Source organism: Spermophilus citellus (assembly GCF_964194105.1).
Source record: "Spermophilus citellus genome assembly, chromosome: 7".
NCBI classification, from domain to species: Eukaryota; Metazoa; Chordata; class Mammalia; order Rodentia; family Sciuridae; genus Spermophilus; species Spermophilus citellus.
The window spans coordinates 84,372,896-84,644,559 of NC_138188.1; the positions used below are offsets into that span (position 1 = coordinate 84,372,896).

The 271,664-nt window shown below is 37.7% G+C and overlaps 3 protein-coding genes across 8 annotated transcripts in view; 2 read left to right on the forward strand and 1 right to left on the reverse strand.

Annotated features, from left to right (window-relative positions):
- The first annotated feature begins 87,421 nt into the window (after window positions 1-87,421).
- COL8A1 (collagen type VIII alpha 1 chain) lies at window positions 87,422-238,106 on the forward strand. Of its 2 annotated transcripts, none has more exons than XM_081300828.1 (4): window positions 87,422-87,583; window positions 184,766-184,885; window positions 230,484-230,814; window positions 234,644-238,106. In XM_081300828.1, the coding sequence occupies exons 3-4, from the start codon at window positions 230,487-230,489 to the stop codon at window positions 236,551-236,553; spliced, it is 2,238 nt and encodes a 745-aa protein (XP_081156954.1). In that variant the 5' UTR covers window positions 87,422-87,583; window positions 184,766-184,885; window positions 230,484-230,486; the 3' UTR covers window positions 236,554-238,106. The 2 variants fall into 2 exon arrangements, with proteins under 2 accessions (XP_081156954.1, XP_081156955.1); XM_081300829.1 differs by having other exon boundaries at window positions 87,423-87,583; window positions 234,647-238,106.
- A 13,539-nt stretch (window positions 238,107-251,645) lies between these two features.
- The window catches only part of CMSS1 (cms1 ribosomal small subunit homolog), a 319,968-nt gene continuing 299,949 nt past the window's right edge, over window positions 251,646-271,664 (forward strand). Inside the window, exon 1 of one of the 2 annotated variants that reach the window (XM_081301152.1) lies at window positions 251,646-251,910. In XM_081301152.1, coding sequence (XP_081157278.1) covers window positions 251,847-251,910 — 64 coding nt within the window. In that variant the 5' untranslated portion in view covers window positions 251,646-251,846. The remainder of the gene's footprint in view (window positions 251,911-271,664) is intronic. The other variant, XM_081301158.1, reaches the window with a different exon arrangement.
- FILIP1L (filamin A interacting protein 1 like) overlaps window positions 255,571-271,664 on the reverse strand; it is a 262,254-nt gene continuing 246,160 nt past the window's right edge. For all 4 annotated transcript variants that reach the window (XM_081301148.1, XM_081301149.1, XM_081301150.1 and 1 more), the window contains one exon: window positions 255,571-259,800. In XM_081301148.1, the coding sequence (XP_081157274.1) occupies window positions 259,609-259,800 (192 nt within the window). In that variant the 3' untranslated portion in view covers window positions 255,571-259,608. The remainder of the gene's footprint in view (window positions 259,801-271,664) is intronic.

A 271,664-nucleotide genomic window follows, 5' to 3' on the forward strand; every position in this document is an offset into this window, starting at 1 on the left:
GGGCCAGGGGCAATACCGCTACAAGCAGAGCCTAAGTGGGAGATGGGATTTAAAATTAAGTCACAGAAATATGGAGCTCATTTCACTCATATCTCACAATCAATGTTATTTATGATTCATACCCATATGTATGGGAATGTTTGGAAGGACGTGCAGATGTAGCCAATATGTTCATCTTTACCCCAAGGCAGTTGCACATACCAATGTTCTTATGCTTCCAAAAATAAATAAAACCTGATCCTCTCTCTGTTTTAGCCAGGCCAGCTCACTTGCCTCTGAAAAGTTTAAGCTTTCTGAGATTACTTAGTTGTATGATCTTGGAAAGGATCTTAATATTGACAGCCTTCGGTTGCTTATTAAAATGAAGTGTCATATTCATCTACCCTCTTAAATTTCAACACTTCTACTCTTTTCAGCTCTTGTTGTTACATTTTCAAGGTCAAATTCAAGCCCTGCCTTTTTTCAAATAAGTTTCAGAATTAGGTGGAAGATACCTTGAAAACCCATTCACTAATATTGGATATTTTCATACTGACTTCTCCCTGAAATTCTTGTATTCTCTCCTTGATTCTTGTGAAGCAATCAAAGTTCCTCAAGTCTCCTCCCAGGAAGAAAATTAAAAAGAATAAGATATTGAAGAGTGAGCATGAGAATGAAACTGTTAAACATTACATTAAATTTATACTGCTATAGTTTTTATAGTCTTCAAAAAGAATAAATTATGATGTGTCCTTAAAATAAAAGTTCTATTAGGCCATCAATTGCTGTCACATGAGAAAGCATGCAATTAAGACCATAAAAGTTGCCAAATTTTGGAAATGTTCATGGAATGTTCAAAGCTCAAAGAGTTCAAAGGGAATACACAGGCCTTGATGGACTATCAGGCAAATTCTGAATAGCTGACCATAAAAACTTTCAATTTCTGAAGGAATCTGTTTAATTTTGAGTTACATGTAATTCAGTTAAGGAAAAGGCAAAATCAAAAGTTTAATCAAATTGGGGATAGTGGCATGTGACTGTTATCCCAGTGACTCAGGAGGCTAAGGCAAGAGGAACACAAGTTTGAGGCCAGCCTCAGTAACTTAGTAACATCCTGCCTCAAAATAAAAAAATAAAAAGGACTGATGTAGCTCAGTAGTAAAGCGCCCCTGAGTTCAACCTCTAGTACACCTCCCCCCAAAAAAGTTTAATCAAGTAAGAAATGAACATAAAACTCTAGTGTTCTTCAACACATTGAAAATTGTTCTCTTAATTCAAAAGGTGAAACTGCCAAAATTGCTCAGTAGTAAGTACAGAAAAACAATGAGCCCTCATGTCCTCAAACACAACTGCCCAAGACCAAAGGTCATCCTGCAGAATCTTGACTAGCTGTGTTAAAAAATGCACAGGCTCAACTTTAGGCAATTAGAGGAAAATAGTGACAGATCTGCTTTAACAATGAGCTACTCTTGGTTTTAAAAATTATCTTTATGTCAAATATAGTATTTTGGAAAGAAGACATTAGATAAATAGTTGCATTGAGAAAATAAGACAATTAGCTGAGATATGTTCCAGTAGATTTTACTGAGCTAAAAATATGTGAGGACATATAATTGGGATTAATTCATCCCAGGGAAGTCCTTAAAGGTTCTACATAAGAAGCCAAAGTTTAAATAAAATTGAAGGATGAGATGCAGATCCCCAGTCATGGAAGAAGGGAAGGGCAATCCAGTAAGAAAGAACAGCAAGCTTGAAGATACTGAAGCATGTTTGGAGAGAAAAGCGAAAAGTCTAGAATGATTTTTGGAGCACAGTATGTACATGTAAGTGGAAGGAAATCAGCTAGACATGTAGGGTGGGACCAAATGTGCTGTGGAGTTTGAGGTATGCCCAAACACCATGGCCTCTTTAATAGCAAGAAACCACGCAAAACTGTAGAGCCATATGTTTTATCACAGCACATTAATGACCACATGTTAACAGAGAGGAAACTGGAAAATAACCATCGGCCATGGCAATGACTCAAACATTCTCTTTCTATTTCAGTCTTCAGAGTACCAGCATGCAAGATGACACTGGAGAGTTATACTTTCTTTACATCATATTAAAATAAGCAGAAGCCCAGCCATTCCAGCATTTTAAAGACACTAAGATAAAAACTAATGAAATAGAAGTGATGGAGTTAAATCCACTTCTCAGAGGGTTCTATATCTTTACAATCTTTACCTCGTTAATGGAAGTGCATCCAGGAAATATGTAGATAGCAGGGTACTGGTGAAACCACAGGGGTCTCATCATTCCTGTGCTTCTGAGCTTCTGAAACCAAAGGAAGATTTTACTTGTTTTAGAACCTGTGAGAAGTAACTGTCTTTTCCTTAGCTGTATCCCTCCCTTTCCCCACCATACTAGCCCATGTTTGCTCATACATACATACCATGGTCTTTGCCAAATTCATGCCACATGCAATTCCCTCTTCATACCATCTGTCTGATCAGCTTCTACCTATGTCTGTCTTCTCTTCCTGAATCAAGCATTACCGAGCATGTACAAGAAGCAAGAAATACATTTGATTACATAGTGGTGGTAGAACAAAAAAATGGAGCAAATACATATGGAACATCTAATATATCAATCACTATGTTTAGTTTTCAATAATTAATTAACTGTATTACCAGTGTTTGTGGGTCCAGACCAAATACATTTCGCTTTTCTCTCCACTCTCTATAGTCTTGTATAACCCCGACCCCTTACTCCCCTTACCCTTTCCACTATGTCTTCACTGCATTTATTAAAATCTTTATGTTCCTTATTTTATTCATCAAAGTCTTCTCCTCACATACTATTCCTTACCAAAACCAGGCTTTCCCTTGGACATCTCATAGATAAAGATATAGATATAGATTTATATATATATATATATACTTTTTTAAATTAAGGAAATTTAAAAGATCTTTGCCACTATTATGAAAAACTCTTCTCTTCAGTTTCCTCAACTATCAAAAGGAGTTTTCTGAATCATTTCTGTACTTTTTTCCAAGTATTTGATGATGAATAAGAATTCCCCTTAAACTCAGTTATTGACACATTACAGTTCTGATTTCTTAAAAGTGTCAGATGCATCACTTCTTCAAGAACTGTGGAAGAGAGAACATTAGGTACTTGAGAGGTGAGGACATTCAAATCACGATATTATACTGTCTGGGCCAAGATAATCATTAGCTCAAGTCTTTCAGACTCCAGGCCCTTTCCCTGCTGGGTAAGCCAACAAGACACAGAGATCCATTCAAATGATGAATGGGACCCCAAAATATTAAAGCAAACATCAAAGATCAGCTAGTTAGGGCTGTAGCTAGGGGAGGTATTACTGAATATGAATTGCTGTATTTTAGATCATGAAACCTGGCCATTTTGAAGTTTAAAATGTGGTGTTAGGTTCTAAAGAGAACAGCAGTGTTTATCAGACAGAATGTGTTTCAAAGACTTGATTACAAAATCCTGTGCCAGAAACTGGAATCTGGTCTCTAGAGAATTATTAAACTTTATTTATACTAGTTACATGAAAGCATATCTCATGTAACTAGTATAAATAATAATAATAATAATTAATAATGTTAGTACATTCAGACAACAAATGGTTCTTTGGAAACTTGGGTGTGAACCTTGTGAGTAGAGTGTTTCTGTGAGACATCAGCTGGGTTGGATGTCTTGCTTTGTTTGGGCTGGAGTCATCAGGCTCCCTTCCTCCACATTCTGTCTTCTTTAAGGCTAAAACACATATGAGAATATTCCATACCCAAACCCCCAAGACGTGAAATTCAGAGCTCTGACTTGAACTTGATCTCAAGTTTGAGTGTTGTCAGGCAGCACAGAAGATAAAGCTGATGAAAGCAAGTATTGGAATGGAAGCAAAAATGAAAAGCAAAGACAGCCATACAGTCTCAAGAAATGAAAGCAGCTGAAATGGGAACAACTCTCCTTGCTTACCCTTCAGAGACAAAGTGGCAGGAAATTGTGAGATTCCTCCCAGAGCCCCACTTGCAAGGAAGCCCATTTAGCAAATGGTCTGAGTTGTTGGATCTGTTGTTGTTGGTTTTCTTCCCTGGGAACACAGCACACTGGGGATTCAGCTGCACCACACAGTACAGTCCTCTAAACCCTCAGACATGTCAAGTGCAGACTAAGAACAGCTCCTTCTGGGTTTGAAAAGAGCCATAATTCTCCTTCTTGGCCCACTCCTTCCTGGCATTCTTGAATTGCTGGGGGAAATCTTGCAAACCATCCATCAGGGCACTTAGTGTTAGGGGCCACCCTTAGCTCAGCCTCACAATATCTATTCTGTGCTTTTGCTGCACAGGCAACCTGACAAAATTGGAAAGTCCCATGTCAAGCAATGAAACGTCTTCAGAGAGAGAAACACCTAAAATGCAGCTTTTATCTATTTACCAAAATTAGGTCATGGTTTTCACTTTTGACAAAGATTCTTCTCAACACCAAAAGAAAAAAAATTGAAAAAGAATCTGGAATAATTTACAATAACATAATTATAAATAAATATTTTCCCCAATGCATATCTGCTGGGGAAGGATTTCTTTTATTATGTATCATAATATTTAACATTTATTGAGTATCTGATACATGCCAAGCAGTACTCTACTATTTTACATGCATTTATTCAATATAATCCCTCCAATAAGCCACGATAAATCAGCTGGGTCAGCATCAGTATCCTCTCTATTTCACATTGAAAGAAATGAGGTATGTCACATGTTTTAGGTCCTAGAACTTGAAAATAGAAAAAGTGGGACTTGAACCCATAGAGAGTGACTTCAGCCTTGGATTCTTAGATGGTAGGTCATGTTTCTCATGCTTACCAAAGGATAGGAAGTTAAGCAGACAAATGAAAATCAAGTTCAGAAGTTAAAAATTCTTTTGAATTTTAAGCCCTAATAATTGATTCCATAAGAATCTGTAAAAATCCAATTTCTTTTTTGGAGCTCTGTAGGTGGGGGCATAGGTACAAAAGGCATCTTTGGGACCCTTCGCTTCAGAGTCAACATGGCTGTGCCACAGTGGGCTTCAGCAATGCTCTCTGTGCTCACTACACGTGGATGAGTGAGAAAGAAAAAGCGGATGAATATATAGCTAGAGCAATTGTTCTTCTCTTGATAATAAACTACATGCATTAGGAATTGTGTCTGTCTGGCTCACTGTTGTGTCTCCATTGTCTAAAACAGTCCCTGCCTATTACAGACACTATTTTCTGAGTGAATAAACTCAGCTATGTTTGCATACGCCATTTATGATTACTGTGACTATATCACGTGTAAATACCTTTATTTTATTATGGACAGGGTGTTTAATGGTTGCAAGTTCATAGAAAACAAAAAGTATACTTGATGAAATACACAAATGACAGCAGGGAAGACTATGAACGCTATATTTTTAAAAGAAAAAGTGATTTTTGCTTAAATCTGACTGAAATAAGCCTGACATACACTGTAGACATAATGGAAAATGATCAAAGAAAATACAGATGATGTTTCTTTAAAGAATTTTTAATAAATTAGGGCTCAAATAAATTAGAGGCTTTCATTATAATTTATATCTGCCAACTCTTTGTTAGAAAGATTTATTTTAGTGAATGTAATTTTTATGATACCAACTTTATTGCCAACAAAGCTTTGAAAAATGTAGTCTATTAAATAGGATAATGATCCCTATTGAAGACTGCACTAAAATAGTAAAAAAAAAAAATATATATATATATATATATATATATATATATATATATATCAATTGTATTTCATTCAGAGTAAAGTGATTAAATTTACCTCATCTCTGGATATGGTATTTGGCCTAAATTGAATTTCTGTAGGAGGGTGGAGTTTGAGATCAAAATCACCAGAATATTCATGCATTTAATGAACACCAATCTTCTGGCAAATAGGTTAGCACTTTTTATCCTATTTCTGTGGAATTTTGGTCATGTTCCAGATTCAAATATTCTTTATTCCTATAACTATATCTTCCAGAAAGATGGATACCATATCAGCAGTAGGACTTAATTTAATTGACAAGTGTGTTTCATTAAGAAAATAAAAGCACATATGCAGAAACTAAGAGAAAATATTATACATTTAAATCCTTCATTTTCAAATTAAAAACATAGATGATTCTGCCTGTCAAAACTAGCAAATTACTAGAGCTAAAAGGGGACCTTAAAAGTAATCTAGTTCCAAAACTGGATTTACATGTAAAGAAACTGGGATAGGAAAAGGTGCAATGATTTAGTCATAGTCTCACAGTCACTGAAGCACAAAGCCAAAACTTTGACCCAGGTCTTCTGGGCATAATCCAGACATTTTCTATTGCCCCATGCTATCTGGCTGCAAGGCTGCATTGTTCCAGCCTCTGGTGATAATTCTGGGGCTGGCTTAAACCTGAAAATACAGTACAGCCCCCTGGGGATGATCTGGGATATGTTTACTGTACCTGGACCTTATGAGTGTATGAGTGTTTGCTTCCTTACAGTTGTGAAGGCCTGGATAGACACACGACATGACCATGTTTATTTTGTGCTGTTATATAACAGAGAGCTCCAAGAAACTTACCTAACAGCCACTTGTCAATTAAAATCATTGCAATTATTTGTGAGGTTTTTCTAAGTACTCAAATCCACTACTTTTGCTATTATCTTAAAAAAAAACATCCTTTTTATCTTTTCTCTTATTTTTTTAATAATAGTCCATCTGCTTATTCATGGAGTTTATAAATTCCATGATAAAACAGCACATTTGAGAGTTGGAAAGACAAAAGTCTGCTGTAACAAGGGACCTATGAAGGTTGAGTTGATTTCTGTGTTGCACCATCCTATGATACTGAGCCATCAGTCCCCAAGCCAGGAGGGGCAATCCTCGTGGTGTCAGGCCACCAAGAACAACTTCATCTCTGCTGATGTTCCTGTCTATATAGTTGAAGTTTTTTCCCCTGTAGTCTAACAACAGAAGACTGGTTATTCTCAGTGACAGATTGACACTAGGTAGGTTCCTATTACTTGTGTATGACCCCATTCACACTCCCATTTAGAAAACAAACTCCTTCTAGAATAAAGAAGAATGTCCATCTATTTCATCTCCCTTATTCTTCAATAACCTAAAGATAAATAGATATTAAACAATTCACCACAGCATATGTGATTATAATGAGGAAAGAGCTCTAAGAATTAGAAGTTAATCCCAAAACTGTTCTATAATTGCTCATTTTTCTAAAGTTGATTGACACACCATTTAGAGATGTAAAAAGCAGGTCAATCAAGGTAACCGCCAATGCCTTGTCTCAACCTTTGGCTTTGTTTGCGCCCCAGGGTCAAATTCTGGGAACATAGATTATAACAGCCTGGTTTCTTCATGCTTTCATTCCACAGACCCCTTCACAGTCATGTGCATTTGAACTCAAGAGGATATAACAACTGCTTGCTCTCAAAAGTTCTATTCAAGTAGAGAGAGATCAATGGAAAAAAGTATGTGAAGCATGGAGTTATCAAGATTATTATTGTAAGTTCCTATTTCTACCTATTACATTTTAATAGAAAATCCAGATTCATAAAATAAAAATTATTTGTAAGAAAAAATGGGGATAAAATTTGTAAATTCTTTTACAGTTTTATTTATTAAAATTCAGCAATTAAAAAAAAACAAGAAGAAGCAGTGCAGATTTCATATTGTAATTAATCACAGTCTGTTTTCTTTATCAAATTTTTAGGAATTTTAGAAATTTTCCATTTCTATTTGGGTTACTTACATGTGTTTGATTTGGTAAAATTTGCTGGATTACACCATTAAAATGTGTGCACTTTAAAAAAAAATTTAGGAGAAATTACCAATTTCCCTTTTCATAAAATGACTTGAGTCATATCTCCATTCTATAAAGGTATTATTATACCTTTATATTTCATTATAATTTTCCTGTTGTTGTAATTACTGAAAGTTGTGGCCAATATTACTCCAAAATAGTCTAGCAGGAAACTGTGGAGCTCTATCCTTTCTAGTATATTTAGATCTTAACTCACTTTAGTTATTTCTCCAAGAATTTACAAACCAGAATAACTGTTGCAATTCTGATAAATTCTGTACTTTATCACAGTCATTATCCCACATAGTAACAACCCTCAAAATTTTAAATCAGTAATTTGTTTTCATATATCTAAACTGTTGGTAATTGTGGCCCATAAATGATAAGATGAGTAGATAAGCTGCAGGACACTCCAGAAGGACTTCAGTTAATTTGGTCCTACTCAAAATAGAGGCTCTCAGAGTATCTGTACCTGGTGCTCACCCTGAGCTGAGTTTGAGGTTGAAGAGATTCAATCATAATGACAGGTCGAAGAGTAGATTGATCTTTATCAACAATGATCTAAAAATCCTCTTATTAAGTATAATCACTACCATTCATGCAATATGCCAAATCTCGTATAAATGAAATTCCTTACTTGATTTTCACAATCACTCTGTGGTGTATAGCTTCTGATATTATTCCCATTTTACTGATGATATATGCTTGAATCTCTAAGAGGTAGGATGCACAATAAATAGTAAACCCAAGGGTTGAACTCAGACTTCTGAATCCAAAGCCAAGATCTTAACCTCTCAGAATAGATAAGTAGGTAGGTAAAGTTTAAAAAAAGAAATCGACATTTTGGATAGAAATTTAAAAAAAAAATAAATGTATGTGGAAGGTAATATTTTTAAATTGCTTACCCATTTTCTTCAATATTTTTACTATTTCCCATTATTTTAATATTTATAATAAGAATATAGTTATATTATCCTATGTAATTTAAAACATTTACATAAAAAGTAGATCATAAAGCTTCAGCTGAAATTGTGGCTGCTTCTTACCTATAATATTCTTTAATCCTTCTGTTTTCTGTTATTTTCAGGAGACTTGGCAGAGGTACCTTCTTTGCCTTGTCTTGGCTATCGGAGATGCTGTTGTCACATTTCCCTCATTCTGTTAACATTGAATTCCATGGCCAGTTCTTCTGTGAATTGAAGGAAGATATTGAAACTTCATTCCTTTTCAAGTGAATCAGGAACCTCTAGCAATGCTTACTTCTCTGCCACCTTGACAAAACAAAAGCAGTTTCAGGCTTCTTATTCCATTCAATTTCCAGGACCACCCACATGCACAGAAGAGCCCCTCTGTTTTGTCAGCATGCACCTGCCCCTGTGGTCACTCTTTTCCACTTCAGTGTTACAGCTTTTGTAAGGCCTGTACCTGTAGATGGGGTAGAGAGAGAAGATGGGAGGGGAGGGGAGGGGGGATAGTAGAGGATAGGAAAGGTAGCAGAATACAACAGTCACTAATATGGCAGTATGTAAAAATGTGATGTGTAACCGATGTGATTCTGCAATCTGTATTTGGGGTAAAAATGGGAGTTCATAACCCACTTTATTCTAATGTATGAAATATGATATGTCAAGAGCTTTGTAATGTTGTGAACAACCAATAAAAAAAAATTAAAAAAAAAAGTACCTTTCTACCTAACCTGATGCCCTCTGAATCAACTCATTTCCTGCCTAGTACTTGTTTGTTCTTCCCCTCCCCTGGCACTCCATGCCCTTGTCTGCTTTATCTATAGTGTCTGCAAGATCTTCCTTCTCCCCAATATTTTCTGCACACTCTTGATACTGAGGGCATGCATATCCTGTTTTCCTGATTCTGGGGGATTCAGCAACAAGTAAATGTTTTATAAAAATGAAGAATTTGTAAAAGTCTACCAAGTACCAATTTCACTAAGTTGGGCCATCAAAAACAAGAAAATTGAACATCACAATCATTCTATGAAAGATATTTTAAAACTAAAAATGGGGAAAGACCATAATCTAAATAAATAAATGTGTTTCTCAAAAGGCAGCAATTATGCAATCTCTGTGGGGAGACTTAATGTGGGAGAATGATTCATGATGAGTTCATGAGAATAGCTGAACCTCTCTGTCTAGTATAAGGGACCCTTAGAAGTTGGTGAATCACTTTTTGTAGCCCAGCCCCTCCTTCTCTCCCACCTCAAGGTCAAGAGTGAATCCCTTATCTGCAAAAGCTAAAGGGTCACATTAAGTGCTCTTGTCTCTCGGAAAACTCCATTTATCAACAACAGATTCCAGGCCAGGATGGAAATGCCAGCAAAATGAAGTTCACCCAGGCCTGGAGTTTGCTGCCTCCCCCACCCAAAGGCCCTACCTAGACCCCTTGTTGTGTTCTGTGGCCTGGGATACTTTAAGCTCCCCTTGAAGAGTGTAGAGTTCCTAACATGCAGAGAAGCTGTGTTGGTGTGAAAAAAAAGGCCCAGAAGAAGTGAAACTAAACAACACAATCCCTGCAGTGTTCATGTGATCACAGAAATGGCACTTTATACCTGTCCACAGAAAGGTTTTTAGGACAATCACCAACACATTCTCCAGTGAGACCTTAAAATCCCAAATGCACTCTTTATGGATTGTTTTAGATGAACATAGTTCTTGAAGTCCTTTTTTAAACTTAATAAAGTACATTATATCATTCACCTTGATTACTCATCACAAATTCAAGCCAAAGCCAAAAGGCAGAATTTCTTTTTTTACTGGTTCCAGGTTCCAACTACGTTGACCCAGATATGCTAGCAGTATTTTGACCTACATATGCTAGCAGTAGAAGTATCCTAACCCTCTGGCTCAGGGCATCAGATCCCATATATCAGGAAACAATGAAGGAAAGAAAAGGAACAGGGCTAGGTCTGTAGCCAAGGTTGCCTGCGCTATGAGAGGAAATTGGTCAATTTTGGTCCATACAAGGGTATCTAGAAAGTGTAGGCTGCACAGATGCCCCATTTCCCCCATGTACCAAGAAAATATTAATAGTCCACTTTTATAGTGGTATGATTTATTTGCTCCATTCACATTTGGTAGCAGAGGCATTGTCATGCCCCAGGCTTATTGCTAAATAATACAGAAGCTAGAAGGAAATGCAATAAGAAAGTTGAGAATGTGAAACATGTGGTGAGGTCAGGACACACTCCCACATGCCCACCCAACACATGACTCTGTGGTTTCTTCTATCATTGTGAACACAACTGCCATTTCTATCACCATCATTAATTAGAATAAAAATTCTTAAAACTTGCTACACCATTCATCTGTAGAGCTTAGTAGGATTATTCCAGACCTTCAGGCCAAGTTTTCTAAAAGCCTAGCTGATTAAAAAATATTAACATTTGTGTTTTGCCAACAGTGGTTACACTGATTGCTGGCAAGTGTTTATGTGCTAACCAAGACCTGACAAGAGAGATGCAGAAAAGCACTCGAAGAAGGACACTTACATAGGAGGGGTACCACTGGTAACTGAAATATCTGTTTCCTCTTTGGCAAAGGAAGGAAGTTAACTCATGGTCTTCAAGGCACCTTCTAGAGCTAACATTTTATAACTGATTAGCAGACAAATTTTTAGAAGACACCTACTGAATGATGTGAGGTTGAAAATCCTTCGAAGACAGATGATAATCCTAAGTACTCCACATTGTTTTTACCTTTATTCCTCCTATCCCTTACCTTGTGCTTATTTCTCACTAGCATTGCCAATCAAAGAGGAAAGAAAAATTTTTATTAAGTCAATTTTGATGGGATTAAAATTTGAAGTTCTGAGATTATCAACTAAATTTTCCCCCATTATAAATTCTCTGAAATATCTTTCTCTGGAAGTGTTGAATAGAAAGAGTGAGCTGTGATTTGAACTCTAGCAAGCCTAGCAAGATTCATTGCAAAAAGCTCCTCTGAAGGAAAATGACAGGCAAGAAAGCAATGACAGCTCCTTCTAGAGACCCCACCAGCATCTGGGAATCTGGAAACTCAAGCTGTTAGTGATAAGAAGGAAGGCAACCAAAAGACTTGTTGTTTTTTGAAACAAAGGAAAACCAGAGTCAGTGACTTGCAAGTACATAGCAATCTTATCTCCTTTGGTTCAGGAGCACTTGTTTGCCGACTAAGTGTTACTTTTTCACAAAATAAAGTTAAGTCAACAATGTTTTTGGCATTCCTGACATGGTAGGTAAAACAGCCTGTGAAATGTGGAATGAAATTTTCAGGTTTTGAAATTGAAACTCCAAGGTTAAGAAAATAACCCATGTGATGAGTGTTTTGCTGGCTCATTTAAACTTCCCAGTCCTAACACTTGATTTCCCAAGCAAGGAAACAGATTAAAGCGAACATAATATGTTCACAACAAAATAGAGTGTAGCTTGGATTAGGGGTTAAATTCCATTTAGCATTTATGCTTTCCCTATTTCACTACCATCATTACTAGTATTAATGCTTTAGAGTTAAGCAGTTTGCTAAGTGCTTCCAAATAGCTTTTCTTATTTACATAAAATTCCCAACCCTGTGATATAGATAAAACAGTAAGTATTCCTCATCCTTACCATCTTCCTAATTATCATCTTCATTTAATGGGCACTTTACTGTGTACCAGGTCCTGTACTAGGTGTTTTATAGAATCATCACATTTAATCCTCATAATAACCTTTTGTGGTACAGATGAGAAAACACAATTGATTGGGGATTGGATTCAGGGGCTTATGAGTCTATGCTCAGTATTCTTTCCACATTGTTTTAATAGACTTTAAACAGAGCAAAGAAAATGTTAATTTGTTTCCAGTTATTTTATATAAGTTTCCTTTAGTCAGAAATAAGGCAAGAAAGGGACCATGAAAATAAAGTTAAATTGGGCTGGGTTGGTGGCTCAGCAGTAGAGCGCTCGCCTACCACATGCAAGGCCCTGGGTTTGATCCTCAGCACCACATAAAAGTAAATAAATAAAAAAAGGTATTGTATCCAACTACAACTAAAATTTAAATATTAAAAAAGTTAAATTCACAGTCTCTTCCTAAAATAAACACTAACAAAAATGCAATAAACAAAAATATTTCCAAATCTTCTGGAGTTTTACAAATTTCATTAAGGTTAAAATTTCACTAAATTTGCAGCTAAATGCAAATTCTACTTTTTAATGGGCTACTGACAAAATAAAAACTCAAGCAAAGCCATTCTTTTCTTTTTAAAGACTTTGTTTGAAAGCAGACAGTGTAGGGTGACTTACATTGTCACCCTGATTGCAACCTGGTTGGTCTTTGACTATATCAAATTTAATTTCCACTCAGGAAATATTTAATGTGTATCTACTGCATGTTTGGTGTTGAGAAATATAGAAGAAAAAAGAACACTTACTACTCCTGCCTTTCTAGAGTTTATTATGATACAGAGGTCAGAACAGATATGAGAGATGATAATAAATTTTTAAAACAATATTATCCTGGACTTGGAAATTAGAAGATGAGTCCATAAAAAGAATTGTATTTAAATGAAACCTGGGGAAATGCCAACAGTTAGTCTGATAAGGAGGTGGCTTTAAAGACATTAACAAACTTGGGAGAAATCTACATCCACATGAAATGAAGAAGGTTTCCATAAGATTTTGGAGGAGAGCAGATTATTATATAGGAAGGTCATCCTTAACATTTCCCTTACTAAACCAAAATTCCCACAGTTATAAGAAACTAACTTAAAACTCCCTGATCTGGAAGCAGGTAAAGGAAACACTGGTAGTGCCTCAGATAATTAAAATAGTGGTTTCCTCTCCATCAAGAAAAGCATGGTGTAGTCACTCAAAAGGACATGAGAGAAGAAGGTAGGAATCAAGAAAGAAAGATGATTGGAGAAGGGATATAAATAGAGAACAGGGAGCAATATTCTAAGTGAAATAGAATCCCATTAACAAAATGAATAATTTTATTATGATGAGCTCTCTACTACCTGTGTTTCACCTGAAGAATTTACAGCATTCTATTCCACATTCATTTAGACTGCACTTGAGATCTCAAGGGAAGACTAAAGTTCAGCAGATTTATTTTCCTATGTTCTGCTTAGGTTTAGCACAGTAATGAGAAGTAAAGATACTAGAATCCTTGATTCCTTCCTTTTTATTTTAGTGTCAATTCCTAATTCACTTTATTATTACATGAGCATTAGTTTTGGACTACTAAGGCCACCAAACTGATAGGATAAGAAAGTAGCAATAAAAAGAGGAAAGTGGGAGTTTTTCACTATATGCTGAATATTCTCTATTTGCCCATCTGGAAATACATGTCAATCTTTTCTGCCCTCCTCTGTGCACCACAGGTTGGCCTGCTACCAAAGAACAACCATGGATTTCAACTGGGTGTGGAAAGTGGTAAGCATCAGCAATAAGGAGATAGGGACCATGAGATTGATGTCCTTCATCACTTCAGGTTGATTTCCACCAGCCCTGTCCACAACTTTGCAAATAGTCCTTCGTTAATTTCTCCTTAATCACCTAATTGGAATGTTTCATCTCTTTCCTCACCCTCAAAGTGGAAAAAGATAGTCTAATCAAACATAAATGCAATGTAACATTAGAGCAAGCATGATAGACAAGGACAAGGAAGTTTATGAGATAATCTGTTACAGTAAGAAATCCATCTGAAAGCATCTCTGAGCTTTGGAGTTTTCTCTCACCCAAGAAGAGAGAGAGTGAGCACTACACTGAGAAGAGGTAAGAAAAGAGACAGCCAGAACCATTTTGCCAGTGATTCATGATGACCACTGAGAGACGGAGGATCTGGAAGAATTATTTGGGAGGAGTTGATAATAAGCACACAGTATTTTTCTTTAGCATCCAAAAACAATAGAGCCCTGTAAATACTTATTATATAAGTCTCCAGTGCCATTTTTTCCCTCTTCCCAGGGTTATGTAAGCCCAGCCACAATGAGCTCAGTGACCTTATGCTGATTCTTCTTTCCAAAATTAAATATTGCCAATTTGGTAATGATTTCATTAAGTTCCAGACCTCAGTTTGCTAAAGGTATGGGAAGAGAACAATTTCTTATCTCTTTGATACCACTATAATAATGTTCTATTGGCTTCATCTCAGTTATGTACATTAAAGAAATGCTAAAATTTAGCTAAATGGTGAGTACTAAGTGAATATGATATGCTGAAATCAATTATCAAATATACATTAAGAAAAATATATATCATACTATATAAGTTAAAGCTGCTCATTTGAATATCTACAATCTTCCTGTGTTGCTCCTTAAGTAACAATGACAGCTAAATTATTTTTTTCTCAGCCCAGGGGTAATGTGTTGGGCTTCCTTTTTAATGACAACAATCTTTTTGTTGCCAAATGCTTCACGTCTTAAATAATGACTTGAATCTTGGCTGCAGTTACAAGATAAGCTTTTTCTCATAACCTTTTCACAATGGAGTTTCACCACCCCTTTTATAAAGGAAATTAATATTTGCATTTCATTTCAAGCTCATGTATCTGAGATTGGACACACCATTGGTATAATTAGATGTGGTATTCATATAGGAATAAAATTTGGTTTAGCATTCTTTAATATCTATTTTATCGCTAAAAAAAGAGAAATGTAATTGAAGTTGATGAACAATCAACGAAGATTAAAAGGCAGAGAAAAAGGTACTCAAAAGGTCAGGCAGTAAGAGTATTTCTGTAAATATACTGTGCTAACTTCCAAATACACCCAGAAGAAAATCTCTTTACCTTCCAACATTTCTCAGTAACATCTGAGATCCAGACAATATGGCTAAAAGTGGGTTTGATGAATAACAGGATATAAATTGCCAGACAATAAAAACCATCATAGGTGAGTTCTGTACAGTAAGTGATATCTTCATTGCTCAAGACAGACTGCCTGACAACAACTATGTTCTAATAAAAGCAAGATGTCCTTGGTAATTAGCAAGAAACGCCTTCTAGGCAAAGTTTTTAGCTCATTTTTTCCAGAACCCAAGCAGGGACTTTGCATAACCTGAGAATAAATAACCCTAATTCCAAAATTTGAGATATACCAAACTCCAAACTTGTGGAAAAACATCTATTCTTGATCCTGGATCCCAGGTCCTTGGCTTGCCCCAAATGTCTCCTTCCTTCAACATTGTGCAAATATTGCCAACTTTGATGGTAGGTGGGATTTGCCCATATTAGAGTCTCAAATCAATAAAACATTCAAAACTAAATAAGACAATGGCTAATTCAAAGGCAACATCTGTGGGAAATATGATTGCAACTAAGAAAGCAAGTTGTCTATCAGGAGACAAGTGATTCATAAATGTTTCTGGCAATGGCTCACACAGATGGAGTGGTGCACACATGCTATTTTTTTTCCCCACTAGGATTTTTGCCTAACACAGCATAAGTGATTGCAGGCCTGAGTGAGTATGCATTAAGATCTGAAGCAAATGAAATGAACTTTCTGATCAAAGCTGCATTGAATCCCTTCCCATGTGGTATTTCCCACTCTGGCTTCTTCCCTTCAGTAGGCAACTTGGGGAGGTTCCTGACTGAAATGTTTGTGCAGATGCAAATGTTGTGACTTCCTTCCTGGCAGGGATCTCAACCTTGACAGGATATAGAGAAAGGAAAAATCCGGTGTCTACTTCCCAGCAATAATAGAGAAAATGTCATCAGTCCTGTTTGGGTCAGATGAGGCATGACTAAATTGGTCTCTAGAGTGAAGACACCACACATACAGATTTTGAGAATGTTAGAATCGGGCCTTGAGGTCTACTTCTCATAGTACAAAAACTGAAACATAAAGAGGCAAAACAATTTGCTATTTTTATTAGGGTATATTGTTATAATTGTTCTATTATTAATTATTTTTAACCTTTACTGTGCCTAATTTATAAATTAAGCTTTATTGTAAGTACATATGCATTGGAAAAAAATATAGTGTCTATAGAGTCTGGTTCGGTCTGCTTTTCTGGGCATTTGCTGGGGTCTTGGAACATATCTCCTGGGGATGAGGGAAGACTAGTGTAAGTGAAGGTCAAGGATAGGAAGTGATGGCAGCTCTAGGAGAAAGTGATCAGGGGGACTCTGAGGAGATATTTAAGCAGAGTTTTAATGCGATGAGGATGCAGGTGACACAAATAGCTGTGGGAAGAACTTTCTGAACAAAGGGAACAGTACCTACAAAGTCCAGGAAGCTGGAATGAGCTTAATATGCTGTGAGTGTCTATAGAGTGAAGCAAGGCAGCAATGAGACTGGGGTCAGAGGCCACTAAAGGGCTTACAACAAGGAACTGACTTGGTCTTACTTGGGTTTTTCAAAAGATTATTCTGGCTGTTATGTGAAGAGTAGATGGAGGGCAAGGGTGAGGAGAAAAGAAATCTCTGAGGCTAGTAAGAAGGTATCTCTCTAAAGCAGAACTCAAGTCCCTAAGGGCAGGGATTTGCTTGGCTTGTTCATTGCTGCAAAAATCATCCCAAGAAGAGTGCCAAGCTCATGGTAGGTGCCTCATGGATGTTTGCTAGATGAATGGATGTCTGAGAAAGGGGCTAAGGAGGAAGTTGATACTGGCTTGAACTAGGATAATAGCATTAGAGACTGAGAGGAATGTTTGGACTGAATGGATGTTTTGAAAGTAAAAGTTACAAGAACAGATCCAAGAGTGGACATGGATATGTAAGAAAAAAAAACTCCTAAATTTTTGACCTAAGCCTTCTTCTGTGAATAAGGATGACTTGCCTACTTGGGAAGAAACAGAATTAGTTGGGTTGAATCAAGAATTCTGTCTTGATCATGTTATGTTTAATCTGTATATTGGTCTTTCCAATGGTGACGTTGGGTAAGCAGTTATATAGAAGTATCTGGAGTTCAAGGAAGAGGTTAAGTTTGGAGATATAAGTGGACAGTGTTGAAAGTTGTTGAACACAATAAAGATCACACACAGAGGAAATGTAGATTGGGAATTGATGAGGGCCAAGTAGCCCTGAAGCATTCCAGGGTTTGCAGGTCATTAGTGGGAAAAAGAACCAAGAAAGGAATTTTGCCCAACACAAAGTAATAAAAGCAAAGAAGTCTGAAAAAAGGGACAGCAGGAATGTATCTTAGAAGCCAAGTGATGAAAGTGTATTTCAAAAGAAAGGAGTGGCAAATAGTTTCAATTGCTCCTGAAAGGTCGAGATGAGGACCAAGGATTCAACAAAACCAAGGTCATCAGTGTCACTAACAAGTGGTTTAAGTGGTGTGATGAGGACAAAACCGCCTCTAGAGTGAGTCCAAGAGCAAATAAGAGAGAACAAAAGGTGGCCACAGGGACAGTCTTTCCAGGAAATTTGCTTTTTATAAAAAGAGTCAAAAATGGGGAAAGCTGGAAGAAAATGGGACAAAAGCAGTGTGTGTGTGTGTGTGTGTGTGTGTCTGTGTCTGTGTGTGTATGTGTGTCTGTGTGCTGTTTCAGATAAGACACATCACAGCATATTTATATGCTGACAGGAAGATCCAGTAGAAAAGGCAGAATTCATGTTGGAGAGAAATAGGATAATCACAAGAAAAAGACTGAGTTAGGACAAAGCAAATGGGATCCAAAGCACAAGTGAGGGTTTTAGCTTTAGAAAGCAGTACATACAGATAACCTAGAAGGAAGAAGGCAAAATATACTGATATAGATAGGATTTGGTGGTAGGAAACAGAGGATTTCCTATCCTGATTGCTTCTTCCTTTTTCCTCCAATGAAATAACAAGGTCATCAGCTAAGAACAGTGGGAAGAAGGAAGTGTCTGAGATTTTAAAAAGAGAGGGAAAGAGCAGATGAGGAAACAGCTATAGGAGATTGATTCCCTGAAAGACTCTCTATGTTGTACTAATATACAGTGGAATTGCATCAGAGAACATCAAATGCAGTCATCCAGTTGCCAGAAAGCAAAGGACCCTCAGCAGAGAAAGATGTGGGCAGGTAAGGGAAAGAGGTGGCTCCAGATACGAAAGAGGAGTGAAAGGTGCAGAAAGACAAGACTGGGTCGTTTTAGACAATGGACACCTACCTAGACAATTAGAAAGAGAGCCTCAAGATGGAAGAGGTCAGTGTTGCTCTTCATGGAGATGCAAATGTTAATAAGTAATGAAACATTTTTCTGAAGAGTAGAGGAAGAAATCTGTCATCTAAAATCATAGGGTTTTTTATTTAAATAACTCAAAATGGAAAAAACAGTCACACTCTGATTCAGCAATCAGAAAATGTAGGTCCCATGAATATTATGACATTTCATTATACAATAATACATCCTGTATAGGTCAAAAGATTAATAGTTTATAAAGTGGAAGCAATCAGGGAACAATAAAAACAGTAAAAACGACAGAATTATATATTTCTTCTGAGTGCTTGAGATTATAGGAATCAGAAAAACATTAATCTGAAGGGTTCCATTGTTTATACTCTACAGTAGTTTTTATTTTTAGCTGCTTGGTTCTTTTTATGGAAGGTTTTAATTAACTCCTTTTACTATTTTATAAATCTTTTTCTTAACTACAGTTTTAGATAAGAATGAGATTCAAATCTTTGAGTAGTTTAAGGGTTTCCCTTTCCTTTACCACTTGTAAAGCACAAAAGTTCCAATGTAAGAAAAAAAGCAGCAATATGAAGACATGACTTAGCAAGCTTGGAACTTCCTTAAATTAAAGGAACCATAGCACCATAGTTTTCCAGCTGCTTTCCCACATCACTTTGTAGAGGAGGAAGATGTATAAAATACTCATATGTTCATAAACACACACATACACAAATATTGCAGCATTTTAAAAAAAAAAAATCTCAAATGGATTTAGTCTGCCTGGCCTTTGTACTTAATAATCAGGAAATTTCCTCATGATGAATGTTCTTTTGTTTTTATTCTGAATTAAAAATGAACTTTCTATTTGGAATATCTTGCATTTTGTTAACTCCAGTCTTAATAAAATGTTTTTAAAAGTAATTCAAAATATTCTATGAGATTAAAAACTCTTCTCTGACTCTGAAATGAAAGTGTCAAAGTGTCTTCTTCATTTTCCTGTAAGCCCCTCACATTTTTTGGCTGAGTCACACTGGGAGCTTCTGGAGGAACATCACTGCAAACAGAGCTGATACCTGCACACACCTGTTTGGATTTCTTCGGGTGAGGTAGAAACCCTCTTGCCCCAGTCAGTCAAGACCATAGCTAGGTGACTACTTTTATTCAAGGAGTTGAACTCAACAGAAAAGAAAGAATAAAGTGTTACTATTAATTTCTGTGTAATCAATGTTCTCTATCTGTGCTGCAATATCAAAGCAAATTGCATAAGCTGAGTGCTGACCTGGAATCTGTGAGATCCAGGTCTAGGTGAAACAAAGAATTGGAAGCCCACCAAATTGCAGAAATACCCTGGGTTGGAACAATTTGCCAATCCAAGTTCAGATAATAGTTTCTTACAAGTTTAGACTTTGGAGTCCTGCCTCTGTTCAAGTCCTAGCCACACAATTCAGTGAATGTTTAATCTTTAAATATTGCTTCATTCCTCTGATATAAAGTGTAAAACTGAGGATAATAATAGCCCTACCTCAAAGAATTGTGAAGCTCAAAAGAAATGGTGTATTTAAGGTGTTGTAGTTGGAATTCTTGTGCCCTCTAAGACTCATATTGAAATTTAACTGCCTTGTGATGGTATTTAGAGGTGAGAAATTTAAGAGATGATTAGAGCATGAGTTTTTCTCCCTGATGGGTGGAATGGGTGCTGTTACTAAAGGGGAGTTCAGTCCCTTCTTGCCCTCAGTTGCCCTTCCTCCTTCCATCATGACAGATCCTTACTTGATGCTTGCCCCAGTCTCAGATTTCCCAAACTACAGAACTGTGAGAAAATAAGCCTCTGCTCATTACAAATTACTCAGTACATGGTATTTTTTTACAGTAGCACAAGAGAGACTGCAATAAGGCAATAAGCCTATAAAGATGTACTATGCTTTCATTGACCATTTATAAATGAGACTGCATCTCAGTTAATACTTCAAAGAGTTCTAATGTTTATTAGCTAGTTGGCCAGGAATGGGCAAGCAAGAAGGACAATGAGGGTGACTGAAATCCATGGGGAGACTTAGTCTGACAGGCAAGCACCTGGAAGATGGGGCCAAGAATGTTAAAACCTCCTCCAGACAAAATTACATCTTCTTAAGAAAACTATTGTTTCAAAACCAGGTCACACCTTACCAGGTGGCCTGGACCCTTCATTATCACCAAAACCAGCACAACTCCCAAACACCTTGGTAATCAAAATATCTAGACCCTCACAAAGAAAGCTTGCTAAGGGCTGTTCTGATGATAATAAAGAAGACAGGAAATTGAAGCAAAAGCAGGGGACTGAATTTTCTTACAAAGCTCTATGGGTGGTTGGTGGGGGCTGCTGGGGTTGTAGCTCAGTGGTTGAGCACTTAACGCCTAGAATGTGTGAGAATTATGGGTTTAATTCTCAGAACCACATAAAAATTAAATAAAATAAAAGAATTATGTCCATCTACAACTAAAAAAAATTAAATCTCTATGCACTCTGCCATCATCTCTTCAGGGTTGTTCATGCTGTTCCTACGCTGTCAATCCAAAGTCAAAAGTTGGACCTATGGGAACTCTATGGAAATTTCCTGGGACTTCCAATAAATTTGGAGGGCAGGAAGTGTGTGTGTGATCCTTCTCCTCTCTGAAAGGACCCACTTTCTTCCTTTCCCTTTTCCTATCCTTTCTAATGAACTCATGCCTTTTACTCTGAGTGACATGTCTGAAATCTTTCTGATGTGATTGCAAGAATCAGGGTGTGGAGGGGACCTCCGTGCGTGCCTCAGCTTGGCAGCAAGTTGGTGCCCCATAACACTATGGGATAGGCTCTATTATAACGATCTCTGCCTCATAGACAAAGAAATTGAAGCACACAGGGGATTGAGTAACTTATTCAAGGACACAGCTAGCCAGGGCAGAGAGAAAAATCTCTGCATTCTGGCTCTGAAAACCATCCACATAACTACCACATAATGCTGATGTTCATAGTTCTTTATTGTAAAAGTTCTGTTGAAAGGGAAGTTACAGTCACGGTTAGAATTAGTCAGTGGATGGGGAAGTGGAGGACATGGTAACAAAAATGCCAGGGAACAGTCAACATTAGGACTCAAACAGGCAATATTTGCTATAATATAAAGATAGACATCAAGCAGTTATGGTTTGTGTCCTCCCAGAGTTTATGTGTTGGAAACTTAATCCTCAATGTGATAGTGTTGAGAGGTGGGACCTTTAAAGGATGATTAGATTATGAGGGCTCCTCAGGCTCCACTCTCATGAATGGATTATGCCATTATCAAGGGAGTGGGATCCTAATAAAAAAGATGTGTTAACACCTCTTCATCCCCCTCTAGGTCCCTCACCTCATGCTCTTATACCTTCCTGATTTCCACTATTGAATGATGCCACAAGAAGGCCCTTGCTAGATGTGAGCCCTTCAACTTTGGACTTCCAGACCTTGAAAAACCTAAGAAATAAATCTCCATTCTTAACACATTACCAGTCACAGGTATTTTGTTATATTTCAATCCAAAGCAGATTAAGACAGTAGACCAATATCCAAGAATACTTTAAGAATCTAGGCAAGACCGGCCTGTCTGGAGCTCATAGAGTGAAGCTTCAAAGCAGGGTATAGAGATGCAGGTAATGCTTCCACTACAGGATATGGGACACCAGGTCTCCCCTTATTACCCTGAATTCTAAGTCTAATTGAAAAGTACTTCATTTACATAAGATAGTCACAGACCTCAAGGAAAGAAAAATTAAGGCAAGGACTAGCTCCATCATTTGCAGGGTCTCATTCATGGGATGGCAGGCTTTGTTGAGACTGCCTTCTATCATCAGTGGAAGATTTTATACTCTCTTTTCACTGATGAGAACTTGATGATGGTTACGCACTTAGGATATTAGTCTGGATATGCTTGGTTGATTTTGCTTAAAAGAAGCATGACTCATGACTCCAGATGGGACACAAGAGATTACACTGGTCTGAGGCTTCTTTCTTTTTCCTAAACGTCTGAGTGCCTGCCCTTTTTCACAGCATCCACCCACCCTCTTAAACTGAATAATAGGTTAAAGTTTGGGAGTTATAAAGAAGCTTGCTTTTATCATGGTTCTGACCTCTCAACAGGTTATTTCCTTCAATAGGCTTCCATATAGCTATGGCAAAATAATCCTAAAATCATTAGGTATGCAAGTACTTCTTTGATTATTTGCAAAGGGGTTAGTAAAACAGAAGTCAGTCAAACTGAACATCTTTACCAATTTATACTTATATATAAACTGTTCCTCTCCTCCCCTCTTTTCTGTCCTCCTCTTCCCCTCTTCTCTGTTTTCCTTAGATGTCTCTGAATGAAACTATTAAGACCACCAGCCTATTTACACACACTCATCCCTCTTCCCTGTAGGGCAAACAAGCTGTAGGCAGTCAGCACCAAAACTAGGGACAGCTCCTTTCCCTGGGGCTTCCCAGCCTGGTTCCCAGTTGTAGAGCTGACATTAGTAGCTAGGAGAAGTAGCTAGGAGCTTCCCCAACTTCCCACTCTCATACTGTCTTTCAATATCAGACTTGGACTGAACAATTATATTTCTCTGCTATACTATTTTCAGTGCTTTCAAGGTCTAAAAATAGAAAAAAATTGAGATAAATAAAGACTGGTGGAAAGCATATTTTATCAAGTCCAGTCTTAAGTCAGCATTCACATATCTAAGAGACTCTTAACTGGTATTTGTTAATCTTATTAGTCTTCAATGGATGCTGGAAATCATGAAGTGGTAGATAAGGAAAACGCATCAGCATTTCAGGGTCTGTCTGGTCTGAGTTGAAGTTGCCAGGTTCCTAGAATATTCCACTCCCTCTAGGACCCAGCAAGTTCTGTTGATGCTCCCACTAACTTTAAAGAGGACAGAAAGATAGTTTGAAGACAGTTACATTGTTCAGACAGAACTTACAAGTATGAGCTGGCAATTCTAACTTTATTTGAGCATGTGTCATGACATAGCTCATGTTTTTTAAGATATTTTAAACAGTATCTGGGATTTCCATATTAGGTTTATATGACCTTCATAGGCATCCACAGGGGTCTCAGTTGGAATGTGGTTTAGAAGCCAGAACTGTTACATTTTTGGTAGTCAGTGGGGAGATTTCGGGACCCAGTAAATCTCTTTAGATAGTTCTAAAGGTGCTCTGATTTGGAAATGGTAATTTATCCATATCTAACATAGAATATTGAATTATTACAGAGTACTCATTAAATTATCCAACCTACTTGTTCTAATTCACAGAGAAATTTATGATGTATTTCAATGAAATTCCAGGCATATATTTTTTGTATGTTATTATAGTAATAAATCACTGGAGGAGCCTTTCCAGATTTCTCATTTTGGGACATAGCATCTCGTGTATATATTTTTAGGGGAAAATAGGCAAGAACACAGCTTGTATGGATTTCTAAGACTAAAAAAACTTTCTACAACTAATACCTTTCTCAGATTCAATGTTCAGTTGAGACTTGACACTTTCCCTCAAGTACTAGAGGATTCAGTTAAGTGAACATCTTTAGCAGAATTCAGAAAATGAGAATCTAGGTCCATAAACTCCAGAGAGTTAAATGATTTTGTGATACAGACTCAAGGACTCAGAGCTGCCAGTCGGATAAATCTAGCTTTAAGATGGACTTGTTTGGCCAGTTTTAGTTTAAGGGGGATATATTTTGTCAAACATTGCAACTCTAAGGAAACTCCAGACCTGGATTCTCTTGACCACAGTAAATTTCTATTTAGAAAGAGTTACAGTTGCTGGTGGGCCAAGAAATTTTGAAGGGACTATAAACTTCTTTAAGGAAGAAGTTTAAATAAGTTGTTCAGTATTTAATCTTTGGATCCTAGAACCTGCCTGGGACATTATAAATGCTCAGGAATATACATTACCGATTAATGTGGCAACCCAGAAAACAATTTAAGAACCCCATAAGATTGATAGATATGGCCAAAGGAGACTTACGATTTCAGGAGTGCTAGATATGACCTCTTTCTCAGGGTATTTTCTGGCTATCAAGATGAGTTAGTCTTACTAAAATGAATATTTTGCTGAATTTGACCAAAGATTCTGATTTAACACATCTCCTAGAGTGGAATCTTAGAACTTCTTTTTATCAAGCACCCTATGAGATGAGTCTACAGAGGTTTGTAGTTTGAGAACAAATGAACTAACTCCTCCAAAGACAGAATTGAGTTGTCTCTAATCCTGAAACTAGAACCACAGTTGAATTTGTTTCCATGGGAAATGAGTACAGAATGCTGACTTAGGACTCTCTGGACCATCCCTGAAATAGATTTATCCTCTGAGAATATCCAGATGCCTGTCTAGACGCAAATACCTCAGAGGCCCTATGTTGAAGGAAGTGCTTCATATATAAGTAGGGAATGTAAGTTTTTCCTGAACATGTCATTCTCAAGGAAGTCATCAGGATGCTGGGTAGGATGGCAGTTTATTCCATTCTGAGTCTCAGAGACTTTAAGAATTTCAAGGTATATATAGTAACAAAATTATGCTAGTTTCATATCTATACATCTGTCTTCATGATGAAAGCTTAGTTTAGTCTATATTAAGTCAAATTAAAAGGTCAATGTTTCACTCATTAAAGAGGTATCACTGTGACTGGCTATACCAGAGGACACTTTCAACCCACCACTAAACTCACCCACTTCTACTTGATGGAAAAGCAGAGGTGAAAGATGTTCTTGAAATGTCAGGAGATGTTATCAGCTATAAAGATCTCAGTAGAGGAAGAGGGGTACCTCTGTTTCTGGGCACTTTTATTGAAGCATCATATCTGTAGCTGGACAAGATATGGCACATTCACATGTGTGTTTCTTCTATGAGGAGTCTCTAACTTATTACAGGTAGCACCATGCATAGCACCATGATTGTGATTCTAAGCTTTATTCAGAAAACCTCTAGATTATTCCAGTAAGAAAATTTTGAAAACAAAGTTTCTCCTGAAGAAATTATATTAGTCATTGTAACATCTTCCACGTACCAAATAATTCCTTTTCATGTCAAAATTATTTGTGGAATGGTGTCTTTGAATGCTTTTGTAACTCCATTTGATTCTAATGCAAAATCTCCTATAACCTTGAACATGACAAAAAAGGAAAAGAATTATTAGTGGAGGTATGAGCAGTGGAAATTGACTAACTGTAGAGAAGGTCTTTGCCAGAGTGACTGAAAGTATATATTTAGTGTATAAGGTCAGATAATGCTCTATAAAACTTGATCTCTGTTTGACTTTCCTGCAAGCTCCAGAAAGTAGATCTACAGCTCAAGAATAAAGCCAGAGCTTCAATTTAATTTCTTATTTACCCACAAAATGAAAATCAGCTTTTAAAATCTGACAGAGATAAGGAATTTCCTGAAAATCAGAGATGGATTTGGAAGGCCTGACAGTTAACTGTTGCAACAATAATGCTACATAACAAATATGCACAAAATATCAGTGACATATAAGAATACACACTTATTTAGTTCATGCAATACAGGTAGGTTGGAGGTTAGCTCATCCAGATGGGACTTGGCTGGATAGTTCTCTTCCAAATGTCTCTCAACCTTCTTTTGAGACTGGCAGACTATCCTCGGAATGTTACCGTCATGGACTTTTTAGAAGCATAAAAGAGCAAGTGGATACACAAAAAGTCTCTAAGGTTTAAGTTCAATACTGGCACACTAGACTTGAACTTGATTCTGTTGTCTAAAAGGAGCCCCATGACTAATCCCAAAGTCAAGGGTAGGGAGATTAACTGTTATCATTTAATGGGAGAAGTTGAATCATCATATGGCAAAGAATATGAATATGGGGAAGGAAATTGTAATCTTCCAAAAAAGTACTCAACAAAGAGACCAAATGACCAACAGACCACATTGGGTCTTCTACACAGATATAAAAATGACCAACAAACATCCTAGGACAAGGGTGTTTCTGCAAAGTGTGCCCCATTCATATGATACCTGGCTTTTGTTACTATTAAAAGCTAGAAGAGTGAATATCAAATTAAATCTCCTCTAGTCAATGCACACCTTCCGAAATAGCTCTACAAGAATGAAATTAAAGTTCATCCTTCCTATTAAACATTGTTTTTAAATTCACTTTGCATATTAGTAATAATTGTGAATCATTAAAAATGGTCAAAGTACTTTAAAATCATTTATTATTTGAACACAGTGTGGTGCTCTCTAGTTACTGTACAATAATTACTTGGGGGAAGGAATAACAACCTCTCTCAGTCTCTGCCAAAGTTTAATGATCTGACCATCTGGGTGTGGATAGCAAGAACTTCATAATTTCTCTTCAGAGATTTCCAAATGCATTCAATTCTCAGTAGGCTTGGCAGTTATTGTAGAAAGAATTGTGTTATGACTACCAAGTGAGAAATTTAGGTCTATCTGTTAGATACTTAAGAATTACTATAAGATTAAAAGGAATTAAATATGGTCTTGACAACCGCATCTTTGAATTTTTCTTAATTTTAATATTTATTTTTTAGTTTTCAGCGGACACAACATCTTTTGTTTTTGTATGTGGTGCTGAGGATCGAACCTGGGCCGCAAGCATGCCAGGCGAGCACGCTACCGCTTGAGCCACATCCCCAGCCCCACATCTTTGAATTTTGAATAGGATATGAGTCTGTTCAATTATCTTTACCTAGTGATAGTAAAAATATATTTTAGAATCAGAGGAATTAAGATACTTGCCCTTTCTTTGATTTTTGGATCACATTTTCAAGATTGTCATGTGTCTTCACAAACTTTCTTACTTGTTTTTCTCTTTCAAATGTTTTGCCAGAGTATTTTATCTCAGAATATTTAACCAAGTGCAACTCAGCAGCTGTTCTTAGTTAATATCTTCAGGTTAAATCAGTACACACACTGCAAACTAAAACCTATTCTTAATGCTTGTTTTTAAAGTCAGCAAATGCATGCACAGCTTTGAGACTTGTATCCTACCCCTGCCCCCCAATCCCCAGCATTCTCCAAACCAGGATGTTCCAAGGAGATCAAATTCAGTCAATGCACTTGGGAAAGTGGACATATTTTTCAAAATAAGAACATAATTAAGGAAAATCAGGAAGCATATTTTGTTGGTTACCTGAATTATAAATGATTATTACTATAAAATATGTCTAAACAACCAGTTTCATAATGTCATATAAATAAATAAACATATCTAGATATCATTAAATAAAACTTCATTCACTAGATAATCTCCTGTGTTTTTCTCCATACTCATCTAGCTTCCAGGTATAGAAGTAATGTTTCAAAAGACTCTTCCCTTAACATAGCAACAAGACAAATGTGAACTGTTCCTAAATAGGAAAATCTTATGAGTGCTCTTCCAACATTTTAATATTTCTTAAAATAGGAAATTTGGCCACCAAAATTTCCACAGATAGGACATTGTAAATGTCCAATCAGAAGTCACAAAATGACTGAATTCATCTTTCCAAACAGCCATTGCCTAGATCAATGGCTTCCAAACAGTTTTAACCATGATACACAGTAAAATACACTTTTCATACCACAATTCAGCATGCCTACACACACAAAGTGAAATAAGTTTTAGGAAATGGAGCTTATCCTTGCTAGAGAAGATGTACTCTGATGCTTTACTACTCTTTTGTTTAATCATGCTTTCAAATGTTGATGGAAATGCACTGAAAATGATTGCACAGACTGCTAACAGTTGTTACACAATGTTCAAATTAGAAAGTAGAACTTTAGCAGATGTCAAAGTCCAGTTTCCCCAGAAGTCATATCCCAAGGCAAAATTTTGGTGCTTTGGGGGTTTTGTCTCCAGAGAGTAAGTATGGAAGAAAAAGGAATCAGGGAAAGGAAGAGGGCACATAAGAAAGGAACATTGCTGAGCTAGCCACACATTCACAAGGAAACACAACCTGCTGCTCAGTTATAAGTAAGGGACATGTCCAGGTGGCCACATGAAACCATTACACCTGAGAGGAGTATTTTGTAGAGGATGAGGAGGTAGACAACCTATTGACTGCTAACTCTTCCATCCACATTCTCTCACTAATCAAATTAACCCTATTACATTTTTCTACTTATGTCTGGATTACATCACCTACTTCTTCTGGGCAGTGTCCTCCAGGAATCTCACACCTACACCAAGACCTGCTATGGAAGAGATGTCCAGATCTCACCTCAGGGGAGCTTGAGACAATCTGAGATAAGGGAATGGTCATACCATAGTCCCTCATTACCACAGAAATGACACAAGTTATCACCGTTCTCTAGCAAGAGAATGAAACAAGCATCCAAGGCCCAGGAGTCATGTAAAGTAGAATATATCTGAGGTGGCCCTAAAATCAGGGCCACTGTATTGGGAAATACACAGATCTCAGAGCTGAACAGGCCATGTTCAAATCCTATGTCTTCCACTCCTCAGCTCTGAGACATCTATGTAAATTGTTTTGTCTCTTTAATAGATGAGACTAATATACTTGAAGAGCTGCTATAAAGATTAGAGATAGCATATGATTTCTTCTGAAAAGGTCTTTCGTGTCTTTTATTAAATGTATTCCTAGTTTATGATAGATGGATAGATAGATAGATATTTTCCACCTATTGGTGGCATTTATAGTTACCCCTTATAGTGAGGGCAAAATGCCTTTATCTCAGCACAGTGTAGGTTTTATTTCCTGTCTCATAACTCAATAAGGAAATGGAATTGGACAGTTACTAATTCAGTAAATATCTTCTGGATGAAATTAAAATTTATAAATAGCTTAGCTCTCTGGATTTCTGTCTTCATCTACCTATAAAGTATTCTGATAATTGCCTCTCATTCATCCTTTGAAGTACCACTAAATAACATTTTTACTAGTTTTCAGTGAGAAGGTTTGTTTGGGTAACTAACCCACCATATTATAAACGGAAGATGATATTGTATTTGTGAATTATCAGGCACAGGCTAGACATTCAATAGTGTTGTAGTAATTATGATTCTAATTTATTCTCCTAGCCTAACCACCTTATCTCTCTGTTCCCTTCTCTCCTTCATGAAAATGTGATACATGGAAAAAATGACAAGAAACTGGTAGGGAGAGGATTCTTTACTAGTTTTTCTGTTAATAGAATGTCAAGGCTAAGTTCTGAATTCTAGTAACTTGAACCAGAAAAATAAAAAGCTATGCTCATACATTTGTTCCAAGGCTCCCTAATAATAAGACAGAAGAAGAGAAACAGCTCCTTTATTTTAAATTCTTAAAACAGTAACTTTGATCATGTAAAACACAGTGAGGAGTTGAATAAAAAGAACAAACACAGATCAAATTCTATAGAATTGCCAGAGAATGAAAACGAAAGACCTGTTTTTCCACACAAATTCTAAATATCAGTTGGTCAATGTAAAATAAAATCTTTTCATGGCTATGTGGCTGCATGTGATCAAAACTCCAGTGTTTGATTAGAGTTGCTCCTTCTGTCAAAGGGAATGGGAAAGATGTATAACATTGTCATTTCAGAACATCTAAACCAGACAGGGTCACTGTAAGGATACTGCCCATGAAAATCATCATGATCCTAAATCACGAAAGTAAATATGAACATGCCTAAACACCAGTATCTCTTTACTGTTATCTCTTGCCAAGTTTGTACTGACAGAATTAATTAGAGGTGACATTCTCCACATTCATCTCATTGCTAAAATCTCAACCATATGACTAGCTTTATTTTCATATGACTAGCTTTTGAACTATCAACATAATGATAACATTTAACACTTCTCAAGAAAAGATGTCCGCTAGAGACCCAAACTATTACTTAATACCACTGCCCCTCACAGATGAGAAGACATGATTCCAAGGACAGCAGTACTTCAAGGGCCTATCTGTAAAAAAGAATCAATCATGATAGAATAGTTATTTTATTTGTTCATTTGATTTTGACCACACATTTTATATGAATCAAAAGTACTGGAATCTTACCTTCTCCTAAAATGCAAACTAGTTAGCCATATTACAGAAAGATATCAAAATCTAAGAGTTCTCGGATATTTTCTGCAGGTACAAGAATCATAAAGAAAATGAACCTGAGATCACCTGAGATGCATCCCATTCCTATCCAAAATAAGAAATCTAATCAGGAGATTGTGTGCAGTCAGTAGAAAATACAAAGAACAAGTTGTTTCCAAGTCCCCAGAACAAGTCCTAGGAGAGGAATGAATGATTGGCACTGATAGAGATCAAAGGAATGAAAGAGACATATTTCATACCCCTGGCTGGCATGCAAAGGAGCTCTACCCTAGAGTATCAAAATGCAAAGGAAGAGTCAGGAGACCCTGCACAATCCAGAATGGTAACAGGGGAACAAATGTTAGTAATTAGATTGGACACTGATGTTAGTCACCAAGGGGGAAAAACATTAATCAAGCAAAATCACATGAAATTTTCAGAAGATAATTGCTGATTTGCTGATTCTAGAATCTGCTTCGGGCATTAGGCATTGAATGTGCTGATGATTGGGACTTCAAATCATCAACCATAAAGACTCACAATTACTCTTAGTTACAAACCAAACTAAGGATCCTTGTGGAGAACAAGCATTTCTATATTTTGAGAGGAGGAGGAAATGGAAAAAAAATTAATTGTTAAAAAGATTTTTTTTTCTTTCTTCACATATAATGTAAATTGAAGGCCATACCAGAACACCAGAAAGCATTCCTGAGAGCCTAACTTCCAACCCACACTAAAGTCTTTGGCTCTATACTCCCTAACACTGTGCATTGTTAAGCCAGCTGTAGTCACCTTGTTTTGTAGAGTTGGGTACCTATTACACACCAGGAAGATTCCAGGAGACAGAGATAAATAAGACAACATCCTCGACACTGTACCAAATGTTCTTTAGGAAGAGACCATGAAGTCTGAGAGGAACCTTATGTAATTATTTTTAATATTTATTTAGTGTCTGTACCCATATGGCTCAAGATATTGGACAAAAGGCAGAAGACCAATAAACCTTATCAAATGAAAAGGTAGCACTTCTTTGGCTCAAGTATTATTTTTTGATTGCTTTCATAGTAAATCAACAACACCCACTTATTATCTCCCAGTTCTTTGAGTCAGAAGTGTAGGCACAGCATGCCTTGGCTGCGTCCTCTACTTGGGGATCATAAGGCAGAAAATAGGATGTTGTCAGGGTGGGGTGTTATCTGAAAGCTCTGGGGGAGATTCTATTTCCAAGTAAAAGTCAGTTCTTTATGGTTGTGGGACTGAAGCTTCCATTTCTTCACCAGGTAGCCTCATCATCTTCAAGCCAACAGCAGCACCTCAAAATCCCAGCTTTCCCTTTTGTTGCCAACCAGAGAAAATAGTCTACTTTTCAGTATTTATGCAATTATATTAGGCCTGCCCAGATAATTCATGATAATATACCTATTTTAAGTTCAGTTGATTAATTACAACTGCAAAGTCCCCATGTATCATAAACCATAACATATTAATGGGAATAACATCAGGGGGTCAAATTTCTACCTACCACAACCCAATTAATTGTAGTTTATGCCAAAAATAAATAAAGAGGAATTTTTTGATTGGGAATTAAAGGAGTGGTGCTATCATCATCATGGATAGAATCACACCTGAATATATATCATCAGATTTCATTCTATTTCTTCAATCTCTTAACTTTGCTCCCCTCTGTATATAGTCTCATTCTCTCTTACTGCTGAGTGATTTCCTTCAACCTCAAATACATTTATTTCAAGATCAGCAAACCACACACACAAAAAGGAACTTCTCTAGTCCAGTGTTCACTTAGAGCCCTTGGTCTGGACTTGGAAGTTAAGTACAGTAATGAGAACATGGATGGTGCTCCCTTATTCCAATACCATGACAATTTACTCTTATAATGAAACCAACTAAATCCTGCAGAGGACTCTGAGTTTTCACTTTTTCTGAGCCTAATTTTCTTGCCCTCCTTTAGTATATGCTGTGTGCCAATGCCATTCTCTCTTACATCTAGTGCACACATTAACCCACTATAGGGTATGTTGGGTATACTACACCTAGAAGATCACAGTTGCAACTTTCTTTAGAGCATTGCCCTTTGATGACTGAAAACACCTCACTCATCTCACTCAGAGATATATGGAAGGGTTCGCCATCCCTCAGCCCAAGGTGACCCATGACTGACTGATGAAGAGGTACAAGAGCCCAGCTCCACCCCCCATAGATACAAAAAAAAATTGAAATGAAGAGTTGGTTCCTCAAAAAGATAAACAAAGTTACAAATCTGTAGTCAGAACAAGAAAAAGAGAGAAAAGTCAAATAAATAAAATATGAGATAGAGATGTTATAACTGTCACCAAAAACATTCAAAGAACTATTAGTAGATATTAAAAACAGCATATGCCAACAAATTTGATAACCTAGAAGAAATGGAAAAAATCCTGGAAATATAGCAAGATTGATAGTGAAAAAATAGAAAATCTGAACAGAAACAATTAATAATAACAAGTTTGAATAAATAATAAAATAAAAAGTGTCTCATCAAAGAAAAGCCTAGGACCACATGGCCTCACTACTGGGTTCCACCAAACATTTAAAGAACTAATATCAATTCTCCTCAAATAAATTCAAAGGAAATAAAAGTAAAGAGGAGGAAATTCTTCCAAACACATTCTATGAGGCCATCATTACCCAAAACTAGACAAGGACACACACAAAAAAAAAGAAAGAAAGAAAGAGAGAGAGAGAGAGAGAGAGAGAGAGAGAGAGAAAGAAAGAAAGAAAGAAAGAAAGAAAGAAAGAAAGAAAGAAAGAAAACTGCAGCCAAGGAGATTCCAACATGGCGGCGGGAGCGGAGACATCAAGTCTCTGACCTCTTCAGCTGTGCGGGCATAGGGAGTCATAAACAACCTAAATCTGTTTGCTCAGGATCACTAGACAATGTTGAGCTGACGTGGATCTGGGGCGAACAGTCTGGGCCTCTCAGAACACACAATGAGCCCAGATCGGCTGAATTCAAGCTCCTGTTCTCCTGCTTCCCGCAGACAAACAGCTGTGACTCAGCACTAATCCATCCGGCTGAAACAACTGGTCAGCCCTTCTGATCCTACGGAGGTAAATGCCAACCGAGCCTTCATAGGTAGTGGCCACAGGTTTGAAACGGGGCTTGGGAGAGACAGTAAGGACCCACCCGTTGCATTGGTCACCGGGAAAAGGGAAACGAACTATCGCCATTTGCAAGAGATACCACCATGGCAGAGAACTGACGTCACCAGACTGCGGCGGAGGAGATAACTTCATTGAAACCTGCGGCTACAGGTGTGTAATTCCCTAGCCTTCCCTCTCCACACATCAGGGAAACCTTAAGGGCCCCTCCCAGCTCTCCCATGAGCGCGATAGCCAGACCGAGGGAATCAGACGTGGCGAGGGACCCGCGGGGCAGAACTCCCGGTTACCGCTCCCACCAGTGCTGACAACTGAGGTCTCTTGCACCAGTTACCGCGGGCATGGCTACCGGAGGGCAAGTAAAATTCGCTGAGGATTCTCTGCCCCAAGCTCTACAAACTTAGGGTCTGAGGGAATGGCAAACAGGGAGAGTGTGCCCAGTCGTTCATGAAAACAGGGCTCCCGGGAGCAGCAGACCTGTCATGTAGCCAGTATTATGGGGAGCGGCACCCGTGAGAGGGGCCTGGCTAGAGGAAAAGTGGGGAAGTGACTAGACACAAGAGGAGGACCTAGGCACTCAGGATTGGAGACTCGCCCAGTCTGGGAGGAGGAGCTGCTGCACAGTGATTGGTTCCCGCGTACTGACAGGAGAAACTTGGCGTGGTGGGCACAGCGCCACCGACTGGAAGAGAAGTTAATCAAACTCTAAGACTGCATTTATTAGGTTTTTTTTTCTCTCTTTTTTTTGATTTGGGTTTTTTCTTTCATTTTCATTTTTCTTTCTTGTTGTTTTTTAAATTTTTTTTCAATTTTTTTAAAATTTTTTTCTTCTAATTTTAATTTTTATTTTTTTATTATTATTTTTTTTTAATTTTTTTCTTTTTTTATTCCCTATTTCTTTCTTCTTTTGTCTTTTCATTTCTTTTCAATTTTCTTATTCCCCCTTCCTTGAATTCTACCTACTTATTCTCATTCTCTTTACTGACTTCTTCCCTTCCCTTCTAATACCTTTCCTCCCAAGCATCAAATAAATTTATAGGAGTAAACAGTAACTCAGCAGTCAAAAAGAACAAGAAGTAACATGAGCAGCTTGTAAAAGCAAGGAAGAAAAGGAATACAAACAATGCAGGACAGCCTAAATATTCAGGAAGACCTAGAATCATCAGAAAAATGGTCATATAAAGAACTCAAGGAACACCTCAGACAGATGGAATGGAACCTGAAAGAGGATACGAGACAGCAAATTCAAGCAGCAAAAAAACACATTGAAAATGAATTACATAAACAGATAAAAGAAGAAGTTAAGCATCTTTATCAGGAGATACAGATTATAAAAAATAATCAAACAATAATTCTAGAAATGAAGGAAATGATAAACCAAATTAAAAACTCAATTGAGAGTATCACTAACAGAGTGGAGCAAGTAGAAGCCAGAAGGTCAGATAATGAAGACAAAATATATCATCTTGAAAAGAGTCTAGCCAACTCACAAAGGCTGGTAAAAAAATCATGAGAAAAACATCCAAAAGTTATGGGATAACATAAAAAAACCAAACTTATGAGTCATCGGGATAGAAAAAAGGTACAGAGATTCAAACCAAGGGAATGAGTAACCTGCTGAATGAAATAATTACAGAAAACTTTCCAGAAATAAAAAAGGAAACAGATATACAAATTGAAGATGCATACAGGACACCGAGCACACAAAATCACAGTAGACCAACGCCAAGACACATTGTTATGAAGATATCCAATATACAGAACAAAGAGAAAATATTAAAAGCTACAAGAGAAAGGAGACAGATTACATTCAGGGGTAAACCAATAAGGTTAACAACGGATTTTTCATCACAGACACTGAAAGCAAGAAGGTCATGGAACAATGTATTTCAAACACTGAAAGACAATGGATGCCAACCAAGAATTCTGTATCCAGCAAAATTAAGCTTCAGGTATGACAACGAAATAAAAATCTTTCGTGATAAACAAAAGTTAAAAGAATTTGCAGCCAGAAAACCGGCATTGCAAAGCATTTTGAGCAAAACACTACACGAGGAAGAAATGAAAAATAATAAACAACACCATCAGTGGGAAGTGCCTCGGTAAAGACAGAGGGCGAGGGGAAAGATAATCATGGAGAAACAAACTAAATTTTTTTTTAAAAAAAAGGATAAATAATCAAACATGGCTGGAAGTACAAACCATATATCAATAGTAACTATGAATGTTAATGACTTAAACTCTCCAATAAAGCGACATAGGCTGGTATCATGGATTAAAAAAACAAATCCAACAATATGCTGCCTCCAGGAGACACATATGATTGGAAAAGACATACACAGGCTGAAGGTGAAAGGATGGGAAAAAATATACCACGCACACGGTCCTCATAAGCAAGCAGGGGTGGCCATCCTCATATCAAATAAAATTGACTTCAAGACTAAGTTAATCAAAAGGGATAAGGAAGGACATTATATACTGTTAAAAGGAACCATTCACCAACAAGACATAACAATTATCAATATTTATGCACCAAATAATGGTGCTGCAACATTCATAAAACAAATTCTCCTCAAGTTCAAGAATCAAATAGACCACAACACAATAATTATGGGTGACTTCAACACACCTCTCTCACCGTTGTACAAATCCTCCAAGCAAAAGTTAAATAAAGAAACTATAGAACTCAATACCACAATCAATAACCGAGACTTAACTGACATATATAGAATATATCAACCATCATCAAGTGGATATACTTTTTTCTCAGCAGCACATGGATCCTTCTCAAAAATAGACCATATATTATGCCATAGGGCAACCCTCAGTAAATATAAAGGGGTGGAGATAATACCATGCATTTTATCTGATCTTAATGGAATGAAACTGGAAATCAATGATAAAAGAAGGAAGGAAAAATCCTACATCACATGGAAAATGAACAATATGTTACTGAATGATCAATGGGTTACAGAAGACATAAAGGAGGAAATCAAAAAATTCTTAGAGATAAATGAAAATACAGACACAACATATCGGAATCTATGGGACACAATGAAAGCAGTTTTAAGAGGGAAATTCATCGCCTGGAGGTCATTCCTCAAAAAAAGAAAAAAACAACAAATAAATGCGCTCACACTTCATCTAAAAGCCCTAGAAAAGGAAGAGCAAAACAAAAATGTAGCAGAAGGCAAGAAATAATTAAAATCAGAGTGGAGATCAATGAAATTGAAACAAAAGAAACTATTGAAAAAATTAACAAAACTAAAAGTTGGTTCTTCGAAAAAATAAATAAGATCGACAGACCTTTAGCCATGCTAACGAAGAGAAGAAGAGAGAGAACTCAAATTACTAACATTCGGGATGAAAAAGGCAATATCACAACAGATGCTACAGAAATACAGAAGACAATTAGAAATTATTTTGAAAACCTATATTCCAATAAAATAGAAGATAGTGAAGACATTGATAAATTTCTTAAGTCATATACTTTGCCCAGACTGAGTCAGGAGGATACACACAATTTGAACAGACCAATATCAATGGATGAAATTGAAGAAGCAATCAAAAGACTACCAACCAAGAAAAGCCCAGGACCGGATGGGTATACAGCGGAGTTTTACAAAACCTTTAAAGAAGAATTAATACCAATACTTTTCAAGTTATTTCAGGAAATAGAAAAAGAGGGAGCTCTTCCAAGTTCATTCTATGAGGCCAACATCACCCTGATTCTGAAACCAGACAAAGACACCTCAAAGAAAGAAAACTACATACCAATATCTCTAATTAACCTAGAATGCAAAAATCCTCAATAAAATTCTGGCAAATCAAATACAAGAACACATCAAAAAAATTGTGAACATGATCAAGTAGGATTCATTCCTGGGATGCAAGGATGGTTCAATATACGGAAATCAATAAATGTTATTCACCACATCAATAGACTTAAAGATAAGAACCATATGATCATCTTGATAGATGCAGAAAAAGCATTCAATAAAGTACAGCATCCCTTTATGTTCAAAACATTAGAAAAACTAGGGATAACAGGAACTTACCTTGACATTGTAAAAGCAATCTATGCTAAGCCTCAGGCTAGCATCATTCTGAATGGAGAAAAGTTGAAGGCATTCCCTCTAAAATCTGGAACAAGACAGGGATGCCCTCTCTCACAACTTCTATTTAATTTAGTCCTTGAAATACTAGTCAGAGCAATTAGACAGACAAAAGAAATTAAAGGCATAAAAATAGGAAAAGAAGAACTTAAATTATCACTATTTGTGGATGACATGATTCTATACCTAGAAGACCCAAAAGGGTCTACAAAGAAACTACTAGAACTAATAAATGAATTCAGCAAAGTGGCAGGATATAAAATCAACACGCATAAATCAAAGGCATTTCTGTATATCAGCGACAAAACTTCAGAAACGGAAATGAGGAAAAATACTCCATTCACAATATCCTCAAAAAAAATAAAATACTTGGGAATCAACCTAACAAAAGAGGTGAAAGATTTATACAATGAAAGCTACAGAACCCTAAAGAGAGAAATTGGAGAAGATCTTAGAAGATGGAAAAATATACCCTGTTCATGGATAGGCAGAACTAACATTATCAAAATGGCGATATTACCAAAAGTTCTCTATAGGTTTAATGCAATGCCAATCAAAATCCCAACGGCATTTCTTGTAGAAATAGATAAAGCAATCATGAAATTCATATAGAAAAATAAAAGACCCAGAATAGCAAAAGCAATTCTAAGCAGGAAGTGTGAATCTGGAGGTATAGCGATACCAGATTTCAAACTATATTACAGAGCAATAGTGACAAAAACAGCATGGTACTGGTACCAAAACAGGCGGGTGGACCAATGGTATAGAATAGAGGACACAGAGACTAACCCACAAACTTACAACTATCTTATATTTGAAAAAGGGGCTAAAAGCATGCAATGGAGGAAGGATAGCATCTTCAACAAATGGTGTTGGGAAAACTGGAAATCCATATGCAACAAAATGAAACTGAATCCCTTTCTCTCGCCATGCACAAAAGTTAACTCAAAATGGATCAAGGAGCTTGATATCAAATCAGAGAGTCTGCATCTAATAGAAGAAAAAGTTGGCTCCGATCTACATATTGTGGGGTCGGGCTCCAAATTCCTTAATAGGACACCCATAGCACAAGAGTTAATAACAAGAATCAACAAATGGGACTTACTTAAACTAAAAAGTTTTTTCTCAGCAAAAGAAACCATAAGAGAGGTAAATAGGGAGCCTACATCCTGGGAACAAATTTTTACTCCTCACACTTCAGATAGAGCCCTAATATCCAGAGTATACAAAGAACTCAAAAAATTAGACAATAAGATAACAAATAACCCAATCAACAAATGGGCCAAGGACCTGAACAGACACTTCTCAGAGGAGGATATACAATCAATCAACAAGTACATGAAAAAATGCTCACCATCTCTAGCAGTCAGAGAAATGCAAATCAAAACCACCCTAAGATACCATCTCACTCCAGTAAGATTGGCAGCCACTATGAAGACAAACAACAACAAGTGCTGGCGAGGATGTGGAGAAAAGGGTACACTTGTACATTGCTGGTGGGACTGCAAATTGGTGCGGCCAATTTGGAAAGCAGTATGGAGATTCCTGGGAAAGCTGGGAATGGAACCACCATTTGACCCTGCTATTACCCTTCTCGGACTATTCCCTGAAGACCTTAAAAGAGCATGCTACAGGGATACTGCCACATCGATGTTCATAGCAGCACAATTCACATTAGCTAGACTGTGGAGCCAACCCAGATGCCCTTCTATAGATGAATGGATAAAAATAATGTGGCATTTATACACCATGGAATATTACACAGCACTAAAAAATGACAAAATCATGGAATTTGCAGGGAAATGGATGGCACTAGAGCAGATTATGCTTAGTGAAGCTCGCCAATCCCTAAAAAACAAATACCAAATGTCTTCTTTGATATAATGAGAGCAACTATGAACAGAGTAGGGAGGAAGAGCAGGAAGAAAAGATTAATTTGAAACAGAGACATGAGATGGGAGGGAAAGGGAGAGAAAAGGGAAATTGCATGGAAATGAAGGGAGACCCTCATTGCTATACAAAATTACATATAAGAGGTTGTGAGGGGAATGGGAAAATAAACAAGGAGAGAAATGAATTACAGTAGATGGGGTAGAGAGAGAAGATGTGAGGGAAGGGGAGGGGGGATAGTAGGGGATATGAAAGGTAGCAGAATACAACAGTTACTAATAGGGCATTATGTAAAATTGTGGATGTGTAACCGACGTGATTCTGCAATCTGCATTTGGGGTAAAATTGGGAGTTCATAACCCACTTCAATCTAATGTATGAAATATGATATGTCAAGAGCTTTGTAATGTTGTGAACAACCAATAAAAAAAATTAAAAAAGAAAAAGAAAAAAAATAAACTGCAGCCAATATACATGATGAACATAGATGTCAAAATCCTTAACAAAATACTAGAAAATCAAATGTAACAGTGCTTAAAAAAGTTATTCATCATGATCAAATGTGATTTATTTCAGGGTTACAAGGACTGTTCAATGTGCACAAATCAATAAATGTGGTCTACATCAAGAAAATAAAAGTCAAAAAAATATGATAATCTTAATAGATGCAGAAAAGGCATTTGATAAAACCTAACGTTTCTTTATGATAAAAACTATGTAAGAATTAGATGTAGAAAATAATGACTTTCAAAATAATGAAGACCATATATAATAACCCAACAGATAAAATGCCCATATTACCCAATATAGTCTGTGAATTTAGTGCAGTTCTCTCAAAATGCCAATGACATTCTTCAAATAACTAGAAAAAAATCCTAAAATTTTTTATGGAACTATCAAAAATAAAAACCCCAAATAGCCAAAACTATCTTGAGCAAAAAAGAATAAAGTAGAAACCATTACACTACATGACTTCAAATATTCTACCCACCTATAGTAATAAAAACAGCATGGTAATGGCATAAAAACAGACACACAGAACAAGGGAACAGAAAGAGACCTTAGAGGTAAAACCACACATCAACAAACTAATATATTTTCAAAAAAAGACGTTAAAAACATGCATTAGAGAAAGGATAACCTCTTCAATAAATGGTGCTGGGAAAATTGGACATTCAGAATGAAACTAGACCCCTCTCTCTTACCAGTTCCAAAAATCAACTCAAAGTGGATGAAACACTTAATGTAAAACCTGCAACAATGAAATTACTAGATGAAAATGTAGGGGAAATGCTGCAGGATATTGTAACCAGTAGGGAATATTTGAACACACCACAAAGTATGGGAAACAAAAGCAAAAATAGACAAATAGGATTACATCAGATTAAAGGACTCCTACACAGCAAAGTAAACAATCATCAATGGTGAAGAAACAACCTACAGAGTGAAAGAAAACATTTGCACACTGCACATCTCACAAGGGATTAATTCCTAAAATATTAAGGAACTCAATAGCATAAAAATCCAATTTAAAAATTGACAATAAACCTAAATAGATATTTCTCAAAGGAAGATATATATATATATATATATATATATATATATATATATATATATATATATGGCCAAAAAATGTTCGGTGTCATTAATCCTCAGGGAAATGCAAATCAAAACCGCAATGAGTTATTATCTTACTCCAGTGAGAATGGTTATTATCAAAAAGACAAAAGATAATAGGTGATAGCAAGGATGTAGAGAAAAGTCAACCCTTGCATACTGTTAATGGGAATGTAAAAAAAAAGATAAGCATTATAAACAGTTTGGAGTTTCCTCAAAAAATTAAAAAATAGAATTGCCACATGACATTACTGGGTATATATACAAAGGAAATGAAATCAATGTGTCAAAGAAACATCTTTACTCCCATGTATACTGCAGCAGAATTCACAATAGCCAAGAAATGAAAATAACCTAAGTGAACATCAATTGATGAATGGATAAGAAAAGTGTGGTACAAAAATAGAATGAAATATTATTCAACCATAAAAAGGAATGAAATCCTGTCATTTGTGTAAACATGGATAGAACTAGAGATCATTATGCTAAGAGAAATAATGCAGGCACAGAAAGACAAGTACTACATAACCTCAATCACAGGTGGAAGATTAAAAAGAGTTGATCTTATAGAAGTTGAGAGTAGAATGGTGGTTACCAGAGTCTGGTGAGAGCAGCAGGGAGGAAAGGATGGGAAAATGTTGATCAATAGGTACTGAGTTATAGTAATAGGAATAAGGAGTTCTGGTGTGCATAGTAGGATGACTGTAGATAACAAGTATGTGCTGTGTAACTCAAAAAGCTAGAGGTAAGGACTTTTGATGTTTTCACTATAAAAAAATGATAAATGTTTGAGTAGAGAGATAGGTTTAACCTCATTTAAACATTATATGATACATACATGTATTGAGATATGACATGGTAACTGTTTTAGTTATCTATTTGTCACTATGACCAAAATATCTGACAAGAATAACATAAAGGAGGAAAATTTTATTTTTCTCATGGTTTCAGAGGTTCAGTCCATGGTTGGCCAATTCCATAGCTCTAGGCCCAAGGTGAGGTAGACCACCATGGTGGAAGGGAGTGGTAGAGAAAAATAGTTCAGGAGGTGGCAACAGGAAGCATAGAGAGCTTTGCTCACCAGGAATAAAAATATCAACACTGAAAGGCATGCCTCCAGTGACCTGCTTCCTCTAGTATCACCTATCTGCCTACAGTTACTACCCAGTAAATCCATTGATTAAGTTTCAGCTCTCATAATCATTTCACCTCTGAACATTCTTGCATTGTCTCACACATGAACTATTGGGGGATACCACATAGCCAACCCATATGTTAATATGTATAATTTGTATGTTTTATGTATCAGTTTAAAATAAATTGAATTTTTTTACAAAGAGCCTGGCCACCTTGCCTTAAGACACACACCTCCAAGCCAAGGACATACTCTACCAGAGATCACATCATTGCTGGGCTCCTTTCTCTTACCTATACTGCTTCCTGATTCACAAGTTTTCCTAAAGATCAAGCACTCCATAAACCATGGGCCCCTCAATCCTTGTCTCAGGCTCTGCTTTTTATGGGCTCTACCTAAGACACTTCCTGCTAACTACCTAATGTCCCATTTTTGCTCAATTCAGTCAGAGCTATGTTTCTATTTCTGTTGCTTATAACCAAAGTATTCAAATACTCTGAGAATCCAGAAAAAGGAAGGAATGGGAAATGTGCTCCAGAGTTACAACCTGACAAGAATCACATGAAATAGAGAAGTTGGTGTTGGGGAAAGTAGGAGAAAAAATAGTAGGGGCAGTCTACTTCACTAGTAGTTATTTTGGAGAGTCTTATATCTTTGACTAGTTTGTATGATTTATGAGAGCCAGAACCATGTGCTGTCTACCATCCACTTGAACACCTTCTATAGCAGGTCCCACGAGTCCTTCCATAAAGCAGGTGCTCAATAAATATGAATAGATCAAGTGCACAGAGGTCAGTTCCCCAGATTTTGATTGCCATCTACTGAAAGACAACATGGAAACAGACAAATTAAAATGTTTTTTTACATAGGTCATATTTACACAAGTAATTACAGTTTACAAACACAACTACAAAACACATCTACAAACATCATTTCATTTGCTCCCTGTAGCAATAGCGAAAGGTGAGTTTTAAAAGCAGACCCATTTTACAAATGAGCCTCAGAGAGATAGAGTACCATGAACAAGAGCCTCTAGTCATCTGATGCAAATCTTCTCTTCCTATTTGTACTCAGTATGACCCACCAGGCTAAAGGAGTCACTTTCCAACCGCTACTTCCAACTTGGCCTTGGGTCTACCCAAGAAGGACCTTGTGCTCAGTGTTCTTGGCACCTAAGATTAAAGAGAGCAGCTAGTCTGTGGGGATCAGAAAGTGTGCACTCTGCAGCCTGACAGATATTACCAAAAAGAGATTAATGGTGTCAAGAAGGAAAGCCAAAGCGGATGCCTAAATGACCTGTAAAAGACAGCAGGGGGTGAAGCATGCAGGCACCTAAGACATGAGGAAGGCCTATCCCATTCAGAACCCTCAGCAGCCGAAGGCTCTGTGTTGTGATTCTCTAATTCCTAGCATCTATTGTTTCAGCTGCAGAGCACTTTGAGTTTCTTCCTCAAGAAGAAAGCAAAGCACATCCAACTTCTCTTCATGTGTAGTTTCAGTCACATCTTTTAAAACATGATTAATCAGGGTAGTTTGTGGCCACGTCCAAACCAGGAGCCAAAACTTTTCCTTTAACCATTAGCAAAACATCTCCCACCCAAAGAGAGCACCCTCCTTGATTGTTCTCAATGCCAAAAAAAAAAAAATCAGAGAACAAGTGAAGGTCATCTGTATCAAATCTACAGGTATCATCTGGGTCCCAAGTCTGGCCTTTGAGATCCAAAAATGCACAGAATCCCATCTGAGTAGCTCTTGAAAAATCCTCTGCAAATCTATTTGGAATTGTCTCCTGGCTAGAGCATTCACATTCACACCAACAGTGACTGATTTTCCATTCTTTAATAACATTTTTCTACCTGGGGCGATTGATTTCAAGGTATTTTTACTACAGTGATGTTAGAGTGCTTACCAGCTGGGAAAACAGGGGAACCTCCCCAGGTATCAGGCTGCCTCTGCCTGCCCACCATCCCCTGAGGGCTCAACAGAAATCACTCTGATCTTGCCTGGCACTATCCTCAATTTTAGGTAGAAGATTCTTCCAAGTAGAATCCCACACACAGAGAAGACAAAAATCATCTGCCCTGATACATTTGTACTTTGCCCAAGTATTTTAATAAAGTACCTTTCCAAGAAGCAAAAAATTAAATATCCCTCCATAAATAATGTTTTGTTGGCCAATATGGTTATAGTCAAAATAGTCTCGGTCACACATTTGCCTATGCTCTGATTTAAGAGTCAGAGAGGTTAAAGGATGTATTCCAAATCATTGAGAGGTTCAGGAGTCAAAGGTGGAGTTTTTTTTTTATCTGTATCCCTATCCCTAGGTTTTATCACAGTTATTTTCAGATACAATTTTCTTTGAAAGAGCTTGTAATCTATTTTTAAATTATCTTGGTGCTAGATTCTAAATACAGGGCAATTTCACCATCATTTTTGTCTTTCAAGTGCCCCATTTACAGTTTCATTATTTTTGACATCCAATGCTCATTCATTCCACAAAGGAGAATATAAGATTGAAGATGAGTTGTCTGAATAGGAAAATAAAGGCATACCGAGAGTAGGTAAAATCAGAGGAGTACTGTATTTATGGGGGATCATTCAAAAACATGTAGGTTTGGGGTAACTACAAATGCTAGTGCCATATCCTAATAGTGACAGTTGAGTTTTACCAAGAGTGGGCCAAACAGACAGTGAGGAAGCATTTATTAGAATCCAGAAGGAGAGAGGTTCGGGTGGAGTCTGCTATCTTGTGAAGAACAATGACTTTTGGTAGAGCAATAGGGATTTATTCACTTGGCTCCTTCCCTAACTTCCAGACCTCTCAGTCTTTCCTTATCCCAGCTTCCTTCAAGGTCTTCCCTTTGGCCAAACCCAAAGAAAACCTGAAGACTTGAGAGCCCTGTCAATGTATCTCAGACAGGTCAGCCTTTCAGGACTGATAGATTCTTGTGATTCCTAGAAATGATAACAACAAAATAATTCATGATATGTGTAAGACATGAATAGATTATTCTTTCCGTTCCTCTAATCCCCTCTATATTGAGTATTTTACCTTTGTCTTACAAATATGGAAACTGGGTTTCAGAGACTTTGAGTGACATATCCAATGGGGTTGCACAGCTAGTAATTGCCACATCTTGTTTCAACCTTTGTGTCTGACTGCCACTACAGCAAGAGTTCCTGGTATATTCTACTGCATGTAAAATGCTCATCATTAGGCTTCAGTGCATAATCACGTTCAATAAATTATACCTAGGCAGGTGATAGTAGTGATGATGATAAGAAAAGAGATATCTCTTACTATGCAACCCCTGTGTGCTATGTGTCATGCTAATCCCTGCATGTGTATTACCCCAGTGAATTTTCACAGCCACCAATAAATGTTTCCAAGAAAGAAAACTTGCCTCATTGTTGGACAGATGCACAAACTTTGGCCAAGGACTCTGTGATAGCCGTGAGAATATGTCTCTTGGATCTCCCTCTGCAAGGAGTGTAATTGACTAACAACCCCAGGGACCACACTCAAATCTCATCACTGCCTTTGTTCCTAAATCATGCTTTGTCCCAGTTACTCCCAACCAGAGACTAAATGCAGCAGGGACACTAAGTCAGGCCTTTTTCAGCAAGTTATGGGATTCTTGTGATAGGCAACTTTGGCTCGAGGGCTCCCCAGTGGCATGACCAAACTGTTCTGGGAACTGCTCTTCAGTCTAAGATGTTTGCACCAGTTTGTTCCCTCCCTTCTCTTCTTCACTGGCTGTCAGACCTCAGAGACTTTCACAGATCCTTCTCCATTTTTGCTCACAGGCATTTCCCCTAAAACTTTCTTGCAAGTTTAATCTTGTCTTGGTGTCTGCCTTTTTGGAAGACCCCACTAATACACACCCTAGGAATCTCTCTGAAATTGGAATCTCAAATATAGTGCTACTGACAATTATTGAGTATCTGCTGTTTACTAACTTGCTATAAAAATGAGAAAATGAGTCAATCAAGTATCTATCCTCAAGTCATTTATAATTTAGCAACACATTTTTTATGTACGAAGATATTCTCTCTTCTGATTACCTGATATACCAGAAGGAGAGACCACGCTGAGAGGTCAGACTATGCTTTTGTGTTTTAAGCTATTATCAGTGGGAATTCCATGCATGTTCCCTGGCAGAGTATTTCTTTGAAAATTTAGTTCTGAATCCAATATCAAACTGTGGGGTTTTTTGAATCCTAAGTGGAAATGGTTTGGCAGAAAGAAAAAAAATGAACCAGCTCTCTTTGTCCAACAGTTTAAAATATGTATTTTCCAAGCATCCCATTCTTTCCACTACGTTTTTATATTTTCAACAAAGACCCCACTCCTTTCCACAAAATACATTTGCACTTGGGAAGTCCTTCTCCCCTCTGAAATATATGAGGGTAGGAAAAAAGCCATTGGCCTAAAACATCCTTTTTATTTGTATAATGCTTGCCCACAACTCAAAGAAAAACAGAAGGAACTTTTCCTGAAATTTTCTTATGTAGATATTGAACCAGTTTTCTTTTCATTCATTCATAATGAAGTTTAGGCTGTACATGAAATATACAAAGAGACAGACACACACAGTGCAGAGAAAGCTAATTCTAGTTATCTTATTGTCAGGGCTGAAACATATATTGCACAAACTAAAGATTTAAGAAATAGAGGGCAATTCAAATTAAAACTTGTCAAACTACTACCTGAAGGGAACAGGGACCCTCCAAATCTTTAAGATGCCTTCCCAAATGGCAGGATGCCTCTGCTTGTACTGAAAACAGCCTGTAAAATTTAAGCAAGAGATTAATGGAGAAAGTCTGCTTTTCTAGGGGGTCTCTAAATTATGTGGCCAGATGTCTTCAGTTATTATTCCTCTGGCTGGCATCTAGCTGATTCCAAGAATCCCAGTATGAATTCTGAAAAGAAATCAAATATCGGTTCCAAGCTATATCTCCTCAACTATTGCCACAAGTGGTATAGCACCACAGCACCACGCTTGGCCTACCAGGGGCCTCTGTCAGCTGCCTGGCAGGAATCCCCTCCAGAAATCATCCAGGGCATGGATTCAGCTGAGGGGCAGCACCTTCTCTACCTTATATTTCAGATGCCACAAATAATTACCTGTTCTTGAAAATAATTCTTAATAGAAAGTAGAAGGAAAATGAGAGCATGTCTGATCAACTTTATGAACTTTATTAGGACTCCAGAAGAGTCTTTTTACAGAACCTTATGTCCTTTTCTGTAGTCTTTAGAATTTCAGTGATATAAATATCACTGAATATATTTTATTTTATTTTTTATGATAGTACACTTTACATTTTCCTTATTTTAAAATGGATGTTTTTGTCATCTTTTAAGGCAGCTCCCTGAGAAGACTCAGAATATTTCCTTCCTGTCTGTCAGGCATCCCCCCAGAGTCATGCACACCAGTTTGCACTTAGTAGAAGACCCATAAATAAATAAGGAAAACAGGATGTCCCAGAAAATAAATCGGTTACTTTCACCTTCAGGTGCATTTTAATTTTTTTAGACCACTGATTGATGACCAAATTATTAAAAGAGGAGAATTTTCAATATCTCATGAAGGTATTTTCTCTAAAAATATAGGCAGAATAATAGACTGCATGATATTTTACTTTCAGTTTCTGGGATTAAAAGTAAATATGCAGGTCTGTCCCCCTGACAGATAGACCGATGGCAGAACCCAGGTCCTGGCCCAGGATAGCTCTTGCCACCCATGGGGGAGTCCAGGCCCAGATGAGGCCCAGGTCTGCACCTCACCCCCAGCCCACCTGGGAGCCCAGGTCTAACCCACCTCCATCTTGGGACACTGCAGCCATTGTCATAGCCCCCTCCAGGCAGTAGCCTCCACCTTGAAACACAGAAAGGGCCTAGAAGCAGCTGCATCTCAGAACAGGCATCCCAAAGCCAGTGTAAGACCCATCTTTTCAGCCCCATCTCTGAAAGACATTGCATCCATCTTGGGGCACCTCCACTGCTATCTCAAGTTACCTCCACTATTGCTGCCACCATCTTTAGTTGCAATAGCATCCTAGGACACTGGCAGGGTATGGAAGCCCAACACCAAGGTGAGGTACAGATAATATGCACAGATGTTACAAGATTATAGGGTAGAAATTCAGATCCATACTGCAAGAAAGGAAGACATATAGACATCATGAAAACACAAGGGAATAAAGTGCCCCAAACAAACCAGGATACTACAATAACAGAACCCATGGAAAGTGAAGTTGATGAAATGTCAGAGAAGGAGTTTAGAAGGTTCATGATTAAAATGATCTATGAATTAAAGAATGACCTAAATCAGCAAATCCAGGCAAACATTGGTCACACCCAACAAAGAGATAAGAGAGCAAATATAGGTAACAAGAAAGAATAGAAATACTGAAAAAAAATCAGAAATTCTTGAAATGAAGGAAACAATAAACCAAATAAAAAACTCAATAGAAAGCATCACCAACAGACTAGATCACTTGGAAGACAGAACATCAAATAATGAGGACAAAGTATACAATCTGAAAAATAAAGTTGACCACAGAGTGAAGACTGTAAGAAACCATGCACAGAACACCCAAGAGTTATGGGACAGCATCAAAAGACCCAATCTAAGAGTTATTGGCATTGAGGAAGGAACAGTGATTCAAACCAAAAGAATGCACAATCTCTTCAATGAGATAATATCAGAAAATTTCCCAAACATGAAGAATGAATTGGAAAATCAAATACAAGAGGCTTACAGGACACCAAGTGTACAAAATTACAACAGATCTACACCAACGTACATTATAATGAAAATGTCTAGCAAAGAGAATAAGGATAGAATCTTAAAGGCTGCAAGAGAGAGGAATCAGATCACATTTAGGGGGACACCAATTTGTATCTCAGCAGATTTTTCAATCCAGACCCTCAAGGCCAGGAGATCCTGGAACAACATATAGCAAGCTCTGAGAGAAAATGGCTGCCAACCAAGAATCTTACATCCAGCAAAATTAAACTTCAGATTTGATGACAAAATAAAAACCTTTCATGATAAACAAAAGTTAAAAGAATTTACAGTGAGAAAACCTGCACTACAGAGCATCCTCAGCAAAATATTCCAGGAGGAAAAAATGAAAACAACAGTGAAAATCAGCAAAGGGAGAAACTAGACTAAAGGAAAGACCAATCAAAGGAGAAACCAAGTCAAGTTAAATACCAAAAATCAACCAAAATGTCCAGGAATACAAACCACATTTCAATAATAACCCTGAATGTAAATGGCTTAAACTCATCAATTAAAAGACATAGATTGACAGATTGGATTTAAAAAAAAATAGACCCAACAATATGTTGCCTTCAAGAGACTTATCTCAAAGGAAAAGACATCCACAGGCTGAAGGTGAAAGGGTGGGAAAAAAGTAACACTCACATGGATCTTGTAAATAAGCATATCAGGTAAAGTGGACTTCAAACCAAAGCTAGTGAAAAGGGATAAAGAAAGACATTTCATACTGCTTAAGGGATTCATACGTCAACAAGACATAACAATCATAAATGTCTATGCCCCAAACAATGGGGCATCTATGTATGTCAAACAGACCCTTCTCAAATATAAGAACCAAATAGACCACAACACAATGATGCTGGGTGACTTTAATACACCTCTCTCACCACTGGATAGATCTTCCAAAAACTAAACAAAGAAACTGTAGAACTTAATAATACAATGGATACTTTGAACTTAACAGACATATATAGAATAATCCACCCATCAATGAGCAAAAACACTTTCTTCTCAGCAGCACATGGATCCCTCTCCAGAATACACCATATGTTATGCCACAAAGCAAATCTTAGCAATTACAAAAATATAGAGATACTATCCTGCATTCTATCAGACTATAATGAAATGAAATTAGAAAATCAATAATAAAATTAAAAAGAGAAGCTACTCCAACACCTGGAGACTAAACAATATGCTATTGAATGATGCATGGATAACAGAAGACATCCAAGAGAAGATAAAAACAATTCTTAGAGGTAAATGAGAAATCCAATACAACTTAACAAAATCTCTGGGACACTATGAAGGCAGTGCTAAGAGAAAAGTTCATTGCATGGAGTTCATTCATTAAAAGAAGAAAAAGTCAACAAATAAATGACCTGATATTACATCTCAAAGCCCTAGAAAAAGAAAAACAAACCAAAACCAAAAGTAGTAGAAGACAGGAAATAATTTTAATCAGGCAGAAATTAATGAAATTGAAACTAAAGAAACAATTCAAAAAATTGACAAAACAAAAAGCTGGTTCTTTGAGAAAGCAAATAAAATTGACAAACCCTTAGGCACTCTAATGAAAAGAAGGAGGGAAAAACTCAAATTATTAAAATTTGTAATGAAAAAGGAAATATCATGACAGACACTATTGAAATACAGAAGAAAATTAGAAACTATTTTTAAAATTTATACTCCAGTAAAATAGAAAACCTTGAAGACACCAACAAATTTCTAGAGGCTTATGATCAACCCAAATTGAGTTAAGAGGATATATATAATTTAAACAGATCAATTTCAAGCAAGGAAATAGAAGATACCACCAAAAAACTATCAACCAAGAAAAGCCCAGGACCAGATGGATTCACAACTGAGTTCTACAAAACCTACAAAGAAGAATTAATACCAATACTCCTCAAATTATTCCATGGAATAGAAAAGGAAGGAATCCTTCCAAACTCATTCTATGAAGCTAGTGTTGTCCTGATACCAAAACCAGGCAGAGACACATCAAGCAAAGAAAATTTCAGACCAATATTCCTGATAAACATTGATGAAAAGATTCTTAAAAAATTCTGGAAAATTGCATACAAAAACATATTATAAAAATAGTGCACCAAGATCAAGTGGGGTTCCAGGGATACAAGTTTGGTTCAATATATGGAAATCAATAAATGTAATTCATCACATCAATAGACTTAAAGATAATAATCACATGATTATATCAATTGATGCAAAGAAAGCATTGAACAAAATACAGCACCCTTTCATATTCAAAACACTAGAAAAAACTAAGGATAGTAGGAACATACTCAACATTGTAAAAGCTATCTTTGCTAAACCCAAGGCCAACATCATTCTAAACAGAGAAAAATTGGAAGCATTCCCTCTAAAAACTGGAACAAGATAGGGATGCCCTCTTTTACCACTTCTATTCAACATAGACCCTGAAACTCTAGCCAGAGCAATTATACAAAAGAAATTAAGAGGACACAGATAGGAAAAGAAGAACTCAAACTATCATTATTTGCTGATGACATTATTCTATACTTCGAGGATCCAAAAAAGTCCACCAGAAAACTTCTAGAATTAATTAATGAATTCAGCAAAGTAGCAGGATATAAAAATTAATACTCATAAGTCAAATGCATTTCTACACACCAGTGATGAATCCTCTGAAAGAGAAATTAGGAAAACTACTCCATTCACAATAGCCTCAAAAAGAAAAAATACTTGGGAATCTACTTAACAAAAGAGGTGAAAGACCTCTACAATGAAAATACAGAACACTAAAGAAAGAAATTGAGGAAGACCTTAGAAGATGGAAACATCTCCTATATTTTTGGATAGGCAAAATTAATATTTGTCAAAATGGCTATACTAACCAAAGCACTACAGAGATTCAATGCTATTCCTATTAAAATCTCAACATCATTCCTTACAGAAATAGAAAAAGCAATCATGAAATTAATTTGGAAAAATTAGAGACCCAGAATAGCCAGAGCAATCCTTAGCAAGAAAGTGAAGCAGGAGACATCACAACACCAGTCCTTAAATGATATTACAAAGCTGTAGTAACAAAAATGTCATGGTATTGGCTCCAAAATAGACATGTAGACAAATGGTGCAGAAGAAGACACAGAGCCAAACCCACATAAATACAGTTATCTCATATTAGACAAAGGCATCAAAACATACGTTAGAGAAAAGATAACCTCTCCAACAAATGGTGCTGGGACAATTGGAAATCCATATGCAGCAAAATGAAATAAACCCCTATCTCTCACCATGTACAAAACTCAATCAAAGTTGACCAAGAACCTAGGAATTAGTCCAGAGACACTGCACATAACAGAAGAAAAAGTAGGCCCAAATCTTCATCATGTCAGATTAGGCCCCAACTTCCTTAACAAGACTCCTAAAGCACAATAAATAAAATAAAGAATTAATAAATGGGATGGACTCAAACTAAAAAGCTTCTTCTCAGCAAAAGAAATAATCAATAAGGTGAAGAGAGAGCCTACATTTTAGGAGCAAATTTTTGCCACATGCACGTCAGATAGAGCACTAATTTCCAGGATACATAAAGAACTCAAAAAACTTATCACCAAAAAAGCAAACAACCCAATCAATAAATGGGCTAAGGAGCTAAACAGATACTTTTCAAAAGAAGATATACATTCTATCAACAATTATATGAAAAAATATTCAACATCTCTACTAATTAGAGAAATGCAAATCAAAACTACTCTAAGATTTCATCTCATGCCAGTCAGAATGGCAGTCATCAAGAATACAAACAACAATAAGTGTTAGTGAGGACATGGAGGAAAAGGCAAATCCATACATTGCCAGTGAGACTGCAAATTAGTGCAACCAATCTGGAAAGCAGTATGGAGATTCCTTAAAAAACGTGGAAGGGAACCACCATTTGACCCAGCTATCCCACTCCTTGGTCTGTACTCAAAGGACTTAAAATCAGCATACTATAGAAATGCAATGTTCATAGCAGTTCAGTTCACAATAGCTAACCTGTGGAAGCAACCTAGATGTCCTTCAATAGATGAAAGGATAAAGAAACTGGTAAATATACACAATGCAATCTTACTCAGCATTAAAAGAGAATAAAACTATGGCATTTGCAGATAAATGGATGGAGTTGGAGAATATCATACTAAGCAAAGTAAGCCATTCCCAAAGGACCAAAGACTGAATGTTCTCTCTGTAAGTGGATGATGATCCATAACAGGCATGGAAAAAATGGAGGAATTTTGATTGGGCCAAGGGAAGGGAGAAGTGGGGAAGGGTGCAGGGGGCAGGAAAGATGGTGGAATGAGATGGACACCATTACCCTAGGTACATATATGACTGCACATATAGTGAGACGCTACATCATATACAACCAGGGAAATGAAAGATTATGCTGCAATTGTGTACAATGAATCAAAATGTATTCTGCTGTCATATATATATATATATATATATATATATATATATATATAATTTAAATAGATTAATTAATTTAAAAAATGAGATTTTGGAGGGAGGAAGAAAATTTTCTAAAATTAGGTTGTAGTGATTTTTGCACAACTCTTATTTAAAAACACGGAATTGTACATCTTAAATGGGTGTGTTTTATGGCATATACATTATATCTTAATAAATGTGTGAAAAATGAAAAAGAAGAAAAGTACATATGTAACCACAGAATTGTTAACTGTTTACTTTTGCTCTGAGGATATTTATAGGTTTGGGGTGTTTTTCTGCTTCTTGTTTTTGTATTTGCTTTTTTTTTCACTTCTTTTTCTTTCATAGCTCGCTTTCCTTTATGAAGCCTTCCCAAATATTTCCCTTTCAGTCTGAGTCAAAAGGCATTTCCATGAGACAAACAATGGAAACCCCCCACACACACACACACACACACAAGTTGACCAGTGTTTTAGTCAGCTTTTTTGCTGCTGTGAACTTAAAAGACCTGACAAGAACAATGGGAAGATGGCTTTCTCCATTCCTCAGTGTCTGAGATGAGGCAGGAGATCATGGTGGAACTGTGGTTAGAGAAGAGCAACTGGGGACATGGCACCAGGTAGCAGACAGAGAACTCCCCTCATCATAGACAAAATATATACCCCCAAAGACATGTCCTCGGTGACCTACCTCCTCCAACCACATCAATTGCCTACAGTTATCACCCAGTTAATCCCTAACAGAGGATTAATGCACTGATTAGGTTAAGGCTCTCATAACCCAATTATTTCACTCTAAACTTTGTTGCATTGTTTCACACATGAGTTTCGGGGGGAATACCTCACATCTAAACCATAGCAACCAAGATGAATGAAGATGAGATTCTTCTGAGGAAATAGTTAAGATTTTTTAAAAGATTTATTTTTGTTTATTTTATTGGTTCCTTTTTAGTTATGCATGACAATTTAATCCATTTAGATATAATTATATATACCTCAAATATCTTATTCTAATCAGAACTGCAATACCTCTCCTTCTCCTTCCCTTTCCCCATCCCTATTCCCTTCCTTGTATTGATCATTCTGCCATTTATCTATAATTATTTTTTATTTATTTTTAATTAATTTCTTGTGGGTATACACAATGGTGAGATTCACTGTGGTATATTCACATGTGTCATAAGAAAGTTATGTCAGATTCATTCCACTATCTTTCCTTTCCCTATCCCCCTCCCTTCCCTTCATTCCCCTTTGTCTAATCCACTGAATTTCTATTCCCTCCAACCCACCCAACTTATTTTGGATTAGCTTTCACCTATCAGAGAAAACATTCATCCTTTAGCTTTTTTTTTTTTTGAGAGAGGAGAGAGAGTGAGAGAGAGAGAGAGAGAGAGAGAGAACTTTCAACATTTATTTTTTAGTTCTCTGCGGACACAACATCTTTGTTGGTATGTGGTGCTGAGGATCGAACCCGGGCCGCACGCATGCGAGGCGAGCGCGCTACCGCTTGAGCCACATCCCCAGGCCCCATCCTTTAACTTTTTAGGAATGTCTTATTTCATTTAACATGATAGTCTCTAGATTCATCCATTTACCAGCAAAATATTATAAAGTCATTCTTCTTTATGGCTAGTAGTACTCCATTGTGTGTATGTATATGTATATTTTCTTTATTCATTCATCTGTTGTAGAGCACCTAGGTTCCTTCCATAGTTTACTATTGTGAATTGAGCTGCTATAAACATTGATGTGACTATATCACTGTAATATGTCAATTTTAAGTCCTTTGGATATATTCCAAGGAGTGGGATTTCTGGGTCAAATAGTGGTTCCATTCCTAGTTTTCTGAGGAATCTCCATACTGCATTCCAAAGTGTTTGCATCAATTTTCTGACCCACCAACAACATATGAGTATACACGTTTCCCCACATCCTCACCAAAATGTATTGTTACTTGTAATTTTGACAATTGCCATTCTGACTGGAGTGAGATGAAATATTGGTGTAGTTTTAATTTGCATTTATCTAATTACCAAAGATGGTGAACATTTTTTTCAAATATTTGTTGATTGTTTGTAGTTAAGCTTTAAGGAGATATTCCCAAAGACTATGTGCAAAGGCATTTCAAGGTGGTTAAGTGACAGTTGTCATTGAAAGGAATCAACTTTACAACAGGAGGTTTAAATCATTCAAAAGCTGAGGCAGCACTGATCAAAATGTACAGAAGTGATTCTTATTCCACAAGAAGAATTTTCTGCCACTTATTTTGTTTCATGCCCAGAATATTTGAAGAAGAATGACAAGAGGAGATGTGGAGAGGGAAGAGAAAGGTGCTCATAGAAATCTTTCTCTGCCAACCACTTTTTTCTTCCTTATACATTCCCTTGATTAAGACAACCCTAATCCTCATTAAAGATAAATACACAAGGTCCATTTGCATCTAAGAAGAATGTCCTCTATAACTTAAAGTGACCAAATGCATTTGCTGGCATATTTGGTGTTACTAGTGGCCTAAAATATTGAAGAATTTTTCAATCCCTAGACAAAAACACAAATAGCCATATCAACACTAAAGAGAATTTTTAGTATATGAATATTTTAATAATTAAAATGGCTCAGAACACTTCAATCTGCTATTAAACAACCCAACAAAGAAATGACTTCCACAATATGTAGATTCCTTCCCTGCTTGTTGTACTTGTAACTTCTAGCAGTCCCAAGAATTGCAGCTGGACCTGTTTCCACTTACTACTTTGTAACTTTGAACAAATTTCTTAACTTCTAAGCCTGAATTCTCCCACCTATAAAACAGGAATATTTGTATCTACATTACCTAAAACCAAGGGTTCTGTGAAGCTAGAAGGGGCAAATGCATGTGATAGCATTTTATAAATTATAAATTGTTTTGTAAGAGATTATGCTGAATGGATGAACTGATTGATGATACTTGCCTGAGTTCCAGTAACCATACCAACAGTTGGGGAGTCCTGACCTGACCATCATACAGTCCTAGGGCAGACCTTATATTGCCTGAATACAGTATGGGGTGAAGTATAAATAAATTGAATCCAAATCAAAACTGTGTTTACCTCACTCCTGACAGATCTCCTGGTAATTAGCATTCCAGAGTTGTTTTCAAGGGTGAAAAATGGAAGAGAAATTATAATTGCATTGGTTTAGGTCCTTAAACTACATTTTTGGAGAGCCCTTATTAAATGATATAACAAAGGTTTACATATCTTGTAAGAATATACATAAACATTAATGTTCTTTGCTTAAGTTCTAGAAACTTGGCTCCTTGGATTTCGGCAGCATATTTTATTCTTCCTACTAAATCATTTCAAGTGAATATTCTATGCCTTATATATCCTGCCAGTCAATAGCTAGACTACATTGGCATTCATCCAGATTCTCATTTTTACATAAATGGTTTTAAAACACATTCTCTATATTACACCCTAATCTCATCCTGGCCCAGCAAAATATACATGGTTCAATATAGTGCAAATAATATTATGAGAAAAAGTTACCAAGGAGTCAAAATGGTGTTATAAAGACTTACTATAAAATCCATATGCTCTCTCTAAAAATGTTCCAAATAAGCACTAGAAAATGACAGTTTCATGCAGCATTGAAAAGCTCAGATCAAGAAGCAGGAAGGCTCATGAAACCAAAGCACATGCAAAAGAAATAGCTGAAAGAGTACCATGACTATTTCATGAGGAACTCTATATAACATAAGAGTTCTATATAACCAAGGCCCAAATTTCTAGCCTTAAATTTAATATACCTCTGTTTATATCAGAGTCAAAATAGTTTCATTAGAAATATCAGAAAAATCAAAATAATACAGGTATTGTGTGTTACACTAATTTAAATCAGAGGAAATTTTATTTTTATATTTATATATTTTGTATTTATTCAAAATTCCTTTATTAGAATTAACAAATGTGAACAGCTAGATCTTAAATCTGCACACATAGTAAGATATTGTATGTCCATCTTCTATTTAATTCAGCTAGTCTGATGAGATTTCTCTGGGCCCATGATACTTGAATATGCTTTCTATAGTTTGTTTCTGTGTTTTTCTTTTTTACAATCATTTCAGACATGGTTATTGATTAATATATTTCTATGGTGCTTTTTCAAAATGGACCTCCTAAATAATTTTTGCTTATTATATATATCTTTAAATATGCATCTTTTTAAAGGAGGCTTGAGGAATTTGGTGAGGTCTTATAATTAATGAATTTTATAGCCTATTTCAATTCTATCCCTACGTTGTCACACAGTCCCATATTCCAGATAGAGAAATTGAGACAGAAAAAAAGTTTGAGAATATTTAGTGATTAAAAAACACATGTTTCCAAATTCTTTTTCTTATAATAGTTTTCTGGAGCTGCCTCAGAAGCTCTTGCTCTGGGCATGATCAGTTTTGACAAACAACTAACTGCTTTTAAAAACAAGAAATTGACTGCTGGAACTTGCTCTAATTGGCACGAGTGAAATCAAAAGGCAATAGGACTAAATACCCTTGGCTCAGGATGCATGACAATTCTGACAGTAAAACTCTAAAATACAAACATTCAACTGTTCAGCAGAAAAAAAAAAGTTTAAAACTTCATCATGTCTCTCAATCCAATATAAATCAAAATAAACAATAATAGAGTCATAAGATGCTTCCAAATTGGCCAGGATGAAGCAAATCACTAAGCTGCAATATAAAATAATTGAAGAGAAGCCCTCTCTTTGCAAGTGGGCAAAGAACCTCGGATAACATGTGCTTTCCCTTCTAGCTTTCCCACCAGGAGTGTAGTTACCTGACTAATCTGAAATGCACAGAGTCCACAGGGAAATTACAGCCAACCCCCCAAACTCCTTTAAAATGACAAGAAGTCAACAAAGTATTTAACCAGACATTTTCTATACTGAGAAAAAGCACCACAATATATTTTTTAAAGGAATGCAGAAATCAGAGGCAGAAAGTAGGATTTCCCAGTGTTCTTCTGCCTTAGAATGAGCAGTTGGAACAAAACCCAGAAAAGATTGAATTTTGAGGATTCTTTGGTTTGTGGCTACTGCTAAAGATCCTTAGATTCTTTATTCAAAATTTATTGATTTATTCTTACTGCCACATTGGTAGAATGTGTACTCAAGAATTGTCATTTTTATTGCATTCCTGTACTCCAATGATGAATCTGTTGAAAAAGAAATTAGGAAAACTATCCCATTCTCAATAGCCTTAAAAAATAAAAATTTGGGAATCAATCTAACAGAAGAGATAAAGGAATTCTACAATAAAAACTATAGAACACTAAAAAAATAAATTAAAGACCTTAGAAGATGGAACGACCTCCCACATTCTTGGACAGGCAAAATTAATATTGTTGAAATGGCCATACTACCAAAAGCACTATACAAATTCAATGCAGTCCCCATCAAAATTTCAATGACGTTTTCAAAGAACTAGGAAAAGCAGTTCTGGAATTCATTTGGAAAAATAAAGAGACCCAGAATAGCCAAAGTAGTTTTTAACAAGAAAAGTGAAGCAGAAGGCATCTCAATACTGGACCTCTAATTATACTACAGAGTTATGGTAACAAAACCAACATGGTATTAGCACCCAAACAGGAATGAAAACGAATAGAATAGAATAGAATAGAATAGAATAGAATAGAATAGAATAGAATAGAATAGAAGATACAGAGACAAACCACATAAATAGGGTTATCTCATACTAGACAAAGTTGCCCAGAACATACATTAGAGAAATGATGGCTTTTTTAACAAATGGTGCTGGGAAAATTGGAATCCATATGTAGAAGAATAAAATTTAATCCTTATCTCTCATCCTACATGAAAGTCTCCTTGAAATGGATCAAAGACCTAAGAATTAGACCAGAAACCATGCAACTGCTAGAAGAAAATGTAGGCCCTACTCTTTAACATGTTGACACAGGAACCAACTTCCTTAACAAGCCTCCAAAAGCACAAGAAATAAAGTAAAAATCAATAAGTGGAATGACATTAAATTTTAAAAGCTTCTGCACATCAAAGGAAACAATTATGAGTATGAAGATAGAGCCTACAGAATGGAGAAATTATTTGCCACCTGCTCCTTAAATAGGGTATTAATATCCAGATATACAAAAAATTGTCTGTTCATATGTATACTTATATTCCATCTGTGAAATCTGCATGGCTTTTGAAAGGAAACTGTCCATAAAGGTCACAGAATCATAAACTTATAAGCTAAAGGACTCTGGAGATCACCTATTCACCTTTCTATACAAAATGAAACTGGGCCAGTGAGCCAAATCCTAACCTTCAACACGGGATTCTCAAATAGAAAATAAATCCATTAGCAAGTTGCTAATGACTTTTAAAAACTATATTGCAGAATCTTGTTCTTCTATTAAAGGCATGTTCCAACCCTTTCTTGCTAAGTCCAAAAGAAAAAAAGAAATCATATTTGACATCCTGCAACTTGTTCCCTAAATATCAGGAGCCATGTGTACCCATAGCAAGTTCTTTATAACTATGATTTCTGTACATATTTTTTTCTATTTTATTATTCCTTAAGGTGTGTTTTTAAGTTGTATGTGGGAAATGTGTGTGGGGTGTGTGTGTGTGTGTGCGCGCGCATGCACACATGTTAAAGAACTATCATGGGCACAGAGGAAACATAACTAAATGCCTCTTTGTGGCATTTGAAGAGAATAAGAATCAGTATTTGCAGCTACATGTGATGAATTTTCACTTGAAAAGTCCCAAGTTTTCTCAATGGTGAGAGTGAATGTAATAGAAATGACACCAGTTGGTTGTGCTTTCTTCTTACAGAGAGAGTACAGAATTTATGAGCATGGGCCAATACACTAGAATGTGCCAGCTCATGGATTTTCCTTCACCCCAAGAAGAGATTACCTTTGATAACTAATCCCTTATGCCAAGTAAATACAGATTATAAAGGTACATATTTCAGTAAAGTTGAAAAACAAATATAGTATGAGTCCTGAAAATCTTTGGAGCCCAATGAAAGGTTATCTGTTAAGAAACTGTAGAACCTTAAAACTCAGAACCACCTTATTCAACATCCTCATGTCTGAGATAACATGAGGCCCAGGGACTTGAAGTGGTTTACTCTTTGTTACAGATGATGGAGTACAGAGTGACTAGAACTTTGATGACAGTTTCCTAGAGTTCTCTAGTGGTTCTTCTGACTGAGTGAATTCAATGGTAGGGCATTAAGAAGGGTGGTTTATTATGGTCCTTCCTGAAATTAGAATATAGCTCAGATGTTTATTCAAAATTCTTTTTCCACCTATGATTCCTGGTTTATTTTATAAACCTAAATTCCAAACTCTCTAGACTACTACTTCATAAAACACATTTTTGTTCCCTCAAACTCTGAAGCCTTGCTCTTAAAATAAAAGTCTCATATATTAAAGCCAGACATTAAGTGTCACCTCCTCCATGTTAGCTTCCTCAGGCTTCAGCCATAAAGGGAGTTTTCTAAGACTTTAGAGGATTTCATCTCTCCCTCTGATTCAGCATTTGTTGAAATATTTCTGTGCATTGATGTTATTTACACATGGCTTTTACCCACCTCACCACATCTAAAAACACCTAGATTTTAAGTCAGAACAGCATCTCTCCCCTCACTACACTTCTGAAAGGGCAACACTTGGCTTTTGGGAAATCCCATTAGTACTTTTGGTGGTGGAGGTCACAGTCTGACCTACAGTGAATTATTTATGGATCTGGATCCTGCAACAAATTAAGTCCTGATTGTCTGGTATTTTGTTTGTCTGTTTGTTTGCTTTAAAAACTTTTATTGTGTATATTTATATTTGTAGCCACAAATATAATTTCTAGGAAAATTACATACTAAGAGTGCTTAACCTCATGTATGGCTTATAGTTGGTATGCAAAAAATATATAGCTACACTGCATCATGAAAATGTCTTTAAAGAGCTATTATAACACTAATGCATCCTTTTTAAAAGCTGTGTGCTATTTCATGACATAAATAAACCCACTTTATTAATGATATCCCTATCAAAGATATTTACCCTTCTTTCAGGTTTTGCCACTACAAACAAAGTTGCAAAAATAGTCTTATACTCTCAATTCTGCTTGAACACAATATATGCATCTCTAAAAATCAACATGCTAAGCAAAATTGTGCAATAAAAGACAGAGCTTCTGGGGGAAATGGGGTTAGGGAAAATAGCATTCTGCCACAGTCCGGCTGGGCAAAATAACTGGGAGGTGACAAACAACTTGAAGGTTGAAGTGGGAGCTGCTTTATTGCAGAGGAACTGAGCGGGAACTGAGCCGGAACTCAAGGTAGCGGGAACCCAAGGTAGCGGGAACCGCTTTATTGCATAATAGCAGAGGTATATATACCTAACTGATTACACAGCTTGACTCAATTAGCATCATCTAGATACAGCAATCAGCCAATAAGGAATCCCCACCATTTAATGGCTTGGTGGCATTGCCTCACAAACCACTCCTCCTGGCAAACTTCCAGGCGCCATCTTGACTTGATTGCAACCCCCAACAGCATTCAGAAACTCAAAGAAGAAAAGCAACATGGTATTTACATGTCATTTAATACACATTTTACATGTTATATATTGTATAATTCAAAAATTTGTGTCTTTTTATATATTCATGTTGCTTTTCTTTTTGAGTTTTTTGAATGCTGTGTATTAAACAATACATAAACACTATATTAAATATGGCACTTGACCTTGAAGAAGATCTGAAATTTGCTTAAAGAAGTGGGCATCAGGAGGTTGCATCTTGTGAGTTACTGTGAAGTGGTGAAAGGCGGGTCATTTGAAATCAAATGAAGCACTGTAACAGCAAACATGGATGAGGCAGAAAGTAAACAGATATCTGGAAATATTTAAGTTATCTGTGTTTTGTTCACCAGACAGCTTGATTCAGCTGGATACAGTTTCCTGTCACCCTCTAGTGTCTCTTAAAGAAAAAAAAAATTGTACGTATTTATTAAAGCAACAGCAATAAAGGGGAATAGAGTGCTTGCCTAGCATGTGTGAAGCCATGGGTTCCATCTCTGGCACCAGAACCACACCCACAGGGCAGGGGGAGGGGAGGAAAAAATTACACTAACTTGCAGCTCCACAAATCAGGTCTTAACCAGATTTTAATATTACCTTGTGTAAACCTCTATTAATTTAATGTTTGGAATATTTTCCTGCCTGGGTTATTCTGTGGAACAATTCTAATAATTTGTCTGGTGTCCAGCAGTGGAGATAAGAATAGTTCATGAAGGAAGTGTATGCTGTCTTTAAAAGCCTCTGTATCATCCTCCAACAGCAGGAGGGACTAATATTTAGTGTGGAGTGGCCACTTCTGTGGTTCCAGAGGATTCAAGGAAATATGAAGATTCAAGATTTTTGAGGACATTAACCCTGACATTCTCACTACAAGTATCAGGCTCCTTCTGCTTTCTACTTAGGACTCTGATCTTGGTTGTATTTTGGCTGAGAGTGAAAATTTAACCTTCTCTGCAATTTCACTATTCCAATAATTAAGTCCTGGAATGGATCCTCAACTTTTTCTTCCTTCTCTTTGTATGTTGCCAAGAGACCCCTCCAGCCTCCACATTTCACCTTAAATAGTTATTGATCACCTTAAACCTTGCCTTGTATTTCTCCGGTGCATGGCTAGCACCCCATAAAGACAAGTCAGCATCCACGGGACTGGTAATTCCTACTTCCTTAGAATCCCTCAGTGCCTTAGATATTGCCCCTGACAGTGCACTCCCATTCAGTGCACTTCCCCATTTGTGAAAACTCAAACAACTGCACTGCTATGGCATGCGGGGAATTATCAGTGCCCTTCTACCCTCAAGTCCTCCCTCTACACCAAAATTCCATTTTGGTTCCTGAGACCACTCTGATATTTCAGTTGAGTTCCCTGTAAAATAGATTCTAAAATAGAATAATACCCTTTGCAAAGGAGTAAAGAATGAGGATTGGGAAGAGAAAGAAATTGAACTACAATCTTCAGTTGTAACAAGGGACTTGGCCTGTCCTTCAAGAAGTCCTGGAGCTAGAATGACTCTTCAAATTTTTCCAGAATGGAGGCAAGGAGGCCAGTTCTTTGTAGACCCACATAGACCAATTATTTGATGACTCTAGGTAGAGGGTATAATCTTGAGCAAAGTAGCTTCCCTTATCCTACAGCAGTCTCCAGAAAGGCACTAAGTGTTGAGGTACGTCTACAGCCAAAATTTCTCACAGATATGGAAACAGGTGCCTCCGACCTGAAGGGGCATCAGGATGCATGACACACTGCAGCACGCAGCACCCACTACATACTTTAGCAACAGCAAACTATTTTGAATATAATTTAACCAAGTGGTTGGAAAAGATGTTTATAAAAAGCTGGATAACCATCAAGCAAGAAAACAAATGATGTAACAAATGAGAAAAGTGACATGTTCAAGCAAAAATGTAGTTTGAATATTAAAGTTATCAGGAAAGATGCTCATAAATGTCATCATAATGAACAGACACATCATTAAATGTAGATGTAATACACATGGAGAAAATATCACCACATAGCCACCAGTAAATAAAAAGAGGGAAGGGCCAAAAAAGTACTTTAGCTAAGGATAAACTTCTTTATGCATAAGATGTGTCACATCAGCTGCACATCCTTTCCACCCCTGAGCTTGTCCCACCTTTAAGGTTCTGTGCTGTCTATGAAATGTCTACACAAATCTTCAACTGCCTAACTTCCGCATCGCCACTCACTGTTCCCAGCCTCATGATGCAGCCAGACATCATTTCCCAAATAGATACCGCTTCATACAGTTCCATCAACTGCTCAGTTAGCTCTCTGCCTTAACTAGAAGAAAGTAAGGAAGAGAATAGATTAGAACCACTTGATTCCTCCTCCAATCAGAAAGTTATTAATTGGCATGGGTTTTTATAGGAAGCATGAGTATCATATTTCTGTGGTATAGGTGATCTGACTAGTTATCTAGGTTAGTCTTCCTCATTCAACTTCCTCATCCATAAACTACTCTAGTTAGAGATTCTGGAGACCTGCCATTCCCACCACTTTTGTTTGTGATGCTAAGGAAAATTCTTAACCCTATTAATGGAAGAAACACTACCATTTAAAAGAAGGAAAGCTGGGGCTGGGGTTGTAGCTCAGCAGTATAGCACTCGCCTAAGCATGTGTGAGGCCCTGGGTTCAATCCTCAGCACCATATAAAAACAAATAAATAGAATAAAGGTATAAAAAGTAAAGCAAAGAATAATTTTTAAGAAAAGAAGGAAAACAAAGTGAGATGAGTTTTGAACTTTATTAAAGTCATAGATAAATTATTATCATGCTATAAAAGAATATAAAATATCATATTATAAATATCCTACTAACCCACCCAGGGCCAACTGTCAACTCTAATGAGAACTGGCAATCTGGCCTTACTATGGTCTTTGGATTTTAACAAATCACTTAGTTCTGTTAACTAGTAGCTTTGTTTTCTTTCCTTTCTTTTTTTTTAAGTTTTATAGTTATACATAGTAGTTGAGTTCATTCTTACAAAATCATACATGCATGAAATTCTATTTCAGTTCATAATCCCCACCCTTTTTCCTTCCCATTTTTCCTCCCACCCTCCATTTCCTCCCTGTTCTCCTTTCTCTATTCTGCTACACTTCCTTGAGCTCATCCATTTATTTATATTTGATTGGTTCTTTTTTTAATATTTAATTTTTTTAGTGGTAGATGTACACAATACCTTCATTTTATTTATTTATTTTTATGTAGCGCTGAGGATTGAACCCAGGGCCTCACACGTGCTAGGCTAGTGCTCCATCGCTGAGCCACAACCCCAGCCCTGATTGGTTCTTTTTATTTTATACATAAAGGCATGATTCCCTGTGGTATATTTATAGTAGATTTGTTTTCATGGGCAAATTATTTAACTTCTCTAAACTTCATTTACCTCTTGCATAAGTTAATATATTAATGCTACCTACATCCCAGAGCTGTAATAAGAATTACTTTGCAATTACATGAGCAAACATGTAATTAGAAAATTATACCTCATACTGAGAAAGTCCTCAATAAATTTTGTCTATACCAATTAACATTTTCTGTGTAAAAATTATTGTATGTATTAATATTCTGGAAGCAAACTCCCTTCTCAGTGTTCTTGGGTTGTGAGAATACAGCCTAACAGAAGCAAAAGTTGGTTTCTTAGTGTTTCAAAAATTGTGGCCCTCCAGAGGACCAGCAACCCAACTGTGCTTGTTTAATGTGGTTTGTTCTGCGCCATATGCGTGTGGGCTTTTAATAAATGCTATTTGAGGATGATGATGAGTTCCTGGAGACAGGATTGTGTTCAGCAGAGTCACTCCATTATGCTTGGCCTAGCTTTCCACTACTCAACTCCAGGAATGCTCTTGTGAGCCATACAGAAACTTCTGAAATTTCCATTTGAGGTGAAGTACCGCTGCCAGCAAGCCTCTCGAAGGGAGTCATTAACCCTCACCCTTTTTTCTTGTGACTCCTTCCAAACTGACCCTCAGAAGGCTTTCTCAGCAGGCTGCCTGGAGTCCTCAGCATTCCAAAAGCACTGCTCTCTGCTGTCCTGAAGAAGCCAGGGGAACACAGCCCCAGCTCCACAGGCCATTCCCTAAGTCCACAGGACAAAGTAGTTTATTGTACAACTCCTCAAGAGGAAAGACAAAACCAAGGGCTCACAGTCTGCAGTCCCTAATCAAAACAAAAGGAGCTTATAGCTCCAGGAACTGAAATAGAGTATAAGCTCTGGAAATGTATGCATTAAAAACAATGCTATATTAAAACACCACACCCCAAAACTAAGATCTAATGCAAAGACTTTCTCTCCCTGTAACTTACGTTAAAGTGACTGAGTGGTGTGGAGGATTTTCACCCATTGAAGATCAGTACTTTCAAAAAAAAAATCCCAAGCTCTTTTCCATTATTAGTTCATTTTCCAATTCAAGACAGATCTTTTGCCTGATTTTTGTCTTGATAGATACTCCCCCTGCTCTAAAATATTAATCAGTTGTCTCTGAATTAAAAGTTTGTTTCAGATGTGACACCTTGCCCATTTTTAGAAGGTAAAGTATTTCTTCTTGGTTGAAATATAAACTATCGCACAGACTATAAACTCCCACTGTCCCATTCAAGGGCTGTTGTTGGAAAAGACCCCTGGAGACCCTTCGTACTAACTTCCCAAGTATGACACATCAGATAAAATGGTGTAAATCGACAACAGTTCTTTTCAAAATACCTGAGTTTTCCAAACACACAGATCTGTGTTGCTTTGCCAGGTCAAGAAAGAGTCCTGTGTTTAACAAGGATGACCTGGAGTTTGAGTAAGATTATGAGCTTTGCAGACAGTCTGTCTATGCAGGCTAAGACTTGGTTTCCAAGGTTCATTGAAACTATCGCCTAAAATAGCACAAAAGTGTGAATGGAGAGTCAAGAGAGCAGAAAGGCATCAAATCACATTTGGGGATGGATGGGATACAGGAAGAAGCCTGAAACAATTGTGCCTCTACTTGGAAAACAAGAAGACTAAGGGATTCATGTTGCAAAAGTCTCAGAATGAGTGATCTTATTTATTGCACCTAAGTTTATGAGTTTATTGTTGTACTTTAAGGCACTATTTTCTCTTTGATCTATTGAATCAAATTTATAGCCAGCTAATCAATCATTTTATCAAGTTTTTATTCATCCACAGATATTTTACAACAATATTCCAAAGATTTTTTTTTTTTTTTGGTATTGTGGACAAGTCTGTTGTTACTGGCAATGTGTGTAGGAACTAGTCCTGTTGACCGCCCTGTGAACCCATCCAAAAGTCAAAATTTGCAATTTCTTGTTCAGTGTAAAACTGAGCTTTGACCTTGAGGACTTTGTTGTGGTGGCCTTCCCTAGGAAATCAAAGAGACTGGTCATTTCCCAAGTCTCCAAAAGCAGTTCTGTTGTGAGAATCTCTTAGGGGCCTTTGAGTAAGAATCTTTCAATTTGATGGTTCAAGTACAAGTTTTCATTGGTATAGAGAGGCTGTAATCAAAACTGCCAGTCTTTCAGAGATGACAGGAAGACAAAAGGAGGAGGAAAAGTTAATTTTTTTTAAGAAAAGAAGTAAAAGAATATAAAAAGTAAAAGGGGTGAGTCTGTTTGAACTACATGACCATGTCAGTCTTGCACTCCTTTGGAATGTCTCCTTTCTGTGGTGGAGTCCCTTCCATTGTTCTTGCTGGCTCTTCTCATGTAGAGAGCAAATACTTCCTCTGCCAATTACAATGGAATTTATACACCTCGGCTGAGAACATTCTGTAGACTGGCCTTTATTCCGATTTCCTTGGAAGCCCTTCCTGTTGGCCCTATTTTCCCTAGGAAGTTAGGTATTGCTATCCGACACCTCCCTCAGATGTTGACATAACTTTTCTCACCAGCAGTTCTTTCTGTCAAAAACAGTTACGTGTGCTATCAAATATCCGAAGCCCAGCAGATCATCTTTATGATACACTTCAGTCAGACGCTCAATTTGTAGGCTTATTCATCCATATCCTTCTCTGCATGTTTGCTCAACCCATGGGACCACTTCTCTCCCTTAAAACCACATGGTTTTGTGAGGGCCAGGATCAGTCAGTATTTCTTGGATGAATACCCATTATGTGCCAAAACCATCAGCCAGAAACAAAACCTAAATGATGAACAGAACTGGAAAGGACCTTACAGCTTTAGTCTAATAATTTCATGTCTTAGACAACAAAATTGAGGACCAGAGAAATAAAATAATGTTTTCAAGGCATCCTACAATACAGTGGTGAGACTAGAATAAAAAAATCAGTTCTCATCACAACTGCTGGGCTTTCACATGTTAGTGGGGTTTCCAATTTAGTTGCAATGACAACTTGAATTGCATATCATAACTCAAAAACATTTCCATATGAACTTTCACGCTCCTCTGTAGTTAGAAAATTATTTGAAAATGCTTATGGATGCTTTATCTTCTTAAGATTTTCCATAAAAAATAAAGTCTGGAGAGAATGCCAATGGGTTCTTTTATTCTTTCCATTGTTCAAATTCTCACTGACTTCATAGGTGATAGAAAATCTTCCCTATCAATAGTCTTGCAGGTGTTACAAAGTAACAGACAATTCAGTGGTAGCCTCAGCAAGTACAAAACTACATTTGTCTGGAAATCTATGAAGAAAAAGCCTTAGAGCTATAGGTAAGAACTGAGATGAGCTCACTTGTTCTGACCAGTAACAGTGTTGGTAGGTTAGGCTTAATAAAGCTTGTAGTTTTGTCCAAATCTTTTATGAAAATTAATCCATTCACTACTAAATACATGCCTCAAGCATGATCCAGAGTGCCTCCAAAGTGTGTGTGTGAATGTGTGTGAACATTTCACCCATACAACTTTCACTTAGAATTTGTAAACTAACTATAATGTGCAGAATAAAGAGATTTAGAGAAGGAATGAGAAGCATAGTCCCTGTATTAGAGGTTGTTTTGGTTTGAAACTTTAATGTCCTCTGAAAAGCTCATGTGTTAATCAATGTGGGAATGTTTAGAGGTGACATAGTTAACCTCTTCAGGGTTATAATCCATTTGATAGATTAATGATTTTAATGGACTACTGGGTGGTAATCGTAAGCAGGTGAAGCATGGCTGAAATGGCTGAAAAAGAAAGGTCACTGGGGGTATGACCTTGTACTGCTTTCTTGTCCCTGGTTTCTCCCTGCCCACGTCCCCCCCGCCCCCCTCCCCCACACACACACCCTGCCTAAGTAGCTTTCCTCCATCTTGCCATTTAGCCATGATGTTCTGCCTCACTCAGGCTCAGGGAGATGAAGTCTATAAACCATGAACTGAAGCTCTGAGACTGTGAGCCCAAAATTAACTGTTTCACCTCTATGTTGTTCTTGTCAGGTATTTCAGTCACAGCAACTCAAAGCTGATAACACAAGAGCCATCTTGCTGAGCCTGCTTCAACTAAACATTCCATCTATTGGCTTGAACTGGACCCCAGATATTGGGAAAAAAACATACTTGAACTTAGAAGTGCTTTACCACTGAGCTATGTCCCCAGCCCTTTTTAATTTTTTTAAATTATTATTTTGAGAAAGAGTCTCACCAAGTTGCTGAAGCTGGGCTCAAACTTGAGATCCACCTACGTTAGCCTCCCAAGTAGCTGAGGTTACATGTGTGAGCTATCACAACCAGTCCTGCAGCCCAGTTTCTTAATGGCTTTAACCCAAAACATACCTACTCTTCTTTGACCTGACCTAAGTTACCAGTGATGCAGTACTGCTAGTATCTTTCTGACTTTCCAGTCAAATCTTCTATTCTTGATGTTTGAGAAAGTGAGTCATCTTGATAAATAGAAGACATGCATGTGGAGTCTGAAATAATATCAGACTATGGAGAAAGTCCCCTGAGACACCACCATGATCAAGAATAATTCATTAAGACTCTTAAATTAGCAGAACCTACTTAATTCTGCCTTTCAAAGAACTTTTTTTAACTTGTGAAACTACATCAGAACAATTAAATTTCATTAAAACAAACTTACCTAAGGAATTTAATCTAAAAATATCTTTCTGTTTGTATGTCTAGTTATTCACATACACATAATCTCTTGCATTCTCTTTGTTCAATTCCAGAATCTCGCACTAAAATCCTGGATCAATGACAGCCTTTTAATCATTGATTAAAGATTAAAATACCCCAGAGTCTCCTGCAGACTAAACAGCAGTCATTTGTATATTTTCAGATAATTATTAATACTACAGATTATCTCTTAATTTTCAGCAAAAACTGATTGAGAAAACATTAATTTCTTATATTACAGTTACCTGAGATTTTAGAACATCAAAAACAATAGAAATCCATTATAAAAGTTATTTGTCAAATGACTTTTATATGTCCAGGAACTGAGCATCAGTTCCTTAAAATATACGATGTTAGGTCGTTTTGAGGTGGCTAAGGGAACAAGGCACCAGGCAACTTGGGGCCGCGAAAGAACAACCAATCAGGCGCAGACAGACAAGCAGTGATGGTGCCTCATAACCACCTGTCAATCAGCAGGGTCTCCTGACCAATCCTGGAAGGACACGGATTTCAGTAAGATCCCCCCACCAACCCCTGGAGGACAAGGGACTCTAAAAACCTCCCTTTTCTGTCCCAAGCCCTCCCTTCCTGCCCTAAACCCGATAAAATTCCAAACCAGCTGAGCTGGACCTCCTCTGTTGGTCTCGCCTGGGAGCAAATCTCAATAAAGCCTTGTTCAGTTGTTTTTAATCTGCCTCCTTTTGCTCACCAGGGCCTGACCTTACACACCTACATTGAAATAACATAATTAAGCCTATATGTATCAGTAACTGTACTTGACAAATTAATTAAAGTCTTTAAGCCCAAGTCCTCTTATTTATACAATATGGGTGGCAGGTGGCCAACAAAATGAATCAAATTCCCTTCCAAGTGTGAAAGATTATTTGCCTTATGTGGTTTCTATAACACTGTTTGTGTATCACTTGAATATTAATCCTGTTCTCTGACAATTAAAAAAAATAAGCACAAAATAAAATCTTATGTGACTTCTCCAGTGTTCTAAAAGCCTGTGTTTCTCATCGACTCTAAAAGGAGTTCTGAAGATGTGGGAGGAAGAACATAAATAGTGTGCACCTCTGCAAAGTGAAAATGAACCACTGTGAACTAGCCAGCTGCACCCAGAGTGACTTCACTTGAGCTTGAGTTGATACCTGGCACTCACACCAGCTATGCCACCATCCCTGATCCAATTTTATTTGCAACGAGAATGTGTTTGGAGGCTCAGGGGAGGATATTTATTTGCCTGAAGGAGCTTAAAGACAGAGATACCAGAACTAATTTGCAAGTCAGTGGTAGCTATAGGAAATTTCCATGAACATAAATATTTGCCAGAGTTTCTGGGTTTTGTTTGTTTATTTGTTTTTTAATTTTAAATAAACAGCCTGTTGGGCATCTAGCATGTACCAAACAGTAATAGACTCTTGGGTTAGAAGGATGTAGAAAGCATAATATTTTACCTTCAGCTCTGTTGAAGAGATTAGATATACCTTAATAGATGTAGTACAATGTGGTATGAGTTGACCTACAGTAACTGATAACAAAATTCTCCAAGAATTTCAAGCAAATAGTAGTCCATACAAGTCACTGTAACATGTATCACACAAACATATGTATATGCACATGCATGCACATATGTGCGCGCGCATACACACACACACACACACACATACACACACACACACACACACACACACACTTGTTGTAGGCCAGGAAATATGACACTCGTAACTAAATATTGTAAGAAAAGAATAATGAACTGAACAAACTTCGTGATAATTTCGTGAGGTGTATAATAATAACTAGTGAACTTATTTTATGCCATTAAAGAAAATGTTGACACACCCATCTCAGACTTCTAAACTCTAGAAATAAATTTCCATTGCTCAAACCACCTAGTTGTGATATTTTGTTATGGCAGTCCAAGATGATTTATACAATTAGTCTTAGAAAGAATTTTTTAAGTAAATTGACTTTTTAAATGACACATTAAAAATTACACATATTTATAGGGCACCATGTGATGTTTCAGTACATGTACACATTATGCAATGCTTGAATCAGATTGAACATCTCTCTCTCTCTTCAAACATGCATCCTTTCTTCATGATGAAAACATTTGAGATACTTTCTTCTACATTTTTAAAATATATGTATATTATTGTCATCTACAGTCACCCCACTGTGCAATAGCACACCAGAGCTTACTCCTACCTAACTGTACCTTAGTACTCTTTTATTTTTAAAATCTGTCAAGGAATCTATCAAAGTTTAAAATAGTTTCTTGCCTACCTTAATTTAACACTCAGAATTTAAAAGATGTTTTCGTTTTTGTTCACATCACTTATTTAGTTTTAACTTGTTAATTTTTTGAAGAGAGCAGACAAGATGTGGAGGAAGACAGAATCTCCTAAGAGGGTGACCAAATGCTCAGATACTGGATTTGAACTTATGGATATTGTTTAACATCTCTGCTCCTTATTTCCTCTTCTATAAGAAGAAGGGCTATAATCTTAAGTGGTCTAAACCTCTTTTCTATGTTTATAATTCTCTAAATCTGAAATCTAAAGGACCACATAGTATAGGAAGAAAAAGAACAGATATGTAACCAATTTAATGTGTAAAAGGAGTCATAACTACCTTCTAACCAAGGGAGTCACAGACATCTCTATAAGGAAGCTTATTTTTTTCTATTAAGAATAAAGTGTCCTAAAAATGGTTTATTGGGGGCTCAAGTGTGAGGGGGGGAAAAAGATTATAATTGAGGTCTCCAAACTGTAGTCTGTAACTTTCCCTTCTGTCTAAAATTATTCATTCATCCAACATATATTAAGGACTGCGGACAAAGAAAAAAAAATGAACCCTATTCATGCCTCTTGGAGCTGGAGAGCACTTTATTAGAGTCTATAATGAGCCCTGTGAATATAAGTAACTTCACATCTTGAAAAGCAACAAAACGTACTCATAGAAAAGGAAGCAGATGAGAGATTGGGGAAATTATAATGTGAAAAGTGGCTTCAGAGACTCTCTTCCCTGAAGCCTCTTCAGATGCCTTCGGGGACAGCAAGCTTCTTCCTTGTTGGTGCTTCCACAGCCTTTGTTTCTCTTTCTGTGATTGCATCTTTTTATATTGTAGCACACATTTAAATGTGAGTAGACACCAAGGGGCATCAGGCTGAGAGCCAAGACACTCATCTGTTTCCTAGGACCTGGCACTGCCTCTGACCTACAGCTAGTGCTCAGTACTAGGTTTTGTAGACCAGGGAGGAAAATCTTAATTGAACTGGAAGAGGAGGCTGAGGTCTGTAACTACTTGTTCAAGGACTTGCAGGTGATCCAGGTGTGAGACAGCTAGAACCCTAGGTCTTCTAGCTTTAACAGCTTGTGATTAAGGAACCGACATCTCACCCAATCCCCAATTGTGTGTCCCCTGGGAAGTAATCAGAAAATCTAGCGTTAATAAGAAAAAAAAGCAAAATTTAAAACAAGATGTAAAAATAAAAGGAAACTGGCATGGATAGCCATTTCTTCAAAGAAAAGAAAATACAAAATAACCCAATAGCACAAGAAAATATTTTCAACATCATCAGTCATTAGAGAAAAGCAAATTAAAGCCACAATGAGATACCTCAAACCCACCAGAATGGCTGTGATCAGACCGATGAGACAATGAAACCAAAATTAAAACATATGGGCAACAATCTGTGTAGATAAAAATTTGAGGAAATTGGAATCTTCTTGCATTACTGGTAGGAGTATAAAATAATGCAGTCACTTTGGGAAACTGTAGAGCAGTTTCTCAAACAACAGAGCTACCATATGGACCAGAAATTTCACCTCTAGGATATACCCAAGATAAATTGAAACATATGGCCATGTATAACTTTCACTGAGCATGAACATGTGTCATTAATCATTATTATTATTATTCATAATAGCCAAAAAGTTAAAACAACTCAAATGTCCAGGAACTGATGAGTGGATAAACAAAATCATGATTTATTTAGAGAATGGAATATTACTTAGCAACAAAAAGGCATGAAATATTGATACATGAAACAACTTGGATGAACCTTGGACTCATTGTGACACATTCATATGTGCACACAATATAACAATAATAGACAATTTTTTAACTGATGCTATGTAGAAGCTGGAAAAAGTAAAACGGATTATTAGTACCTATTGTGTCCCATGAAGGAAAATATTGTGTCTCTATCTCAGGATAAGTTCATTTTTCTATATTTTCTCATTAATCTTTTGAGGAATCCATCATTCATTTTCCAGATGAGGGAACCAAATGTCAGAGAGGTTAAGTAACTTCCAAGATCACAGACTAACATAGGACATATCTGGAAACCCAGTTCAAATGAGTCTAATTTCACTCAAGCACAATATGATCTTGTAGAGCTTCAAATACTATAAAATTTGACCTCTTGAAAGTTCCTCAGAAGTTGTGAAGGTAGTTAGACACACTTACCTTCAAAGCTTACACAAACACTAGTTAAAACTGATAAGCTAACATAACTCTTCGTTTTCCAATCTGCCTCCTGACTACCTTTTTCATGACTGCCTCAGTCGAAGAGAACTGTTCATCCCCAAGTCTCTGCCTACACCTAGAGGACACTGAATACATACACAAAGGTGTCTGAGTCCTCATTATAATCCACAAAGCACTGAACTTTGCATTCAGTAGAAGTTCAATGGATGAACATGGTGACATAGCAAACAAACCTGCTCTTTCCCTCAGAACCTCATCATCCGTTGGAGAGATAAAATGAGGACACAGGAGACCAGACCTGTGGATGGACTTGGTAGACGGGAAGCTATTCCCTAATGCATTCTTCAGAGGGTTATAGACAACAGCAATGGCAGCCTTCCAAAAAATGACACACTTAATATTCCATGGTCCCATTGGGTAGGACCATGTGAATAGTTTTGAAAAATGTGTTACGGACCCAAGAGACAGATGTTACTTCTGGATCAAGCATAATTGTTGATCTTATTTACATCTCCTTTCTGCTGCACAGTGACAGATGACTACTGAGATGGTGACTGCTCCATCAGGCATGTGAGGAACTGTGTGTGGCATGGAGCCCTCAACTGATCCACATGGACATTTCATAAGCCACTAAAACTTTGAGGTTGATTTTGTTTCTGCAGCATAGCCTAGCCTTCCCTGACTGATTCAGGTTTCTAAAGTACAGGTTATATATGAAAAGTATAATTTTACTGGAATATGCTTGACCACAAGGAACTGAAGCTGATACATGTTTAAGGTTGAATAATATAAATTCCTAAATCCAAACTACTCTAAAAGATATATTGAAGGAGGAAAGTACAACAGATGGGAAAAATAGTTAGCTTGTTCATCCCAGAGAAGAAACAAAAAGTAGGGCTTTGCTCAGTCAGTATTAGACAACAAGGCATGGATCATGATAGGAATGAAGATAAATAGATAACCAAGGTCAAAACAAAGGGGCCACAAGGCAGGAGATGACAAAAGCTGATCAGAGAAGGGCCAAAAACCCATGGCTGCATGGGGAGCTGTATTAGTTTTCTATTGCTGCTGCTGCATCAAATCATCACAAATTTAGTGTGTTAAAACAACATGAATACAGTATCATCAGATCTGTAGATTGGCAGTCCAACATGCAGCTGATTGTTTAAAATTAAGGCATCAGCAAGTGTGATGCCTTTCTGGAGTCTCCAGAAGGTGGCCCATTTCCTTTCTAGCTTCTAGAGGGTGGCTACGTTACTAGGCTCATGCAGCCATTTCTCCATCTTCAAAGTGAGCAAGGAAGCATCTTTCTCCCTGAATCTTCAGTTCTCAGATCTCTTTCTCTGACAACAACTAGAAAAGCTGTTCTACTTTTAAGGACTCTTGGTGATTAGATGGTGCCCATATAGATAATTCAGAACAATATCCCCATTTTAAGATCTATAAGTCAATCACATCCATAAAGTCTCTTTTGCCACATAAAGTAACATATATGCAGGATTCAAGATGGTGACATGGACATCCTTGGAAGATCATTACTCTTCCTACTACCATGGCCAAGTACTAAGAATAAGGAAGACAGTCCATGTATCAAGAAATAAGTTTGGTACTAGACAAGAGAATGGCTGTATTCTAACGTATTCTGAACTATAGAAGGCGAGTCCTTTGTACACTGCTTCTTGTCTTGAGGCATGTCAAGGGCAACAAGATGGTCTCAACAAGGAGTGATTAGATTTGAACTTCATCTGTGAAAAGGAGTAGACTTCTGCAGACAGCAGTGTCCACAATGCTTTGTGATTATTCCTTGGCATCAATACATGCAGGTAATGAATGGATAAGTGAGAGAAATGCCAAATAAATAAACAGGTCTTGACCACATCTGGATACAGAAGGCAGAGAAGAGAAAAAAATTTTAAAAAAAGGCCAACACAGCTCAGAGAGGTATAAGGCTAGACCCTGAAAAAAAAAAACATGGAAGAAGATTGGAAAGAATTTCTTCTAAATGTGCTCCAAAGTGTCATTCTTTTTTCTTTTTACAAAGACAAAAGAGTGAATGCATTGGCAAATAGATGTAAGCTAGAGAAATATAAGAAGTTATATTAATGGTATGTTTAGAAAAGGATTATTGGCCAAATGTTCTTCAGGAAACCAAACACTATACATAGCTTTTGTAAAAAAAAAAAAAAAAAAGGATTGCAGAACCTTGTAATTAGGAAAGTAGGATCATTTTTAATGAGTTTTTATCTGTAAAAAAATATAGGTGGATAAGACCATGTTTTAATTATAAAATGATCTCTGCAGGGGAGGCATACTGCATCTGGGTCCACTGACTCAGTAAAATATAGTAAGAACTGAAAAGTATAATAAATCAAAGCCCCTATGAGCAACACCTGATTAAATTTCTTTCTGGCTTTTGCACAATGGTGGCAATGGCTGTAATCCAGAACATAAACAAAACTCATATGGAAGCAACAAACACATTTAAAATAAAACTTATATTATTCCCCAGTCCAAAGAAGTTTTTGTCTAGGACGTTGTGATTTATTTATATTTCTGAGTAACTCCACCCAGCGAATACAAATCACATATGAGGACCAAAAAAGGCAGCATTTACATAGTCTAATGATTCCCATATATGGATGATAGATGTACATGCCAAGAAGCTTGGAAATTCCTTTTTGGAAATTGATTTAATAAGATGGTGACAAGTGAAGTGTGTGCATAGTCAGTTCGATGCTAACCCAGATATTTATATTCTCATCTCCAGAAATGCAAGCCACTTGTTCTCCATTACCAATATGCTCTAAAGCAACATGTAAATAATGGGCACACTGCCATAACTTGAATTTGCTAAAAACAGTCCCAGGGCATCAAAGAAACCAGAGATTTAACCACTGCTAATGCAACGTGAGAGTTGTCGGGAATGACACAAGTCTTAAACTCCTTGCTTCTTGAAGCTTACTTGAGGGACTTAACAAACAATAATAAACAAGGATCAGAAAGAATCAATTTGGCCTGCCACTTGAATTATGGGTTCTTCCAGATCGCCACATTGATTATCCTACTTATATAGGTTGTCTCTGGTTAAACAGAAAATTTAACACTGGCTTTGCTGGCCACCCAATATGTCTGTTTACTGTGGATCCAATCAGATGGGAGATGAAATGGAATTTGAAATCTTTAAGGGATCTTCTTACGTCTTTGCTAATATGTAACTGGGAATTTTATAAAGAGTGGTTGAAATAAACTGATTCCATACTGGGGCAAAGTAAACAAGAATATGTTAATATATAATACCTCTAACACACAACCATGAGAGTGTTCATCTGAAGTTTACCACCAATCCATCTATCCTTTTTAGTATGTGATTCCTAGAGTCACATACTACTATCTCTTGGTTTTCTTCTGTTTCCAATCACTGTCATCTATAATCTAGACACAACCTGGTGCAGTGATGTTTTACCTCTTCAATCTTGAGGTCCTCTCTGACTTTTAGCACCATACTCTGATTTCTATCCTGCTAGTCCCCATCAAACTTGGTTCCCCTATTATTTTTATTCATCCAAACACATTTTCTATAAATATTTACCAAACATGATACTATGTTCCAGGCACCAGGGTAGGCAATGATGATGAATTGGAGAAAAGATGTAGATGTTTCTCAACTTTCCCTAATAGATCCAGTTTCAACCTAATTCCTCTAGCTATAACCCTTGAGTCGAATATTTCAGTACCCCAGTAGCCTTGGCCCATGATCTGGCATAGATGGTTAGGTAAGCATCCCAGACAAGCTGACCCTGATTCTCAATTCAGGACATAGAGAAGATCCATTCAACACTAGTGCCTCACTCCTAGTTTGGCACTTCAGAATCCCACAACAGTGAACTACCTCTTCTTGGTGTCAGAGCAGCTGATATAATGCAGTGGTAATTACTTAATGCCCTTGTCTAGAGGTCAATGATTGAACTAATATCAAAGGAATATATTTCCCTTCTATTTTTACTTTTGTTATTTTTGTGTCTAATATTAATGACTATAGAAACCTGTGCCATTCAGGAGCATCATGAAATCAGTCTCTTTGGTACCACTCATTTCCTTTCCATATACAAATTGAGGACAAAGGGAAGATTCCAAATGATCCCTAATGAGCTCTCTATACCAGAATTTCTAACCAATATGTACAAAATTCTTTCCTATGAGTCATTCCTTTTCCCCCATATCCATTCCATTATGATCTAATATTAAGTCAATCTGATTTATTCAGGCAAATGTAATAGCACATTGACACTGAGTCAAGCCATCTGAAGTATAACTCCTTCCACGTGGTTACAGTATCTACAAGCATGAAGATATCACCACACACATTAGAAAAATCTCCTCTTGGCAGTTTGCTGAAAGAGAGAAAATAGTCCACAAAACTAAAAATGAAGGAAAATGTCGCTTTTTATAATTATGAGGATTCTCCAGCCATGGAGCTCAGTGATTTTCTGACACAGTAAGCCAGGAACTATTGGAATAGTATGTTTCTTCTTCATCTATTAAGTTGAAAAATAATTCTTTATTAACACTAACCATAGCTAATAAAAATCAAATGAGATAATGCACTGAAAATTCTTAAGTACTATCTATATTTAAGAGAAAGCATTGATGTTGGTAGTTGTGCTAGTCCTCATGAATGGAGGTATGGCAATTTTTTTCACAGAGTTTCTCAGTTTAGGGCCTGCAAAGCACCTCTCCTAGGAGAAGGCTCTTGGGGAGTGATCAGAGAATGAGTTGGTTTTGTTTTCAAATAACCTTAGAAACCATGTAATTATAATATATACCCTTTAGAATTTGAAGAAGCACATTAGCCATTCAAGGCTTGGCACAGCTCTACTATAAAGAAATTTACTTAATTTTAATAATGCAGAATGTATGAAACATGAATTGATATGAAATATTTTTCTACATAATACATAATAATATTCCAAGATTCTAGAGTCCCACAGAGAATCATTGTTATTTAGAGGAAACAGGGAATTGGGTGCTTACCTCAACCAAATAATCACTATAATTGGCTGACTTCTTCCCTTCATAAGATCCCAAATTCCTCCTTAGACTAACAGCATGAAAGGTGAGATTCTTCATTTATAAGTAAAACCACTGACACTAACATCCCCTTCAAAAATTAAGACCAATATTTGGAACCTCCTTTTTAAATCCTACAATTTACCATTTTTTACACATATGCCTATACTTTGCCATGAATAATAATAACCAGAGGAAAAATATATTTATGGATTTAGTGACAGGTGAATCACAGAGACTCAAAATGGAAATAAATCAGCAAATGACTATTACTGTCGTTAGCTCTAGGCTAGTGAATTAAGTAACACAAGAGTTTTCTGCTTTTAAGGACTTTTGCCTTTTTTATTTCTTAACTTGAGAAACTTGTGATCTGCAAGGTAGAAGTAAGGATAAAATAGCACAAATTAAAATAATAATTAACATGCCTTTATGCAAACATAAACATGAGTTCTCTTCAGAAATGTCACCAACAGTAATAAACCCCCCTGGTCCAGACCCACCGAAAGTGGGGAATGGAGAAGTCCATCCCATCTTGAAGAGTGTTCTTCTATTGCTACCTGACCAGATGCAGTCCTTCTATGATAATAAATCCAATACAGAAAATCTAATAAAAAAATTCAAGAAAGTATACAACATGCCTAAAGATCAATTAAGTTGAAAACTTAGAATAAGAAAATTATAACACAAAATAAATGAAGATAAGAAAAATTGGTGAAACTAAGACAGAGTGATACAGACTCCTGTAGAATCCAATGGGACAAAAACAATGAGTCTGGGCATAGAGAGTTTTATGGAATCTGACCACATTTTTGCACAAGAATTTACGTCTCATTTCTTAGTAGTTCATGTCTGTTCCTTTAATAAGGTAATGTCCAATTAATGATGTGCATAGTAATTATGTGTTTAAGATTATCTGGCAAAGAGACTTACCTATTCCCTTATGAATAGAATGAAATTCCAAGGGTGTGACTTTCCTTCTAGGAAAATAAGCAGGCTGCCAGAAATGAAGAGATGTGCTACTGGAACACCGAGACACTGAGTGTGCTCACAAAACCATATGGTGAATCTAAGCAGAAATGACAAGGGCCAACCATTCTAGGTCACATTTAGGAAATAAATTCATGAATAATATAGAAGCAAAGATGTGTGGGGCTCTAAATTATCCCCCTTAAGTCATGGAACCCCAGATATCTCTAAGGATATCATGGAAAATATTTTCACTTTAAAGGAAGTGAGTGGGAACCAGTTACCATGAGATAGTATGAACCTGCAGGGTGATCTGGAGATAGGACATGCCAGCATGAGGCCAGGGTCTCTGTGAGATTGCTCACCACAAATCCAAGTTCCTCACGAAAATCTTAGATTGTATAATTCTGAGCAGAAAATATTGAATTTCTTAAAATGGAACATGAAATAAATAATAGAAAGAGTTGAAGAGAATAAACCATGAGTAGAAGGGATGGAGAATAAAAGATAAAGCAGAGATAAAGAATTACTCACCAAGCAAAGGCTAGGATTAAGACAATTCCCATATTGTAAGTAAGTTCTAAGATAGCACATAGCAGGAGTAAACTATAGTTCTTTACTATCCCAGGAGGCTTTCATTTTTCCACTCCTGAGCCAGAAGAAAAAATTCCTGGGCTATCTTGCTCTTCCTTATTGCACTAACACCATATCAGAGAATTTGCACAATGAAATTGGAGCGGGCAAAAGATTGGAGTGACTTTAGATGGACATTGGTAATAATGAAAATAAAAGCTAGAAAATAGTTTGGAATCCTTAATAAAAGCCTAATTGTTTGGTTAAATTAGGAAGAGTTATAATAATTTAGTCCATGTTCAAAAGTGCAATCATCTGGACATGGTGGCATGCACCTGTAATTCCAGTGCTCCAGAGACTGAGACAGGAGGATCACAAGTTCAAGGCCATCCTCACCCATTCAGCCAGGCCTTAAGTAACTTAGTAATACCCTGTCTCAGAATTAAAAACATTTTAAAAGGTTGGGATGTATTTCAGTGGTAAAGCACCCCTGGGTTAAATCTGCAGCAAAAGGTCAATCAAATTTTCCAAATTAGATAAATAAAGGGGTATAACACTAGGGAGAGGGAGCAGTTTACAGTGGGAATAGGAAACTTCTTAGGTAATCAAACTAATTTATTTGTTTGTCAAGTAAATCTGAGGCATTGGAGAGAATTTTCAGAAATCGGGAATCTGTGTGGTATGGGTACATTTCCATCACTCATAGGAAAATTACTACTTGATTCTGAGAAGAAAGTTTAAAAGCTAATGGTTTAGTCTGGGAGATTTCTACCATGTTATGAAATTTAGGCAGTGGTGACAGTTAAGTGACAATGGTACACTCCACCTTTTAGGAATCTGTACCTAGAATACAGATAAGGTTTAGTTTTAGGATGCACTCCCTTGTAGCAAACACTGAACTGCATTTTGAGCTCTTCTTTCCATGCCTAAAATTAAGCATGTGCTGTCATTGAGTATTGTCATTGAGTGTTGGGTTGACTTCATAGGCACCAACTGACTGGCACCAAGCATGGAATGTCTGTTAAGCTTCCTTGTTTTACAAATATAGGCACTGAATCCAAAGAGCATAAAATATCTGCCTGGTGTTTTCATGGGAAGTTGATGGCGGAGCTGAGACTAAACCCCAGATATTTCAACTCGTGTCCAGTGCTTTTTACAAAACCAGCGGAAGTTGGGCAGCAGTCATCTATGAAATAACTAGACCAACAGGAAAACAGTGGCTTACAAAATCCTATGGTCTTCTGGAACATATGAGAGGTATACTTTCCTTCTGTGCTGTAAAGTGTTTGTGATTTTTATAAATAAAACCCTATTTTAAATGCCCTAGGATAAGTTGGCAATTTTAAGGGTCTTACAAAGCCAGGTCATATTTGATGATGCTTAGTTCAGGCTGAGGCTGACTAACTGATGGGTCATTTGACTGATGGAAAGTTAACTTCTTTATACTACATTTCGAATTGTCAGATTTGCTTGAAGCAAACACACCTGTCTATGATTCTTGCTTAGACCAAAAGCCAACCTCATTTGCATCTTGAAGCACTTAGGAGTAACAGGAAGAACCAAAACTTGAAATTTGCCAAGGGCAACACATACAAATAATTGGAAGTTAGCTATTTGAGAACACGGATGTGAATATCCAGCTTTTAGAGCCAGATTCCACTGTTTTCCAAGCCCAGATCCCTTAAAATCTCAAGTATCTAAAAGACTGGACTTTTCTGACACAGAGTAACCACCACCCTTCATATTAATCTCATTTGTCAACCTGATCACACCCTGGGAGTGTCCTGCCTTCTGATTTCCTTCTTGCGACCACACAGGACCCTGTTAGGGGAAACTGAATTAGAGCCTCCTCCATTTCACCTTGTTCAGGCCCCAAGTCTGCAGAAATCAGACACTTACTTCTGTTTATAAGTATGCTAATGCCTTGGGGACATTCAGATAAGCATTTATCTGCAAAGTTACAATAAAGATATTATATTGAAAAAGTTGAGGTGTTGGTAATATGCCACTTCCATCATGTTATTCTACTGCTTGAAAGTCTTTATGACCTAGAATACAGTCAGACTATGGAAGTGACATTAAGGCCTTCCACAGGCTGATGTCACCTCTCTTTTCTACTTCATAGTATGTTCAGAAGCTGGTGAATTAGCTAGGCTGGCTAATTCACCAGCTTCTGACCATTCCTGTACTTTCCCCAGGTGCACACATTTCCTCCCTAGCCTGCCATGCACTGGAGTTCATCACCCTGCATCCAGATGCTACCTTCCATGACCCAGGTCAAATGCCCCTTCCTACCTGAAGTCTCTTAACTACCTAATTAGCAGAATTTCATGCTTTTTTTCCACCTCCACAAGAACAAAGCCACATTTTTTTCTGTTAAATACTTCCACACAGATTAGTATCCATTCTTAATAAATATTTGTTAATTGATTGATTCTGAATAACCCCTAGCCCTCCAAAAAAAATTTTTACTTTTGCAAAGGACTTGAAAGTAAGGTGTTCATCTATAGCTGGCAGTACACCCACACAGTGGAAACTTCAGAGCATCTACTATGCTGTCATTGGATTCATTTCTTTTCACCAGTCTAGGACTTTCAACTCTTAGTCACCTTTGGAGAGACCCTAGGAAGGGCACACTAGAGTCAGCTCAGAGATCACATTCCTGGATTCCCAACTCATAGTCCAGATCTGCTACCAAATCAGATTCAGGCAAGTGTGAACTGGAGAAATTAACTAATCATTAGCTCCTTCCAAACAAAATGAAAAGAGGGCTTTTGTTATGTTGGCTGCATATTCAGGTTTGAAATAAGGGAGTGAAGGAGGGAAAGGGAGAAGAAAAACAGCCTACAGCTGTCAATTGCCTTCTCTTTCAATGTACTTTCTTGTTACCCACCCCCCTCCTTTTTTCCTACTTTTCACAACTATGTGATGGAACTGGAATGTTTGGGAGACATTAAATTAAATCAGGATTGAAAAGAAGATTTGCTCTTACCTAATGGAGGTGTTCACTAACATACTTTATCACCCAGACCCTCCTCTACCTAGGTCTTCTTTTGTTGCCCAGAACACATTTCTTTGCTAAATTGTAAAGTACCAGAATTGGAATCCTACCTGTAAAGTCATGTTTGGTTTCAGAGTTCAGTTCAGGAATAGACTGGTCCTGTTTCCAGGTCCAGTAACATGTGTTCTTCATGTCATAGACTTCACTTAATAGACTTGAATACATCCTCAAAAGGCATACTATTTGAAAAGAGGAAAACCAAATATAGAAAGCATCAAATCAAATAGCAATTGGGCAGAAAAGCTAAGGTTAAAGTTTTAGCTTAGTACTCATTAATTTTTTTATTCATTCATTAAGTGAATAACTACTGTCTAGTCTTTGTGTCAAAACTCACAGATGTCACTTATTCATTTATTCAGTTAGTCAGACTACACATATTTATTGAGAACTTATATACTGCTAGCTAGTAAACCTCTAGTTAGAACTTGTTATAGCCAAAAATTTTACTGAATGTAAGTTGAATAAAAAAACACAAAACCAAAAAGTTACCATTATTAAGCCCAATAAGAATGTCAAAAAACATCATGAGCAAATCTGAATAACTGCCTTAATGTCAAATTTCTGTTTATGATAAAAATCTCAAAGTTTTTATTACACGAATCATTAAATCTTTCTCTATATCCTCAGCACATAGGATTTTACTTTGTTGACTTCCAGGTATATTCAATTGAGAATGAGCTTTGTTACAAATGAATCAATTGGTTTGGGGCTGGAGAGGCATACAGTTGAGAATATGTCTATAAAAACTAAGTCCAGTGTAAACTTAGCACAACTTAGCACATATGGTGGCAAGTATGATTATTATTTGAATGGCACTACTGAGTATTTTCTTAATAGATTCTTTAAAAAATTTTTTTTATAATTGTGGATATTTTCTAGACCGATGTTCTTAAGGAGAGGAAAGGAAATTGCCCTTCTGAGTCATTTAGCTAAGTCAAGATATTTTTTATTTTCATACTAGTGGGAGGCCACAGAGTGAGTAGTGGTAGTGGCATCTGATGGGTAGAGGCCAGGGATGCTGCTCAACATTTTAGAATGCACAGGAGAGGTTCACACAACAAAGAACTGGTTGGCCCAAAATGCAAGTATTACAGAGTTTGAAAAGCCCTGCCCTTTAATCATCAGTTTTCCTTTGCCTGGCACCTGATACCACCCAAAGACATACACGCCTAACTGGAGATCAAATTAGGTGTTCTGTATAGAAACTCTTGTGCACTGAAGAGTGCAGAAGGTCTTCAAGCTCACTAGCTGTGTGGCTTTCTACCTATTGTTAGCTTGAGCTAATTGCTTAACCTCTTTGAGATCCCTTTCATTTAAAAAAATCTGCATAATATGGACCATAACTAACTCAGTTGTAGTGAGTACTGATTGAGTATATGTGCATACATAAATACTCATTTAAAACTTATCCCTTATTCTTATTGGCTTACCCATTCTTCCCTCTGTTTCTCCCTTCCACCTCTCAGCACCCCCACCCCCCTTCCCCTAGTCTCAAGTTTTTTTCCCTTAAAATGCTTTGATTCCTTCGGTGGCAAAAATCAGGTTTGGGCTAGGAAGTGAGTCACCACTCAGCAGCGAAAGGAGCTTGTTTTTCTTTCTCTGAGCGCATTTCTTAATAATTTCAGCCTGATCCTTCAGCGCTTGTTGGTTGAATCCTCCCTGAATGTTTAAGACACGGAGAAAGGACTGTGACACCAAGATGTTTGCCAATCATTGGGAAGGAGAGTTTTTTTAAATATCGAAAATAACCAGAGGGCAGCAAGCCCTGAAATCCTAGGTTACATAAGCAGACGTTGGAGGATTGGAGGAAAGGGCTGGTTCCTCTCCACAAACCGGTCTCCACTGATACACCTTAATGCGGTACAAGTCTCAATAGGAGCCCTGGGTACTGAACACCACAGGAGCAAGGAGCACTTCCCTGTCAAATCAGCGTTGGCTGGATTGATGAGGGATGGGGCTGGGTTTTGCTGGGGCCGGTAGCACCGCGGCTGCGAAGGCTGCAGGGGCTCTGCAGGCTCTAGGCGGAGTAGGTCCCCTTGCGCTCCAGGTCCTGGTCCAGGTCCACTAGCACTTTGTGCGGCTCGGACGACTAGCTCCCTACTCCTTTGCTCAGTGTAAGAACCCTTCCGTGTGCCCGAACCGTTATTTAGCCTTTCAAATTCACAGAAAACACCTTTAGTATTAACTGTCACACACAACTTCCCTCACCAAATGTCAATCAAAACCGGAAAATGATCCAATTCCCATTTTCTTCCAAATCTTGCCTCTCGGTCTCTCAGTGTCTCTCTCCCTTTCTCCCTCCCCGCTCTCCCCTCCACCTGCCCCCCATTCATTTCCTCCCCAACTTTTCCCCATCTGTGGTCTAGATCTCCTTCTCTATTTTCTCCCTCTCTCTCATGCCCTTCTCCACTCCTTCTTCCTCCCCCCACCCATCCCTGTCTCTCCTCCCTCTTGCAGGCAATGGGCTCTGCCCCCTCCGCCCTCTCGGCCCCTCCCCAGAGAAGTGTCCAGCTCCTCCCGGGGCTGCCCGCCCGCCGCTCCTTCCCTGCCCACCTACTATGAGGAGCAGCTCCTCCCACCTGCCCATAAAAGCCTAGTGCATGTTACCAGCAGCGGATCAGAGCACTTCCCTGGTCCTCTCCGTGGGAGCCCGCGAGCCTGTCTCCCTGATCATACGTGTACAAGGTAAGACACTTCTGCAGGCAGTGGACCTACTAGGGGTTCCTGCGGGGGAATTAGTCAGGTCTGGGCAATGCGCTCACTGTTTGGTTAGAGTTAATTTGTATGGATGCCCGATCAGCTGCTGGTTGCTAGTTACAGCAACTGGTTTGAAAACAAACTTCTGTTTGAACAGTGAAATAAAACTCCTTTTCGGTAGAAACAGCAGCATAAATATTACAAAACCCTTTTCTCTTTTTAAATCCCTTTTCCCTTCTTGCTAACTGTTGCTGAGGTTAAACTGTATCTGTTTGGGGTGTTAATACTGACGTTTTTCATTGTAAATATTTCACATATCAGCAGGGGCAAGGAAAACATTGTCCCATTGTCAAAAATGTACTTTAAAAGAACACAATTAGCTTCCTAAAAATAGCACAGTCAAAAGGTCTGCTAACAATTTTGCCATGTTTTCCAACCCCCCCAAGACAGCTTCTTTGAGTCCTTAAAAAAAAATATCTTTCCAGGTTTAAGTGCTTGGAAAAAATGATGTGAACGGGTGCCCTTTGCACAGGGACAGTAATCAGGTGGCTGGTAGATAGGAAAGAACAAATCCAAATTTACAAGCTGGGGCAGGAAGAGCTCTTACAAAGCTATCTTTTCACCAGGTTTTAAAATGAGAATTGTATTGGGACGAGGAAAGTATATAAAAGAACTTCATGAATTTCTATACACACACCTAAACATAAAGCGATTCAATATGTTTCACAGTACGAGAAAAATACAGGCCAGATTATACAATACTTCTGTGTACACCAGACTGCTATAAAGAAAAATCAGCTAGAGTGGATTTGAAAGTTTTAATCCTCCTCACCACCCCTTCTTCCTTCATCTAACAAAACCTACCTGATTGGCAGGGGATTCTCACACAACTAATAGGTGTTTAAGCTACCATCTGGGAAAAAAACGAATCTGTTCTCCCTAAGGTGGAAAGAGTGTGTGCACCTGTGAGAGCAAACCACCGTCCACTGCTACTTCAGTAAAAGCAAGACTCTTGGTCCATGCAGTTTGCCATCAACTTCTGTGGGTTGTGTGGGATGAAACTCTCTCTCATGTGGGAGAAAAAAAACCTCTTCAAATGTTTCCTCTGGGGAATTGCACAAGACCGCTTAGAGAAGGCAAACTGAAGCTGCCAGTCAGGAAACCAAACCACTATTTTGGCCCTTAAGGTTCTTAAAGTAAGAGAAACCCATTCCCTTTTCTTGTTTGGTTGTTGGTTTATATTGTTTCACAGGAGAAGGAAAAACTCACCAAAGCTGTACAAAATTTTCCTCTGTTAAAGAAACTAGAAATCATTGTTAGATATCCCACTGAAGGTCTTTCTAATGCAAAAGATATTTTAAAAGTCTGTTTGAGATAGAATGAAGGGATTCACTACTATTACTCAATGAAAGAGTTATATGTAAAGCTTTCTGTCATGTTCAATTTTTTTTCCATTGGAAAAAAAATTATTGCAAAGGCGTGTGGTTTCCTTTAAGAAAATGATAAAAGATTGCTATTGACCAAGATTATATGTGACCTGAACATATTAAAATACCTTTTATCTCAAGCCACAGTGCAGATGTCTTGCTTTATATCTGATGTAACTGGCTAATCAACCATGACTGAGCACAGGTATGAAACAAGGCCAAACCAAGTACCTGATATGTCCAAGTTCTTTCTTCCTTTATGGTAGTGTCTGACTCCTTCCCATTATCCCAAGGATGAACATACACCGCTTCATTCACTAGATTCCTTATGTGAAGTTGTCTTTCCCGTGGTAGGGGGAAATGTTCCCAGTGTCAAAGAGCTCCCTGTTATTCCTAAATTTGGGGATGAAAAGCGTTCTCTGGGGGTTTGCTTCTGCTTTTCCTGGCAGTTAGTCCACTGGATCAGCTATGAACCATTTAACAGTAACTGCCTTCCTATGTGCCATCAGGTTCAACCCCCTAAATAACTAACTGGGTGAGATCATCTTAGATTGTTGGTGATCTAACCCTCCCAAGGGGGCTTTACCAAAATGATTCCTTCCATAGGGCACATATCAAGCAAGTTGGCACTTCCCTTCTTAAGTTTTTAGAAAACTCAGTGGTGAGGTTTCACACAGAAAACCCCAGTATTGCCCCTTCTGCCCAGGATGTAGTAATATCAGTCTCCTGTTTTTTGCCTTTAAACTGCCCCTGAGTCCGATTCTTGGCTATACTTACCCAACACCAGTGCAGCAGGCTTTAATTGACTTCTTAACATTTCTCAAAAAAAGAGAAGATAAGTGGCTGCCCCTTTCAGGAGAGACACAGAAGGGTGCTTTGCTGACTTCCAGGGCCTGCCATACTTATGGAAACAAACATTTTAAATATTCTACTATTGTTAAAATTGCAAAATATGTCTTCTCCATGATCAAAAAGCATATGCTCCTATATTTCCATTTGAAAGGAAAAAATCAAAGATAGGAGGATGGGAATGAAAAAGGAATTAAGAGTGAAGTTGGAGAAATCACAGAAAAATGATCAGGATCTCTGATAAAAATATAACTCTTGCAGTCTGAGGGGGATGAAGAAGAGCAAAATCCATGTCTGCTCTTAATTGTTTGTTTCTTTGATTTTTGTTTTCCACCAAGGAGAGTATTACCACTGATGAAGTTAAGATCCATCTCTTAACTTGTTCTTCTCCTTAGTTCTCCTTCTCTGACCAAAGAGAATAGCTGAGTCCTAGAGACAAAAATGATTTCAGTTCAGCCCTATATTAAAACCCACAGGAATCTGCCAGTTATAATTTTAAAAGCTCAATTATGGGCATAAAACCTCCAAACATATTTTTAAATAATGAGTACCCTCTCCTGGAGGGTACAGTGTTGGGTGATTATTTATTTTCAGGTTAGAAACAGCAATATACTTCTTCTCCAGTGTCACCCACCGTGGTATGGGTAACTACAGAGTGATTAAGACATAAACACATTCCCAATCCCTGCTCTTCCAAGAAACCACTGAGAAACAGGTCTTTCTGCATGTGTAAACTTCCTTTTCTTCACTTGCTCCCCATAAACATGTATGTGCGTAATGTAAAGAGAGCAACTGGTCTTGAGACTTGGGTGAGGAGTCTTGTGAGAGAGAGGTGCACTGTTCTAATTGCTAAGAAAAAAAAGCAGAAGAGATGAAGAGGTTAAGGAGACAAAGGATGCCTGTGGAATCTAGAGAATCTTTCTCTTTAGCATCTTGTGAAAAAGATCTTTCACTATCTAATTCATCTAGGAAAGGTGGGGAACAGTGGAGAGAAAGGAGCAAGTTTACAACTTGTTCCCAAATGCTAAGGATATAATAAGAAAGATCTCCCAATGGCCTGGCAGTCATTAACAGCTGTTCACACCCCACAGTACTAAATTATAGCTTTGCTAACTCCCCTTTTCTAGAGAGCCAAGGAAGCATAAAGAGTGAGAGAGAGTTAACCACATTTCAGCACCAACAGGCTAGTCAGAGATTCCACTATCACATCAGTAACTATTTGCTGTTTGAGGAAGGAGGTTCTTTGCCATCTTTCCCCAAGCAAATAGATTTACAGGAATGAAGTTAAAGGGAGTCACACAAGGTGACAATATCCACAACCTGGAAGCCCTACGTACACAGATCCATCGAGGCGGTGATATTGCATTGGAGGAAACTAAAGTAAATAAAACAAAAAGTTCTCCAGAACTAACCATAATCATCTAAAATAATGAATTCTGATTTCTCAACGTCCAGTAGGAGCTAAAGTGACAATTGAAGCTGATTACGTGATGCATTAAAAGATGCCTGATGATTCACCCTCTGTGTCCTTTATTTGGAGCTCACTTCCATTTCCCTTCCTGGAAAACAAAAACTGGCCCTTCTGTCCTTTAGCAAAACCTTCTCAGGATTTGCAGATGTAGTCACAGTGCCTCTACACCACAGCCTTTGTTTTTTCAGTGGAAGAAATCTCTTCAGTTCTTATAGACCAAGTTTTTGGAGTACCACTCATACTTGTGGCTTTTCTCATTACCCAAAGTCTCCGCAGACTTCTCTTAAATAGGATATAAATTTTCACTCCATCAAATAAAAAAGTCACATTTTTTTCTAAACCTTTATTCTTAGAAAAAAAGATCATTTAGAATTTTTCCTTTCCTCCAATAAATTCTCTGAGATTTCTATAGAAGCACCTTTTAAAAAAAAAATTCCAGTTTCTAACTTCTTGATAATTACAAGAACTTAGAGTATCCAAAATATAAATGCTAGAAGAAACTTTGGAGCTAATCTTAACTAAAAGTTCATTTTACAGATGGGAAAAGTCAGAAAGGTTGATGTCTTTCCCAAGATCACTTAGATGGGTGTAGCAGAACCAAGATCAAGTAGCCAAACCCTGTAGTCAGTGCTCTGTCTTGAGTAACTATGATGTGTCTCCCCACACAACATGAAGCTAAGGTGTCTGTGACGATGCTGAGCATCCTGTAGGAATCCAACACGTAGGGTTCTCAGAAACCACAGCTGTAGAGGTTTAGACTACAGCTATACCTCTGCCACAGAATGTCTAGGAAACATTGATACAAACATGTGAGGAGTAGAGTCACTGATCAACACCAATCATTGTATGTGTTTCTCTGTTCCAGAAATGGGTACCTAATAGCTGCTGGGTAAATCTGTGTTCGGTGTGAGAAATTATGAATTTTTTTTTCAAATTTAAGAAAATGGCTGAGTATAAAAAATCCATCTTTCTTATCTCCTTCCATAATAATCCCTATAAGAAGTCTGTAGGGACAGATAAGGACTCAAATCTCAAATGTTTAAAAGACTTCCTCATGCTTTAGGAAACATAGAAGAGTTCATTAAACTTCATCAGTGGCTGCAGTATTCTTCCTGTTCCTTCCCACCTTTACCTGAGTTATAGAAGTTATATTATTTTCTGAAATATGATGAGGACTAAGGTCTCGTTCTAATATTTATGTGACAGAACATAAATGTTAATATATTAATGTATGATGATTTACAGTATAATCTTCCTCCTCTTCCACCCAACAGACAATGTGTTGCCAATCTAACCACCTCGTACCTTCCTGAGTCTTTAAAGAGAGAAAGAGCAAAATACACATGTTGGACCATCAGACAAAATATGAGGAGCATGCTGATTGGAGGCTGTAGGCTTGAGGTGTAATGGGGGCAAGGAGGAGTGATCAGGAGCCACCAATACAAAGACAGGAAGGTGCAGCCATGAGAGTCCACACCTCTGAAACAGAGGAGAGATTCCTGAGAAATTCCAGGTGCTGGAGAAAGGGTTTTTATGATGGTGTGAACCCAGACCCCCAATGTGAGAGATGAACGCCCATCTGGGTCAGTATTCTTTAAGCACTGCACCATTAAAAGATGGGATCACACTGGTAAAAAAAAAAAAATGTATAGGCTTTGTATCTATTCAAATTATTCTTTACCCTTGACTGGACTTCAACTGGAAAAAGAGCCTCATTTGACCACATTTTAGACTTAACTCTGACCCAGATAATAACTATGGATGTCAAGATTTCAAAATATTCTCTGCTGAGATAACGACACAATTACACAATTACTGGTAACACACAAAGTTCCTCCACTACAGAAAGTGATGAAGGTAGAAAAGAATATTCTTATATCATTTCTGGAAGCAATTTACCCTGAAAGAGTAGACAGATGTTACCCCAGATGCTTCTTCACTTTCCTCTAAAGCATGCCTGACAATTGTTTGCATATCTTTGAAAGAGTAATTTGATTTTGAAATTGATTTATTGTATGTTAAAATGTACATAATCTATCACTAAATTTAAGCGTTATTGTGAAAACGACCTCTTAAGTCTTTCTTGAGAGGGCTGCCTCTACTGAACTCTCCATTGACATGTTTACATCACATGGATCTAGGTTTTGGATCATTTGATGTGCTGATACTAAAGCAATTAATCACTCCATGTGCTACTTTCCAACTAACTGAGTAGGCCTGGGTGTGGGTGTCAGCTGTTGGCTTCCCCAGGCAATAGCATGTATCCAGCCTGTTGGGGAACATCTCCAGTCCCTTCTGTTAACAAGATAAAACTGCTATTTTTCTAGAAATTTGGCCTCCATATACTAAGGCAAGAAAAGCAGTTGAATATAGAACTTTCACTACCAGGCAGCAGAAGGGTTAAATCATAGCTGCCTTCAGCTTAGTAGGGTGACTTCAGATCTAAAAAGTGCCTGAAAGAATGTGGATGGAGAAACTGGGATGCATTTTACCAGCAGCAATCATCCCATTTAATATATGCTTCCAACTGGCATGCCATGTACACGATAAAGCTAAGTCTAAACTTGACTCATAAATCCAAAGTGATAACTGTACATTATTATATTTATTGAAAAGTCTCTACTTAGTGATTGCCCAGTCTGAACCATGAGGAGTCATAACACTCATCAATGCAATCCATCCAAACAGCAACCTCTTATGAAAGGCGGACATAAGATAAAGCCAAGAAGTACATGGAGGGAGACACTAGGTGCAGCTAAGAATTTGTGACTTAGGTAGCCAAGATTGTTGAGGTTGGAAGAATGAGGGAAGAAAAGGGATCTGCTGCAAAATATGCTATTGGATCCACAATTCCTAGTTTTAAAATGGCACATCTAGTCTCCCTCCCAGTTTATTCCAATCTCCAGCTGCCAGCAAGAGTGGAAGGGAGGTTGCTCACCAGTAGAGGGAGCCAGGGGGCTGAGGGTTTCAGATTGGAACCTGTTGCCAGGGGGGAGCCTTCAGATTTGAATTTTTCTGATAAAAAGCAGAGTAAGGTGTCTATTACAACCGGTGGCTAGAGTGTTCCTAACATTGTTAGTTTTCATTTTCAAAAAAATTCCTAATTTAAGCCTCTAAGAATAAATCACCCGCATTTTAGCAATGCCAGAAATGTCCGGGCTTGCAGAAGTTTATTTGAAAGAAAACCAAAGCAATCTTAGAAAATATTCTTTCCAAGGCTACCACCAGCCAAGACTGAATCTAAATGCTCATTTCAGTAATAAACAAACTCTGGCAGCTGGAGGTCAATGAGAGACAAGCACAAAGAGGGCAAAAGATCTGCCATAACTAGACCCTCCCTTGTCAGCAGGATAAGGGGAAGGAGATAGGAGAGAGGAGAAGATAGAAATGGGCCAGACAAGCTTCTCCCACCAATATGGCCCAGAACCCTGATTCCCTGCATGTGGGTCTCCAGGGACTAGCCAGGGCCTTGCCTAGACTGAAGTGAATACCTTTCTGTTGAACATTTCCATTGCACAGCTGTGTGGGGATAACTTGTTAAGACTTGAGACACTTGCATAATTCAGTACCCTTTGGGGGATAGAGATCAATTAGAACCATAAAAATAAATCCTTGGCACACCAGAGAAGGGCTGCTTTCTTTGTTTAAAAAAAAAACTATGACATTTGCAGCAAAACAGAGTAATCCTCTCTCTACTTCTATTTCTGATATCAATGGAGATGAAGCTATGGAGTTGGTGTGCATGTGGCTCAAGAATCCTCCATTCCAGAAAAATCTTCAGTATTTTAATCTCAAAAACACCTAGACTCTCTCTGTCTCTCTGGGGCCTGGGGAAAGTCACTAATCACCTCTGTGCCTTTATATAATAATATAAAATAATATATATATAAAAGAAGAACAATTCTCAAATAACCACTCTCTTTATCACTTAAACACTTGTAGAGTCTTTCTTGCCAGGTGAATGAGGCCACTTCAGCATGGCTGTACAGTTATTTATTTAGTATAGGAAATGGATTATACTCATAACACCTGGGAATGGCTTGTGGTATTTCTACAGAGCCAGTCAAAATAGGCACATAACCTTCCAAGATATAGCAAGAGCATTCTTGCTTCTTAGAATACAGAGGATAATCCCACATGTCTCAAAAAGCCAGAAAAGATCAAGGGCAAGTGGAAAAGGGGAAAGAAACAAAAATTATGGCTTAAAAAGCCTCAAAAGGCCTATGTTTACCAATCCATATTTTGACATCAAAGGGGAATTTCTCCCTCACACACATACACACACACACACACACACACACACACACACACACAAAGAATTTGTGATCTAAAATTCTACTTTAACTAGGGAAAGATGCTATTTTAAAAATAATTATTATGTTGCATAAAATCTCTTTATCCCCTCTTCAACATTTTCTAAAGTGTTTTTCAAAGCACTACTAACTGGGATACTAATTGGTATCTATATTAACATTTGATAGCAGATCTCCCCTACCCAAGAGCATGTCTTGGGATTGGTATTTTATGGAACAGTTTGTGAACAGCTTGGAAATCACTTCCTACTTCATTATTTCAAAATGTCCTGTGATATGGTATTTTCAGTGCTGTTATTTATTATGTACTACATACTGAACATCAATATAAGATATGTGCTTTGACAAGCCATAAAATAACAAACAATCCCAGTGTGATAAATTTCTAAATCTATGTGGAAAAAGAACAACAAGAGCAAATGGACATGCCTTGTTCTATGGCTCAGTTCTTTATCATAGTAACAATAATAACAATGGCGGAAATGCTCTCCTCTCCTCTTCAACCTCCATTTAAAAAAAAAAAAAAAAAAACTCTTCCTGGCAGTAGACAGATTAAAATTGTCTCTTTCTTCTCCCTTTGTTATCATTCTCTGGATATTTTGTTATAGAGAAGTGGCCAAAAATGAGCAATAAATTCAATAAACAAGAAGCTTAGATAATTCTATGAACTGTCTCATCAATTTCTGAGCTGACAATTCTGTTTAGACTTTACCCATTATTAATTAACTGAGATCATTAGCCAAATATCTTCTTTGAACATTTGCCCTCTCACTATCATTAGGGAGCCTAATCTCAGTAATAGGAAAATACTAATAGTCTATTATAATTTACTCCACCTGAGATTATTTGATTTATCTATGACACTCAGGCCTTCCACCCCTTAAGATTCCCAATTTCTCTTAGGTCTCTTACTTTGGGAATTCTCTTTCCCTTTCACAAAGTTAGTACGTAGAGGCCAGTATCTGAAAAGTGACAAGAGTCAAGTATCCTCTCCTTTACAAAAATAAGAGTCTCATAGTCATTCAAGAGAGAAAAATTCAAACTTGTCATTAATAGTTATAATAATAGAAAATATTCATTGTCTAACAAAACTAGACATCGTACTAGTCCCGTTTTCTCTATTCCTTATATCAAGCCAAAAACTTAACCATGAGGAAACTGAGCCTCTACTCTGTCAAGCAGCTTGTCCAGAGCCACACAGCTAGGAAGCAATACAGCCAGTATGTCCATTCAAGTCTGTCCAAAGCCCATCATCTTCCTGCATCTCAGTGCTGCCTCTCATCATGCCTGGTCCTATTATAAAGGGAAGAAAAAACATTTACTCCCGTGACAATGCCTCTGACTCATAAAGTGACAGAATTCCAGTGGCTCTGTTCCTAGACACTGCTGACTGGCTCTGTTTCTTGCTTAATACTGTTATTTTAATTTCTATTTCTTTTGCATATTTTTATTTTGAAAAGCACTTTGTCATTCTGGAGCCAAAAAAGTAAGAATTTTATAATTAAAAAAGAAAGAAAAAACTATTATTTGTCCCTTGGGTAATTCTGAAGGGCTAAGTTTTCTCCATAAACTCCTCAAAGGATTACAAGTTCCTTGGCGTCAATCTGGTAACGAGAGTGACACTCTAGCATGTGGTTTTTAGTGAATTAGAAAGTCCCATGATAATATGTGAAGCTGATTAGAAAAAGACACTTTGAAACATTAAAAAAAAACTTAAATTTAGCTCCCCAGATCATTTGCTTTGGTGTTATTTTTACTATAACCTGAAGTCTGATGATGAGAGTCAGGACAACTCTGTTGTCTACACTGGCTGCTTAGCCTGAAGTTAGTGTATATATGGAAAGGCATACCTCAAGCCCTGGGCTTTGTGATAAGTCAAAGACAAAAAATGGAAACAAAGTCTACCTGTTTCTCTTTCAATCACATTCTGCCATGCTTTCCTTTGCTTTTGCACTTGATATACTTCTCTAAGGTAACATTGACCCCACTTCATCTGTTGGAGTAATCTCTACTCTTGTCCCAAGATTCAGGTCAACTATCTTCTCCTCTATGGAGATATGGCTGCCCAAGCTGCCCTGTGCCCCTCCTTCATGCTCCTAGGATTCTGTGCACAGCCTTGTCATGATCATCTCTGTCCTGTTATGGCTTTGGCCTGATTTATGTCTCTATTCCTATTTACATATCTAGCTTCTTGCATAAGAGTGCTGTTTTTTCTCAGTACCCTCAATGCTTGACACATGATGGAAGCTTAACACACGTAAAAAGGAGAGAAGGAAAAAAGCAGGATGGGAGAATAAAGTAGATGGATGGTGAATTAGAAGTCTCTAATATGCTTCTCAATCCTCATAGAGTGTTCTCTAAGAAGGCACAATTTAGTCTAAGTCCATTTTTGAAGCCTTGATATAATCAGTATTTGCAGACATAGTGAGTTGCTTCCCATTCTGTAAAGTTCCTTAGCCAAACCTTAACTTTAACCAAAATGAACACCCTAGAAAGAATGAAAGTACTGAATAAAATTTGTAACACTCCAATTCTCTGGGCCTTCATGAAATGACCATAACTGCTCCACTGGCTTTCCTGTGGTCTTCTAAGAGGACCAAGAACTGAGCCTCCATATCTCCCTTTCTTGCCAGTCTGTAACATGATCGTGCATTCTCCCTCCCTCTATGTGTGTTTGCACATAATACAAAGATACACACACACACAGTATTACTAGGCTTTGATTCAATGTTGAAGCTAACCATAGAGCGCAAGATGAACTCTTTATTGGCACACTAATATTAAATATTAGACCCCTATTTATCAAATTGTACAAAGGAAAATTATTTTCTGGGTGGTGCTATTGTTGCAGGACAATCAGTATCCTGGTCAAAAATATTCATAGACACCTATAATCTCAGCTACTTAGGAGGCTGAGGCAGGAGGATCAAAAGTTTGAAGACAGCAACCTAAGGAGACCCTCTCTCAAAATAAAATGAAAAGGACTGGAGAGTAGCTTAGTGTTAGAGCACTTACCTAGCATGTTCGAGGCTCTGGGTTTGATCCCCAGTACTACTACTGCTACAAAAAAAAAGGAGATATATACACATATTTTATATGTATATACATATTTATATAATATATACACACATATATAAAAATGTACATACACATATATACAAATGCACACATACACATATTAAATAACATTTTGAAATATAGAACCAACCCCTTAGCTTGGCATTCAAGTCTCTCAACTTATCTCATTGCAACCTGTCATTCCATCTTTTTTAAAAAATATATTTTTTTCAGTTGTAGGTGGACACAATACCTTTATTTAATTTATTTATATGTGGTACTGAGGATCGAACCCAGGGCCTCACACATGCTAGGCAAGTGCTCTACCACTGAGCCACAACCCCAGCCCTATCATTCTATCTTCATCCCCCTCGAGTTTATAACAAGAATTTGATCTAAGCCAGATAGGCTATCTTTCTTCCAGACATGCCTTTTTCCCCCACTCTCCTTTTTACCTTTCAAAATAGCCATAATTCCTAGGTTCTCCTAACCCTTCCTAAATATTACAGCCTGCATTGATCCTTTCTTATTTGTGACCGACAAGTTATAAGTTACTCTAAGTGTTAGTAACATGCCTGTCAATGGTCATGTCCTTTAGAACTCTCTGTAGTGAGAGAATTCAATATGGTGACCACCAGCCACCTATGGCTACTAAATACTTGCAAGTGGATACTGCAACTGAGGTGTTGAATTTTAAAATTACATTTTAATTTCTTTAAATTTAAAATTACTTACCATATGTGGCTAGAAGCTACTGTACTGGACAATATAGAATGTTTAGCTTTATATATGCTACAGCTTAAATTCCTGAGTGAGAATACAAACTACTGAATAAAATAAATTAGATGTGCTTTTTTTTATTGTTTGCTAAATGTGTTCAGTGCATTGTTTGACTCCTGGGTGTGCCTCTTACCTGTTACATTTTCTTAAAGAAGTCTTCTTCCGTAACCTATAACTTTAATAATATTGTACGTATGGTATTTGCCTTATTTTTTTCTTAATTTTAATGGCTCTAACTCCCTCAGAATTGTACTATAATTTTCCTTGGACCCTTTATCACTATATAAACCAAATGGTATGAAATAATTTGAGCTGAACTCCTGAGAAAGTTCCATTATTCATTGTCGTCTCTTCTCTTTTGCCACTGGGGGGAAAGCATGATTTAAATACCACTGAAGCAGGGAGCAGTGGTGCATGGCTGTCATCCCAGCAACTCAGGAGGCTAAGGCAGGAGGATTGCGAGTTCTAAGTCAGCTTCAGCAACTTAGTGAGCCCTTAAGCAACTTAGTGAGACCCTGTCTTAAAAATTAAAAATGTCTGGGATATAGCTCATTGGAGAAGTGCTGCTAGATTCAATCCTCAGAACCCGCACCCAAAAAAATACCCATACAATTGCTTTAATCTTCATTTGATCATTTCTACAGAGGAAGGCTGTCCCTGGGTATCTGAAACAGTACCATTAGCAGATTATTGCATCTTCCCCAGGAAACCTCACCAGTTTCTGAGGGAAAGTAACTCTTTATCATAGATTTTCCCAGAACTTTTTGTCTCTCCTTCTGCATTCCATAGTGGACAACCCGAGGCACTATGAAAAGCTGCCACTCCACCAACAGGTCAGGGGAGGTAGCATGTCTTTGGAATTTGACAATGATGTGCCCCTGGCACTTGCTGGCTTATGGATGGCCCTTCAGGAATCATCATGCCAGCAGACCAACCATGCAGTAAAATCCTGTGCCTGGCAAAGCCAAGGGCACGGTGATCAAACAGCCTGGCTGCAGATTAGATTCTGACTTATTAATAAGACTTCAGAAAATAAACCCAAGTGAGTCTCTAGCAGCAACAGTTTACAGTGATGTTTAATGATTTCAGAGGTCGACTGCACCACATGCCTTCCTTCTGACTCAGCAAAGAGCACGATAAGGGCAAAAGAGCCACTTGAAAAGCCAGGCAATCAGCTGTCTCTTTTCCATTCAGATCTAAGTTTATTTGGAATGACTGGGAAAAAAAACTTCAATGAAAACTTTTTCTAAAATAATAAAATAAAAGAATTTATCCTGCTATCATGAGCCAGACAACATCAAGAAATAATTATGGGTGTGTATTTTCCCCTGCCTTGTAAAGTGTTTACAAATCATAGCATAAGCAAGCTTTAGAGTCAATGGTAAAGATAGCAATAACATTTAACTTGTAAAATTTTTATATTTAGCTATAAAACAATCACCATGTGTTTAAATCACATTTGAATACATATAAATAAAATTCTCATCTACAGACATGAGCCAGTGGCCAAAGAAAGAATCCCTGAGTCTTTTTCCTCAAAAAAAAAAAAAAAGTGCACTGGAGATGTTTGGTATCTTGTATTCATGAAATAGAATTCACTATCACCATTTCAGCAAAAGAGAGTTAGCAAGGATCTTAATGTGGGAAATTTTCAACCTGAAGATAGTTTATAAATAGTGATGATGATAGTAACAATTAACCTTTGCAGAGAAACTTACAGTTTACAATATGTATTTTATTTTATTTTTAAATTTTGTAGCTATAGATAAACAGAATGCATTCGTTTTATTTATTTATTTTTATGTGGTGCAAAAGATCGATGTGCTTCACACATGCTAAGCAAGTGCTCTACTACTGAGCTACAGCCCCAGCCCATAATATGTATTTTTTAGTACTTATAAATTCTTTTTTTAACCATTATACATGTACATTTTTGCATTACAATTCTTAATACACATATATACCATAATTTTTCATGTCTCTGTATATGTACTTTCAAGTCTTCATATATGTACTTTGTATAATGATGACCATCACATTCCACCATCCTTACTAATCCCCTTCCTCCTCCCTTTCCCTCCCACCCCTCTTCCCTATCTAGAATTCATCCAATCTTCCCATGTTCTCCCTCCCTACCCCACTATGAGTCACCCCCTTACCATAATATGTATTTCAAGTGCTCAAAAATATTAAGTAAATTTCTCAATATCATTATGAGAGTGAGTGTTGGAGCTAGAATATGAACCTATATTACCCTGTTCCTAAAGTCCCCTTCTTTGTACAAATTCAGGCTGATCTTTAACAGTATTATATGCAGAAGTGATCCAGAGCATCCCACTAGCATAAAATGGAAATTTCAAACAACTACTTAGGAAACTAAAACTACTTAGGGAACCAGATTCCATGATGGAGAAGGCGCTTTTCAAGAAGAATAGATCACTTTGGATATGGACATTTTAACCATATTAATTTTTCCAATCCATGAACATAGGAGGTCTTTCCATCTTTTAGTGTCTTCAACTTCTTTCACCAGTGTTTTGTGATTGTCGTTGTAGAGATCTTTTACTTCCTTGGTTAATTTTATTCCTAAGTTATTTTATATATATTTAAAAAAAATTTAGCTATAGTTGGACACAGTATCTTTATTTATTTTTATGTGGTGCTGAGGATCGAATCCAGTGCCTCACGCATGTGAGGCGGGTGCTCTACCACTGAGCCACAGCCCCAGACCAATTTTATATATTATTTTATGTGTGACTATTCCAAATGGCATTGCTTTCAATATTTCTTTATCAACAAATTTGTTATTGGTGTGTAGAAAAGCTACTGATTTTTGTATGTTCATTTTGTATCCTGCCTTTTACTAAATTCATTTATCAGTTCTAGTAGTTTTGGTGGAGGCAGCATACCAAAAAGATATTTGCATACCCCTATTTATTGTGCTGAAATTCACAATAGCAAGGTATGGAATCAGAGAAGACAAAGTGTATATGCACAATGGAGGATTATTTAGCCATGAAGAAGAATGAAATCATGTCATTTCCAAGTGGAGGACATCATGTCAAGCCAAACAAGTCAGAGGTAGAAAACAAGTACCACATGTGGAACTTGAAACTGAAAAAAAAAAACCACCTGAAATTAGAATAGTGATTACTTGGAACTGGGAAGGGTGCTGGAGGTAGGGGGAGGGCAAGGGAAAAAGAAGGGTAGATGGATGTGACCAATGCACTCTATATGCATGTCTGGAAATATTACAGTGAATCCCCTTAACATGTACAATTAAAGTATTAATTTTAAAAAACTGTATGGTAATTGAAATTTCTAAAAAGAGGAGAATCCAAACTTCCCTCAATCATAGAGCAGTTAACTTGCATCAAGGATTCTGCCCGCAGAAATGGTTTTAGAGGTTGTCTTCCATACTGTTTATGATCTCAAAGGATATCCAATCCACTTAAACTTTGTTAATTATTTTAATGAAATTCTAAAATCCCTTTTCTATTTAATGTCCAAATACATGCCATTCATGAATTAAAAAGAAAATACTATGCATTATCTGTGGGAAGCCAGTACCCCCATCCCCCATCCCACATTGTGAATAAAAAGCACTGAATTTAGTATAAGAAGTTCTGTGCTGGGCACAGCAACCCAGTAGCTGGAGGCAGGATGATAGTGAGTTCAAAGCCAGCCTCAGTAATGGTGAGGCACTAAGCAACTCAGTGAGACCTTGTATCTAAATAAAATACAAAATTAGGCTAGGGATGTAGCTCAGTGGTTGACTGCCCCTGAGTTCAATTCCCTAGTACCCCCCCCCCAAAAAAAAAAAGGTTCTGGGATTGAGTTCTACTTCTAACAATGCAGCCACCCTTAACAAGACAGAATCTCACTGAGTCTTTTTTCCCCTGTGTTCTAAACTAAGTCTACCTCTCAAGATTGTCATCCTGAGATAACATACAGGAAGTGTCTGGTACTCTGAAGGTGCTCAGTTAGTTACTTAATGACAAACAGTTATTGAATGCTATTTCAGTGCCAGCAGAGTGAACATTTGGGAGAGAATGGCCTTGAAGTCTTGCTTTCTGTATATTGCAAAAAAGAAGCACTAAGGATCTCTTTGCCTCACAGCTTCTTGTGAACTCTAGGTTCTCCCTCCAGGGTCCTGCTGTGAGCTGGTTATGGTAGTAAGATGAACTGATATGTGTTTCTGGTCCTTTGGGAATTTTTGTTTCATTTTGGCTCAAGGATGGTTGCTTTGGGGTTTTTGTTTTGTTGTTCTTTGCTTCACTGAATGGCAAGATTTCAATCTTCCTACCAGCTCCTCCGAAGGAAGAAATTGTCATGGATTCATAGTCCCTTCTCAGTGCAAGGGTACCTGCTTCTCTTAACAGTGTCAGTACGTATTATGTATGTGCACATGCGCTTGAACACACACAAACATTAACACACATACAGCTATGGTCCTGGTATTTCAGCTAAGATCTTAACTCCCACGGGCTTCTGGAGTTCACGTTGCTATGCTCCAACAGCACTCCTATTGAGGTTGCCAGCATCTCAAATGCATCCAACCCTGCATTTTGGTGCAAAAATAGACCTCCTCAAGCCATGTGCATATGCCCAACAACCTTTAATGTCAGTACATCAGAATCCTACTTTAAATGAATTCCATTCTTCTGCTAAAAAGGTCCTAATATTTTTACTGTGCCTTGATTATCAAGAAGTCTTCAATTAAATTTTCCTCAAGAAAATGGATCTAAGCTGCCCATATTTGGAATAAGGAAAATTGCAAACCGTAGTGGAAGGTATTTTAGTCCATAAAGACAAAGAAAGAAGAACCACCAGAGTTCCCCCTCGATTTCAATGATCCCAGCTTTGTTTGGTTAAGATTTCAAACTCAAACTCATTGAGTCCTTCAGCCAATAGCTACTGGGAACCTACATGTGATGAACCCCACAGACACCATCCAAGTATATTTCACCTGCACCCAGGGTTTTCAGCTAAAACGCATAGAAACTTGAAAAGCCACTTGGGGCATAAATGCATAAGGAATGTGAAAACCCCTCTCTTCTTTTTCCTCAAAAAGAAAGCCACATTTTATGTTTTGTTTGTTTGTTTCCATGCTAATCAAAGTGTTTGAGCCTTTCCTGGGGCCAGTGTCTTCTCACAACACACCCATCCCCACCCAACAGAAGGCTGTCAGTCAAGAACTTTTAATTCATCTCAAGTTCTAAAGATGATAAATCTGAACGCCATTCCCCTCCCTAAGTGCCAAAAAGATAAAGAGTCAGCAGTTTAATAAATGTTTTTTTCAGATGTTTAGCACACTTACCTAAAAATGCACAAAACAGTAGACACCTTTTATTTGGTATTCTTTCAACAAAAATTATGAGATCTTCTTCCATTTACTACCAAGATAGTACAATCAATACTGTTGGCCCCAGGGATAATCCTGAAACACTGAGAGATCCCAAGGTCCTGGATAGAGTCAGACATTTAGCATTCAGTTTTGATGGAATGAATAATAAAATCACTGGAGAAAAAAAATTAAATTATTGCAAATTGAACTTTAGAAGCAACATATATCCAAGATACCATTTAATTTATCTCAAGTTCTGATTTCTGAAAATTTCAAGTCTACCGGTACACAAGGGAGAACAAAAAGTTGAAGTCAAAAATGCTCAGAAAATTGAAGGTAGAGGTCATTAAGATCCTCACTTAAAGCCTGTTTGGTTTACTTTACATATAATTCTGACAAACATGATTCTTCAACTTCTAAGAACATAGGAGAACTGAAGCACATAACTAGAAAGGGAAAGAAGATAATAAGTAAGTGTACTTTCAGCAGGAAGAATCAGAAATGTGGAGGCCCAGAAATAAAGGAAGAGAAAAAGCTTTCAAAAGATAAGGATTTTAAAAGCATGATACCGTTCATTATGGGAACATATATTCATACAACCTCAGGAAGCGCCTAAAGTCACTGAATCACAACAGGTATGAATTTGTTGACATTTGTTTGATCACATCTTCAAAGAATTAAGGAGATTATGTATTTTAAAGGTATCAAAGCAAGCACATTTTGGCCCTTAAAGATGTAAAACGTCAGCTATTAGGAAAATTTTAATTTCCAAAATGTCTCATTCCCTGAAGAATCTAGAAAGTGAGGGTTATTCTAATGACTAGAAAAAAATCTCATCTCCCTAATGTGTAGCATAACAGATTATTAACTTCTTGATTGTCAGCTTCCAATAAAATCATGATCAAAGTGGTTACCTAGAATCCAAAAGCTTGAGTTCCTGCTTTCTTTTCATCTAATACAGCTGAGACCAGAGAAATTATCTCACTCTCAGTGACTCAATTTATCTATTTGTATAATGAGAAAAACAAAAGACCTCAAAAGGGTCTGGTGGACTTTGTTCCTCTTTCAAACTTGGAAATGCTTAATATAAATCCCAATAATAGCCTGGTTTGGGTTATTATTTTTTAAACAAACACCCTACAAGGAAAAGATGCAAAAGAAGTCAGCCTTTCTTTCCCTGCTTTTCTTTCCTTACAATCTTTCTTTTCCAAAGAACACAACAAAGAAATTAAGAGCCAAATACTGACTCACGTCTTTTTCTAATAGTGTTGTGGTCAATTTGCTTCTGCATAAAAAAGTAGTAGTGAAGCTTTGAACTCTGAGTCTTGGAAGGCCAAGGGTGGAACAATGTCTTTAGCAAAAAGAAAGGCACATTCCAAATCTGTCCAAAACTGCCCATTGTTATGGATTTGGGAGAAAAGTCCACTTGGTTTTGCTGTCCCCCAAGGAAGCCCTTTTCTATTGTCAGACTTTTTGAACAAGAAATGATCGAACTTTGCCTTTCAATGAAATCTTGAGTTGTTTGTTTGTTTGTTTGTTTGTTTAAGACTTTACTAATTCCAGTTTCAAGATGGTTTTTCAGCTTCAACTTGCTTTTAGGACAAATAGAAGAATGGCATAGCTTTGTACCTGGAAATCTGCCTACATCCTTTGGGAGAAAAAATTGTACATGCTTCAGAAAATGAAAGAGGCACTGAGAGTCTTCACTAAGAAACTTCTAATCCTAAAATTGGTTATTACATCCCCAGGTTAATCATATGTCATTGCCTCTGGTTTCTTAGATGTTGCTTTTGGAAAGTCTGTCACATTCTAACCTAATCATATGACTCTACAATGTACAAGAGGCATTCATACACGTTAACTTGGTAGATGCCTTTGTTTCTAGTTGTTTCTTGATTTTCTGTTTTAATTTTTAAAGACACTGACAGTCTGAAAACTAATACTGCTGGTATATTTCTAAATAGCTAATGTCATTCTTTGATAAGATTGAGCAGCTGTCTTATCCTACATACCACTCAATTGAGGAATTTGTGTCACTAGTAAAGTATCATTACTGAAATGCTCTAAAAGACATCTCAAAGGTGTCTTCACTCTTTTCTTCTGGGAGGGAAAAACACCTTCAGCCTTCTTTTACCAAACACCTGTCTAACCTGCCAGCCATCTGTCCTTTGCCCGTACCCTCTTGTCACAGTGGGAGAGATGCCTCTCTTCCCACATGCCCTCCCTTGCCTATGCTCTGAGCTTCCTATCCCTCCCCACCTCCTTGGAGACTTTACTCTGAATTATTTGCACCATGTGTCACATGCACCATACTTTCAGTGAAGACCAAAATGTGATTCACCTGTTTTGAAGCTTTCAGAAGTATTTCAGAGGACTCAGCATCCAAACTCTGTCTTGGGATTTACCAGGCCTTTCCCCATCAGGGCCTGCCCATCTTTCTAGCCCTGTTCTCTGCCACATCACCTATTTTCTCCACATAAAAGCAACAGTTCTTTTTCAAAGTGCCATAGCTCTTACCTTTTAGTTTCCATTCCATTTCTGCCTTCTCATCCCTTCCCAGTTCCCTAAGCATTCCCAGCAGCCTTTTTTGACATGCTAGACTAAATTAGGTGGCCCTGTTATGTGCTCTCACATTGTCAACACCCCTCTGTGGCACCCCACACTCCCACTGTTTTGGTTTAACTATCTAGCTGTCTCTGCTGCTGGTCTATTACCTCACTATGGCTTGAACTGAGTCTGCGTTACCAAGCAGTGTGTCTTAGGTACAAGAACCAAGTGCAGATCCTTGGTATGGCTGAATGAGAGAATAAATAAAGAATACAGAAATGAAAATGAAAATCAGAGAAGCACAGATATTAGAGACAAAGTATCTGATTCAAAGTTCAGCCAGAGGTTTAGAAAAAGTGAGTGTTAACAAATGCAGCAAAGGGCCAAGAGATGAGAGTAAAACAATTTATTTTTTGGATGCATGCGGTGATATTCCATTAAAAACTAAAGTTGCAGTAGACTTTTGATAAACTTTTCAGATTAAATAAGTTCCCTTCTAAAAAAAAGAGAAAAGGAAAAGTGAGTGGTCAACAGTCTGATCAAAGAATTCTTCAGAAATCAAGATATCTATAGCAACCATAATTTCAAGGAAGGATGAAAAGGTCTAAGGCAGACCCTTAGTGATAATGTAAAAAAACATAAAACAAAAAAACAAAACTATAATCACAGTACTCATCCTGTCTCTCTCATCCTCCTTGTGGGTAGTTTCTCTGAATGTTTTAAAGTGGGTCCAGGGTCTACCTGCATAGTGACTGCACATTCCTTAGACTTACTGAATCTTATCTCATGGGTGGGGCCAGAAATGTGCATTTTTAACCAGCATTCTAGGTGATTCTATGTACCTTAAGGTCCTGTGGTTGGAAGTGGGAACCATGAGAATAATTGGCTGAGAAAAGAAAACAAAAATAAAAAAGCAAGTGCCTTTCCCTGATTGGTGAGCTCAGCTCAGCAGGCCCCCAGTGGGTCCACATGCTGAGCAGTGTATGGCTCCTGGATTAGGCCACCTTTGCCTGCTTCTTCTGTGATGAGCTAATTCGTAGCTGAACTCATGGTTGGCCCTTAGATGTTCCAACACAGGTCATGGGTGTGGTGGTAGTGGGGGGGGGGGGCGATGTTTTCATGGCACTTTAGTCACTACCCCCACGTAATTTCTCACTGCTGCCTCTCTTTTCCTGTTTGGGTCATGGCCCAGTATAATCCATCTGTGCCTTCTGTCTGAACAGATGAATATTTAACCAACATTCAATAAAACAATAATCTGTTGTCCAGGATCTGGACAAAGTACTAATAATAATAACTATTAATTCATTGTAAGTGTAATGTATGAAAGATGATAAATCATGAGCTATGTAATGCTTTAAATAATCAATAAAAAAAATTCATTGTAAGTGATTGCTCCTCTGAGAAAAACAAAAACGCCCCCTTTAGCCCCACTGACAACTGTGGTTTTAAAGCCCTTTCCAATTTTGCATCATTGTCAAAGAAAAATAATTAGATACGGCTGACTGACAAAAACATCTAGAAAGTTCTATATGAGGAAAGAGGCTCATTTCAAACCAAAATTTCCTGTTTTGATCTTGTGTTCCAAGTAGTCTCATTTTTTCCTCTGAGTTTTACATATATTTTTGTCGTTTATGGTCATGCCCATAATCTGTCATGCTCACAATGAGTCCAAAATAAACACTCAATTTCTGTTGTTCTTCTCTTATTGATAGCTTAAGATTATCCTTCACCTTCTTCCCCAGACCCTGTTATATCACTGGCCACCCGACATCAGTGCACTGCACCATTAGTTCCTGGTAAAGCAGAATGTATGTGATGTGAGCAAGGAAAACAATACATCTTAACTTTCCCAAAGTAGTTTGAATCAAATGTTTTAAGTGTAATTGAAAACATATTTTTACAAGCAAATAGAGCCAATAAACTAGAAAAGCCATATGGAAGCACCAGGCCCAACTTCTCTGGTTTTTTAATAAACTGCAGTAGAGGACCTTAGGAACAGTAAGACGTTTATGTTCCAACCCAGAATCATGTAGGACAAGTAAATGTGGTGTGTCACCAATGCTCTGTGCAGAAAGTTCCAGCAACGAAAGAAGATAAAATGCACAGGAGCACCATGGCTTTGTGAAACCTCCTTGATGTTTGTGTGGAGACCTCACGGACCTTTCTTTACACAGGTGGTTTGATCAAAGTGGGAATAGAACATTACCATTTTCCCCTCTGGTCTCAAGATCTAAAAGTCCGATTTTCTTCTGTTATTATTATTGTTTTAAAATATAATCACAGAGTCAATATCCTCGTGGGCCAGGTCCTTTGCTTAACTGCAGTGATACAATTCCCAGAAAACGGATGGCCCATCATTTCCCACTGCCCCTATGTCATTCATGCTGTCATCCCCACCTTTTCAGTCCCTGAAACTGGAAACATATGGCAGCACAGTGGTCCTGGCAATGGGAAGAGAGTTCTGGGCCATGAGATTGAATCCTTGGCATACGCTGGCTCATTCTGGCAAACTGCTTCTCCTATTTCTTTAGCTATGAATTAGAGCAGATTTGTTTACTCAATTTATAAAATGGCACCATTCATTAAGTAAATCACTTGAGGTAAAAGAACTAATTATAGAGCTTTTAATAAAAAATAAAGTAAAAGCCTTTACCCTAGGGCTGGTGGTAAATTCAACTTCTAAGTTGTAGGACTTTTTTTTTTTTCAAATATACATGTTAAGTTCCAGGGAACATGATTTGACTAAAATTTGTTTAATAGTTTAACCACGATGTAACAGGCCCTTATTGTATAGAACAGAGTAGTTATGTATTAAAATATCCTTTTCAACGTCCTTGGCAATTTTTAAAAAAATCTCTTCTATGGACTGGCATGGAAACGAAGATGGGAGGAATGGTCATAAACTGTTAAGAGTCTAAGTTGAAACAACTTTTGTAGGTTGAAGTAGTAATTCCACTCCAAGGTTTTCCTCTCATGTGTAGCTTAGATGTACATAGATGTACATGTAGTCTATGTATATCTATGCTTTAGTATACAAGAATAAAGGTGTTCATCAAAGGGCACAATGAGCAAAAAGGCAGCCTACAGAGTGGGGAAAAATGCTTACAAAACATGTCTTATAAGGGATTTATATTCATCAAATATAAAGAACTCTTAATATAACAATAGCAAACCCCATTCAAAATGAACAAAGTACTTAGACATTTCTCCAAAAAAGATGTAAAAATAGCCAACATCCATGAAAAGATGCTTACCATCATTAATCATAAGGGAAATGCAAACCAAAACCACAGTGAGATACCACCTCGCACTCATTAGGAGAGCTAATATCCAAACAGAAAGAGAGGGAAGGAAGGGAGGGAGGGAGGGAGGGAGGGAGGGAGGAGAGAGAGGAAAAGAGAGAAAAAAATAAAATAATGAGATAGAAATAAAGAGGAAACACAAACACTAGCAGAATGTAGAAAAACTCGTACCCTGTGTGATGTGAGTGGGATGTAAAATAGTACAACTGCTATGGAATACAGTATGACAGTTCCTTAAAAAAAAATTAAAAATAGGATTACAACATGACCCAACAATTCCACTTTTAAGCATAAATGCAAAAAAAAAAAAAACTGAAAGCAAGTTTTCAAGGAAACATTTGGATACCCATGTCCATAGCAGCATTATTTAATTCAAAACCAAGTGGTGGAAGCGACCCAAATATTTGTCAGCAAAAGAACAGGCAAACCAAATGTTGTCTATATATACAATTAAATATTATTCAGCCTTAAAAAGGAAGGAAATTCTAACACATTCTATAACACAGATGGAGCTTGAGGACATCATGCTGGTAAAATAAGTCACAAAAGGACCAGTTCTATATGATTGCATTTATATCATGTATCTGGAATAGTTCAATTCATATAAAAGGAAGTAAATGGTGGTTTCAGGGGCTGCTAGGAAGAAGGAAGAAGGAACTGCTGTTTAATGGATGTAGAGTTTGGGTTTTAGAAGACTAAAAATATTATGGATATTGGTTGCACAATTATGTGAATATATTCATCACTATTATACACTTAAAATGGATAAGAGTAAATTTTTGTCTTTAAGTATTTCATTCAGTGATATATGTTTTTCATTAAACTCTTGAATTTAGTAGAATTTATTTTTTTAGAGAAGTCTTAAGTTCATGGCAAAATGAAGTTCACAGAAAGTACAGGGATTTCCCACACACACCCCGACCTGACCCATGCATAGCCTCCCCTGTTATCACCTCCCACTACAGTGCTGCATTTGTTACAATTGATAAACCTACATTGTCACATCATTATTACACAAAGTCCATGGTTCACATAAGAGTTCACCATTGGAAACTTTTATGTTATATATATTTTACTACAATTTTTAAAGGAGAATGCTGTTAATTACAATAATGATAAAAGGGTAGAGAAGACATGCAAGTTTTTCAAATGGGAAAAAAACTGTAAAGAATTGCATGCATCCCTTTAAAAGATGCTATCTATATGCATTCATTAGAAGGATAAAGTGAATTTGTTTGGACGTGAAAAGCAACTTAAAATAACATGGTTATAATGACTATATTACTTTGCTAAGGCCGACATAACAAAGTACCACACACTGGGTGACTTATAAAATGCTCTGGACTCTAGAAGTCCAAGACCAAGGTTCAGGAAGAAAGAGTTTCCTCGAAAGACTGTGAGAAAATATCTGTTCCATGCCTCTACCAGCTTCTGAGGATTTGCTAGCAATTTTTAGCCTTCCTTTGCTTGTAGATGATGCATTTCTCTAATCTCTGTCTTTATCTTCACATGGTGTTTTCCCTGTATGCATAATTATCTCTGGTCCCAAATTTCCCCATAGAAATTTAGATTTCTTAGTCATTTTAGGAATCCACTCTACTCCAATGACCTTGTCTTAACTCATTACATCTGCAGAAACTGTATTTTCAAATAAGATCACATGCTAATTTACTGGTGGTTAGGACTTCAACATATACATTTGGGAGGGCACAATTCAAACCATAACAATTCTTATAATTAGAGAAGCTAAATACACACACACACACACACACACACACACGTGAATATATGTGGGTGTATACATATATGAATATATAAAGGACTGAATGGTAGACACCAAGATGATAATTGGCTGCACCCCATGAAAAAGGGTAAGGAGTGAGGAGGATAGGTAAGCAGTACTTAACTCTTTTGAATTGGTTGAACAATGTCCAGCAAGCATACATAACTACTGTAAACTTAAGCAAGCAATTTAAAAGGTACCAATCAAGGTAAATATAAGACTGCCTCAGAAACAATGGGAACCACAATTAAGTGTTCCAAAATTAGAACACTTTTCAGATATCAATGTTCTAAGAAGTAATATTTTATATGCTCCCGAAGGAAATGCTTTTGAGTCAAAGGCAGAGGAATTAGCACTGAACTTATAGTTTGGAGAGCCAAATGGAGTCCCATTTTTTACATAAGCTGGCATGTGACCTTAGGTTCTTCGCCGCACTGACATGTGCATTTTTATTTTTAGATGTTTCTGTAGATTTCAGGGGTATAGCCCCTTGGTTCATGTGTATTCAGATCTGGCTCATATATGAATGTTGTGCATCACAACAAAATTTGAGCAAAAAATTGGCAATCATCACTTCTCTCAAACAAAGATCTGAATACAGAAACCATTAGCCTGAACTGTGTATTTGAAGGCCAACATATCGATATTATATGATCAGGCAGCTGGGTTCTTCACTCTGCTTTGCCCTCCATGAATGCTGTGGAAAGGACAGCTCGCCACTGCAGATCAATATCCAAAGAAAGATGAACATCAAAAATGATTGAATGTTCAATTCAATTTAAAACTGAAATCTCAAATCCAATGGAAATCTTTTTACTTTCCCACCAATGGCCAGATTTGAACTCTGATCTTTTACCCTTCCTCCTAGCTCAATATGCTGTTGTGGATGCTAGACATGTCCTGACTCTAGTCCTAACACCATTCTTCTTATTCCCTTTGGTGATAAGTGGCCTAGTTACTCAAGTTTTGTAGGAGGTAAGAAGGGGGAGAAGAAATGGATGAGATTTTGGGGGGTTTTGTTTTGTTTTGCTTTACTTCATTTGCAGGAGTTGAAGTGCTTTTTCTGTTGAGTAGCTTATTCATTGGATAATAGTGTCTGGTTGCCCAAATTCCATGTATAACCCTCAAGTTGCAAAGCTACCTCTCTCATGGGACATATGTAAAAATTTTTTGGAAGATTCTCAGAAGAGTGAACAGGAAGCATTCACCTGACCACTATACACTTCCTTGAATCAGAAAAACAGCTTCCACCCTCCCTCAGACACCAGGAGCCTCTTACTCCCTCCTGGAAATTCCACCCCAGCTACCTTTGAGGAAACCCACCTGACTCCCAAGAAACACACATCCTCACCACTTTCAAAAGTGGAAATGTGAGCTGTTCCATGCCCCCTTATTCTCCTAGGTACTGCCATTTCTCAGACCAGAAAGGGAAGGTTCTGCTTCTTGTAGGCATTTTCAACTTTCACCAGAGAATTTCTTGGAGCTCCCACCTCAACATCCCAGCCTCTCACTTGGCTTCATGGAGTATAAAGCAAGACCATCTCCTTCCTTTCCATAGGAAAAACTTCTCTGTATGATCTCTTACTTCTCCATAGGTGGACGTTCTCAGCCCCAACTCTCCCCCATCTTGTTGCCCCTTCAAAGATGGATGTAGAGTGGAGGGGAATATACGTGTAAAGGTTTGGTCACTGCAAAGCAGTTCTTCTGGGGCCTCTTAGTAAACCTTCATTGGGGTGCAAGAACAACTGATGAATCTTTGTAGAGTTACCTTTTCAACTCGCACCCTATACACCAATTTCAGTGCAACAGGAAATGTTCTATCAGCACTCTGTTATTTATTTTTTTTTAAATATTTATTTATTTTTTCTTAGTTCTCGGCGGACACAACATCTTTGTTGGTATGTGGTGCTGAGGATCGAAACCGGGCCGCACGCACGCCAGGCGAGCGCGCTACCGCTTGAGCCACATCCCCAGCCCAGCACTCTGTTATTTATGGTACATAAAATATTTCTTTTTATACTCACTTCTTTCTCAGGGACTAACAGAGTACCTGGTTCTGCAAGCAATGGTGAAGACACTCAGTAATTTTTCAATTGCATTCTTGATGCAGAATTAGATAATTTAGATGTTGACCCATAGTTACAGACTTTGAGCGGAAGCCTACTGGAAGAAACTTGTGTGTTTCTTGTCCTTGTCCTTCACCCTAATAAAATCATGGAGAATTCCCACCCCTGCAGGAATTTCAAAGCCCCCCTCTGAACCATCATAAGATTCAGAGATGGTGACTCCCCAGGTACTCCAATCATCAGAGAATCTCCCATGTGAGGAAATAACAGGGACAAATTTTTAAAATTACACCCATGCATAGGGGGAATTAAAGACAGCCACTTTTGAAAATGAAATAGTCTTCCATCTCTACTTGCTACAAGCTCCTTGGCTTCAAAATGCCTCATGAAGTGCTGGAATCTAATGTCATCAGAGTCCAAAAACTAAAATATTTGAACATAATTCTCAGATATTTAATTCCCTCCTTCCTAGGACTTGATTTATATTGTTGGTCTTATCATTGGGTTCTTTTAGTAGTCCCTAATGCATACTCAGGGAATAAAAATTCAGATTAGCATGAGAAGTTATTGGGCAAGGATGAATTATTTTAATTTTGTTTGCTTCAACTTTCCATTGAAATTTGTCTCGTGTTAGTTGTTGTTGTTGCTGTTGCTGTTGTTTTAGTTGTAGATGAACACAATACCTTTATTTTTTTATTTTTTTAATGTGGTGCTAAGGATCAAATCCAGTGCCTCACATGTGCTAGGCAAGCATTCTACCACTGAGCTATGACTCCAGCACTTGTTTCATGTTCTTAATACAAGCCAATTGTCCTCTATGTTAGTAATAAAGAATACCACTTACTTTTCTCAAAGACTATGGAAATTGGGGCTGGGGATGTGGCTCAAGTGGTAGCGCGCTTGCCAGGCATGCTTGCGGCCCGGGTTCGATCCTCAGCACCACATAGAAACAAAGATGTTGTGTCCGCCGAAAACTAAAAAATAAATATTAAAAAAATTCTCTCTCTCTCTCTCTCTCTCTCTCTCTCTTTAAAAAAAAAAGACTATGGAAATTAGGTAAAATATTTGTATAACAAAAATTTGAGTTTCTAGAAGAAATTCCTACTATTCTATCATAAATTCTGTAATTAAATATGCATTCCTTAACAAGTCTTAATCTCTAGTCATCATTTTTCTGATTTTTAAATTTAGGATCAGGGGGATTGAACACCTATTTATTATTTAATTCTATAGCAGGTTCTGTGGAAACTTTTGTTATGCATCATTATTTTATTTTACATTCATAATATCTCTATATGAAAAGAGAAATAATCTACATTTTGTAGATAAAGAAAAAGATTCTTGTACAATATGTACCTGGGATAGTCAATGATGGAACCTGAATCCAAACTTTCATACATTTAATTCCAAAGCCCTAATTCATAACTGCTACAATCTGCTACTATCCTAAATGAACTCTGAGCTTCCTCAACTATTTTTTTGAGTTCCATGTCCGAAGTCATTTTTTTTCATTTTTCATTGCAAAAGAGATTATTGGGAAACTATTATTCCTACTTCTGAACATAATAAAAATAAGTCTACCTTAATTTTTTACGGCTACTTTTATGTTGTGAATAGTGGAGATAAAAGAAATAACAGAAAGATTCATCTTCCTTGGATTTTCTAAAAATACTGTATCTAAAGAAATAGTTTTATTTTTATTTTAAATATCCCAAGTAGAGATTGTACAACTTTCCTCAGAAGATTATCTATTGCTTACTATTGAGAGGAAGAATTTTTCTGTCGGATGTGGCTCCCTTCTATTCTAATATGTTGTCTTAATGTCAGTACTTTAGAGTGAATTTGATTATTGCTTCCTATCCTCTTTCTCATGATGGGAAAAAGAGGACAGAATGTGCTTAAGGGAAGACACACAAATATCATATTGAGACACCACAAGGAATGTTGATTCCTTTCTGCAGTTGGTGTCCAGGATTGTCTGTTTGCATGGATTAAAAATAGAAGGAATGAAATGTTCACAGATGGACAATTGAGGAGCTCAAAGGAACAAGAAAAGTGTACGTCATCCTCTGCTTTTCTTTTAAGTAACAAAGATTCAGTATTATTGCTGTCTGTTTTTCCTCCTCTTTTTTAGAGAAATAACACATAAGGAAGAGGGTGGAGAGGAAGGAAAGGTAGTTCCAGCTGAAAGAGAGACTGATTTCATCAGAATTATCTAATATGCTTAATAAGAATTATCTTCTCCACATGTGCTGGCCCAGAAACTGAAAAATGTCTTTACCATCAGTTTTTGAGATAGTGAATCATGATTTTCCTATCATCTAAACACTCAGTGAAAGGAAAGAAACATTTGAAAAGATAACGCAGCAAATTTTTTAAAAAATGGAAATGAATGAGAATTTGTAGACCTCCCCCTCCCTCGCCCCACTTTGGCAAAGCTATTATAAATAGCATTTTTTTAAACCGTCTGGCTAAAACAAAACAAATGTTTCCTGTCAGCATGGAAAAAGAAATTCCTGTCTAAAATTGTGTTATCTGGTTTTTAGTCCACTCAATTAAGAAAGCTGTTAAATGTCATGCTACATGTCATCAAATGCCCTTTTTTAAAACTGATTTCAATTTTGCATAAGTTCATTCCAACTTTTGTGTTCTTGCTACTTAATCATTTAGAGACTTCTTTTAAATAGATATCATTTCTAAAAGTGGAAAACACATGATTTTTGCAATAACTCCTTTTCACACTTTAGACTTAAAAAGATAACATAACATGGAAATATATTGAAGATCAAGTCATCTACTAAAATATAATACAGTCTCACACATATTATTAATATGCTTAAGGAGAAAAACTGAGATACAGAAACTTCTGAAGCCGAGTTGCACTATATTAAGTCTTACCCTTTAGTTTTTCATATTAAAAAACCTGAGACTTAGAACTTGAATGAAATAAAGGTCATAAAGTTGGTAGCAGCTGATTCCCTTTCTATAAAACCAGTGAAGTTACTTTACCACCACACTGTTCACAAATGTATGTTAAGCAGTTACTATATGCCAGATGCATTATCAGCTTCGGGTAACACAAAAAAGGTGTCAAGTCTGAAGAGGTGATGATCTAAAACAGAATTAAATAAATTAATTGTAAAGTAAATTTTCAAATAACAAATGACTTAGAAACTTATCAGCTTAAAATGATACTTATTTATATCTCACAGCTTCACTGGGTCAGGATAAAGGCATAGCTTCTCTAGGCCCTCTACCTAAGGATCTCTCACAAGACTATAATCAAAGTGTCACTGAGAGCTGAGGTCTCATCTGAAGTTCAAGAACAGAAGGATTTACCTGCAAGCACATGTTGCTGCTGTCAGGATTTAGTTCTTCATGGCCTGTGAGACTAAGTCTTCAGTATCTTGCTAGCAGTTATCTGAAGAACACCCTTAATTCCTTGCCACAGGGATGACCCTCAGTGTTATTACTTCTTTTATCAAAGTTTGCAAGTCAAGAGGCCACAGAATCAGCTAAACTGATGGAGGCAGAGATAATTGAGGACTAAAGTTTATCCATCACAAAATTTTATAGTCAAACATGATAAGCATTGTGAAAGGGCAAGATAGGGAGCATGGGGAGATCAGAGGGACAGGCACTAAATCAGACTAAGAAAGATGAGCTGTCATCTGAGTTGAATTGAAAGGATAAGGAGTCATTAGGTCAATGATGCAGGAAACAAGGTCATTCCAGACAGGATCAGAATTTATAAATGCATGGGAACACTACAAAGCACAACATTTTTAATGTCTTTGTGCTTGAGTTGGAATAGCACAATATCAGATAATTAAGAAGAATGCTCTTTATTTAGGATTGATAACTTTTAGAGTTGTAAACTCAATGGAAAAACTAGGGCTCAAAGACAGCAAGCCTAGTACATGATAGATATTCAATAAGTGACAAATGAGTGAATGAATGAACAAATAAAATGCCTTCATGGCCAAAGAAGTGAAATTCCATGTACATATCCCACGTAACGATCATACAAGTCAACATTTTTCTGTTTAAGAAAGATAGGCGAGATAAGGTTACAAGTGTGAAGAGGTAGACACAGAGATGTTTTATAGAAGAATTCTGAAGACAGACATAACCTAATAGGAAAGGAAATCTAAAGGAAGTTTAGATTTCAGTTCTAGTATATAATTGCTGTGGTGTGATTTCTGCTCTTTGAGGGTGATACTTTTGCAGATATATAGAGAAATAATGAAATTTTTGCTGGTTCTCACACAGGGGGAGCGGGTTTTCCAGAGCCTTATTCTTGAGCTCACCAAATTCCAATTTTTGACTCAAAAAACATATGAAATGCATCATCTCTAGAACCCAAGGCAAGAAGTGTTTACATTTCATCTGACTTAGCAGTTTTACCTCAGTGTGAAATATATTTTTGATTTTCAGCTGAAGAACTTCAACTGAAGAACTTTGCAGAGAGAGAGAGAGAGAGAGAGAGAGAGAGAGAGAGAGAGAGAGAGAGAGAGAGACTGGGATTGGGATATAGTATTTAAAAGTATAATTCCTTTCTCTGCCAAATTCTCTATAAATCTGAAACAGAATCAAAATCTTTAAGTAAAACATTTTGAAAGAATATGGAACATGAACTAGTGGAAGGAAGATGATTTTTTTAAAAATTGGAACAAAATTATAAAAAGAAATATGAAAAAAATAAGGGTAATAAGATGTGATTTCAAAACATCCTTTGAGAGAACAAGAAAACAACTCTCCAGATGTATTAAGGTTAGAAACTTTTTTTTGATATCTTCAATGGAAGGCTGTTCTAAGGTAGGAAACTTAAATATCTTGATTTCATACATCATTTTTAATTGATAGGTAAAATTGTATATATTTATGTGTCCAACAGGATGTTTTGATATAGATATGTATTGTGGACTGGTTAAATCAAGGTGTTTAATATATGAATTATCTGATACACTTATTTTTTGTTGTAAGAACATTAAAAAATTACTCTTGGCAATATTCAAGTATTTTTGTTTGAATTCACCATGATGTACAATAGAGCCCTTGAATTTATTCCTCCTGTCTCATTAAAATTTTGTGTCCTTCAACCAACATCTGCCCAAGATGCCCAGACCCCAGCCTCTGCTAATCACCATTTTACTATGTTCAACATTTTTACAGTCCACATAACAAGTGTTGGTAAAGATGTGGAGAAAAAAAAACACTTGCATATTGTTGGTGAGAATGTAAATTAGTGCAGTTATTTTGGAAAATAATAAAATGCATCAAAAAAATGTAAGAATAGAACTACAATGTGACCTACCAATCCACTCCTAGGTATGTATGTATATGTGTGTGTGTATGTGTGTGTGTGTATATATATATATATATATATATATATATATATATACACACACACACAATGGAAATGAAATCAGTAAGTCAAAGAGATACCTGTACTCTTATGTTCATTGCAGCATACCTCACAGTAGCCGAAATATGTACATCAGATTTTGACAGAAGTACATATTGAGTTATCTAGAATACACCCACATTGTTACAAAATAAAAAGACAATAGTTTGTGAACTTAATCAATTTAATTATCTTCTATAGAACACACTGGTTGGATTATGTTGAGTTAACCACTTCAGAATTTGAGAAAATAAACACAGCTAACCCAGAACTGGTGAAACCTGAAGTGCTCCATAGAGGAACTAATTCATAGTGATTCTCTACAGTGCAGAGAAGTAAAAATCAATTAGTAACTTCCTCATTTTCAAAGTGCTATTGAAAAGAGATATAAAACCTTTTCTCTATTTCAATATCTAAATAGGCTGAAGACATAAGAAAAGCATTTCCTTTCTTTAACTCTTAGGATCATATTCTGAATGCTTTTCTTATATCTTCAGTTTATTTAGCTCTTTAAGTCATAGCTTGAATTTTCTTACTTAAATAACATCTTTTTTAATTAACATATTTCATTTCTAGAATTTCTTTTTTTTAATTTTACTTATTTATTTAGGTACCAGGCACATTGAACCTAGGGGCATTAACCATGGAGTCAAATCCCCAGACTATTTTTTTTTTAATTTTATTTAGAGAGAGGGTCTCCTGAGTTGCTTAGTGCCTGACTAAATTGCTGAGGTCAGATTTGAATTTATGATTCCTCCTGCCACAGCCTCCTGAGTCACTGTGATTACAGGCATGTGCCACCGCACCCAGGTCATTTCTAGAATTTAGATTTGGTTCTTTCTTTTAAAAAATATGCCTGTTTTTCTTTTCAGTATGCTCATGACTTTTCTTATAATTTTTACTTGTTCTGTTGTCACTGATCATTTTCAATACATTTATTTTATTTTTAAATCTCTTAGACAATTATATTATTGATAGTTCAGCTAATAAAATTCTTCCATTTTTTGCATCAACTAACTCTTAAGCAGTGAGTTTTTGTTTGTGCTTTGTGATTTGTTTTACAGGTCATTTTCAGAGACAATAACTTCCTATGTATCTACTGATGATTTCCTGATCAATGGAGATCCCTTTTGAAGTATTTTATTTTTATTTTATTTTGCTGGAGTGTTTCAAGTTTCACTGGTTCTAGATGTGTTTTACCTTAGACTTGTGTTCATAAATTGCATGGTTTTGCAAATTCAGGTCTAATGAGCAGCCCAGATTTGGGCTTGCAACTTCCACAAGGGTCTTTCCACCCATGGCCCAGAGAATACAGATTGTTTGCGTAGCACAAACACATGCTATATTCCAGGACTGTCTGTAGACTAGACTAGACTTTTCTAGCTTCTTTCATGAGTTGTGTAGGCTGTTTTCAGATCTATTTCCCATTGTACAAAGACCTTTAGACGTTAGCTTCTAAGGCATATATCCCTGCTAATACTATTGGCCTATTGGGCATCAGCCATCACTCTCTACAATAACTTAAGTTCTCCTCTATTTCCTGCTACTTAGTGATTTCCCTTTCTGGCTTTTGAACTCTGCTTTATAGCATTTTTTTAAATGTATTTTGTAGCTGGCATTATTATGTATTTTGAGTTAGAAGGTATTCTTACCACAGCTGCTTAGTCAGCCAGTGTTCCCAGGAATCAATTTTGGAACTTAAAAAAAATAAATTTGATGAATTTTTAATTAGATACCATATTGAAATAGTGTTTTGCAAGAAAGAAATAGACTCACTCTATGAATTATCAAACTTCCATTTCTGTTGACTCCTCCACTTTTTGTGGAATTTTAAGAAATTCTTTGTAGTGAAAAAATAATATAAGATCATAAATCCATCAAGATTACTACATGTGGTTAGTGAATAGGCAACACAGCTCAGTGTTACTTACTTTGGCACCAAATACAAGAGAGAAGGGCTTGATTACTCTCAATTGAAAGTCCTTGAATTTTCTAGCCAAAAGTGTTTTGAGTGACTTTTCAGACACATATATTAGGAACATCCTGCTTCCCTTCAAAATATGTTGTGAGACTACCACCCATGAGTTTGCCTAAGTCATTTTACATCTCTATATATTACAATAGTTTCTTATCTTTGGTGTAAATAATATGAGTTTATTAGTCATCATGCCAAACAGTATTAGTCCTTAGCATTTATATGAAAGTAAATCTTGAAGAACAACATTTTGTGGAGGAAATCCTTTTTCTTGTTTTTTTATTATTATTTTACCTTCCTGCCTTTCTTTTGCTCTTATTCTGGGACAAGGTTTGGTGTGAGAATATTTCTTTTAAAAAATCATTTTATGTGTCACTTTTTAAAGAAGCAACAAAGCATAGATATTAAGATTTCCTGGGCTGGGGATGTGGCTCAAGCGGTAGCGCGCTCGCCTAGCGTGTGTGCAGCCCAGGTTCGATCCTCAGCACCACATACAAATGAAGATGTTGTGTCTGCCGAGAACTAAGAAAAAATAAATAAATGTTAAAATTCTCTCTCTCTCTCTCTCTCTGCCCCCCTCTCTCTCTCACTCTCTCTTTAAAAAAAAAAAAAGATTTCCTGGGTTTAAATTCAGCCTCTATGACTCACTGCTGTCTGTGTAACCATGGACAAGCTTTTTGCCCTCTCTGTGCCTCAGTTTCCACATCTGAACAATAACAATTGATGATGTTGGTTATAGGCACTATGACCAACATCATCAATTGTTCTGTTCTAAGAACTAAATGAGTTAATACACAGAAAGCTATCAGTTAATATATTTCAAATTTCCATGAAGCTTTTTACACAGACATTTCTAGAACCTAAATAAAACCTCATGGTTTTATGGGGAAATCTTGAGGCACAATATCTCAAGGCATACAGAAAGAAATCATCCTGTGCTATCATCTTCCATGGTGTCTTGCTTCTTACATGAACGTATGCCTTGAAAATCATGAATCAAAATAACCTTTCCTTTTTTCAATCAAAACTCTTATTGAGACTGTTTATAGATCTCAGGAATGGAGGGAGTTAGGGCAAACTAGGAACCCTTTAGCTCTGTGGCCCTCACTTCCCTGCTGGTCCTATGGGCCAAAATAAGCATGTTTGGCAAGAAATGCCTTGCTTACTCCACCCTGTCAATGAGGAGGTGAAGGGTTTAGACTGTGGTATTGCTACTCCACCCAGCTTCTGTTCCATTTTTAATATACCTTTGTGATAAAGTGTATTGTATCCATTAAAAAAAATCCTTGAAGGTGTGGCTGACAAGAAGGAAAGCAATATCCTGCTACTGCCTCAGACATGAAAGGTCCTCTAGCCCCAGCTCATGACCCACCCTCTCAATTCTGGCTGTTCAGCTCAGGTTCCACATTTTTTTTTTCATTGAATGCAACAACATTCACATACCCCACCACCTGGGAAAATGCCAGAAATTGTCCCTGGCAAACACCCAGGTATGTGATTGAGTTAGTTCACAATGGCCAGTCACAGAAAGAATACCAACACACCTTGCTTTCTTCAACAAACACGTTACTGTGTTACTGAAACTGGGTAAAAAAATCAAATGTTTGCAAGTTGAGTCACTTCTTATATGCTTTGGTGATTTTCTATTTAATTAAGAATAAAACTCCTTTAAAATGTAACAATGAACCTTCCTTTTGCTTATGTGTTTTTCACATTTAGAAGTTTGGAACCTGGTTCTCCTCAAAGCAAAACACACCTATGGCATTAGTTTCTTCACTACTCAAGGCATCTAATGCTCAGTTTTCTTATGGACATTATTAAGGTTCAATGATCTCTGAAGCTCCTTCCAGCTCAAAATTCGCTATCTTCCAAAGGCAGTCTACGCTATCTTCCAAAGGCAGTGACCTCTGGCTTGGTTATTTCTGATTTTCTCTTCCTTTCCATTGTTTGGGAAGGATGTGCTTCTACTAAGAGTTTTTTGCCTGCCTCCTTTGGATACGTCACCTGGAGCTGCCCTGCCAACTGTGGTGGACATGACAAAGAGAGCTAGAGTCACAAAAACACATTTTGAAGGACCTTCAGAGCTTTCTTTCTGTGGCTACCTTTTCTGCTTTATTTTTTTCCATGTAAAAAAAAATATTTTAAAATATTGATACTGCCTCTAAAACTTCATATATTAGGACCTTCTGCCCATATGTTCCCTTGAACATAAGACACTACATACAATATTTTGTTGTTTGCTGTTAGTGGCAGTGATGCAATAAAGCGAAACCCATATACACTCCATTTCACATGCTGGAAAAGAATAACTCAAGTTAATTTAGTTACTCACTAAAGTCATCCAGCAGGCATTAGAGAGGCCAAAGATGCTCAATTTTCTGATAGAATTACTAGGCTTCACTGTTTGACGTTGAAATGCCTGATACCAGACAAATTTTAGTTAGCTTTCTTATCATCTCCACCAAATGTCACACTCTTCACTAGGGAGTCCATGTATTCACCAACTCACCCCTGGCATATCTCAAGAACAAAAGGCAGCTGAATATTGGCCAAATTATTTTGTTATACTGTGTTCATGTATGAATATGTAACAACAAATCCCATCACTGCATACAAGTATAATGCAACAATTAAAAAATGAGAAAAAAAGAACCTAAAAGAAAAAAAATGCAGCTGAAAGGTGATACCTCAGATATTAATGAGGTAATGGTGATGTGGCTCAGCTATCCTGTGCCACAAGCCTCCAAACACAAACATGAGTCATATTTTGACCCCTTCTGGGACCAAATAAATAACTTCCACATTAGTGTAAGCATTTGAAGCCACAGAGATAAAAAGAAAAAAGAGGGTATGATTCAACCCAAAGTAAGTCATCTATTTAATGGCATGAATAAATATGATAATCAATTTTGAAATGCCTTGGAAAACTTCAAAAAACTGATACTCTTATTTGGTATTATTATTGATTGTGGGAATCATGGCATTGCAAACTATAAGTATACATTAAAAGGATCATTAGCATATATTTTATAAAATAATTTATGCTAAAAACATGATCATTTTTATGAAGTTATTACCAAACTGTCACAAAAGAAATGGAAAAATATGAATAATACTATATTTTAAATAAATTTTTGTTTTTATGAATTTACCCATAGGAAAAATACATATCCAGATAGCCTCACCAGTGAATTATTTCCAAATTTACAGAGGAAGTAGCATTAATCTTATACATACAGAGTATAGAAAAGAAGAGACAGCAGATACATTCCTACTATTTAACAACTCACTATAATCTTGATACCAAAACCTGATTAAGATATTAGAGGAAAGGAAAAGAGCAAGAACATGGATACAAAAATCATGAACAGCATTAATATGACCAAGGGTTTCTGTTTTTTTTTCCAGAAATGCAAGGGTCATTTATGATTCAAATTCAAAAACCAATCAGTGGTGCTGGATTGTAGCTCAGTGGTAGAGTGTTTGCCTAGCATGTGTGAAGCACTGGATTTGATCCTCAGCACCACATATAAATAAGTAAAATAAAGGTCCATTAATACCTAAGAAATATTTTTTAAAAATCAGTGTAATTCACCAATAATTTCAATATATTCAGAAAAAAATATTTGATAAAATTTAATACATATTCATGATAAAAGTGCCATACAAACCTCACGACTTCCTTAATGCGACAAAATACATATAGGAGATTTGCAGCAAACATTGTGCTCATTTGTGTCTGTCGAAATAAGACAAAGATGCCCGCTTTTATTCAAATGATTGCAAAATCCTAGTCAATGCAATAGGGCAAGAAACAGAAATAAAAGCCATGAAAATTAAACAGAAAAAATACAAATTTCATTATTCATTCTTAAATTAATACATGCATTTATCAAGCCCATTGGCCACAACATCAATATTCAAAAAATTAAACTATTCACTACAAACTATTAAAAAAATTTTTAGAAGATATCATTTCCAATAGCACTAAAACATCAGTTTAAAGAGATATGTTCACAACAATTTAAAGAATGAACATCAAGAAATGATTGCTTCAAGTGTTACAAAAATTTATGGGACAAGTACCTAAAAATAGATTCAAAATCTATATAAATATAATTCTTTTTTTTTTTTTTTGGTACTAGGGATTGAACCCAGGGATGCTTAATCACTGATCCTCATCCCCAGCCCTTTTTATTTTTTATTTTGAGACAAAGTCTTGCTAAGTGGCTTAGGAACTCACTAATTTTGCTGAGGCTGCCTTTGAACTGCCCCAGTCTCCTTAGTCACTAGGATTACAGGAATGTGCCACCATGTCCAGCTTTAACTCATTTTTAATAATCATTTTCTAAAAGCAATTTTCAAATCTTTTTCTTTTTCCTGTTGATTGTTGGCTGCTTTGTTTCTCACAGGTAAGCTAACACAGCTATTTGAGAAACAGGAATGGCCTTTAGGAAACTTTCTTTGGAAGCTTTTGGTCTTAAGTTGGTTTTATGTCTTAAGGGAAAGGTATAAAATGAGAATAGTTAATGCAGAAAATCAAAAGTATCTTAGAAGCACAATCCTATATGAAATCAGATAGCTTCTTCATGTAGAACATCTTATAGCATGTCACATGAAAATGCATGAGACACTTAAACAAGCCATTTCAAACTAATACAGAACTTCTGAACCCTATCTCAGGCAAAGTTTAGAGCATTCATATGCTGTGTGACTTGATGAAGAATTTGCTAGACCCCAAGGCCAACTTCAAATCTTCTTTTTACTCCTCCAGACTTTCCATACAGTTTCTCACTCAGAACAGTTCCAGCTGTCTATGGGAAGGTTCCACAAGACAAAGGGCTAGGATTTGGCCATGTACACACAGACCACAAATGAATTACCCAGAGTGTGCTGGCAGGGGACTTGAATGCAAGGACATGGGAAAATCTGCACAGGTTGCCAATGGTTTGTGAAAATTGTGAGAAAAGAGAAGAGTTTTGTTTTGTTTTGTTTTTAATCTTACTAGCATAATCCACAGGACAACATGAGCACATTCCAGTCAATCCACTTCATAGACATGATCTCACTGGTCTCCCCAACATCCCTACAAGGAAATGAGGGGGACAAGTATGACTCCACCCTTGAGGCCAAAGCCCTATCCTTCACTCCCACTTGTGGCTAGAAGTGAGTGGAACAAATTTAAACAGGGGAACAAATTACCATCTTCCCTGTTTTCTGACCCCTCAGTGTGGGTGAGCAAGTTTGCCTTTCCCTGCTTGAGGCCACACAATTCCCAAAACTACTTGTCTGAACTGTTGGAGACTGAGTCACTGGCCAGTGATAATTCTCAAACAACTGCTGGTTTGTTTCTCAGCCATTGCCTGGCCATGCTGACGTGGACACAACACAATGATACATAATCAAAGTGCCCGGTCTGTTATGTTCCTTGCCAGCCCAGGGGAGACTAGAAAGGGAAGACTCAATCATGAATATGCAAGGGGAAGCATTTGCACTTTTGCACTAGACACTCAGCTACAGAGAAGGTTTGAGACCAGTAAAAGTAAGTACATTGGCTGTCCAGAAGTTTTCCTAGACAGTAAAGGAGATCTCTAATTTTCCAAGATTTTTTTTTCTCTTAAACCTCCATTGCCTCTCAAGATATATTTCACTTCTTTCTTTTGTATGCTTTTTTAAAAAAATCTGTGGCAGAATTGTTTAAATTCTCCATCAAAACAACTACTAGTGATTAGAATGTTGAGAAGAGATCATCAGATAACAGTATAATAATAAAATGGGCTTTTAAATAGGCTTTTTTTAATCCATATTGGGAAATACAAGATAATTATTCAAAGACCAACTTCCTAGGACTCATTTGATTATCCTATACTTAAAAATATGGTTCGATTTTTCATTATTTTACTAGAAATAAGGCCTTCTGAAATATGTAGAGACAAAAAAGCAGATTATTCTCCATATAAATGTTGACATACATACTCACTCTACCCACATGGCTATCTCTTTAGGATGGGAACTCAACAGCTTCTTCAGTCATCTGAGATGAGCACCATATGGGGCAAAATAATGCATTATTTTACCAAAGCTTTCAGAGCCTGAGAAAAATAGCCTGAAGAATAAAATTGTTCCATTCTGAGCCAAGGTTGCAATCTTCTTAGTCCAAGATGTGCTTGGAAACAGTCATTAGGTAATTGCTAAAACCCAGGAAGATCAGCTTGAAAATATGAAACTTTGACTTCCCTTTTCTGTGTTTAATCCAGTTAGAAACTAGACACATGGGAAGTGACATTTTTATAACACCAAAGAAATGGAGACCCCAGGGAGCAACAACCTTGGCCCCATGTTCTCTTTCCAGGATCTGTTACTATTTGCTTTCTGTCGTCCCCAGAAAGCGCAAGAAGTAAATTATGTTTACTAAAATTATGGAAAGTCTTTCTGTGTGTTTCTGGGATATAGTTTTCAATCTTTCTTTGGCAATTGCATTTGATATGTCATAGCAACCTGCTGCAATCAACAGCCTGAAAGGCAGTTCTTAACATTGAATAAAGAGCTTTGAAATGGAAGTCAGACTACTTCTCTCTTTCATGAACTTGGTGTGTGACCTTAAGAAAGTCACTTAACCTCTCTAAGCCATGCTTGCCTCATCTGTCTGATGGGAGAAGATAAGTTCTTTCCACAGGTCTTTCCAGAATATTCTTCTCTTTTTCACAAGTTGGTTTATGTTTGTAGAAAAGGTTCGATATGTTCTTCACCATGGCAATGGTGAAGTCAGAATCTCTATTTGGGATAGTGAGAAAAACAGGCCAACGCATTTACAAGATTAATTACTGTGGGGCTAAAAGATATATAAATATGAATTGGGATATATTTTGAATATGCACAGAAATTTCCATTCCTGGATTACTTCCTTAACAACTGTTACTTCACCCATCCCTGGCTGAGAAATTCCAGTAACTTTAGGTCAGCAATTATAGGCCCTATTTATTATCTAAGAAAGATCTCTTGTATTTTCCATCTGTGAAATTTTCACACCGGTGGCCTTGTTTCTTAGGATCCAAAGGAGACTGAAAGATTCAAGGGAGGGGAAAAAAAAGAGACATAAAAAAATAAAAGTTTAAAGGAGGTAGGAAGAGTTTCTGACTGGAGAGTGTATTTAGTCTAGAAACAAAAACTTTGAAGTGTGGCTTCATAAAAGACATCACCAATATGAAAGACCAGCTGTTCTCTATTTCCTCAAAGACTAGAACCCAAGGAAACCGCCTTCAATTATAGCAGCAGGTGGCACTTTGGGTTCAAGCCAAAGAAGAATTTCCTGGTTGGGTCCCTGAAACAAGGCACTGAAGGAGATTTTCACCACCTCCTGAGGGTGCAGAACACTTAGGACAGATATGAGCTAATATTGGCTCATGTGTATGAAAGACATTTATATTCAAGTTTGTGTGAAATACTTTACCTTCATTATTTTCTTTCATCTTTGTAACAGTCCTATTCATGGGGTGTTATCATTATTCTCATTTTAGAGAAGAGAAGTCTAACAAGCAGAGGAATGTCTTATGAACCCAGAGAGTTGGATTCCAGAGCTGACTCTCTTCACCATGGTGCTGTACTGCTTTCTGTGGTGGGTTGATCCTTACATAGTTAGTTGCAGTTTTATTTGGAATCGGAAGGGAAGTTATTGGATTTGACCTTCAAATGTAGAAAGGCCTTTTTATACAAAGAAATACAATCTGAAGTTTTCCATCTCTACCAACTCTGAAATAATTGGACATGGCATATGTGGTTTGGAGTTGTATGAAGAAGTAGACCATATAAGAACTTACCAGCTTGGTAACCTTGGGCATCTGAATTAACCTCTCTGATGCTGTTTTCTCTTTTACCCTTTCAGCATTATAGAACGAGTACCCACTTACATCAGTAATTCAATGATAATTAAAATTTGAAAATTGAGAAAAATATTAACTAATGCATGGTATTGTTGGGTTTTGTACTCATTGAACCTGAGTTCTCTTGACACTTTCCCATCTGCACAAGGGATTCAGGCTGCAGAAAGAACTTCATAACTTTGAGTGTTGTGAACTATGCTCCTTGAGTCTATGGACATACAACCCTGAATGTGCCCAATCTCATATGAAATATGTTCCTTGGTGTAAAATGGAAGACTAGAAAATTATTATTTTCTGAACAAAAGATGCTTTTATGGATGTTCAGAAAGAAATCACCAGAAAATTATTATTTATTTTCTCTTTGGCACCCTTAGCATTTTTCATACATTTATTATAGACTTACCACATTTTAATTATTCTTTGACCTTTTCTCTCTCCCATGAGACTCTGGATTCTAGAAGACAACATCTATCCTTTGCTCCTCTTTGTATTTTTCAATTTCATTCCAAGCCAGGACCTGGTACATAGTGGCCACTCATAACATATTTGTTGAATGAATGAATAAAGAATAAATGACTGAAAGTTCTTGATTGGAAAAAAAGAAGAAAATCACATAATAGAAAATGCAAGTTGGAATTTACTTTACATATAAAGACTGATAAACCATTCATTGGAAATGGAAGTAATTTTTGTTTGATTTAGATGTGGGAAGAGCTATAATTAGGCACAATATGTAAGCATCACTCATGATTATTTAAAACTTCCAGAACTCCCTTCTTGTCAGTTCTTGAGAAGCAAAACAAATTCTAGCTTTAGAAAGGAAGTGTGCAGTCCTTCTGGGAAACAAGTGGAAAGGACCACATGATTTCTTCCAGCCTGAGCTTCAGTGACTCGGTGGTTCCAAATGAACACTTAAACTCTTCCCAAATGATTCTTTCCAGTTCCTCTTCTGTGCCATCAACAAGTTCTCGTTAAAAGAAGAGTTTGAATACTTCACCCACTATTGTGATATTGCAAGCATTCCATCTTTTACATAAGCACATACTTTCAGCCAACAGAAGTGATGTGATTATGGACAAGTAGACATGGTCTCTGTAAGGCCAAACTAATAGGCTGAAAATGGAACATTTCACAAAACCAGGTTTAAAGATCCAGAACTGAAATGAGTTTTTTTTCTTAAGCAAATAGACTAAACTTTTGAGAGCAGCTAAACAGAAACAGGTTCATGGGCCCTGTGCTTCAGTGGGCCCTGAAATTTCATAGCATTCTGCACTCCTTCAAGCCTGTCACCTAACAGATGATATGATATGCACTGAAACTGCATTTGGAGCATGAATTTACAAGAAGGGATACTGCTATGGTTTGGATCCTAAATGTTCCCCCAAAATCTCTTGTATTGAAGGCTCGGAACCCAGCTGACAATACTATTAGGAGGTCCTGGAGGCTCTAGGAGGTGGAGCCTACTTGGAGGCAGTAAGCATTGGGGGCACACCTTTGAAGTATATATCGGGACCCCACCACTCTGCTTTCTAATTGCTTCTTGGCCACCGTGAGGTGAGCAGCTTTGTTTCACCAGACTCCCACCATGATGTTTGGTCTCACCACATACCTATAGCAATGGGGCCAAGCAATCATGGACTGTGACCTCTGAAAGCATTAGCCAAAATAAATCTTCCCTCCTTTTAAGTTGTTTTTCTCAGGTATTTTATCACAGCAATAGAAAGCTAAATTAACTCTCTGTGTATGAAGCTATTCATGAAACTACGAGAAACTGTGCATGAAATAGTACTAGACCTTTTGTATACATTCTGTGTAACCCTAAAAACCATTTTGTAAGGTAGGGCTCACTATTCCCATTTTAAATGTGTAGAATTAGGGTAAACTGCCCATGGATGTCTAGCTACCAAAATAGAGTCAGTATTCAGATTCAAGTGTACCTCCGTTTGCCCTTCTAAAGTAGGAGGACGGGGATGCTGTTGGTTCGTTTACACACACAGAGTCTGAAAGCTGTGAAAAGACATCCCAGGGGACATAAAGCATACCAAATGAGCAGTTGATAACCTTTAGTAAGAACTTATCATTCAGTTCAGTCCAGTGGTCCCTCTTTGTTCTATTGAGATGGAGAGTTTTTAGATCTTAATAAACCATTTCTCATTGCAATTTGCAAATTGTCAGTATTTGTATTAATAAGTGAATCATATATATATATATATATATATATATATATATATATATATATATATATATATATATAAATGTCTAAGTCTGGCACCATGTAGAATGATTTTCTGAACAGGAATTGTGCTTCCATTACCTAATTGCAAAGAGTTGCCAAATTTTAAAAAGGCACTGGAAAGGGGAGGCAGTGCAAGAATTCAAGCAGACCCCTAGGTCTCACTCTTAAAAGAAATGGAAACATTTTGAGGGTTGGGTCACCGTGACCATATTATCATCCTATTTATTGGTGTGATTGCAGTTAAAAGGGGAGAATAAAAGCCACTGCTTTTCTCCCTACTTTCTCCAGTGATACTTGAAACTGAATTACTCTATTCATAAAGATAATCTGAGTATTTTGTAGATTTTAGCATCTTTTAAAAACATTAATATATTACTTTAGTGCCTCACTCTGAGGAATACATAAAATTTATTCTTCATGTGATACTTAGAAAAAAATGACATCAAACAACTAAAATGAAAACTGAGATAGTAAGAAAACAAATAAATGCAAATGATGCAAAATGTGACATTCAAAACCAATTCAAAACACTGCCTAATTCTCTCTTACTGTCATCAAATGTTGAGAAGAGGAATAAGAATGTATATGCTCATGGTGTGCCTCACATGTGGGAATCTTCCAAATGTCACATACTTTAAACTCTAATTTGAATGTTATGTGCAAAACCATGACACAATATTAATTTAGTCACATTCTACTGGATAAAAAAATCATATATAATTTTACATCCTTGCTAATCTTCTTTCTCAGATGCCTTCATGATCTTACAAATCTGCCAAATTAAAAATGTGTCAATGTGAAGTTAAATGAGACTTACCCTTCTCTTCAGTCTGTATTATGATGCCAATATCCATAGGCCCACAGGAAGGGAAACAAGGTCTCCAGAAGAGAACATTAGGAGCAAGTGAACTGAACAAAACAGTGAGGGACTCCCGCTCCATGTGTTCAGTGTGACCCCCCAAATGACATTGGCTAACCTCCATAACTATCATCTCTGAAAGTCCACAGGCAATGTGGAACCACCTAGCAGCAAACAGATCCGTAGTTTCCAAGTGAAATAAATGGAATTTGAGCTATGCCTCCACTGCTTACAGCCTTTCAATACTAGAAAAGTCACTGAATTTCAATTCTTTTAGCTCCCATCTCCTAATCTATAAAATATTGATAACAATTACATAGAATTGTAGAGAATTATAAGGCAACAGAAATAATAGCCACTTTATGCACTGTTAAGCATTCTGCAAATTTTTGCTGTTTCTCTTTGTTCGTGGATGTGTGTGTGTGTGTCTGTGTGTGTGTATGTGTGTGTGTTCGCATTTACTAATATTGAGGACTAGAATATTCTAAAACTTTTACATTTCACAAATGGAGAGAGTTCATGAGAGGATTGCACTCTGTGGATAAGGCAGGTGTGGGAGGCTGTGGCTGGGTGGCCAGCAGCAGATGTGCACACAGAGCACTAAAGAATTCACATACTAGTGCTTCTAATGCCAATCAACTGCTTACAGATATACCTTGTATGAACCAGGAAAAACCTCATACTATCTTTATTCAGGGTTCAAGTTGAACATCTGCATTTCAGTGAGGCTTTGGTGAGAAATATAATAATCTTTTAATAACAACTAACAATACAGTGGTCATAAAAATAAATGAAACCATGTAAGTGAAAGCATAGCAAATGTTTGAATTTTGATAATTTGCAAATAATTGTGCAGCCACTATCAAAATAGTTCTTTACTCTCTGCATCTTCTAGACTTGATGATTTATTTTACCCATAATTTGTCTCTTAAGGCAGAACAGCAGAATTTGATTTGCTTAAGATTCTATTAACCAGCTGTTAGACACACCAGCAGCTCACCAATATGATCATGAATATTCAAAATCCCAGAAAGTGCCTCCCAAACCCTAAAAGGAAAAAAAAATGTTCCAAAAAGCTGTAGAAAATTTATAGATATAACTGTATGTTGTCTTCTATATGGTTAAAAGATCTATTTTTGTTGTGTATAGAAATGCTTACCCACTCTCAAACTTTTCAAAATGATTGTATATCTGTTTCTCACTGCTGCTGTAACAAATGAACACAAATTTAGAGGCACCAAACAACAGAAATTTAATATTTTACAGTTCTGGAGTTTGGAATTCCAAAACATTCTTACAGGCTAACATCTTGGTATCGGTAGGGCTACATTCTTCCTGTAGTTTCCTGGGAAAAATTCAATTCCTTCCCCTTCCCAGCTTCTATAGACAGCTTTCTCCACCTTCACAGTGCATTTCTACAATCTTGGCTTTCATCATCACATCTCTTTTTCTGCCTCTGATCCCCTTGCCTCCCTCTCCGAAGCACCCTTATGATTAGATTAGTCCCACCCAAACAATCCTGGATTGTCTCTCCATCACAAGATCCTTCACTTAACTATATCTTCAAAGTCTCATTTGCCATTTAAAATAGCATATTCATCCATTCTGGGGATTGGGATATGAGTATTTAGAGGGGGTCCATTATTCAACAGACAGTTTTTTATGCTATCATTACTTCTTCTCTGAAGAAAATAATGCATTAGGAGCCTAAAAATTTTGTTCAAGTACACCCAGTGAGCCATGGCATTGAACTCTGAAATCATGATGTCCAATTCTACATAAGTTTGTATAAATCTCTCATCATTGTCACTATGGATACTTTGGACCAGATATTTCTTTGCTGTAGAAATTTATACTGTACATCGTAGGAGATTTAGAAATATTACTTAGCCTTTCACTGGATACCAATAGCATGCATTCCCCACAGTCTGACAACCAAAAAATGCCACCACACAAAGCCCTTGGTGTGCAAAAAAATCACCCTCAGTAGAGAACCACCATTCTAAACAGAAAGCCCAATTACTATAATGACCTCATAAAGGGCAACAACTCTGAGAAGACAGAAGATCCAGCAATATTAATCAATGACTAATCTTAAGGATGCACATGGAAGTCATTTATCTCAGCATTGTAGGCTAAATTTATGAGTAGTTTTATTTATCCAAAAGATAAGAGAGTCAGAGTTAAATCATCATCTCTGGCACTAACTCAGTTCCACGACACGTTCAAGTGTGGGATGACAGAGAAGGCTGTCTATTCTTTGAGCGTCAAGTTGAGTGATGCTTAGTATGCAGCATCTCCAAAGACTGAGCCCCTCAGGGACAGGAACCATGTCTCACTGTCTGTTTTCACAGACCATAATCTCCCCATATAAATCCAGCTTCCTTTCCATTATACTATGATATGTTTCAAACAAAGGGTGACAGTGTTTCTAAAAACTCACAGGCCAGGCCCTAGAACTCACTTATTGCTTAATTCCCTAATTTAATATACTGTTCACTCCTTTCATAATCTTTGTGCCATTATTTACTAGGTATTTGTCTTAAAATTGACATGCTTTTTTAAACATAGATACTTCTTCAGCAATAATATACATGGAATCATGTGTTTTAGAATGCTATTGTAATTCTTCTAAAATGCATTAAATTAAATGCAGAACTGTAAAATGCTTAACTGGTGTCCATGTGCCATTTAAATATATTTCACCACCAGATGCTCACACAATACTTTGAAAAACACTGCCTTGGAGGAAACCAACATCAGCAAAAACTCAACTTTTTGATTTTTAATTTTTAAAAATGTCCCTGTCATCTATTTAGCTTCCTCACAGATGAGGGAATGTACAGCACAGAGAATCACATTGCTCATAGAGAGATGCTGGAAACTCTCACAACCAGGGAGAAGACCTCAGGCCACTGTTCACAAACTTCCTGAACAACCTGTCCTTCCATCTTTCTTTAAATTACATATTAATTAAAATAAACATATGTTTGGAGCTAAAATTATGAAAATGAATGAGATAGTGTGGCCAAAACACTGAGCCCAGAGGGCCTCCTAAGACAGGTAAAGCCACAAAATGTTATCAAAGAGAGTTCCAGCATTGGAAGGGACATGAAAGAGGAAGCAAGTGACAATATCCTCAGACTAAGAGTTGTGATACCAGGAAGTCTTACACAGTATACTATTCCGTTGTTGTGTGAGCTTGGGCAAATCACTTTGCTCTAGGACCTACCTAGGTTCATCTCCAGAATAAGAACATTGCAGGTGGAAATCATCCAGCATTGTACATGAATCAGCAGCAGCAGCAGCACGTGGAATCATGTTAAAAATGTAGAAATTCAGGCCTAATCTCAGACCTACTGAATCAGAATCTACCTCTTTTCAAAAGCCCCTTGTGAACCAGAATACATTTTCTAACTATGTTTCCAGCACCTCAGACCATTCTGCCAACTACCTCCACTGTCCTCCAACCACCTTTCATGGTGCCTCATTCTAAGGGCAGAATTAGTAGTTGGAATTAATTTCTGGAAAAGCAATACTAATCCAAACCTTCTCTTTTGAGATAAGGAAACAGAGAGGGAAAGCAAACTCTCTCTAAAAACACACAGATAAGAAAGAACAGAGCCCAGATTTCACTATTTTCCAATATGGTTGATTGTACTGCTTCAAGAGAACATTACCACAGTGGTAGACTAAAATTGTCAAGTATAAATGTTACAACAGATGAATAGCAATGACTTTCTTCTCATGGAAAAGCCTTTTTTTTTAAATTTTAAGTTTATAAATGACTGCTCTTTAATAAAATTATGTTTTTCCTGGAGGTCCTTAGAAGGATCAAGTTACAGAGCCTCTCATTCCTCTTGCAGGCAGTGGGAAAGCCTCTCTACTCCGGCCAGATGCTGGCTCCCCCTTTCCTCCCTCTCTTACCACTGGCCCCTGCACCCCCACACACACCAACGCCACCACATGAGGCTCAATTATGAATAACAGCAGGAACCTTATGAGTCCATCGTGTAGGATGATCACAAGCCCAGCTTTAATCAGTGACCCCATTAACCACCAGCATTTACCTTGTCTAATTTCAGAACTTTCCCTAATTTAGACCTAAATGGATCAGACAGCCACAGAGGAACCAGTGGGTAGGAGAATAATGTCATGGCCACATATAAACACTTTCACCAGTACTCATAAAATCTGGTGAAAGGGACTGTGTACATTTCCCCAGTGACAACTGTCTCTTCTCACCTTGAGACAATCTTTCATTTTGTTCCCACTTCTCTTTTCACTATTGTCATTGATGGTGACCAAAAACAAGGGAAGCTGGTCCTACTAGAGTTAGGAAGAGTAACAAAATCATTTGGACTAACATCTGAGCATACTCCATGTAGCTTAGCAAGTTGTGTGCCTCAGTTTACCTCAAGACTATTCAGGTTTTGTGTGAGAAAAAAAGAGTTTTAGGTGCTGTATTAAAAAATAAGGAAAAAATTGCATAACGCCATATTGACTCTTTGAAAATGATTTGCTCCTCCCTTGTAGAATTTCACATGAATATCATCAGAGAATCATCAAACTAAACATACAAATCAAAAGTTGACTTTAGTATTTTTTTGATACTTGAAAAACTTAAATTACTTTGATCACTCTTTGACTCTCTGCTTCCTGTAAATCTTTGTAACTTTGAGGGATTCTTTGTTTTTAATCCCTTTGTCTTATACAAAATTGCAGGACTTTTTTTTTTTTTGATAGATCAGCATTCTTCAGTGTGATGAGATTGGGTGGTTAACAAAGTTTACCCAAATAATAAAAATAGCTAGTATATGAATAGGAAGCTAAGAATTGAGTGAAATGCATCCTCCCTGTTTTCAAGGAACTTGTGATGATTGGAAGAAATAGAAACTGCCATGGATCTTTATAAAAGATATAGAGAATATAATTAACATCCTCTCCCCCCAGTAACAGTTGTTAAGAACACTCATCTTAAACCACTCATCTGGTTTTTTTTCAATTATTGATGAAACAATATCTTTGTTTTATTTATTTATTTTTATGCAGTGCTGAGGATTGAACCCAATTCCTCAAACATGCTAGGCAAGCTCTCTACCACTGCGTTACAATCCCAGCCCCCACTCATCTTTTTTATTTTATTTTAATTTTTTTTTTGGTACTGGGGATTGAACTCAGAGGCACTCGACCACCCAACCACATCCCCAGCCCTTTTATGTATTTTATTTAGAGAAAAGGTCTCACTGATTTGCTTAGTGCCTTGCTGTTGCTGAGGCTGGCTTTGAACTGGAGATCCTCTTGTCTCAGCCTCCCAAACCACTGGGATTACAGGCAAGGGCTACTACAAACCACTCATCTTAAACCATGGGCCATCCAAATAATTAATAGATTTTCATATCAAGATTCTATAGCAGTGTTATTCAATAGAAATATGAAATCCATATATGTAATTATGAATTTTCTGATAGTCACATTTAAAAAGTAAAATTAAACAGGCAAAATTAATTTTAATAATATATGTTGTTTAATACAATATGTCTGAAATATTATCATTTCAATGTAGTCAAAATAAAAATTGATATTTTACATTAGTCTCCACAAAGTATGTTAATATTAAAAGAATGGGAGAAGATGGCTAAAATTTAGAAAAAAGACTTAAGTTTTTAAACTATTAAAAAAGCCATTTTCAATGATAAACCAGCATACGTCTTAAGATAATTGAATCAGCATGGCTTCTTTTATGTTTCTATCAATAAATCCCCAGAGAAAACTAAAGATTTTTCTTATCAACAGAACCTTATTCTATGGATGAGATTTACAGCTCATGATCAGGTTTCTCAAAAAAAAAAATGCTTAAGAATCAGAAGACCAGAGAAAACACCTAGTTGTGCATGCTCTCACTCTCTCACCCTCCCTCCCATTCCTCTATCATCCCTCCTATTTTTATTTCTATCATAGCACGCCCATAATTTGTAAATTATTCCTTTATGTAGTTGATCTCCTTTTTCAGGTGCATCCCACAGAATATAAATTCCACAGGACTAGACCAAAAGGTCCTGACCCGTTATACCCAGAATGCCTGTCCCCTGTCTAGGATACAAGAATCGCTGAATATTTGTGAAAGGTGGGGGGGAGTAAGGAATAAACTAGGACAGTATAAAGATAATGGGCTTTGTTATTAATAATGCACTCTCGTTTCTAAATATTATTTGTCCTAATAAGTAGAATAAACCAAGAGAGTAAACACATCAGAAGTTTTGCTTCTCTGATACTTTCCATTCCTGCATGTTTAAAAATAACTTTTTCTTCCAGATGTTCTCAAGATGAACACAACTTAGAACTTGTCCAGGTTCTACCTTCAGGGCTAGGGAGGATCTGCTGGGGGCTCCTACCACAAGCAGCCTGGACCAGGGAGAAGTGGTCTGAGAGTCTGGGTGTTTTCAGCAGGAGCAACAGACAGCTGAGTCCACAGGAGAGCTTGAAGCAGGTCAGGGAGGGACAGAAAGCAAAGATGGAAGAGCAGGGCTATAGGAACAACTCTCTGAGGGGACAGCAGAGGGCCCAGCACACTGAAGCCCTGTCTGTATTTGACCAGTGACTGTCAGTGACAGAGACTTGACTGCCAGGTTCCTGCACAGAGACAGAGCAACCCTTCATCAGCTCCCAGGACTGTGCAGTGAATGTGCCATCATAACAAAACCTAAAACCAGCCAGACTCACACAAGATTCTGACCACCAGACCTCAAGGTCCCAACAAAGGTTTCAGAAATGGCGTATTTTAGAATTCATGTGACAGATGTAGGCATCACTGATTCAGATCTGTCTTTTCATACTTTCATCATCTGCCCTCAAACCCATGTTTTCCTTGAGTTTTTGCATTTTAAAAAGGATCATCTGTCATAAATTAGTTGGTTTTCTATAATCCCCACCTAAAATATACAAAAATTTAAATAATTCCCAAAAGACCATGGTGACCTGAGCTATAAAATAGTCCCTGTTAACAACAAAAGACATTAAAGGAGTAGCTGCTATAAAGAAACTTTGAAGATGATTAAATCTGCTAATAAATGTTATATGTTTATGACTCAGAGTGGAATTAGTCAGATTAGGAAGTTAAAAAGCAAACAGCCAAATTGTTTAAAATTCTGGCATTTACCCTAAAGAGATGGGGGAAGCTGAGATAAAAGTATGTTTTAGGAAGTTAACTGAAAATGCTTTGGCACTAAAGAGGTGGCTTAAGAATCTTTCAGCACCTAGGAGCAACTCTAGCTTGAGAAATACACAAGTCTAACAATGAAGGTTATAAATTCTCACTACAAAAAAAAAGATGATCCAAAAACCTGAGATACGCACAGCCACTTTCATCCAGAAGGGCCAATTCTCTCAGACACACACCCAAGCGTTTCTTCTTTACTCTGAATTTATATCCCTCTTCATGCCCAACTGTATTTCCCCTCTTACTGACAGCACTAGGGCTACTTGGCCAGCTCTAAATACAAACATCTAAGTCAGAGAAATACCAGATATCAGAAAAGGATCTAGAGTAAGTACTCAAGACACTTATTGATTGAAAAAGGAATGTCATAAGCTCTCACTCCACTGTCAGTATACACTCTGATGTAAAAAAAAAAAAAAAAAAAAAAGATGAAGGAACAAAAATCTGGAACTTTGCTCATTGGAACTGGCAGTCAAACTGGAGAGAGAGAGAGAGAGAGAGAGAGAGAGAGAGAGAATGAATTCTCAATTAGAAGCTAAACCATTCCATAAAACACAGTACAATAGGGCTGGACATGTATGTAGCTCAGTGGCAGGTCATTTGCTTAGCATGCTGAGGCCTTAGGTTCAATCCCCAGCATCACAGAAAAAGAAAGAAAAGAAAACACCAATCCTCCAACTTCTATCATGTCACTCTGTTTAATTTTCTCTATAGTACTTGTCGCCATCTGAAATCACCTTGTGTATTTGTTTGTTGTATGTTTATTCATTGTTTATGTCTCTCCTGCCAGGGTGTATGTTCTAGGTGGGGGAATTCCATGTGCTCCCAGTGCCCAAGAAAGAACATTAGTTGAATGATAAACATCAGGGTTAATGATGAATAAGATGTCTCACCCCCAGTTGTATATCATTGAGTACTAAGATGCAGATAATATGAGCTCCACACATTCGAAGGGGAGTACAGTAAGAGCATGAGGTTCTGTGGTTAAGGTAGTTTCCATTGAAGAAGGAAGTCATTAAAGATAAGTCAGATTTGAAGAAGTGGGGACTTTCCTTTGCCAAAGTGAGATGGAATGGGGAAAGCAGAAACAAGTACTGGTAGAATAGTTATAGCTAGCTCCATGTGATAAATGATCAAAACTAAAATTCTCCTACACAAAACCGCAACTGCATTAATAATACCAATCACTGTGTCACATATATTCAAAGACTACAGTCATAAAAGAATCCTCTTCCCCTTCACTACTACCTGAGAGCCAGTGTCCACATCCTGAAGTTTCTATATCACTCCTTCTTCTGTTCCCTCTCCTCTACTTACACCAACAATGACTTAACCAAGCTGTCATTAACATTTACTTCAACCATTGCAACTGTCTCTGACTGTCTTCAATGCCCCCATCTACCTTCAACCCTTGATTTCTAGTCCCAGTTCTGCCTCTAGTTGATCCATGTGACCCTGAACCGATAAATCACAACTTCACCCTGCCTTAGTCTCACCTCTACAGTGAGGAACTGGAATTGGCTAAAATCATGTCCACTGTCCCTTCCTACTCTCATGTCATGGAACCTATGACATTTCTGTCCTCTGCAAAACCTAGCACTATACTTTAGACTGAAGGATGATCAAAGGCACTTCCTAATAATGTAAATTGAGTTGCACTTTTCAGATAATCCTATTGAAAATTTTTCTACAAAAATTCTTTGTACATATTCTTTCTTAGAATTCTTTTTTTGTAGATATTTCTTTCTAGGTTTTGCCTTTTCAAACACATTGACTCTTTCAGCACAAGATTTTTTCCATTCTTTGTTTTTTTTTATTTGTCAAATGCATTTTTTTTTTATTGGTTGTTCAAAACATTACATAGTTCTTGATATATCATATTTCACACTTTGATTCAAATGGGTTATGAACTCCCATTTTTACCCCGTATACAGATTGCAGAGTCACATCAGTTACACTTCCACTGATTTACATATTGCCATACTAGTGTCTGTTGTATTCTGCTGCCTTTCCTATCCTCTACTATCCCCCCTCCCCTCCCCTCCCCTCCCCTCTTCTCTCTCTACCCCCTCTACTGTAATTCATTTCTCCCCCTTGTATTATTTTTCCCTTTCCCCTCACTTCCTCTTGTATGTAATTTTGTATAACCCTAAGGGTCTCCTTCCATTTCCTAGCAATTTCCCTTCTCTCTCCCTGTCCCTCCCACCTCTCATCCCTGTTTAATGTTAGTCATCTTCTCATGCTCTTCTTCCCTACTCTGTTCTTAGTTACTCTGCTTATATCAAAGAAGACATTTGGTATTTGTTTTTTAGGGATTGGCTAGCTTCACTTAGCATAATCTGCTCTAATGCCATCCATTTCCCGCCAAATTCTATAATTTTGTCATTTTTTAATGCAGAATAATACTCCATTGTGTATAAATGCCACATTTTTTTTATCCATTCATCTATTGAAGGGCATCTAGGTTGCTTCCACAGTCTTGCTATTGTGAATTGTACTGCTATGAACATCGATGTAGCAGTGTCCCTGTAGCATGCTCTTTTTAGGTCTTTAGGGAATAGACCCAGAAGGGGAATAGCTGGATCAAATGGTGGTTCCATTCCCAGCTTTCCAAGAAATCTCCATACTGCTTTCCAAATTGGTTGCACCAATTTGCAGTCCCACCAACAATGTACAAGTGTACCCTTTTCCCCACATCCTCGCCAGCACTTGTTGTTGTTTGACTTCATAATGGCTGCCAATCTTACTGGAGTGAGATGGTATCTTAGGGTGGTTTTGATTTGCATTTCTCTGACTGCTAGAGATGGTGAGCATTTTTTCATGTACTTGTTGATTGATTGTATGTCCTCCTCTGAGAAGTGTCTGTTTAGTTCCTTGGCCCATTTGTTGATTGAGTTATTTGTTATCTTATTGTCTAATTTTTTGAGTTCTTTGTACATTCTGGATATTAGGGCTCTATCTGAAGTGTGTGGAGTAAGTCAGGAAAATACCACAGAAAAGTCACACACCTGCTAAAGTAGATTCCGCTGGGAAGGAATCTCTTTGGCCGAACTTTGGTGACTTCCCCTCTCTGCTATGGCGGGCCCCTGGCTCCTTGCCAGAGTGTCTGAAGGGAGGGGTGGAACTGGCTTGTCTCTGGTCTGACACAATCTCTGGTTTTAGTTCCCAGTTCGCTATTTCGTAAAGGGTTGGTTAGATTCCCTTCACGCTGTCTGGGGGAGGGGGGAGCCGTTCACCGGGTGGGCGGGGCTGTTAGTAGAGCTGGGAGGGCACGGGCTGTCTGCTGGGCCAGGCGGGGACACTTCTTGCTGCCCCGGGCCGCCGGGGGCTGCCTATAGAGCCGGGCAGCTGCGGCCGCATGGCTAAGATCCGGGCGGGTGGGGTGGCCGTTCGCTGAGCGAGAGCGGGGCCTCCCGGGACGGCGAGATGGCGGGTGCTGTCTGCTGGTTCGGGCGGGCCACGCCGCTCGGGGCCGCTGGCCGCTTTCTGAAGCGGCTGGTGGCCTCGGGATTGTACCTCTGCACCCGCCGGGGGGCCGCCTGTAGAGCCGGGCAGCTGCAGCCGCCTGGCTACGAGCCTGGCAGGCGTGGTGGCCATTCGCAGAGCGAGAGCAGGGCCTCCCCGGGACGGCAGGATGGCGGGTGCCGTCTGCGGGTTCGGGCGGGCCGCGCCGCTCTGGGCCGCTGGCCGCTTGCAGAAGCGGCTGGTGGCTGCGGGACTGGACCTCCGCGCCCGCGTGGCCAGCCAAGATCCACTTGTCTGAGACAAACTGACACTTCTAATAAACCTACCAATTCCCGGCAGGTCCCCTCTTAACGGAATTTTGCTAGAAGTTCCTCAGTAGGTAGACTGCCACTGTTCTAATGGGTCTTTCTGATCCCGTTAATGTGGAGACATTGTAATCGCTGCTTCCTCGCCGGCGGCCATGTTGGATCATCAAATGCGTTTATTATCGATTTTTTCCATTCTTAACCAAAAGTATAATTGGTTCGCTTTCCATTGTAAGGAAAACATCTATTTCAAATAGTTTTTAAATCAAGTTATTAAAAATGGAGTTAACTATCATTCTAAGCAAATATATCCTCCCTCTCTCTCTCTCTCTCTCACACACACACACACCCACCACACACACACACACACACACACACACACACATTTATCTTATACATTTGAAGTGTAAACAATCCAGTCATTGTGACTACAGAGTCATGCTTAAAATGTGTGTTCAAATTTTTGAACGTCAATGAAATAATTAGATGAATTTAAAAAATAATAGAGCAGTGCTTCCCAAATACTAATATGTACCTGAACCACCTGGGGGTGCCATGAAAAGGCAGATTCTGCTGCAGTGAATCAAGAACAAGGGTTGAGACTGCATTTCTAATGAACTCCCAAGTGACATTGAAGCTGCTACCCTGGGAATGAAGGTGCACATACACAAGGGAACCTCAGAGACCACTGTGTCAAACACCCTATGTTCACAGGTGAAGGAAGCTGAGGCCCAGACTTGTGGAGGAAGGGGTGTGCCCTGAGTCCCACAGTAACACTCACAGAAGTGGAAGCAACACAGACACACATACCACCCAGCTGGGAATCACGGCTGCCCCAGAGGTATAGATGTGTACCCTCACTCTGCTGCAGCCCACATGGCAGGAAGAGCCACACTTTTTAGAAGAGCAGCAAGTTTCTCATCACCTTCTACCACAGGAGGAGGTTAATCCTCAAATGCCACCTTTCCCATTTGGCTTACCTCCAACCCACCAAGGAACAATTCAGGAGGAATGTTGCTAACTCTGTTTAAACTGCTTTTTCTTTTCATTTTACCACAAATTTACCAAAACCTTGAAAGAAAAGACAACTGTGTTCTAATTTTCTTAAAACAACCGTACTATCAGAACATTGCTGAGGTATCCTTTGCACACCACACACACACACACACACACACACACACACTCCAGGTGGTATGTGTGCTGGGCATTGGACCACATTCTGCTTACTTCATAAAAGTTTCATGTCTACAAACATGCAGGCTGTCTGACTTGCACTTAGAAAGTTCTAGTAGCTTCCCATGTATAGGCCTCTCTGGTCTTTCCCCTATAGCATTATGATTTTGTGTAAGGCTCAGATGATCAGAAGAACTAATTTATAAGAAGAAAGGCAAAGCAAGAGAATTACTGAAGCAATGGAATGGATTTCTTTTCCTCTGGTAAGAACCAGAGGTCACTCAGCTCCTGAGAAAGTATCTATAACCATACCAAAGTTCCTGGCTTAGGAAACTGGGAAACAGAGCCCTTGTTTCCAGTTTAGTCTATTAAGAAAAATATCAGCCGTGAATTCAATTTGGTTTCAATTTACTTTTCACAAAACATACACAGTGAAAGATCTTGGGTTTGTGTTTTCCTTTCTACTTGCAAATTTTACCCCATTGAAAACATGAAAAGAGAAAAATAATGGTGCTAACTAGAGCCAAACATAATATGGGTGGACACAGTACAAAGTTTTCCTTAAAAAACTCTACCCCTAGACATAATGAGTGAGATTTTTTTTCCTCAATAGAAAAAGAGAGCTTGTCCTCCAGAAGTAGAGCATTCGCTGTCAAATGGACACAATATGTGCCCAGGAGGACCTGCATTCTTTCACTTTTTGGAACCCCAGACTCTGTAGGACAAAAGGGGGCAATTGGAGTAAGCAGAGTGGTCACTCAGTGAGGATGTTATCCTCCTAATTTTGTCCTCCTACAAGTAGGAGGGGTCCTTTCTCTGTCTGTGAATCCCATGGCACTGTAACCTGTGGCACTTAAAACCTTATCCCTATACTCTTCTACCCTGTTTTGTAAAAAAAATCCTCTCAGTTGCCAACTTCCTCCTAATTTTGAAACCCTAGAAATCCTTATGTTTAGATCTGGGAGATCATTAGAAAGCATCTCCCAAGCATGTCTGACTGCAGTGAAGTATTAATATTACTTAATAACAGACAGGGCCAAGACCTTTATCCACAATCTCATACTCTTTTTACTATAGCAGTTTTACAGTATGAAAGAACAACTTGGAAAGTACTTTGATATTACTAAGACCCATTACTGTTCTCCACACTCTCCTCCTTTTATTGTTCAAAAGAAGTCTATTATGGAAAGGGAAGGGTCCAAGCCACTAACTGTTTAAACTGAGAAGTTGTCTCCCTCATCATGTCATTTCAAAGTCCTCCACTTACTCTCCCAGCCCTACCCCACATCAATAGTGTCCACTATCAGAGATTCTGAACTTCAAGTTAGGCATTGCCCTCTCTCTACCTCTGTCATAAAATGCAAATATCCCCGAAAGAAATGAAACTTTAAGTCATTAACATATAACTCGGTGTTTGTTAGGAAGACAACTTCTCTCCACCATGGGTGAAATAGGGCCCTATTTTGAGTATCAGAAATCTCCAAAAAGAGAATAAAAAGTGTTCAAAGAAGAAAAGTAGTATGCCAAACTTAACTTGCTTCACAGTTTGACTTAAGCCAGTCTTCAACCATATTTTAAACGTCGTTGAGATGCCATAATAGAGAAGCAACAAAATCCATGTAGAGCCTAGCTGCTTCTAGTAACTATAGCTACAAATGACCAGTGCCCAAAAAGATTATAAATAAACAAAAGCTGTCAATCTCAATTGAACCAAGACCTTTTTCTGGTTCCAGAGGAAATGCAGTGGGGATTTCAGTTCATGTAAAATAACAACAAAGATGATGATGATGATGATGATGATGGTGGTGGTGGTGGTGGTGACAACAATGACAGGTATGCTAGGTTCTGTTCTAAGTGCTATCATTCATTTATCCATCCATTCATTTATTCAACACTTATTCATTGCCTCCTCTGGGTTAAGGCACTGGAGATTCAGCATGTTAAAAAAAATCTATTGCCTTCATGAACCATGCATTCTAGTGAGGATGCAGGAATATAGCAAGGAAACAAGTAGATGCACAATATGTCAGATGCAAAGATCTATGGAGAAAAGTAAAGCAAGGTAAAGAAAACAGGTATTGTTGGGTGGAGTAGCTTTTTTATAGACATAATCCAGGAAGGCCACAGTGTAGAAATGACATCTAACAATGACCTAAAAGAAATTAGGGAGTAAGCTATGAGGATTTCTGGGGAAGAATATTCAAGCAGAGAGAACAACCCATGAAAACCTCCTGAACAGGGAGCACAGTTGGTGTGTTTGAAGAACAGCAGAAAAGCTAATGGGGGCAGAGCCTGGTGAACAAGAAGAATGGTAGAAGCTAAAGTCAGAGAGAGTCCTGGTATTCTCAACATTGCAGGACCTTGTAAACTATCATCAGGCCTTGGCATTCACAATTGGGAGATGGGAAGCCACCGAAGGTGCTGAGTAAAAAGTGTTATGATCTGACTCATGCTTTAAAAGAATTCTTCTGGAGCTGGGGAAATGGCTAAATGGTAGAGCAAGTGCTCAGCATGTGTGAGGCCCTGGATTCTATCCCCAGAACCAACCAAAACTAGAAGAAAATTTATTCTAATTACTTTGTTTAGATGGGCCTTTAAAATGGAAGTTTGAACAGGTGCTATATTAAGTTATTTAAGTCTCATAGGTTATGAGACTTGTACTCTTTCCCATTTAACAGATGACATACTGAAGCAGAGAAGTTACACAGATGGTGAGTAGCAGAGCTAGGGTACAGCTGGCTCCAGAGGTTATGCTTTTTGCCCTCTATACTCTATGCCTCCTCAAGAATGAAGCCAAATTCTGAAGCAAGGAAAATTGATGGAATTATTATTGGACAGAGACCACTAGGGGTTATTCTAATTGGGGAAAGAAACATAATTTTCCTTCATTCTGTTTTCTTTATTGCACAAACTATTTTGTACTTTACAGACAATGAGTCAGAAACACCAGGCTTTGTCACATGCTAAAAAGAAAAGTCTATTTTAGGTTCAAGAGTATTAGTTACTAGCAAAACCTACTAATGTCCCAAGTACCATAACTGTCATTAGCAACACTGGAAAAGGGCCTTGTGCACTTCTTTGCCCAGCCTGCCAAGCACTGAGTTCAAAACAACATGGAAAGGACTGAGTCACTCTGTCAATATTACTCTTCAGTGGTTCTCAACTCATTCTTGGACAACCTAGGTTTCTCCAGGGTTATTGGGGTTTTTTTGTTTTGTTTTGTTTTGTTTGTACTTTTTAAAAATTTTTGTTCTAATTAATTATGCATGACAGTTGAATGAATTTTGACACATTGTACACAAATGGAACACAACTTCACTGGCTATACATGATGCAGAGTCACACAAATCATGTAATCATACGTGTATATAGGGTAATAATATCTGTCTCATTCCACTGTCCTTCCCACCCCTATACCCCCTCTCCTCCCCTCACTCCACTCTCCTCTGCCCAATCTAAAGTTTGTTCATTCTTCCCAACCTACACATCCCCCATTATGGATCAGCATTCGCTTATCAGAGAAAACATTTGGCCTTTGTTTTGGGGATTAGCTTATTTCACTTAGTATGATATTCTCCAGCTCCATCCATTTTCTTGCAAATGCCATGATTTCATTCTTCTTTGAGGCTGAGTAATATTCCATTGTGTATATATACCACATTTTCTTTACCCATTTATCTATTGGTTCCATAGTTTAGCTATTGTGAATTGAGCTGCTATAAATGTTGATGTGGCTATATCACTGCAATATACTAATTTTATCTTATTTATGTAAAAATATAGCTTTTTACTAGTATTTTACATCACAATTTTGATAATTCTAAAACTGTGGCACATCATAAAAGAAGGTAATCTAGTGATTTTTCATTTTGTTCAAACATGGTGCTGAAAGGATTTAGTGAAAAAAAAATTTTAGAACTTTCAGCAACCAGGCATTGTTATGGTTTACATGTTAGCTTATGGGTAGAAACCTAGGAGCGGGATAGTTAATCAAATGGTGGTTCCATTTAAAGTCTTCTGAGGAATCTCCATAGTGCTTTCCATAGTGGTTGCACCAATTTGCCAACACTTATTATTGCTTGTATTCTTGATAATTGTCATTTTTAAATCTTAGAGTAGTTTGAATTGCATTTCTCTAATTTCCAGAGATGTTGAACATTTTTCCATGTTTGTTGACTGATTGTATTTTTTTCTTCTGTGAAGTTTCTGTTCAGTTCTTTAGCCCACTTATTGATTGGGTTATTTGGGGTTTGGGTGTTAAGTTTTTTTGAGTTCTTTATATAACCTGGAGATTAGTGCTGATTCTGAGGTGCATGTGGTAGAGATTTTCTCCCATTCTATAGGTTCTCTCTTCACATTATTGATTGTTTCCTTTGCTGAGAAGAAGCTTTTTTTAATTTGAGTCCATCCTGTTTATTGATTCTTGATTTTACTTCTTGTGCTTTAGGAGTCTTCTTAAGGAAGTCAGGTCCTAAGCCAACTTTTCTCCTATTAGGTGCCTACTTTTTCTTCTGTTAAGTGCAGGTTCTCTGTTCTAATGCCTAAGTATTTGATGCACTTTGAGTTGAGTTTTGTGCAGGGTGAGATATGGAGGTGTAATTTCACTTTGCTACATATGACTTTCCAGTTTTCCCAGCACCATTTGTTGAAGAAGCTATCTTGTCTCCAATGTGTGTTTTTGGCACTTTTGTCTAGTATGAGATAACTATATTTATGTTTCTTCTATTCTGTACCACTGGTCTACATGTCTGTTTTAGTGGCAATCCCATGCCATTTTTGTTACTATAGCTCTGTAGTATAGTTTAAGTTCTGGTATTGTGATGCCTCTTGCTTCACTCTTCTTGCTAAGGATTGCTTTGGCTATTCTGGGTCTCTTATTTTTCCAAATGAATTTAATGATTGCTTTTTCTAGTTCTATTAAGAATATCATTGGAATTTTAATAGGAATTGCATTAAATCTGTATAGCACAGTTGGTAGTCTGGCCATTTTGACAATATTAATTCTGCCTATCCAAGAACATAGGAGATCTTTCCATCTTCTAAGGTCTTCTTCAATTTCTTTCTTTAGGGTTCGGTAGTTTTCATTGTAGAGGTCTTTCACCTCCACTGTTAGATTGATTCCCAAGTATTCTTTTTTTGAGGCTATTGTGAATTGTCTCCAGTTATTTAAAGCTGGTAAAGAAGTTCTCTATAGTATGTGTTTTTTATTCACTTCAATTCTTCTTTATAATTTTTTAAAAATTAAATGCCTGGTTTATTCAGCTCTTTTGTTGCTATAACCAAAAGACCAATTAGAACAATTAGAGGAGGAAAGGTTTACTTTGGGGCCCACAGTTTCAGAGGTCTTAGTCCATAGATGGCCAACTTCATTCCTCAGGGTTCCTGTGAGAGTGAGCAACATGGTAGAAGAATGTGGTGGAGGGAAGAAGTTCAAGACATGACACTAGGAACTAGAGAGAGACTGCACTCACCAGGGAAAAATATATATCCCAAAGGCATGCCCCCAATGAGCCACCTCCTCCACCTCCTCCAACCACACCTACCCTGCCTACAGTCACCACTCTGTGCGCCTATCAAGGGATTAGCACTCTGTTTGGGTTCAGGTTCTCAAAACCCAAACATTTCAACTCTAAACCTTCTTGTAATGCCTCACAAATGAGCTTTTGAGGGACACCTAACATGTAAACCATAACAATACCTGGTTGCTGAAAGTTCTAAAAGAAATTTTTCACTAAATTTTTTAACACCATGTTTGAACAAAATAAAAAATCACTAGATTACCTTCTTTTATGATATGCCACAGTTTTAGAATTATCAAAATTGTGATGTAAAATACTAGTAAAAAGCTATATTTTTACATAAATAGGAAAAATAGTTTGTGGAATTGTAACTACATATACATAAATAGTTCTGTAACAAAAGTTGTACTGCAAGCATAATGTTTTTCTTACTTTTTTTAAAGATTGTCTAAAATTTTAATGAATTGAATGAATCCCATCAAACAACCAAATACCCATCTCAGCTCAAAAAAAATTTATTATGTGACTTACCACTTTAAAGGAAAGCTAGGTAAGTGTTATGTATCAGATCTTCTATAAAAAATTGACATCCCTGTTGAGAAGACAAGATTTAAATATATTATAACAAAAAGAAAAAGTTCTATAAAGACAATAGTTAATAACAAGGCTGAATTAGGTGTGGCAGCAGCCCTTGCTCTGGGAGCAGCTCTTTGAAGACCTAGACTTCCTTAGCACTCACTTCTTCCTACCAGTCAGATCTCTTCCGTTTTCTGAGCCTTCCAGACTCTGAGCAGCTTGGGTTATTTTACTTTATATTATTAAACTTCTGAACTGCCAATCTGTGTCTTGTAAAATTCATTCATACACCTCTAAGGGTGTTCCTTCTCTTATCCAGCTGGAGCCGCTAACTGATGAAGTAGGGATTTTGATTGCCTTGAGAAAAGAGAGCCTGGGTCAGGCAAATTTAAATGTGGATCTCATGAACAGGATGGCAGTTCAAGGCCATGTACCCAGTGGTCAGCCTCCAACAGCAAGAAGGTACTAGATGCCTGGGGTTTTGGGAAATTAGATATTAAAAGTTGGAATAAGAACCCAGCAGGGAAGGTATCCTTCAACTTTGACAGGCAGGGCTTTATATCTCACAAATAGGTGACAACTTCATACCTTTTTCTTCTGGCATATATACTGTATTGCTTACAGCCCCAACAAAACAAGGTAATAAGAGAGTAATTTGATTCAAAAGCCCAGATTCCCATTAGAGTCCTCAAGTAGTTCTGCTGCAAAGTCACATTGGGGAATCACTGCAAAGAGTTTATTTATTCATTTAACAAATTCATGGAGCCCCTGTTATGGATTGAGGAGGCCTCTGAGGACCCAGCTTCCATCATTTTGTAGGAATCTATGCTATGAATTCTCAACTACTGATTTATGCTTTTTGGGAACTCTCACAGTGGTAAATAGAGGATTTTTAATATTCTTTCTCTATCAGAATTTGCATGGTGCCTTCTCCTTAATTGCAGAATTTGAGTCTAGAAGAAAGGATTGCAGACAACTTGATTTTATTTATTTCTCTCTTTTATTATGCTTTAATTATTTGCATGCTAGGAAAAATTCATGCTATGGCATTTTTATGAATGTCCTGAGAGAGCTATCTATCACAGTACTGGTTAAGAAAACATAATACAGGACAGATCACTTGATTTATATAGTCTATACACAAAAAAACCAACATGGTTAATGTTCCTAAATTGAGATGTCAAAAGTTACTTATTCACAAGAAGCCAAGGGATGGTGTTTCTATTCATGGAATAAATAAACTCCTGTCCCAAGTATGATCCTTTTAGCTGAATAGTGGACACAGTAAAAAAAATGAAAAAAGTTTTATTTATTCAAATCAATTTTATCACTTTCCCATGATAGAATAAATATGATGCAAAATAATCAATAATGCCTGTTTTGAAATGTCAAGACATTTTTTTTCTCAACATGTTCTGTACTTTTGTATCTCTTTCTTTATTATTTTTTCAAAAATATATTGGGTATTTTAGAAAAAAGATACAAATTGTATGGTTCCTAATCATAAATATAGTAAACCAAGCAACAATAATTTGCAAGTTCAATAATTGCTGCAAGGTCAGGAAGAATATGTAGCCTCTACACACACTTTGGAAAAGAAAAGGGTAATATAGTCTTGCCCTTCCCACGAACTCTCCCCACTCTCCCAACAAAAGAAAACCCACACAGGTTTGTGTTTGCACTTGCCCTCTTCAGCACTGGAAAAATAGTGACAGTGTGAACTTTTCACAGTCAGAAAGCATGTTAATCTGCAGTTCAGGACTTCAAATTTCCTAACATAATCTTATTTGAAAAAAACAAGGAATTTTCTCAATGAAAACCAGCTTTGTTTCCAGGGTGGATTGTTTTTTTCTCTCTCTCTTTATTTTCTTACGTAGGTCCCAGCTAAGGTGAACTGGAAGCTCAAAGTCATTTTCCCAAACAGAAGGTACTCAACCATACCTAAGGAAAAATAGAGAAAAGTTGCCCAGCCCTGAATAGAATTGTTCAGCATTAGAATTCTAAAACTTTAAACACATTTTCAGGGTAGTTTCCTGGTGTCCTTATCAAATGTCCTATGTGTTTGAGCATGGTAAACAGTTCTGCCTCCTTGGTGGTTAGGACTCTTAAGTATGTTGTTTCTCGTTTACTTTCACAGTAGAACAAAATGACTCCAATTCGGTCACTCTGGTGTGCATAAATACTTAACTCATCTTTCCACCTGATCTTTTCACATCTGCAATGATAGACTTAGTAACTATTTAAGATACATAAACTTGCTATTTGTGGAAAAATTGGCTTTTTTTGGAATCACTGCAACAGGAACATTCTCATATCAAGTATCAAGGAAGAGAGCTAAGTGTAAGGAAGTGAGGGAGCTGCACCAATCTTGTTGGATGATCAATGCCTTGGATTGATTTTCTAATGTGTTTTTTAAATGTTTAATTGTCCTTGTTCCAAAAGCATTGAGGTCAGCATACAATGACACAGACAGGGTGGTAAGATAAAACAGATTTTTAAAAAGTAAAGAGAAGTTTGGGCTAGGGATGTGGCTCAAGTGGTAGCGCGCTTGCCTGGCATGCACGGGGCGCTGGGTTCGATCCTCAATACCACATAAAATAAAATAAAGATGTTGTGTCTGCCGAAAACTGAAAAATAAATATTAAAAAATTTTCTCTCTCTCTCTCTCTCTCCTCTCTCTTTTTTAAAAAATTAAAAAGTAAAGAGGAGTTAAATGGGAAATAGCATAGCAAAGGAGCTGGAGGAAGGGGCACACCCAGCATGCATCAAGACAGGCTGCACAATTGCAGGAGGCAGGCCATAGACCAGGGCCTGGCCTTCCTAGCAGATCTTGTGAATGGGAAATGTAATCAGTTACATTCACAGACAAAATTAACCTCCTGGTCATGACCAATGCTAACACAGTGGGAGGGTGAAGCTGCACTCCAAGGAGATTTATATCACAGCACTTTCTGGGCAGAATCACCAAGCCCTCAAGCCTACCTACAGATAGCACCAGGCATTGGTTCAATGTCACTTCCAACTGGAGGGCACAGTCTGCTTTCTGTTAGTGCTGAAACCAGGGAGCTTCACACCTTCATGAGCTGTACATTACCTCTGACTGTAAGTAACTATCCCTCACTCCTCAGGGCATGCATGTGCTTAACTGTCTCCCAGATTGGCAGATGAGTTTAGGAAAAAGTCACTGAGCTGTGCCTTGCTTTCTTTTTATTTTGGTCGTGATTTGTTAGGGTTTAGGGAAGTCAGAATATCTACATGATTGAGCCAGAGCACTACCTAATCGGGGCATTTCAAAAAAGAAAATTGGAGAAAGCACCATCAATCAAGAAAAAAACACAAGAAAAATAAAACTTATACTAAGCACAGATACTAGTCTAAGATTGTTTCATTTCATTAATTCAATACTCCCAACAAACCTCTGAGATAGAGACTATTAATACTGAACCTCAGAGAGGTTAAGTGACCTCCTCAACAACACATAGCCAGTAAGTGGCATGATTGGGATTTGAACCCTGCATTAGTCAGCTTTGTGTCACTGTGACCAGAATAACCAACAGGAGTACTTATTATGACTCATGATTCATGGGTCTTAGTTTATGTTTGACCCACTCCATTTCTCTTGCCTGAGATGGGGCAGAATATCATGGTAGAAGTGCATGATGGAGGAAAGCTATTTAGTTCATGGCAGCTGGGAAACAGAGAAACTGAGATTGGAGGGACCAGAGAGAAGATCAGGCCTTCCAGGGCATTTCCCCAATGATCTACCTTCTCCAACTAGTTCCCACCTCCCAGTAGTCCATTTGACTATCAGAGCCCTCATAATCCAGTCTTTTTACCTCTGAGTATTGCTGCATTCCCTAACACTTGACTTCTTGTCCATTAAAAAAAAAAAAAGGTTAAAATGAAAATCCCAGAGTATTACCTGCACAAACCCTAACTGTCCCCAGTCCTCTTCTCAAAGACATTGCTGCTTAAATAGTGAGCAGGCATCTGAGGATGCACTGGGCAAGTTCTGACCTAAAGCTGGAGATGACCGAAGATGCCAAATGCCTCAAGACAGTCTGTGGTCAGAGATATAACTCAAGAGGAGTGTCTGTCCCTAATTCCTTATTTTTCCTTCATTACGTGGTCTCGGTTCCTTTTTGCCCACATCAAAAGCTAAGATGCTCACTTCTCTAACTTGGCCCATTTGACTTGCCTTGCCAGAAAATCACCAGCTTGAATTATTCTGATGATAAAACCTTCCGCTTGAGGCTAGAGCCCACTTCCTCCACCCTTCTTTGATCTCTGCAGAATTTTTCTTTTTTGGAAAAACCATACTGGCAAGCACACCAAACTCCTACCACATACTTGAGATTTTACAGTGGCTTTTTTGGAACTCTGTTGTATTTTACATGTCAGCCGATCTCTGCTGGATGGGGCCCCACAAGGACCTGTTGACACCTCACAGCAGAATTTCACAAAATGTTCTAGGAAGAGATAATTTTCTAATTATTACACCAAATTCTGCTTATGAAAGCATTTTCCGACCACTCCATTTCCAGTGGTGGGAAGAGTCTGAGAGTGAAATTATCCTAGGGTGCATACTTTCTTTTCCTTTCTCCAAGTCCAATTCATTTTTTTCTTTTTGGTATTAGGAAGCATTACCTAGAAAATGAGGCTTGCTTTCCAAAGGCTTACCTGAGAATGCAACCTTAAAGAAATATTGTTTTTTTCAGACTCACACCTGGAAGCAATGGAACCAGGGCTTATCCCCTGGACCAGCTATAATAGAACCCCAGAGGAATATTACCTATTACTTTTGGCCTCCTTGTTCTGTTCCTTCACTTTCTGGACAGCTCTTTCTCCAGCCACCAGTTAGAAAGGCAGCTCCCTCTCAGCCTTCAACATGTGGTTAAGCTTTCCTTTCAAAACAACCTTCCATGATAAGCTGATCTCAAGCAAGTGGGGAATTCAATGGTTACCAGAGATTGGGAAAAGTGAGAAAAAGGAGATGGAGAGAGGATGGTTAATGAGTATCAGGTGCAGCTGGACAGAAGGACTTACTCTCATGGTCTATAGCACAGCAGAATAACTATGGTTGACAACAATTAATTTGATTTTTGGTGCTCCCAACACAGAGGAATGATATGTTCCTGACATGATAATATGCCAATTGCCCTGATCTAATTATTACACATTGTATACATGAATTGAAAAGACACACTTTACCTATAAATATGTACTATGTGTCAATGTGTGTGTGGGGTGTGTGTCTGTGTGTGTGTGTGTGTGTGTGTGTGTGTGTGTGTGTGTAGGACCCTCCTCTGATCCATTATACCAGTATTCCCCAACTCTGGCCTGTGGATCACCTGCATCAGAATGACCCTCAATCCAGAGGCCTGAATGTTACCAAACGTTCAGAAGATTCTTAAGCACACAAAAGTTTGAGAACCTCTGCTCTAACCTGAGTTAAATCTCATCATTATGGTAATGGACCTGACCTGTTGAATGTCTATCTCTAATGGATCATGAAGCTGTCAGTACAGGGACATAGTTGCAGAGCTTGGCACTCTCTGACTTGCAATAGTTGCTCAATAAATATTTGCTGACCCACATTGAAGTAAATTAATTTTTCAGAGCTGTTTTCTTTCTTAAGGAAGGAATCCTCAATTTCAGTAATTAATCTAATTTCACTTTTTAGAGATAGCAGTACAGCAATTAAAAGACATGTATATGAGGAATTTAGTAAAAGTCAAGTATCCAGTCAGGTGCAGAAGTGCACACCTGTAATCCCAGTGGCTCAGGAGGCTGAGGCAGGAGGATCACAAGTTCAAAGCCAGCCTCAGCAACTTAGCAAGGCCTTAAGCAACTTAGCAAGACCCTGTCTCAAAATTTTAAAAAAATGATAATCTTAAAGGTGTTGGGGATGTGACTCAATGATAAAGCAACCTTGGATTCAATCCCTGGTACAAAAAAAACCCCACAGAATTATCATACATCTTTCAGTATTGATCTCACCTTTTATCTATTCCATTTGACCTTTATGAACACTAGCAATGTTCTGGATAGAACACAGACATTATCAATAACTAAAAGTTAATTTTTACCCAGAAGATGAGCCTTTTTGTATAATGTTTTTTTGAAAGACTTAAAAGCAAAGCTTAAAACACAAAGAACTTTCACATAAAAATTCAGTTAAAGGGAGTGGCACATAAGGAAATCCTTTTTACTCACAACTCCATTTTCTCATGCCTAAAGAGGGCCTGACTCTTAGAATTATGTTGGTGTGAGAATGGGAGAGATCTCAGGACAATATGTGCTACTTTAATAGAGAGTATAATTTTTTATAAATACATCCATTCATCAAAATGCCATTTACCTCTGCATTTTGTCAAATGTGTGTGTAGGTGTGCACATGCATACACATTTAACTCACTAAAACCATAGTGTCACAGGAATAGAATGCTGGGTTATGTGTTAAACTAGAAAAGATGACCTGGGAATCCCCGAGCAAAGGAGCAATGCTGTCATCAGTGGAACTGGGACATTTCCCAGATTTCAGACTGGGCTACTCACCAAATATTCTCTCTTTTTACTCCATCCACAAAAGAGGTGGCATCCAGGGGGAGGAGCAAGCTGTGACAGAGTGAAAGCCTCAGGGCAAATAAAATAAACCCACTCCATCATGCCCATCCCCACCAAGCACTAATAGAAGAATTTAAGGCATAGAAAAAAAATAATAAAATTGTTTATTTTAAGGAATGCCAGTTATGTCTGAATAAAAGGGACATTGTTAAGCTAAGCTGTTTCCAGTGCCCCATAAACAAAATTCCAAGTACACTGAAGCTGAGGAAATTCAAGCATAAAGGAAGAGATTTCCACTGACCTTCTACAAGTTGAATCCACTGGGTCAGCTATTGTCAGGAGAAACAGCCAGTCTGTTGACTTTCAAGAACGATCTTTGTGCCAAGAACAGGTGTTATATTATTATTCCTATTTAACAGGTAAGACGATAGGTTCAGAGGCATTAAGTAGCTAGTTGCATGCACACAAATAGTGATAAATTTATTATTAAAAATCAGGCTACATTAGTTCAGGCATATACTTCATGCACTATTAAGACTCTGAAAACTTCTGCGTTAAGTCATAATCTCTTAATGAATCAGAAAAACGTGTAATTTTTTTGATGTAATTACTGGTCCCACTCCAGGGCCTTGCCTATAGGAGAAATTCACCACTTTAACTTTCCCTAGGTAGCAAAGGGCAAATATGTCCTCAAACTATGCATGATGAAAGAGAGGGGATCTAAGAGAGTCTGACTACCCTAGGCAATTTATTGTTACAATTCCAAGATGTTTCTAGATCCCCCCCCCCAGTTGCTAATCTTTGCAGTGGTCAGATTCTGCTTTTTTCCCTCATTATCTCACATATGAAGTCACCTCTTTTTCTGGTTTGGAAGTGAGGAGACAATTTGAAACACTTCTGACTTAGAGCAACAACAAGAAATAAGAGAAAGCAAAGGAAAAAACTGTGTGATAGTTATTCAGTAGTTGCATAAAAAAAGATTGAATTAAGGTCTGAAAATGCAGGGAAAGTGAGTCACTTTAACAGAAACAAGTGTCATAGTCAACCATATGATTAATTGTTTTGTTTTCAGCCTTCTAAAAACACTTTCTCTTCGCTTCTCAAAGCTCTCTCCCCCACCCCCTGCTTTCTTTTTTTCAAAACTCCTGGGATTCTTTTGCACATCTGCAAAACCCATGTCAGTTCCAGGTTCCTCTTCTAGCATTGAACCAATCTGGCTTCCAGCCTTGGAAAAGGAAACCAGTTCTCACCAGACAAACAAATGGAGGTGACCTAATACTTGAGGGACACTGATAAATGGCAAAGGATTTCAGGCCTGTCTGGTCCTCAGACCACTGACAAACGGAACTATGTCAGAGGTCTGTGGCAAACTGACAAGGTTGTGAAAAAACAGGTGAATTTAACTTTCAGAGTAAAGGAAGAAGATGGTGATAGAATTATAGGATCAAACTAAGCAGGATGATTCTTTTTTAACAAAATACTTTTAGGAAAATAATCATCAAAGTAAGGTTGATATTTTCTAACTCTCTCACACTTTAATGATGGTTTAGGTCTTCAAACTGAGGCTGGTAAAGGAAAAAAGGGGGTGGGGGTGCATTTTGATACTATCAATGAATAGAAGCAATGCTCCCGGTATGTGACTTTCTTTCCACTAATAAAAATAGTTGAGCCTTTCAGGGTTTCGTTGACCTCTATTAAATTCAGGTAAACTTGGAAGTGAACAAAACAGAAAACCTGTAGGTGTTGGAGAGGGATAAAGCCATATTTCAGAACGGGAGATTTTAAAAGGTTAGAAGAGAAGGCATTTAGGGCCATTTGGAGAAGAAACCAAAAATCAGATCCTATTATCCCACCAATAATTATGAAAAAAAAACTGAGTTATTTATGGCTATTCAAGTGTCACTTTCTTTGAGGGGGAAGGAAAAAAAGAAAAAGAAAGAAAGAAAATTCCGAACAATTCCTGGAAACCCTACCTCTCTAAGAAGATGGCATTTTTTGTGAATTGAGAATAAAGGCATAAGGAACATATGGAGCACATTTCCCCGTTGAACACTGATTTGTTTAAAATTGAGGGGAAAACCACTTGGCAAGGTATACTGGCCAAGCCAATAGCAAAAGTCATTTCAGTTTACCCTGATTCCTTTCCATGGTCCACCTCCCAGCCTGCCGGACATCCGGGCACATGATTTATAAGCCCTGAACTGAAAACCAAGCAGCTAAGGGTGCCCAAAGAATGCAACTTTCTCTTGGCCTATGAAACACAGCCCTGCCCTTTTGGCCCCTATCTGCAGATAGCATGAGGGGAAACATCTAAACATTTTCCAGAAACAAAGTGAATTTCAAAAAGCTTCAGCAATAGCTGTTTTTTGAAGGATTACCTAGTCTAAAGAGGAGCTCCCAGAAGGGAATCAGGTACAAAACTTTTCCAAAGCTATGATTTACCACCCCCACCCCCTGGCTTGCCCAGGTCTCCACTGGTTTTATTGCAGAAGGTCCCGCATCCCTGGAAATCCCCTCAGTCCCAGGCAAACTGGGATGGTGGATCACTCAACTAGGAGTCTTAGAATTCCTTTCTGGCTCTAAAGTAGAGAAATAAAAAGTCCTACCAACACTGAGAATAATTCGTACAATTGAGCAAGACCAAAAAAAAATAAAAACTCTGTGAATAGTAGCTAGAGTCCTTGTTTTGAGGCAGACCTCTGTCCTGTGCTTTATGAACATCACCTCAGTTAAACCTGATTGCAGTCTTGAGAGCTACTTACTATTGTCCCCATTTTGCAGATGAGGAGTCCGAGTCACAGAGAAATTCAAGTAACATGCCCAATTTGCACAAAAAGTAAAGACAGAATGAATATCATGAAGTATGTTGAACTTTACTAAGAGTAGCCTCTTCCTTTCCACTTTCCACCGCTTAAAGACTCCTCATGCCCCATGTGCAACTTCTTTAAGTTTTAGGATGGAATTAGAACAGGGCATATCCTTTCTCTTTTTTGCTACCCCAGGAATTTGCTAGATGCCAGATGCTCCCTGAAGAAACAGACTAAGGAAGAGAGAAACCAGTAAAGCTCCCGCTTGTTAAATGGCAATTGGTTTAGCACCTCCTAAAACAGAATCCATGAGCTTCTATGGAATAATGTTATAAACTCTTAACAGCAAGGTTACTTGAGACCTGCATCAGTAAGACCTGCAGTGCTTTCTCTCTAAAGCATTCTTTCAGCCGTTGATCCTGAGCACTGGGCAACCTCTTGTAAGTTAAGCACCCTGCCAGACGGCTGCTGTGAGCTCTGTTTAATCCTCCTCTCAAGGAGCAGTGGTATTGTTTGAATAAAGTTGCCACTATAATTGCTTGGTTTACCATTTAAGAGTATTACAGGCTCTAGGAGTGGATTTGTGAAGAAAAGACAATTTTTAAAATTTTAACAGTGTTCTATTGAGTATGTATTTGCAAAGAGAAAACAACTTGCCACTGGAGGGTTTATCTTATTAGGGGAAGCTGTTTTACTTAATCTGTTTTTAATATAAAAACAGAATGCTGGGAACTTGTGGATCTGATGAGAGGGGAAGAGAAAAAGGCAGTCAGGCTGTATCTCCAGATTAACACTTAAAATCGGGGCAAATGGAAACATATCCAACTGGGAATCTGACCACAAATGCACTTGGATGACAAAGTCAGACTTTTACATTTTACATGAGAGCCTCTGACATACCTCTCCCTGGACATGTCTAAAACACATGTATTTATGATGAATGGGCCAGAGACCACCACCACACAATTGTGGCAGTAAGGCAAGTAGTTCTATCTTTGTTTTGAATCCACACCATATGTTTTTGACTTCGTGCTCTACTGGACTTCCTCAAATTTGACCCACCTCAATGCCACCACCATGGTATTACACTCTATTTCCCCCAAGCGTACCCTTCACTGTGAGAGCAAAGCATAAGCACTTGGACCAGCTGCTAAAGAAAGCAATTTCTAAAGCCTATCCCATCAAGTTTCCAATTCCTAAGGAAACAAAGGACTCAGGGAACTCTTGATTTAGGTGTCTAGTGCTTCCCATAATTTCAACAGAAGTAATGATGAAATAGAATCTATCCTGAGGAACTGACCTTTGTTCTGGGGCAGTTACAACTTCAATACCCTCTGCAACCTTCTGGCCACCTGTGAGCAGCTCCCTTCAAGTTCTTTGGCAATAATCCTAGGGATCTGTTTGCATTCATCCATCCATCAATCATATGTCCATCCATCCTTCATTCATGAACCATGATTTTAGGATCCAGAGTACAGCAAAGAAATTTCCTTCTCTAAAGGGGCTCTCACCCTAATAGGAAGACAGAAAATAAATAAGAAAACAAAATATTTTCAGATGACAAATGTCAAAGCATAAATTATGCTTCCAGAATATTCATCTGTAATCACAGTCTTCAGCCTCTGATATATTTTTTTTTCTGAATGCATCTCAAGACCAGCAAAAATTGATTGGAGTCAGAGCTAAACACACTGCAAAGATAAATAATTCTCCCTAGGCTCAGAGGAAGTAAGACAATAAGCAAAGATATGCCTTTTAATTTTGCAGTCCTCCCCTTGAAAGGAACAATTTGAGTCACTTGTAAGTGGGAATGCTAAAAGTGGTGTTTGGGTGGGGCTCTGAAATGTTTAGTCTCTAGACCAATCTGCAAGACTAGTGGCCTCCTGGAGATTACATCTCTGAACAGTCTATTATTTTTTCATATTTCATGGAGTCTGTAAGAGAGAATTAAAAGGTCTTATGCATTTATACTGGGACATTTCTCAGATTGCCTTTTGTTAAAATAATTGTATTTTATACTGGTATAACCCTTTTCATCTAAAAGTGTAAAAATGTGCAATTGGCAAACTGCTTGCTATGTACATCATTTGAGTCCAAATTTAACCCTAGTATGCCACCATCTCAGCTTGCCATGCTCTGTCATACAGTTTGGTGGTTATAGGATCAGAAGTAATCTGGTAGAATAGGACAATAGTTCTTTCACTAGACTTAGTAACTGATTGGAGCAAGATTATAAGCAAAAGACTTCTCTGATCATTCTGATTTTTATGTTGGTTTGGAAGCACCCAGTCTGTCTGGATTCCTACAGTCTGGGAAAGCTCATAATTGTCAGACCCACATCTTTAACAAGAATCCAGGGAATTGCATTAGGAAAAATTACTTCTAAGACATATATATTGGAAAGATTAGAACCAAAATGCAAATTCATTGAATCCTTGAAGATAATACATAGATTATTTAATAGTACTGACAATAGTATTTTTATACACATATTTTAAAGTCCTCTACATAAAGAAAGCTTATTAAATCAGAATTTCAGTCAGCACACTTTTAAACAATGCTGGACAAAATAGAAATCCAGACTAGAAATATAGCAGGTGGACTTCCTGTCATATCAGATGACTCTTGACTCCTCTCTTCAGAAGATAAATTAGTTGCACAAGGCGAAATAGCAGTTAAGTCCTCAGCATTTCTTTGCATGACATTTGAACTTGGGGGAGGAGTGGGTGAGTATTTCTCTAACCCCTTGGTGCTGAATGTTTGACCTTAAAGCTTGCTGTTTGCTCCTTTTTTGTATCAGTCCTCATGACTACAAATGCTATTATTAGTCATAAGATTGTTCAGTTCCTTTGAAATTCCAACCATGGTATTTGACTCTCTGCCCTCAACATATTAGGGAGTTTAAAATCCTAATTATTTACAAAAGATCTAATTCTTCAGCATTTATTTTGCTTTTTCCTACCTCCATATGAAACCAAGACCTATAGTAAATGTTGTGCCCTTGTGTCCTCCACTGAGAAAGAAAATAACATTTCCTAGGGGAAAGTGTCTAACTTTGTGTGTGGATAGCCCTGGAATCTCAGTCTGGCCACTGGTAAGTGACTTTATGAGACTCAAACCTCTATTTTATACGGGGCATGATATGTAATCCCAGAGACTCCAGAGACTAAGGCAGAAGAATCACAAGTTCAAGGACAGCCTCAGCAACTAAGCGAGGCCCTAAGCAATTTAGCAAGACCTTATCTCAAGATAAAAAATAAAGAGGTCTGGGGATTTGGCTCCATAGTTAAGTGCCCCTGGGTACAATGTTCCTGGTACCAATTCCTGGTACCAAAAAAAAAAAATCTATTTTGTACTATACACAGAAGACATTTGTATAGGGAGCTATTATATAAATGATGTGTATTGTTTATGAAATTTCTGGCAAAATAAGCATTCAGTAAGTAGCAAACATTATTTATTATCATATCAACATCACTCATTTATGTAAAGGTAGGAACTAACTGAGCATTATTTTTCATTTCAGCTTATGTGTGGCAAGGCTTATTTTAGCCTTAAAATCTTTACACTGATGATTTCACTTACATGTCCCCACAAAGTCCTGAAACATCCAACATACTACTTAAAATAATTCACTGAAGAGATACCTAGGCTGTTAGTTTAGTCTGAAAATCTATCCTACATCATCCATCATAAGAGTTCACATATGTTTGAAAATGCAAAAGGAAAAGATCGTCACACATCTTAGTGCTCAAAATGTTATTAGAAATTAAATGAATGAACCCTATTAATAGATGTGAAAACTGAAGCCTAAGTCATTTAAGTAACTTACAAGATCATGTTGTTTAAGTAATGAGTTAATATTAGAAGAAGACCAAGTCCAAATTAGGTTTATAACTTAAAACCTCTGACTCCGGTGATGTTTCTTATACTTTTAACTAATCGTGATTTTTCAGACAGCTTGACCTACCCAGTATTATAAACTGGGATTAAAAAAATTAAAAAAATAAAAAAAATAAACTGGGATTAGATCAAGATGGAACTAGATTACTTGTTGTCAGTAGAATTGCCCAGTTCAGATGCTCTCTGAAATTCCTCCAGCTCTAAATATTTGACAGTTGTTCTACTTGCCACTTAGGATGTCCTTCATTGAAGGGACATGGGATGTTCATAGATCTTCACAGACTTTTCTTTTTACCAGACTAGCATCCTTACAATTCCTGTTATCCACTGTGTATGATATTATCTTGATCATTTCTCATATGCATCTTATCTTCCCAGTCACATTGTCAGCTCTTTAAGGACAAGTACCAGGGCTTAGTTTTCTAATTTTTTGTGATGAACAAGCTCAGGGTAGAATTTCCTTTAATAGTTGATCAGGCAGCAGAGCAGAAAAGAGAATAAACATTTTCTTATTTCTCCAACCATTCTTAGTTAAGTTCTAGGAATCCACAAATATCAACACAAAAACTGATAACAGGCAAGTTTGATTTAGGTTTTGAACTAATTAGAACTAATCAGAGAGAACAGGACAGCAGATAGGCTGCTTCCAATCCTACTCTAAAATCCTTCTTTGAAATGTAGAGAAAATCCACTTAATATTTTAGGATGACTGATACTGTTACAAAATGAGATTTCTACCTATCTGTAGTATTAATTCTTGTTATGTGTCCCACCCTTAGATGTGAATATTTCCCCTAAGAAAAACTTTTCTGAATCTATGTGATGAAAAATAGATAATTTGAGAGAATTTGATAATTAGTAAAAAAAAATCAATCTGCATACTTATATTAGAATGTTACCGTGTCATTATATAGGGAAGTGACACTGGGAACACCTTAGAAAAGGATTTCTAATTCTAGCTTCTTTTTAATCAGTATGTATTTATTGAATGCTTCATGACAATGATGATGATGATGATGATGATGATAGGCTATTGAATGCTAAATAAAAATAAGAAAAAGGCAAAGGGTCCAGGTTCAAGTGACAGTCAGTGTGGGTTTGAATTCTGAGTCCATTATCTTTACTTGAATGGGCAAGGTACTTAGTATTTCTGTGCCTCACTTTCCTTACCTATTTAATAGGGTCAAAAATAGTAATAACTCAGAGATTTGTTGTAAGGATTAAAATGAGATAATACATGATAAAGCACCTAAATAAGAGTTTGACTTACAGTAAGCTCTCGTTAATATGATCTTTTTATCATTAATCAAAGATTTAGAAAGACTTACCATATGCCAGGCTTTGTGTGTTGGGCAATTTTATATATTTTAGCAGATACAAATTTTTTAAAATTTTGTTTTTGTGTTAACTGATATATTTCAAACATCAAAAGGAATGCTTAACCCAGGGTAGACATTCAGGAAATAATTATTGCATGAGTTAAGGGTTTTATTTACTTTCCCACATCAGCCTTACAGTGTGGCAAGCACTCTGAATATATCAGTAAGTCAAAGAGTATTCTCACTTTCAGGCCTGGTGGGTAGGGTGGGGAAGTAGGACGGGCAAGGCGAACAGACAAGTCAACCGGCAACTCCTACCCCAGGGTTATGGCATAGGGGCCAAGCCCGGTGGTGCACATCTGTAATCCCAGCACCTCGGAAGGCTGAGGTAGGAGGATTGCAAATTCAAAGCCAGCCTCAGCAAAAGCGAGGCACTAAGCAACACAGTGAGACTCTGTCTCTAAATAAAACACGAAATAGGGCTGGGGATGTGGCTCAGTGATTGAGTGCTCCTGAGTTCAATCCCTGCCCCCTCCCCCGCCCCCAAAAAAGAAAAGTAGCATAGGGCATTTTGGATATGAGGAACATCTAATCCATATTGCTGAAGTTTGAAGTGAAGAGAGGAGAAAGGACACTTAGAGATCAACAGGGCAGTGAGTGTCATACTGTGAACCCAGACTTGAACCTAATAGCATAGGGACCCTTAAATTACACAGGTGAGTGAAATAGGTTTTGGTAACTCCCTCCATCCTCCCTCTGAATGCTCAGAGTTCTAATATTTGCATTAAGCTAGGCCACCTTTGCTATTCGTTTGCATATTTGCATATTTGTGAGTCCACATTGTCAGAATTATAATTGTTTATTATTATCAGACCCAAGCCTACATTTGAACATCTTAGTGACAGTGGTCTCTATGACCAAAACTATCCTAAAGCTTGTGGACCCAAATCCTATGAGTAGATGGTTCCTACTAAGAGTAGATCCACTTAGAAACGTTGTGTCACAGAATTTCTTAAAATTTCTCTCTAGCTACCTTCCCAATATCATATTATAATTGAGCCAATAAATATTTCTCCACCATGATAATAGCAAAGGAGGCGATTAACCTTTTGTACAGGGTAAACAAGCCTCAGAATGAGTTTGATTTTTATTATTTTCTAAAAGTAAATGGCAAGTGGAGAATTTTCAGGGAAAGAAGTGGGTAGCAAAATGTAGAACAAAAAAGATCCAGATCCTTGAAGACTTTCTAAGAGTTCTTGATATTGATCTTAATGCACATTGTACTCTATTCCCTTGGGTGACATCTCTATGGGCTCCCTGATAACCTGAATTTTTCTTTCCCAGAATTCAAGGTAATAGCATTATTTAAGTATAATCACAATATATAAGTCTTCATCAGGAACTTATTCACCAAAAAGTTGCCTTTCTATAAACATATCATGCAAACTGACATAAATTAAAATCTAAATTAATGAGACAACCTAAATTAAAACAAACTTTCCTGTCACTGAGCCATATGTGAATTGGTTCATGATAGCAGAAGGAGCTGCTTAGTGGTTATTGTGTGGAGAAAATCAAAAGAATAGGCCAGATGTTCAAAAGCTGGGACTTAGCACTGAACTATGCACTAAGAAAAGGCAAAATTTATTTCGGAATCAAAATGGGGGAAAGATCATCTAGATTAAGAACTTTGATGATGGTTTCTGAAAAGAGACAACAGGAAGAAAGACCCTCATAGGGTTCTCTTACCCTTCCTTTAACCTCTCTGTGTTGGTGGTGATTTCCACATGGTGAGAAAATTGAGAAGAGAGAGGACTGGACAGAAGAGGACAGGCAGACCGAAAAAAAAAAGAAAGAAAGTAAGAAAGAAGGGGATTAAAAGGTGAAAGAAGTGGGGAGCGCATTCTCTAAACCATCCAGAACACAGGGATTAACACCAAAGACGGTGAGGTGCGAGCTTGCCAGGCCTCTTGCTCACCACTAGCCCCAGCACCAAGCTGGGTGACTGCCAGGTGGCGCGCCTACTAGTCAAAAAGTGCAAATGTTACTCAGGGACATGTAATATGAAGTATGTAGCATAAGAAAGAACAAAAAGATTAAGGGAGCATTTAAAAAAGTCAGCTGACTTCTCAGCAGACCAGTCAGTGAACCAGTGAGTCCAGAGCCCTTGCTTTGTGCTCAGATGGCACAAGAAGCCATCAGAGCAACCCAGATGGACAGGGCTGAGACTGAAGGGAAGAGAGGCATAGTGGTGCTCAGAGGAGAGCAAAGGATGCTGAAAGCCGGGTAGATTTGTTGCCAAGACAAGAAAGTAAACTGCGGACAACCTCATAATAGAAGAGGGGCTTAAATTTATAACAAGTGTCCTTTCCACTTTGATATTTGGAGTATCACTAAATTCAGACTTCCCTTGTTGAATTAGCTATTATTTCAAGTACATTTTTCAAGCCAGGCAGCAGATGACTTATGAAAGACTTGTGTACAAGACAAGGGAAAGTCAGGCTGGTGTGGGGAAAGGCAAAAGAGCATCAGAAATGGCTGCCTTTAGCAGAAGACCTTAGAGAATATTGCACCAGCACTGGGTGTTTAAGAGGGAAGTGATATGGTTAGCCCCAATGTGCCCTTTGAGGCTTAATTCAAAGTGCAGCAAAAGTTTAAAGGGAAATGAAGAGAAAATTGACACTTGACAGGTAATCACAGGAGAAAAAGATCCTCCCCCAAAATATTGCTGCTGCAGTCTTTTTTTGAATGCCCTACTTTTGAGGAGCCTTTCAATAATATTTTTGAATTCCATAGTACTTAAGTTTTTGGAATAAAGGAATTATCTTTTAAAGGGAACTTTGTGTGTCATCAAAGTCTCAAAAGGCTCCTTTTATTAGTATGTACTTGAAAGATACCAGGACATGAAAGACAGGAAACAAATCCATGTGGACAGAGTACACTGAGAATGACAGCCTCCTTTCCAGGTTGGCCTAAAAGTCACTTAATAAAAGCATATATGACATCAGTGGTCTCGCAAAAACATTCAGGAAATAATAAACTGAAAAATGATTCAACATATGCAAAAACTCATTAAGCTGTAAACTTACACCCTTTGACATTAATGTATCATATAAGCCTGAATATATACCTGAGAGGAGTTATTTTAAAATACGTAATTTATAGCTCAATAGAGAATTTTAAAATGTAATTTATATGTTCTTCCTTGAGAAGTCAGCAATATGATGACATACATTGACCATTGTGGATAGAAGTAGTTAAAGGAAGTAGTTAAGGTAGTTAAGGGAAAATTGCTTTTTTTTTTCTTTTGGCTAGGATACTTAGAACGTATTTATAGAATTGTTGAGTATTAAGGGTGAATAAAATCCTAAAATTATTTTGCCCTTCTCTCCATTATGGCAGAAAGCATTCCTTCCATCATGATATCTAAAGGCAAATTACTTGCCCAAGGTGTTAAGAGTTAGGGAGTGCCCATCTGTATCTTGAGACTAACTTCACCTGTTTCAAGAAAGCATAGAGCATGAACTCCAGTGTTCTTTTAGATTGTTATGACCTAACCAATAAAGTCTGGTTGGAATTAGAGTAATGGGACATATTGACGTGTCAATATTTGTAGAAATCAATTATGAAAACACAATTTTAAGGAGTCTTTAGCAAGTTATCTGATCTTGAGGAAAAAGCCAGAGGCTTTTAAAAAGAAAAATATATATACATAAATAGATGACATCTGAAATAGAAGTCATGTGTGTCCAGGAAAGAAGCAAAGCCTGAGGTGTGTGTTTCACAGCTGCATCTAGAGAAATGGCTATGGGGTAGGGGTGTAGTCGTCTCTTCTCTAATGAAGAAAAAAGAGGAAATGAATTTAAATTACAACCAAAGGAATTTAAGTTAGATGGAAAGATCTTATTGGCAGTGAAGGTTTTATAAACCCTGGAAAATATTCCTGGGGAAGTTTTCAAATTCCCTATCTGGATGTATTTAAAAGAAGAGAGATATCTATCAGCCCAGGGTGGATGAAGTAGAGACCTGCCTGGAATTTGCTTTCAGCTGAATTCTGTGAGTCCAGATTAGTTTCTGACAATGTTCAGGATGTCAAAGACAGAAAATGCTACACAATGGCAAGCAATGTTGCCCTTAAAACTCAAACACACACACACACACACACACACACACACACACACACACACCACCTCACCCAAAGCAACCATTTCCTTGGAAAATCAATTGGCGTTTGCTAGTTGGCTATAAGTGGAATGTACAATTATAATTCATTCTGGTTTTTATTTTCTTTTTAGCCTGCTTTCCACTGGAAATAAGTCTTATGAAATCCCTCTGGCAGGCTATGCCCTGCTTAATACATTTTTATTTTCCTTCTCTGAGCTGGTTACAACCAAATCCCTTAGAAAATAACCTCAATCTAAGTAGTAATACTTGTGCCCCCAGAGTCTAAATCCATGAAGGAAATACCCTGTCCCCTCACTCCAAAGAGAAATTTCTTTCCCTCCCCATTGAAAGGAGAGGAATGAATCCACCACCACCATCACCCCTCTTCTTCCTTGCCTTCACCCAGACTCCAACAAGTTCTATGCAACCTGCAGGATTTCCTCTCATTCCCAGCATACAAACAGCACATGCACTAACAGTTCATACAAAAGTCCCCTAATTTGTTGTACTTCTCTGTTTATACAGCTGTGCATCTGTTTGCCCCCATTGTCTTCACTGCATCAATTGTCTGCTTTTTATCGTGGGCTCCTAGAGGCAAGTTCTGGAATCTGTTTAATTTACTTTGCACAACGCTGCGTGTGCACATGCAGAAGGATCCTGCGAGATTGGGCTTGGCAGTAATGGTTCAGGCACGACAAGATGCTCAACATGAAAATATTACCCTGTATTAGCCAAGTCAGGAGATAAGGGACTCAGTCTGCTGAGTCTGTGTCTTCCTCTGGTCCTCCAACACAGAGTACACAAAAGCCATAAATACTGCCAGGGATCATCAAAGCATTGAGCAGTGTGGACAAGGATCTGGTCAGCAACTAGAAGGGCTAATAAACCAGGGACAAAAATGCACAGAAAACACCGGGCACTGTGGCACAGGCCTGTAATCCCAGTGGCTAAGGAGGCTGAAGCAGGAGGATCATGAGTTCAAAGCCAGCCTCTGCAAAAGTGAGGCACTAAGCAACTCAGTGAGACCCTGTGTCTAAATAAAATAAACAAAAGGGCTGAGGATGTGGCTCAGTGGTCAAGTGCCCCGGAGATCAATCACTGGTACTGAAAAAAAAAATGCACAGAAAATAAGACTTTATTTGTCTGGGAGTTTGTCCTCCATCATGATCCTCCTTTCTCTTATGTATACACTGGATCTTGCTGTTTTTTTCAGTTCAGAGCATCATCAATTGACACCATTGCCACAGACACTCCACAAAAGATGACCAAGTCTCAAATACTCCACAGAAGACTATCAAATTCCCAGTAAATTGGCTTTCTTATTTCTTTATGTTTATAGCCTATAGGGAGCAAATTTATTTTTACCAGAATTCATATTTCTTTCTTCCCACCAATTTCTACACAAACACCCTTCAACCTCCCTTGATTATCAGTCTTGTTCACTGACCCAAGACAGCAGAGACAAGTCAATCCACATTTTGTTGAATTAAAAATTCCTAATGCCTATTTATTCCTAGGAGTCTTCAAAGTTAGGTTTTCAAAGGATAAAATGATGGATGAAAATCCTTCCCTCAAGGAAAAAAAAAAAGTAAATGACATTTTATTTAATTCAACAAGTATTTTCTGGGAACCAATAATGAGCCATCCAGTGTGTGCTGGAGAAAGAGAGGGAAAAAACATAGTCTGAGAGAGAGAGAGAGAGAGAGAGAGAGAGAGAGAGAGAGAGAATGTATGTGTCTCTGAGAGTTAATTTAAGATCGCTTGATAACATTAAATGATCTTAAATATAAGAAAGTTGCTTTATTGTAGGTTTTGGTGAGGATTAACTGATATATACTTAAAGCATAGAACCTGGCACAGAAGACATCCTCGATAAGTAATGGCTGTTACTATTACTGCTGAGTTATAGCTTCATTTATGGCATTTTTTAAAAGAGGACTTTCTCTGTAAATCAGAAATTTCAACTTGGACTATAGGTAGTATGATTTCATTTTTTGTGGGGAGAGGGGAAAACCATTACACTCAGATTTTTTAAAAAAGTACTGTCATCTAGAATATTGAAGTCAATATCTTCTCACCAAAAGTAGAGCTTGATCATATCCTGATGCCCAAAGTGTGATTCCTATCCTGTTCTTCCTACCAAGGTACCTACCAGGGTGTGTCAGAACATTGTTCCTATCCCAACACACAGTGCATTTTTCTCTACTTCTTGTACCTTCTACTATGGTCTGGCTCATGGTTACTTCACTAAAAAAAAATGACTACAAAAACTGTGTTGAGGTTTTGTCACAATGATTTGAAAGATTGGTTATTAAATTGGAAAAATCTAGTTTTTTTGAGGAGGGGTGTACCAGGATTGAACTCAGGGGCACTCAACAACTGAGCCACATTTTGTAATAGGGGAGCCCTATTTTGTATTTTATTTAGAAACAGAGTCTTGGTGAGTTGCTTAGCACCTCACTTTTGCTAAGGCTTTGAACTCTTTATCCTCCTGTCTCAGCCTCTTAAGCCACTGGCATTACAGGCATGCACCACTATGCTGGGCATAAATATACTTTTAAATAGAGATAAAACTAAATCCAATTTTATTTTACCAAGGATTTTTTTTAATTTTCCCAAATTGCTTCTCAGGTCATCTTAGGTGAGATGTAATATTTAAGTAATCAATTACTAAATCAATTCCACAGATGAATATATAAATTTATTATAATGCAAATTACAATAATTTATTATAACACAAATTACAAGATGATTAAATGCAAGAATTTCATGATATAATTTCAAGAATTTCATGATATACTTACCTTGTTGGTTTTGGTTCAACTTAAGATTTGCTCCATAATACCAAATATCTAGATAAAGGTAAACTTCATGCCAGATTCTTTTTGATTATTCATCATTTGCCATAGTCTCCCTTTTTCTCATACTATGTTATTTGGAACACCTCTGGCCATGTCTTAGAAAATCATTATATTCTCAGTATCTTATTCTGATTGTTCATCAATGGTTTTATTTTAAAAGGGCTAGAATTTTACCTTTCACATTGTTTCATTGGGGATAAGAAACATCTGGGAAACATTTGATATATTTCTGCTATTGCAAAAGTGTCAGGTATATACACCTAGAATAAAAATTTCAGAGATATTTTCTTCAAATATCACCATCTAAATTGTAGTAAGGCCTAGTTTTAGATTCCAATCATGGAAGCTTCTGTTCTTCAGCTCTCTAAACTAAAGGCACCATTTATCCAATTTATTCACATATTGAAGTGTTAATTTCTCATTCCTACCTTCCTTGTTCTAAACTAGTAATACCCAAAGATTTCACATATGCCTTAGGTATTGAGATATTCTCAGTTTTTTCTTGAACAAAGTCATCTAGACTTTGCTTCTTTGGACTTTGTAATGATGAAATACAGTCCTGAGACCATTATGTGGGTTTTAATAAACAAATGAAAATTAATGTCTTTCAAATCATAAGGTAATTAAAAGAAAGCCAGTGATCTATCAATTCAGACCCACAGTGATGGCTTAGTACAACCTTAGGATAAATTTCCCTTATTTTAATTTATCAACATGTATTTCTTAATTAAGAACAAATCCTTTCAAGTAGAAATGAACTTGACAATCAGAGTTTTATCTGATATTGTAAACCTCGAGTCTTTGTGGAAAAAAAAAAAGAGGCTTGAAAGATGAGAAAATGGGTTCTCTCCATCCTTCCAAACATTACAAGGAGTCATGAAACCAAATCAGCTGCAATGCTCTATTGGAACATAAGATCAGCTTCCAGGGAACCTCAAGTGCCAGTTGTCTTTCTCTAATTCCACAGGATGGGCAATTCCTGTGGAAATCTTGCATTCAATTTAATGGCATTGTTGATTAATTAACATTTGTCAGGCAACTGTCACAAATCAGTAAAGTAAAATATAGTATCCCCTGAAACACTTGAAACTAAACCCTAGGATGATGTCAGTGGGGCAAAAGGCATTTCCTTTGCTTTGCTAATTCCTGATTCACCAATCTTCTCCTTCAATATTGTGTGAAATAACAGAAACTTTCATCTCACTGCCTTTCTTCATTTATTGCACAAGTCTCAGGATTAATTGAGACTCAACAGATAACACAATTAGCAAGGAGAATGGCTGAAGAGACTTGTTTAGCAAACTTGTGTTTCCTTTCCTTTAAGAAGCTTAAGAATGTGATCATCCTGGAGGAAATTCAAAACTATTGGAGATAGAAGATGCTGAGCCACATACTGAAACTTTTGCCTAAATGTCTGAGAGAGTGCTATATACTTTCCGAAATGTTATGGCATGTCTGTAGACAGCAATTCAGAATAACAGTTCAGATTTTTTTCTCATGGGCTTTATAAAAATAGGACTCATTACTGCAGAGTCTTGTGATTATACCTGGTTATTGAAGTCCACCCCATAAACTTCTTGCATCCCAGAGTAGAAGGTTTGATTTCCATCCACCCAGTCTACTCAATGGAATCATGAGGACATCTCATTCTAGAGGCTTGTATTTCGCCAATCTCAAAAAATTAAATCCTTTTTTCAACCCTTTCAGTGATGAAAGAGAAGTCTTTTTAGTAAAACTTGTTCCTTGTCCAGTAAATAAATCATGCATTCAGCAGCAATACAAATATTGATAGGAGGTAAACATTCTTCATTTCAAAGCAAGAAGCCTGTTAAGTGGTGACATAGTTTAAAAGTATCTGATTTGACAGGGGAATTCTCTTCATCCTTCTGAAAAAAAAATTGTTATGCTGTTGTGATTTTGTTTGTGTGTTTTTTTTCTTTTTCAAAATCAAAGCAATGTACTTAACTCTAATCAGAGCCATCAAAATCTTTCAAAAGGCTCATGTAGTTTATAATTTCTGTCTTAAAAAAATAATCTCAAGTGCTATTGCTTTTGCCCTGCTAAGTTCTGTGTTTCAGAAGTACAAAAAGTGTTTCTTTATAAGGAGTCCAATAAGTATTTATGAAACACCTACCATGTGCCAGGCCGGGTTCTGGTTGCAAAACAAGCAAGTTCCCAGAGTTCAAGAAGGAGTTGAAGGAGGAAGAGTTCATGCTGAAGAAGAATATAAGTGTTATGGTTTGGATATGAGATGTCCCCCCAAAAGTTCCCGCATTATTTCAGGAATATTTAGTGGTAAAATGATTAGATTATGAGAGCTGTAAACAGCCCGTCCATTGTAGTTTGAATGGATTAGCTGGACGGTAACTATACACAAGTGAAGTGGGACTGAAGGAGGCACGTCACTGGGGCGTGCTCTGGAAGGGTGCACCTTCCCCTTTCTCTCTCTGCTTCTTGGCTGCAATAGCTGAGTAGCTTTCCTTCCCATGCCATTCTTCTGTGATATTCTGTCCCACTTTGAGCCCAGAGCAATGGAGTCTGCTGACCATGAACTGAACTGTGAAAATGTGAGCCCAAAATAAAACTTTTATAAGATATTTTAGTCACAATAATGAAAGCCTAACACAATAAGTAAATAAGACACATACTTAAGTAAGAAAAATATAACTTCTACTATAGAAGTAAAGAGAATTATATTAAAGAAATATGAAGATGAGTGATTGACTCTAGGTTGGATAATCAAGAAAGAACTTCTTGTGGAAGTGACATTTAAGGAAAGATTTAAAAGGCAAAAATCCCAGCCATGCAGTGTTCTGGGGGAAAAGCATTCCAGACAGAGGAAGATCAAAGGCCTAAAAGTGAGGACCAACACTATTTCCATAAGAGGGCCAGTATGGCTAGAGGATACAGGACAAGAAGGGGAAGACAAGGTTGGCAGGTAGACGAAGTAAGAATCCTGTGAGGAGAGAAGTTCAGAGTCATTCTATGTGCTGCCAGTAGCCACTGGATGTAAAAGCAGGGATATATAAACTGGAGAATAACATGATCTGATTTACATTTTTCAAAGCTTACCTTTATCTGCTGTATAGAGAACAAGAATGGATGTATATTTATTATAATTGGAACCACTGAAGAATTGTAAGCAAACTCATTTATTTTAGTTTTTGTTTTCAAAATTTCTGACTGTGATATAGGGATACATGGAGAGAGGAAGCCAGGTGGAAAAACTTTGAGTGAATTTGGAAAGTAATGTGAATTTGGATATGTAGCTCAAATGGTGTTCTTGGGTGGAAAGAAAAGAGACAAAATTATTGGAAAACTATTGTGTTTATTATTTATAAATATATCCATATAAAACTATTATGCATTATTATTCATAAATATATAACTTCATTTAATAATCACTATAACAAATGAAATAGGTACTTAGACCCATTTTTCTTGTATGAAAACTAGAAAGTCTTATGATGTTAATTAAATTTGGAAAATCAACTTTCCAAATACTTAACAAAAGTAAATGACAAATCCAAAATTCAATGCTCAGTCTATGACCATAAAGCCTTCGATTTTTCTACTTTGCTGTGGTGTCCCCAGGTCAGAATTAACAAATAAAATATCTTCAAATTCTAATTCTAAATAATAAAATAATATTCTACAATATAAAGTACAGAGTCTATTTAACTGTCTTGATTGACAGACAGTAAGTTTGTTTTTGTATTTCGGGAGAGCGCGCTACCGCTTGAGCCACATCCCCAGCCCTCAAGTTTTTAATTTTTATAAAAATATACATATAAGAGGGTATGCTTTAGTTGTCTTTTCTATATAACAAACCACATCTAAGTTTAGTAGTTTAAAACAACAAAAGTTTACTTTACCTCACAATTTTATGATTGAGAATTCAGGAAGATCTAGGAGCTTTTTTCTGCTCTCATGGCTTACTCACCTGGCAAAATGGCTGATCTCTAGGGCCCCAAATGGTTTCACTGATATATTTACCATCCTAAAAAGGATAGAAGAAAACCTGAGCTTTGCTGGTATTGTCAATGGGAGCACTTACATGTGACTTCTCCTGGATGATGGTCTTAAGGTAGTCAGACTTCTTACTTGAGTAAGAAGTAAGGGCTCAAAAAACAGCATTACAACAAGTAAGCAGCTTAATGGGCATTTCTCACTCAGCTTCAGAAGTTACACTGCCTCCTCCACTGGGCTGCATTGGTCAAAGCAGTTGTAAGCTCTCCCAGATTCAATGGTAAGGAACACAGAGGAGAGTCAAAGAACTCTTGGCCATCTTTGAAACCTGCAGAGGATTTCAAGGAAAGAAACAATTCCCCTTCACCTTTCAATTTTGTTCATGATGATTTTTATATGAAATTGTTTTTAAGTATTTATATAAATTTATTTCTTTTTTTTCTTTGTGGTTTCTTTTATTGCTTTGTACTTCTTTTTTTTAATTTGTTCTAATTAGTTATACATGACAGTAGAATGCATTTTGGCACACTGTACACAAATGGAACACACTTCTCATTCCTTGATTTTTGTGGACATACATGGTGCAAAGTCACACCAGTCATGTAATCATACATATATATAGACTAATAATGTCTGTATCATTTCACTGTCCTCCCCTCCCCTTTCTCCCCCCTGCCCAATCCAAAGTTCCTCCATTTTCCCTACCCCTCCACCATTATGGATCAGCTTCCACTTACCAGAGAAAATATTCACCCTTTGGTTTCTTGGGTTTGGCTTATTTCACTTAGCATGATATTCTCCAGCTCCATCCATTTACCTGTAAATGCCATAATTTTATTCTTCTTTAAGGCTGACTAATATTCCCTTGTGTATATATACCACAGTTTCTTTATCCATTCATCTGTTGAAGGGCATCTAGGTTGGTTCTATAATTTAGCTATTGTGAATTGAGCTGCTATAAACAATGATGTGGCTGTGCCACTGTAGTATGCTGTTTTAAGTCTCTTGGGTATAAACCAAGGAGTAGGATAGCTGGGTCAAAAAAGAGTTCCATTCCCAGTTTTCTGAGGAATCTCTATACTGCTTTCCAGAGCAGTTGCACCAATTGGCAGTCCCACCAGCAATGCATGAGTGTATCTTTTTCCCCACTTCTTTGTCGACACTTACTATTGCTTGTATTCTTGATAATGGGCATTCTGGCTGGAGTGAGATGAAATCTTAGAATAGTTTTGATTTGCATTTCTCTAATTGCTAGAGATGTTGAACATTTTTTCATGTATTTGTTGACAGATTATATTTCTTCTTCTGTGAAGTTTCTATTCAGTTCCTTAGTCCATTTATTGACTGGGTTATTTGGGTTTTGGTGTTAAGCTTTCATTTGCAAAGTGTCCACAAAAATAAAGGACATGATTCCTTCAACTAATATATTTAAATTCTTCTGACTTTAGATCCTAGATATTGTGGCTTCATTCATTTAACTTAATTTTTAATTTTTTTCATCCCTAATTTTTTTTATCAGTGATACATTTGAAAATTCATCTAATAAATGCAGATTAGACCATACATTTAATTATGCAATTGCTGTGTGAAGAGGAGGAAATCTAACTACCTAGTTCTTGCTTAGTACTTTGCCACATTTCTGGATCATCCTTTGAAAAATACTGAATTGCATATTGCCTGTGTAGCCAGTAGTGTCCTTCAAGTCTTGCAGTGATGCTTAAATGTTGAATAATTTGATTCATTTCATAAACAGTGATTGTAGCACTTTTTCCTACAGAGTTATGAATAGTCTAGTTAAAAAAAAGAGCGTCATTACATTAATAGCAACCAAAAAATCTTTTATTCATAATTATTTTAAAGGACATTTTTCTGGATGATAGAGAGGAAAGAACACTTTTTAAACATATGTGGCAAACACTTAATAAATGTTAAACGATATTGCTAGTCTCAAGGTTTAAAAATGGCAGCTGAGGTCTCTCTGATTTCCTGTGCTTCCAATGTTGCATTTTAAAAACAATCTTCTGGGAGGGGGAAGATGGCGGCGAAGGGAGTGCATCACTCCCATGTACCACGTCACTGTTCGGAAGAATAATGAGTTAGAACAGCTAAAAACTATCTTGTTAGGAATTTCTAGCAAAACTGGGGTGCTCCAAAACCTAGTGGAAGGATTTTCATCGCACGAGGATCAGCTACAGGGGCTCAAACGCAAGCGATTTGTCCGCACGGAGGGTCACGCCGCTTATTCAGCAAATCGCCCCGTGGCTAGAATCTGCGGCACACACTGGGAAGCAAGAGATAGCAACGCAAAGATACAGCGCTGCAGATTCTGTGGGCTCCTGCCAGCTGTGCAATCACGGTACACAGTGCTGAATTCTGGGTTTGAGACGGGGGAAGGAAGTGGTCCAGTTCGGTTCTCCACCGGTCAAACCACAGAGGAAGCCAGCGGCCACCATCTTGGAGAGTTGACGTCATCATCCCTGTTTTCGACTGATCGCAGCTCATTCAACCATAGAACAGGTAATTTCAGGCTGCCATTCGCCTGCGTCTCGCAGACAAATTACTCAGGCACAGTGCTAAAGAACCCGCGGAAACTGCTTCTTGGGGCCTGTTCCTATCAGAACATACACAGAGCCCGGGGCGGCCGAATTCTGGCTCCCGGAACTGCTCTGGCCCAGGGCTAATGAGCCCGCGGAGGCTGCTTCTTGGAGCCTGCTCCTATCAGAGCATGCACGGAGCCCAGAGCGGCCGGGTTCTGGCTCCCGGAGCTGCTCTGACCCAAGGCTGAGGAACCTGCAGAGACTGCTTCTCGGTCCGGATCCTGCTGAGTGCTGTGGGGGCCAGAGGGGCAGAGCAGAGCTGCAGCCCGCGTCCGGAACAGCTCCAGCGACCCGCCGGCGTGGTATCACTTCACCCCAACTGCGGTGGGGGCTGAGCAGAGCTGCCGCCCGAGCCCACAAGGTAGGCAGACCACCGGCTGATCGGCGGAACGGGCCCAGCGGCCTGCCAGCGTGGTAGACACGTCACACCAATGGGAATAGGGGCAGAGCAGGGCCGCCGCCCGCACCCGGATTGGGCCTAGTGACCCACCGGCGTGGTATCGCTTCACCCCAACTGCAGTGGGGGCCGAGCAGAGCTGCCGCCCGAACCCGCAAGATAGGCAGACCTGCGACCGACCAGCGGGACAGGCCCAGCAGCCTACTGGCATGGTAGACACATCCCACCAATGGGAGTAGGGGCAGAGCAGAGCCACCGCCCGTGCCCGGAACAGGCCTAGTGACCCGCCGGCGTGGTATCACTTCATCCCAACTGCAGTACGGGCCGAGCAGAGCCGCCGCCCAAGCCCGCAAGGTAGGCAGACCTGCGACCGACCAGCGGAACAGGCTCAGCGGCCTACCGGTGTGGTAGACACGTCACACCAATTGGAGTAGGGGCAGAGCAGAGATGCCGCCCGCGCCCGCAAGATAGGCAGACCTGCGACCTACAGGCACAATAGGTCCAGCGGTCCGCAGGCGTGGTAGACACGTCACACCAATTGGAGGAGGGCCAGAGCAGAGCCGCTGCCGGCACCCTGAACAGGCCCAGTGGCCCGCCGGCGTGGTAGTTACGTCACACCAATTGGAGTAGGGGTAGAGCAGAGCCGCCACCCACGCCCAGAACAGGCCCAGCGACCCGCCGGAGTGGTAGACACGTCACACCAATTGGAGTAGGGGCAAAGCAGAGCCGCCTCCCGCGTCCGGAACAGGCCCAGCGACCCTCTGGCATGGTAGACACGTCACCCCAATTGGTGTAAGGGCAGAGCAGAGCCGCCACCCACGCCCAGAACAGGCCCAGCGACCCGCCGGAGTGGTAGACACGTCACACCAATTGGAGTAGGGGCAGAGCAGAGCCGCCTCCCGCATCCGGAACAGGCCCAGCGACCCCCTGGCATGGTAGACACGTCACCCCAATTGGTGTAAGGGCAGAGGAGAGCCACCGCCCGCTCCTGCAAGGTAGACAGACCTGCGACCAACCAGCAGAACAGCCCCAGGGGTGCGCGGGTGTGGTAAACACTTCACACCAACTGGAAGAGGAGCACAGCCGCTGCCCGCCCTGCAAGGGAGACTTTTCAACTATACAAGAGTAATATAAATATATAGGGGGAAAATTTCAAAAACACAACAGTTTCACCAAGCAGAAAGAAACGCGAGCAGTATGAAACGACAAGGAAAGAAAGGACCACAAGCAATGCAGGTCAACTCAACTTTAGAAGAGGTAATAGCTGCAGCAGATGGAATGTCAGATAAAGAATTCAGGATATACACGCTTCAGATGATCTGGAGTCTCAAGGAAGACATTAGATAGCAAAATCAGTCAATGAAAGATCACTTTGACAATGAATTACATAAACAAATCCAAGAAGCAAAAGATCAACTATACAGGGGGATAGAGGTAATAAAAAACAAACAAACAGAAATCCTAGAAATGCAGGAAGCAATAAACCAACATAAAAACTCAATTGAGAATACTACCAGCAGAGTAGAACACTTAGAAGATAGAACATCAGACAATGAAGACAAAGTATTTCAACTTGAAAAGAACATAGACAGCTCAGCAAGACTGTTAAGGAGCCATGAGCAGAACATTCAAGAAATATGGGACAACATAAAGAGACCAAACTTAAGAGTCATTGGGATACAGGAAGGTATAGAGGTCCAAACCAAAGGAATGAGCAATCTATTCAATGAAATAATACGAAAAAACTTCCCAGACTTGAAGAATGAGACAGAATCCCAAATCCTAGAAGCCTACAGGACACCGAATGTGCAAAATCATAAGAGATCCACACCTAGACACATTATAATGAAGATGCCCAGCATACAGAATAAGGAGAGAATTTTAAAAGCTACAAGAGAAAGGAAGCAGATTACATTTAGGGGTAAACCAATCAGGATAACAGCTGATCTTTCAACACAGACTCTGAAAGCTAGAAGATCCTGGAATAACATATTTCAAACTCTGAAAGAAAATGGGTTCCAACCAAGAATCGTGTATCCAGCGAAATTAAGCTTCAGGATGGAAGATGAAATTAAAACCTTCCACGATAAACAAAAGTTAAAAGAATTTGCAGCTAGAAAACCATCTCTTCAAAACATCCTTGGCAAAACATTTCAGGAAGAGGAAATGGAAAACAACAATGAAAACCAACAGTGGGAGGTAGGACTGTAAAGGGGGGAAAATAATCAAAGAGGAAAACAAACCATGTTTAGTAACATAAATAAACAAATATGGCTGGAAGAACAAACCATATCTCAATAATAACCCTAAATGTTAATGGCTTAAACTCACCAATTAAGAGACACAGGCTAGTAGAATGGATCACAAAACAAGACCCAACAATATGCTGCCTACAGGAGATGCATTTGATAGGAAAAGATATACATAGACTGAAGGTGAAAGGTTGGGAAAAATCATATCACTCATATGGACTTCGGAAACAAGCAGGAGTGTCCATACTCATATCAAATAAAATAGATTTCAAGCCAAAGTTAATCAAAAGGGATAAAGAGGGACACTGCATACTGCTCAAGGGAACCATACACCAACAAGACATAACAATCATAAATATATATGCCCCAAACAATGGTGCAGCTATGTTCATCAAACAAACTCTTCTCAAGTTCAAGAGTCTAATAGACCACCATACAATAATCATGGGAGACTTCAACACACCTCTCTCACCACTGGACATATCTTCCAAATAAAAGTTGCATAAAGAAACTATAGAACTCAATAACACAATTAATAACCTAGACTTAATTGACATATATAGAATATACCACCCAACATCAAGCAGTTACACTTTTTTCTCAGCAGCACATGGATCCTTCTCAAAAATAGATCATATATTATGTCACAGGGCAACTCTTAGACAATATAAAGGAGTAGAGATAATGCCATGCATCTTATCTGACCATAATGGAATGAAACTGAAAATCAATGATAAAAGAAGGAAGGAAAAATCATGCATCACTTGGAGAATGAACAATAGGTTACTGAATGATCAATGGGTTATAGAAGACATCAAGGAGGAAATTTAACAAATTCTTAGAGATAAATGAAAACACAGAAACAACATATCGGAATCTATGGGACACACTGAAAGAAGTTCTAAGAGGAAAATTCATTGCTTGGAGTTCGTTCCTTAAAAAAAGAAAAAACCAACAAATAAATGATCTCATACTTCATCTCAAAATCCTAGAAAAAGAAGAGCAAAACAACATCAAAAGAAGTAGAAGGCAAGAAATAATTAAAATCAGAGCTGAAATTACTGAAATCGAAACAAAAGAAACAATTGAAAAAATTGATAAAACTAAAAGTTGGTTCTTTGAAAAAATAAATAAGATCGACAGACCCTTAGCCATGCTAATGAAGAGGAGAGAGAAATCAAATTACTAGCACATGGGATGAAAAAGGCAACATCACAACAGACACTTCAGAAATACAGAAGATAATCAGAAATTATTTTGAATCCTTATACTCCAATAAAATAGAAGATAGTGAAGCCATCGATAAATTTCTTAAGTCATATGATCTGCCCAGATTGAGTCAGAAAAATTGAAGACATTCCCTCTAAAATCTGGAACAAGACAGGGATGCCCTCTCTCACCACTTCTGTTCAACATAGTTCTCGAAACACTGGCCAGAGCAATTAGACAGACGAAAGAAATTAAAGGCATAAAAATAGGAAAAGAAGAACTTAAATTATCACTATTTGCAGATGACATGATTCTATACCTAGCAGACCCAAAAGGGTCTACAAAGAAACTATTAGAGCTAATAAATGAATTTAGCAAAGTGGCAGGATATAAAATCAACACGCATAAATCAAAGGCATTCCTGTATATCAGCGACAAATCCTCTGAAATGGAAATGAGGAAAACCACCCCATTCACAATATCATCAAAAAAAATAAAATACTTGGGAATCAACCTAACAAAAGAGGTGAAAGACGTATACAATGAAAACTACAGAACCCTAAAGAGAGAAGTATATTCAAGCAGTTAAACGGTATCAAAATTCAAACTAAAACCTAAAAATGTTGCCAAATTAAAGTTCTATCAATTCTGACTTGGTAAATAACTAAGAATAATGTGTAACTCAAATACTGTTGTTTAAAAATTTGGTAGAAAATGTATTGCTCAAAAAAGCTCACTTTTTTTACACAAACCTAGCTTTTCTTCCTGAAGTATTACTTCCTCAAACATGTACTTCCTCTATAACAAAAGTCCAAATATTTTATAAAATTATCTCAAATCTATATTAATGAGAATTGAATTAGTGAAGCTCTAGTACATAAAAAGATATGCAATACATTGTCTATTTGGACAAAAACTATATATATAACCTATGCATCAATCAGCTTGCTATACTGTATCAAAAAAACAGTAATAATCAGCTTAAAAAGAGGAAACATTTTATTTTAGTTCATGGCTTCAGAGCTTTCCGTCCGTGGTCATTTGACCTTGTTATTTTGGGCCAGTGGCAGCACAGTGCATCATGGCAGAAGTGAGTGGCAGAGGAGGCTGCTCATCAACCTCATGGCAGCAAGGAAGCTAGAGAGAGAGAAAGGAGAGGCTCCAATATCCCCTTCAAGAGCATGCCCCACAATGACCTCACTTCCTTCCACTAGGCCTTACCTGCTAAATGTTCCACTTCCCAATAGCCCCCCAGCTGGTAACCAAGCCTTGACTCAACTGGGGTACATTCTGGATCCAAACTATAACAATATATGTACAGAAAATAAATAAATGCATACTTGGTTACACAGAAATGAAAAATATACACTCCTATTCAACATAAAAGTATCTCTTATATTCTAAACACGCACTTAAATTTTTGATATATAATAGCATTTTTAATGAAGTACGTATTTATACATTCTTATCATGTAATTTTTCCTATGATCCAGAAACTTTGATAGTAATTCTGCTTTTTATTGTCTTTCCAATTGAGTAAAAAGAGTCCTCTGTTTTCTACTTTAGAAGCTGTTCTAGAAGTAGAGGAGCATCTGGTGAAGAGACAGAAGCCAGCCCCAGGGGTGCCACAGCAAGGCATAAGCAGGGACTTTGGTCCTCGATTCCACAGGCCAGCCAAGTCTAAATGTAAGTGTGGGGGCTGGAGCCCAGCCTTGGGGTGGTCCACGGGTGAAGCAGCCAATCTCTGTCCAGGAGCATACTGGCATTTGACAGACAGGTGTCCAGCCTTCCTAGACATTCTATCTCCCATCCTATCTACACCTCTACAAAAGCCTCAGACCATGGCTACTAATATCAGGTTTTTTAATCCCCTATAGTAAAATTCTGTGCAGAGTGTGATCCTCACTGATTTTTAAGTCCAGGCATGTTGAAATTGAGTCTTAAAATAATCATTTCCATAGGACCTGACTAGGTATCCAAGTGTTCACCAGATGCTAGCAGCTAGAATTTGCAAAGGAAAATTGCTAACTTAAGCTTCTTTTCATGATTCAGCAGAGGATTTTAAGTAATAAAAGATCTGGAGATTTGTAAAATAAATAATTCCAGTGCAAATGGGAAAATTAAAATAATCTTATCATCTCCCAGACATGTCTATATGTATTTTTCTACTATTATCATATTTCTCTTAATTGGGCCAATTTTTTTCTGGTTGATATTTTATAGTTTTAAGTTATGAGCTATAATGAACAAATGATTCCTTTCAGATGATTGAATTGATATGTACTAAATTTTCCTAGAGACAATCTAGGATGTATGAAACAGAGAATGATATAACAAGTATGGCTTTATTCACATGTGATATTGAATATATCCACAGTGAAAAATAATAACAGCATGCCAGAATCTCTTCTATGCCTTAATTGATGTCTCAGTAAAAGCAATAAAAATATAAAGTACATCATTAACTTTTGAACTTTGATGGAAAAAAAAACCACAACATACCATCCATTTCTGACAAGTAGACATTATCTCATAGTATCCACAGCCATCCTATGCTTATTACTATTGCCTGCTCCTAAGTGTGACTTTTGGACACACGGCTCAATATTTCCTAATATATAGTACAATGGCTTTTATAGTCCATTTAATCTTATTTCATTATTGAAGGAATGAATTGCTAAGATTCCTCAGATTCTTGTGTTCTTGCTGAGAGTGCACCTGAACAACAAGACAAGCATAGCATCTAGCCCAACTAATGCCACATGGCCACATCCTGTCTAGAGTGAATCCACTCAGAGCTCCTAGAGAAATGTGAATATATTAATGATTTTATAAAGGCATTACATTTTTAATATAGGTACCACTAATTATCTTGGCAGGATTCCATCAGAGCCAGATGTTCTCCAAATGAAATATTTATAATACAGGACCATTAAATTTAAAAAATACATGCTTATTTAAGCAACAGGTCGTAAAACTCAAGCTGATCTAGGATTTTGAAGAAGCTGGTGAAAGATACAGGACATGGATTACTTTCTTAATGTCAGGGTAAGGCTCTGAACTCAATCCAAAGAAACTATTATAATTGTTGCAACCATGACAGGCTCAGCTTCAGGATTTCTTCTAACAAAATCTTGCTGCCAAGGGCATTGATGGGCTCACCCAGTAAAAAATTACTATAATAATGTTAAACTAAATCATAAAAATGCAGACGGTGGTTATTACAGGGCAGAGGAGAGGAATTGCTTGTAAAGTTATGGTAGAAATATCAAAAATGCATTTTATTGGACTTTTAAAAAATTAAGCTCTTTGTTTTTAAACTAAGGTGCAAAAGCAATAAAATGTAAATGTTTCTTAATAAATGATTTTATTCAACAGTCAACAGCAATGATTCAGCAAGTGAAAATAAAAATTATGTTCCTTCAACCTGGTCATCAATTCTGACAGGCTTGAAGTTTGTATGTGATAGTTGTCTGATGAAAATAACCTGCTGAAAATTATTTTAAAGAATTTTCATTGAAAAAAAGAATAATTAACTTTTTAAATGTGTCTTTTTCTCTGTGAAAATAAACATGGCTTATGTTTAATTTCATGTGGTATAAGACTCTAAATATTTTATTTCATTTTTAAGTTCTATGAAGTTCACTTGACACAAATGTACACAATGATCAAAAAACTCAAATATGAATATCATAATAGGCATCCAGTTAAGGAAATGAAAACAAATCCCAACTAATCCTCCATGTACCCTCTAAAAGTACAGAATGTAATGTTAAGTAATCTAGAATTGAGTAATTGAGTAATCTAGAATTTCCTTTCTGATCATCTTTCTACCTTCCTAAAATATAGATCCTTCATGCACCTAGCATAGACATTTTGGTAGATAGATTTCATATTGTCCTCAAGTTAAATCACATGTATGTGTGACAGTTATCATAGAAACAAACTTCCTTTGATCATTAAAATATCTAATGTACCATACACACAGGAAGCACTATATATGGGTTGAACTGACTTGTTCCCACTTGTATTCAACACTAATGTGTCTCTTGGATTCACACTAGAGAGGTAGTGTCTCACACATGGGAATTAATGAGCTACATCTGTAACCAAAAATATCTATGGAAAACCTGCTGAATTGATCCATATCTGTGTTATTAATCAAGCCCACTACGGAAGGGCTTTCTTGTGGCTGTACTATATTTTGGAGATAAATAGAGTAGGAAAACCACAGTTCATTTTAAAAGTTGTTTGAAGCTTTGAAGAACATGAATTTTTATATTATATGACAGCAATAAAGTCCAATCCTTGATGGCTGTAATTCTGAGTATATAAGTATATAAATATCCTGTATGTATAATTTTACTATAGAACATGACATTTGCCAAAAAAGACCCTAACTGTTCAATATGGAATTGACTTCTTACTGCCATTCTCTCTTTTTTCTTTTTTTTAATAAAATGACTTTTTTCAAAGTTAAAAACTATATAAGTCATTTGGTATGAATAGCCTTTAACTGAAGCAGATGGCTAGAAGTCAGAATCCTAGATTCTATCCTTGATTCTCCCACCAACTTGGAATGTGGCCTTGGGCAAGACATTACGGCAAATAAAAGAGGTAATAATGTCTTACATGTGTATGGTGCTGTATGATCTAATGGAGCACTTTCATATACAATGTCTTATTTATTCTCCCCACCCCCAGCCTCCTGAGAGGAGTGTGGTAGTTATTAACCATTCTCAATATAAAGACTAGAAATTTAGACCCAGAAAAACTCAATCACTTTTTCATTGTTTTATCAATATCAAATGTCACAGAGCCAGGCACAGAACATTCTAAGACTCCAGCCTGATCTTTGTCTTTCCTCCAACACATTGTCTCTCTCTGGTGCCTCTTACCTTGCAAAATAGAAATGAGTACAGTGGCACTCTTCAGTATGGTGGTCACTGGCCACACAACCTTATGAAGTACTTGAAATGTGGCCAGTCCCCATTGAAATGTGCTATGAATATAAACTATATGCCAAACTTCTGAGACTTGGAATGAAAAAAAATGTAAAATACCTTGTTAATACTTTTTATATTGATTTTATATTAAATTATAATAGTCTCAATATCCTGAGTTAAATAAAATTAATAAATATAAATTAATATATTAATAAACATAATTAAGTAAGATTAATTTCACCTCTCTTTTCATTTTTTTTAATGCAGCTATAAGAAAATACAAAGTTGACTTCTGTTATATGTGACTCCTGTTATGTTCTTATGGGGTAGTGCTGGAGTAGAGAATTCCATTGTTCAGTGCTCGTGATACTGAGTTCACATTATTGGACTTGTTTATGCACCTGTATGGATGCAGCTGATAAAAATTTTCTGAGATGCTATCAGAGTGGGATATAAACTAGCCACAGTGATTCAGCCATTTTAATCCATCTTCCATATGCAGAGAAAAAGTCAGGCTTCATCCTTTGATGCCTCAAATTGCTCATTCATTAAAAAGGTTCATTTTATACTTGCTGAATGCTTGAAGGGCTCAGAAGTAAAAATGCCAGGGAAAGAATTATAAATTATATTTATGATTGTATAGCACTGCTTATTTTAAAATATGATCCCAATAAACATTTCGAGTGAATAAGATATTGGACTATTAGGTTAATATTGGAAATGTAAAATAATGATTATACATAATTGTTATCTAACAAATTTTATTCTCCCTACCAAGCTGTTATTTCATATGTAATCCCAGAATAGCTTATTCCTGTTTGAAAAATCTTAGAAAAAAAATGTTCTTATTTTTAAAAATAATATACAGATAGATAGTAAGAAACAGCCCAAAGTACTAAAAAGCTAACATTGATGTAACATGTACTATGGGTTCAAGCACTGTGGTAAAAATTAGACTAAAATTATGTCACATAACCTTCATAGGGCTTTGAAAATTAGCCCAATGGATCTGAAACAAAAACTCTTAACCATTACTGCTTCTTACTCCAATGCTATTTGAAATCACAATGCAATATACCTTAATAATATTAGAATATTTGGAATTGATTCCCTTTTATTCATTTCAGCTCCACAAGTATTTACAGAGCACATACAATGGATCAGGGACAGTTTTAGACACTGAGGGACGATTAAGTAATAAGATCTGAACTCTGCCCAAGAATACATAAGTTGGTAGACTTGTGAACACGTTTTTTGAAAAATGTGTACTGACAACAGTTAATTAAGGGTGTGTTGCATTCTAAAGGGCTTTTTTTGTTACAATAGAAATCTTTCTAGTACGATTTCCTAATGTGTTAAAACTTACCTATTGTTTATAAAGCAAAGGTCTGGTATAAATAAAACGAATACATAACACGAATTTCAGTACTTTGCTTTCCTCTCTGTTATACCCATTTGGAAGAAAGTAGACTGAAACTACCCTAAATATTTTCTGGAAAGAGTAAGTGTGAAAACAATGGGAGCATAAATCAACGTGGCACTAAAAATTTCAAAATAATGAAACTTAAAAAGCTTTACAAATTTTTATACAATAATGAATAGGCAGAGCTCAAATCTTACTGCTCACCATTCCCTCAGTGTCTTCATCTTTGAAGATGGAAATCTAAAATGACGTGTAAATGTTATATATTAATGTTTCAAAGAAGATTTCAAAATAGTGTATGTTTCCAATTTCTTAGTGATCAAGCTTACCTAAAACCAAATAAGAAGAAAAATATTAACAATACCCAACTCTGAGGGGCAGAATTTTAGGTAGTTCTATGTTCTTATTTATCTTTTCTGTGAAATTTTCAAAATGGACATACATTGTTCTTATAATAGATAAATTGAAAAATCATTGCAATTGACTTCAACAATGATTGTAAATGAGAAACACAATAATTGGGGGAGAAAAACATTAAATGCAAATTTTGTTTTCAATCACAAAAATTTTTATAGTAGTAGCAATATGTTTTGTAGATTCTTCTTTCAGGAAGTATTGCCCTTCCTTTGATTCAACTTCTCTAAATAAGGAAGGTGAAAATTGCTTTGAGTTTCAGATTTTCTTGAGAAAGCAGTGTGAATCTCAGCTACCAGCAAAGTGTAAAGATCAAGGTTGTAACATGAGCTCATAAAGCTGAAAGTTGTTATTGTAGCAATCAGAAAACAGAGTGTGTAAAGGATGTCTCTCCCGTCTTAAAACAAGCTGGCTCTCATTCATTTCTAATGTCATCTGCTTATAACATGCCTTAGTTTTAGCCCCTGAGATGTGTAAAATGTGGAAATATATTCTACACCTTTGGGGTGGATAAGGTATTAACGACCCTGAAAAGTAAAATATAAAGTTATTTTAGAAATTGTACTGAAAAATTCATGGAGGAATATTTGGTCTGATAACTTCTCTTATGAAAACATTAAAATTTCACTACAAAGAAAACTCAGAAATGAGTTCTTTGTACCATATAATCTTATTAAATCATCAATCCACAGACCATTAGAGATGAAAGGGGCCTTCTATATTATATTATCCAGTACCAATATTTTGCAGATGCAAAACTGTTGAAGCAGAAAAATGATTTTCTCAGGAAAAAGTAAAATCACTCAAAAATATCCCAAAGAATCTGGGAACATCTGGAAGCTTATTTAGGAAGAACTAGGCACAGTATTTCGAATCCTATCAGAACTTTAATTACAACTTTAATTTTCAGTTTGTTTGTGGGCACTCCTGTGCAATGAATGGAAGTTGCTAATGTTGACAATGAAAAGTACAGTCATACTGAACATTGGAAAGTAAAAACCAAATGTATAACAAAGCCTGTGATTTCTGACCAGGTCACTCATCCATTACTCAGCTTCCTTTCCTCAGTGACTCAAATAATTGAAATGTACTTTCTTTGCCACTTTTCAAACAAAGTCACCTATTATGAGAAATTGGCTACTTCCAACGTTGCCAATAGACAGAAGAATAATAGAACATTCTATTCCTTGAGTTTATAATAAGGACACCAAAAATCTCATGAATTTAGTATTGATGAAAAATATACTTCTAATAATTTTTTTTATTAAGAACATATTTCTTGTCCTCCACAAACACATACCCACTTCACATTACAGATATCATCATGAAAGAAATAAATTTTTTTTGGTACCAGGGATTGAACCAATGAGTGATTAACTACTGAGCCACAACCCCAGCCCTTTTATATATTTTATTAGAGAGAGGGTCTCACTGAGTTTCTTAGGGCCTTGCTGAATTGCTTAGGACATTGCTAAGTTGCTGAGGCTGGGTTTGAACTCCCACCTCAGCCTCCTGAGCCACTACAGGCGTATGCCACCACACCCAGCAAGAAGTAAATATTAAAACTGGTTTTCTAGGTTCAATGTCAGTCTAAGCAATGGAAGTGGTAACACTTGATTTTAAGGAAAACAGAACAGCATTTGTATGCCCATTGTCCTCTGTAAAATGAGCATAAGCATAGACTCTTGCGAAGTTATTTAAGAATTAAATCATTTAATAATACATGTAAAATGCTCAGAATGGTGCTTGAATACATAGTAAACATTCAATAACTGCCAACTAGTAATAGCAGTAAAAGTATTTACAACATAATTTCTCCGTGACATCCTTCTGAAACAAAACTTGTGATTCCCCACAAGTGTGTTTCATGGCTCCAAATACATGCTGGTCTTTCATTCCAAATGTTCTTTCCTTGCTTCTCCAGCTGATGAACTCCTAGTCACACCCAAGGTTCAGTTATGAAATTTCCTGCTCTTACCTGTCTTTCCTAATCCCAAGGCTCTCTGCATATACCCCTCTCTTACAAACTTGAGATGACTTTCTTTACTTGATTCCCCCTCACTCCCACAACACACATTTGCATACACACAAATGCATGCACACACACCCATGTATGGACATAGCATATGCACACACGTATATACAGGTTCATGCACACATGGGCGTGCTCACACATATACACACACATATGCACACACAGGCATGTGTACACACTGGACCTCAGAGAATACATCATAATTAGTTTTATTTTCCCATGATATGTTTATTGAAATGAATGAACAAACACTTGTATAAATAAATATTAAAATGGGTTTTTTTCTGCCATCAGAATGAGATGTGTACCAAAAGGTCTCAGTTTAGAGGAGGAAGGAGGAGGGAAAAGGACATAGTGGGAGGAGCTGAGACATGCAATCTAGCTGCCCAGGAATCCAGATCCACCACAAGCCAAGACTGAGATATTAATCATATACAATGGCATCTGCCTTACTTCTTCCAGTATTTCATTTAACTTCATTTAACTTCTCAGTGTCCCTCTGGAGAAAATGTGAGTGCTGGGCAAATTGTTCTCTGAGAACCTTTTCAGTACGAACATTTACGTGATGCTAAACACTGGTTTATCTCAGTGGTTCTCAAATATTATTAGCAAGCATCAGAATCTTCCATAAGACTTATTAAAGTGCCGATTTCCTGGTCAGTGGATCTGATGAAGCCCAAGAACACTGAGGCTGCTGGTAAGGGGAACACATGTATAAAACTTCTGATTGATCTTCTTAACACAGGATCCTAATGCTGTCTGATTATCACCTGGAAATTCACACTAAGGTGTGTGAATTTCCAGGTGTGAAGGCAGCTGCCTTCATAAGGACTGATGCCTATGGGTGAATCCCAAGAGTAACTACAGAAGGCAAACTTTGCCAACTACAGTTTTGTTAAAGACTCACCTTGTGGGGAAAGAACAGCCAGAGTTCAAGGCTACAGGGCAAAGAAAGCACATATGCCTGAGTTTTTCACCCATTGGTTTCAACCTGCCGCAGGTTATTTTATGGATCACAATTGCCATCTAGTGACAATTTTGAATAACTACATTGAGGGACTACAGGAGGAAATAATGCTCCCGTTTGCAAACTGCTTGTTTTGCAAAACCACATTCAAGAAGAGAACCCTTAAGAATAAATTCTAATGTGTTCTTGTCTTGTTTGCCTTTATATCTCACATTTATAAACACATATACAACACTTACTATGTGCTATGCATTATTTTACATATATGCTCAATTATTCATATCTACACAATGAAATACCTACAGCTCTTTTCCTCATTATTGAGACAGGAAATGTAACCACAAATGTACAAATGTCCAGAAGAAGGATAAATCTGAGATTGAACCTAGACAGTTTCTCAGAAAATACTACACTAATTCGCCTCTCATACTATCAATTTAAAACACAGTTGCCAAAAGATATTAAATCAATCTAAGTGTTCACCAATACATTAATGGATAAAGAAAATGTGGTGTGTATACCTAATAGAAGACTATTCACCAATAAAAAAAAAGGAAATCCTGTCATTCACAACATGGATGAACCCAGAGGACATTATGTTAAGTGCAGTAAGCCAGGCACAAAAGAAAAAAAAATAATAATTAAAAAAAAATAAACCTGGTGATCTCACTGGTATGGAGTCTAAAAGAGCTGATCTCATAAAAATAGAATGGTGGTTACCAGAGGCTGAGGGAGTCATGTAAGGTGGAGAGAGAAGTTGAGATGTTGGTCAAAGGATACAAAAGTATAGCTAGACAGGAGGAATTAATTCAAAAGATTGATTATATAGTATTGTGACATATAGCAATGATATATTGTATTCTTGAAAAATACTAAGACTAGATGTTGAATGTTCTTACCCCAAAAATGATAGCTACATGAGGTAATGGATATGTTAATTAGCTAGATTTAGGTATTTCAAAATGTTTATATGCTTCAAAATATGTTATTCATGACACATACATACAATTTTATCCATCAATATAAATAAATAAACTTGAAAAAATAAAGCCATTGCTAAAATAATTGGCATATATAAATAGTTATCAGCTCCCAGACATGGATCTGCACACTGAAGTAATGATTTTTGCTGATTATTCCCAGTGAAATCAGCTCATGTGCCATAATAAAAGAAATACTTCCACCTTCACAAAGCCAAGGTCATATAACAAAAAGAGCACTGACTTGGCATCAGTCTTGGAATCAATTTCCAACTTGCTATGCAATTGTGGACTTCAAAAGTCCCTTAAACTTTCTGGGCTCCACTTTTTTTCATCTGTAAAATAGAAAAATAAAAATTAGTTTACATAGTCCTATAACTCCCAAAAATATACTTTGGGAGTTCTATAAAGCCAGATTTAAATTCTAAACTGCTCAAATTTTCCAGTGAATGTGATCACAAAAGCAAACAGGAAGGTCATGGGAAGTAACAGTATTGGTCTTACTCAAATTATCTTGCACATGTGAAAGAGATCAGATTTGATCCCCTGAGTTATTGTCCAGAAGTGCCAGCAGTAAATAATAACACTCATGCTTGCTAAGTGAAAAGCTCAATCAGAGAGATCCACATTCCATTTCTCTTCCTGGATGTGGTACTTGGTCTGTGTGCTGAACTCTGTGCCTCTACCCGTTCTGAACCTTCTGAGAATCCTCTCCAAAGGACTCATGCAGAAAAATCACGTATTTGCCGGTGGATTGAGGTCCATTCCTCCTGGTTCCAGCTCTCCTGTATCAGAGATCTTGGATTTAAAAACCTGTTCTTGATAATCCTTTTAGCTCCTCATCTAAAACACCTCAGTTACCAAACTATTTATTATTTCAATAGACCCATTACTATAATATGTTTATCAAGCCAAATACTAGCAGTTTCTCTCTCTCTCTCTCTCTCTCTCTCTCTCTCTCTCTCTCTTTCTCTCTCTCTATCTCTATCTCTATCTCTATCTCTCTGAGTATCATTAAAATAGAGGAAGATAAAATATTAGCACCACACTTTAATAAGTTTCTTTGTATCCTTTCAAGTATTTGCATGTGTCTCATCACCTAATTAGGCTTCTGTGCTTGAGAAGTGAAAAAAAAAATCTAAGCACAGAAATGTGAAAGAAAAATGATAGAAATTTTAAACAACTTGAAAAAAATAAATGAATGGCTGAGGGTCCACTTATCCTAATTATTAAGCCTGTACTTGTCCTGCAATCATGGTTTAATAATCAAATCTTGATATAGGATGACTGCCCTCTGATACATGAATTAGAAAAAAAAGTTCTTTATACAAATACACTAGAATTAAAGGATTAATTAAAAGATAATAAAAACTATAAATTCACTCAATAAGTATGCTGAGAATTTAGTACATGCCTAGAACTATTGTAAGTGTAGGGATTTTGCAGTGAATGAAGCCAAAAATGCCACTCCACCCTCAGTGCTCCATTGTGTGTAGTTGAAGGGAAGATAATAAATGAGAATATAAACAATTATGTTCTACAGTGTCTGATGACAAAGAAAACCCAAGTATGGTAGAAGGACAGAGAACAATGTAGTGGCAGTGATGCCGTAAATTGGACAGTCAGAGCAAGTGCCTCTGAGAGAGAATATCAGATCCAATATCTGCAGGAAGCAAGGTCATGTGAAGGAAGATTTGGAAGGTAGTTTGAGCAGAGGATATAGCAAGGAAGAAGTCCCAGCACTGGGTGCCAGCTTGGTTTGTTTCAGGATAGCAAGGAGACCCCCCAGCCAAGCCTAGTGACTAACAGGAAGGCAGAGTTGGATCATGCAGGCCTCGACAATTGTGGAATGGAGCTCAGAGCCCATGTGAACAGAAGTAGGGAGCCAAGGAAGGGTTTTGAACACAGGCACCTCAGAAGCTGATCTGTTTCTTTAAATAATTGCTCTAATTTCTTTTTTCGACAGGGTCAAGAGCAGAGGCAAGGAATTAAGGATCTGTTCAGTGGTCCAAGCAAAACACAATTAGTGTCTTATAATAGTGACTTAGAACGTATTTTTATGAGAGAGACCATAAAACATGCTGATGCATAGGATATGTGAGAAAAGGAGATATCAGCAATGTCTCCTGGACTTTGAAACTGAAGAAGTAGTCAAGTACCATTTACTGATACCATTTTATTTTTTGAAAACTATAACCCTTTAATAGTACCAGTTAACTTGATTTCAAAATTAATTTTTGAAAGTGCAAAAATGTTAACTTTTAATTTTAAGAAATTTTAACTCAAGACTCTTTCAGAAATGTCACCCCCTTTTTAAGGAGAAACCTTGTAGAGCAACAGTGATATTCTGCTGCATAGCTTCCGACTCTAGAAGAGTCAAGAACCAGACCATGAGCCTGAAATAGTATAAAAGTTCTAAATGTTCTTTTGTAAAAAGTTTCAAAGACTCGTGCCCAGAGAATTTTTTTAAATCATAATTTCTGCTTAGGATACTTTTATAAATAGGAATAATGAAAGATTAGCTCTCTATTCTTTCAAGAAGTACAAGGTAGAATTTCATGGTTCAGTTCAAAGGAATGTTAAGTATTGGCCTGAGATTTATTAGACTCTTGAGAAAGAAATGTTGCAGTGGAAATGGGGGAGAAACATGCTTGGTCTATGATCCAGGGGCACTTTTGTGGGAACCAGAGTCTTGAACTTCCAGGCAGTTATGTTGTGCTGGGCTTGGCCTGAGAGATCTGGGACAGTGCCATCACACCACCCATACATGGTCAATAAAAGCAAGAAAATACTTGGGGCAAAAAGGCTTACCCCAAATCACCAGTCAATAAGGGATAGAGCCAAAACTATATAAACAGAAGTTTAAAGATAGGCATGGAAAGTATTTTATTCATACACAAAGAAAACTTGAAGGGCCAACACATTCCAATGAAACAGGGTTCCTTTCTTGGTTCCCACTTTATAGAGAATGGCTCCTTTTCAATATTTTAGCTTCTCTGATAAGTACTAATTAGCTCTGATTGTTTCTACACAGGAAGAAAAAATGAAATTCTCATGGCCTACAAACACCATAAAGATAAGAATCTTTCTGTCTTCTGTATCGCTGGGTCCCCAACAAGTAGATTTGTGTCCGGCACACACTTTATTTTATTTATTTATTTTTTTAAATATTTTATTTTTTAGTTATCGGCGGACACAACATCTTTGTTTGTATGTGGCGCTGAGGATCGAACCCGGGCCGCACGCATGCCAGGCGAGCGCGCTACCGCTGAGCCACATCTCCAGCCCCGGGCACACACTTTATATTCAGCAAATCTTTATTGAGTAAAGAAAAGCTAAGTTGAAGAGGAAAAAAAGAAAGTAGAAAAGAATCTTTACTATTTTGTTTTTATACAAAAAAAAAACCTAAATTTTCAGATGAAACTTAATGAAAATATATCAAGAGAAAGCTTTTCCCCTGATAAGGCAGCTCTTATCTAACATATGGTTTTTTCCCTGGTATCAAATTCTTGTTGTCAGATATAATTCATTGATGTTGACTAAGAATTAACAAATCTTTATCTTAGGTCCTTCAATTTTAAGTAGTCTGCATTTCTCATTCATTTTCATGCTCTTTCTTGTCAACCTAAACAGTTAAGTTAAAAAACTGAATAGTTGACAAGTTGGCAGCCCCAAATTTTGGCTTCCTTTGATCACCTTCTCAACTCAGTCTAAGCTTATAAGATCCATGTCTAAGATTCTAATTTGACTTTAATTTACTTGAGTACACTTTCCCTTATCAGTTCTGACCTCGTGCTCAGGGCTGGTCTTTTTTCCAACACCATTAGCAGCCACTATCTTTGACCATAGCAGCCACCAGAGTAGTAATGTATAAAAAGAGAAAAATGAAAAATGATAAAAGGATGTGGAGGTGACATATCTGTTCCCAGACTAAGCCCTCTTAGGAAAGTGTTTGATGGGAAAACAGACGTCTCTGTACAAAAACTATTCTGGATTCTAGAAAAAGAATGCTTTTACCTTTTAGGAAGGATTTCAGCCTACCTTGAAATTCCTCCCTGGAGTTCCTCCCTACACCTATTTTTAAAGTGTGATGTCATCAAAGGGGAAGATGGAGAAGATTTATTTTATTATTTCTCCTTGGATTTCTGCTACAATTTATCCTTTTTCTTTTTCTCACTTCAGAATGACTTACACACATTTTTAAAAAGGTCTTAGATTCAAAGATCTTAAAGAACAGATTTATGCCGATCTACCAGAGGCTGAGCGATAACAGCATTCTTTTTCTTTGACAGGTTTTTAAAGGACACAGAAAAGTGTCAGGCAAACCTCCAACACCACAGCCTAAAGCAGGTTAACCCAAAACACACAATATCCCCAGCCAGCTCAAGATTAGTGACAAAGTTAGGCCTGAGGACTTCAGGATGTTAATTGTGAAACACAATTTCATGATATGTATGGCTCCATAAACTGGACAGAGCTCTTCTTGAGTATTATGAGGTATCCCTCACAGTGGGTGCAATTATTTATCCTTGATGTTATAACAGATATTGTATTCAAAAGAATCACAGATCAGTTTTTCACTAGGACTGTGAAAGTAGTAGACATAAGAATCAACTAGAACAAGCTTGTAGAAAATGCACATTTCTGGCCCCCTCCGCAAGCCTCTCTAATAAGACTCCATGCGGACACGATAGGCAGCAAGGAAGGCCAGTGAGTGAGATGCAAATGGTTAGGAAACCACACACAAAGAAGCACTGCACCCTGGTGTGATGTGAGCTCCCAGCAGTCAGGAGTCTATTAATGAAACTTAATTCCCTGCACCTGCAGTGAGGCTTGAACTTGGTAGAGACAATGACTATTTGGTGAATGAAAACCAATTAGCATTTATAGACTCCAGGGCATCATTCTAAGCACTCTAATGCATTAACTCACTTAATCCTCCAAGGAAAGCACTCTTATTAGCCTTTACATCAGCTGGGCACTCTGCCTGCATACTGTGCAGAGAAAGTCACATGGCTGGCTTCTGTTCAGCTGCTACCTCTTCAAGAAGATCTTTCTTGACTACCTACCTAATGTTCAATCAATCTCACTCCCATCCCATCACAAAATCCTGTTCCTTTTCTTTGTAGCACTTAATTCCATATAAAATCACCTTGTTTTATTTTTTGTATTGCTTCCTCCACTAAAACATAAGCTTCATGAGAAGAGGAGTTGTGTTTTTCACTGTCTGGAGGCACAGTGTCTAACTCACAATCAGCACCAAGGAAGTGCTTGTTAGATGAATACATTAACAAATACATGACAAATACAATATAAAGGAGATGTATTTGCTATATAAATTATTAGAACTTCCACATTTTATTATGTATAACAAGTGAAAGGCTTCTAACCCAAAAATAGTCCTAAAAATTATTTCATAATCTATCCTGTCCCAAGTGATAGCTTGGACATGAGAAAAAAGGAACTAAGCAAAGGTTTTAAAATGTAAAGTATGGATAGATTTCTCACTCTGGGGCTTCAATATTTTGTTTGCAATAAACTTTCAGGACATCAGACACACCCATGTTCAAACATAAGTGAAAAGCACATTCCAGGATCAAATGTACATGACTTTTAGATTAACCCATATTTTGATTAACCACACAATGACTGCCTTACTAGTCCATAAAGCTGTATCTACATGAAAGTAAAAGAGCAAGTTATAACACTAAAACTAAAGCCAGATGCTTTATCAGTCAGAAGAATGAATAGACCAATTCAGTCCAAAGAATGAATGTATCACAATCATTGATTGTGTGGTCCTAAGCCAACAAAATCATAATTAGGACCTGACAGTAGGCACAGGAGAGAAATTTTTAAATTCTGGATGAGTTTTAAATGAGCTTCTCATACACTATAGCTCAAAACCATGGTTCTTTTGAATGGGGCCATTTGCTAGTTGAGGTCATGTCAATGCTAACCAAAGCCCTGCAGTATTCCTACTGTGGATGAGTACATTGCACTCTTTCTTCTCTTTATTTATGATGTGGGTCTCAGGCAAACAAGAGTCAATCCTAGGAAATGCTGCTAAATGAAACTTTATGTTCCCAGTGATTCCTGGGATCAACTCTTGTCAATGTTATGCCAGACAGTAAATGTTATCGGTGATGTTGTTGGATAGAAAATATTCAAAATCAACTGGAAACTTCAAATAAAGCTGTTTTCCTTGTTTTATTTTGAGAATGCTATGATCATGCAGGGACTTGGCCAGACCTGGGTTGGCTTCATTAATCATCTCAGAGCATGTGCATAGATCATGGAAAAATTTTTCCATTTTTGAGGAACTGCTGGTCTCCAATCACATCCGTTTCATTCAGTCACTGAAGCTGAAACTTGGAAGTACCAAAATACATGGAGGAAGGAACAGAGGAAGGCGTGCAAACAGTAGTGAGGTCGCTCTTACTACAAAAAGGCAAAAATTCTTCCTTTGCAAAAAAACTCCGCCTAGAAAGAACTTAGTTGCCCTTCCTCCCATTGAGAAATATTTAATTAAAATATTTTAAATGATAGTGAAGAATTGGTTTTCATTCTAAAAATTTCCAAGTGCAATCTAGGCAAGAACAAAGATAATTTCTATGTTCACTGCCCAAGCCCTCAAAAACATCTGGATTAACTCAATGCCAGATTTAGCACGTTTTGTTTTCCATTTTATGAGCAAAACATGATTTGGATAACAAATTTTTCTGAGGCCCATGCATACTGCTGAGAACCTCTGTCATTTCCTTATCAGAAGCAACAGGAGAAATTCCAAATATGAAGAATCACTGAGATTTATGGCCTCCATTCCCAGCCTGACACTTGGCTCAGCACAGAGGGTAAGCAGCCAAAAAGAAGTCCTTTACTAAGGTATGAAGGCAACTGGCTGCTTGGGGAGTCTAGACTTGGGAGTGACACAAAAGAAGGTTTGGGCTTTTACACGGCCAGCAAAACCTAGTCTGTTTGAAGTCGGATCAATTGATTTCTTGAACATCTCAAATAAGCAAAATTCTACAGGAAATGGGAGCCAGATGCATTTTTAACCCAGGATGATAGTAGAAACTAGTCACACCACATCATTTAGTTTCATTTTGGCCCTCCTGATAGACTTATGCTCCAGAACTATACCCATATAATGTGTATATAGAGACAGTCATTAAATAAACTTGGTAAGGGTAGAGATTTTCTTATTCAAATAACCAAGGAAATAGCATGTGTCTGATATGTAGCAATTTCTTTTAAAATACTTCATTGATTTGGAAAGGACTCTAAATGCTTAGGAAGAAGCATCAATTGTGAAGCAGGCATAGTATTGCTATTTTGACAAGCCCTCAGAGGGAGGTAATTGCTCTTACTGTGCACCTAAAGATACCAAGGCCCATAGATACATTGACTTGCCAGAGGCTACATGATTATAAATGGAGAAAATAAGATTGACTCATCAAAGAAGTACCCAGCCAAGTCTAAAAATACAGTTAGGTAGGAGGAATAGGTTCTAGTGTTCTACAGCACAGGGGACAACAGGTTACAATAACCTATCATACATTTGACAAAGAACTAGAAAAGGGAAGCCTGAAGTTTCCAAACATAAACAAACAATAAGGATCTAGGCACAGTGGCACACACCCTTAATCCCACTGACTTGGGAGACTGAGGCAGGAGGATCACAAGTTGGAGACAACTCAGTAAGCCCCTGTCTCAAAATAAAAATTAGAAAGGACTGAGGATGTAGCTCAGTGGTAGACTGATCTTGGGTTCAACTCCCAGTACCAAGAAAGAAAGAAAGGAATGGTGGGGAGGAGGGAGGGTCAAAGGAAAGGAAAGAAGGGAAAGAGGGAGGAATGGAGGGAGAGAGGAGGGGAAGTGAAGGGATTGGGAGATGGAAAATGCTAATTATCCTGATTTAATCATTATACATTTTTACATGTTTTGAAATATCATACTTTACCCCATAAACATGTACAACTATCACATTAATTAAAAAGAAAAAAGTAATATTTTTAAAGGAGCCCCCTATTGATCCTCAGGGTTGAACTGAAATGAAAAGCCACTGATTATTCAGATTGTTTCTTCACTTGGCTATTGCTAGTTTGCCCCTCCCTGCCCACAGTACAGGAAGGAATTGGCAACCTCTCTGGAGCTGTAACTACCAGGTCAGGATCATTAGCAATCATGTGCCAGGAGCACCACCTCGCCAGGCAGGAACAGCCTACATGCAGCTTCCCCCAGGGACCCTAAGCGGGAAGGAAAGGTTTCTTCCCTCTACCTTTAGCAAAAACTGACTGTCACTTAGCAGTACCTGGATGCTACCTTGTGAACAACTTGTTCTTTGTTCTTGTGACTTTCACAAAAGATGAAATATTCTTTTTTTTTAGATGAAATGTTCTTTTCATTTTAATTTCACATATGCTGCCCAGAAGCCCCCAGGTTTTCTGGAATTTTTATTAAGAATTCCAGATATTCCAGCAATAATTTTCAGACACCACAACTTTGGCTTGAAAGAGAGTAGATACATACCATATTTGATATAACCAACCTCTAGGGATTTGCCCTCTGCTTTCTTCTGCTTTTTCTTCTAGAGAAACTGTCCCATTGTTGGTTTAGATTTATTAATGTGATCATATTTCTCTTCCCAGAAATCAAATTTGGAAGATAAGGAAAGGATAAAAATGGTAATAAATAGTCTTCCCTAGTCTTATGTTAGTTCTCCTCTGCTTTTGCATTGGAATGGACTGATCCATTTCTTGGGCATTGCTATATTGGCAAAGAAAATCATGATATTTTAGTGTGAGGGCTTTTTGTACATATCTATGTTATTTAGAACTGCCCCTAACACTCGTGATGCTTGGGCAAGAGTTCAAAAGGAAGCCCTCATGCCATATATTTTAATGTTTAAGTTATGAATTGAGCCAATAAGCCCTTAAATAACTTATGTTCTATCTATTTTGGTTTTTTTTGTTGTTGTTGTTGTTTCTTTTTGTTGTTTTTATTGGTTGTTCAAAACATTACAAAGCTCTTGACATATCATATTTCATACATTAGATTCAAGTGGGTTATGAACTCCCATTTTTACCCCAAATACAGATTGCAGAATCACATCGGTTACACATCCACATTTTTACATAATGCCATATTAGTGACTGTTGTATTCTGCTACCTTTCCTATCCTCTACTATCCCCCCTCCTCTCCCCTCCCATCTTCTCTCTCTACCCCATCTACTGTAATTCATTTCTCTCCTTGTTTTTTTCCCATTCCCCTCACAACCTCTTATATGTAATTTTCTCTCTATTTTGGCAAATAAATCTTCATAAAAACCTAGAAGGCCAAGTTTAAATTTTAAATTCTCAGATTCTTGGAGTTATGCCTCAGAATGCAGAGGTACAAAGAGCTCAATCTGCCCCTAATGTATTTTGTTCCTACTCTCAGCTCTGCCAAGGACCACAGCAGGTTTCATAACCATGCACTCAACACCCAGCTGCACAGCCAAGCTCTATCCACTACTCCCAGCAAACAACTGCTTCCTGACCCCAGGTTGGTCCCAGCAATGTACCCATATGACACTGTCCATCTCAAGAGACTGGACCCTGAGAAAAGCCTGTGTAGGTAATAGAAAGTTCTCAAGATTATCAAGACAGTAAATTCTAGGGTTCTGTATCTACAGAGCATATTCTAGAAGGGTGTGAGCTGTTCAAACATAATTCCTTGATTTCTCACCCTGTGGAAGTTGGAGGATGCCTGGCTGGAGGAAATCCAGAGCAGAAGCCCCATCTGGATAGTGCTTAGAGTTAATGTTCCCCCGTTTCGATGGCTAAGTGGGAATTGATCACATTCACTACATACCTTTCACCCATAGTCTCTAGGTAACAATAAAGGGTGTCTCAAAAGAAGGTTTAGAACTAGAGGTTCAAGGTCAATAGCTTCACCTAAATCAAGCCTTCTGTACCTCAACAACACTGAGGATTATGCAATATGCTCTTTGAATTACAAGTGCATTCTTCTGATCTCCTGCCCCAGTTTCCAATAGTCAAAAGCCAATGAAGAAGCAGAGTGTTCAAAAGAGACATCATTAACAATGAATTATTCTCTAACATGGAAATAACTGTAATTGAGAGAAGAGAGTACACATATTTCATTGTCATAAATTTCTTTAGGAGATAAAACAAGCAGAAGGCAGAGAAATGTACTCTGGGAGATGAGAGGGAGGGATTGATTCTTTGGGTTTACATTTGTTCCAAGTGAGACAGGCTGGGTTCCCTGACTGTCCAGTCTTCTGGACCCATTCCTGCTCCCTTCAGTAACGATAATAATAACAGCTAATACTTACATTGCTCTGACTCTATGTTACACACCATTCTGCACATTTTCACATGCATTTACTTACTTAATTTTCCCAAAAGTTCTAGGAGGTATGCACTCCTATTACTCTTGCTTTATTGAGGATGAATTTGAGAGCTTCTCCCTGCCAAAAAACAGGAAAAGGAAATTGAATTTTGAAAGAAACAACACTTGCCCAAGTCTCATTGATAATAAAGAATCCAAAGTAGGATTTGAGCCCAGGCAGTATGGCTGTAGGGTCTGTGCACCCAGCAACATATTCTCCTGCTTCTTGAGGTTATCTGTCACTCAAGGAGTAGCCGATTCATCCAGTGGTTACCCTCCACTCTGCCCTGTTCCCCACATAACTATGCATTTGACCCTGGTAGTTGGAAGCTTGACCTACAAGAGTTGTGTCTTTGGCTGACCCAGGATTTTCTACTTTGGGGAGATAAGAACAGCCTCCTCCTTCTCAGGCCCAATAGCCCCACCTACCAGAAGCCAAAGAAACCACAATCACCCAAAATTTTTTCAACACCTAATTGAACTTTCTTAAAAGGAACTTTGTGCATGAGAATTTTCTTATTTTCTTGTCCTTAGGGTTTGTGAAACATTAGAGTTTGTGCCTTATTTTTCTTTATTTCCAATCCCTTAGAGCTCTTTGCACAGAAGAGGTATTCAGAAACTTTCAAATGAATAAAGTTCCTTTGTATTCTTCAAAACTGATTTTAAATCTGGTAGCTCAATTTGAATGCAAAAGGCAGAACAACATATGTATAAGTTCCAAATTTGTATAAGTTCCAAATTCAATTGTAATTGGACATGAATATGGAAAGTGTGTGTATGTGTGTGTGTTCTCTATTCAAAGTTCCCATTCGGATAAGTGATTTATGATAATAGATAAGTACCTGGAGACAGACTTCATGAGTTCAAATTCTAGTCCTGCTACTTAATGATTATGAGATTCGGGACACTATTTCTATAGCTTTTTCCTCACAAGTAATTAGGAATGATTATGATGACAGCTTCCACCTCCAGTGGGCTTTTCTGAGAATTAAATGAGTTAATCAATTAGGTGGTTAAATTAAGTAATCAATGTGAAATGTCTTTTTCAGTGTCTGACAAATAATAATCCCTCCATGAATGTTTATTGACATACTAAACCATTCCATAATTGAAGCACTAATATGGTTATCTTTTATCATATAAAATAATTAAATTTTTTAAGGTATTGGTAAAATAGGTAATCATATTTTCTATGAATGGTCATTAAGAAAATAGGAATAATAATAGTTAAATAAAATTATTTATCATATAACCAGGAACAATAGAATATAATATGTGCTGTATTAGCCACCAAGTGTAGGTGACAACAAGCTGTATCATGGAAGTGTCACAAAAACAGGCTCTTGGTTATCAGGGTATCAGCTAATTCAATATCCTCTCTGAGCAGCTTTACCCTCCTGAGAACAATAGGGAGCAAAGACTTTAGACTTTGCTCTAGTGTGCTACAATTGCTGCAATTACTCAAACTCACACCAACCAAAATCCACAGTTCCCAGCCAACATCCCGTCCATTCAGCAAAGCACATCTAGTAGAACAGATAATACAATGAGAACCCACAGCATGAAGTTTGTTTGTGTGCTTATACTCTCCACAATGGAGATAGGAAATTACTGCAGTATAGCTGTATTCAAATGTGTCAAAGCATACACTCCACTTTAAGTCCTTCTGAAAGATCAAAATTCTTCCCTAATATACTTAACCTTTGCTCCACAAACTTTTCCCAAACTGCTCTCTAGGCATTTCTCAATATTATTAGTATTAGGCAGAGATAGGGTAGCCAGAATAAGTCTCAGTTGGTCCTTTAATTCCTTTTGGTCATATCTGTGTTCTTGGGACCCAGTCTAAGAATGTTGATATATCATAGTCGCTCCTATATCTATTGTATTTTTCCCATATAGTCTCAACTTTCTGTTACAAATATGATCTAAATTTATTAATATCTCATTTTATCTTTACTAGATATCCTCAATACCTCTCTCTTCTCCAACCCAATGGATTTCTGATGCTTTCTCAAAAATATTAAAATTATACTTTTATTTCATGAAAACATACTAAACATCATTCAATACAAGGTAAAGTGACTATTACTACAGGTCTAATTCCTAAGTACTTGTTTCACTTTAAGTTTATGTAGGAGAGAAATAGGGGTTAAATTTCATTCTGCTACATAAGGGTTTCCAGTTTTTCCAGCACCATTTGTTGATGAGGCTCTATTTTCTCCAGTGTGTGTTTATGGCACCTTTGTCTAGTAACTGTATTTTTGTGGGTTTGTCTCTGTGTCTTCTATTCTGTTCCATTAGTCTTCATGTCTGTTTTGGTGCCAATACCATGCTGTTTTTGTTATTATAGTTCTATAGTATAATTTAAGGTCTGGTACTGTGATGCTTCCTGTTTTGCTTTTTCTCGCTAAGAATTGCTTTAGCTATTCTGGGCCTTTATTTTTTCAAATGAATTTCATGATTGCTTTTTCTATTTCTATGAAGAATGTCACTGGGAATTTTAGTAGGAATTGCATTAAATTTGTATAGCACAGTTGGTAGTATGGCCATTTTGAGAATATTAATTCTGCCTATCCAAGAACATGGGAGATCTTTCCATCTTCTAAGGCCTCCTTCATTTCTTTCTTTAGTGTTCTGTAGTTTTCATTGTAGAGGTCTTTCACCTCTTTTGTTATATTGATTCCCAAGTTTGTTTGTTTGTTTGTTTGTTTGTTTGTGGCTATTGTGAATAGGATAGTTTTCCTAATTTCTCTTTTAGCTGATTCATCATTGGTATATAGAAATGCAATTGATTTATGGGTGTTAATTTTATATCCTGCTACTCTGCTGAATTCATTTAAAAGTTCTAGAAGTTTTCTGGTAGAGTTTTTGTGTGGGAGGGATCTTCAAAATATATAATTATGTCCTTGGCAAACAGGGATAGTTTGTGTTCTTCTTTTCCTGTTCATATCCTTTTAATTTCTTTTTTGTTGTTGTTGTTTTGTTTGTTTGTTTGTTTGTATTTGCCTAATTGCTCTGGTTAGAGTTTTAAGGACAGTGTTGAATAGAGGTGGTGAAAGAGGGTATCCTTGTCTTGTTCCAGTTACTATTGCCACAGGAACATTTCTTCTTTTTTGGTACCAGGAATTATACCCAGGATCAATTAACCACTGAACCACATTCCCAGCCATTTTTATTTTTTATTTTGAGACAAATTCTCAATGTTTCTTAGGGCCTTGCTACGTTGCTGAGACTGGCTTTGAAATTTCTGTCCTCCTGACTCAGCCTCCCAAGCCACTGGGATTATAGGCATGTACCACCACACCTGGCTAATATAGTATTTCTGTATCAGATGCGAGCTTTAAAAAAGCAGTAAATGTTATTTTTATGAATAGTTTTTTGTTAATAAACTTACATAAGTTATCAAAATTGATTGATAAGAATTATATCAATATCTTATTGGACCCTGGAACCACAGAAATGGAATGAATACAAACTACATAATGCATTATAATAGCCACTTCTGTTGAATTGCTAGGCAACATGCAGACATTTGTTACCAAATATGATCCCCATAAAGATTCTTATTCCCATTTTCTAGGCTAAGAAATGGAGGTTCCCAAGGTTACATATGTGGCAAGAAGCAGAGCCAGGATCCAAGTCCAAGTGGCCTGGATTCTCCAACACCTATGCTCTTTTTACATTGCAGGCCATCTCCTGGTGTATAGTCCCTAATCACTGCAGAACACTTGGGAAGGAAGACCTGAAACTCAAACAGCTCATCCAGTCCATGCATTTAAAATTGGGAAACAAATGGTCACTACAATTCCCTAGGAAATGAAATCTAAACCTTTATATTCCTGGTTCCTTGTATAATCCTTCACTGATACCTCATTTTCCCATAGTGTTTTCCTTGAGAAAGAAGATACTAAATATCAGGGGAGTGAAGAATTGGTACTATTAAAAGTAATATTCACTATAGTAATTGGACCTAACTTTCAAAATCCAGAATTACTAACAGTTAAAGATGATGTTCTACAGAGAAGGGCAATTCTCTTAAGATATAAAATCACTATGCATGTGAACTATTAACCCTTTGACTTCTTCTTTTCATGTGTTTTACCTCAACAATAAGTGTACTACCATGATTCCTTCAAAGAGATGGTTCCTCTTTCAGGACAGAAAAATCACTCAGTCCACCTTTACCCTATGGGTTTGATCCCACAGTTCAAAAGGTGACATTGCTAACAATACAGTGTCGTTCCCTTTAGAGCTTTCTTCCTCTAGTGACTTGGGATTTCACCTTTTTGCCACTACTTATTAATCCTAGAGCTCCTCAGACACAAGGTTTTCATTTAATATTTAGCTTTGGCAAAGAAACATTTTTAAATTTCTCCAGCCCAAAGCTTGGAAAACAGCTAAAGAAATGTAGCCAGGAGAACTCTAAAACAATATTTTTTAAAATTTCATATGTTCAGAGATTAAAGTACATACATTTATCTTTTCTTCAGGAACAGCAATAACTCTAAGCTGACAAGATTTTTATTAGTGTTCTTGGTAACACCTGGTGGACCCAATATGTTTTTTTGGAAAAAGAAAAAAAGAGAGAGAGAGAAACCTCAGATACCTCCCATTTATCCATGATGACCTGGCTCCATCCTTAAGAGGATTACAAGTGTTTCATAAAGTCACATTTCATTAAATGAACCCTTTGTTCCAACCCAAATACATTGTAGCCCATCATCACTGTTTCAGTTGATTACCAAAAAGCAACTCAACATATAATTTATCCTGCTACTGAGCCTCTGAATCACAAGGCTCAGACAAAGTGTGCAGGTGCATGATATCATAAAGGAAAGAGCAGATTCTCCAAAGTACAGGGGTGAGAAGTAAAGATGATGCTAAGGATAATAATAAGCTGTATTTATCAGAATAAGTAGCATGAAAAACCAACATTAGAGGAATTATTTCAAAATCCTGGACCTGGGGAAAGAATATTGCCCCATTTTTCTTTTGATTGTGAAATAAGAATATTAGAAAATACAAAGGAAGTTTGTCTCCACATAACTAAAATTTGTTTGACTGGCATGTAATCAATCCCATTTCAAACACAAAATAAAACATAATTGGTTATAATTAAGATGAATTAATAGCAGAAACATAAGGGCAAAATAAATATTCCTTTTAGCCAAAATGGTCCCACATTCCTGAATATGGGAACCTATAAACCCAAACTCTTGAAAGTTAAGGGATACCAAAGGAGACATTTTCCCCTCTGTGCAATTGTTCTCACAATAGAGCAATGTTCTGAGTCTCTGATTCCTTATCTGATTTTTTAATTAAAAGCAGTGATGTATGTCTAGCATTTAACATATTGCCTGGACATGATGGGCATTCAATAAACATCAGTCTATATCCTATTTCCCCAGTATTTCCATGAACACCGGAACATGGAATTAACCCCTGACACAGACTGTCATCATTTGACTAAGGAAACCAGATTGACAAGGTTTCTCATGATTAATGAGGACAAGCTTTCTGCCCTCTGCCTCCTCAGCAGCCTGCCATCTATTCACAGTCTCCTTAGACAATGAAAATGAATCTGCAGGGACTTTGGAGGCTGGTGCAACTAGTGCTATCACTACAGCTTCACAAGAAACCAGTGCTCATGATATTGGCATTAGGCTGTATTATATGCTAGAGGGAGGAAAAAGTAATGTCCTTTCCTGACCATGGCTGGAGTAGGAGGAGGACTTAGCAAAGGCCCATTTACTCAGGTTTTGCTTGACTGTCAGGTATAGGGAAAAGCACTTCTAGAATGAGGGTTTTATGGCTTACTTTCAGAAATGGTAGGTGGTAGGTCATAGAATTGGTTTATGGCCTATTTCAGAGGAGTAAGACAGGATAAGATCACAAAGTGACCTTAATAATTCTGAGGTTTTCTCAGTTTCCTCCAGTTTAAGATAATATTGAGTATGTCAAGGTATCATCTGTTGGAATGAGGGAGTTGAAGTCCTACACCCTGTCAATGCCAAATGGCATATCCCCTTTTTAAAAGAGATTCTTCGGCATTGCCTACAAAATTGTCTATTCACTCAATGATATGTATTCACCAAGGACTATGTATCAAATGTTATAGTAAGCCTTGAGGTATGCAGAAATCAATGGAAGTCATCAAACTACTGTCTGGTAGCTGAGATAAAAACATAAGAGAGGTCAGGAAAGTACAGTACTCACTCACAGGACACAGAATCATGCTCAGGGAACAATGCTTACCATCCATGGTGCCATGCTACCATTTATATTTCACATTTTTGCTGAGCACGTACCATAATGCCAATGCTGGGGAAATAGCCCATTGAATAAGACAGGTCAAGTTCCTTCCCACAGAGTTTGCAGGCATAGCCAGGGAAATTGGACAGTGAGTAAATTCAACAAGTAGGATAACTTTATCTATTGGAGCTGCTGAAAAATTCTACAAATGAGGAAACATGGCAGAGAGTTACTGGGTCTGGACACTGTCTTGGCCAGCAGGATCAGGGAAGTTTTCTCTGTGGGGCTGGTAGTTAACTGAGGCCCCACTGACATAAAAAGGAGCCAGCCATGGTTAGAGCTGCAAAGAGACCATTCTTATAGGATGCAAAAAGGTCTTGGCAGGACTAAATCAGAAACTTTGAAGAACAGAGAGAGGGTCAGTGGGGCTGGTGCATAGTCAAGAGGTAGAGGCAAAATGAAGGACAGGCAGAGACCAAACAAGACAGGAATCTTGTAAGCCCTTAGAGTAAGTTTGGATTGAATTCAAGAATAGTAGAAGATATTGAAGAGTTTTCAGCAGAAGAATGCATAAAGATATTTACATAATATTTGGTACTAGGGATTGAACTCCGAGGCACTTAACCACTGAACCACATTCCCAGCCCTTCTTCTGAGACAGGGTCTTGATAAGTTGCTTAGAGCCTTTGCTAAGTTGTTGAAACTAACTTTAAACTTGTGATCCTCCTGCCTCAGCCTTCTGAGCCACTGGGATTACAGGCATGTGCCACTGTACCCAACTACATAATCATATTTTAACAAAGTAAATGAATTTATGAATAGTTACTTTAACACATAGAATATACACTGATGACCAATTTTCAAGTAACTATAATATAAAATTACTAATTTGAACTAGAAATATAACTTCAGCAACATTAGGTTACATGTAATGATATTCAAAGTCATTTGGGGATTCTTCAGTGACTCAGGGGTCCCTAATGTCCATCTTTACACAGGTGAGAAAATAACCTTTAGTAAATTCTGACCAACAAAATGCCATGCAAGATAAACTGCATTTTAAATTGATATGCCTCAAGCCCAGTGGGGTTTCTATAAAACAGGCATATTTGAACTGGAACCTTTCTATCTCATCAAGCTGAGTTCATGATTTGTGTTAATTCAATGCAGCTGAAAACAAGTCAGGGCCTCTTCTATGGTTTCCATTCATGAAGATCTAAACAAGCTAACTTTGTAGATTCCAGTGGACCCAATGTGTAGAACTTGGCAGGGTAAAGGTATGGGGAAGGATTAACAGGCACAGCACAAAGGATTCTTAGGGCAGTTAAACTATTCTGTGTGATACTACAATGGTGGATACATGTCAGTATCCATTTGTCAAAACCCATAGAATGTACAATACCAAGAGAGAATTTTCCTGCAAATGTGGACTTCAGGTATTTATGATGTGCCAGTGAAAGTTCATCACCTGTAACAAATGTACCATTCTAGCACAGGATGCTAATGTTTAGGAAGGTTAGTATTTAGAAAAGAGATTATGCAAGAACTCTGTACCTTTCACTGTATTTTGCTATAAACCTAAAACTGCTCTAACAAATTCTATTTTTAAACAGTAGTACAAGGTAGAAAAATAAAATCATGTTATAGATAAGAAGAGAGTGCAGTTTTATGTTCAGGGACTCAATGAGCAATCCTGAGTCACACAGATGGGCTGCCAAGAGGATCCAGGGTCACTGAAAGAAAGTCCAATGAACGCATCACGATTTCTCCCAGCCATCACTGTGAGCAGGACTTGGGCATGCAGAGAATACTGTTGTCAGCCTCCCTGCCAATACTTCTACTAGGAAAAACAACCCAAACATAGGGGTACTTTTTCACTCAGTCAAATTTCCCTCTTTAGACATTGAGGCCAGGTACTCTTTTAGTGACTTTAATCCAGAGTGTGCTATGGAGTAAAACCACTGGATGTGGACCAGCAGATAGAAATCCTGCTATGTTACCTACTTGCTGTATGATAACCCCTGGGTCTTCATCTTCATTTCCTTATCTACAAACTGAAATTAACAGCACCTGGGTCACTCGGATTTTATTAAATGGGATGGTTTATGTCAAGCACCTAGCAGTGTCTGGAACTTGGTAAACTCTCAAAAGTTTGTGGCTCTTTATATTTTCATTACAAAGAGACTAACAGTGCTTACAGCATCCTAAGCCCTCACAAAATACATATTCAATGAGTGTTTAATAATAAATAGAACTTCAAGTAAGCCTTGGTAGTGCCGGTACTGAGCCTGGCTTCCATGGCACAATTAATAGGCACTTCCATATTTTAAGGAAATGGTAGCCAGGAGTAAGCCAGATATATATCTAACAATATATCACCAACATTGCAAATAACATTTCTCCTCTGATTGTTATCCACACCTACCTGTTTCATGAATCAGACAAGACACAAAATAAATTAAAATTCTGGTGACTTCCATTTCTATTCACATCAGTTCATCTTTATTTTGAAGGTATTTTTTTTTAAAAAAAAGCAACTTTATAGTAACCTCAGCCCTTTGAAAGAAAAGCTTCAAACTATAGTGGGTAATAGTATTTTATGTGTTCGATCAAAGGTCCTTTAACAAATACTGAAAATGTCCATTTCTATGCCAAATCAGAACTCAGAACTAAGTAGTAGCTAGTCTCTGTGTCTCTGTGCCACTATGCCTGCATTGGTAACAAGAGGTAGAGAGGGACAGAAATGACAGCTTGGAAAATAAATCCATGAGCAGATGATACACATGTGTGTATTTCATAAAAAGAAAACTTTTTTATAGGTTAAGATGTCATTTGATTTTCTGAGATGCTAGAACAAGTGGGGTTCAGTAGTAAGAATCTGCTTTGGTTCTTTTTAAAATTCAGGATGTCATTATATATTAAATAGCATATAGGTTTAATAATTCTTCTTATGAATAACTCATTAGTTTTTTCAATGTGTGTGTATATAAGGCCAGATACTCACAGAGACAATTCAAAAGTTATTTATGTTTGCTATGCAATGTTATTTGCATTTCTTGCAAGTCTCCTTCAGACCAATATTAAAATAAGTTTGTTTTTTATGGATACACATCAAGGACTGGAGAGCAGAGGAAGTCTAATCACATGCTGAGAGGTGGAGGGAAGCCAGCATGAGATTGTAAAAATGCTGGCAATTATTGTCCAAGTGAGTTAGTCAGCCCAACACACACCATCAGGAGTTGAATATTTCCCTGTTACTAATTTCACAGAGATGGAAACTGACGAAGAGAAAGGAACTGAGAGTTCAACTCCCCAGCTAGCCAACTCTGAGCTGTGAGTCATTCCAGGACAGGGACCTCATTCTCCACTCATTATTTTGTCTCCAGCACCTGGCATTTGCAAAGTACCGCATAATGCCGAATGGATGGATTAATGAATGAATTAATTAATGGGCAAACACATTTCTTTATACTCTTCTCACTTTAGAATTCCAATTTCTAAGTCGAGCACTGAGGGAGGATCTGGAATTTGTTATACAATCAAAGGCAAATAGCCAAGCAGTGTTCATTAGGGAAAATTTATAAAGAGAGAAGTAGCTGTTGTGTGTGGGTCCTCCTTATTCTTGGCACATTCCAGACTAAGGTTGTACACAAAGATCCAGCAGGCCTGGAAATCAAACTCCAGGCGAGAGCAGGACTGCCCCTGAGGACTATCAGGCATTTAAACTGTCTGATTAGAGAAGCATCAGCCCTACTCCTGGTGTGATCAGAGACTAAGATAAAATAGAAATACAACTGTGGCAGAAGCTTGGCTCCAGGCTTCCCTGGCCACGCATCAATCAGGACTGAAGGGAGAATCCGCCTCTCTCCTTCCTAGAGGATGGGGTCCAAGTCTTGCAATTCTAGCTATATGATGTGGTAAGCTAACGTCAGGATTTGCCACATCCATGTGCATGTTAGGAAAGCAACAGCCCTTTCCATGACAGGATGTGACAAGAGAAGGCTAAAGTCCAAGACTTGCATACAACCAGATTGTTCATCTTAAGTTGGAATTTAGGGCTAAGCTATAACCAGTCTCCATGGAGCTCTGGTGGAGGTGAACGCCTTTCTTGGGAGACTAGCTTACAGGGGAATCTCTCCTGAATATATTAACTCCTGCCTCTTAATGGTAAAGTAGTAGACACACATTAATCAAGCCACCACAACTGGTCATTCTCCCCAGGACCCGCTGCCTTAGCCTTCATGCCTCAATTTTATGCTCTCACCTCCCCAAGGTGACTGGTACCTTATACCTCTATATTACTCTCTTCCAGTTCCCAGGCAGGACAACCCACCCAGACCTTTCAGACTGCCCCAGATCCAATGCTCCTAGATGCCAGTGCCTTGGGCCCTATTCTACATTATAGGTCACCTCTTATACAAATTTTGTTCTATATTAGCTTTCCCAAATTCTGGAACTTTAATAGAAATTTCAGGCATATGGCAGACCTACAGAAAAGGTATTTGGGTTCCAGGTAGGCATGGTTGTTCTTGAGTGCTACCCTAATCATACCACATTGGCATCTCCTCCTTGCTTACAAGAAGCCTGCCCTTCAATTCAGCAAAGAGGAAAGATGTTTTGATTCATGTGTCTCACTGTGACCTTTGAAGGACATTAGTCTTTATTCTTGCTCAGGTTCAAAATGGGCTGATAAGATTGTAAACATCAAGTGGGAATCGGAAATCTGAGAAGAAGCAAAGAAATCAGTAATAGAGACGGGGAAAGGACATGTAAAAGAGAAAAGGCAGGTAGAAGGGAAAAGCCAGGAAAGAGAAAGCCTGATAAGAAACAGTACTGGGTTTGTGGGGTTTTTTTTTTGGTTTTGTTTTGTTTTGTTTTGGCATCTTTTTCACATGTATCTGTTTCCCTCAGATTTCCATGGAAGCAAAAGTGACATCGTAGTCATGCTTGAATCCTTTACAGTTCCTTGCATGGTAGTTCAAAAAATGTTTGTTGAATGGGACAACAGATAACTAAAGCAGCATGTGGTAATGAGCTCCGTGGAATGTGTCATCAGCACTAACCCAGTCCTCGCTGCATACCATCTGGTTAGCTTCACTTTATAAGCAAACAAAATAGAGAATAAATGAAAATAGTTCATTCTAGTGACACTGTCCATGACAGTAGTGCCTCTCTTGGGGAATTTTTATTCTAATTACCCAGATTCTATTACCGTGTTCCAGCAGAGAAGCCAGCAGCCATAGGAAGCAGAATGACTGACCTATGGCCACACAAGATACCAATGGCAAACTTAGTATCAACACTCATATTTTCCAACTTCAGGGCTAGGAGTCTGAGAAGAAGAATCCTGTAAAATGTTATGTCCCTGAGGAGACATGGATTATATATAAGATTCCGATGGATTAATAAAATATAAAATGCAGGGATACTATAAATACATTGTAGGCTACACACAGTTGAAATGGAATCATGACAACAAGATCCCTAATCTGTTTGCTATTAGTGGGGGAGAACAAGGTTGCATTCTGCTCTTCTGGAATTCAGCACACTTTCTGGTATTTAAAGGAATACAAGGAAAGCTCATACAGGCTGAGCTGTCTCCTTGTAATGTAAATACCTTTCCAATGGGGGAAAAAAAAATTACTAAAAGATGGTGAGTTTGTCTTCCGACAATATTTCCCAGACATTTTTTCAGTGTTAACAAAGCTCTCTTGGAGTGTAACTAAGTGTGTCTGAGGAGTGGTAACTTTAAAGTGAAGGAAAGGAAAATTTCAATAAGAACCAAGCTGCCCCAACTCTCCCTTTATTTTTAAACAGAACCATCAAAGGGCAGCTAACGGAAATATACTTAAGTGGCATTAATTCATCCCTAAGAGCACTCTCCAAGAGTTTTATTGCTACATAAGGGAAAGCCATAAACCAGCGGGAAGAGAAAGCAAAGAAAATAAGTCTGGGGAGTCCTCTTGTGTAAGAAAGTGAGCAGGTGGTCAATAATGTATCCTTGGCTAGTTTCCCCAGCAAGGAGACAGAAATCTGTGGTGAATATGGGGGAACGGGATGGGACGATTATAGAATTTTGCAAAGTGATGTTGAAGAGTTCACATGAATATGAAACAATAAAATATTCATGTCTCCTCCTCCTCTGAACACTTATTCAATTTCATGTTAATACTTGACTCCATGACCTATTGCCTGACTCTTTCCAATACTTGGCATGATTGAAAGATAATGGATAGGATTGGGGTAGCTATGAACCAGGACACTGAGTCTTTAGACTTGCAAGTGACCTTAGGTACCAGTTAGTCTAACACTTTTGGTTTTACAAACAAGGAGATGGCATCTCAGATGTTACCTTTGTAGAAGGAGAGAACTTCAGAGATTGTCACCTGAAACATGAAATTCAGACAAGGGATTTAGAAAAATGCCTCTGTGATACTATCATTCAGCTCAAGCCAAGACTGAGATATTTATGTTCATCTAAAAAGACTCTTATAAACATCCTGAAAATGAATGAAAATTATCACCAATCTCAAGATTATTTTACCATCAGCCAACCCTTCTCCATTCTTTACAGGGTTTGTAAATTCAAAAATAGCACTCTATTAATTTCTAAGGAAAAATAGCTCTTATACAGGATTTTCCATTCTTGTGAACAGGAGGCAGACACCAGAATACACACTTAAAAGAATGACAATGAAAGTAGTAAGAAGAGGGAAATGTAAGTTTGATTCAGTAGCTACAGTGCTGTTCTAACCATCACCCCACAGAGGTCTTATTGTAATATTAAAAGCCAAGTACAGTGGTGCACATTTGTAATCCCAGCAACTTGGGAGACTGAGGCAGGAGGATTGCAAGTGTGAGGCCAGCTTGGCAATTTAGTGAAACCATAATTCAAAAATAAATAAATAAATAAAGGTTGGGAATGTTGCTCAGTAGTAGAGCGCCCCTTGGTTCAATCCATAGTACTGCAACAAAAAAGGTTTTTTACTAAATTAGTTTTTAAAACATTTAGATGGGCTGGGGTTGTAGCTCAGTGCTAGAGCACTTGCCTAGCATGTATGAGGCACTGGGTTCAATATCAGTACCACATAAAAGAATTAACAAATAAAATAAAAATATTTTTTTAAAAATCTAGAAAAGTCAGAGGACAGCATGAAAATGTTGCCATTTATATGTTTGTTTGACAAGCATTTAACAAGCACAGTGGCTGAGTCATGAACTATGTGCAAAGAAATTTCCCAAAAGTACATGCTATTACTCTAGGCACTTGAGTGAGCTCTTATATGGAGGGTCTCTCCCTATCTATATCTAATTCCTAGAGCGTTTGACTAGGAATTCATTTTTCAAAATAAATTATAGATTTGCTTAAACTGTGGAAAAATGAACTTTTTTATTTAAACAAATGCTCATGTCTAAATACATTTTGAAATTTATTTGGCATTTTGAATTTGAGGTTCCTACTTTTCCTATCTATAAAAGAAACAAATATTGAACTGTGGGGGTTTTTTTCAGACACAAAATTCAATATGATTTTGAAGCAGAAGTTTAAGGGTGGGGAGTGAATCTTTCAGATATATAACTCTTGAAATATGGTAAATACTAGATAAACATTCGTGAAAGCAGTCTATTATGCATGTACCTGAAAATAGCATGGAAAGATCAAGCTTCTAAAAGAGTTGTAAGCTGATTATTGTCCTGACCTAAAAGTTTATAGCTATTATTACTTGTGGATTTTAGTTCCTTCAGCAGTAAAATACAGCCTAAATTCTGCAGTCACTTTCACAAGGCCAATGTGCTGCTATCACCTCATAGAAATGTCTTCTGTTCTCTGGATTTCAAAGCTGAAGCCAAATTCCCAAAGCACAAAGAAGGCTGTGAAGGGGCCAGTTCTGGGAGGGGAGGGAAGAGGGAGGAGATCCAGTCTTTGAAATAGTGTTTGCACAGGGCTGGCAGGTGGGGAAGCAGACCCTGTCTTTGCTACCTACTTATTAAGAATACTCATGACCATGTCTTTGGAATCTCAGCCAAGGAGGCATTTGGTCTGCCTAATTTTCATAATCTGTCTGGAGCAGAGCAAGAATGAAAATCATTACCTTTCAAATTCTTCAAAATAAGACTGCAATAAAGAGTCATGGAATTTGTGCTCAAGATCCCTTCTCCCTCCTCCCTCTTCACCTTCTCCTCTTCTTCTACATTTCCCTTCTTCTTCTTTACTTAAATAGTAGCTAACACATAACACGTGATGCACTGTACTTGCATCAATTCCCTGAATCCCCTTAACAACCTCCTGAGACAGGTCAGATAGGTTAAGTAACTTGCATAAGATCTTATAGTTAGTAAGTGACAGAATCAGAATTTAACACAGGCTGTTTAGCTCAAAGTTAATGTTCTTAACCAGTACCCCCTCCCCCCCCCCCCAAAAAAAAAACAGTTCTTTAACCATCTAAGCTGCCCAATGTCTGCTTTTATATGTTTGTGATGAAAGTAAAAAGTACCTTCCACTCCCCTCTTTCCTCTACTGAGCAATTCCTGTTTATTCTTTATCTCTTAGTTCTGATACAGTTCCCCCTAGGACTTTGTACCTGACCAACTCCACATCTATTTTGTCTTTATTTTAATTTAAATCATCTAGAAACTTCTGAGAGTAGATCATTGGTTCACCTTTATTTATTTTTATTTCTGGCCTACTAACATAGTGTCTAAAAATTGAACAGAAGAATGCTGAATTAAGTAATTGAAGTAACCAACTAACACAGCGGAGGCAATCAATGCCAGGACTTAAAATGTTAAGCAAATTAAGGCATAAGAAATCTCCCAAATGGCCCTTTAGAATGAGAAATGTTGAGACCACCTGGTACAAAGGGTAGCCCGAGGCTGGACCCTGCCCCAAGGAGCATATTATGTTTGGGGAGGGGGGGAGAGGGTGCTGTTTTTCTGCCAGGTAATGATTTTTTTAAAAAGCTAAAAATTTTAAAGAGATTCACAGTGTGTGTCCTGATTTCTGGCTTCTCTTGATGATGTTGGAAGAACTTCTCAAACTAAGGGCACATGCCCAAGGCCAGCAAGATGTTTAAAGTTAGCCGCGCTGGCTTGGGAGTGACCATTGCTCTCCACTGCCACCAACTGACCAGCCCCCTCCACTCTCCTGTGCCCCTCACTACTTCCTCCAGCATGGGGTGCCCATTCCATCTAATTCATTCCCTGATTTTATAATTTAGTAAAAGGAGGCCTTAAAAAGGATATGAGGACATCATCCCAGAGAAGGTTACAGAGAAGACCCCACCATTCGGTGCCCTGTTCACACTCTCCAAGAAACGACATTGATGAAGCATGTTTGTCAATGAAACTCCACTTTTTTGTGAATTCTAGTGCCTCATGAGAGGTTTTGCTTATAAAAAACAAAGTTCCTTACATACTTCCAGCCTCCATAGTAAATGTATCCTTAAGACTTGGCATCTTTCACATAATTCTCTCTCCTTTCTTTTCTCCACTTCCATTTTTTCTGAAAAATGTTCAGTGGATTAACTGTGAAACCCTTATGATTTTTCCTCTCAGACAGCACATCCATCTCTCTCTCCCTCAAAATAAATTCCACCCTTTAAATAAATGGAACTTCCAAGACCAAGATAGCTGTGGCTTGGTAGCACTTTGTGTTTTGCCTGTTCAAAGGGCAGGATGTTACCACGTAGGCTAATTATCTAGACGGAGCTGCGGTTGAAAAGCGGTGGATTTTAGAGACTGCCCTCTCCGTGGCTGACAATTTATCACAATTTGGTGTTTTAGGCTTAGTCCCAGCTTGAGAACTAAATTTTTTAAATTTAAATTCATTGTTGGGAACAGTCCTGTGAAATGATTTCTGTTACTCTTGAACTACACAACAGAGGAAAAAAAACAAATCCACATTTTCACTGACCAAGAAATTATTGAATTGTTTTAGTTCTTTCATAATTCAGAAATTGCCAGGGCTCAACATTGCAACTTCAGCAGGACTGCTATTCTGACCAGAGATTAGATCTGTGTGGAGGTGGGTAAAGGGGTAAGAGAAGCCAATTTGGGAAGAAATTGATTAATTGTTATTATTTTCCATGTGCTGTTGATTTGATCTAATCTTTTGTCCATGTGTGATAAAAATCCTAGAGCTTGACTTTTAATATCACGTCACTCAAGGTTAAATGACTCAAATAATCTTTGCTAAATAAAATGTCAACAATCATACACACAAAAATAATGAGCCCAGATGTGAAGAAGAAAAACAAAAGTCAACAACTGGCCATTTTATGCCCTCTATCTCGTGCCTCTAAACCCACAGACACATATATACCCACACAGTTATTTCATTATTAAACATTTTGATATTAAACATCTCTCTGGAGAGATGAATTAGACTACATTTTGTTCCTTGGTTTGGGGGATTCTGTGAGTTTCACAGTTTCCCATGAAAATACCAGAATGAACAATCCATTGTCATAATAGCCTGCTCATTAAAGAGAATGCTAATAGGAGGTTAGCTCGCTCTCTTATCTTCTGAGTACACTAGTAGAGGATGTTCACAGAATGAGACAGAGAAAAGAGTCACCATCCTCAGAAATCACTGAAACACCCCTGTTCTCAAAGCCTCTCCCTCCTGCTTCCAGGAAGTACCTTTGCTGACTGGGAACTGAGCTTACTGTACTTCAACTTATAACATTCTCAATTTCCAAGCTCTCATCAGAACTTCTACAACTTTAATTCAAGTTTCCCCTAAGTTCTCAACCTTCTTGACTGAGATACTGTGCAATAGTGAAGTACCTAAGAAGACATACAGAATTGCAAAAAAAAAAAAAAAAAAAAAAAAAGGAGAAAAGTGGGAGTCCATATGCAAAGAGGGAGTCCCTCCCTCCCTCCTTTCCACATCCTAAGGCTGCCCCAGGACTCTCTACTCCTTAAAACTTAAAGGACCCAGAAGAAGGCCATTCAGGAAACAAATCATCAGCTATTTTGTCTTTTTATCTCATATGGTTTAAACTTCCTAGTTTCTATGACCTGACACACTTTGAGAATAAGCCTAATATTATCATTCTACTTTATTGAATTAATCCTTGTTACAAAGGATCACTTCAACCTCAGCTACCAACCTTTCACTGCCTGTCACAAAAACACGCCTGAGTTAGGTTTGGTTGAAGTTCACTTGTAATTCCATAGGTCTCAACAAGAGTTCAGGAGGAGTGCGAAGTGACTGTGGTGAAGAAATATCCTATGAAACTTATATTTTGCATAACACATTGTGATTTCTGGCTTCAATAAATATCTGTACAATGATTTGTTTAGTGGATTACGCTGGATGAAATTTCCCTACATATTTTTCCCTTGCAAAGACCTGAAAACATCATGATTTTACACTGTGTTCTTTACACAAACGATACAAGGGCGGAGAAGAAAGATGCTCACAAGAATACCAGAGTGTTCTACAGTCCTCCCTGGGACACCAGGAAAGAATTTTATTTGCTGTGCAACCCTTGGTCTTAGGAAGCCCTCACCATCGCTTACTTTACTACCTCTAGGTTTCATAGCTTCAATTCTTATAAAATGAAAAACCACAGCTTCTGAAATGTGACGATGTCACAACTCGTCACTACCCGCTTCCCCTTCCCCAGGTACATATTTTGTATTCATTTGTTATTCTTACATCAGGAGGCATAGTCAATACTTGCTAAATGACTTTGCAAGAATTTTTGAGCCTACACATTGTAGGAATACATTATAATTTACCAGCACTTTTAAAAATGTTCTTAGTAAGCCTCACATTTTTCTTCAATCTTTGAATATCGTTTTGATTTTTATTTTCTTGGTTTTTTAAGTCACATACCCTTTTTTTGTCCCTAAACTTTGTTTTTTATTTAATTTCTTTTTTTTTTCTAGTCAGGTACAGTTTTCTCATTATAGGAATATTTACAGAGAGGTTGTTCAAACTCTCCCTATTCCATCCCCAACTGGAATAGTGAAAAGCAACAAATTATGAGATTGATCTAACTTTTGGGCATCCAAAAGCTTTAACACTGAAACTCATAAATTCATTTAACTGTGAAATATGTATGTGTTCTTCACATTTACAGTTACCAGAAAACTTAAGAACCAGAGGGAACTTGAAGTCATCTAGCCAATGTCCTCATTCTGCAAATGAAGGAAATGACACCCAGTTGGGATAGGTGACTTGCTTAGGTCACAGCTAGATATTAGGTACTCTGTGCTTTGGAAACAATGATGCTTTCATATTATGGGAAGAAAAAATTCCACTTTAGAATTTTCTCTTGTAAGAGTTCTCTCAAGTGTTTTATAAACTGTTTAGCAGCTGACACTATTCCAGTTAGAGAAACAAAAGGAGTTAATTTCAGGCTTCAAATATGTGAGCTATTATTTTAAGAAAAATATTCTCCAGATGTTTCCCACCTCCTCTGAGAATGGAAAAAAGAGGAAATGAGCTTAAAGTTCAGCAGAAGAGATTCAGATTAGATATTAGGAAATCTACTGTGAAATACTGCAATTGGTTACTGGGAATGTTGTGAAATCTCCTCCTCTGGAGAGATTTTGGAATGTGGTGGTTGGCCATTCATTTCAAGGGGGTGATGTGGGTGGCCCATTTCTAGAGCTAGGGGCAAACCCTACTTGACTTCTCAAGTTCAGCAGGTTCCATGAGGTCATGTTGTGCCTATAGCTAGTAGGTGGGGTAGATGACTGCTCTTAATTATAGTGGAATTCAGGATTCATCAGTGAAGTTTATTATTCAAACTCAGTTGTACATTTATATAAGTTCTGATAGGTATAAATGGGCAGATGGACTACAGTCAACAAATGCCTATTGGATGGGCTTGCTCACTATCTCCATCGATCAGCATCTGATAGCCTTATTAATTTGGGCTCCATCTCAGCATATTTACTCAGCAGTGGCTTTCAGACATCATGAATAACTAGTCCAAAAAGTAGAGTGTGGGATCCTGGCCAAGATCTTGTACCATATATAATGGACAAATTATTTCTTTCAACCAAAAATAAAGCCTTGATATTTGGAGAACAAGATAGAGAAAGATGAGTGCAGTTTGACAAATCTCTACCTAATAAAACAAAGTAGAAAGCTTATTAGCTAATGTATTGGATGGTGGCCTCTAGAAGTAACCATACAGGAATTTTAGATTTCTAATTTGGAATACAATAGAGATAAGCAGTATTTCAGTGAAATAATCAATCATAAGTACAGGTTGGGGAGATATCAATTAAAACAATTTCAAATGTCAGAAAAAGACCTAACAAATGGGCCTGGGGTTGTAGCACAGTGATAGAGCTCTTGCCTACACGTGTGAGGCACTGGGTTCAATCCTCAGTACCACATAAAAATAAATAAATAAAATAAAGGTACTATGTCCATGTACAACAACTACAACAAAAATACCTAACAAATGGATATAGTATTAATGATATGGCATATTTGAAGTATGTCCATGGTGCCAACACAAAGTAAGTGCTCACAAATGTAGCTAAGAAGACTATAATGTAGATAATCACTGCCCCTCCATTCCCCAGCCATTCTTGGGGAATGACCTGTTTCTCTTATAGTCACTGGTTTTGCCCAGTGCCAATCTGGGCACAGCAGTGAATGGTTCTTCTCAATACCCAAAAATAATCCGTTCCCACCAAAGGATCAGGTTTTCAGAAGATTTCAACCTAGGGGAGAAAAAGGAGAGAATTTTAAATAAATGTCCTGTAACAAATATCCAAAATGTCTTCTCCCCACCCACACTACCTCTCCCCTGGAGATCTACTTTGATCTGCGTCTCCATGGGGGGCAATGAATGCTGCTCACACTTTGTGTCCTCAGGATTCACCTAAGGGGGACGAATTTTTCCACTCTCTCTTATTTAGAGTTGCTTCTATCTTTCCTTAAAAGCCAGGTGCCAGCTTATCTAGGCATAGAAGTCTCAATTCCCACTACAAAAATGGGTCTCAAAAAGCTTCATCTCAGAGAATGGTCACCACCCCACACCTGTGTCACCCTCTCCCACTTTTTCTCCAAAACATGTGAAACACCACATATTTACATATTTTACTTCTTATGCCTCCACCAAAGCATCATCCTCAAACTATTAAAAACACAATTCTCACATATGTGTGTGTGTGAGAACATAAGTCAAATTGTACTTAACATGATGACAAAGTTGATTTAAAACAAAATATTAAAACCTTTAGTTTTTGATAACCAGTAGATAAAAAGAATGTTAAGAATATGTGAAATAAGATACAACTAGTTAATATGATAAAAAAAACCCACTTGATCCTGACAGCGGTTAATTAGAATAGTTTGTAGAGTTATTAACATCTGTAATACTAATTGATTATGCAACAAAGCTAAACACCTAGTTAGTTGACACCAGCATAGCTTATCTAAATATTCTTAGCATTACAATAAAAAATCACACGATCATCCTTTGTCTTAGCTTTATAAGCAATTTGGGGATATGGTTTCTTAACATTCCCTTCCCAACCCCACCCACCATAAGAAAGCTACATGTGCACAGCCATATATGAACCAAAAAAGGTAAGTCTTACAAGTTGTTCAGATAATCTTTAAAAAGCAGCAAAGTGATATGACAAGACAACAAATTGCCATATGAGTGTTCCCATCATTTTTAATAATCAAATCAAAAATAGGAGGGCTTTCTGTTAACAACTGTCATAGGCAGGATTTTAAACAGAGAGTGCGGTTCAAATATTTTCAAAAGACCCTAACCATCCTAAGAGTAGTAATTGTGAAGGTCCATCAACAATCATCTAGAAAGTCTAAAGATTATCATACCTTTTCCTTGTCCTCAGGAACCTCATAGTCATGTTCAGTCTAATAGAAAAGAAAGAAAGAAAGAAAGAAAGAAAGAAAGAAAGAAAGAAAGAAAGAAAGATAGATAGATCAGTTAGAACAGCATTCAATTTTGTATTGAACTTTTAGTAGAATGTGTAGAAAAATGAGAATTGAGAAGGTGGCACTTGGGGAAGATGATCAGGGAGTGCCCTTATAAAAGAGATAAGTACCCTTATAAAAGAGACCCCAAACAGCTCTCTTGCCCCTTGTACCATGTGAGGATGCAGTGAGAAGATGATCATCATCTCTGAACCAAGAATATGCCCTCACCAAACACCCAATCTGCTGGCATCTCAAATTTGGACTTCCCAGCTTCCAGAACAGTGAGCGATAAATTTCTCTATCCAAGCCACCCAGTGAGGGTACTTGGTTATAGTAGTCTTGGCAAACTAATAGCCAGTTTATGGTATTTTCATTATAGAGCACTCAAATCTGAAATTATAAAATTTATTTTTAACCTATCACCTGTCTCCCCATACTAGAATGAGAGTTCAGTAAGACTTCACCTTTTTAATTGACCTCAGTTTGTTTCTCTTGTATCCAGGAAATTATTAACAATTGGAATCTGCTCAATAAATATCTATACGTAACAAATTAATTTCTCTGAGAAATGAAAAAACAGAGAATTTTCTTTGAGAGGCATGGAAAAACCCAGAAGGCAATTCTGGTGAACAATGGAAGAGGATTCTGCCTGACTGTCCCTGTCTTCAGGGGGCAAATATTAGGCTCTTGAAAAGCTAAAAATTTTGTATAAAGGCAAGAGTGGGGCACAGAAGACTGGCTCAGGAGCAGATGAGAGAGGCTTGTCCACACCACATAGCACAGATGCAGATGTGTTGTTAGCACTATGTGAAAGAGAAAGTTGGAATGAGAGCAAGGATTGAAGGTTGAAATGCTTTAACATTCTTTTGGATAGCAAGCCAAAATCTCATGAGGATAAATGTACGAATAGAATGCTTAGGAGTGTCTGAAATAATATATATCATGTTATCCTGCTATGTACATTATGAATCACAAGAGGGAACTGAAACTCACTGTGGCCCTCCCCAAATATAGGGAACGATTTAGGGCTTTTCAAAATGATTAGGATTGGCAACTCTGACACCAGAATAAATGGTTTGACCAGTCGCTTTTTCTTTTTTTTCTTCTTCTTCTTTTGCCATTTTTAAAAAGTATAGTTTAATGGCCATTATTGATTTACTCATGTTAGGTTTATCATTATTGCAGTTAACTTCACGTTTACTTTGGCTAGTATCCCTCTTTGAAAATCTGACATTTCAGTTGGTTTGGATTTGCCTTTTTGGTTGTGCTCCATTAATAACTTAAATTTTAATAGTGCTTTTTATCTTATAAAGAATTCATGTTAAAATTTTTACCCTTAAGCAGCTCTGAGAGATAGGCAGATATTATTTCTGCCTTATAGGTGAGGAAACTGAGGCATAGTAAATATAAAGGACTTGCCCAAGGCTACAGGCATGAAGAATGGCAGAGCTAAAACTATACTCAAATGCAAGTCTTTTGATTTCTACAATGCATTTCCCATATAACATGGCAGCTACCACTAAGCCAGCCTGTATGGCAAACGTCCAGTGTCTACACACATTAGATGTATTTTTATCTTCATGTGTACACATACTCCCCAGTTGTCAAATAGAAATTAAGGGGGGAAAATCAAGGAGAACTCACAATAGTGTTGTGTGCTGCATTCTCAGGAAAAAAGAAGCAAGAACACCCACTACCACCATTTCCTCCCAGCAAGAATTCTGAGGTCCCTTCTTCCACCAGGTGTTTGTATCTGATGTTCTTTGAGTGATTTGAGAGAGCCACCACGCCGCTCTGACCACCGAAAACATCCTCAGGGACAGGAGGGAAATTAGTAGGGATAAGTCAAGCAGTAAATTCTAACCAGGGCCCCTATATAAATATTCAAGTTAAAACTGAACAAAGTTTATTTAAATAAAGAGCCAGAGAAATGGCAGATGGCAGACCTAAGGAGTTGGTTTCAGGGAGAGAAAAGCCAAGCCTCTGACAGGAAGTAATGGAAGGAAAGCAGGATCCTACTGGGTCTTTGGTATTCAACTGGTCTTCCAGGCATTCTGCCTCCTTCCAGTTTTCCAGTACTTCACTAGATTGTCCTGGTTTGAAGATTATTAACTATAATCCAACACGTTCACTGAATTGAGGGAAGAGTGAAGGGCCAAGTGTGCCAGCTTATTATTTAAAAAAACATCACCACAGGTTTAAGATTTGATAATTGAATTCATGCATCCCCAAAGGCAGAATTAGGTCCCTGCTCATACATTACCAGGTATTACCACACATTTCCGGTGTGGAATAACACTTTCAGCTCTCCAAAGAACACCTTAGAGAAACTGAATGTTAGAGCTAGACAGGATCCAAAAGAAAAACTAAGCTCTACTTTTAGTAAATGGAGAACTTGTAGAGATTTTTGTTTAGATACACATAACTAGACAAGAAATAAGGTCTCAGTACTGAATTGAGTGGAAAAAGAAACAGATGTATGTATAATACTCTCTAATTTGTGTTTTAAATGGATGTATATTATATTGCCTATTCATAGATTATCTCTGAAAAACTATGTGGAAATAATAAGAAAAACTATTGCTTCCAAGAGAAGGGATTTGAAAGAACAGAAGTAGAAGGGAAATTTTTTTTTCCGAGAATGTTCTTTGAATAATCACTAATATTGAACACACCTGACACCCCTGCTAAAATAATATAAATTCCATGAGAGTAGGGCTCACTGGGCATATTATATTCATTTTTACAATCCCTGGGTGGGCCTAGCATTGTTTCTGGTAAGAATTCAACAAATTATTGTTGAGTACTTAAGGGCAGATTTTCTCTTTCCACCTAAAATAAATTTGGCTATTAATGAGTATAAATCAATATTAATTTGTGCTTTTTTTCCCAAATGTTTTATAACAATCATTCTTAGGGGAAGAGAAAATAACAGTTTTCTATCTGTTCTCATTTTACCGGTGTGTGTGTGTGACACACACACACACACATTACTCAGAATATGCTTGAAATAAAACAGTTCTTAAAAATACTCTAATTTATGAAATTAAGAAAGTTTTATAAATCATACTGCTGACAAATGTTTCTTCATTTTTTTCCCCGAAGGAGAAAAAAAAATGATTAGTTAGTATATTTAGAAAAACTGGAAAGCAGTGAATTTTGTGGTAGGGATTCATATTGAATATTTTCTTAGGTGCTTTTTATTAACCAATCCTTCTGCAGCTTGTTCACACTCTTGGCATTACCCTTGAATAGGATGTCGCAAATTCAACGCACATTTTCTAAGAAGTGGGAAACTATGATCCAGAATTAAGTAAGGCAGAAGTAAAGAAAACAAACTCCCATGAAAATGGAAATTAAATTACATATACAGAGAAGTTTTTTCAAAGTGTTCCGGAAGATTGTGAAAAATATGCTCGCTCGCTCTCTCTCTCCTGCCCCACAGCATTATGATGAGACTCCACTAGGATTCCAATTTTCATAAAGTCTCTTAATAAAGTACGAGAATACGGCGGGTGTAGGACCATGAGGGTACCACGGGTTGGGGGTGGGGCGGGATAACGGAGCAGATCCCAGGGTGCGTCGCGCTTGCCCCCTAGTGTGCATTTCCTCGTACTGCATCTCCCTGGGCTGTTCGTTCTTCAACCTAGAGTGAATCTAAACCGAGGTCTTCTCAAGATGGTTTTTATAAACAGTCAAACTTCGTTTGTATTTTTCCTGTTAACTGCTAATTAGTAAAGAGTGCTGTTAAAGGACTTAGAAAGAGTTTGTCTTGTTAATAGTCAAACATCTCCCTCTTATTTATGTAATGGATTTGCTTTGCAAACTCCTTTATTTCATAAAAGTGCAAAGATAAAATTTAATGGACTCTAAATCCAATTAACCAAATTCTAAACTAATGACATCATAGTATTTAAATCTAAAAAAGAAATGTTCATAGTCGTAATTGTGATTTTTTAAAAAATGACATTTCAGGGCTATTACATGGAACATCTTTTCTCCAACTCAGAAGACCTCTGCAAGTTTTGGTAGTGTTTGCTTTTACATTTATTTTACATTTACATTCATAGTTATATTTATTTGTGGCTAAATAAAAGCATACAAAAAGCATCTAGCAGGTGAAAAATCTCTGTCCCTGGCATAAAGCCTATAAATTCTTAACTATTTCCAGTTAGGAAAGAATTCTGGCACTTATTAACAGAGTATAAATGCCACCAAATTTGCAGAACCTAGCCTCTTAGGATTAGGTTTTGGGCAACTGAAGAACACCCCAATACAAGTGGAATGAAGAAGATAAAACAGTATTTCTCTATTGGGTAAACAAATTGTAAATTCAGGGATTGGCATGGTGCCTCCACATTCATCCAGAGCTAAAGTTGCTTCAAACTTGTTGCTTTACCAAGCTCAGTGCATACCAACCAACCTCTTGTCCCAGGTGCCTGATCCACACCAGGCAACATATCAGCATTCCAACAACAAAAGGAAGAAAGGGAAGAACATGCTCATTTCCTATTAGGATTCTTCTTGGAAGTTGCACTGATTGTAACTACTCCCAGTTCACCAGGACTTTGTCACAAGAACACACACCTAACTGAAATGTCTTCATTAAGGACTGCTGCTCTATTCCCAGCTGAAAACCAGGGCTTTCAATACTAGGTAAAAAGTGGGGGCAGAATTGATATTTGGAGACCAGAAGTCTCTGCCATAGCCTCTGTTCTCACCAGTTATCTTCTTTTGACAGAACTCACACTTCCGGTTTTTATTTTGATTTGTTTGGATGTTTTTTTTTCTGTTAAAAAGTACATCTTTATTCCACCTGCCTTCCATTCATTAAGCTCTGATATTAAAGACTTTACTTCGCCTGACTCTTCCCCATTCTTTCTCTAGGCAAATGGCAGTGCCTTGGCCTTCAGGTTTTCACCATGTTGGTGCATTCCTTCCACAGGTGATGGCTGTGCCACCTGGGCCTCTGCAGCTGCTGGGAGTGCTGCTCACCATTTCCCTAAGCTCCATCAGGCTCATTCAGGCTGGTGCCTACTATGGGATCAAGCCACTGCCACCTCAAATTCCTCCTCAGATGCCACCACAAATTCCACAATACCAGCCCCTGGGCCAGCAAGTACCTCACATGCCTTTGGGCAAAGATGGCCTTGGCATGGGCAAGGAGATGCCCCATTTGCAATATGGCAAAGAGTATCCACACCTACCCCAGTATATGAAGGAGATTCAACCGGTGCCAAGAATGGGCAAGGAAGCAGTACCCAAGAAAGGCAAAGGTAATCTCACACTGGTATGCTGTCATCAAACCACAGCTTTCCAACTTCTTAAATGATGGAGGGGGGTAGAAGATGAATTTTTAAAACTTTTATTTTAGGAATTGACATTTATTAAATTCCTACTTTGTTCCAAACTCTATTCTTGAAAAATTCAAGTCTTAAAGAAAGATTCATGGGTTTGATCACCAGCACCACACACACAACTTAAAAAAAAGATAAAATTACAATTTTATGTTTGATTTTGTTATTTTAACTAGCGTTAGATGAATCAAAATATATTTAATCACAAATACTCTATCCCCTTATTTATTTAATTTTTTATTTATTCAAACATTCATCAATTAGGACTGGGAATGTGGCTCAGGTAGAGCGCTTACCTGGCATGCATGAAGCCCTGGATTCAATACTTAGCACCCTCCAAAACTAAAAATAATTTAAAACAAACAAAAAAATTCAGCAACTATCCAGGGAGAATCCATTTTTGTGTCAGGCTCTGGGCCTGATGTTACAGGATAAAGCAGTAGAGGAAAAAAAGAAAGAAAGAAAATTGAAAAAAAGGAAACAAGTCACTCTTCTGAACTAGGGGAACAGTGTTGTAAGGACCAAATATGTTAAGAGAAAAAACACATGAAAACATCTTCCAAACTAGGTGTTAGATAAATGCAAGTGGCTTTAATACTGCTTTAATAAAGCTATGAATGTCAATCAATAAATCAGCAAAAGGGGATTAAAGAATGCAGACTGCATCTAGATGACATCTGAAGATTTGTCCCCATTACTTTCTGGGCATATTTATTAGTTGTTGAACATCTAAAAATGCCTATCACTATGACAGATGTTTTCTTATGTTTGGTCGGTTTATCTAGAGTTCTCAGAAATGCAGTATTGGTCTAAACTATGGAATCAACCTAGGTGTTCTTCAACAGATGAATGGATAAAGAAATATTTGGACTGTGATATGCAGATGCTAATTCATAATAAGGGTGTGGTGGGCTAGGGAAGAATAGAAGTACTTTGAATTTGACAGAGAGAAGTGAAGGGAGGGGAGGGGTTTGGGGGTAGGAATGATAGTAGAATGGATTGGACATTATTACCTCATGTACATATATGATTATACAACCTGTATAACTCTACATCATGTACAACCAGAAGAAGAAGTTATACTCCATGTGTCAAATGCATTCTACTGTCATGTATAACTAATTGAAACAAATTAAAAAATAAAATAAGAAAGAAATGCAGTACTGGTAGGAAAAACTGCTGCATCATAATAGCAATGGCTTTTGAGGAAGTAGAGGTCACCCCGTAAGACCCTACAATCATGGGAAGATTCACTCTGGAGAACTGCTGGATTTGGTGTTCTGAGGCCTTGGGGCCTCAGTCCCAGAGAGAGACGCCTAGTCATTTGACTTCCCTGAGCTTAATTGTCTTTATCTTTAAAATAAGGTTGTTGAGAGAATCACTGACCTAAGGTAAGCAGTGCTGAGTAAACGCTAAAGCATCACAGGAATTTTTAGTTGCTGTAGCTGGTAATTCAATAGATCCTCAGTCACAACAGAGTATGTCCTAGGCACTGTGCTGCATGGCAGGAACTTCTGACAGAAAAGATGTGACCTTCCCCTAAACACTTCCTTGAATGGTAACTACACAGCTCACTGTTTGGGAATAACATTCCTTAATAGTTCTGTGATAGTGTCTCAGCATAAGAGAAGTATTCCCAATTTTCTTCTCTTAGGAGCTAGTATGCCACTTAGGGGGTTATTTCAGCTTCTTCTCCCCACTTCCTTTCTTAAATAGCTTGCCTGAGAGTTTTGGTACCTCTTATACCTTTTCTTCTATTTGAAAAAATATAGAGTTCTATGGTTCTATTTTGTTCCCTGACAAGTAGCTCTGTAAAAGTATAAAGGTCAGGATTAAGATGTTATTATTAGTGAAATATTTCATTTCTTCATGCAACCTATTATTCCCAGCAGGGGAGATTCAGAGTTCTGTTTATCTGCAGGGCACATACAGAACAATATAACAGCATGCACTTTGTATTTCAGGACTGATTCAAGAAGGCGTAATACCTTTCCTATATATCCTCTAATCATGAAATGTGCTGTATTATCCTTGCTGTACAGACAGGCAAGGAGAGGTGCTGATAGCAAAAGCTCTCCTGTAGATATCTCACGCTAAGACTAGAAAGATAAGCAGAGCTTCGTGCTCCTAACCAAGATCTCTTCTTTATCCAGACTGCTTGTCATCCAAAAATATCTTCTTTATCCCTCCTGTTTAAAAATCAAATTTGTATTTAAGAAATAATTTGGGAAGTTAAAGAATTAATATTAGAGGCTTGGTGAATCCTACAGCACATTAGATAAATTACACAAATCCACTGGCTCTTGAGAACAGATATAGAAAGACGTTATTGAACTACGTACAAAATAAAATATTTTCATTCCTTCCTGAATTCACATGATGACTTCCATCATCACATCATACTGTATTTCAACACATGAGGAAATATCATTTGGTTCTAAAATATTATGTTAAAATATTATCCAGGCATAAAAAAGATAAATACCACATGTTCTCATTCTATATCTGGAATCTAAAACAATCAAACGCACTGAAGCAGATAATAGAATGGTGGTTGCCAAAGGATGGGGAATGGGAAGATGATGGTTGAAGGAGTCTAGGCCACAGGCAGGGGAAATATGGTTTCAAATGGTGAGATTTGGGGGTTTGTTTGTTTGTTTTAAGATCTACTACACAGTTTGGTGACTCTAGTTAATAGTAATGTATTATACATTTCAAACCTGCTAAGAGTAAATTTCAAATGTCACCATAAAAATAAGCATTTAAGAAGATGGAGATGCTAATTATCTTGATTTAATTATTCCACATTATAGCCATAAATCATAACATGGATTGCAACTCATTAATATATACAATTATAACTTGTTGGTTTATTTAAATTTTTTAAATAAAATTAAAACCAAAAGATTATGGAAAAATAAAATATCACTTCAAGTAGGAAAAATAGAAAAAAAACAGAGAATGACTCCAACACTAAGATATACATACACATATCTAGAACAAATAAGATGAAAATGCATATAAATGTCAAGTGTCTAAGTTCTGAGTTTTTGGGCAACTCTGAATTTTCCTTATACATCTCTGAAGTTTCCAATTTCTCTATGATGAACACATCATAATATCTTCAAGTTTTGTACTTAGAAAAATGTTGCTTCATTACTTTTTAGCTTTTTTCACTTAACCAATGCTGATATAAGCAGCTGCACATATCAGTTTTCAGAACAATACCTCAAATAGAAAAAAGAAATTACCACCCTGCACCATGTACAGCCAGAGGAAGTTGTATTCCATTTGTGTACAATGTATAAAAAGCATTTTACTGTCATGTATAACTAATTAGAACAAATTTAAAATTTTTTAAATAAATTTTTAAAAATTAAAAAGAAAACAGAAATTATCAGTTTGGTTTCTTTTTTAATATTTATTTTTTAGTTTTAGATGGATACAATATCTTTATTTTATTTTATTTTTTATGTGGTGCTGAGGATCAAACCCTATGCCTCACAAGTGCTAGGCGAGCACTCTACCACTTGAGTCACAACCCAAGCCCCTAGGTCTCCTTTAAATATTTATATTACACAGTCCTGGAAGATGAGCACATTAGTTCTAGTCTTTCCTCTCCATAGTAAGATGTCTAAACAAAGATCACCAAGACTTTGTTGAAATAAAAGATAACTAACCTCCCTCTCTCCTTCTCTTTCTCTCTCTTCCTCTCTCCTGCCCTCTACCTTTCCATCTTCTTTATCAGCAGAAATACCATTAGCCAGTTTACGAGGAGAACAAGGTCCTCGTGGAGAACCTGGCCCAAGAGGACCACCTGGGCCCCCTGGCTTACCAGGTCATGGGATTCCTGGGATCAAAGGAAAACCAGGGCCACAGGGATATCCAGGAATTGGAAAGCCAGGTATGCCTGGAATGCCTGGAAAGCCAGGAGCCATGGGAATGCCTGGGGCCAAGGGCGAAATCGGACCCAAAGGGGAAATTGGGCCAATGGGGATCCCAGGACCACAAGGACCTCCAGGGCCTCATGGACTTCCTGGCATAGGGAAGCCAGGTGGCCCAGGGTTACCAGGTCAACCAGGAGCAAAGGGTGAAAGAGGACCCAAAGGACCACCAGGACCTCCAGGTCTTCAGGGTCCTAAAGGAGAGAAAGGCTTCGGGATGCCAGGTTTACCTGGCCTGAAGGGTCCTCCAGGTATGCATGGCCCTCCTGGTCCTGTTGGACTGCCAGGAGTGGGAAAACCAGGTGTGACAGGCTTCCCTGGGCCCCAGGGCCCTCTGGGGAAGCCAGGACCTCCAGGGGAACCTGGCCCACAAGGTCCTATCGGGGTGCCAGGGGTTCAAGGACCTCCTGGAATACCTGGAGTTGGAAAGCCAGGCCAGGATGGGATCCCTGGCCAACCAGGATTTCCAGGTGGCAAGGGGGAGCAAGGACTACCAGGGCTGCCAGGACCCCCAGGTCTTCCAGGAATTGGGAAACCAGGCTTCCCAGGACCTAAAGGTGACCGGGGTGTGGGGGGTGTTCCTGGGGCTCTTGGACCAAGAGGAGAGAAAGGACCAGTAGGTGCCCCTGGAATGGGAGGACCCCCAGGAGAGCCAGGCCTGCCTGGAATCCCAGGTCCCATGGGCCCTCCAGGTGCTATTGGTTTCCCTGGGCCCAAAGGAGAAGGTGGGGTTGTGGGGCCACAGGGGCCACCAGGTCCCAAAGGCGAGCCAGGGCTTCAAGGCTTCCCAGGAAAGCCAGGTTTTCTTGGTGAAGTAGGACCCCCTGGCATGAGAGGTTTGCCAGGTCCAATAGGGCCCAAGGGGGAAGCTGGGCATAAAGGATTGCCTGGGCTCCCTGGTGTTCCCGGGCTGCTTGGACCCAAGGGAGAACCAGGCATTCCAGGGGATCAGGGGCTACAGGGCCCCCCAGGTATCCCAGGCATTGCAGGCCCTAGTGGCCCAATTGGACCACCTGGGATTCCAGGCCCCAAAGGGGAACCAGGCCTTCCAGGGCCTCCTGGGTTCCCTGGTGTAGGCAAGCCTGGAGTGGCAGGCCTTCATGGCCCCCCAGGGAAACCAGGTGCCCTGGGTCCTCAAGGCCAGCCTGGCCTTCCAGGGCCCCCAGGTCCTCCAGGGCCCCCTGGCCCGCCAGCTGTGATGCCCCCTACACAACCACCCCAGGGAGAGTATCTGCCAGATATGGGGCTGGGAATTGATGGTGTGAAACCCCCCCATGCCTATGGGGCTAAGAAAGGCAAGAACGGAGGCCCAACCTATGAGATGCCCGCGTTTACTGCTGAGCTGACCGCACCTTTCCCGCCGGTGGGAGCCCCAGTGAAGTTTGACAAGCTACTGTATAACGGCAGACAGAACTACAACCCGCAGACGGGCATCTTCACCTGTGAGGTCCCCGGCGTCTACTACTTTGTATACCATGTTCACTGCAAGGGAGGCAACGTGTGGGTTGCTCTGTTCAAAAACAACGAGCCCATGATGTACACATACGACGAGTACAAGAAGGGCTTTCTGGACCAGGCATCTGGGAGTGCCGTGCTGCTGCTCAGGCCCGGGGACCGCGTGTTCCTCCAGATGCCCTCAGAACAGGCTGCGGGACTGTACGCCGGGCAGTATGTCCATTCCTCGTTTTCAGGATATTTATTATATCCCATGTAAAAAAAAAAAAAAAGAGAGAGATTTAATAGAAGACAAGAAAATGATGCAACAAAAAATTCAGATGAAAAACATAATTGCTTCAGAACATTTATATAGTTGGAAAGTTATATTTAAGTGAAATTCAGACCATCATGTACAAATAAAAACTAATATGCATGTTTAATACTCTGCACAGCAGCTTGTCATTGAAAACAATGGGATAGATTTATGTATCAAGTACTGACACTTGTGTTGTACCCACTGGAATCACATTAGTTGTCATATGTTATTTGCTCTCACCATAACCTGCTTATTCAGATCAGTCAACATGTCAGTACAAAAGATCATAGCTAACCAAAATCACTCACTCATATTGTTTCCTTTAAAGTATTTATAAATATGCCTTAGGGAAATGTCAGTGATAACAGTTACATACCATATTTACTTTCAGAATTTCCTCTCCATCTGTGCAGATACATAGCCATGGAATGTTCTGGGGAGTTCTGTAGTGTTCCTGTCTCAGTGGGAGTCAGAGAGGGCCATGGAAACCTTAGTCCTTTGTAGTACTAGGGATATTTCTCTAGTGATAGAGGCTGGGGGTTTTGTTGTTGTTGTTTGTTTGTTTGTTTTGGTTTTTATCAATGAGAAGTTCTAGTCAGAATTGTATGTCTGGAGTCTGGAAAAAAAATTAAGGAAGAGTACCATTGTCTATCTGTGCTGAGCACTGGGGTAGGATGCCAATGTGAGGCCAAGACAGAGCCCCACAGGAGCTAACAAACCAGTGGGGAGACATAAGCAGTGATTAACTCATTTATTCCTCAAGGAGTTCTTTTAGAGTTGTTCTGTGACTTATTTTGTTTTTTCTTCCCTCTGTGTAATTTCTACCATGGCCTAACCAACATAAATACCTGGAGGCCAAAAGAAAAAAAAAAGGAACCCTTCAGTAAACTTTTTAGCTTTATGGAATATTTATTATTGATAGGAATTATCAATTGTGTTTACATGCATTAAAAAATTGCCTCCTTTGCCCGTACACACAAACAATTCCAGTGAGGTTTTAACCATAGAGATATTGATATTCTTTAGTAGCTGAAGAATATCTCCCTGTGTAGTATGTAAGCAAATTAATGTGTCATCTGAGGTTTCAAATCAATTTCCAAAATCCAAGCTATTTTTTATTGGGGGAAAAAATTCAAATTTCATAGGAAAATAAATTCCTATTTTAAAAAAGGTAATTATGCAGTTTGATATTTTAAAAGAGGTGATGTTTCTAGGTGTAGATACAAAAAAGGAAAATAACTGTCTCTTCAGCAGCAATCTGTGGAAGAGATATCCAGAATATCATAGGGCAACAATGGCCCAGGCCATCTATGTGGCCCTTTACTTAGCACAAGTCAACAAATAAAACAAATTTGAAAGGGAGACATAAGTAATTGTCCAGGTTTTCATTTAGGCACATATTAGCTGATTTAAGCATTGCTTAAAACAGACAAATCACTTCAAATCTGCTATTAGCTGTGGATGCTGTTAGACACTTGGGGAAATGATATGGAGCTGTAATAGTGAAATCATATTTTGTTTCTGAAAAATTAATTGAGTACATAGTTATAGATGGGAAAATACACAAAAAGCACAAGGAAATGTGTCTATGTAAAATTTCAATCATTTTTGGACTGGAGGTGTAACTCTATACACAAGGCCCTGGGATTATCCCAGTACCACAAAATAATAATAATAATAATAATAGAAATTATTTTTACCATCACAAAAGTTCTTCTCTTGGTCAAATATGTATCTTTTCCCTATGAAGTATACAAGCATCATTTCTTCTCATTTTTTTAAGAGAAATTAGTTCATTATCCCAAAATTTCTTATTCACTGCTAATTAGATAACACACTTTTCCCATTAAAAAGATGTCCTACCCATCCTTCATTTTCAAAGTGGACAGCATATATGTGGCCATATGTCCTTTGAGTTGGTCTTGAGGATGCTGGTTTGGGGCTGGTGACTTTGGAAGTAACAGATTCACTGGGTTCCTTCTGCTAATAGGTACACTGACATGGCTTGGAGGCAAGTCAGACCAGCTGATCTGTAAAATTGTATTTATCTGTACATGTATGGACTCTTAATTTCCATCAGGCAAGAGAGAAATTATCTCTTTAAAAACAAATTCACTTTTCAAAATATCTTCCAACTTATTTATTGGTTGTTACGCAATTGCCTATATATATATATATATATAGATAGATAGATATAGATAAAGATAGATAGATAGATAGATATATGTATGTGTGTATGTTTATTATCAGGCATATGCTTCTAACTTTTAGATGGAGGAGGAGCAAAATTTATGCCAGATACTGTGTATTCTACAATGGTGCTAATCTAAAGCTAAATGATACTTCATTTAATTTAAAACAGAGTTTTAAATAATTATCTATGTACCTGTGTTTCCCTTTTGAGTGTTGCACGTCATGTTAACACATTAATGTAAAAGCAGATAAAACAACTGCGTGTTCTAAAGTCTAGGGATAATAGTATGATCTCTATTTCATTCAAAAATATCTAAAACTTTTCCATGTGAAATGGACCAAACTTGCATTTTCTTATTTAACTACAGAGTTTTAATACAGCATGACATCCTCCAGGGGAAAAGAGTGTCTGTAGTGGGTGACTGTCCTCACATATTTCACAAAATACAATGAATGGTGAACAGACTGGTAACTTGTTTGAGTTTCCATGATAGATTTGAGATTTAATGGCAAATCATTTTTTATTTAAATTTTTGTACTGATTTGAAAAAAGTCATTAAATATCTTTGAAAGTATATTTCTCATCTTGTTCATGTTGCTCTTTGAGGCTGTATTAACCTCTTAAGTCCCCTCACATATACATTGTAGCAATTAGCAGCTGAACTAGAGGCTGAACAGGACAGTTTATTCCTCTTTGACATAACAGCTCTGGATTTAAGCAGTCTGGGACTCAATGGTAACCCAAGCAGGGGCCCAGTTTCCTTCTATCATGTTTCTCTTCCACCCAGATATGTTGCCCTCCTCTCTGCAGTCTAGGATGGCTAACATCAGACACAGCCCAGCTAATGGGAGGGTGGAGAAAAGAGAAGGGGAAGGTGTGTTTTTTGTCTGGAAAAACTCAAACCAACCACTGCATAGAGCACTCCCTCCCACATGCATTGCCCAGAATGTAGTCACCTTGCCAGCAAGCTTCCAGATAGTGTGGGAAACTGAAGATTTATTCTGGGTAACTCCATGCCCAGCTCATACCCAGGAGGGTACTATTAAGAAGGAAAAACAGATAATAGGACACAGTTAACTGCTGCTTGTGCAACATACATCAGCTAAGAAAGGACTGCCACAGTCCTCTCTTCTCCCTCTCTTCCGCCACATCAGAGTCACATATTGGAAAGGGAGATGGTGCTGCATGTAGTCACAGAGCAGAAATCAGACCTGTTTCAAGAATCTAAAGGCCTCAGTAAGTATCACCAATAAGGAAATAACTCTTTTGTGATGATTTATAAAGCCCTGAGTGACTGTAACTTATCACATCTATAATATGAGAAAGGGACTGTTTAAATCATTGAGCGGGCAGATATGTACCACCAGGTAACTTCTTTATGCCTTCAGTGTGCAAGCTCAAGACCACAGCTTCCATTCCCATATAGCCCAGTGGCTCTGTTTTATTCTAGAACTATTTTGGAAGGTCTGTCATTCGGAAAACACAACCATTACATCTTGTTGGCTTATGTAGGTAGATAGAAGGTTGAGCACAGGAGACACAACAGGGAGGATTAATGGTTAGAATTCAGAATGCTGGACCAATGGGGCCAAACCATCATGACTGTGACGAAATAAACTCAAAATCGACATCATATTTACAGTACGTGTGTAGTAGCCCTTTACGTTAAACACAAAGTAGCCCCTATTGTGTGCCTGGTACACTACATGATCTGGGGCATAAAAAGCAACAGAAAACATAACCCTTCTCCTTAAAAATATTATCCTCTGCTTGGAGGATCTCAAGATGTTTGTTTTAAAAGTCAAAAGAGCAGGGTAATGTGAAGGTGACTGAATGCATACAAACTAGATAAATCCAGAAAGAGAAAGACTGATCCATGCTGCCTTTCCTGGGAGGACCACTCTGTCTTCCTGCTGTATAAATTCTTCCTCGCCCCTCTGGACACAGAGGAAGCTCTTCCTTCCCTTTGCACTGTCCCTATTACCTAGATTGAGGCAACTTCTCCCCACATCACCACCCTGCTTTGTATGTTCTATCCCTTTTTTTTTCTGCTCTGTCCATGGCTATAATTAAAAAAAAAAAAAACACATGATTCACCGGGGACAGGCACTTCATTCATCTTTGGATCCACACCCATCTCAGAGTAATGGTCCCAACACTAAGGTTGAGGAAATAATGAATTTCACAAGGATGCTGTGGGAAAGGGTCCTCAGTGGAGGCGAGGTTAGACTGAATGGTAGGAAACCCCCTTCCATCTCTGGCATTCCATGATTTTACAGAGGCTAACTATGGGATAAAACTTAATTTCAGCTGGGCACTGTGGCACATGCCTGTAATCTCAATCAAGAGGCTGAGGCAGAAGGAAGGATTGTGAGTTCAAAGCCATCAGCAACTTAGAGATGCCCTATGCAACCTCACTGAGACCCTGTCTCTAAATAAAACATTTTAAAAGGGCTGGGGATGTGGCTCAGTGGTTAAGCACCCCTGGGTTCAATCCCCAGTATCAAAAAAATGTAATTTCAAACAATTTATTGGAGGTGGTTGCTTAAAGAAATGAAGAATTTGAATAGAGGGAACATGAAGGTATTCCAAGAGGAAAGGAGAAATAGCCTTTCCTTCTCCAAGAGGAGGAAATTGGTGTGGGGAGGGCTGGGGCAGTGCTAAGTCAGGTGTTGGGAAGGGAAGATCAGGGAAAATGTCTCAATTAGATTAGAGCCTCCATCCAAGGACTAGTGAAGGAAGTTGAATAACCAAAGGAGGGTCAGGTGATCCAACACTTTACACATAGGCAAGAGATGTTTCCATCTTATCTAGTATGAAATCAGATGATATTGTAGGTCCTTAAGTGAGAAAGTGGTGTAAAAATCAGTATTTTATTTTTAAAAAATGTTGATGATTATATGATGACAACATCAGAAAAGGGAAGGTACACATTGTAAAGCCACTTAGGAGACAAGAGCAGCTTTCCTTCAGGAAGGCAATGACGGGTTGTGGCAAAGCGAGCCCTAGAGGAACATCTGGAGGGAGGAGAGTCAAACAGATTCCGTTTCAATTCCCAGTCTAATGCCAAAGACTGAGAATTGGAATAAAGAAGAATGGAAAAGATGAAAGACTGCACTTAACTTGGGGACAATACTGGACAACCTGATAAGGGGGAAGGAAGCTTGGCCCCAAAGCAATTTCCTCCCATTTATAAACTTGGAAGGCAGGAGGGGGTCATCAATGCAATTGGGTACTCCACGAGTAGAGCCCATCCAGATGAAACAAAGGGAAGACACCTGGTTTCTTTAAAAAAGTGTTGAAGTTGACCTGATGGTGAGTATACTGTTACCTAGGGCTTAAATAACAGAAATTCACTTCCTCAGTCTGTAAGCTAGAAGACCTGAAGGCAAGAGCAAGGTATCCATAGGGTTGGTTTCTTCCAAGGTGTCTCCTCTTGGTTTGGGGATGGCTATCAGCTCCTTCACAGGGTCCCAATCACCATTATAAGGATACTAGTCATACTGGATTAGGGTCCACCCTTGTGACCTCATTTTAATTTAATGACCATTTTGGGGGAGGCTGTTTCAGGGATTGAACTCAGGGGCACTCAACCTCTGAGCCATATCCCCAGTCCTATTTTGTATTTAGAGACAGGGTCTCGCTGAGTTGCTTAGTGCCTCACTTTTGCAAGGCTGGCTTTGAACTCACAATCCTGCTGCCTCAGCCTCCCCAGCTGCTGAGATTGAAGGTGTGAGCCACCATGCCCAGATAATGGCCTTTTTAAAAGCCATAGTTCCAAATACAGTCACATTTTGAAATACTGGGAGTTCAGGATTCAATATATGCATTTTGAAGGGTACAATTTAGCCCACAACATGTCTATGCTCCAGATGTGCCTCTGATTGGAAGAGAAAGGGAGAGTGACCTAGTGGCCTCTTGTGGTAAGAGGTAGAAAAAGGTAGCAATACGTTTTACCACATTTTGAAAGTTTTTCCCCTCAAATGGTTCAATGGACTCTTAAAATGCAAGTTTTCATGCTTGTTTCATATCATGAATAACAAAAACATCCCCCAGAGTAGTCTTTTTCTTTTAGCAAAGAGTTGTACATCATTTCTGTTGTTGCTTCATTTTCAAAACCAATCCTTTTGCCAGGATAAATTTTATTCTCATGTTGTTTTTTATAAAGGGGAAAACTTATTCATGAGTTTTATTATCAGGGGGAAAACTATTAATACCTCAGAAAAGTATAATAAAATTTACATTAAAGCAGGACACATTATCCCACTTTAACAAGTAATCCTTGTTAACAAGTAATAAAAAATAATAAATAATAAATTAATAAATAATAATAAATAATAAAGTAATAAAAAATAAAAAAGTAACAAGTAATACTTGTTAACAAGTAAGCTTCTTGTGTGATGCTGAAACGCAGGACCATTTCATCAAAGTTTCCTTTGAGGCACTCACAAGCTTTCCAAAGATTTTTTTTCTTTACTATCTTACTATAAGTAAAAATAGATTTTTTATTAAAATAAAAAGCACTTCTAAATTAAAGTTTCTAAATCCCATGGAGAGCTATGTTTCATATGCCTTGTTAAAACCATCAAGACCTAAAAATTAATTTTATAATGAACATAGCTGAGTCAGTTCTCCTTTGACAAGTGAGTGGCTGGCAGCAATGTTCACATCTGCTCTTCATTCGTGGGACAAGAGACACAATGGGAAAAACTGACGGAACATTTACAGCTCTCTCCTTGCCTATTTCAAATAATACGTCTTTCCTCAACAAAGATGATAATGTCCTTTTCATTTACTCTGCCAAACAAGAGTCACCAATACAGAAAATGTATAGTCTGGGGTCAGACTATCCAAGAATAAATCTTAGTCCTCTATTTACCAGCTGTGATACCCTCAGTCAATTACTTAACCTCTCTAAATTTCACTTTTTGCAACTGTAAACTAGTAAATGATAATAGTAACTATCTTCCACAGTTGTTGGACAGCTGAAATAGTAGGGTGTGGTTTGCAGGTAGATTTTTGCAGTACATTTACTGAATGTACACCATCAACCAGAAATTGCTTTAACAGGTTTCCTATATTACCTTAGTTACTCCTGTAATACCTCTAATATTAGTCCACTTTACTAACAGGGTTAGGGTTAGAGAAGTGAGGTATAGTAACTTGTCTGAGATCTAATAAATGACAATGCCAGGATTTTAACACAGGTGTCTGGCTTCATGGTCTATGGTCTTAGCTATCACACCCTATGGCCTCAAGGAAGGAGACAAAAGTCCTCAGCTGTCTTAGAAGCAAACAACTGTAATGAGTGTTTGAAAGATGATAGAGCTCAGTTGTTTTATGGTCACTGTCCTTACCAGAATCAAATAAAATGACTACCAACAGGGCTGGGGTTGTTGCTCAGTTGTAGAGCACTTGCCTAGCATGTGTGAGGTACTGGGTTTGATTCTCAGCACTGCATATAAATAAATTAATAAAATAAAGGTCCATCAACAACTAAGTGTGTGTGTGTGTGTGTGTGTGTGTGTGTGTGTGTGTGTATAACTAGATATAAGATGATATTAGCAGATATCATGGTAACTGCCCCATCCCTTAAGTGATATGGGGACAGCTGATTTTAAAAATGGAAGGCACCACCATAAACTTAACAGAAGGGCTACTATCACAACAAATAAATTAGCAAAAAAAAAAATAATAAGTGTTGGCAAAGATGTGGAGAGATCAGAACATTTGTGCACCATCAAGGTACACCATCAACCAACTGGTGAGATGGTAAATTGGACCATTATAAAAAACAATATGGTGGTTCCTCAAAAAAAAAAGTAAAATATAACCACCATGTGATCTAGCATTTCCACTTCTAGGTATATAATCAAAAGAAGGTATACAATCAAAAGAACTGAAAGCAGAGAGTTGAGAAGATTTGTATATATTCATACTTATAGCATTATTCACAAAATATAAAAAGTGAGAGAAATCCAAAGTGTTTTTCCATTAAAAATACATATAATAAAATATTATTCAGTCTTACAAAGTAAAAATTTCTGACTCGTGCTTCACCATGGATGAATTTTAAGGGCATTGTGCTAAGATAAAAAGCCAGTTTCGAAGGCAAATACTGTATGATCAAACTTATTTGAGGTACCTAGAGTAGTCAATTCATAGACATAGAAAGCAGAATGGTGGTCTCCAGGGTCTGGAGGAAGGGAAAATGGAGAGGTTTTATATAATGAGCTTCAGCTTTTCAAGATGAAAAGAGTACTGGAGATGGGTGGTGGTGATGGTTGCAAAACGAAACAATGTGAATGTACTTCACACCCTTGAACAGAAGACTTTAAAAAGGGTAAGATGGTAAGTTTCATATTATGTGTATTGTACCAAAATTTTGAAACTAATTTTGAAAGTTGATAAGAAAAAAAAGCTAAAGGGAAAACTACTTGTTGATAAGAATAACTAACTCATCTCAGGAGGTAGTTGGAAATGACTTACAGCAGCCTCCCTTACCTCCACATTCATCACAGCATTCACCCAGTGGGTAAAGGGTTCTGAGCATCATTGTGGTCCAGAAACCATGAGTCCCAGCTTCTCCAGGAAAGTTTCTGCAGATCATGGTGATTGCCACTTAATCTGTCTCCTCTCCTTGAGTGGATGTTACATTCTTAGACCTTAAGACTTAACTGCTGTTGGCAGCCACTCCATCTTCACCCAGTGACCCCATTTGTTGGGGAAGTACAGTAGGAGGGAATTCCGGGGCAGGAAGTTCTTCTGGGGTTCCGGTAGAACACCACCGCGTGGGTGGACCGGCTTCTTCCCAGACGTGTAAGGGGTATTGGCGGCATTTTCAAAAATAAAGTTTTGTTCCTGCTTGAGTGGCTCGTGATTATGTGCCCAGCCAGACTGCGGCACTTTGGGGTATATATTTCATCCCTGGTGAGCAGAGTATTCTCTCAGCTTCCCGATTCTCATGTCCTGAGCTGCTCTCCTCCATCACGCCCTTCTGCCTTGATGTTCTGCCTCACTTCAGTCCCAGGACAACAGAGTTGGCCATTTATGGACTGAGACCTCTGAAACCAAGAGCACCAAATAAACTTTTCCTTTTCTACATTGTTCTTGTTGGGTCTGTTCGTCACAGCAGTGAAAAAGATGATCAAAACACCAGCCGTCTTTGAAAAACATATAATCTATCACATTGTTTGGTGCTTGTCTGTGGTGGATACTCTCTGGTAGACATATACATGGAACACAGTGATCTTTGTGCCCCCTTCCTATATGTTCCTCCAAATTCCTCTTCCCCAGATCTCTTTGTTATTGGAATTCCAATATTCTATCTCCCAGGATTTTGATTCAATCAACACACCATTTACCATTGCTCAAGACCCAACATTTATCTGTATCTCAGATTATTTGTCTCTCTGTTCAAAGATGACTAAAAGTATATCTAGGAATTTCTTCCTACTAGGAGTATTCTTCTCATTGTGGTCCTTTATAGCCGCTCTCAAAATGGGACTGTAGCATATTATTAATTCATTTCATCTCTGCCAACATTCCAAATTGACCCAGTCTTGAGAATTTTCCTCCAATATCAACTAGTCAAAAGAACATGTCATGAGGACATAGTGTGAGAAAAAAAAATAAAAACAGGTGGATACATCAGGGCCATGTGCATGTAACTTATTTGTGACTTAGGACTTGCCTAGATGTGCTTCCATGTGTACCATTTCTATCACCCAGTGGGATGTTGCTGTGAGCATCCAACCTTATAATACTCAGGTCCTGAAGGGCAGCACTGGTGATATATTCATTTGATGTTCCATAATCAAAGTGCTTAGTTTCAATTAGGGCTCAAAGCTGCTTTTCCAATGGTCCAGTTCTAGAAGGCATGCCTTACTCTAAAATCCTAGTAGTTTGCACTATGATTCTCCCCTTGGGATCTTCCAGAAATTCCACACAGTTCCATCACATATCATCTAGCACCTTTGGATCTGCTTCATAGGGATCACCCTTCTCACTCTGTTTTTGCTGAAATCCTGCTCCACTTATTAGAAAAAAATGAAGGGATGGGAAAGGAGATCCTAAAATGGTACAATCATATATATGGAGTGCTCAGAGAAGGAAGCAATCAGCATGATGAAAATGGTCTACCAAAACTCCAGGGAAGTTTGGACACAGATTAAGGAGAAATTAACAGGGAATGAACAATAAATTGAAAGAAAAAGAGTGGTATGATGAAAGAAGAGAGTGGTGTGAAAAGAAAGATAGGAGGGTTTTAAAAGAACCAAGTTTATACGTATATAAACTCAGTCTCACACACAGGCATCCATGCATTGCTTAATGACAGGAGCACATTCAATTTCATCATGGTGCAGACATCATAGAGTGTACTTACACAAACCTAGATTCTATGGTTTAATCATTCAATGTGGCCTTTTGATGCTATCAAGAAACAGCAAACATGAGATGTAGGAAGCTGTTGCCAGTGTAACATGGCATACTGTTTTATGAGAAACAATTTTTTAATAATGGGGGCAGATGAAGCTCATGGGGTAGAGTGTTTAGTCTGTTGTTTAGTTTGTTTAGTCTGTGGAAGGCCCTGAGTTCAATCCTCAGCACATGTATATATATATACACACACATATAGACATATATGTTTGTATGTGTGTGTGTGTGTGTGTGTGTGTGTGTGTGTGTGTGTGTATATATATATATATATATATATATAGAGAGAGAGAGAGAGAGAGAGATGTGTATGTGTGTGTATATATATAAAACTTGACATTGCATTTTGGCATTTTGGCATAACTAAAGAGACAACTACCAGGAAACTACTACTACTGACAAAATCACTCTGAACATAACACAAAGATATAAAGAAATGGAAAATATGTAAAGGCTAATTAACTACTGTGATATTGAAATAGAGATGGACAAGGACCATTAGAGCAGAATAGAGGGTCCCAACATTTCCCTACAGATACATGGATGCTTGCTTATGACAGAGCTGTCACTAGATCACTAGTGAAAGGAAAGCCCATTTAAATGCCTGTTCTCATCAGATGGTATCTCCTCCACTTGGCTCTGGACCTCCATTTGTTTCCCCTCTGCAAGTATCTGACTCTTGTAATTCTTTCCTTTGTTCCTTTACTCTCAACTGCACACCCTTTTTTTGGGGAACCCCTCTTCTTTCTTGCTTTGGCAAAATCACATTTGCCTGGCTCTGGTCTTTCTCTGTGGCCATGTTCTCCTGGCTCCTGGGCCTCTGCTCTTCCATCGGATTTCTAAATAATGAAAGCTCAGGAATTCTTTGCTCTTCTCTGTCTCTGTAAATGATCTCAGCCAATCCTGCTTCTCTTCATTTCCATTTCTACCACCATATTCCAAGCCACTGCTATCTCACTTGACTGCAGCAGCCTCTAAACCAGTCTCCCTGCTTTTGTTACCACACAACAGCCAGCTTTGAAAATGTAAAATGACCCCTATGGCCTAAAAGTTCCCCAGTGGTTTCCCCTCTTTAAACCCCTAGGATGGTAAGAAGCTGTCCTGGGTATGGCCTCAGCCTCCCTCTCCCTTTTCATCTCTGTCTCCAGCAAATCTCCTCTCTAGGTTGCAACTGCCAATTATTTCTCATGTGGATCTTTTATTATCTGAAATTATTTTTTTATTTTTTTCCATCCAAAAATGGTTCCCTCCTTGTTTTACTAGTCCCAGAGAGGTTATCATGTTTTTAGCTCTTAAAACTTGAAACTTTAGGTTTTATTGACCTCAGTTTTCCTCATCATTTATTTTCAAATAATTTCCATAAATGTATGGCAATGTTCCTTACTTTAGTTTTTTTTCTTATTCTTTTTGCCTTAATTCAGTGGGTATGAATCATTCTTGGGTCACAGATCATTTTGAGGATGCTTTGAAGGACTTAAAGAAGATGGGAAATCACTTCCTAGATGGGTAGCTAGAGCAGGTTACTTTAGTGTCACCATCTTTGCAAATCTGGAGTAGATGCTTTTTATGCCCCTTACCCCACTTCAAAATCAGCCCAGCTATGGAGGAAAGTTATGTGCCTGGTGCCATCCTCCCACCTCAAGCACATCAAGGCATGTCACCCGGCTGCCTCAGGACTCTCTCCGAAGGCAGCACAATCTGAGACTCTCTGGAAACCCCTATCTTGGCAACAACCCTCACCTCATGAATAGCCCTAGCTACCCTCCTGTTCTGCATTAGGATAACTCGGAAGCACAGCCTACGTTTTTTTTTTGTTTTTTTTTTTTTTTCAGAGGGTTGCAGCAAGATAAAAAGTCAGGTATTACCCATACTGATAATCCTTCCTTCCCAGTCCCATTCTCCCTGCCTTTATTCCTGCCTCCTGATATCACCTGCCAAATAAACTACTTGCACCCATGACTTTGTCAGGCTCTGCTTTGAGTGGAATCCAAAATAGGTGTTGACCACATCAGGATATTGATGGAGCATGGTGTGGATTTTGGCTTGGTGATTATAAATATAGACCAGGTATGGGGGCATATGCCTGTAATCCCAGTGACTCTGGAGGCTGAAGCAGGAGAATCTTAAATTTGAGGCCAGCCTGGGCAACTTAGTGAGAACTTATCTCAATACTTAAAAAGCCTGAGGATGTAGCTCAGTGGTTATATGTTTGCCTCATTTGTGTGAGGCCTTGGGTTCCATTTTCTGTACAACATAAACAATAATGAAAAGAATTTAGTAATGGGAATATTTATGAATATAAGGTAGGGTTAAAGAAATGAGTGATGGTATATAATCCCAGGTTGAGTGATGGTGGGAAATCATTACCACCCTTAAGGGCTAAAGCAGTATTGGAGCTGTGGCCTTCAGTAAAGGGACCAGGATGAGGAACAAGGTGAGGCAGGCACAGAATTGAAGTTCTTCTCTCTCATTTTGTGCCAGTGTTACCCTGAGCAAACATCTCCTTAAATGTGATGTCACAGGCCTCTGCTTGCCTCACTCTAGTCCTAGCATTGAAAACAGGACAGGTTGGGGCATCATTGTTCTCTCATACTTTGATTTCTTACTACTGCCTCCAATTTGCAAAACCCAAATCTGATTAAAAAGGTAGAGGGTGACAAATGGAAACATCAAATCCAACACATGATGTTTAGATGAATTAACATATAAAGTACTTAGAGAGGTATGTAGAATATGCTCTCATTTTTATTGCTACCATTATCATTGTCTACATGATGCAAAAGTTCAAATCAGGGGGTTCCTGAAATTCATTTAAGGAACTGTGCCCTGATTAAACCTTGTTCATTTAATGGTGTGCCTTCATGAAGTTCTTTCTGTTAAGTTCTTACTGTTTCACATCATGGCATCCACAGAAAACATTTGTATAACACCAGAGGGAAGAGATGAGGTGGTGCTAAACCCGGGGCAATTGGCCCAGGGATTCTGCTGACCCCAAAGACTGTGGATCAGAATCTTAGCTTACCCATGCCATATAGGAAGCTCTGATCAAATCTATTATCCATACTGCACAGTAACATTGGCCATGCCACTTCCTTTTCCAAAGTCATATTTTTTAAATCTGACTTTGCTTTTCAGTAATCTATTAACTGCCGAGACTTCCTGTCATCTGCATTTTCTCATGAAAGACACATTATTTTTGATGATTACAGATTATTTGACATTTGCCACATTTATACCAAGAACCCTCCTTTTAGGGTATCTGTAATATATTGTTAAAGTAACACATTAATATATCTCCTATTGGGTGGATTTGGGGTAATTTTCTGCATATGGCTATTCCTACCCTCAGCAGTTTAGTTTCCCTGTCTTGTAATTTCCAAAGCCCTATCATTTTAGGAGTCTAGAACTTTATTCTTACAAGTTCTCTTTCTTCTATTCTACTTTGTAACATCTGGAAGGTGGAACATATTCTACTCACCTTTAAATCACTATTGCAAGTGGTTAGGCACATTGTGTACACTTAATTTATTTTGTATGATTTCTACCTGTGTGTAGGAAGACTGTCCTGAAAAATATTGTCCACAATTATTATGCAGCTGGCCTCAGCATTTGGTGCCCTGCAGGTTTTCCTTTCATCCCTGCCATTTCACATTGGGTGTCAGAAAAGCAGCATGATCTCTCTCACCTATAAGTGAGCAACTTCCTTCTTCCTTCGTTTCCCAAAACGAGGGGTGGGGGTGGGATGCAAGCAAGAGGGTGCGGAGGTGAGGAGGGGGAACACAACCGAAAGGTGGAAGGTGATTTCCAAATCTGTGGGGTCACTTCTTTCTGTGGGAGAGCCTTTCCTGACTCCTCACATTTTTCTTAGTCCTATATAAAAAGAGCAGTGCTCACATCACTTTCCTGCGCACTCTGCTCTCTCCTTTCTTTCCCCGTCCCCCTAGCCCCCGTCCCAGGGCATTGTACCCACTACCACTAGACTCAACCCCTTTCATATAATTATCTTATTTTGTGACGGGGTCTCACTAAGTTGCCGAGGATGGCTTTGAATTTGAGATCCTCCGGCCTCAGCCTCTCAGCCTCCCGAGTTGCTGGGATTACAGGCGTTCGCTACCACGCCAGTTTCCCGCCCGTTTTCCAAGAGCAAACTGCACAAGCACACAAACGCCCCAGACTGACACAAGTGAAAACACACCCACGTGCTCCGATCTCCTCCCGCGGCCACAAGTTCTTTGAAACGAATCAGAGAGAAGTTGTCTTAGTGTCGTGTCTCACACTTTCAACACTATCTTTTAGACAAAAATAAAACTTAAACCAAGAAATTTGAAAGAATTCATGACAACTGATAATCAACTTTCGTCTTTTACGCCTCTTCATGCTCTGGCGGGATTTACTTTGCGTTTTCGGGTGGTTCCGGTGCAGCAGCGCGGGCGTGGAAACTGCCTTGACACTCTGACCGCAGCTGGAGAGGCGGGGCGGAGTTGTGACGTCATCGCCACGGGGCGGGGCCGGCGGGGTCGCAAAGAGCTGCAAGTGCAGTGACGCCGGCTGCCGGCTCCCAAGAGCGATCCCTGTGTCCCTGGCCCCCTTCGCGTGGTCTGTTCGCGTCGAGTCCCGAGCGGAGATGGCAGACGACCTTGGAGACGAGTGGTGGGAGAAGCAGCCGGCAGGAGCAGACAGCAGCCCAGGTACCACTCTGCCCGCGCTCCCGCGGGGCCTCCTCCTGCGAGCCTTGCCGAGTACCTTAGCCGCGCCGCTTCTAGTCGTCAGATCCGGCCAGGGAAGCGGTGGGTGCCACATGCGTGCCCTCAACGCAGATCTGCCCGTCTGTCATTCAAGAACCCTTTCCAAGCCCTGTGTTTCTTTAACTTTTTTTTTTTTTCCCTTTGAGGCTGGATGACAGTTTTCATGAGGAGAGGCAGTTTTGCCTCGTGGTTAAAGAAAATCCCTGCACTAGGTTCAAATGGCTTCAATTCAAATCGTGACTCTGGTATTCTAATACTTTGGGCTCCTTTTCCTCATCTGTAAAGTCAGAGTAATAATAATGTCTATTTCATCAAGTTGTGAAGATTAAATGAAGATACTACAAGTTGTGCACTTTGATACAGCACTTGGCACACATATAGGCATAGTAAATATAAGCTATTGTTTTTCTTGCTCTCTTCATGTAATCTAGGATATTCGACCTGGAAATGGGTTTAAATAGAGATCATTCCTTTAAACTCACCTATTCTACAGATAGGAAACCTGCCCTAAAGATGTTAAGTAACTTGACAAGTTCACATAGCAAGTTTGTGTCAGAAACAAGAGAATTCAAGTAACACAGTTTTGAACTGTTTTTACCCTGCTGTGCTACTGTATACTTATTCCAGATGCTGTGGACGTATTACCCTTGAGTAACATTAAATAACTCACTTTTAAGTGTGTGATGCCCCTTCTTACCAAGCATCTAACTAGAAAACTGCAGTGTTAAGACACTTCTGTGTACAGTGCCTGGAGATGGTAGGTAATAATAGCAGCTTGGCATTTGTTGAGTGCTTACTGTGTGCCAGATACTGTTTTGAAAGCTTTGCATGCACGATCTCATTTAATCTTCATCAATGCACCATTGGGTAGTCACCGCTGTTATACTCATTCTAGAAGTGAGGAAGTTGCACTGAAAAGTAATTTGTCCAGTGTTGGTGAGTGAGGAGCTGGAATTCACTTGCAGGCCATTTGAACCCAGAGTCTGCACGCTTTTGTTTCTCATAATTATTCTACTTATCAAAAGTAAGAATCTCATCTAAAACAATAACTCCTTATTGATTTCAAGAGACATTATTTGTAAACCCTTTTCTACACATCATTGTTATGGAAGTGTATTTGAGAACCTTCAGACTCCCATAGTTTGCTCAAGGTAGATAAGCAGCATTTCTATTAAGCCTGTTTTGTTTTGTTTTTGGTACCAGGGATCTAACCCAGGGGCATTTAACAACTGAGCCACACCCCAGTCCTTTTTATTTTTTTTATTTTGAGGCAGGGTCTCTTGCTAAGTTGCTCAAGGCCTTGCTGCTGAGGTTGGCCTTAAATTTGAGATCCTCCTGCCTCAGCCTCCCTAGCCTCTGGGATTACAGGCATATGTCAGCATGCCCAGCTGCTACTAAGCTTTGAATGCCACCTCTTTGCTTATAATTCAGATGTGAACCTGGAACTCAAGGCTCAACTACCTGACTGCCTTTTTGAAGTCTTTTTTTTAGTTATTTAATAGGGATGTCAAATGTAAATAAGACCCAAGTGCTGCATTATTCCTCAATCCTTCTTTTTTTTAAAAATATTTTTATTTGTAGATGGACACAATACCTTTATTTCACTTATTTAGTTTTTTAATGTGGTGCTGGGGATCAAACCCAGCGACCCATGTGTGTTAGGCAAGCATTCTCCCACTAAGCCACAACCCCAACCCCTCCCCAAACCTTCTTTTTCTCCAGACTTACCTATTTCAGTAAATTTTGCCACCACCTATCCAACTTCACAAGGCTTAGTAACATCTTGATTTGTTCATTTCTTCCCTTTCTCCCTCACATTTTATATATGGAGTCCTGTTATCTCCAAAAGACAGCCTGAGACTTTGCCTTTTTCTCCATTGGAGTACACACTATTATCCTTGTTTGTCTTTTTTTGAGGAGTGGGTACTGGGGATTGAACTCAGGGGTACTCAATCACCTAATTACATCCTCAGCCCTATTTTGTATTTTATTTAGAGACAGGGTCTCACTGAGTTGCTTTGTGCCTCGCTGTTGCCGAGGCTGGCTTTGAACTCCAGATCCTTCTGTGTCAGCTTCCTGAACCGCTGGGATTGCAGGCGTATGCTACCACGCCAGCTATCCTTGTCTGTCTTTACCACTGCAATAGTTTAACAGTTTCCAGTTAAACTTTGTTTCTCACTCAGAAACCTGTTCACCTTCTTCAGTGGCTTTTCCCTGCCACACAGTGTAACTCCAATGTAGCTGCCTACTTGCTAGAATTATAACTTATTGCCCACTAGTTTACACTGCCTCAGCACACTGGCCTTCATTCTGTTCCTCAACAGGCCATGCTTATTCTGATTCAGCCCTTTGTGTTTTTTTTGTTTTTGTTTTTTTTTTAGAGAGAGGAGAGAGAGAGAGAGAGAGAGAGAGAGAGAGAAAGAATTTTTAATATTTATTTATTTTTTAGTTCTCGGCGGACACAACATCTTTGTTGGTATGTGGTGCTGAGGATCGAACCTGGGCCGCACGCATGCCAGGTGAGCGCGCTACCGCTTGAGCCACATCCCCAGCCCAGCCCTTTGTAATAGCTGTTCTGTTTTCAAATGACTGGCTCTTTCTTAGCATTAAGAAATCAGTTCAGGGCTGGGGATGTGGCTCAAGTGGTATCGCGCTTGCCTGGCATGCGTGCAGCCCGGGTTCGATCCTCAGCACCACATACAAACAAAGATGTTGTGTCCACCGAATACTAAAAAATAAATATTAAAAAAATCTCTCTCTCTCTCTCTCTCTTTAAAAAAAAAAAAATCAGTTCAGACATAATCTACTTAAAAAGGCACTTCCTGGTCAGCTAGTCTAGAATAGCCATCCAGTGGTTCTGTGACATTCCCACTGTAATTATGATTCTCCACAAAGCATTGAGCACCAACTATTATTTTTCTTGTTAAATTATTACTCTCTCTCAACACTAGAATGTAGGCTCCAGGTGAGCAGGGATTTTGTTTTTCTCATTTTTTGCTCTTTATTCTCAGGGCCTAGAGTAGTATATGGACACATGGAAAGCACTCATTCTGTAGTGGAGCTCAATGATGCACACCTGTATTCCCAGCAACTCAGGAGGCTGAGGCAGGAGGATCAAAAGTTCAAAGCCCTCCTCAGCAATTTAATGACACACTGTCTCAAAATAAAAAATAAAAAGGGCTGGAGATGTTGCTCAGTGGTAAAGTGCACCTGGGTTCAATCCCTGGTACAAACAACAACAACAACAACAAAACAACACTACTCATTCAGTATTTGTTAACTAATTTGTTAATGTTTCACAACTGAATAAAATATTTGTGATTCTTTTTTCAATTCCTACGACTTTTTGCTGAATTTCTTCTGGAAATGATGGCGTAGGGGAACACTTGGCCCTTTACTTTAGCTGAATAAATGGGTTGGTTTTATTCGGTTTACTCTTTTTTACACCAAAGTGAGACTTTTGCAGCATTAATTTTATGTACAGCTTTGCATTGTAGATGTTGTAAGGCATTCCCTGTACATATAAAATTCAGACTTGGAATATTTACAGTAGATGATGTCAACATTCAACAGAGAATCAACTTCAGGGTGCATCATTGCATCATTCTCAAAATTGTTTATTGAGCTTAGCATTAACACCAACAGAACTAGAATAGAGGGGGAAAAACTTAAATCAGCTTAAATTAAATTAAATTAAATTAAATCAGCTTGTTGTAGGATTTACACATTGATGTGGTTCAGTCAAAATGCACATGACATTGAGACAGACATTCAGAGCAAAAAACAGGCAGGATGAATTTTAAAAAGCAAGGTAAAGGAAAGAGAAGAGAAAAAGATGGCTACATTATTTGTCATTGTTCTGTACCTGAAAACTTTTAACAGATAACCTTCATTGGCTAGTTTTTACTTTAGTATAAGTAATTTTCATGATTCTTACAAATAATAAAATGAGTGGTTCTTGACAACAATTGTGAAAGTTTAAAAGGTACAGGTATGCATGTCTTTCTTTAAATCATATACAGTTCCTGCTATAATTTTGCTAAGTGTCCATGAGGATTTGAAAAATACCACTCATAAATGTGGTATTCCCCTCTCAGATTCAACAACAAATACAAAAATACATTATTGGCAAAATCCTTTGATTGTCTTAATGTTCTTTGGTTGAAAACTTTAGATGCATTAATAGAATTATACATTTTACTAAGAATAACAAATAGCTGAAATATAGTTTTCCTTTATTTCAGTTTTCACAGAATTCTTAATCAAATTCTTAAATTGCTTAAATATTATTTTTAAGAATTATAATCAGTGGGGCTGGGATTGTGGCTCAGAAGTAGAACACTCGCCTACCATGTGTGAGGCACTGGGTTCGATCCTCAGCACCACATAAAAATAAAGATGTTGTGTCCACCTGTAACTAAAAAATAAATATTAAAAAAAGAAAGAAATATAGTCAATGAGCTCTACTTAATTCTTATTCCTGAGTTCTTCGTTAGTGTAGTTCACACTAGGTCATGGGGTCAGTAAACATTTTGGTAAAGTTGCCTTTTGTAAAAACTTTAGGCTTTGCAGATCCGTTAACCAACTGTTGGAACTACTGAACTGTGCTGTTGCAGTACAAAAACAGTTGTAGACAATAAGTATGTAAACAAATTAGTGTGGCTGAGTTCCGGTAAAACTTTTTTCATGGATAGTGAAGTTTGAAGTTTATGTAATTTTCCTATGTCATGAAATAGTCTTCTTTTAATTTTCTTTCAACATTAAAAAATGTAAAACTATTCTTAGCTCTTATACACAAAACCAGATGTTGGCCAAAGTTTTCAGACCCCACCCCAGGCTCATCTCAGACACTGAATTCTGTTGTTTCTATAAAGGGATTTTGAAACATACCCTAGAGAAAATTATGTATTTCATTTGTACTCCATTACTCAGTCCATAATTATCAGACATGTGTTAGACCAGTCATTTGTGTTAAAATCAGATAGTTGATTCCAAAAGTTACAGAAGAGTAGTTCAAAGATCATTGAAGCTTAATAAATGAAGGGTTGAGAAAAGACTTCACCATAAAAGTGTCAGGTTTTTAAAAATTTTGTTATAAATTACATTTGTTTTCTTCATTTGGATTTTATCTACTTACTTTTTAAACTTTAATTAACTGTAGTCACTCTAGATGAGGACAGTGTCTTTTGTTTATTTATGTGTATTATTATTGTTGTCATTGTTCTTCAGGAGGGCCACATTTTTGCAGAAATAGGATTATGCACAGGTGGCAGGATTCTTTGTTTCAGTTGTGTTATGTCACAACACCATTTTGTTGAATTCCAAATAGTACATGCAGTTCTTCATTGTATTTGCATTTTTATTGTATTACATATTGCTTGAAATGGTCCTGTGTTTTTGTTAGTAATCCTTTTATTAAAATAGAACATTTTATTCAAGATTTGCCTTAATGAGACTAGAACTTTATCATCATTTAAAGACGGATTTCTGCTGGTTGCCTTCAAAATGTCCATATTTTCTTAACCTTGTACAGTATCTTGTCCTCCTTTTTTTGGTTGCTCTTGAATTTACGCCAGCTTGGCATAAAAATGTAGAGAATCTCTTTACATGGAAGCAAACAATTTTGAAAAATCTTCAACAATACAACATATTTTCTGTTCCTCTTCCAGGTGAAACTTTCTCAGGGTATTTTGTTTTTCTGGGACTATTGTTGGCACATGCTATTTCTCCTGTTTCCACTCTAAGGGTTTCAGTGCTTTATTCTTTCAATTAGCATAACTCCCAATTTTGAATGTCACCGAGGCATAGCTGCTTTTCCTGTCATACTTCATTGCCATCTCTTAGCTACATTGCTCACATATGTTTTGACTGAATGGCCTTCTCTCTTTCATCCATCCTGCATTCACTTGAGATTTATCAAATACTTGCTTCATATCAGGCACACCTCTAGTACTCTTTGCATATGTGAATTATTTTGGATGTCAGAGCTTCTTCATCTTTGTAGTCCCTTTCCTTCTATCGTTCTCTTACTGCTTTCCCTTAACTTCCACTTTTCCATTTCAGACTTCTAATTCACTTACCCTCCCCATCTACTTCTCCCTCTGCCTCTTGCCTGTGGGGACTTTTGCCCATCATCCCTTTCTTTGGCTCCCATAGCTTGGTGCTGCCCATTTTCCAGCTCTTCCTCCTTGAAATTAAATGGCTGTTTGTGCACCGTCATCAGTGTACTGAAGGGGACGTAGCCAGGTGAACATGAGGAATTGCTACTGCTTTGTTGGCTCCATCCCAGCACACCTGACAGTTCTTAACCACAAGGATTTCTTCCAGGGCCATGACTCCAAGTTTTAGTGAAGGATAACAAAAAATGTTGGGTCATGCTGTTCATTTAATTATTTTTCCCTCTGACCTAGGCTTTGGGAAATATAACTGTCTTCTGGGCCCAAAATGCCTTGTCTTGAAATGTTATTGTGTTACTCTGTCCACACTGAATTATAGGTACCTTTCTCTTGATTTAGTGAGAGAGCTTTCCATGTGATGAGAAGAATTACTTTAGCTTACTGCCAGGAAACTGTGTTCAGCCTTCTAGACAGGTTGTTTGAATTCAGTATTATGTCATTGGGCATACTCATAGGTTATCACAGCTGGAAGGAAACTACTTATCTGATTTACATGTGAAAAACTCAAGGCTTAGATTGATGAATGCCACACTAAGTGACACATGAGTGAAAAGCTAAGATTGAAATTTGAGTTCCTGATACCAGGCTTTTGCTGAATCAACTGATTTTTCTATAATATTGATTCAGGAATAAGTGTGACTAAAGAAAGTCTTTTGAGATAATAAATTGTTCTTTTTTTTCTAACACCCAGAACAGTGATGCTTATCTCCATAATAGATGGAGTATTATTGACCTTTGATTCTCATCCCTTGATTGCTGTAGAAGGCAACAGTACTCATCTAAAATGAGTTGTCTTACAGCCTAGCAGTATGATTCCATGGCCTGAAATGCACAGGAGGGGCAAACAGCTTGAAAAAAATGGGGCAGGAGATAAAGTGCTATCTATCAAATGTACATATAACCTTAGTGGTTGTTGGGTAAGCCACTAGGGAGTATTAACTACTAATCTCTTTGTTGTTTCTTACCTCCTTGTAACTAAGAATTACCACTTTTCTCCCTTTTTAATACCTTAAATTGGATTCTAATTGTTCTGCCATTTTGATGGAAATAATTTGACTTTCCTGAAGCTGATTAGGAATTCTTGATACCACATTTTCATAGAAAATATGATTATTCATTGAAGTTCTGAAGAATGAAGGATTACTACTTTGTTCACCAGAAAACTCTTGAATTGTCATAATGAATTCAGTCCTATCCGAGGCTGACGATTATACAAGTAGCATGAGGAATCGAGTGGGCTTTGAGGTACGAGTCTGAGCCTGTGATTGTACGTGTGTGCTTATGCACAAATAGAGCTGAGAAGATAGGATGATCACCAGGTCCACCAACCTGTGAATGAACTGTCTGCCAGTTGCTGCTTCACATTTCCCGAAGAGATAACTGTTCCTCTCTGGCTTTCCACAGCCATACTTTCAGCGTTGCAGATATTTCTGTAGACGGTATCCAGACAGTGTGTCCATAGAACTTACCTTTTCCCTCCCATGTGGAGGTAAGAGTTAGAAGTGATGGTTGTTACGATGTGTAACTTCCCACAGCCATTTTGGTGAATATGTTTGTCTGTAGGCCCTAGAGGGGCTTTTGTGGAAATCCTAGTGATGCTTGTAGATTTTGGTTTAGGAATCCGTGTTGGAATTCTTTGCTTACACACCTCCTTGATCTTGAATGAAACAAAAGAATGAAAGGTAGTTAGTTAATGGTTCATTGGTGGAAAAATAGATGTTTTTCAGGACATGGAGTTAGTTTGGCCAGCATTGCCTTTGAAAGCTTTGGGTAGTGGGAACACATCATATTCAAGATTATGTGGTTGAAGAAAGAAATGTCTGCAGAGCAGTTCTGCCATTGTGTTTTGGATGTGAGCTATGTACCAGGGCCTAGAGGGTGGATAGTGGTAGATACAGAGAATTGTTTTTCGCTTTTGGCAATCAGAGTTTAGTGGAAGATAAATATGAGTAGTTTTCCAAATTATTCTCAACAAAGAGCCATGAGATTGCCAGGAAAAGGTTGATTTCAACTAAGGAGTCTCAGAGTGCTTCATGAAGAAAGCAGTATTTGTTTGGGACCTTTAATAACTTTTAGGATTTTTAGCAGCAGGAATAAGGGGAAGGAGTTCCAGAATAAAGGAATTGTTTTGGTGAGAAAATAGGATGAGAAAATGCTTTTGGGAGTTGCTCTGAAGCAGGACAGTATCAGATTTGGTTGAGAAGTGGAGTGGCTTCAAATTAGATTGTGCTTGAGAGGAGGGATTGGAATGTAGATTGGGGCCACGTAGGGGAAATTTTAACTGCTCCTATAGATGGGAGTGGGGTGAGTGGTTGGGGGTTACAAAGAAGGTTGGGGGGAGATCTCCAAAATTGTTTTACTATTTTCTCACTGGTTTACATAAGGAGTGAGGGAAGAGTCACAGGTTGAATGATGTAGACTGAAGGAGTAGCTCAGTGGAGCAAAATTGGTTAAGAGTAAATTTCTACTCAGTGGCAAGATTGTAGAAATGTACTGTTATTTTCATTTTCTTTTAAAGGAAAAAAATACTCCTGGATAAGAATACTTGCTGAGAGATGGGAAGAAGAATTCAGCTAACTTCCATTATAATCCAGACTTGATGATTATTATTTTCCCCTGTGTTTACATCATTCTTGCTGTGAGTTCATAACTCTGAGTTCATAAATATAAATCTTTTTTTTAATCTTTAAATTTTATTATATTTTTTTTGTTATAGATTTCTAATACTGCTTTTATGGAAACCCATCTTATAATTGTTTTCCAGCCTGCAGAAATTTGTTTCCATATTTTTATTATGCTGATATAGTATAGCGAAGTCCCTTTATCTCTTTATATACACATTCAGATTTTAAAATATAGTATATAAACTTAATTGTATTTCAGTATTCCAGAATGCAGTCTGATGTTTTGGGGCTTTTTAATTTTCAGTCATTGAGCATTTGGTCAAAAGGTACATTAGAATAGACTAGAATCAAAAACATCAGATTGCACTGCCTATAGTAAGGCTAAGTGTTATTTTGTGGATATTAATTCAGTTTACATGTATGTGTGTATGCATGCGCACACATGCTCACTCATGTACCAGTTTATGTTATAGCATACATTTCTTATTGAGGGCCATGGGTCATGGTTAAAGGTTTGAAATCTGCTGAACTAGAAGGAAGGAAAGGGCTTGGTGTAAAACAGAAAATTAGGCATTTATTGTTGGGGTTGCTAACTAAAAATAATAAAGCATTTTCAAAATGTTCTTTTGTAAGAAATTACAAATATATGTAATAACAATTAGAACTTCATAGCCATAATTCACTTATTTAAAGTGCCTCAAATTTTTGTAGCAACCTAAATAAGATTTTCACCAGACTTGACTAAAAATAAGAGTCCTTCAATGAAGATAAACCATATAGGGAATATACTTTCTTCGGCATATTTAGTCAGTTTTCTCTTTGCCTAGGTACTAGAAGAATATTTTGGCTTTAGTATTCTTACTGGCTTTTTTTTTTTTTTTTTGCAATTATTCCCATGCATAAGATGTTAATACTCTGATATCTGTCTCCTTATCTCAATGTTTTTCATGCCTTTCAACTTGATTTTGTTATCTCATCTTTAATGCTGATGTGCTGTATCAGCATTTTACCTCTCAAATAGGCAAAACTTTTTGAAAATAAAATAAAATTCAGTGCCCCAGCCAGCATTTAATGAGATGGGCAGCTTCTACTATGATTATGGGAGTGATTTGATACTGTGCATCAAGAACTTTAAAATTCACACCCTGTGACTCAGTCATTTTGTTGTTAGGAATCTTTTCTAGGAAATAATTAAAGAGGCAGGCAAGGATATTTGTTTTAAAATTATTTAAAATGAAAAATAGACATAGTTTAAAACTCCAGCAGTAAGGATGTACTAAGTGAATTATAGTATAATCACATGAAATATTATGCTGTCCTTAAATAATGGTGCTTTGGAAGATAAAGGAAATGTTTACTCAGAAATGTTAACAGCTGGATTTAAAACTCTCTATATATTTTAAATGTGTATGTATGAAGAAAAGATACTACAAATTGAGTGTCCCTTATCTGAAATACTTAAGACCAGAGGTAGAATTTTGGATCTAGGATTTTTTTCAGATTTTGGTCTATTTGAATATGTATGATGACATATCTTACACATTGACTGAAGGTAATTTTATACAACATTTATAGTTCACCTGTGTTTCAACTACAATGTGTCATGAAGTCAGGTGTGGAATTTTATACTTCTGCATCTTAGAGCATTTTGGATTTCATTAGCAATTCTCAACCTATAGATGAAAATGCACCCATGCTATTAATGGTTAACTCTGATTAGGGGCTATGGGTGCTCTTTTTCTCTGTGTTTTCTGTAGATAGCAAATATTGAATTATACTGAGATTTAAAAAAAAGAAGGCAATATCTAAGCGATCAAGACATTTCTATGAACATCAACCTTATTATTCAAATCATGAACAGTAGAAGTTGCAGTTGAAATCAGTGATAGACTGATATTATGACCAAACCTATATAATAGCCTTTCCAAGGTAGGTTTCTCTGATGTCATTTAACTTTGTCAAGATTTAGATTGGTTCTCCAACTTACTATATAAGAATCTATGTTGGGGGCTGGAGTTGTGGATCAGTGGTACAGCGCTTGCTGGCATGCACCAGACCCTGGGTTTGATCCTCAGTGCCGCATATAAATAAATAAATAAAATAAAAGATTCATTGACAACTAAAATTTTTTTTTTTAAAAAAAGAATCTATGTTGGGATCCCATTTAAATTTTAAGTTCATTTGTTTCTGGATATACAGAAATCCTCATATAAACTTTTTTTTTTTTTTTCAATACTAGGGATTAAACCCAGGGGTGCTCTACCACTGAGCCACATCCTCAGCCCTTTTATTTTTTTATTTTGAAATAGGGTCTTGCTAAATTGTTGAGGCTGGACTTGAACTTGCAATCTTCCTGCCTTAACCACCTCTGTTACTGGAATTAGAAACTTGTGCCACCACACCTGGCTATAAGTCCACATTTTTTAACAGATTCTCAAGAGTGATTTGTTCTGATAGAAGTGATCAACCTACTACACTTTGAGAACTTGCTGTAGTTGAACTTCCTTCCTTGGCATTCTAATCTGCCTGGATATGGGCAGTTCAGCAGTATGAAAAGCCAAAGCATCCTGGCCCAGAGTTTACCTGCAATGGTACTCATCATAATCATCCATGGGGCTTATAAAATACTCTAGATGCCCAGACTCCTCGTCAGAATCTGTCACTTAGACTATCTAGGAGCAGGGTCAGGGCTTGTGAATTTTAAATGAGCAGCACAGTTTGTTAAATCTGTTTAATAGGACTGAGGATGTACTTTAGTGGTGGAGTGCTTGCGTAGCATACACAGGGTCCTCAGTTCAATCCCTAGAACTGCAAAACAACAACAAAACAACAAAGAAAATGTGTTTGATTAAACCAGTTGACCTGAAACATACCATTGGTGGAGCTTGTTTCTTCTAAGCAACACTGATATGTGTTGAAGAAAATGTGGCTTGGGATGGTGGTAACTGATAGGGCCAGCTCCCTGACCCCCACCCCCAATTTTTGGGTTCCTAATGTTTCCACATCATTGATGCTGCAAAATTCTGTTTGTGTTTTCTTGGTAACACTGATTTTACTACATAGTTTTTACCTCTAGATGGCAGCAAAGACTAGTTATTTTCATAGAACAACTTTAAATGTCATTTCCCTAAATCTTAAAAAAAAAAAAAAAAGATGCTATTCTTTTTCTTTTATGAATTTTATACTTGGACTTGTTTCAGTAAATGAGGTATGGAGATTTAAAATGTCTCATCTCTTGGATCATTTTTGTAGAGCATTATGTCAAATAGCTCCACCCCCCCACCCCAAATTTAGAGTGCATATTGCAAGAGAAATACATGCATATGGCTCTTTTAAGACCACACAGGGAATGTTATACGCAGAGTTGGAGGCTCCTGGGTTTCATCAGAAAGCAGATGTCTTGGAGAAGATTAAGCAAGTTTGGAAAGCTCATTCATAGAAGAAAAAGATATTTTAAAAAAATGCTTAACTCAGCCATGGATTTTGATATTTGGAATGGACTACAATCTGAGTGATGAATCCAGTGAGGCAGAGGCTTTTATCTAGGGGGCAGTAGAAAGAAAAGCAATGTCTTTGTGGGATATATTCATTGAATTCTAAAAGTGTTGGCTTGTTTGAACCATAGGTTCTAAAAAGAACCCAGAAATCTATACAGTTCACTGGTTGCAGCAAGTCTTTAGATGAGTCTTATTGACCTAAAGAAGATTGGAGAGGTGAAATATTTTCAATGTTACTCAAAGTTTTAGTTCTTAGCCTGGTTTCTACATGATCTTTGTGTTCTTTCATATTATCATAAAAGGCAAACATCTGAAAATATACCAGAACAAAATTGCATTTATGAGGAAGCTATCAAAACCTAGTTAGACAGCTGGAGTCAGGATGTTTCCTTTTCTCTTAAGGAAATTAATTTTTTAAGTGCTTTGAACTTTTTGGTGATATATTGGCAACATATTGTGTAAGAAGGCAGTGTTCCTTTAGGAACAGGCCCGATTCCAGGGACTGCAGGGCTCTCATCACACCTTGTATCTTGGCTGTAGATGTTGAGAAGTTCAAGATTCCCTGAGACCTGTGGTCATTCTGACTTGTGGTCATTGAGGTCTGGTGGGCGAATGGATTTGGGGCTGCCTGACTCCCCCAAGGACCCAGCTGTGGAACACTTGGTCAAGGCCATGTGTTATCAGAATGACAGTGTTTTTGTAATTTTGTTTTTATCTGTGTTTAGTGGGAAAGTGCATAAGTAATTATGATGGATATAGTGATGAAAAGGAGGAAATGCTAAACTGGAGGGAAATATCCTTGAAATACTATTGCTTTCATTTCTTTTGTCTTTTATATTATTTGGCAAGTCACTGATAATTTGTGTGTGGAGGGGGTAGAAATAACAGATAATGAATCTGGCAGGTAGCCCAAAGTTTGGCTGTTTTTCTTCTTCATTTTCTTAGAACTTCCCATTGTGTAATAAAACTTTATCACTGAAAGTTTTAGTTTTATATGGCAAGGGGGACCTTCAAAGGGAAACCCTATAGTTTAATTAGCTCATTCCCATTAACCTCCTCTGAGAGAACATTTGGTTTTAAATAGCATTTCACTGCTGTAATTTATATTAAAGAGTTGTCCAGTTCTGAGGTTAAGAATAAATTGGTACCTTTGTTCTATAATGTAATGTGATTTATGGTTATACCTAGTTACCTCCCAGTCTCCCTTTCTATGATAATTACAACATGGGTATTAGGGAAAAGTAAGAATAAACATTCAAATATAGTTTTCAAAATCTTTTCTGACCCATTTGCTTATAGTATGTGCCAAACACATGCTTCACATGTAGAAATATTATGTTAAAATAAAATAGCCTTAAATAACTGTCTTCCTTATTTATCCCCTTTCTTTTGTTCATCTGTCAGGTTTTTCTTTTATCACCGCCTTTTCTCCTTTTTGGTACCCTTTTTCTTTCTATTTTTCTTTCCCATTCTCTCATTTGGACGGGTTTAATTTTTTTCACTTGTTCTGAGGTTTACATCTTGGGATAATGACTAGGTCATAGACTATGAATCAGGCAAACAGGCTTAGCTCTCTGTTCTGATTGTGGCACTAACTAGCTGTAGGTCCCTCAGCAGCCATCTGTTGCCTGTGCAGACCTCAGTTTCTTCATCTTTAATCTAGGGATTAAAACATTCTTTGGAGAGTAAAGATATTGTATAGGAAAGTCTCTCACACATCCATTGTGCCAGATAAGTGTTAGTTGTTACTATTATTATCATTACTATTATTTTTCTCTTTTTCCTTATATTTGTTGTTAAAGTGCCTATGTCTAATCATAATCCTAATTTATCTTTGCCTATTTTGTCTTTTTTTGTCTTCCTGCTTTTCCTCCTTGTTCTCTCCATCTCTCCATTTCTTTGTTAGTGTAGGAGCTGAGATTGATGAATCACCAGTGCTGATTCCTCAGCTGTATCTCAAAGGATGTTACATTTGGCATAGAAAATGACCCCCACACATAATTTTCCTTCCTTATGCTACTTCTTTCTTTTATAGAGTTTACCTGAAAACATACTATCTATCTTTCCTATCTTTTCATATCAAAAAATGAAGCAGTTCTTCCAAATCACTGGTGAAGTCCTTTGGCCCTGACATTCTGTGATTCTGTATTACGTTGTTAGCCATGTGAGTCTTTGTTGAGCATTGGCTACGAGCAGTATTTAAGTCCTAAGTTTAAATAATAGCTGGTTCTTATTCTCAAGATTGTAGTATAGGAAGGGTGACACATAATTAAATCACAAGGCAGAATGAAATGCCATAATAGAGCTATTAACAGCAACATTTTAGAAACCCAGAGAAAGATTAAGGAAGGTTTTCAAGGAGCACTGGAGGAGTGAGTAGGATTTCAATAGGAGGAACAAGGGAGAAAAGAGCATTTCATCCCTACAATCAGCATGGATAAAGGGTGTAGGGCAAGAAGGCCAAATGGTATGTGGGAAGACTGTTAGGAATATGTTCTGACAAGGGTGCAGGGCATGTCCAGAGTTTAAAAGGGAGATGAGGCGAAAGATGGAGGTCATGGTCAAAAGTTCGAGCAACTGTTATTTTGGCCCTAAGTAATACAAATATGGTTTTTGGAGGAGGCTAGAGAAGTGCAATGATCAGGATGATTTTGGGGATGAGGGTTGGATGAGAAAGGAAAGAGATTAAATGTAGATCAACTGTCTTTTTAAAGATACTATCTGTACTAAGGCTTGCATTTAGGGAATAGTACTTCAGATGGGAACTGGGAAGGACAGAGAAAGAAACAATAGAGTGGTTGATTGGATCTGGATGATGAGCAAAAATGTGGAGAATGTTTCCCAGGTGTTCAACCTGGGCAAAGAAGAAGATGATATATCGTCACCAGATGTAAAGACAAGGAGCAGTTCAAGAGAGAGTGCATGTGTGGACACATGCTGAGTCTGCAGTGTAGTTGGGCCTTCCTTATGGAACTGTGTATTGAAACTTTGGAGGTGTTGCTTTGAGGATCATAGAGAAATTACTACCCTTCAGTGGTTGAGATAATCCAAGAAGTAAATATAATTCCTACTCACCTGCCACTCTTCTTCTCTCACCATAGAACTTCTACATTCCTTTCCCAGAACCTGAGAGATAAATTTTCTGGACCTTAACCATGTTTCCACATCCTTTGCATAAGGCCCCCCAATCTTACTGATAGTATAACTATTTTTGAGAACAGCCCACTAAAAAAGCATTTTGTCCCATTACTTGAACAATGTGCAGTGACTGACCATTATCTAGGTACTGATTGGCCTATGTAGGGAAAGGAAATCCTGCCCCTCTCTTCCAGTGACCTTGCTGCCCCCCTTAGCCATTGTGTCTGGACCAAGCAGACAGATTACATAAACTTGCACTCTGCAGGGAGATTTACCACTTCTTGGCTCTAAGGCATGTAGTATGGGCAGGATACCCACTTAAAGCAAATTTCCTTCCTTGTTGGCAGTCTGAGAAAAGTCTGAAATAGGGCCATGGTTGATAGGTGTGGCTGAAAAAAACAGTGATAATTGTCCATTGTTCTCCTCTCATTTCCATTCTTCACAGCTAATATCAGCAGCCTCAAAAGCATTTACCTTTTCTAAAGTTTCTGTAATAAATTTGTATTATTCTTATAATGAGAGAAAAGTTCTATATGAAATAAAAGAACTTGCTCATATGTTACTATGAGAGATATTGTCCTTCTCAGCATGATCCCTACTCTCTGACTTCCTTCCTGATGTCCAAAAAGACCCTTTGAGGACCTGTTACAGTTTTTAGTAAACTCCTCTTTGTGTAAAACTAGTTTTCTGAGGCATTAGTAGTGACTGCTATTGATGGGCTCAGGCAAAACCAAATTGAAATTCAAAAGAGAATTCCTTAAGAATTTCCTTAAGAAGAAACCCCAGCAAATCCACTAATAGGGGAGGATGGTAATGCATTCTTGAGAAATTGCTTTGAGTTATGTGACAGTGGCTGTGTTGAAGGAGGATTTTATATGCCTTTAATTGTTATGAGAGGAGATATAAGAGGACAGCTTGAAATGGCAGTTTTGATTTGGGATGCTTCCTCATTTTATAGTTATTGTACTCTTGAATAGGAAGCATCTAGGAACTGATTGGCCTATGTAGGGAAATTGGAGACTGACAAAGTTGAACCCTAACATTTCTTCTGATCTGGGAAACTACATCATTAAAAAATGATTTGGTGAACATCCATTTTTTCCTTATTAAGTTATGATGTTGCTTGAGAAGTGGGAATCTAGATTAGGGATGCAACTGAGGAAAATTTCCTAGGCTTCTTCAAAGGCAGATGCCCCACTAACTGTTAGCTAAGTTGATGGTGTGTGTCTTTATGGTGACTAGACCTTGATCTCTTGGTTCCCTTTCTGAGGGTCTTGAGTTATTATCATGACTATCAAGGCAGCCTCTGGCTTATAACATAAGCTCTGATGTCCAAGGTCATGATGCTTCTTCCATGGATCATTTTCACTCACTTATGATGCTTTTTTTGCTAGTCATCTCTGAAACTGATTAGGTCCCTATTGTTCTGTACATATTGATGGCCTTTCCAAAGATCATTCTTTATACTTGGCCTTTCTGTTTGTTCCTTATAGAATGCTGCATTAGGATAAATTGGATACTAACTGCAGCTCCAGTGTTCCTTGAGTATGGTCTCCTGTTGATGAGAACATGAGCTTTTCCTTGGTCTTGCTTTCTCCATCTCCTGTCATCAGCGCCATCTCTAATTCAGTCTTTCCTGTGTCTGCCCATGCCTGCTTGGCCTCTCACATTCATTTTCTCTTGTTACTCTAACTGGTTTCAGAAGGCAGGAAGGGTTGGAAGGAAAGGCAAATCACTGTTGGCTATGGAGATCATGGAAGGTTTCAGAAGAGGTGGTCGGACTTTTCAATGTGTCTTACTATACCTGATGGGAGAATTTTACCCATGTACAGCAGTGGGGAGGTAGTAGGGAAAGCTTGCATGTGTTTAGGGACATTCAGAGCTTTCTGGTTGAACTGGCAGATTGGTAAGACAGCATGAACAGGTAACATTAGGCAGGCTGTGTCTGTCACCATAGGTTGTGGAAAGGATCAAATGCAACTTATAATGCTTCCCCTTGCACTGAGGTAGCTTCTGAGTATGTTGCCATGGAAAGAGAATGGAACAAAGTCCGACCTGTGTCTGCATCTCAGGTTTGTCCCATACTAACAATGATCTGCTTCCATTAAGTTGCTGAGTGTTAATTTACTTATCTCTATAATTGCAATAATACCCTTTTTAGAGGGTTGTTGTAAAGGAAAATAATATTGTATAAAGGATTCACTTTTTTCCTGTTACAGTATCTTACTAACCAGAATCCTTTTGTGGGGACACAGATCAGTCACCACCTAGCACTGTATTCAAGACCCCTCACAGTCTGTCTGGACTGTGTCTTTTGAGCCTTATCCCTGCCCCACTGCACTGATCATTGTCCTTGAACATTAGTTGTTTGCTCTCTTGCCTACCTCTCCCAGTACCCTGTGTGTACCTCTTTGGGACACCCTGTTGCTCTCTCTATTCCAGATCTCCTCATCTTCCAGCCCTTACTCACATCTCATCTGTTTCTGAAGCCTAACCCCCTGTACCAACCTAGAGTAGCCTGCTCCTCCTCCAAACTCCCGCAGTACTTACTGTCTACACAGTTCTTTATCTGTGCTGTATAGAAGCTCATCTGGCTTACGGAGTCAGGTGGTTCATTTTTCTAATGCAGCAGTTTTCAACCAGGAGGTGATTTTGCCCCTCACACATTTTTGTGATGGTTGGGGAATGCTGCATGGCATTTAGTAAACAGAAGCTAAGGATGCTCCTAAATATCCTACAAAGCACAGAACTCCCTTCTCCCAAACCAAGAATTATCAGGCCCAAACCATCAGTAATCCTGAGATTAGGAAACTACTCCAATGGGAAAAGAGCTGATGTAATGAGAGTTAAAATAAATTAATTCATGTAATCTTAGAGAAGGAAACAGATGTTTAGACACTTAGCATTATGACCCCTACAAGTGAGAAAATAAGAAAAAAGAAATCTAGTTACCAAAGGAAAAGAAATCGATGTAAATTATTGGTGTGTTTATGTCCCAGCCTTATTCCCAGTCAGATTTTAAATGTTTCACAAAAGGTAGCAAGACTTAGATAGAATCCAGAAATTACTGGAAGTTAGAACTACGCATGAGATCACCAAGTCCAGTTCTCTTATTCGCAAAGGCTAAATGATTTGCTCAGGGTCTCACAACTGACTGGAAGAGACATGAACTGAATCTAGTCTTGTCTGCCTGCCTCTAGTATCTTCTCTGTCACCTCACTTATCTAAGTCTTTCTTTATGTAACTTTGTTAATCTACTGTTGTCTTCCAGAATCTCCAGTTGATGGGTAGAAATGTATAGTTTCCCCACTGATATTCTTATTTCTTGTCTCATTTCCTTGCTCAGGTTATCAAGAACAGTGAATCTTTTATCTCTGTCATACCTGCCCCACTGTTGGGAAGGAGGTACACAGTTTAGTATGTCATGATCAGTAGATTGATCATGTATCCATGTGATGCTTTGAAGAAAAGATATTTCACATTGAGGCACAGTGCATGTCACTGAGTGGCCATGAGTGACGGGTCCATTAGTAAACCTACTTTCATCTAGTCAGAGAATGAGGGAAGCTTTGTCTGTAGGGCCTATATTTATACACTGCTAATTATTTAAATTAAAACATAACTAGCCTTTTAAAAATGAAACAAAGCAGGCAAAAAACAAAACAAAACAAAACAATAGTCTCAGGTAATTAACTGCTCAGAATAATCATACAGGACCATTTGGCTATGGGGAGAAAAAAGAATTCACTAAAAAAGAAAACTGCTTTCAGGCTTTAAAAAATTTTCTTTGAATAATCAGGCAAGTTTTATTTTCTTGACCAATAATTTTGATAACAATTTTGAAATGAGACACAAGTAAAGATGTCCCTGGGATGGCTGGCTGCAATATCAGAGGTTAGCCTGGAGTATGTTTTTTATGGCAGCATACTACGAATAAAACCTGGTGTCCTGATGGAATGTTGACAGACTTGTAAGTGACCTGTGTTAATTCCTTATCAAAGTATTTAGAGGTGTTGACTAGTTAATTTGCTGGACTCCCTAAGGATTCTTTATGCTGTATTGTTGCCCTTAGGAGATGTATTTGATTGTACAAAAGCCCTTTTTGATTTAGTTTGAAGAGTCCATCCAAGGAAAGGTCTTGGAGTTTGAATGCAAATAAATTTAAAGTGATTTAAGTTTTGGGAACTTTTTAATAAACCACGTCTTTCTTACATTTGCTTCACTGTGTCCTAAGGTGAATGGAGTACTTTGTTTTGATTTAT

Bases quoted from the DNA above. Each gene is read 5' to 3' on its own strand.
- COL8A1 (XM_081300828.1), top strand. From the start codon at position 230,487: ATGGCTGTGCCACCTGGGCCTCTGCAGCTGCTGGGAGTGCTGCTCACC. The intron at 230,815-234,643 runs GTAATCTCACAC...CTTCTTTATCAG, and splicing joins AGTACCCAAGAAAGGCAAAG to CAGAAATACCATTAGCCAGT.